Raw genomic sequence first — 210,013 nt, forward strand, 5'->3', positions numbered from 1 at the left:
ATATATATATATATATATATATATATATATATATATATATATATATATATATATATATAAAACTATTCAAGAACCTTCCTGGAGTGGTTGTTCCATCACTTCTCTGGGAAGGGAGCAACGCAGTCAGATAAATGTGTCCAAGGCTAATAGAGCCCAATATCCACCATTAATCAACCCCACGTGGGACCTGAAGGGATACCCACCTACTGACCTGAAGGATCCTGCCTGGGCACTATTATAAAGGAGGGAGGTATTACAACATCTAGCTAGGTGGCAAGACTCAGGTGATCTTGTACTAGCCACATATCTGAACTATCACTGCTGTCACCCAATTAACAGTGGTAGTATTCAGTTTACCCTCTCTCCCCCTTTTATTTATAACAGACTATGGGCAAGTCACTTCACCACTATCTCTCACCTTCTCCATCTGTAAAAATGGGGATAATAATAGCATTTACCTCCAGGAGCTGTGGTGAGGATAAATTGTGATATTTGTAAACCACTTTGCAAACTTTAAAGTGCTATGTAAATACTAATTATTAATATCACTAATCAAATGATTTAATTATAAAAATTTTTAAAGAGTAAGACCGAGGAAGTTTTCATTTATTTATCTGACAACTGAGGAATATTTTTAAATGAACTGGTAACTCAGACAGCAAAAGGGAGAAACATTCAAAATAACAAGACACTGTTGATATTTATTTGCTGTCTTATTATTGAATTCAGTAAGTAAAACTGAAGAAGCTTAGGGGAATGAATGACATTCTGAGAATTAAATTCAAATGGTGGTTTGGCCTCTGGCTAACTTGAGAGGATTCTTTCTTCATGTTCCCTCTCAGTAGAAGGAAATGAAGCATTTCCAAATAAGGATGATTTTCCAAGGAAGGCTCCAGTCCAATATGCCTGACTTTTGTAGTTTTTAGGAGATGAGATAAAAGCTGCTTTTACAAACTTGCCTTTACAAATACTGCCTAACCTTAAGAGAACCTCAGTATCAAATGCCATCCTATAATGCTTATTTTTTTCTACAGTTCCCATTTTCCCCCTTAGAGCATTTTTCAACTTAGAGAGTTATGCCTGTGAAGATCAAATGAGATAACATATGGTGCTTTGTGAATTTTAAAGCATTATGTACTAAGTTATTCTCCATAACAATTATATAAATGCTAGACGTTTTTACTGGAGGCAGCTAGGTAATGCAGTGGAGTGCTGGGCCTGGAGTCAGGAAGACTTGAGTTCAAATCCAGCCTTATTCACTCATTAGCTGTGTGTCCCTGAGAAAGTTACTTAACTGCTACCTCAGTTTCATTATCTCTAAAAACTGGTTGTAAAAATATTTTAAAGTGCTTTGCAAACCTAAAAGTGTCATATACATACCAGTGCCTATTATTATTTTACAAAGAAATGTAAGGCATGGTGCCTGCCTCAAATGGAGCCTGTTGCTTATTGCTAAGAAATGTGGGTGATACATAGTATATTATGAAATAAGAGGCCCCAGTCATCCTATTAGGTGGATCTGATGAATGATGTTCAGTGAATATATTTGGGGGGAAGAGTATAATTGAGTATGTGAGGAGAATGAGGTTATCAAAATAAAATGTATCACTTTAACCAAACTCACCTTGACCTCCCAAACCCCAACAACACAGTATCTTTGTTTGAAAGCTAGAATGGGGTGCCATAGGAACAATTACTTTAGTTTCTGAAATCCATTTCCCAAACTGGTATGCCAGACATGGTCATTGGTTGGCTGTCTGACTCTGATTTGCAGACCACATTTGTGAATCCTGCCTTGTCATGAGTACTTTTAGAAGTCTGGGATAAGAGGGAGGGAAGGAGAGAGGGAGGAAGGCAGGGAGGAAGGGAGGGAGGAAGGGAGGAAAAGAAAAAAGAAAGGGAAGAGGGAAGGAGGGAAAAGAAGACAATAGGAGCAATATAAATATTTGTAGGCAAAAAAAAACAGTAGACAAGACAGATTAAAACAACATTTTTATTAATTTATTCTTTTGGGGGGGGGTAGCAAATAGTCTCTTGCATGTCAATACTTCGATCCTTTCAAGGCAGACACAGGGAATCTATAATGTACATATCTTTGAGCTACAATAGACAAGCAACCCTCTGTATGTCAATAATCCCTAAAAGTACCACAGCATGGCAGACCAGTACAGATCAGTAGTGTATTCAAGGCATTCAGATGAGGAGACTATTAATTCCATAAGGACAAAGAATCATGCCTTATTCACATTTAGAGCTGAAAGGGTCCCTAGAGATTTCCCTGGTCTAACCTCCCACGTTTTAATGTTAAGGTTAAGAAATCTGCTCCAAGGTCACACAGGTACTAAGAAGCAGAGCAGGATTTAAAATCAGGTCCTGTGACACAAAATTCAGGGTTCTTTCCTCTATACCACACTACCTCAGTGTTAGCTTACTTGTCTGTAAAATGAGGATAACAATAATATATACCTCGCAAAGTTGTTCTGACAATCAAATGAAATAACAAATGTAAAATTGCTTCTCTTTAAATTTCTCCCTTGCATGGCATGCTGCACACAAAAGGGACATGTTTGTTTTAACTGATATACAGTAATGGCAAACTAAATAATTCATTCTCAAGTTACACATAACTTACATCTACTGCTATTATCTATTTATAATATAGAACATGTTCATAATGATGAGGCTAAATTGACTAGGAAACACTAGATTTTAATCAGTGTTCTGTATAAGAAGGCAAAGAAGTAGAGTGTGTGCAGCTAGGTGACTCAGTAGATTGAGTTAGGCCTAGAGATGGGAGGTTCTGGGTTCAAATCTGTCTTGGACACTTCCTAGTTCTGTGACTCTGGGCAAGTCACTGGACCCCCATTGCCTAGCTTAACACTTTTCTGCCTTAAAACCATTACACACAGTATTGGTTCTAAGGTGGAAAGTAAGGTTTAAAAAAAAAAGAGGAGACTTATATTTTTCTTTTTTTTTAAAGACATTTTACAAATTACATGTAATAGTAATTTTCCACCCAAGCTTTCTGAAGTTATAAGATCTAAATTGTCTCCTCCCTCCCTTCCCAAAGATGGTAAGCAATTTTAACTGGGTTATACATGTATTATTATGCAAAACATATTTCCATATCATTCATTGTTGTAGGAATACTCATATAAAACCAGAACCCCAAAATAAAAACCCCAATAAACTAAAGTGAAAAATCATACACTTTGATCTGCATCTAACTCCAACAGTTCTTTCCCTGGAGAATGGATAGCATTCTTTGTCATAAGTCTTTCAGAATTGTCCTGGATCATTGTATTACCATGAGTAGCTAAGTCTTTCATAGTTAAAAATCCCACAATATTGCTGTTATTGTGTACAATATACTCCTGGTTCTGTCTATTTCTCTCTGCATCAGTAGATCTATCACCATCACATACCACAATTTGTTCAGCCATTCCCCAGTGGATTGACATCCCCTCAATTTCCAACTCTTTGCCACCACAAAAAGGACTGCTATAAACATTTTTGTACAAATAAGTCCTTTCCCTTTTTAAAAAATCTCTGTAGGATACAAACCTAGCAGTGGTATTACTGGATCAAAAGGTATGCAATTTTATAGCCTTTTAGGCATAGTTTTGCCCTTCAGAATGGTTAGATCAGTTCACAACAGTACATGGTATATTTTTTTAATCTCATTAAAAGATTTAGAATTTTAAAAGGTCAGAGTGTAAAAATTAAACCCTGTTAGAACACTTATCCATAATAGCCTGTTGTCTAAATGGAAGCAGAGAAGAAATTTGACAATACTGAACAAGTGACCCACAATTTAACAACCGAACCTAAAAATATTTTTTTTATGTGGAGTGATAGCTGGGATATCTGAATATTGGGCAATGATTCACTGGTATAAGAGAGGACTTCTGAATACCACAAGCAGTATGATTTACTCCACTGGAGTAGAGAGGGCCATGACACCTTTCAGGTAAAAAGAAAGACTCATTATCATTACTATTTTCTAGTACCTTTCCCACATTTATACACTCATTTTTCAATGAAAAAGTTCAAATACAAGTCAACAAAAATGAGAGTAATACAGTGAATAAGTTCCAATTGACAGAGAATGGAATGCAGAGATTATTATACATAAATAAGGACTAACTGGAGTTGGCAGTTATTGAATCTCCTCTAGAGGGCAATCCGCCACCATCACCATTGGTCTGTTGGTACTCATAGTCCAGATAAGTTGTGCGGCTGCACATGAAAACCATCCAAACACGAAGGTAAACAATCTTTGCAGGGAATTAAAGGTAACTTTTGTGGGGCTGGAGTTGTGATATGTTTGGTGAAACTTTCCTTTCTCCAGGAGGTCTGTAAACGTTCTCTGACTTAAGAGTCTTAAGAGAGTTTACAGGGATACATTTAAATGACCTGCACAGCCTGGATCTCACAGCCAGCATAAATTGGAAGCAGACTTTGAAGCCAGATCAACCCCACACTAAGGCCCAATCTCTACTCACTTTACCACACTATCCCTCATATTCTTCAACATCATTTGTTTTGATAAGTACAAGAATAATCAGGTGGTTCTCTTCAAACCTGCAACTTTCAAGAAAAAAGTAAATAACTTGTAAATGGTTATATATATATATATACATGTATATATAATATATAATATGTATGTATATAATATGTGTGTATATATAATATGTATGTATATAATATGTATATATGTTATATATAATATGTATGTATATAATATGTATATATGTGAAATTCACACAGTTATAATTAAATTTTGTCTTAAATTTTCAAAAAAATGAAGAAATGTCCTTTTTGTTGTGAATAAATGCAAAACCAGTTAAAAGAGAAAACTCACTGGAGAAGCTGAAACTAGTATGAAAATAACAGAGATGTTTTAAGTTATAGAAACACAGAAATGCAAAGTCAAAAGCCCAAATTCAGGAAGACATGATACACTCTGTATTTCACTGGGATTCACAAACATGGTTATTAGTGGAGAAGAAAGATCATAATTTGCTTTGTATGTTTTAGCTTCAGATAGCTAGAAACACAATTAACTGAAATATCTTTAAAATGTACATGTAGAAGTTATTGGTGAGGCAGGATAATTTTTCCCCAAAAAAGGTCATGTTTTGAAAAAGTCAGAAATCTTTGAAAGGCTATAAACTGTCTCTAAAAATTTTTGTTTTCGCTTAGAACTGCAAAGGGTAGAAAGATACTTTCTACAGGAGAGGTGTTAGGTGAAACATTGTGCTATTTTCCACTACTGATAAGGTTAAAATTATGCTTAGAAAATCATAAGCAAAACACTTTTGAGTCATTCCAGTGACAGATAATATTGTGGATAAAATAGGTGCTTTTGTCTAAAGATCTTTGTTGATAAAGTAACTGATGGCAGAGTTCCAAAACTATGGAGTTTGATATAGTATAATGATGATACCATTCAAACTAGTGTTTTCCTATCTCTGTCCCTCTTGCTTATCTAAGGTCACAGAGCTATGAAGTGTCTCTCAAGTCTTTTGACTATCTGGAAGGATGAGGGAGTATAGGTCAGTCTGATCATTTGTAAATTTTTAATTATAAAATTACAAAATTTACAGAAATGGCAGAAAGCTGGACAGGAAGGAAAGTAATAGTTTACATTCATTTCAATAAGTGGTAAATAGTAAGTGAACATTTATTAAGTGTACACATGTGCAACTGGCATACAAAGATAAAAAATAGTCCCTCCTCTCAAAGTAGGGAAGACAGCATGAAAACTATAGACAAATGATATATACCTATCTCCTCAATAAACACTGACCTGCTATCACCTCTAGAATCAAATATGAAATCCTCTTTGGCATTCAAAGCCCTTCATAACCTGTCCACTCTTATCTTTCCATTCTTCTTGCACCTTAATATTTCTCACCCACCCCACTCTAAAATGCTATGGCACTGGTCTCCTTATTACTTAGACATTCCATCTTTAACTCCAGGAATTTTCACTGGCTGTCTCCCATAACTAGAATACTCTACTCTCTCTTCTACTCCTTTATTTCCTGGCCTCCTTCATGTTCCAACTAAAATCCTATCTTCTAAAGGAAAATCTCTCCCTATCACACCTAAAGCTAATGCCTTCCCTCTTTTGATCATCTCCAATTTATCCTGTTGAGATCATTTGTCCATAGTTTCCATGCTGTCTTCCCCTCTTTGAGAGGAGGGCCTATTTTTTTTTTTTAAACCCTTAACTTCTGTGTATTGGCTCCTAGGTGTAAGAGTGGTAAGGGTGGGCAACGGGGGTCAAGGGACTTGCCCAGGGTCACACAGCTGGGAAGTGTCTGAGGATGGATTTGAAACTAGGACCTCCCGTCTCTAGGCTGACTCTCAATCTACTGAGCTACCCAGCTGACCCCTGGAGGGCCTATTTTTTACTTTTGTACCACCAACGTTTAGTACATTACCTAGCATACATATACACTTAATATTCACTATTTAATTTTTATTTGAATGAATGGAAAAAAACTCCTTTCCTTCCTAATAAGCTATCATTTTCGTAAAAACGTTTCCAAATACAGGATATTTTTGTTTTCCTTTTAGGTGACAAACCAGGAAAAGAAACAGGGGAACAAATTTAAACTACTTTTATTAAACAATTCCCAAGGAAGAATAAGATTTTATTTATTTTATTAAACAATCATCTCGTAAGTGTCCTAAAAGCCACAAGATTCTTCGAGCACATACTTCCACGATACACTCTAGAAATATAAAAACTCGTAACTGTTGCACCTGTTGGATCCATCCAACCAAGGTGAGCTTTTTTTTTTTTTTTTAAACTGGAACTAAGGAGAGCGATCTTCAGTTTCCAAACCCGGAGGCGATTTCCTGAAAAGACCGCCCGAAAGCTCTAACAATTTTTGTAAGTTCGAGTGGGAAGAAAAAAACAAACGGACCTGGAGACTTATCCTACCCTTCTCCTCAGTGACTGCCAACGGCAAGCAGAACCCCTAGATGCTGGCGGGGAGACGCAGAGTATCCAAGCCTGAGCTCTGGTCGTACAGCTAGGCGTACTCACCGGACAACCCAGGATCGCTCCCGCTGCGGAGCAGGAGGCGGGCGCACGCCCAGCCGAAACTTAGCAGTAAGGAATTCTGTTTTTCTTGACCATGATGGGATGTGTGGTGATCACCAGATAATGAGAGGGACGCTTCCCACCGGAAGCCCTGGTTCTCCTGCAGTCACCCTCTCCTCCACAGTGGCAAAGCAACCAATCTCTGAGGCTGCCGCAACCCTTTACGACTACGGCTCGCACGCCCGACGCGTTTCAGTGGTCAATCGGAAGGCAAGACCGAAGCGTACCAAAGGTGCCGGCACTGCGCATGCTCCAAAGTTGACTGCACTGCGCGCGCTCGAGCATCGACTTCAAGAAATCCGTTCTAGTTGTTTACTTTGTGGTCGGTGGCGTGGGGAACTGTGGACGTTGAGCAGCCAGAAGATAGGCGGGCGATCCTTTTAAAGCTCTTTTTTCCTTCAGGGAGAGAGTTGTGTGGCCTCTTTCAGAGCCTTTCCTTGGCCAGTGTCTGCCCAAAGTACCGGGGCCTGACAGAGCAAGTAATCTAAAGTAGGTTGAAGCCACGGGGTCTGCTGGGAAATGTAGTCTCTGGAGCTGGTAGCTCTCTCCGCCCATTTTCCTCTCTTGGTGGTCTCTGGGAAGTGTCGGACTGACTCCCGGTTATAAGAGGAGGGTTTTATTTTAAGCACAATTCGTATGCTTCAAATTACTCTGTGTAGTGCTGCTTCTACCGAAAGTCGGGCGTAGGCGGAAGACTGGATTTGAAATCGGAGCTGGAAGGCAACTTGAACGCCTTGGGATCCAAACCGCTCATCTTACAGACAGGGAAACTGAAGCACCACGCGTGACTCAGTCCCGCGACCCACAGTTAGTCAAATATCCGAAGCAGATGATTGATGGAAGTTTTTTTTTTTTTTTCTTAACTAGAGACACTAGAGACCAGAGCTGACCTATTATACAATGCCAGTTTTTGCCAATAGTCAGAGGTCCTGGGCTCAAACTCTTGCCTCAGTTTTAATGCTTTAGTCCTTTCCTACATTAAATTCTAAACTCTTTGACACTACCTGAGTCACCTTTGGCAGCTTTCCTTCTCTTGGTCACTGTACCCACCTATAAAATGATGAGGTCGAATGGATGACCAACTCAAGTCTCTTGGATGCACTAAATCGTAGGACCATAGATCTAGTTCTGGAAGAGATCTTCCAGGCTGTCTAGTCTAACCCCTCTTATTTTAATAGATGAAGAAACTGACGGCCAGACAGGTTAAGTTACTTGCTGAATGAGCTACAGGTCACTTGATGTGACAAATGGTAAACCTCATAGGAGGAGGGATTTGGACCTAGGTCTTTGAATACAAATCCAATGATCTTTGATCCTATCTATGTGTCCTTGGGTCACATTACCCTTATAAAGTTTAGGTCTTAGAGGATTTGATATCTAAGGTCCAAGCCCCAGGGAACCTATAAAGATACACATATCTGCTACAGAGGGATCTATTTTATCAATGTACTAACCCAGTTGTCAACTGAGAAGTAAACAAAATACATAACATGTGAGAAATAAATGCCTTTCTTGTGTAAATAGTTAAAAGGATATCTTGTGAATCATTATAGACCTCCATAGAAAAGATGTGTAGTGTTCTTGTTTCTATTCAATTAGCACAATGTCATACTTAAATACGGAGTCTCCTTTGGAGACTCCTTATGTTGATTAGGAATTCATTTTCTGTGTGTACTCTACATAGGACATCTTTTTCTATGTGCTCTGTCAGTACAAATGAATTTTTAAAAAATCATAAGCCCAAGAAATTTTTAGCCATATCAGAAAAGTCATAACCTTTTCCTCATCTGTGAGTTGGGAAATAATGCCTGTACATGGAGTAGCTTGCATTTTTATAACGCTTAAAAGTTTGTAAAGCACTTTACAAACATTACTTTATTTTATCCTCACAGGAGCCCAAGAAATAAATGCTAGTATTATTATCCTCATTTTACAGATGAGGAATCTGAAGCAGACAGTGGTTAAAGTCACTTGCCATGGGTCAATTAGTTAATAAGTCACTGAGGATGAACCTGAGCACTGGTCAGGCTTCATCTTTAAAATTATAGAGTGGAACTTGGTAATTTCAGCACTAAACTTTTTTTTACTTGTGTGTCTTTTACTCGTGTGCCTTTTGAATAAGCCATTTAACTTCTTTGGGGCTCAGTTTCCCTAACTGTAAAGTGAGAAGATTGAACTGAATACTTAAAAATCTCTTCCATCTCTAACAGTTAATGAGACCCAACATGGACTGGGGTAATCAGGGAAGGATCTCTAGTGAGATGTGTCTGAGCTTTGTCTTTGGCATTATTCTATTTACTATTTTTATCAATTATTTAAATGAACAGGCATAGATCTTATTGGCCTAAAGTGAATAATTATCATTAGAAAAGTATTGGGTAATGAATTAGAGCAAAAATATTAGAGTTCAGAATTAACTGAATGTCAGGTTAAGGAGTCTGATCAAAGTAATCTTTTAGGAAGAAGGAGAAATGTTTAAGTATGTGTACATATACTGCTTACTAACTCTACCACCACACATTTAGTAAGTACCTAACATGTGCAAAGTATGTGGGAGAAAGACAAAAAGGAAAAAAAATCACTGCCTCATTCAAGCTAACTGGAGAAGGGCAAGAACATTTAAAAGCTTGGGGAGATGGAAAGGGAGGATAGGAAGCTTTGAGGAGGTACCACTTGAACTATACTTTGAAGGTAAGTGTGGAGAGAGGTTGGTGTGGGGAGGAAGTATATTCCAGGTATAGAAGAGAGCTTAAGGACAGAAGATGGCATGTCAACTTGGGACAAGAATCCAAATTGATTGCAACTAAAAAAATAAAAAAAACTATTAAAAAAAAAGGTTGAAGCCAGGCTGTGGAGGGACTTAAAAGACAAGCTGAGGAATATATGTTTTATCCTAGAGACAAGAGAAAACCCGTGGAACTCTCTAAGCACTGGTCAGACCTTTTAGCAAGATGATTTTGGCAGCTGTGTGGAGTAGAGATTGAATGCTCTTCTGATTGAAGATAGCTGCTATGTCAGAAGAGAACAGGAGAAGGATGCAAGATGTATATTTGTGGAGTATAAAAGTGAACTAACACTTTTAGGAATACTGTCAACAAAAGGGAAATCAAAAATGATTTCTAGTTAACTGGGAAAAGAGTGGCAGAACCTATTTCCCTAACCATTTTAAGCAAAGATTTACTGTAATTTTAATCCACCAATCTATTAAAACAAAATACTCTTTTAGAAAATTCTCAGAAAGCTTGAAAACTATAAGACTGACATTTGTTATAGGCATTTTGGGGGCAATTGACTTGTGGGATAAATAGGACTTTAGCATTTTATTTCAAATGAGTTAAATTAAAGTTCTAGAATTTGGGGCTTTAGGATATTCATAACTCATTAAATAATGCAAATACTAGTTTAGAAGGTAATGTCAAACCATAACAGTATGAAATATCTATGAAAAATATGCTAGTCATTCATCTCAGCTTTTCTTGTTAGTGATAAGGGCCTCAAAAGTAGGGAGAGAGATCCTTAATTGTTTCCTTTCCTGGCCCCTTCTAACTACTGTTGACCAAAATTCCAAATGTACAATTTTATGCTTTCTACTTGGAAAAATATTAAATGACTAATAGGAATTTGAAATTAAATGGTTTATCATCTTGATAAGAAGCCTACACAGTAATTAACTGAGTCAACTTGTTATTTTACATGTTAACCTGGTAACATTGTTTTGTGTGTGAAATTGCAGAATTAATGGATCATTGTCAGAAAAGAGAAGAGCTATCAGCTGATACAATTAAGGAAAGTGATGTTTTAAAATTCATTTTAAAATCATTGAATTATTTTGAACAGAAATGCACCAAAATCTGAACTTAATGCTCCCATGTGATTCAGACAAAGCACATATAATTCTGATTTTGCCCACAAAATCCTTTTGCAACTAGAAAGTCATCAGTTCTGAAAATTAATATATTTTCTAATCAACCAATAAGTATTTGTTGAGTATTTGCCAAATATTAACCATTTGGGCACTTTTAAAAAAATAGTACTTGACAGCCATCCACCTACCAGATTGGAATTTACCTACTCTCTTTAGCTTCCAAGAGATGAAATATCCTAGGTACTATTTCTCTTATGTTTGAATTGAATTGAAATAGAAATTTGTAAAGATATTAAAGGATACTCGAGAAAAACCTTTAGATTCCTTACTGAAATTTCACATTAGGGGACCCTAGCAAATGTAATAGTGACAATAATACTATCTGACATTTATAAAAATCTTCAGGGTTTGCAAAACACTTTTTTCATATTACTTCATTTGATGCTAACTTATGTGAAAAGAAGTATTGATAAAATTTATGTCTTCCAAGTCAGAACTGTTTCCATAGCTCTGGAGAGAACATATCTTCCCTTTGTATATTGTTAGGTGGTAAACCTGTAATAAAGATATTCATGGAGGTAGCTTTGTTATATCTACTAGAAAATATTGACAAGATGACATGACCCACTTCTATACTCAAATGCACCAAATCTATAATTTTTTAGGGCAATTCCCTTTATTTAATCCAGATTATCTAGGCTCCAACCAGATTCTTTGTCAGAGGACCTGAATTCTAATTTTAATGCCAGCCCTTACTGGTTTTGTGGATAAATTGCATATCCTTTTTGTGCTTTTATTTCCTCAGCAGTAATTACATTACCAGGTGACTGTGACGAAGGCACTTTGCAAATGTTATAGTATTGTGTGAATTCCAGTTATTATTGCTGTTAGTTATAATTATCCTTGTCATTGTGGCAAACTTCTTTTTCCTTACAAATATCTTATGACACTGAGATAATGACACATTCAGGAGGTGATTTCTTCCTGTTAGATATTTCAAGAGAAATTGTTCCTTCCGCCCAATTTGCCTCTATTCTCTATCAAATCACTGTTTAAAAAAGAACTATAGGGGGCAGCTGGGTAGCTCAGTGGATTGAGAGTCAGGCCTAGAGACAGGAGGTCCTAGGTTCAAATATGGCCTCAGCCACTTCCCAGCTGTGTGACCCTGGGCAAGTCACTTGACCCCCATTGCCCACCCTTGCCACTCTTCCACCTATGAGACAATACACCGAAGTTAAGGGTTAAAAAAAAATATAGTTAAAATTAAACCCTGGTCATAAACTAACATTGATCTCAGATACTAGATGATAATATTGTAAAATTCAGAAAAATGAAGATTTCTTGTTAGAAATGCTTAAAATATGAAAATTGAATTGCTTGGTAGTAGAAGGATAAAAATGAATAGACCATCAGGTTTTCTTTCAAATTAGGCTCCAGACAATAAATTTCATATGAAGGGGCAAAGAACAGTGGTTGCTTTTAATCTTGTTATGGATTTAAAATTTATTTATATTAAGTATAGATGAAGAAGAAATTGTAACATAGTCCTGTTGTCTATGAGATAGCCCACTAAGTGTTTCAGCTTGTTTAATGGGAATGGCTCAATTAAGCATACCAACTTCTATTCTGTTATTAAAAGTCTCCATGTAACATAAGTGTATATTAGGAAATGAAATGTATAAGTATTAGACAGAAAGCAGTTTTTCAACAAGTAACATAATTTGTTGTTTGCTATGGCTCAAAATGAGCTGGAAAAATGGTTGAGAAATAATTTTTAGGATTAGGATATTGACTTCTAAGTCTTTTGATACAAAATAGCTAATCTATCACTTCCTTTTCTTTGGGAAATTAGTAATATCCTTGATGAAAAGAATCTAACTTGCAAAGACAATTTTTTTGTTTGTTTCTTTCTTTCTCTTCCTTCATTCCCTCCTTCCTTCTCTTTCTCCCTTTCTCCCTTCCTCTTTTCTTCTTTCTTTCTTTCTTTGTTTCTTTGTTTCTTTCTTTGTTTCTTTCTTTGTTTCTTTGTTTGTTTGTTTGTTTCTTTCTTTCTTTCTTTCTTCCTTTCTTCCTTCCTTCCTTTCTTTCTTTCCTTCCTTCCTTCCTTCCTTTCTTTCCTTCATCCCTCCCTCCTTTCCTGCCTCCCTCCCTTACCTTCTGTCTTAGAATCAATACTGTGTATTGGTTCTAAGGCAAAAGAGTAGTAAGGACTAGGCAATGGTAGTTAAATGACTTGCCCATGGTCACACAGCTAGGAAGTGTCTGAGACCAAATTTGAACTTAGGACTTCCTGTCTCTAGGCCTGGCTCTTGATCCACTGAGCCACCCAGATGCCCCCTCCCTGCCATTTATTTTAATCAGATTTCTTAAAAACACAGAAAGCTGATTTTTTTACAAGAAGACAAAATCTGGATTATAAATTTTTGTTTTCCTATCCTAAGCATTCTAAAGAGTGGATTTAGGTAATAGTCCATATTTAATAGTCTTATTTGGCCTCCTATCTTTGTGCTTTGTATATAGTATATACTTAATAAATTATGGTTGAACTGAATTGATTTGTACACTATGGAGTTAAAATTTCAAATAAGATCTGGGTTAACATATGAGGTTAAAAGTTCTGAGTCTATGTCATAAGCATAAAAAATGACCAAGCTGACTATTTCTCCTGAGATATAGAATACTTTGACTATCATTTGCATTAGACCCATTTCCATTATGATCACCTCTGTTCATTTTCTCTCTTAAATTTATGGATTTTCAAGATTTCAAGTAGTATATGAGTGAATTAAAATCTTTAAATAGTAAATAATAATTGATACTTGTGCAGAAGTCAGAAGCTCAGTAAGAGATATATTGTACAATCTATTTATATGAATATATTTTCTTAAATATACAGAAAATGAAGCCTCAAGAAAGATTTATTATGAAAAAAATCTCCAAGAGAAGAGAAGATATGAAAAAAAAGGTATGTGCCAATTTAATCTGTCAATATTTATCTTGCCAATTAGAAAAATAGTCAACTTGGGCTATTCACAAAGTTGATGTATTGGGTTCATTTTATAGAAATCATTGATCTCATGTTATCAGAGGCTGGTAATGAATAAATAGGAATAAATATGCCATGATACAAACAAAACCAATACTTTGTATAGCAGATGAACCAAAAAAGATTTATTAAGCATCTGCTTTGTGCCATTTACTGTGCTAAATGTGAGGGATACCAAGAAATGTTAAAAAAAAAACCTACCTATTCTCAAGGAACTCTCAGTCTTATGGGGGAGACACCATATAAACAACTATTAACAAACAAAATATAGACAGGATACAGGAGCTAATCTTTGAAGCAAAGTACTAGCATTAAGAGGGATTAGAAAGACTTTTTCCACAGATGAGTTTTTAATCTGGGACCTGAAGGAAGCCAGGAAAGTCAGAAAACAAAGATGAAGAGGTAGGAAGATCAGTTTGAAATTTATTTCTCACATCTGTGCAACTAGGAAATTTTGGAAGAGTTCTAAAACCTTAATTGACACTCTATACAATCTATAAATCCAGGGCATCTATGTCATGAATGCAGAGAAGTCACATTTTAGTGAGAGCAGAAATGTGGAGAGGGGAGGAATCTCAAATGTACATCCAGTACTCATATCAGGGTACACAGAGAAGAAAGGGTGACATTTTGTACTATACTTTCCCAACTGAAATAAGTAAATTCTTTGAGACTAAGCAAATTGCAGAAAGTTAACCATGTCTGGGAGTTAGGATCCCATCTCTTGAAAAGCAACAAAATCTTTGGGAACTCAAAGAAAGAAGTACAGTGATACTAGACTTTTTAAAAAAAACATAGATTTCCATTTTTTGTTCAAGATAAAATAGAATTACTGTCACTGCTTGGGCTAGGAAAGTACACTCTCTGGTCTCTGAACTGTGCCAGAAGGAAGTTCCTATGTACTTATATTACAAACATCCCTTAATAGCTCTTTTGGGAGAGACTGAGTTTCTTAGTTAAAAGAAATTTAGGACCCTGGTTGAAAAGTAGAACCCACCAAAAAGAGAGTTGCTCATAGACTATTGCAAGTATTTATAGGTTCTTATTTCTTGTGCACCATTTACATTTTCTGTGGAGTAGAATAAAAGTTATCCCCTATACGATATGTTTCTCATCTTGCCTTGAGGGTTTTTATCAGAGCAGGTGTTACCTATACTTATGGTCATATAACAAATAAAAGATTGTTTGGAGTCTCAGCACCAGAGTTATAAAGCATTTGTTAATGAATAGAGAAATAGAGAGAAGTAAGAGATTGAGAGGTATCAGCCTAAATAGAATTGATTCTTCATTTGGCTGGCTAAGGCCCTGTCTTGCCATACATAAAGGGCCAAAATAGGCAGTCCAGGTCTGGAAGCCCACTGGCTTTCAAACGTCATGCTATCAGCCCTTCCATGTCAACATTCTGCTGGCTCTTCCCTCTTCACAGTGATGCTGGCTCTGCCATGTTGTCACTCACCCTGATGCTCACACTGATACTAGGGGATGCCACGGCTAAACTCTGTTCTCAGGATCAATGTCCCTTAAATAATTTCCTTCACACAGTCACCAAATCAAACTGTATTACTCAGGAGATTCCCCTGAGTAAAGTCTGAATGAGAGAATAAAAAGCCAAAAAGAAATTGATCTTTTAACAGTCTTTCTCCAAGATCATATTCATGCTATATAAACCTAAAGCTTAGGAGGCTCTGGGTTTTCAATTGTAAAAAAAGCAAATATTGATATAGTTCTGTAACAAATAAAATTGATATAGAAGGATATATTTAAAAATATTAGGGTTTTATTGTAATCCATGTTGGTAATTAAAAAAAATGTGCCTGCTAAGATCTAATTCAAAATGCCCCGCCATGCTTTCCCCCTGGCTGCTTTATAGGAAAGAGGAAGTACCAATCCTAATCAAGTTCTGAGTCTTTATACCTCTATCTACGTAATTACACTTCCTGCCCACCTGTATTACATAAGAGGAATCATGGGAAATGTAATTTTCAAGTCCCCGAAACATCCACAGGAAATTTATATCATGGATCTCAATATTAAGTCCAAGGATCCCCACATTTCCAATATCACAGTTCAATTCTTCTAGTAATATATCAACACAATTCTTGATAAATTATTGTTTATTTTCCCCCTTTTCTGCTATTCTTCCATCATCACTGTGGATGTGAAAGATGTAGTGTCATCATATAGAAGCAAGGGCTGTCATTATTTGTTGCTTTGTCTTATAAATTGCCATGACTACGACAATTTATTAACAAGTGGAAAGCCATGTAGAATCAGCCTTTCTATACCTACCTTAGCTGGTTTTTAGACAGAAGACACCATTTTCCCCAAGGATCTAATTCAGGGCTTCTCTAGTTTAGCCAAATGTTCCAGAGCTCATAGTCCACTGGTATTCTCTTAAAATCCACAGGGAATTCTTCTGTTCCCTGATGAAATATCATGGGATGGCTCTGGGGAGGGACAGTCCACCTGGAATCTTTTCTTGAGACCTAATATTTAGAACATCAGTTACTGTACTATAATAGAGTAAGGTGTTAGGGTTGGTCAACTAAATGTCCCTCTGTTACTCTGGTCTTAATTAGCCTACCAGTTGGGACTGTTACTCCTTTTAGGATTGCTTCTAGCAGCCTCTCAAACATCTTTGCTGCCAGTGCTATGCTAATAGCTATAGTGATCAGGTTTCTAGAATCATGTTTGTGAGGATAGTAACTAGGCCTAGAAGGAGGGCTAAGTATTGTTTTGTGAAGCAGAGCTCACAGAACATCACAGGACAGCTCTTGATTGCTCTGTCTTTTGTCCTCCCTTGCTTACTTCTGGCTTTCAATTTTCTACCAAATAATGGAAGTTCCTGGACAACTAACTTCCAGGTAAGTGAGTTAATCATGTATTTTATAAACCATAGGAACTATGATTAATGATAAATTTATTATTTTTAGTAGCAAAAGGCTAGAAAAGTTCAAGTATGTAGCATGAAGATGGCTGTTTAAAAATTTTTTTCAGATGTTTTAACTAAATGTATAGTGATAAACTTATCTTTTTTATTTGCTTGTTTTTTACTTTAGATAGGCATAAAGGCCATTTTAGGAATAGGATGTAAATTTTTTTAATTGCCTTTTTATAAAAACAATTATACCCCTAAACTTCTAGAATGATCTTTCATTCCAAAATATTTTCTTTGTAGCGTGTCAGAATTATATTTTCCTCAGTTCAAATAATTAAAAATATCCTTCATAGATATCTGAAGAAACAGAACATATTGCAGATGATGAAACTGCCGACCAGAATCTGCTAAAAGGTAATTGCTCCAGTCACAACTTTGATTTTACCTCCCTTCTGTCCTACTATGTCCCTGCCAGACCCATCCTGGTGTCTACAGCTCTTTTTGTTTTCCTAAGCTGCTCAGGGCTAGAAAAATTACTCACTACGACTTTTTATTGGTTTTCACATTCAGAATTCAGTTTGGCTCATTTTTTTTAGTTATCTTCAAATATTTTATTAATTTATTTTAAATTGTTTTTCCATGTTTCCATGATTCATTTTCTTTCCCTCTCCTCTATTCTCTCCTCTTCCAGAGCCAACAAACAATTCCACTGGGTTGTACAAATGTTATCACTTGATACCTATTTCCATATTATTCATTTTTGCTATAGAGCGATTTTTTAAAGCCTAAACCCCAAATCACTTTCCTATATACACATGTAACAAATGATGTCATATGTTTTTCTTTTGCCTTTCTACTCTCATAGTTCTTTTTCTCAATGTGGTTAACATTCTTTCCCATAAGTCCTTCAGGAGTTATCCTGGTTTGTTGCACTGCTACAAGTAGCAAAGTCCATCATATTGGATTGTTCCACAATGTTTTACTTTCTGTGTACAGTGTTCTCCTGGTTCTGCTCATTTCACTCTGCATCAATTCATTGAGGTTCTCCCAGTTCATATGGAATTCCTCCAGTTCATCATTCCTTTCAGCACAATAGTATTCCATCACCATCAGATACCACACTTTGTTCAGCCATCATTCCCCAATCGAGGGAAACCCTTCATTTTCTAATTTTTTGTCACCACAAAGAGTGCAACTATGAATATTTTTGTACAAGTATTTTTCCTTATTATCTCTTTGGGATAAAAACCTAATACTGGTATGAGTGGATCAAAGGTTACGCATTCTTTTAAAGCCTTTTGTGCATAATTCCAAATTGCCTTCCAGAACGGCTAGATTAATTCACAATTCCACCAACAATGTATTAGTGTCAGTTTGGTTCATTTTTTTTTTTTTAAAACCCTTACCTTCCATCCTAGAGTCAATACTGTGTATTGGCTCCGAGGCAGAATGGTGGTAAGGGTAGGCAATGGGGGTCAAGTGACTTGCTCAGGGCCACACAGCTGGGAAGTGTCTGAGGCCCGATTTGAACCTAGGACCTCCAGACTCTAGGCCTGGTTCTCAATCCACTGAGCTACCCAGTTGCCCCCAGTTTGGTTCATTTTTTTAAATTATTAAACATTTATTAATATTCATTTTTAACCTGTTTACATACTTTATGCCCCTACTTTCCCCTTCACCCTCCGCTCTCCCCCCACCCATGGCCGACTCACATTTCCACTGGTTGTATGTAACATGTGTCCTTGTTCAGGGCCTATTTCCATATTGTTGTTAGTTGCATTGGTGTGGTAGTTTCGAGTCCACACCCTCAATCATGTCCGCCGCAGCCCATGCATTCAAGCAATTGTTTATCTTCTATGTTTCCTCTCCTGCAGATCTTCCTTTGAATGTGGGTGGCATTCTTTACCATAAATCCCTCAGAGCTGTCCTGGGTCATTGCATTGTTGCTGGTATAGAAGTCCATTGCATTCGATTTTACCACAGTATACCAGTCTCTGTGTATAATGTTCTTCTGGCTCTGTTCCTTTCACTCTGCATCAGTTCCTGGAGGTCTTTCCAGTTCACCTGGAACTCCTTCAGTTTATTATTCCTTTTAGCACAATATTATTCCATCACCAGCATATACCACAATTTGTTCAGCCATTTGAAGGACATACCCTCCCTTTCCAGTTCTTTGCCACTACAAAAGGCACAGCTATAAATATTTTTGTACAAGTCTGTTTATCTATGATCTCTTTGGGGTACAATCCCAACAATGGTATGGCTGGATCAAAGGGCAGGCGGTCTTTTATAGCCCTTTGAGCATAGTTCCAAATTGCTAGCCAGAATGGTTGGATCAGTTCACAACTCCACCAGCAATGCATTAATTAATGTCCCAATTTTGCCACATCTCCTCCAGTATTTATTATTTTCCTTTACTGTCATATTGGCCACTCTGTGAGGTGATATCTCAGAGTTGTTTTGATTTGCATTTCTCTAATTATTAGAGATTTAGAACACTTTCTCATGTGCTTATTGATACTTTTGATTTCTTTACCTGAGAATTGCCTATTCATTTCTCTTGCCCATTTTTCAATTGGGGAATGGCTTGATTTTTTATACAATTGATTTAACTCCTTGTATATTTGAGTAATTAGACCCCTGTCAGAGTTTTTTGTTATAAAGATTTTTTCCCAATTTGTTGTTTCCCTTATGATTTTGACTACATTATTTTTGTTTGTACAAAAGCTTTTTAGCTTAATATAATCAAAACCATTTAATTTACATTTTGTAATTTTCTCTAACTCTTGCTTGGTTTTAAAATCTTTCCTTTCCCAGAGATCTGACAAGTAAACTATTCTGTGTTCACTTAACTTGTTTATAGTTTCCCTCTTTATATTCAAGTCATTCACCCATTCTGAATTTATCTTGGTGTAGGGTGTGAGATGTTGATCTACACCTAATCTCTCCCATATTGTTTTCCATATTTCTCAGCAGTTTTTGTCAAATAGTGGATTCATGTCCCAAAAGTTGGGCTCTTTGGGTTTATTGTACACTGTCTTGCTGATGTCATTAGCCCCAAGTCTATTCCACCCTTCTATCTCTTAGCCAATACCATATTGTTTTGATGACTGCTGCTTTATAGTATAGTTTAATATCTGGTACTGCTAGGCCCCCTTCCTTCACATTTTTTTTTTCATTATTTCCCTTGATATTCTTGATCTTTTGTTATTCCAAATGAACTTTGTTATAGTTTTTCCTAATTCAGTAAAGAAGTTTTTTGGTAATTTGATAGGTATGGCACTAAATAGGTAAATTAATTTGGGTAGAATGTTCCTACCCATGAGCAATCAATGGTTTTCCAATTGTTGAGATCCAGTTTTATTTTTTTGGAAAGTGTTTTGTAGTTGTTTTCGTATAATTGCTGTGTATGTTTTGGTAGATAGATTCCCAAGTATTTTATATTATCTAGGGTGATTTTAAATGGTGTTTCTCTTTCTACCTCTTGCTGCTCTAATGCGTTGGAAATATATAGAAATGCTGATAGATTTATGTGCATTTATTTTGTATCCTGCAACTTTGCTAAAGTTGTTGATTATTTCTACAAGCTTCTTAGTTGATTCTCTAGGATTTTTTAAGTAGATCATCATATCATCTGCAAAGAGTGATAGCTTAGTCTCCTCATTGCCTATTTTGATACCTTCAATTTCTTTTTCTTCTCTAATTGCTATTGCTAGTGTTTCTAGTACTATGTTGAATAATAGAGGTGATAATGGGCATCTTTGTTTCACTCCTGATCTTATTGGGAAGGCTTCTAATTTATCCCCATTGCATATAATGCTTGTTGGTGGTTTTAGGTATATACTGTTTATTATTTTTAGGAAGGGTCCTTCTATTCCTATACTTTTCAGTGTTTTCAATAGGAATGGATGCTGTATTTTGTCAAAGGCTTTTTCAGCGTCTATTGAGATAATCATGTGGTTTTGTTTGTTAGACTGTTGATATGGTCAATTATGTGGATGGTTTTCCTAATGTTGAACCATCCTTGCATTCCTGGTATAAATCCCACTTGATCATGGTGGATGATCTTCTTAATTACTTGCTGGAGTCTCTTTGCTAATATTCTGTTTAAGATTTTTGCATCTATGTTCATTAGGGAGATTGGTCTATAGTTTTCTTTCTCTGTTTTTGGTCTACCTGGCTTTGGAATCAGTATCATATTTGTGTCATAAAAGGAATTTGGTAGGACTCCTTCTTTGCTTATCATATCAAATAATTTGTATAGTATTGGGATTAGTTGCTCTTTGAATGTCTGATAGAATTCATTTGTGAATCCATCAGGTCCTGGTGATTTTTTCTTAGGGAGTTCTTTGATGGCTTGTTCAATTTCTATTTCTGATGTGGGATTATTTAGATATTCTATTTCTTCTGCTGTTAATCTAGGCAATTTATATTTTTGTAGATATTCATCCATATCTCCTAAATTGTTATATTTGTTGCCATATAATTGGGCGAAATAGTTTTTAATGATTGCCTTAATTTCCCCTTCATTAGAGGTGAGGTCTCCCTTTTCATCTTTAATATTGTCAATTTGGTTTTCTTCTTTCCTTTTTCTTATTAGATTTACCAGTACTTTGTCTATTTTATCTGTTTTTTTCAAAATACCAGCTTCTAGTCTTATTTATTAATTCAATAGTTCTTTTACTTTCGATTTTATTAATTTCTCCCTTAATTTTTAGTATTTCTAATTTAGTTTTCATCTGAGAGTTTTTAATTTGTTCGCTTTCTAATTTAATCAGGATGTAATGACCTTCCCTGTCTTTTTTAATCACATCTATTTTTACTTTGGCTTTGTCAGAGATCATAATAGCCACTCCTGCCTTCTTTTTTTCATTTGACGTCCAAAAGATTTTGCTCAAGCCCTTAACCTTAAACTTGTGTGTGTCTACCCGCCTCATATGTGTTTCTTGTAGACAACATATGGTAGGATTTTGGTTTCTGATCCACTCTGCTATTTGCTTCCGTTTTATGAGCGAGTTTATCCCATTCACATTCAGAGTTACAATTATCAGTTGTGCATTCACTGACATTTTTGTATCCTCCCCTAGACCCACCCCTTCTTCTTACACTATTTTCTTTTAAACCAGTGGTTTGCTTTGAGCCGGTATCCCTTATCCCCTCCCTTGATTGACTTCCCTTTCTGCCCCCTCCCTTGTTATTCCCCTCTTTTTATTTTTAAAGGCCTAATGAATTCCCTCACCCTTCTTCTCCCCTCCCTTTTTTGACGTCCCCACTCCCCTGTTCCCTTTGGTTTGTCCCTTCTGACTTTCTCAGTAGGGTTAGATAGAGTTTTTTTATCTGAATGGATAATAAAGCTACTCTTCTCTCTCCGGGTTGATTACACTGAGAGTAAGGTTTGATTATTCCCTCTTAATGCTCTCTTCCTCTCCTTCTTATGATAGTATTTATCCCCTCCCCTTCCCATGCCCTCTTTGTGTGTAATAGAATGTCCTATTTTTCTTATTTACTCAGATTTTTCTTGGTGACCCCTACTATTCCCCCCCTCTTTCCCACCCCCTATGTCATCTTAGACCATTTAGTATCCTATCCTCTTCCTATGAATTATTCTTCTGGTTGCTATAATAGTGAATATTATACTAGTGAATAGACTTCACTACAGAGAATTATACATAGCATTTCTCCACACAGTAATACAGATAATTAGATCTTATTTAAGCCCTTAAAGAGTCAAATTTAAAGAATTAAAGTTTTCTTTCTTTTCCCTCTGTTTCTTATTTACCTTTTCATGTTTCTCTTGGTTTCTGTGGTTGGATATCAAACTTTCCATTTAGTCCTGGTCTCTTTTGTGCAAAAACTTGGAAATCTTCAATTTTGTTGAATGCCCATACTTTTCCCTGGAAGTATATAGTCAGTTTCGATGGGTAGTTGATCCGTGGCTGAAGGCCCATCTCTCTTGCCTTTCTGAATATCGTGTTCCAAGCCTTGTGATCTTTTAGCGTGGAGGCTGCCAGATCCTGTGTGATCCTGATTGGTGCTCCTTGATATTTGAATTGTCTCTTTCTGGCTTCTTGTAAGATTTTTTCTTTTACTTGGAAGCTCTTAAATTTTGCTATTATATTCCTTGGTGTTGACTTTTCTATGTCCAGTGTAGAGGGTGATCTATGGATCCTTTCAATGTCTATATTGTCCTCTTGTTGTAGAACTTCAGGGCAATTTTGCTGAATAATTTCTTTAAGTATGGAGTCCAAGTTTCTTTTAATTTCTGCCTTTCTGGAAGACCAATGATTCTCAAATTGTCTCTTCTCGACCGGTTTTCTTGGTCTGTCACTTTCTCATTAAGATATTTCATGTTTCCTTCTATTTTATCAGTCTTTTGGCTTTGTTTTATTTGTTCTTGTTGTCTTGAGAGATCATTATGTTCTAATTTTTCAATTCTAACCTTTAAGGACTGGTTTTCGGCTATAATCTTTTGGTTTTCGGCTATAATCTTTTGGTTTTCCTTTTCAATCTGGTCATTTCTGGTGTTCAATTTGTTTATCAGTTCATTTGATTTCTGAGCCTCACTTTCCAATTGCAAAATTCTGCCTTTTAAGTTGTTATTTTCTTGCCAGATCTCTTCCATCTTCTTCAACATCTCATTTTTGAACTCTTTAATAGCTTGTGAGCAGCTTTCATTTTTTTGGTAAGGTTTGGATATGATTACTTGTTTGTACTCCTCTGTTGTCTGGATTTTCTCTTTGTAAAAGTTGTCGAGTGTTCCAGAGTTTTTCTTGATAATCTTTTTCTTCCTCTGGAGTTCTTGGCTTGCCATTGTTAGCCCCGCCCCTTTTCAGCTTTTTCTTCACACTCAGGGTCTGCCTGTGCTTTCTAAGCTTCCGGGGACTCTGGTCTCCTTGTCCTCGGGGTCAGGCCTCCTGGTAGACCCCGGTCTGCCCCTCTGTCTGAGGCTCCTTCAGCAATCTTTGGGGCTGCTTCCACAGCCTCTCTCCGGTCTGCACTGGGTCCTTACTCGAGGTCCAAGCCTGGGCTGGAGATCTTTATTCAAGCCTAGGGCACTGCCTTCACCCAAGCAGAGGCTCTTAGGGCACTGCCTTCACTCATGCAGAAGCTAGGGAAAGTCCATGGGCTGGAGATCTTTATTCACACCTGAGGCGATGCCTTCACCCAGGAAAGTCCCTGCGTTAGAGATCTTTGTCCCCGCCCACGCAGACACTTGCGCGCCCCCCAACCACTTGGGGTCCCTCCTCTTGCAGCACACAGTTACAAGCCCTGGGGCTGCTAGTGATTTACTGGTTGCCTCAGTCCTGTTTTCACTCTTGTGCGTTGGCCTTGGTGTTGTGTGAGGTGCATGGTGTGGGGCGTGGGGGAGGGGCTTCTTCCTCTCGCATTTTAGTGAGAGCTGTTTCACCCCTTTATAGTGTGGAGATGCCCTGATTCTGTGTACCTTCAATGCTGTGCCCTATTGTGGGGTTCCTTCGTTCATCTGGACTCGTTTTTATTTCCCCTTGAGGAGTCCTGTATGCTTCGGTTAGGAGAAATTGAGCAGCTGCTCCTTACTCTGCCGCCATCTTAACCGGAAGTCCCTAGGTCTGGTTCATTTTTAAAGTTGTTGTAGAGAAGGTGTATTAGAAGAGCTCAGTTAAAATGTTGGCTTTATATTGCCATCTTTGCTCCACCCCTATTTTTTAGTCATATTTTTAGCTTCACTTCTTTTTTCAGGATTTTGTGCTCAGACTAGTTTTTTCTGATAATGTTGGATGGATCAAGTAAGCCTTGTTTGCTTCAGTCTCCATTATAATATAGATAACATTGCTTCTATATTTTCCACTAATTTAGGGAGAGTATCTCATATTATGTCCCATCTTCTGCCCCAATCCCTGGCTTCTTAGTCCGGTGGTACACCTTTGAGGGTTCAGGCCTAAGATAGTCTCGGTCTCCTTTTCATTACACAGTACTCATTTGGAACTTGGTTCTATCTTCTGATGTGGCCTTAATCAACCCTAATGGAATCTGGATATCATATTGTCCCCAGTCTGCTTACACAGCTTTCCAAACTCATGTCAGAGTTCTGAGATATGTTGTCGTCTCTGAGGAGTGCACTTTTGGGGGCTTTCTTTGCCTACACTGTGACCTATTTGGGGGTTGTTCTGTCTCCTGCTTTTGTATGACAGGCCAGGACTAGGTTCTGGCCTCAAGTATTTATTTATTGAAAATGGCTTAAGCTTGTAACGACTCTCTTTGGGTTTTAGGGCTGGTTTTAAGGCCATTTGTGGAAGTTTGAATGAGCTCCCCTCCTCTTTGGAGTTCATACTGGTTTCTTTAATATGGCCTTTTCGCTGCTTTCTCTGAGTTGGCTCTGGCTTCCTTAGGTTAGCCCTCTACCCATTTCTTGCAGCTTCTGGTTACCTTTTGATATCAATCTAGGTTGGACTAAGGAGCTTACTAATTCTTCCTTTTGGTTTTCTGCATCATTGGTCTTTCTGGGGTCATTTTTAGTATTTGCTAGGATTTATGTGGGAGAGCTAGAGTTTTCTATACCTTTTCATAATACCATCTTAACCAGAACTTGTATTCTGTCTTAACTTGGATATCTTTTACCAATTTGCCAAGCAGTCTTAGGTTGTCTAATTACCTTTGAAATTCTGTCCAAAATCATTCATAAAAAGATCTTCATCACAAATTACCTACATACTTGCCCAGTAAAAATAGACCTTTTAGCTCTTACCTAATTTAAAATATTTAATTTGAAATTTAAAAATATAATTATCTGTGTGACCTTCATAGAAGTTGGGAAATATGAGCTAAGCAATGAACATATTCAAATATTGATTTGAAATGCCCATAAGACAGGGAACAGGCCTATATAACCTTTTTTGTGCTCAACTTTATTTGCAGTTAGATTTTTTAATAACATTTTTCCTACTGTTGATTGACTATATTAATTTTGTGGTAGAGTTGGGAGCAGGAGAAAAACAAAATATAATTGAAGCCCTGAGAGGCAAAGTAAGAGAAAAGCTGAAAAACGCAAAGGTAATATATGCTTTAATATTTTAACTTCTTAAATGAGACAAAACTGAGTAAGCTTTTTTTTTAAGATCCCAGGATCCTTGGCACTAATGAAATTCAGATCCTTCCTGGGCCCATCCTCTTCATTATTATATTGTAAATTATTTGAAAAGGCCCCAGTCCTCTCTATTATAGCCTAACACTAAAATAGTTCCTTGAACATAGAAATTCAATTCAATGAATATCCCTTAAGTGTCCAATTTATACAAGGCATTGTGTTAGCACTAGTGATATAAAGACAAAAAGTAGACTCCTTGCCCTCAAGGAGCTTACATTCCTTTGAGGGAAGATATATACTATGTGGATAAATAAGTGAGGAGGATGACAGTTTGAGGAAGCAGAGAGCAACAACAATTGGAGAGATGAGGGGAAGTTTCCTTGAGGAGATGGTACTAGAGATAAGCCTAGAAGGAAAGAAGCAATTTTGTTAGGTAGAGATGAAAAAGGAATTAATTTATAAAAACCATGTTCCAGAAATGGAACATAGTTTTTATGAAAACAAAATGCAATACTGAGTTCAGGAAATTCCTAGAAGCAATAGGGAGCCCCTTGACATTTTTGAGCAGGACAGAGACTGGGTCAATACCTTAGGGAGGTTATTTTAGCAACTATATGGAGGATGGATTAGAGGAGGAGGAGACTGAAAACCAGGAAATCAATTAGTAGTCAGTTTCAGTAGTTTAGGCCAGGAGTGATTGAGACATGAACTAGGATAGTGTCCCTATGGAGATACAGAGATAAGTGAAAGAAAATTTGTGGAGGTGGTCAACAGCACTTGGATATGGATTGGTGGGCAAAGATAATAGAGAAGAGGGCAAAGTTAGGATGGCTATAAAGTTATAAATCTGGATTACTAGACAAATAATGGTACCTGCAACAGAAAAAAGTAGGTTTAGGGAAGAGACAGGTTTAAGTGAGGGAAATAATGAATTCAATTTTGAACATACTGAGTTTGAAATGCTTAGAGGACCACCAAATGCTGGAAATGACCAACAGAAAGTAGGAAATAATAGCTAATATTTCATTAGGACTATAAGATTTGAACAAAGTGTTATATATATTATCTCATTTAGTAATGCAGAATTGGAGTTCTAGAGACTTATTGCTGCTAGATAGATAATTTGGGCCATCCTCTGGGTGGAGATGCTAATTAAACTCAAGGGAACAGGACCCTCAGGGATAGTGTAGCAAGAAGATAAAGGGACCCAGGCCAGAACCCAAAGAATACCTATACTGAGGGGTGCAGGGGAAAGTTATATTGAAATGATATTGAGGATCCTCAAAGGATCTTGAGAAGTAGCTATTAGACAGTTAAGAAAAATGTTAGTGTTAAGAAAAGGTAATTGAACTTAGCAACAAAGACTCATCGATAGCCTTTGACAGAAGTTTCAGTTTAATTATGATGGTAGAATCCAGATTACAAGAGTTTGACAAATGAGTTGTGTGGTGAGGAAGTGGAGGCACCAAACCTTGTATCAACAACTTTCTAGGCGTTTGGCTGTGAAATAAAAGTGATATTGGATATCAGTAAGCAATGGCAGGATCAACTGAAGATTTCTTAAAGAGTAATGGACATGTTCTATACAGGCGGAAAGAAACTAGTAGATAGAAACTGAAGATGAGAAAGAGAGAGGGAGGGAGACAGAGAGAGACAAAGACAGAATGACTGAAAAATGATCAAATTCCCAGAGAAGATGTGAATAAGTATAAGAGATGACCATCATCAAGGAACTAATTCCTCAATAATTGGAACAGAATAGAAGATGAGTAAAGTTGTAGAAGAAATTTGAGATGTGTCATAGGAAATGTAATATGGAAAACTAGAGGACTGAGAAGATTGGCCCAGCTACTTCGGAGAATGTAATTAAAGAGTCCCTCAGGGGAGAATGAAAGTATTGCTGAACAACATTAAGTACCCACTTGGCATGTTATGTAACTTTCTATAGTAGCATTTAGTAACACCATAATAGGAAGAAGATTGATAAGGCACAAAAAAACAGTAGGAAAAGTAGAAGAGGGCATTATCATACTGGTTAACCAAAAGGTCTAGGGCAATAAATGAGACCTGTATGAGGGGTGATAGACTGGGAGAACTGAGGTAATGATAAGGTCATAAAGGACCAAGAATAAGTTTAGGAGGAGTGAGGCAGAGGGATAGATGAATGGATAGAGGATTATAATGGAGGAGGGTAGCATAATTAAGGATAATGGGGTAATGACTAAAGTTGGGAATAGCAAAGATGATATACAGATTGGATTGGGCAGGAATACCATGTGCTAGATGTTAAATTGCTTGAGAAAGAATTTGAACAGAGTGATAGAGATGGATGGAGTGAATGTCAAAGGAGGAAAATCTGTAGAGTGCTGAGGGCAGAAAGAAGGTTTAGAAGTGACAGTAGAAAGCAAGGAGTAGGTTGATTACTACTGGCCTCATACAATGAGGGCAGGAATAACCAGGATAGAAGAAAGTGATGTAGGTTGCAGTTTAATCTGGAGAAGATTAGGTTTCAGAAGGTACCAGGAGATGAAAATAATGGGAGAGGAAGGGGGATCTAAGATGAAGGGGAATTTAATGATAGAGAAGGAGGGCCCAGTAGAATGGGAAGGCAGAGAAGGATAAGGACTTGGGGAGTAGAAGGGCTAGCTAGATACAGATGAAATTTTAGGAGATAGAACAGCAGAAAGGAATTTTCGTTTTGGCTAATTCAGGCAGCACAACTAGGACTGCAGCATTGAACCGGCTAGATGTAAGAGAGGAAGGAGAAATTGTCTGGGTTCCCACACCTTGCAATCATGGCAAGGGCATCAGCATTCAATTCAGTTTAGTCTTATTAATTACCTTCTATGTGCAAATAAGTGGAACAAAACTAAAATAGTCCCCAATTACATTTTACTGTGGGATATTACACATACATGGGTAAGTAGACAAAGTAATTTCAAGAAGAAATCAAATTGTTTTCACATGTACTATATGATTTCCCCTTCTTTCATAATGTCCATATGATGGGAAAACAGTTAAACCCAGGAAACTTAACTGACTTGGACACAGATACAAGTCTTATGGGGAAATATTAAGCTGTGTTAAAATGCTAGATAGAATCTTTCATTTTTTAAAAGCCCTTATATTCTCTCTAAGATTGATTCCAAGGCAGAAGAGCGGTAAGGACTAGGCAGTGGTAAGGACTAGGCAGTGGGGATTAAGTGACTTGCCCAGGGTCACACAGCTGGAAAATGTCTGAGACCACATTTGAATCCAGGACCTCCTATCTCCAGTCCTGGTTCTCTACCCATTGAACCACCTCTAGAATCTTTCATTTTATTAGGTTCAAATCCGGCCTCAGACACTTCCCAGCTGTGTGACCCTGGGCAAGTCACTTGATCCCCATTGCCCACCCTTACCACTCTTCACCTAGGAGCCAATACACAGAAGTTAAGGGTTTAAAAAATGTAAAAAAAAAAAAGAATCTTTCACTTTATATTTTTGGTAGGGAAGGTTAATAAACACAGTTAAGATTATTTTATGCAGATTAGTATCATCATTTGTGTTATGTTTCAGACTGTTCAAGTTGAAAAGTCTTCAACAAAGGAAGCTGTTGATACTAAGATACAGCAAAGGACTAAGGTAAAGTATTTTTTATAAATGTTAACTCATTCTATATTAAATATGAAAAATAGCTGTCATTTTTTAATTCTTAGTAAACTAGATTTTCTTGAGATTAAATAATTGATGTTTTCCAAAATATTACTAAGTAGCAATATGATCATTTTAATGTTTTTTTATGAAAAGAATAACAGAATTTTAAAATATCTAGTTTTCAGAGTTACACTTAGGAGATTCATGATTACATTGATATTGGTGCTACTGCCAAGGTTACAGATTGCAACCAAGCTATGATTTCCCATCATGTGTGACTCTTGTCCATATTCTCCCCTTAAATCTTTCGTAAGAAGGTCATCCAATGAATTGTGGGACCTAAAGAATGAACAAGAGTTTTTCCTCACATTTGCTATACATTGGATCTACTTTTTCTTATTATAAATCTCTGTATTCTTTCTGCCATTTGTCTGGAGGGTTCTTTGCTGGTTATATCATAATCCATTCATATTCTTTAGATGAATCTCAACTTCTCCAAAGACCTATCTCAAATTCTCTAAGGTATCCCTCTTTGATTTAGTCTCTTGTTTGGATGTCTAACATCACTATGGTAAGTATAGCCTTTCCTATTTGATGCCTCACTTGATGTTAATAATTAGAGGATCATGGAACAAAATTATTGCTACTATTAAATCTTTCGAAGAATCTCATATGATTATTATATATTCACATGATTCCTTGTCAGAAGGGAACTTTTAAGGTAATGTTTTATTCTAATGAATCAAATGTATCTTTATAATTAACAAACAACATGTCTGGTGGCATCGTGCTTTCTTTATACCTTTCAGTTAGTTTTGTGACTATAAATGAGGTATGTGGAAATTTGCCTATTCCCTTCACCAGTCTTCATCAAGGATGCTCTTGTTATATGTGCTAATTACTCTCATAACTTTTGTAGAGATGAGAAAGTTGACATATGGGTCTATTATTATTATTGATATTTCCTCAGTCTTGTTTTTAGGGTACTGAGGTCCAAGATTTTTTCAAAGACTTGAGTTCCCATCTCTCTTCTTGATACCTTGAAAAACCAATGCTATAATGTCTTCAGAATTCTGTTCCCTTCTATCATAGATGTACTATGTGTATACTTGGTCTAGTTCAGTATTCTTTCCATCTTTGTTTTGTTTAGTGCCATATCTACTGTCTCATATCATGCATGTCTGGGACTATGAATGATGCTAAGAGTGTGGTAGTTTCTCTGTCATTAAAAAAAGTTTGAAAAAAAAACTTTATATAGCTTCCTTATTTTTTCATGTTTGTTGACTTCCAGTTTTCAATTTAAATGCTCTTAGCATGACTTTGTTTAGTTGACTTTCTCACTAAACTTTTATTTAAAACATGTTTTCTCCTTTACTACTTCTTGCTTTTTTATGTATAAAGGCAAGGGTAACTATTTTTTTGCATTACTTTCATTTTGTTTTCCCATTTTTTTCTTCCACCTGTCTTATTTGATTTTTGCATTCCTTTTTAAATTCCTCCAGTGCCCGAGACCAATTCCCATTTTTCTTTGAAGTTTTACATGTGATTCCTTGGATCTCATTGTCCCCTTTTGATTCTGTGCCTTGCTCTTTTTCTCCATAGAAGTTTTCTAGGGTTAGTTATTTCTTTTGCTGTTTGCTCCTTTTCCCAGCCTTTTTTTTGCCTGTGGAATGAAAGTTCTGAAAGCTGCTGATTCTAAAAGCTGCTGATTCTGTCTCCTCTGCCTGATGACTTGCAGGAAGAGGATTAGAGCTGGATATATAGACTTAGTAATCAACTTCATAGAGATGATAATTGAACTCATAGGAAATAAAAAGATCACCAGGTGACAGATTATGATAGAGTAGAAAGAAAAAAAGAGAAGAGGGTCCAGGACAGAGCCTTGAAGGACATCCATAGTTAACCTAAATCATTGGTTCCCAAACTTTTTTGGCCTACCGTCCCCTTTCCAAAAAAAATATTACTTAGCCCCCTGAAAATTAATTTTTAAAAAATGTTAATAGCAATTAATAGGAAAGATAAATGTACCTGTAGCCATCACCGCTTCCCTGGATTGCTGCAGCACCCACCAGGGGGCAGTAGCACCCACTTTGGGAATCACTGACCTAAATGAAGATCCAGCAAAGGAGGCAGTTCTTCTGAGGTCAGACAGGTAGAAGGACAACCAGGAGAGAGCAATGTCATAAAAACCTAAAGAGGAGAGTGTCTAGTTATCAAGGTTTGCAGCCTTGGTGTCATCCTCACTTTTTATTCTTATTCATCCTACATATTCAAGCAGTTGCCAAATCTTATTTTTACCAACAGTTCTTAGATATGCCCTCCTTTTCCATTTACACAACTATCAGGTAGAAAGCACAATGGATGGAGCACCATACCTGGTGTCAGTAAGACCAGAACTCAAATGTGACCTCAGACTACCACTACCTGTTTGACCCTGGGCCAATTTCTTTAACTGTAAAAATGGAGATAATCGCATTACCCACCTTCCAAGGTTGTAAGGTTCAAATGAAATAATAATTATAAAGTGCTTACCACGATGTCTAGCACATAGTAAGTGCTATATAAATGTTAGCTATTATTACTATTATTATTACCTTCCTAGTTTATTCCTTCATTACTTCTCATCTGGACTATTCCAATAGTCTCCTAATAATTCTTCCAGCTTCATCTCTCCCCACTCCAATCCATATTATCAGTTCCCAAAGTGTAGTCCAACTAGGGCCCCTCTCTATTCAATAAATTATAATGGTCCTCCATTGAGTCTAATATCAAATATTAATTCCTCTGTCTTTTTAAACTCCCTTTCCAGCCTTCTTACACATTATTTCCTACCATACACTCTACATTCAAGCCATACTGTTTTTTTTGTTGTTTCATGTACACAATTTTCCCATCTCCACCTCTGCTGGCTGTCCCCAGGCCCTAGAATATTTTTCTTCTTTATCTTCATCTCTTGGAATACTTGGTTTTCTTCAAGACTCAACTTAGTTTCCTTTTTATGCATGAGTCCTCCTTTTCCTGGTTTCTGTTGGTTGTTAGTAACTTCTCTTTTAAGATTACTTTGAACCTGCTTTATAAGGGCTTTGTTTTCTGCAAAAGGTATCTGGTCATCTGACTGGATTGTAAATTTCATGATAATAGGGACCATATCTTATCTCAAATTTATATATTTCCCAACCCAGGACTCTGCACATATGAGGCACTTAAAGAGTTATTGAATAAATATTGTTGAATGAATTTGCCTTAATATTGCATTCAGGTTATTTTATTTTAATCCACAGAAAGAAGTCTTTTCAGATGAAGGTCTTACATTTTTTATTACAAGTGGTGAAGAATGCTCAGATTTCCAAACTTTAAACCAAACTATAGACCAGGACCAGGTTAAGTATCTTATATTTCTAAGAAATTTTACTTTAATATTTCAGGATAAATTTAGATATATGATGGAAGAGAGCCAATTTTTATTATTAAGTTTTGTTCTTTTCTTTGTCTCTTGGAAGCTATTAGGAAGGCACCTTTCTGAGAGTGGAGCAAAGAAAAATATTTTTTTTCTCCTTTGTCGGTTACTCAGTTTTTGCCAGTTGGTTTGTGCATTGAAGAATGGCAACAACTCATTTAAGACAAGTCCTATATCTTGTCTAGGAGAAAACATTCTGTTCTCATTTCTTCTCTTTTAATTTATTTTAAAGAAGTTAGATTATTGATGGAAACAACATAGATTGTGAGCAAAACTTTTCCATAAAAGGACACTGAAAATAGCAACAAGGCACCTAAAGTGTACTTCAGTACCATATTTATTTGAAGAATATTACTAGAAGAATTTTAGAGATAACCTTAAACAAAAGTTGTTTAAAATGTGTGATGCAGACAGGAAATTTAAATAAATTTAAATTAGTAATGAGAAATAAAGCTTTAGAGAACCTCTAGGTTATTTTTTAAATTGCTTTTAATTTAAACATCCAAATAGGATATAATTCACAATAATCTTTCTGGGGAAAAAAAAGAAGTACAAAACAATCTTTAAAAGAAAAAGCACAAATCAAAGTTAAGGTCTTGTGTGCCCATATTATGATGAGAACAGCAGCTAATCCAGAAATTTATGTTTATAAATTAAATTCCTAGAAGATATATCTCACACGAACTCATCAGTGATGTAGTAGAAAGCTGGAAAGATTTAGTGTCAGCCTGGATTCAAATCTAATCTCTGCCATTTACTACTTAGGTTAATTTTCTCTGCCATTTACTACTTAGGTTAATTTTCTCTGGTCATCAGTTTCCTCATCTATAAAATGATAAAGTTGGACCCTTTGTCTTTTTCCAGCTCTAAATCTATGATCCTTTGATGATTCCCTTTAGTAGTTTAGACACAATAAAACTTAGAAGATTGGAGTAACAGAAGGAACTATAGTCTAGAATTCTCTGTTCCTTAAGACCCACCTTTATAGAATCTTGACATTGGAAGAATCTAAAGAAATCTAACTCAGACTTGAACAAGAATCTCCTCTACTATATATACACATATATATATATATATATGTATATATATGTTGTTGTAGAATAAAACAACTTTCTTTGGGCAAGATTTGCTAAAAACAAAGCAAAACCAAAAAATATTTCTTTAGGGAAAAACTCTCAACCTCTTAGAAGATAGAAGGGACATCTATATCCATAGATGATATTATGTATATGTGTAGGCATATTACATATAATCATATATGTTTATACATATAACCATATACATACAGGCATATATGTACACATATGTACACACAAATATAAAAATATTTTATTATATATTATATATATTAGAAGTTGGGATAACTGTTAGATCAAGGCTTTTTCACAATTTCAAATTGAAATATCCAATCATAAAGCACAATTATTGAGACATTATAATAAATTTAAAGATTAAGAATCACTTAGATTAGGTTGGTTTACCATCTGAACACATTTTCCTGTTTGTGAGGGTGTATAATTTTTAGAAAAAAGGTAAGAATGAGCTTTAAGTTAAATACTACCTTGCTTCAAGCAAAGGGAAAAAGGACAATTAAAAAACAATAGTTGAGCTGGCTTCTATACCAAAAAGTAGTCATCTGGATTTTACTCAAAGACTTTAAGTGTGGGGAGCCTATTACCTCCTGACTTGTTCAATTCTGCTTTTGGATAGCTCAAATTATTAGAAAGATTTTCCTCATGATAACTCTAAAATTTATCCTTTTCAACAATTTAGTAGTATCCATTGATCTCAAATCTCATTTGCATTGAGCTTTAATAGATAGGTTTGAATTCAGCAGGTGAAAGGGGAATAGACTTAGGGGAGGGAATGAGCAAAGGCACAGAATTATAAGAGCTTGGCACATTTGAAGGATAATCAGAGAAGAGAGAAGAGTTGGAGTATAGAGTTTATAGCATGAAATAATATGAAATAAGAATGGGAGAGTAGAATATTACCATATCATGGAGGGTCTTGAATGCCAGGCAAAGGAGTTTGAGACTGGTAAGTAACAGAGAACCCTACTTTTCATGGCTATTCTTCATTTGGTAAAAGCACATAGAACTGATTTTCTTCTTGACATTGAACAGAAATTAATAAATGATAGTTATGAAAAACATGCTGCATTAAACAACTTACAAAACCTTACAAATATGGATGATGAAAAAATCATGGAAGAAGTCATTTTTCCAGATTTGCTTGAATTAAAGTCTCCTGAATATGAAGATGATCAAGTACGTTTTGAGAAAGAGCAGGAATACATTTTTGTGCCAAGCAGTTCTCCAGGTATTTTGTTTTTCAATTAAAATATTAATGTGATTAATAAATCAAGATTGCTTTGTATGCTGTATCTAGGTTCCATGATTTAAAACTATAGTGAAAATGAAATATGTAAACATTTTTAAAGAATTTTTGTGAAATTCTCATAGTATAATTTTTGGAAACAAACCACACCTCTATATTATGAATATGATTTTGTATTTGTATATGATGTTTTGTAACATAAATTATTTTCTGAAGAGACCTACCACTGCATTAGTGCATTGGCTTAGAGCCAGCCTTGTTCTTCCTACATGATGAAGAAATAGTTTTGATTGTTTTAAAGGCATTTTGTGATGCTCACTGCACCATTACACAGTAGTGAAAAAATAATTCAATCAGTCAAGTAGCATTTATTGAACACTTGCTAAGTGCCAGGCACTATGGTGAGCCCTGGACAAAGGAAGGCAAACAAACAGACAACTAAACCAGCCTAAAGCTCAGTCTGTCGGGGAAGATAACATGCAAATAGCTATGTCCAAACAGGATATGGATAGATAGATAGATAGATAGATAGATAGATAGATAGATAGATAGAGATATAGATGGATATATGTAGATAATCCTAGAAGACACTAACATTAAGGAGGACTAGGAGAGGTTTCATGTAGGAGCTCAGAGTTGGGAGCCAGTGCCCTAAGGGAGGCAAGGAGGCCAATGGCACTGCACTGCAGAGCACAGAGAGGAGAGTAAGGTGTGAGAAGATAGGAAGGAAATCAGTTATAAAGTGTCATCAAAGGCCAAATAGAAAATTTTATATTTCATCCTGGAGGAAGTAGGGAGCTACTACAGTTCACTGAATGGAGAGGATGGTGTTTGTGTGATATATATATATATATATATATATATATATATATATATATATATATAGTCAGTTTGGCATTGTAGGAAGATCAGTATGACAGCTGAGTGAAGGAGAGACAAATCAGCATACTATTGTGGTAATCCAGCAGTGAGATGAACTACAACCATTAGAGTGGTAGCAATGCCAGAGAAAAGAAGGAAGCATATGCAAGAGTTATTATGAAGGTAAAAACTGACAGGATGTGGCAATAGGTTGGATATGGGGGTTGGGTGAAAGGGGAGAGTTGAAGAGACACCTAATTTGCAAGCTTGAGTGATGGGGAATGGTGATGAAAAATAAAGAAGTTAGAAATAGAGGAAGGTTTGGAGGGGAAAAATAATGAATTCGGTTTTGGACATACTGAGTTTAGGATGTCTATGGGATATCCAGTTTTAGATATTCAATAAGCACTAGGAAATGAAAGACTGGAAGTTAGGAGAGAGGTTAGTGCTAGATAAATAGATCTGAGAGGTGGCCATTGAAATCATGGGAACTGATGAGATCAGCAGTGAAATAATATAGAGGGAAAAGAGAAGAGGGACTCTCACTGTTAGCATGATGTAGAAGGAAGACAGAGTAAGAGTGGTCAGACAGGTAGGAAAACAATGAGAGAGTAGCATCACAAAAACCTAGAGAGAAGAGAGTAGCAAGAAGAGTGTGATCAACAATGAAAAAGGCTGCAGAGAGATCAACAAGGATGAAGATTGAGAAAAGGCCATATGATTTGTCACTCAAGAGTCATTAGTAACTTTGGAGAGAGTAGTTTTAGCTAAATGTTGAGGCTGGAAGCCAGACTACAAAAAGCAATGAGAGGAAAGGAAGTAGGGTAACCTATTGTAGATGATCACAAAAAGGAGGAAAGGTATAGAATAATAGTGAGGTTATTGAGTGATTTAAGGCAGACTTAAATTCCTTAAACTCTCCAAAAGCATTGCTAATGTGAATATATAACTGGTTCACATAATTCATTTGGTAGAAGAAAACAGTAGCACAAATAATCCCAAAGGAAAATTAAATTGTATTTAGCTTTGAAATGTATGTTTGTATTCATAATTGATATAGATGGGCTTGACGTCATAGAAAGTCATATTACAAATCAGTTACTGACTCCAAACTATGATTATGTACATATATGAACAACCAAGTATCTTGAAAGTGAAACAAAAATGGAATTAATGATTCAGTGGTCACGAAGACAGGCAAAGTCTTCTGTTTCCATGCCTAAATTTACTATTTTTAATCATTATTAAGAATACTTTGTTCATTTTCTTTTTTTCCAGGCCTGCAATCTTATTGGCTAATGATGAAAGCTGATTTATTGTTTGGTTTGGGTTTTGGACCAGACCTATGGCTTTCTTGGTAAAAGGCAGCAGTTTTCACAAAGTCAAAACTATTTTAATAATAATATAAATATATTTTACTTGGTATGATAAGTATAGTAAATATCAATAGATATCACCCAAGAAAGCATAAAGTTCTTGGGGAGGGACCTCAGTAATTTGTAAGAGTCTAAAGGCACCAGAAAATATGAGATCCAGAATAGGGAATTCTCAGTAAGGAAACTTTCTCTATCAATGAAGATTGATACCTATACTTTAATTTATTGTTTTAGAGAGTGTCCAGGTACTTAGAGGTGAAGAGATTTATGTAGGGTCTCAAGAGTATATTTTAAAATGGAAATAGTTAAGCTGGCTTCTTCACCAAAAAGTGAGGCCTTTGCCCAAAGACCTCAAGTGAGAAGGAGTCCATTACCTCTCAACTTGTTCAATTCTACTTTTGGATAATTCAAGTCTTAGAAAGATTTTCCTCATGTTAATCCTAAAAATTTCCCTCTTCAATAGCCGTTCATTGATCCCTGTCTTCATTTGCACTGAGCTTTAATCGATAGGGTGGAATTCAGTAAGAGAAAGGTGAAGAGACTTTTTAAAAGACATTTCACTTGGCATAGCTGTCAAGAAATCATAATCACCTCCACACCATGCTTTAGTAAAGAACTTTAGTCATAACCGAATTCAAGTTTTCTTGATTCTGAGACCCATTCTTATTATACTATTCCATACTGCCCTTCAATGATTTATAGTTTTTATGATGAGAATGAAAATTCAGTGCAGTTCTTGCAAATCCCACTGGAATTATGCAAAATAATGGCTATAAAATACAATTTAAATACTAAGTGCATATGCTTAACCACCATAACCAAATAAATTAATCACAGCCAAATAAAGTACTTTCATCCCATATAAAGGTACTTTAACTTTTAAAATTTGCCTCTATAAATATTTTTTGTTGCTTGTCTCAAGATTTTTGACTAAAATATTTAAGTTGGCATCCCTCTGCAAACAAAATCCCTGATTCAGAAAGAGCTAAAACATTGTCTGCTTCCCTTACACCATTTAGAATTCTCTACTTCTCATCCACTGTGAGAGACAACCTGAACAGATGTACTTTTTTTTTTCTTTATTCTTCATACTTTTTTGAAATCTATCCAACATTTCCAGGAAATCTGATAAGGATAGCTTAGATGATAAAAAAAGAAGCAGGAGACTGGATTTCTGTCAGCTCATGCTGCTGCTTCGAAGTGCCATTGAGTCACAAGTTTAATATATACAGAATTCAAACCTCATTTCACACAAAGGCACAAAGAAACTTCGCAGTTGCACAGAAAATACAAATTATGTCATGTCAAAAGAGGTCAGCGACTTCAGAGTAGATATAGTCTAGAATAGAACAAAGTCCAAGGCTGAATTCTAGCCACCTTATTATCAGTAAGCTAACTCTGGGAATACTTTTTTCAGGTGGAAAGCCCCTGCTAGATTAAGGTTTTGACCTTAGCTGTCTAGAAATATTGTTTTGAGCCCAAGTAGCTGCATTTTAACCAAGAGAGAAATTGTTAACCTCTTGACTGTTGGTTTGCTAAGAACTTAAAGTTTTCCAATAAGACTATAATGTTTTTCCAATAAGAAAAGGTGTGGATCAGAAAAGGAGTCAAAAGAGGAGTCAAGATTTTTATCTTAGATAACCCATCCACTCTGGCTCTGATTTAGAGCAGAGAGTTCAACACATGGCCTTGCCAGGCTGCATTGATCTTTTCATGGGGTTGAGATAAAATATCTATTTGAGACAATGTTTCTCTTATTGGCCTCCCACAATACTTTCTGAGTTGTTTTGGTTTAAAATACTTTTTTGCTAGAATTCAACAGTAGGGTACCCAATGGATCATTTTCCCGCTACCATTTTATCAGGATTTGTACTTTATATATCATGTATAACAACAATATGTAATAAACTACATTATTTTTAAGTGATCAACCGAGATAAGTTGCCAAAAAACATGATGCCACGTATCTTAGAAGATGAAGGATTTTATATTAAAAAAAAGCCAGAAACATATAAAAGAACCTGTAACAAAATGGAAAATCGCTTACTTATTCTGGAAGAGGTAAGTATACCAATTAATTAAAATAACTAAAACAGTGGATATATAGTGTTTAAGAATTAAATTACAACTTTTTAGTACTGTTACATAAAGTTATTTTAGTACAACTTTTTTCATTGTTTTCTCTGAAATATTTTTAATAGGGAAAGTGCTGGTTTGAAGAAAGTGGGGAAATAATTTCATTACCCTCTCCAATTAAGCAGTCATGGAATTTCAGAAAGCTCATTACTATTGAAACCTTAAATTCAGGATTAAAAACGATTTATAAGAAGGTAATCAATGGAAATGTAGTTCTAGTTAGAATTCTTCTGGTATCTAATTATTCTCTAGAGTTAACTGTGAACTCTTTTAAATCATCATTGAAGATAATAATATAGGGGGCCATTTGGGGACAGGGAGAACATCGACAAAAATAGGTGGCAAAATACTTTTATATTTTAAAGATCTTTAATTTCATCAATGGGAATATTCCCTCTACTGATGCTAGAGTTTCTTTTAATTTTAGTCTTTAGTCAACATGCATACAATCTGCCAGTGAGCTCATATTTGAAGTTTTTCTGGCTTCATTTATTCTTCCAGAGCTTGCACTCATTTGGCATAGCTGTCAAAAAACTGCAATCACTTCAACACCATGCATTGGTGTAGAACTTTAGTAGAGAAGTAAAACATAGGTTTGAAGATTTATAAACATCATCACAATATACAAGAAATTACTTGCCAGATTATATTCCTTATCCAATCACTGATGCAGGAAAATGGAGAAGAGTGGGAAACTCCAAGTACTTAACAATAGGACATTTTTCCAAAAGTGCATTGTCCCATGCTGCCTTATGAAGACTTGAACCAGGTCATAGGAACGACTAATGAAACAGCTGATAGGAATAATCTTTCCATTTTAGAAAGAGTAATACTTATCTAATACAAACAAGTGTTAGGATCCTGGGCTGTTCCAAAAAGCCTTACCATTTCAAAATGTAGATGAACTATGTAATATTGGCATCGGTGTTAGGGAATCAGGATGATTTTTTAATGTTTCTTTGAGAAAATGTTTTTAAGGTTCCAATTTACATGCCTCCACATTTATACTTTGAAAGCAAGATTATGGGAGATTAGGAAGTAATTAGTGATCAGGAAGATACTAGTTGTTGAAAAAGAGATCTTATTTTAACCAACTGTTCTAATGAGCCCTATTAAAAAATGCTACTTCTTGGGGGCAGCTGGAACCAGGCCTAGAGACGGGAGGTCCTAGGTTCAAATCTGGCCTCAGACACTTCCTAGCTGTGTGACCCTGGGCAAGTCACTTGACCCCCATTGCCTACCCTTACCACTCTTCTCTTGGAGCCAATACACGGTATTGACTCCAAGATGGAAGGTAAGGGTTTAAAAAAATAAAATTAAATTTAAAAAAATGCTACTTCATAAAATTATTGAAAATCTGTTTTAATAAAAGAATCAAATAAATGCATGGTAAATATTTTTCTTTCGAAAGGCAATAAAATCAGATATAGAGAGCTGTTCCAGAAGCAAAATAGAAGGCCAGAGGGAAATGTATCAACTAGATCTCAACATCTCAGTGTTACAGTTCAGCCATCATCCTCTCTTCAATCAAGAACAAGTATTATGCTCTAGACTGCTTCAACTTTATGAATGTTTTCAAAATAGACAACAGCAAAATGTACCTCATTTGCTATATGAAAAAGTAAGAACATACTTTTTTATTCATATGACAAAATGATGAATGTTGAAATAATAAGGTAAACTGATTATTAAGAGTCAACTTCTCTCTCTTTTTTTTTAACCTTACCTTCCATCTTGGAGTCAATACTGCGTATTGGCTCCAAGGCAGAAGAGTGGTAAGGGTAGGCAATGGGGGTCAAGTGACTAAGAGTCAACTTCTCTTAAGACATGTTCATTTAACTTTATATTTAGTCATTTAAGTCAGAATAGTAATTGAACCTATCTGTGAGGGGGAACTGAAATCAAGGTGAGACAGTCTTAGTATGTGTGTGGAAAAGTTAGAATAGGATGAACTTGGGTGTTATCTCTAAAAAACAAAGTAAAATTAATTAAGAAATTGCTATTATATGGCTTTCTGTCTATTTGGTAGAATACCACTAGAATCCAATCTTTTTAATGCAGGTATTTTTCATAGCATTGTGGAATAGGACCAAAGGCAACTTATATTTATATCATTGGAAGAAGGTGACTTAGAAGAAATGTGAAGGGTCAAGACAGCAGAGTGAGAAAAAGCATTTGAGCCTAACTTCCCCCCTTTTCCCTTTACTTTCTTGACAAAGATCTAGAACAGTGATGGCAAACCTATGGAAGGGGTGCCAAAGATGGCATGCAGGGCGCTCTGGGTGGGCATGTGGCTGCCCCCCTCCCTCCCCAAAGTTTGTTACTAGCAAGGCAAAGGGACTTGGGTGGAGCTGCCCCTTCCCCCTCTCTACTGTGCCTGATGACATTTTTTCACATCCTCATGCTCCTCTGCCCAGCAGCCCAATGGGAGCACACCGGGGGGGGGGGAGGGGGGGTTTGGGCAGCTCACAGGAAGCAGAGCTGGAGGAGGAGCAGAGTGCTCAGGAGCGCTTTCTCCCTCCCCTGTGTGGCGTAAAAGTGGGGGCAGGGTGTACCTGGCAGTCAGTTCGGGGGAGGGGGACAGCACATAGTCTCTGGGGGGAGGCAGACATGGTACTAGGTCTGGGGGATGGGATGAGGGCAGGACCCAGCATTCCTTCTCCAAAAGGTTTGCCATCACTAATCTAGAGAATGCACCAGATTAAATTTTGCTTTAACTGGAAAAACTGAAGAAGGCATAGTAAGTCATTTTTCTAGATCAAGAAAGCTTAGAGAGATAAACAGAGAGATTTGTGGATACTAGGGAGGATTTCTGATTAGGAGCTTACATGGCTAAGATAGCAGCAGTATAGAGCATTCTATCACCTTGAAAAAGAATTGAGAATAGAGCATGAGAAAGAGGTCCTGAGGTACAGGAACAGGTACCATCTAATAGCTCTTTCACCCACTACCCATGCTGAGTCACAGATCCAAGGCAGAGAAGAACAAATTGTAAGCATTAGCCATAGTTGTACTATGTGTACTAAATGTGTACTAAATGAAGAATAAATTTCTGGAAGCACATGTTAATAACCATGTGGATTGGTTTAGATCCCAGAAGCAGAGTACAGAATCCCAGATCAAAGAGTAACCAGTAGTATAGTTGCTGTGAACTTTGGAGAGGCTCCAGTGGGCAAATAGTGGCTGAGTCCAAACTCTCAACCAAAAACAAACTAATAGAACCAAATGTAAGTCAAGAAGTTTCAGAGCTCAGACATGGAAATCAATGAACAGTCCTCCCCCTGGACTATACCATTTTAGGAGCACGGAAAGTTTGCAAGTCCTCAACCAGAACTGTTGAACCAGCAGAAAGATGTAAAAAATCAGAAACTCAGGACAGATATTCTACATGTCCCCACCAGAAGTGCAAGAGCTTAGCACTAACACAAAATCCAAAGTTAAGAATAATAATGTCAAAAAAGAACCCAGTCATAAAGAACTATTATGACAGAGAAGCTCAGGACACAAACACAGAAAAAGAAAATGACTCAAAAACGTCTACAAGCAAAGCCTTAAAAATAAATGCAGGTTGGACACAACTCCAACAAGAATTTCTAGAAGAGTTAATACAAGAATTAAAGTGCTAAAAATTATTTCAAAACCAAAGGAGAATAGTAGAAAAAGAGGCAATAGCTATGGGAGAAAGATATGAGAAGAATAACAGCTTGAAAAAAGAGGTACAACTATTTATTGAAGAAAATAACTCCATGAAAATTAGCTTTGACTAAATGGAAGCTAATAATTTCATAAGACAGCAAAAATAATAAATCCATCAAAAGATTTTAAAAGTTGAAGATAATATTGTTTTGAAATTAACATAAAAATATAAATCATAGTTGGCATGTATCACAATGCAGTTTCTGACTTCTGGAATGGGTGGGCAGAACCCCCCCCCCCCCGCATAACCTCTGACCTGGAATGATTATGTGCCTGGACATCAGAACATGTGATTCAGATATCCAATTGAAAGTGAAATAGGTGTAACATAATGGACAAGATATTAGATCAGGGACAAGTGTAAAAGGTCGCTCTGCCATTTTTTAGCTTGTGAAAGAATCTCACTCAATGGTGAGCCATCCTGGTGCTTATCTATGTAAACCATCTTTGGCAAGTGGTGCAAAATCAGGGGGCTGGCCCAGCAGGGATGACTCCAGGCTGAGAATCCAATAACTCTTTGGCTCTGATCCTTTCCTGAACTCAAGCCTGCTCCTTGGTTGGCCTTAATTTGTCTGGCCAAACTATGTGGTTGGCTGGGCTCCCTGGCCAGCTGCTTCTGAAATGGACAAGTGCTGTGGGGAATCTGGGACCTGATAAAGCAGATGTATTCAGCTGAGACACTGTGTAGTTAGGCTGATTCTTTATTTAATTCTCTTTACTAATAAATGCTTACAATTTTAGTATAGTCTCCAGGATTAATTTTTATTTATTACAATATGAAATGTCTCAGGAAAAATATTAGACCTGGAAAACAGATCAAGGATAGATAATATAACAGATAGATAATTAACAAAAAAGAGTCTAGATATATTTTAAGAAACCATGAGAGGACAGCTGGGTGGCTCAGTAGACTGAGAGTCAGACCCAGAGACAGGAGGTCCTGGGTTCAAATGTGACCTCAGACACTTCCCAGTTGTGTCTGTCACTTAACCCCCAAATGCCTAGCCCTTACCACTTGTCTGCTTTGGAACAAATACCCAGTATTGATTCTAAGACAGAAGGTAAGGTTTAAAAAAAATGGAAACCATGAAAGAAAACTTTTTATATATCTTAGAACCAGGGATTAAATTAAAAACTGAAAAAGAAACCCATCAATTACCTCCTGAAAGAAGCCTTAAAATGAAAACTTCCAGGAATATTATAGCCAAAATCCAGAGTTCAAGGAAAAATTACCATAGGTATCCTGAAAGAAAAAATTTAAGTAGCAAGAAGTCATAGTCAGGATCTCACAAGACTTAGCAGCTACTACGTTGAAGAAGAGGGAGCTTAGAATATATTACAAAAGGCAAAGGATCTAGGCTCACTACAAAGTTTAACTATCTGAGTATAATCCTATGGAAGAAAAAAAATGGATCTTTAATGAGAGAGAAGACTTCTAAGCTTTTAAGCTTTCCTGATAAAAACATCATACCTGAATAGAAAATCTGACATAAACACATAGCACTCAAGAGAAACCTAAAAAGATAAACATGAATGAGAAATCACAGACTAAACAAGGTTAAATTTTTTCATTTTTATATGGGGAGATGATACATGTAACCCTTCAGCCAGGGATTATGAAGTGTTGGGGGAGAGGGTTAATTAGACACAGGGCATGAGTGTGACTCTGTTGTGTTTGGATGATCTCAGAAGAAGGTACCCTCAGAAGGGATAAGGAAGATAAATGCATTGAGAAATTAGGTGAAGGAGAAGAAGAATGGGGAAAATTATTTCATATAAATGGGATACACAAAAAAGGAGTTTCTACAACATGTAGGGCACAGTAGCAGGGGGAGACGACTCCACTTGAATCATTTTCTCATCTGAAAAGTTAAATAAGGAAAGAGCACACATATAAACAGAAATGGATACAGAAATTGTTGTCTTTCATTTTCAAAGAGGACCAATGACATAACAGGTGATCATTTATGTATAAATTGGATTTAATCAAGGCAGAGTTGCATAAAGTTGTTGGCCTCACTCTCTCTTCCAGACTCATCAAAGTCCAGTGGAAAGACAAGCATCTTCAATATCTAACCAAGCTCCAGGCTCTCCACAGCATCTATTTTAGCCACCTTTGTGACTATTGGAAGAAACTGTTCTCATCTACCTATAATATTCACATAACTGCTAGTTATATATTTCCCTCTGTATTATTTTCCTATATTTAGCTACCTTTCATCCAACTCTCACTTGTGGTTCCAAGAAGCTATAGCATGTGCAGTAGCCACATCCTGGTAAACTATCTGGGAAGAGGGGCTAAACCAGGTTGAGGGATGAACTTGCCAGTAAAACAGAAGGGAATAACAGTTGATTTTTTGAAAAGTCAGTTCAAGAAACACAGTTGAAACAGAAAGATACACAAAGAGTTAAAATAAGGAGACTTTAAAGAGTTTATTAAACGTTAAGTGGAGATTAACTTAATTCTCACAAACAGATGTGTCAAAGAACAAGTCATAGAAACAATAATTTCATTAAAAATAATGACAACAGTGAGGCAACATACCAAAACTTGTGAGATGCAGCCAAAGCAGTACTTATGAGGAAATGTATTTATCAATAGAAGTGAGAAGTGAGAAAGAGCTGATCAACAAATTGGACATTCAGGGAAAAGAAACTAAATAACCAACAAATTAAAAGCCCTCAATGAAGTATCAAAATGAGGAAATATTAACAAAATATTAATTGATAAATATTAATAAAACAATAAAATTGAATTAATAATAAAACCAAGAACTTTTATATATTTTTCTTAAAAACTAGGCAAGTCCTTATTCAGTTTGGTTTAGAATAAAAAAAAACTCAAATTACCAATATCAAAAATGGAGAAGTTAAATTCATAACCTATGGAGAAGAAATAAAAACATTTGTTAGGAGATATCTTATCCAGCTTTGTACCAAAAAAGTGATACCTAAGTGAAATGGAAGAAAATTTACAAAAATACCAATTGCCCAGATAAACAGAACATGAAGTCAAATAATTAAATAACCCTATCTTAGAAAAATAAATTTAACAAACCATCAATGAATTCTTTAAAAAAGTCCCATTATTTTATTTTTAAAGAAGAAAAATAATCTATGTCTAAGTTGGGTATTTCAATAAACTTACAATGTCTTAGCTAGAGTGATATTAACTTTAATTTTTCTCTATAAGTAGATATAGCAAAGACCCTTAGAAATTCCATGCTCATAGACATTCTAGGCTCTTTAGTAATGTGTTCTCATATCCACAGGGAAAATCTTTTGAATTCCTTCCAGAATTGTTAGAAAAAAATAGCTTTTTCTAATCCCTCAACAGCTAGAGATTCATGGCAAAGAATAGGAAAGGATTTTTGACTGATCATAAATGAAATTCTTCGAATCACCAAAAATAAACAAATGTGAAATTAGGTTTAAAAAATGTCATGTTACAGATAAGTTGCAAATCTCATATTCTGATAAAATACAAGTATCTTCAGGATCCATTTTTATCTTCCTGTTCCTAGCACTTAACATAGTACCTGGCTTATAGTAGTCATCTAAATAATATTTGTTAGTTGATTGACTGGCCAACATTCATGAAAGGAGTTTGCACATGGTGAACAATTTACATAGCTAAAATTTCAGTAATTTTGACTTTTAAAAAATTTGTTCCAAACAAAAATGAATTGTAATAGCTTATTAAGGTGGAAAGGACCAGGAATTGATAAGGAAGCTTTAACTTCTATCAGTTCAGGTGGAAAGGATATTGGAAAAGAAGTCAAGACATCAGGGTCTATATTCTAAAAATTATAACAGTTAGGAATAAAATGGGCAACTTAAAGAAGCATAGGTCAAGCATATAGGCTATGAGCTAGCTCTCACAGCTTGAACCCTTGCTGGTAGATGATTTCCTCCCCCCCAAAGCTGCTACTTCCCTCAGGGTTTTAAGGTTGGATAGAGTATGTTGTTGGTATCAGTAATCACTACTACTACTACTACCACCATTACCATCTGGAGGCTTCCAGCATTTCTTCTTCCTCTTAAATGGAAAGCTATGAAGATGAGATGCATTTTGTTGAAATTAGATTCTGGTTCAGCAGCTTACCAAAGGCTTTTTATTACCACACAGTAGGTAGGCAAAAAATAGAAGATACCTGACTCTGCTCTGATATTTGAAGGGGAAAGTTTCTATCATCATGCATTTCAGGAAATGGGTTTCTCAAGTTTCTTTGTGGGTCTTTACTGGTCAGTTCCCTTCTTACCTTCTCCAAATAGGAAAATTTTAGATGAGATGTGCTAGCTTCATCAACTTATCTTTTTAAAAGAAAATCTTATTTTTAGTGATATGTTTTACTTTTCATCTCTTCTTCATTTCTGAATATATCCCTCTTCCCCTGCACCCCCCATCTCTCCAACCCAGCAAGCCTCTTTAACCAAGACTTTTAAAGGAAAGATTAAAAAGACATTTGTGTTGTATCTAAGAATATCTGACACATAAGCATAGTTTTCTAACTCTGCAAAGAAGAAGAGGCACTTTTTCTTCTTCAGGGCCAAATTTGTTCATTATAATTACCCAGTATTCAGTTCAGTTTTTTTTAGCTATAACCATTTAAGTGCTTATTACATGTAATAAACTGTACCAGGCTTGTTCACATGGTGTCTTCTAGGATCATGACTTCTAGTTTTAAGTCTGTCAGGTTCTCAGGGAAATTATAAGTAATTGGAAGAAATAAAAGATGGAGTGCCATAGAAAGAAGTACCACAAATACATACTATAGGAACAGAGGAAAGTTCCAGATGTTCCAGATTTCTCCAGTTTAAGGATGTCTGCTTCTCTTAATGAGAATAATAGCTAACATTTGTATAGTGCTTACTGTGTGCCAGATCTTTTGATCCTCACAACAACCTTGGAAGATAGATTCTAATCTTATATCCCAATTTTGCTAGTGGAAAAACTGAGGTGCAGAGGTTAAGGGACTTGCCCAATGATACAGTGTCTGAGGCTGTATTTGAACTTGGGTCTTCCTGATTTGCAGGCCTAGCTCTCTAGAGATCCACTGCCCCATCTTGTGGATAAATAAGAACTTTAAGTTTCCATCTCCTAAGCTTCACAATGCTTCAACTGCCAAAAGCCTTCCCATAATATTCAAGAAACCAAAAAGTGGGTATTATATGATCAAAATTATAGGTAATATTTTGTAAAAGAAGAGAAACTGGGGAGAGGAAGACATGTGGAGGCAGGGCCCTCTGCATAAATTGTGGACTATTAAATTCCCAGGAAGAGTTATGGAGAAATATAAGAGAAGAATATATATATAAATATGTACACATGTACATGCACACACATATGTACCTTGCTTTATACATAAAATTACTTTTCTCTCTGTGGTATTTGGGGTGTTCAGAGGAGTACCTCTGGTTTGAAGAATTGCCTTTTCAGGGCTGTTCATCCTCCTTTGGTAGCCACTTTCCACCTATTACCAGTGGCTCTAAGAAGCTATAGAATGTATAGATAGCACCCCAAGAAATTGTCTGAGTATGTTGGCTAAACTAGGATGAGCGTAACTTAGACCTCAAACCTGTGGGTGAGTTAGAGGAGTGTCTACCCTAGGCACGTAAAGACTTGCCTGGCAGAAGGGTGAATGAGAACAATGTTCTAACAGGCATGAAAGCCATAGCAGTTGCTGTGAAGCATTTAGAGCTCAGTTAGACATCAAAGAAGCCAAGATCACTCACTGCATCCCAAACCATCACCAGTCATCTGACTTTTGTCCTGACACTGGACTGTGATGATTGGGAAAAAAAGTGCAGCTAGTGACTTTGAGCAGCAATTCTGCCTCACTTAAATCTAATTTTTGCTCAAGTCAAAAGATATCACCCCTAGTGATGTCATTTGGAGCCTTTTTGAGTAAGAAGTACAACAACCAACCAACTAATATGCCTATACCTGCTCCTTCCATTCTTGGTGGTGAATTCCAGGGTAATCTGCCTGATCCTAGTGTTAATTGCCAGAGGCATGATGGGAGTCAAAAGAAATTTATTCAGACCCAAATATTGGGATGGGGAGAGCGTTGGCAAAGATAGATTTGATCTGTGGAGACTTTTATTTACAGTTCTGGCTGGATGTACCAACGGGATTGATTCTCAAAAGAGCTAAAATAGTACTGGGGCTATGGACTAAACTCACAAGAAAAGAAAGAACATTCCTCTGCTGAATAGAAGCCACATATACATAGCAGCTGCTATTTAAGGGGGAATTCCCCAAAACTTCAGAGGCACACACACATACACACAAGAGCAGAGGAGTTCAAATTTTACTTATTAAGCACTAGGGAGTCCCTAAAGATTCTTGGCAGAGAAGTGATATTTATTTCTATCTTAGAATTTGTTTCTGAGTAAATTTTGTACATCTGGTTTATTTTCACTAAGCAAGTTTAAAAAAAATTTACTTCTAATGTTGTACTGATGCATTTTATTAAATACCACTTCAAGCAATAATATTAAGTTGCCATTTAGTTTTGAAAAGCACTCAGCTTTCATGCAAACTAAATGTCAGAAAACTAGATGATGACACTTACTTAATTCAGTTCAGGAAAATGTTTGAACTGGATAAACTCTGAGATGCCTTACAACTCTAGACATATATAATATCCTAGCTAACTTATTAACTTCTGTTATTCTCATGATTTTTGCAACATTCCCCTAGACACACATCAATTACTCAAAAAAGCTATAGAAGTAGACTTTGATCCGAACTTTGGAAAGGACTTTGGTGAAGCATTTTCTGATTAGAGTATTTGTAATAATTCCAGAACAAATTTTCCCCACTGGACAATATTAGGGCAAGATAAAAATTGCTAGGTTTAGATTCAGGAAATCCAGGTTCAGATCCTGGTTCTGTGACTGAAAAGTTTTGTTATTTTGCACTTGTGATTTAACTTCTTTGTCTTTCAGTTTCTTCACCTATAAAAATGAGAGAATTAGATTAGTTGGTCTCTAAGGTCTAATCTACCTCTGAATCTTAAGATACTATAAGAAGAAGAGAAAGAGAATAGAACTAATGTACTGGGACTGCTTAGTTCTTTCTTTACTTGACCATTTGAATTTATTTTAAAAAAATGTTAATGTGTTGGTCTGACCACATAATATCCTCCTTCCCTCCCTCCCCCAATAAACTCCAGTGACTCCCTGTTACCTATACAAAATACTCTCTTTGGCATTCAAAGCCCTTCATATCCCCCTCCTACCTTTCCAAGCTTCCTTCACTTTACTCCTTGATACTTACTCCTTAATTCAGTGACACCAACTTCCTGGTCAACAAGAAAATCCAAGTTTCCACTCTGAGCATTTACTTTGGCTGTCCCCCATGCCTGGAATGCTGTCCCTTTTCTGCTTAGCTTACTAACCTTCCTGGCTTTGTTCAAATCCCAACTAAAATCTCTTCTTTTACTGGAAGCCTTTCCCAACCCTTCTTAATTCTAGCATCTTTCTCTCTGTTAATTATTTCCTATTTGTCTTGTATATGATTTGCACATATTTGTTTGCTTGTTCTCTCTCCCATTAGATTGTAAGCTTGAGGGCAAGGACTGTCATTTGTCTCTTTTTGTGATCCTGGTGCTCAGCACAATGCCTGGCATTAAGGCATAGCTTAATACATATTTATTAATCAATTGCTTGAATGCCTACTGTGTTCAAAGCCTTGTGCAAGCTGCCAGGGGGATACTAGAAAGTTGAAGTCCTTGATCTCAAGACATCTAATTCAATCAAGTAAATAAGTAATTAGAGACAATGTAATGGACTTTGAAAGAATATTGAACTCAGACTGCTAAAATTGGAACCACCAGACCCGAGTTCAAATACCAGTTTTGCTACTTACCTTTCTGTATGGTTTTGGGCAAATCATCTAAAATCTCTGAGCTTTAGGTGTGTCATCTCTAAAATGGGGAGATAGGACTAGATGATCTCCAAGGACCACTCCTGTTCTAGATCTATGATCCTATTATTGTGACCCCTATAAATACATGTAAAATTTGTGTCCTTGTGTCTACTCTTGCCCATGTTGTCATATGATTTAGAGTGGTGTTACTAGATACATTTATATGCAAAATATAATCAAAATAGTTTTTCTCTTTATTGTAGCTTAAAGCACTAACAAAGGTAGCAAGAGATAATACAAAAATAAACCAGCTGACCAAAAAATCTCTGCAAGACTATAACTGGCAAATAAGGTAAGCTTTCAGCAATTGACCCTTAATAATAATACCAACATATTTTAAAGTACTTTGAGGTTTATTGGGCAAAAATCAGCACAGCCTAATAAAGGTGACTAGACTAGATGAAACTCAAGTAAAAGAGGCTGAAGAATGGTGATGGCACAGGGAGAGTCTGGAAGAGAGACACCCACAGAGAGAGACAGACACAGAGAGAGAGAGACAGAAACACAGAGGCAGAGACAAAGAGACAGAGACAGAGAGGGAAGGAGAGAGGGAAGGAGAGAGACAGAGATGGCAGTAAGTCAGCCACTATGCTAATAAAAACAAGATAGTCCCGACTCTCAAGAGCTTATGTTCTCATGGGGGAAGATGATACATAAATATGAATTGGAAAGCATGGTGGGGAAAGATAACACAAGGGAGAGGCAACCTGTGTGTAGGTGAGGCAGCCCAGAGAGTGAACCAAGAGGGAAGTGAGCATATGACTGAGACTTGTGATAACATGGTGTTTCCAAGCAAGGACTCACCCATCACTAGAACGAACTCAGACTGTAATCATCCACAAGAGGCAAGGCAGAGCGAGCCCAAAATTAAATTTAGGTAGCAGAGATAATATTGTTTTGTTTATGTTAATGTTGGAGTTTGCTGGTTGTAGGACAAAAAGAGTCAATTGACTGAGACCTACTATGGTAGTGGTATCATTTTCTACAATTTCTCTTTTTAGTGCTAGAAGTGGCTATGGGGGAAACAAGACAACTGTCTATCAGGAAATATTGGTGATTTGGTCCCCAGGACTGTGTTGGACTCACAATTAATCCCAAAGTAAACACTTTATCCCAATGTAGTAAGAAATGAGACATATTCAGAGGATAACCCACATGTGGAACTTGATCTTGATTTGAGCTCAGTCTAGGAAATAATGAGTTATCCTAGGTCCCTCTAATGATTTTTGGTCCTAGAATCCTACATTGTATTGTCCCAGTAGTTTTAGATCCTAGCAGTGGTGTTGGTACCTCTGTATAGTGTTAGATCCAATCTAAAATAGCCTTTGGTGAGTCATGAATTTATATTTTATTTTCCTTTCCCTGAGGTTTTGGGAGTCAAGCCTCTAAAAAGTTTCTCCAGAATTTTGCTGGAAATATATAGAAATGCTGATGATCTTTGTGAATTTATCTTGTACCCTGCAATTTTGCTAAAGTTGTTAATTATTTCCACTAGCCTTTTAGTTGATTTTCTAGGATTCGTTAAGTAGGCCATTATATCATCTGTAAAGAGTGATAGTTTAGTTTCCTCATTGCCTAATTTTAATCCCTTCAATTTCTTTTTCTTCTCTAATTGCTACTGCTAGCATTTCTATTACAATATTAAATAATAGAGGTAATAATGAGAATCCTTGCTTCACTCCTGATCTTATTGGGAAGGCTACTAACTTGTCCCCATTGCAGATGATACTTGCTGATGGTTTTAAATATATATTATTTATTATTTTGAGAAATGGCCTTTCAATTTCTATACTTTCTAGTGTTTTCAATAGGAATGGGTGTTATATTTTGTCAAAGGCTTTTTTGGGCATCTATTGAGATAATCATATGATTTCTGTTGGTTTGATTATTGATATGGTCAATTATGTGGATGGTTTTCCCAATATTAAACCATCCTTGCATCCCTGGTATAAATCTCACCTGGTCATAGTAAATAATCCTTGTGATAACTTGCTAATTTTTTATTTAAGATTTTTGCACCTATGTTCATTAAGGAGATTGGTCTATAGTTTTCTTTCTCTGTTTTTGGTCTGCCTGACATTGGAATCAATACAATATTTGTGTCATAAAAAGAATTTGGTAAGACTCCTTCTTTGCTTACTTTGTCAAATAAGTTGTATAGTATTGGAATTAGTTCTTTAAATGTTTGATAGAATTCACTTGTGAATCCATCTGTCCCTGGCAATTTTTTCTTAGGAAGTTCCTTGATGGCTTGTTCAATTTCTTTTTCTGATATAGGATTATTTAAATATTCTATTTCCTCTTTTGTCAATTGAGGCAATTTATATTTTTGTGAATATTCGCCCATTTCACTTACATGATCATATTTATTGCCATATAATTGGGCAAAATTATTTTTAATAATTATCTTAATTTCCTCTTCATTAGAGAGGTGAGATCACCCTTTTCATCTTTGATACTGTTCTTTTGATTCTCTTCTTTCTTTTTTTAATTAGATTAAGAAGTACTTTATCTATTTTATTTGTTTTTTCAAAGTACTAGCTCCTAGTCTTATTTATTAGTTCAGTAGTTCTTTTATTTTCAATTTTATTAATTTCTCCTTTACTTTTTAGGATTTCCTATCTAGGTTTTATCTGGGAATTTTTAATTTGTTCTTTTTCTAATTTTTCAAGTTTTAAGCCCAATTCATTGATCTCTTCCTTCTCAGTTTTGTTGCTATAGGCACTCAGAGATATAAATTTTTCCCTGAGTACTGCTTTGGCTGTATCCCATAGGTTGTTTTTTTTTTTTTAGTAAACTTTTTTATTTAATAATTTTTATTTTTTAGAAAAGTTAACATGGTTACATGATTCATGCTCTTACTTTCCCCTTCACCCCCCCCAGCTACCCCCTCCCCCCATAGCCGATGCGCATTTCCACTGGTTTTAACATGTGTCATTGATCAAAACCTATTTCCAAATTGTTGATAGTTGCATTTGTGGTAGTTTCGAATCTACATCCCCAATCATGTCTGCCTCAACCCATGTGTTCAAGCAGTTGCTTTTCTTCTGTGTTTCCACTCCTGCAGTTCTTCCTCTGAATGTGGGTAGTGTTCTTTACCATAAGTCCCTCAGAACTGTCCTGGGTCACTGCATTGCTGCTAATACAGAAGTCCATTACATTCTATTTTACCACAGTGTATTGGTCTCTGTGTACAATGTTCTTCTGGCTCTGCTCCTTTCGCTTTGCATCAATTCCTGGAGGTCTTTCCAATTCACATGGAATTCTTCCAGTTTATTATTCCTTTGAGCGCAATAGTATTCCATCACTAGCATATACCACAATTTGTTCAGCCATTCCCCAATTGAAGGGCATACCCTCATTTTCCAGTTTTTTGACACCACAAAAAGTGTGGCTATAAATATTTTCGTACAAGTCCGTTTATCTATGATCTCTTTGGGGTACAAACCCAACAATGGTATGGCTTGATCAAAGGGCAGGCATTCTTTTATAGATGACACATAATAAATTCTGCTCCAACTTTTTATCTTGAATCTGTGTGTATCATCCTGCCTCAAATTTGTTTCTTGTAAACAACATATAGTAGGATTCTGGTTTTTAATTCACTCTGCTATCTGCTTCCTTTCAATGTGCGAGTTCATCCCATTCACATTCAGCGTTATGATTACTAACTGTGTATTGCCCTCCATCATATTATCCCCTTTAAATCCTGCTCTATTCCCTTTCTCTCTGTTCCTCCTCACCAGTATTTTGCTTTTTGTCACCTCCCTACTTCCCCCTACCTTCAATTTCCTCCCTCTTCCCTGTTCTTATTTCCCTCTACTTCTCTGTGGGGTAAAATAGAATTCTATGCCCCACTGAGTAGGATAAAATAGAATTCTGTACCACACTGAGTATACTTGTTTTATCTTCTCTGAGCCTTTTACAATGAAAGTAAAGTTTAAGCATTGCCTGTCACCACCCTTATCCTCCCCTCTCTATTATGATATTTCATACCTCTTTATGTAATATAATTTACCATATTCTATCTCTCTTTTTCCTTTTCTCTCAGTGCAATCCTTCTTTCTTTCACCCTGTGATTGATTTTTTACATATCATTCATATATATATATATATATCATATCATACATACATATCCTTCCATATCATCATATTTACATATATATCATAACATCAGAGTCAGCTTACTTCTCCACTCTCTTTCTGAGTAAATTCCTTCTCTCTTCTCTATTACTAAGGGTAATTTTGAGAATTACAAAAAACCTCTTTTCATGTAGACTTATAAACATGTATGATCTAAATATAAAATATATAAATATAAATATAAACCTTAATGAGTTCCTTAAATTTTCTCTTTTGTATTTACTTTTTTGGACTTCTCTTGTGTCTTATGTTTTGACTTCAAATATTTTGTTTGGGTCTGACTTATCCTTCAGGAAAATGCTTGGAAATCTTCTATCTTATTAAATATCCATTTTTCTCCTAAAAGAATATACTCAGTTTTGTTGGACAGGTGACTCTGGGTTGTAAACCCAAATCTTTTGCCTTCCTGAATATCATATTCCATGCCTTTTGATCCTTTAATGTAGAAGCCTCTAGGTCCTGTATGATCCTGATTGTAGCTCCATGGTATTTGAATGATTTCTTTCTGGCTGCTTGAGGTATTTTTTCCTTGACTTGGTGGCTCTTGGAATTTAGCTATTATATTCCTGGAAGTTGTCATTTGAAGATTTCTTTCTGGAAGTGATTTGTGAATTCTTTCAATTTCAATTTTATTTTCTTGTTTGAGCATCTCTGGGCAGTTATCTTGATAATTTCTTGTAATATGATTTCCAAGGTTTTTTCTTGATCATGGATTTTAGGTAGTCCAATAATTCTCAAATTGTCTCTCCTAGATCTATTTTCTAGGTCATTTGCTTTTTTTAAAATATTTCATGTTTTCCTCTATTTTTTCATTCCTTTGATTCTGCTTTATTGTTTCTTGATTTCTCATGAAACCATTAGTTTTCTAGATGGGCAATTCTGACTTTTAAGACCTGATTTTCCTCTGTCAGTTTTTTCCAGTTGGCCCGTTTCCTCTTACTTTACTTTAATTTCTTCTTGCATCACTTTCCTTTCTTCTTGTATCACTTTCATTTTGCTTTCCCATTTTTCCTCTGCCTCTCTTAATTGGTTTTTGAAGACCTTTTTGAGTTATTCCAGAATCTGTGTCCAGTCCATATTTTTTTTTGGACTTTGCAGGTGTTTCCTTTGCTTTCACTGTCCCCTTCTTCTTCTACCTTGCTCTTTGACTCCATAAAAATTCTTTAGAGTTAGGTGTTTTTTTGTTGTTTGCTCATTTTTGCTCTCTAATTATAGGTAGACTTGAGGGGATGATATGATGATCTGAGGCCTGAGAGCTCTGAGAGCCCCCTCCCCCTGCTGATTTAATTGACTCTGACATACTGATAGCTTAAAGACTTACCTCAGGCTTAGGTGTAAGCTTTTGATCTCACTCTGATCTTGATCAGGTCAGGGGCTGGTCAAATTCTAGCTTCATGCTTAGTCTCAAGTTTTTGGTTTCACAGTGTACTTGATCCAATCAGCACATCCTTGATTGTCCTGTCTTGGAGCTCCACCCTGAGCTTTAGGCAAAAAGATCAGTACTTAGTACTTAGTAATATTATCCACCCCAAAGTGTAAATTAAGTCCTTGTCCCAAACCCAGACTAGAATTTCCTGGGCTGGGGTTTGGACTTCTCCACAGGTTTGAAATTTCAAAGGTTATGGGTTGGCTTGTACCTCTATTTGCTTAGGCAGGGTCTCAGGGTCTGGATGTTGGTTCGGGCATAGGTTCTTGAACCTTGGACAGCAGTTGTGGGCTGAGAGTATGTGGCTCACTCTTGGGTTGCTCTTTCCTCCTTGCTACAGCTTCTTGCTGGGTCTATTCTCCTCTCACCCCAGTGCCCCAGGTGTTTGTTGCCTACCTTTTGGGTTTTTCTTTTCTTAAAAGTTGTTTAACTCTGTCTCCTTGTTGATTTTTTCACCCCATATTCGTTTTGTGGCAATATTTTAATCTTTGTCAGAGAAGATTCTCATAGTATCACAGAGCTGCTGAGGATTACTCTGCCATCTTGGCTCCACTCCCAGAACTACAACTGGTTTTCTTTGGAAGTAGTGGTTCCCCCTTCAATCCTGACCTTGTCAGAGGTTTTTAAGCAAAGACTAGATGACTAACTTATCAGGAATATTATAGAGTAGAATCTTGTTCAGGGAGAAAGAAAGGCCTAAGGAAAAGGTCTGGATAAGTTGTGGGTGGGATGGAGTGGGAAGTTAGATCTGTGAGAAATCAAGATTCAGTATAATAACACTAGAAAGGTTCTATTTATTTACATCAAACAATAATCCAACTAAGAATTAGCTCAGAGAGTTTTTGAGAAATTCCACAAATAATAGTTTTAGAAATTTGGTGGGTATGTGAAATGCTAATAAGTTATGGATGGTATTGTAAATGTTCCTTCCTCAAAACGAACATAGTCCTTTTGTGGCCACTGATCCACATCCCTGATTCTAGTGTCTTTGGGATTCCTATTACGGTCCCAGGAGTTTAGGAATGTTTCCAAGGGTCTTCACTTTTTTTTTTAGTATAATTTTAATTTTTTTAAAAATATTTTTCCATGGTTACATGATTCATGCTTTCTTCCTCCCCTTTTTCCTCCCCCTCCCAGATTTGACAAGCAATTTCACTGTGTTATACATGTATTATCACTCAAAACATATTTCCATATTACTCATTTTTTAAATAACGTAATCTTTAAAAACCAAAACCCTAAATCATATACTCACATAAACAAGTGATAAATCATATGTTTTCTTCTGGATTTCTACTCCCACCTTTCTTTATCTAAATGTAGATAGCATTCTTTCTCATAAGTCCCTTGGGATTGTCCTGGATGTTTTTAGTAGCAAAATCGATTACATTTAATTGTCCACAGTGTTTCAGTTACTGTGTATAATGTTCTCCTGGTTCTGCTTATTTCACTCCACATCAGTTCATGTAAGTCTGTCCAGTTCTTTTAGAAATCAAGCAGTTCATCTTTCCTCATAAGACAATAATATTCCATCACCATCATATACTAGGGTTTGTTCAGCCAATCCCCAAGTGAGGGACAACCCCTCATTTTCCAATTTTTTGCCAACAGCCTTAACTTTTAAAATAAATCAGCCATTCTCAGAATTTTACTGAAATGGATCAAATATTCAAGTATTTGAATGCATTATCATGGCCTTTTCAGATTTGATTTAATTTAACCCTTTCCCTTGGGTTTGAGGGGATGATTGAATAGCAAACTGTAACAAAGTGGGGGCTTTAAGCTTCACCACAGCAAGAAAAATGTTAGGGAAGAATTTTGCTGTTCACTGGTTCATACTTGGCAACTTTTCTCTTAGTAAATGAATAAATAAAAAACTGGTGCATGAACATAGATGCAGAGGAAAGTTTTCTGAAATATTGTGAAGGCTAACATGTGTGCTCTCCTACTTCCCCTATCAACATTCCTCCTTTGATTCTGGCATCCTTCCCTCTTAGAAGTCTCCTTTAGGGTTGGTAAAAATAATTGATTCTTATGATTATTATAGTAATACTAAACAGCTATATGACTTGGAACAGAAGAAGGATATCTCTTTGTTGCATAATATGCTGAAGACTTGGAAACAAATTAAAGTTCTCCGTCGACAGCAAAGATTTACAAGCACACCAGTAAAGTTGCAGTTTCAAAAGTGAGTGACCACATTTCATTGCTCCTGTTACTACACATAAGTAACTTGGGATCCACTTGGGTTAAATCTACCCATACTGTCAGCAAAAGCAATGCAGAGAGAAAACCTTGGCATGTTGGGATGATGATGAAGGGGTAGTAGTTACTCTCATCACTTTCCCAACTTTCCCTCATTTAAGAGCTTTTAGAGAAATATTTTAAAAAAGGAGGTCCTAGGTGTGGCTTGGGCAAGTCTCTTCACTCCCATTGCCCAAACCTTACTGTTCTTCTGTCATGGAACTAATACACAGTATTAATTCTAAGACAGAAAGTAAGGGTTTTTAATTTTTTTTTAAGAGAAAAAGGAGGCCAAAGAAGTAATAGCCACTTGACTTCTTCAGGATAAGGACATTTCCTTCAATATCTGTTGTTAAACTGGAATAACACAGAACTATTAAATAGTCAGAAAAAAGTACTCTTTAGTTAAGGAGAAGGGGTGAGTGCTTAATTAGGCCTCCTCACCAAGTTGCACAAACCCACACAGAGTTCCAAGACTCTGGCTGCTCTGGCCACTGACCCTTGGGAATGACACCATTCTAGATGAAAACTTCAAAGAGCCATTAAAAATGGGAAACCTATATACCTCTTGGAGAACTGTGGACACAAGAGTATAGTTGATTGACTTTACAATGGTAATAAAGAAATTGAGGAGTCCTAGACAGGAATAACATTGAGAGGCTGAAGCTTTACAATGGACACAAAAGGGAAAGATCAAGCCAAGAGCTGGGCTACCTCAGTAAAGGTCTTTGCTAACAGGGAGAAACCATTGGGACAAAAAGACATACTTAACACCTGATGGGATTAGCACTCCCCACCTAAACTCCTTTAAGGTCTGTTGTTAGTCTGAGACTCCTGAGACTTTCCCCTTAGGGAGAAACTTTCTGGTGACAAAGTCAAACTTGAGGTTTTCACCATCAAGCTAACTAAACTGGGGGGTCATCGGATCTCACTAGGCTACAAGTTTGAAGGTTTCTAGATTCCACCTCGACACTGTCTATGCCAGTGATGGGCAACCTTTTGAGCTTGGTGTGTCAAAATTAGCCAAAAAACGAGTATAACTCAGGTGGTGTGTCACTTCGAGAAAAAAAAAACACCATAATTTCATGATATGTATAGTTTAAATAACAGAAATATATAATTGTAATATATAACTATTTAATAAAACAAAATAGGTAAATTAATATAGGCAGAATTGTCATCTGTAGTGCAAAGAGTGTCTACAGTATACTATAGCAAATGTTTCATCTTCGGCATGTGGCCCCATACTTCTCTGTATGCAGCCATATGCAGCCACGTGTCATTGAAAATGGCTACACATGTCAGTGCTGGCATGTGTCATAGGTTTGCCATCACTGGTCTATGGCATCAGCAGTACTGAACTAGTGGTAGGTGATTAAATCATGGCAACAATGAGCCAGTAAGCAATTATTAAGTACCTACTATGTGCTTGCCACTGTACCAAGTGCTGAGGATGGCCCTTAAGAAGCTCATAGGAGAGACAACATGCAAACCACTGTGTACAAGCAATATATATACAGGATAAATTGGAGATAATATGAGAGGGAAAGCACTGGCATTAAGGATTATGTTCATCTTGTTCATTGTTCCTAACAACCTGATGACTGATGGTGGGTAAAGTACCCTCCTTTCTGCTACCTATAAATCTGTTAAGTCCTAAAGTTTTATAAATGGAATTGTTAAGTATCCTTTGGGCTCTTAACCTCTCCAAGCAATCTATTTGAGTACTAGGCCAAGGGTAATGTCAGGGAGATAATTCTAGGCATACTTTCTCCACAAATCCCCTTAGCTTTAAAGGACATTGGAAACTATTTTTTTAAATTTTTATTTTGAATATTTTCACATAGATATATATTTCATGTTCTTTCCCTCTCCCCTAACTCCTCCTAACTCCCCTTAGCCGATGCACAATTCCACTGGGTTTTACATGTATCCAGATGAACATTTACAAGATCAAGACCTAATTCCATATCATTAATAGTTGGATTAGAGTTATCATTTATTGTCTGCATCCCCAATAGTATCCCCATCAGCCCATGTGTGCAAGCAGTTGTTTTTCTTCTGTGTTTCTCCTCCCACAGTTCTTCCTCTGAATGTGGCTGGTTTTCTTTCTCATAAGTCCCTCAGCCTTGCTCTGGATCCTTGCATTGCTGCTAGTAGAGAAGTCCTTTATGTTCGATTGTGCCACAGTGTATCAGTCTCTGTGCACAATGTTCTCCTGGATCTGCTCCTTTCACTCCGCATCAGTTCCTGGAGGTCATTTCAGTTCACATGGAATTCCTCCAGTTCTTTATTCCTTTGAGCACAATAGTATTCCATCACCAACAGATACCACAATTTGTTCAGCCATTTCCCAATCAAAGGACATTCTCTCATTTTCCAATTTTTTGCCACTACAAAGAGCGCAGCTATAAATATTTTTGAACAAGTCTTTTTCCTTATTATCTCTTTGGGGTATAATCCAAGCAGTGCTATGGCTGGAGACTTTGGAAACTATTTGAAGGTCCTTTGACAATCTAGGACCAGCTTAATCCTGAAGTGAAACTCCTGGGAACAATGTAGGCCTCTCAATATGTTCTCTGAGATGTTCTTAGGGACTAATCTCTTTGAAGATCCCTCCAGGTTTGGCAGCTTGGCTATGGTTTTTAAATGTTCTAATAGGCTACAGCTATGCTAATATTGAACTGACTCCCTAAGAAGTCCAATTTAGTCTACCTAATGGGTTATTAAGTTGCTAAGGAAGCCTTTCTTCATGCCATTAAATATTATGTTTCCTAAATAATCTGGCCTTGAAGTCAAGAGAGATTTGGACTTGAATCTTGTTCTTGATACTTACTAACCTTAGGACTCATTGGACTGTCATGTAATTTTGTTGAAACTAAGCTTTTTTGTCTATAGGGATCCTTGGAGTACCTACTCAGTTTTAATGAAACTCCACTAAAAATATATATGAAGAACTTTGCAAACCTTAAAGTAATAAATAGATGCTATTTAGCTCTGATGATTTACATGATGCACAATTATTTTTTATAAAAGATTTATTTTGTAAATCTCTAATAATTTAAACATTTCTCCAGTTAGAATATTTTAAATATTTTTATTTATGCTCAACTAGGTTAAAAATTGATATAATTGATGAAAAGGAACAAGAAGAATTAACAAAAGTATCTGAAACGGAGACAAAGTTCAAAGGAGAAGACTCTAAGAATGGGGAAAAGCAAGAGGTACTTATGTTTTAAAAGAAGTTAAATTAAACCAGTTTCACCAACCAAAATGGTTCATTGTTAGATAGTAGAGGAAAATTATACCTAAGAAAAATATTGTAGATCATGAGAAATGTAATTTTAAATAACTTCATTCTTGAATCTAGGAAATTAAAGTACAAAAGTCATCAGAATGCAAAAGCTATGAACATCTATTATAAATTATGAAAAAAATTGTTTACTAATTTGCAGAGCCTTTCATATTTAACATCAGAATTTGAAGAAACAGAATTTGAAGGAATACAACAACCTACTTTAATACCACAACTTTCTTTGACTACAGAAGTAACAAATTTGTACAAGTGTTCTGAGTAAGTTAATTTTTGTATGATTAAGTTTATTTTAAAATATTTCTTTTATTCCCAGAAATATTTAAACTATTTTTCCATATCCTATTCTGTATCCTACCTACTTTTGTCACATTGATTTTTTTAAAACTAGGACTGTTGAAGAATAAAAGTACTTGGGGGAAAAAAAAAACTATCTTTCTGGTTAAAAATTCCCAGGCTCTTCTAGAAAGAATCTCTAGTAGAGGTCTTCTCCTGGGAAAAGTTTTGTTGGTCTAATTCTATTATTTATATGACTCTTCTCCACTATAACTTTCTCTTTCTAACCCTTCAATAATACTGTATGTTCACATAAGTTTTACCTACTTAACACACTAATCCTTTTAGATTTTCGAAGACAAAGCAAGTCAAAGTATTTGTCCAGGGACCTCATAGTGTGGTTATGAAGGTGTAATTATATTTTCTTTAATAACCCTCCTTTTCCTTTTCTCACTGTCTACTGGTTGTCATTACTTTCTCCATTCTCTTCTCCCTCATAACTGAGGAAGAGCAAACAGACAGCAGAGGAAAGGTCAAACCTAAACCCAAAGGGGCTTTAAAACTAGATCTTCTTTTTTATTCACACCATGATCTGCAGAATGTAGAAAATGGGCTAAGAGAATGTAGAAAATGGGTTGAAGTAGACTATCCTGAGGGTTGTTCAGAATCTACATAATATGCTAAAATAATAAATTTAAGCTTATATATAAACTTTTGCCTTTCACAACTTATTCCATTCACCTTTGCAGTTTCTGATGGGTACATAATAGTCTTGTGTTATTCAAGTTTCTTTTCCCTTATTTTTGATGATCCTTCTCTTTGTTGTTTGCAGAATTTGATGTTTGACATTGAAATTGTTAAATTTTTCTACTCTGTCTTGGGGTTTGTAGTAGAGGGGTTTGAGGAAGTGATTATAGGTGATTTTATTGGCATTTTGTTTTCTATTTTGAGAAGTTCTAAGCAATTTTTTGTTTTATTTCTTGCTTTATATTATTTAGATTTTTTAGTCATGTTCTTTATATTGTAAGAGGGGAAAATGGAAATTATTATGGTTGGACTAGATATTTAAGGTTTGGCCATTAGAAATCAAGTAACTCAATTTCAAAATAAAATAGACCCAAGTCAGGATGACTTTTATGGTAGTTTATCTACAATTTGGAAGGTTGAAGGTAGGGAAATTGAGAGAGAGAGAAACTCTGACCCAGACCAGAGGCACAAACCAGGTAGGGATTCAAAGGCCCCAGCAGAGGGGGCATTGAGGTTAATTAAACAAGGCTTCTAGCCACAAGGCCTCCTCTGAGAGGCCTCCTTGAGGCTAGAGCCTCCAGAAACGCCAAGGGAAGAGAAAGAGAGTCAACCTGACTTACCCACATGACAATTCAAAGGGAAGCAGTCTGAGGTCTCATCAGAAATCCTTCAATACCAAGTTCAAAGTGCCAACAGCCCCCACAGGAAGTTACCATCATGTTTAAAAGATAACAGCTTTTGTCACTTTCTGCATCCACCTCCAGTTTCAAGTGGACAAATGACAGCCTCAACACTGTTTTGGACTGCCCAGGGGGCATTGTTTTTGATTTGTCACTTACTATCAAATGTGGGTCACAGACCTTCCCCCTCCCTACTTAATTCTAAATTGGGTGGAGTGACATTATTCCTGGTGGCTAAAGTCTAAAGAATGAATGAAGTTAATCTAATTCCATTTACACAATCCCCCCTGATGATCCTTCGGTGCCTAGTCACCCCAAGTGCTTACTTTACATAATCATCTTGTACCCACAAAGGTCTTCTAACTACAATAGTTAGAGAAGAGGGGAATGGAAGAGAAAGAAAGCAAAACCAATGTTTTGCTAGGCGCACTGACAAAAAAACAATTGGGGGCAGTCCCCTTTTGGCATAAAAATGTACATTTAAAGTAACTTCGGTCCTCTTCAGTTCAATCAATTATACCCCAAAGTTCATTCTAGATCTCTTGAAGCAATGTAGATTCTTCAGGCATCTTTCTGCAAACAGTTCATTGAAAATTTTTCTCGAACAAAAATTAAAATCTAGGATTTTTATAAAAATATAATTCCCCTCTGAAGAGGGTGTTTAAAAAAGAAACACCCAGATCAGCTCAGGATATAGACTATTGATCTTTAAGTTGTTTCTATATAGCCTGTTATAGAGATCAATGTATTTTTCCTACACAGGGATCATGTCCCCTTTTAACACGATTGCTTTTCACTTCTTTTCTTTGAAAGTATCCTTTGATAAAGATTTTTTTCTCAATTTTTCTCTCTTTTGCCTCTTTGAAGAAACTCACTACCATGGATTGAAGTTTTTCCATTCTGTTAATTATTTCTCCTGTACAGGCCATATATTCTGCCATTTGTTTTCTTTTTTACTTCTTTTCAAGTTCTAATTTCTCTCTTGAGACATCTGAGTACATCTTGCTATGGTTCTTTGCTCTCTTTTGGATGCACAAGACCCTTTTTGAATGCATAAGTTTTTTGTTTAGTTTTCCTTGTCTTGCAACATCTATTTAGAAATGTTAAAAGTTATTTAGATGTCCTGGTGGCCATCTAAAATTCCAAATGTTCTGAATTTTGGAAATCAAACCATTTAGATTCAGGGTTGTGTCTAAACACCTTTTTATTGTTGTTGTTGTTATTATTACAAATAGTGACCAATGAATGACAGACACAGCACTCTTTATAGTTTTTTTTTTCAAAATTGCCAAAACCAAAAGTAGTTTCTTTTTCTTTCTAGCATTTTGTCACCACCAGCAATTAGGTCTGATTTGTTTCTATGTTTATATCATCCCTATTGATTTATCTGCTTCTGTTCTGTGTTTTTAGCTATTTTTTCTTCATGAAATCTTTCATGATTTTAGTCTTTTCCCTCCCATATATTCCCTTGTCATTCACTTTCTAACTTCATCCCCTTTCGTGGCAGATCTCCCTTTGGATTTCAAAGTTGACTCAGCCTCCTCTCATATTTGAGAATTTACTTTTCACCAGCCTCAGTCTCTGCCCCAGAAAGTTTCTAGAGGGACAGCTCTAGACACAACTAGATGCCAATACATTTTTCTTCAGCACATGGTACAGCCCCACATATATGTAGATTAGTGCCCAGTCTTCCCACTGTGTTTAGATCTCTTGCTAAGCACTGTCAACTGAGGCAAAACATGTAGTCCTTGCTTTCTATATTTCCTCCTCATTTTCACTGGGACAGACACTGGGAAAAGACATTGTTTGTTTGTGTGTGTGTGTGTGTTGTGGATAGGGTGGGGTCTGTGTAGCACTCCACTGAGCCCAAGAGAAAAACTTAGCTAGGCCTAGTTCTGTCCACCCAAAGGTCACTTGGGGCAGAGACCTAAGCTGGTGGACTGTGAATTGCCCAGCATAAGAGGAGGCTGAGATGCTTTGAGATCCATCACTCAAGGAAACCATCTCTAGAGGAAAGAGAGTTAGGAAGTGAGAAATAGAGGAAAATCAAGTGGGAGTAAGGGGACCAAAATTATCAAAGATGTCAGGAAGAAGAAAAATCCAAGATCTTTAATGTAAGCAACAAATTCAAAGAGGGTATACATTAACATCAGAAGGAAATATGGCCTCCATATTTAGTAAACAAGTTCAGGTCTCTATGAATATGCAAAACAAAGGAAAATTATCCAACATTTGATGAGACAGAGGACCCAGTGGAATGTGAGGGGAAATTTGGGACCACAACACACCATTTCTGAGTGCTTCCACAGAGAAAAGAGAATTATTAGAGCAGAATTTATGGCTTATACCACAAAAATAAAATAGAAAAACTAGAGTATGCCATGGTAAGTCTCTCCATAGAAACAAAAGAGGAATATAGGTTTGAAGTACAAATATGCAGAAGTGGAGGAGAATCTAGAAGAGAAATGAGAACAATAACATAAGGAAAATGTGTTCATTCTGCAAGCAAAATCTACTGATCTTGAAGATAGAATGTAAAGAGACATCTAAAGATCATTAGTCCCTCAGAAAAATATGACAGGTAAAAAAAACTACTTAAAACCATAATAAAGGAAATAAACAGATGAGAAATTGCTTAGAATTTTGGAACATAGAAAATGAAATGCCAAATGAAAAAAATCATATATTCTCTTCAGAAAAAACCCAAGGCCGCTGACCTCCAAAACATATGGTAGTTAAATTTAACAATTCAGTTAGAAACAAGAAGTTCTACAAGAAATCAAGATAAACACCTTCAAATACAAAGGAAGGGAGATTTGAAGACAAGACTACTCTGCATCCACTAGCAATGTGGGAAGGAATGGAATATAATGTGTTCATAAGAACAGCGAAGCCCAAGATTCTGTCCAGTGTCCAAATCTGAACTTAATTATACATGAAAAAAGATGGATTTTCAATAATAAACAGGTATTTGAAAAAAATTTAGGAAGAAAACAAGAACCAAAGAGATTAATTGCTTCTTGAATACTTTAAATGACAGAAAAGAAAGAGTATTAAATAAATGCAGCTTCCAAGAATAGCAGCAACAAAAGAATGACAGCAGAGAGACCAAAGAAACTCTTTCTAAATGTACACAAGGAGGCAGGGGTGAAGGCAGAAGTCCAGTGGGCATAACAGTGAAGAGATGGGCCTGGGGCAACATAGAACCTGGTAGCACCCTTCCTCCAAATAAGTTGGTGGATTTTTTGTTTTTGTTTTGTTTGTGAGACAGCCTTCCAATATAGAAGGGTATGTGAAAGAGAGGAGGAGTGAAGGGAGATAGAGAGGATGTGATGTGCTCAGGTAAAATTGAGGGTGAGCAATGAGGGGAAACTAATAAGTTTTAGAAAAATAAGAGCCTGAGAGGAGGCTGGATGAGGAGGAGAGGGAAAAGATTGAAAAAGAAGGGAAAGGAAGGAGACCTTTCTTTGATGGTGGGAGAGGTTCTTCCATCAATGAATACCTCAATGCTTGAAGAGAGAAGCTCTGAGAAGGAAGATGGAAACCTTGTCTTGGGTGCGGCATGACAGGAGTTCAAGGGGAGGAGAGGAAGGAAGGGAGAATTTGCTTGACAAATTAAGAGTTTAAAAAAATGGAGAAGAAGGATTATATATCCAGATAAAAATAGGAGGACAAAATGAACTAAGAAGCAAAACCATAAAAGGAAAGAGGAAACAAACAAGAAGAAGGGATAAGGAGTAAGGTGAAGAAAACCAGTGGGAATGATCCTACTTTAAAAAAAGATTAAAGCAAAATAACTGAAGGAACACAATACTGTATTTAAAGCAGAAGGGGGTGGGAATCATTCCTTGTAAAAAATCCAAAATTAAGAGAAATAGAGGAAAATATAAATTTAACTCTCATTTAAATATGTATTCAAAAAGTGACAGATTAGATAAGAAAACAAAACCCTACAATCTGCTGTTCAAGAAACATATTTAAAAAACTGAGACATCCAGCCATACCACTGCTGGGTTTGTACCCCAAAGAGATAATAAGGAAAAATACTTGTACAAAAATATTTATAGCCATACTCTTTATGGTGGCAGAAAATTGGAAAATGAGGGGGTATCCATCAATTGGGGAATGGCTGAACAAATTGTGGTATCTGATGGTTATGAAATACTATAGTGTTGAAAGGAATGATGAACTGGAGGAATTCCATGTGAACTGGAAAGACCTCCAGGAACTGATGCAGAGCAAAAGGAGCAGAACCAGGAGAACATTGTACACAGAGACTGATACATTAAGGCACAATTGAATATGATAGACTTCTCTACCAGCAGCAATGCAATGACCTAGGATAATCCAGAGGAACTTATGAGAAACAATGCTGTCCACATCCAGAGAAAGAACTGTGAGAGTAGAAACACAGAAGAAAAACATGATTGATCACATGGTTCAATGGGGATATTATTGGGGATGTTGACTTTAAATGATCACTCTATCACAAATATGAATAACATGGAAATAGGTTTTGAACAATGATGCATGTATAACCCAGTGGAATTTCTTGTCAGCTCTGGGAGGGGGGAGGGAAGAAGGAAGGGAAGAATCATGAATTATGTAACCATAGAAAAATATTCTAAAAATTTTAAAATTAAAAAAAGAAAGTTAAAAAACTAAATTTAAAAAAGATTAGGGGAAAAAAAGAGATATGTATAAAATAAAACTGAGAGGATGGGGAAAAAATTATTCTACATTAAGTGAATCCAAAAAGGCAAGAGTTGGAATCATACCATCTGGCAAAACAAAAACAAACATTCAAAAAGTTAAAAAAGGAATAAAGAGGGAAACTACATTATCCTGAAAGGGACCATAGACAACAAATCAATATCATTAATAAACTTAAAATACTGCAAATAGCTTAGTATCCAAATTGATAAAAGAAATACTATCTGAGCTATAAGAAGGCATAACAATAAAACAGTAGTGACAAGAGACTTCAGTATCCCTCTCTCAGTTTTGAATGAGTCTAACAAAAAGATAAACAAAAAGGAAAATCTGGAAATGAAGAAATTGTTGGATAAACTAGATTTAAAAGATTTATGGCATCTTCTAAATGAGACTGAAAAGAATGTTTTCAGCATGACATGGAAATTTTATGAAAGCTTTATTAGAACAAAGAGATATTTATGCAAACAAATGTAAAACAGCAGAAATGGTTAATAACAGCCAGTATGCAAGAAAAATAATAATTGGTCTAGGAATTACAAACAAAATATACAGACCCAAATGGAGACAACACTGAAATCCTAAAAAAAAAAATGGGTCAAAGAACAAATCATAGAAACAATAATTACATAAAAAAATGATAATGATGGGAAAATATTACAAAATTTCTAGGATGGAGCTAAAGCAGTCCTCAAGGAAAAAAATCACATAGGTAGTCCAGTGGTTGGAGCACCAAACCTGGAGTCAGGAAGATATATCCCTAAGTTCAGTGCCTCAGACACCTAATAGCTGTATAATCTTGGACAAATCACTTAATCCTATTTACCTCAGTTTCTTCATCTTCATATGAACTGGAGAAGGAAGTGGCAAACCATTCCAGTATCTTTGCCAAGAAAACTATAACTGGGGTCATAAAGAGTTGGACACAACTGAAAAGAATAAGAACAAAATAGACACTTAAAAAATAGAAAAACAGAGGATTAGTGAATATGCATTTCAAACATTAGAAAGGCAACAAATAAACCAAAAATAAGCACAAAAGAGGAGATATTAAAATTTTGAGGGGAAATAGATCAATTGGAAACAAGCAAAAAAAAATACCTTGGCCATGATGCCTAACTTGTGAGAGGAAGAGCATCCCTGACTTTTATGACCATGACATAGTTTTTCTTTCACTGGTCAAAGCCTGTTCCTCTAATGAATCTTCTACCAGTCCCATCTTTAGTCCCATTTTAGTCTTAAGATCATTAGAAGAATTGAGATAAGAAACAGGTTATGCCCTCATTAAATGAAAACTAACTAGGTGGCAGAGTGGATAGAGCACTGGACACAGGACCTGGAGTCAGGAAAACCCAATTTCAAATCTAGCCTTAGACACTTACTGGCTGCATGTCTGGGGAGAATTTTTTGCCTGCATGTCTGGGGAGAATCTTTGCCTCATTTCCTCATCTATAAAATGAGTTGGAGAACAAAATGGGAAACCATTATAGTATCTTTGTCAAGAAAATCTCAAATGGGATCACAAAGAGTCAGATGTTACTGAAAAACTACCAAACGCCACCTTATTAAAAAAAAAAAAAAACATTTCTGCTCTTTACATTCTGTGCTTCCTTCATTTGGACTTGGGGAGAGAGGAGATAAGTTCCTATCTAAAGAAGCCTAAAAAAAAAAACTAAACAATAGATGTGCTAGGCACATTGTATTACACATACTGTCAATTCTTGCCAAATAAACTTATAGTGTGTATGTGTGTGTTTAAAAAGGTAAGAAAATCCTTTTGAATTCCAGCTTGATGGCCCACCCCACTCCTTTCTCTCCACGTTGATCTTTTAGGCATTTGTTAGGCAAATACTATAATGACCTCTGTAAATTATGACTTGAATGAATGAATTTTGATATCCTAGTTTGAAAATATATTCTTGAAAACAACAAAATCCAACTTGCTTCTAAAAATTCTATAATAATATATAACTTTTTTTACACTAATTTAGTAGGTTGGCCTCTTTTCAATTTGATTGAAAAGGAGATATTTTAGGTACTAGGGTAGAAAGACTTCATGTGCGTTGTAAATGCAAGAGATCTTGCATAAATCCTGCATTACAGCATTGGGTGGCAGACTACATATTTTCCCAAAGAACCAACCTACCTAAATCTAAAAAGGCTCCTTACTTACTCTTAGAGGTGACAATTATTTTCAACTCCAGAAGTTATTGGTGGAAGTGATTATCAGGCCTGAGGCTATTCCAATGGTATTACAGATCCTTGAAGTTCTGAAATAGATAGCAGAGGTTAAAACTTATATTCAAGAAAATTTTTGGCTTTTAAAATATATAATGTACATCCTCTAATGCTAGCACAATCACATGTTGTTTTGTCAGGTTAAATATTGAAAGGAACTTTTTTTTTTGCATTCATTTTACTTTCCTAGGGTGATTTAAATGTTTATTAATTTCTAAATTTTTAGGAATGAGCAAAGAAGGAGAGCCAGAATTCAAAAGCTTAAATATTTTATTAAAATATTTTACAATGACAAACAGGTTTCTTGCACTTCAGCATCTCCCTTGCAGCTGGATTTTAAAGTCATGTTTCAGCAGATTTTCAATATTCAATTAATAAACTGGCCTGAAACTATTCGCTTAGAGGTATGCTATTATAATTTCTTGACCACTTTACTTTTTAATAGTGTACTTTAAGAATTATTCCCTATTACTAGTCTAGACATATGTATATATATACATATATATATGTGCACACATATATACATATATAAAATGTCTTTTTTATAATGCAATTTTATTTTGATTTGTGACTATAATTATGGTTTAAAAGACATTAAAATAGCCTTTTATGAAATGAGGTAACACATATAAAGCAATATATATGTTAACTGTCATTTAACCATTGCATGTGAAAAAACTGATTTTATAGGTAGTTTGCAACAGTTTCTCATGCTTTGTAAATCTTCATTTGTGCTATGATTTTACTATTATTCAGCTATAGCTGAGGAAGAATGCCATTGTTTATTGCATAATGTAAATGCTATAACAATTGTAAAAATAGCAGGTCTACTCCAGCCATGGCTGCAAACTTCCAATTTTTTGCAAGAGAAGAAAATATGAGAGGGATGGGAAAGAATGGAGACTGAATGGGAAAGACCAATGATTACTACAGGGCAGCAGGGAAAAGAAGAAGAAAAGACACCAGGAATTTGTTACAAACAGAAATTAAAAATATTTCTTTGGGTACCTTTTACTTTTAAAGTTTCAATTGCTTTGATGAATAAGATGCTGGGGTTATTTTCCTTATTCTAACTATCATTCTTTTATCATCCCATAAAAAACTCTTTAATTGTTGATAATACAGGATTTGTTGATAATCTACTGCTTTTCTGTAAAGAGGCATACAGTATGCAGTAGAATACAAATCCACCATTTGCTATTTTAAAACCTCAACTTCTTTCTTGTATATGGTAGATAATAAATATTTATATTAAGATAAATATATTTATTATATTTATATGTATAAAATAAAATATTCATATTAAAATAAATAAATAATGCCCAATAAATATTTGTTAAATTAGTTAATGTAGCTTTTAATGAACTAATTTGTGGTAGGAAGGTAGGCATGATGATTCATTTATCAACCAACATTTACTAAGCACCTATTAATGTGCCATAGAATGTGAGATCCTTGAGGGCAAGGACTGGTATCTTTTGGATCTAGTACAAAGCTTGATGCATAGGAGACTCTTGGTAAGTCCTTGTTGAATGAATGAATGAATGAATGAATGAATGAATGAATGGCAAGTACTTTTCTCATTGCTTGAAGAGAAAGAGGAACTGGAAGCAGTGTCTGGATGCAGATATACTTTTATATGTATGTATGTGTATACATATATATATATACATACACACACTCATATATGTACATATATGTGTGCTAAATATATATATAGCATAGGTTATAAAGAAACAACTAGTATTTGACTACTAAAAAGTTCCAATTTTATAGGTGTACAGTCAATTTATCTTATAACATTTTATGATATATTTATCATACTCTGTGAAATAGACATATCTTCTGTAATTCTGGTTTTTGTTCTTTGAAGCCAGGAATAACAATATACACTTAAATAGTAGTACTTATGTATTCACTTATTTGGTTCTCCCAACAATACTATGTGGTTCATAGTTCAAATATTATCTCCATTTCAAAGATAAGGAAATTGAAGCATAAAGCTACAAGAATCAAAGTCAAAAATCAAACCTAAGTCTTTGGATTCTCAAGTCCAGTGCTCTTTTCAATGTGCCATGCAGAAATTATTTAAGCTACAGGTAATAAATGTAATAGTACACTTCTTTCATAAACATCTACCTGGAGTGCTCTGAAACAATGCCTCTCTTACACGCTTTAGTTTTTAGCGTGATCATATGGCATAGTAGAAAGAGAACTTGATTAGGAACCAAGAGACTAGAGTTCTAGCTTCAGCCCTGTCAATAACTAGCTATGAGACCTTGACCAAATCACTTTACCTTTTGGGGTTTCAGTTTCTTCACTTACAAAAAGGTTTGGTCTCAACCAATGTTCTCAGTATGGGAAATAGGGCCTCTTTCAGGAGGTCCGTGAAGTCAGAACTATTAACACAATAAAACTAAGATGTTTTCATTTTTTTTAAAACCTTACTTTCCATCTTAGAATTAATACTGTATGTTGGTACCAAGGTAGGCAATGGGGGTTAAGTGACTGTCACACAGCTAGGAAGCATCTGAGGGCAGATATGAACCTAGGACTACTCCTCTTTATGTCTGGCTCTGAATCCACTGAACTACCTAGCAACCCTCTATGTTTTCATTTAAAATACAGAAACTATCAATAGCTAAAATTCACACAAACAAAAATTGTGGCATCCTCAATAATTTTTAAGAGTTTAAAAGGTCCCAAGACAAAAAAGTTCAAGAATTTCTGGTCTAGATGATCTAAAGTTTTCTTCAACTCTAAACTGTTAAGATTCCAACTACAAATTACCTGTTCCCAGTGTGATTTCATTTGTCTTATATTTAGGTTTATGAAATAAGTAAAAGGACAAGCTTACTGGCCAAAATATATCTGCCTATACCCAGCAACACTGCACTGAAAAGCAAAGCTGTTTTGGAACAGTCAGAGTTTAGCTGTGATAAACTAGTCGTACCTGAATGTGGAGAAGTAGGAAGCAGTGAGTTCATTACAAATTGAATTTTCTCTTTGTATTTTCAAACTACTGTAGCTACAACTTTTTAAAATTCTCTATTAAATGTTGAGCTATTATTATATGTATTGGTAGAGAGAGTACAGGTACCAGTGAAATCACTGAGCAACTATTCTAGTCTGTATAGCCAAGTGTTACCCTGTCCTTTGTGCTCCCAGTTAGTAAACCTCTATATCAGAGTGCTTCACCCCAGCAACTAAAGGGCCTAGCAGAAGTATGTCCTTAGTAAAATTCCTTAATTCTAGATGTGTGAGGTTTTTACTTCCAAATATAAGTTCTAAACTGTCTTTTGTTTTTGTTTTTTAATTTAAAACTGTAGAAACTTTTTTTTAAATTGAGGAATAACTCCTTTTTTCCCACTTTGCTCTCTTTTTTTTGATATACAGATGTACCTTTTCTTCTTGATGTGACTGGAAAAGAAGAACTTTGCCTATTGACATCTGGAAAACTAAGCTATTCTTTATCATGGGCATTAGATGAAAATGGCATCCCTTTAACCCCTATGTCCCAATCACTAAGTTCTGTCTGCCACAGGTTATAAGATTTTATATTAGAGAAATAACATCACTTTTCAACAATTACTTAAAGTTCATGTCGATATTAGAGTAGCACTACATTTCAGGCAGGAACAAACTGGTTGTTTTCCTCAACTTCAGTTAGGAATCTCTTCGAGCTTCTGTAGAACAACTCAAAGCATAAACCCATTCTCAAATGGTAACCATGAAATTTACTGAGGCATCTTATCACCTCTCATTGCCTTGCCTTGTTCTGACTATTACCTCATACACAGACCCTTTTTTTTTCCTTTTCCTCAGTCTGAACTTCAAACACTGATGAGAGAAACCCATATTTTAGAGGAAAAGTAAATGAGTATTCTAAGCAAATATGATGTCTCTTTTCATATGATTCATATGTAATCAATGGAGCAATGATTTCTGAAAACTGTCACATAAAAAAAGTGTTTTGGGTGTGCATAAAGATACCTTCATTGTATTAGTAATTATCATTTGGGATAGGCTAAATTGTCATAGGAATGTCCATGGCAGTTTGAACAGTGGAAAAGATCATAGGATTTGGAGAGAGAAGATCTGGGATTGAATCCATGGGCAAGTCATTTACTCTCACTGAACCTCAATTTCTCATCTGTAAAATGGAAATAGAAATACTACCCCTCTTACTGTTAAAGGCACCACTACCTTCCAGTTACCCAGATTCACATAGTTTTTTAATGCATGATTCCTACCATTAAAACTTACAAATATGACTGGAGACATAGGACACTCCCCTCATTAGATACAAAACAACACATTAATTATACCTTTGGTTGCAAAAACAAAGCTGACTTTACTATTCTTCAGCAGCAATATTCACAAGATAGGGGTGTTCCTTTGTTAAATTAGACTTTTTTTTATGCTAAGGGTCATGGTGGAAGAAGGTAAGTAGCAAGGATGCTGCTGGGCTCTGTCCTTGGTCTTATTCCTCTCAATATTTTTATTAATGACCACAATGAAAACAAAGATGGCATATTTATCAAGTCTGTTTTAGTGCATGTTAATTATGTGTAAATACATATCTTGAGAAAATCTCAGTATTAAGAAGCAGCATCCTATTGTGAAAGAGACCTGAACTTGGAAACAGGCAGTCTAAAATTCTAGGCTAACTTCTGTATTCACTAACTCAGTGACTCTGGACAATTCCCTTAACCTTTTTGAATCTGTAAAGTGGGTATCATTCCTATATTACCTCCATCACAAGTTTGTTGTGAGGATAGCATTTTGTAAATTTTGTAAAGTGCTTTAATAAGGCGACATAGGTGAGTTTTCCCCTGTACCTACCCCAAGGCCTTACATAGATACAGTAGATGTGTTGAACCTGTGTGGTCGAATAGAAAGAATAGCTCTGATGATTATTATTAACTTTGTGATCATAAGTGAGCCACTTATGCTCTCTGAGACTCAGTTTCCTCATTTGTAAAACTGGTATGATAATGCCTATAGCACCTACTTCAAAAGATTTTTGTGAGAATCAAATGTGATTATACATACACACACATAGATAAACTTTATAAACTTTAAGGTACTACATAAATGTAAACTACTATCATAAAATACTGTAATTATATTGTTAGCAGTACACATATGGCAAAATTACAGGAAACAAAATGGTGTATTATGTCTCTCCCATATGGTAGTGTGTTGAGAAATGTGGATGCAAGAGGTGTTCCTGGAATTCCATGGCTTATTAATACTCAGAAGCTCTTTGAATGGGCAAATGAAGTGAGAATTGATCCAAATGACCCAGACTACTCAGACTTGATGGAATTCATAATGGTAAGTCTTAGCAAACACAAAGATTAGAAATATATGGAAATGTTCCACTACCTGCTTTAGAACAGCAAAAGGATATGTGATTATTAGAAAAAGTATCTGTTTCCATATTCCTGAGTTTTTAGATTGAATCTACTTGTTCACCAATGTCAATATACATATGATGAAAAGTACCCTGGACTGGAACCAAGAGACTTGGGTTCTAGTTCCTGATCTAATATTTAATTGCAATCTAATTTTGAATTAAGGCATATCACCTTAGCCAGTCTGAGTTTCCTTACTAGTAAAATGAGATGATTGAACTAGAAGGACCTTCTAGGTCAGGGGTCTACAACCTTTTTGGCTGTGAGAGCCATAAACGCCACATTTTTTAAAACGTAATTTCATGAAATCTGTACAATATGTTTAACACTGAATACAATATGTGCATTTTATGTAAAAACAACACTTTTAAAGTACAATAAGTCTCTGAACTATTTTTAATAATGTTATTATGTGCTAACCAATGATGAATTAAGGAGGAGGGTTGGGTGTGGGGCTAGCAACCCCACCCTGTAAAAAACTACATCTGCTAAAGAAACTGCAACCTTAAGTAGGGGCAGCTGGGCTAGCTCAGTGGATTGAGAGCCAGGCCTAGAGACGAAAGGTCCTAGGTTCAAATCCGGGCTCAGACACTTCCCAGCTGGGTGACCCTGAGCAACAGTGTGACCCATTGCCTACTGGTTGTGGCCCTATGCTCCTAGAATGGAGTCCCAGGATTAAAAAAAAATGATGAATAAAGTACATTAATGTGACTTCTGGTGCTGCATGGTTTTGCTGATTATTAATCAAAATAATTTTGATTATTAATCAAAAAACAAGACTTAATGGGGCACTATAGTACTGATATAACTGCACACATACATATAAAACTCCTTTGCACTAAGAAAATTGCTGAAATAAAGAGAGAAAAATTCAGGGAAGAATACTTTTTCCTCTCCTTCTCTCAAGTCAGACAACAGGAGAAGAAAAGGCTGCCGGCCTGCTGGTTAAGCCATTTGGCCACATAAATTAAGTAGGAGATCAGGAGATTACAAAAAATAACATGACTTGTGTGCAGGCATTAGTAAGTAGTCGGGGAGGAGGGTACCTTTTCATGGGAAACTGGCCAGGACACATCACACACATTTCCTGGTACAGGTGTTTATCAGTGATGCCTACTCAATCATTCTGTATCAAATGAAACAACTACTGGGGAGAAATGCTTCTCACTAGTGAAGCCTATGTAAAGATATAATCTGACTCTAATTCCCCTTTAAGAGCAGGTAGAAAAGTTAAAAACAATAACAATCCCACAAATAGAGAGTGCAGACCCCATGAATGCACTAAGATAAAGCCATGTAAATCAGAGGCAGAGGGGTAGAGAATGTAGACAAAAGTGATCAATCACTATACAGAACCCCAAGATGTCAGTAACAGGTGTGGAAAGAGTAAAAGGAGGGCAGAAGGAGGAACACACAGCACACCTACCAAGCCGAACTAAAGACCAGGATTCATCTTGCGCGGCAATATCAATGAGGGAGCTTCTATCTTAGAAGAGAGTCGCAGTACTGAAAGGATCATGTGACATATCATGTGACGCACGCTGTCATGTGTAAACTGTTAGTTACCGTGCCGCGGATGACTTTATGGCTCCTGTAGAAAGAGCCATACATTGCTGACCCCTGTTCTAGGTCCTTCTCAACTGTGAAAGTCAATGAACTTCATGAACCCCATAGTAAAATGAATGTGTTAATGAATTTATTAAGTTTCCGTTATGTGTAGGCACTGTGCTAGGCTTGGGGTAACAAAGGAAAAAATGAGACAATCCCTCCCCTCAAAAGAGAGAAAACACACACAGAGAAGTGTTAACTAGGGAAAGGAATTTTTGTTTGAGAAGCTACAGGAATAAGTGGAGCCAAAGGACAGTCAATTGTCATGCCCATGCCCTTTACAGAAACAGCATAAATACTGGTTTGATGATTGTTTCCAGAGCAAAAGAGTGAGTGGGGAGAGAAGACTATACTTGTGTAGTGACAGGACAAGGGGCAAGATATTCCAAGAGGCCACTTGTGGATGGATAAGAAGAATCATTCTAAAAATGTGATCCTGTAGGTATATGCAGCTTGCCTACCTGGTTGCCCTTACTCTTTGGGACTAGAGTGAGGATGAGGGCTTTTAGCAAATATAAAGAAGTATTATTAGCCAGACCATTTCTGTAATAGAGAGGATGGCTACTAGCTGCCAGTGTTGTCTAGATTATTTGTGAAATGACAGACAGATAAGCCTACAGGGTTTAAATATATAGTCTCTGGGTCCCGGGGAGTATATTCAATATGGTTGTTTTTCCCAGGGCACTGGCAGGCAAAGAAACAGGTGAAGGAGGATGTATGTCTGCAGTCCTTTTCTGGATATCTTGTGTTCTTCAACTACATTTGGTTCCCATTACTCTTTTGCCCCAATGGTGGAGTGGGAGAAAGAGGAAGATGGGACAGGTTAGTTTTTCAATACAAGATAACTGAGGTGAGAAGGCCTTTCAGATACAATGCATTTCTGATATGGTTCTTTTTCTAAGATTTTGGCCTATTACTACTCTATGGACATGTTTGAAAACCCCAGCTATAACACTACCCTTATTTTTCCTTATCTGTAATGCAATTATTTCCTGTAACAAAAAAGATAATTTTCTCATATTACCTTTTGCTTATTGATATCAAGTAAGTTTAAAATAAAGGGATATATGCTTCTCAGAGGTATTTATCATTATCATGGTGTTTGTCACTATCGTAATGAATGTCCGATGAAGAGTCCAGATGGAATGAGATTCTGAAGAAATGATGAGATCTTCCAGATGCCCCTATTTATGACATTGTACCAATTGTGAAAATTTCCAGTACTCTAAGCTTCCTAAATGAGATCTAGATCCTAATAACCACTAGCATGGCTGAACCTGAAGTAAGGAAGGAATGGGTTCAAATCTCACCTCAGATACTGGCTGGCCCTGGCTATGTGGCCCTGGGCAAAGCATTTAACTTCTCTAAGACTAGTTTTGTCACCTATAAAATGAAGAGACTGGACTAGATGACCTTCAATGTTTCTGCCAGCCCTAAATCAGTGATCCTTTAGTCCTATAATCCATACAGAAAAGACCAGTGCATAAAGGATGCCTGCTGTCAGAATTATGATAGAACTGATCCATGTATTTTGGACAAACATTGTAGAAGAATTATTCAGAAACACATAATTCTCATGTTTTCTAGAATTTAAAAAGTAAAGGAAGGCAGACCAAATCCAGTGCTTTTATATACTTCTCTCTAAAGCAAAAAGCCCATTTTAATAAAAATGATGTTTTATTGGTGATGCTCAGCTTAGCATAGTGCCTGGCACCTAATAGCCATATAATAAATGTGAGTTGACTGACTTACTGATACTATGTGACTACAAGTCAAATTAATAAAAATTTATTAAGAGACTATGATGTTCTAGACATACGTATGTATGTTTGCTTACATGTGTGTCTATATAATAGAAATAGACAAGTTATTCCCTTCACTGGTAAAAAGAACACTTGGATTGATGAAATCAAGATATATTAAGATATTGAATAAATCTTGCCCTTGGTCTATGGCTGGGGAGCAACTATCCTACCAACATAATCTGTTTAGCTTAATTTCTTACAGCCCAAAGCTTTTGAAAATGTGCTATTCCCTCACCCCTTCCTTTGCTATTAAAATTAATTTGTATCTATATTTTTGGAAAGATCATATAGCTTCATATATCTTTATTAGTAATATTTAAAAAATCATCATGTGAGAATTTTGTGAACCATCTACTATGTAATAGTACTCAGAGTAATCTGGGTCTGGAATATAAATTTAATTATTTCCACAATCCAGATGGCAGAGGCCACCTGAATCAGCTAATTAAAACCACTTGGGGGGAGGGGGCAGCTGGGTAGCTCAGTAGATTGAGAGCCAGGCCTAGAGATGGGAGGTCCTAGGTTCAAATTTGGCCTCAGATACTTCTTAACTGTGTGTCCCTGGGCAAGTCACTTGACCCCCATTGCCTACCCTTACCACTCTTCTGCCTTGGAGCCAAAACACAGTATTAATAGACTCTAAGACGGAAGGTAAGGGTTTAAAAAAAAAACAAAACACACTTGAAAACCAAATTTAATACTGAGTGACTCAGTTTTGGAAAAGGAAATGATTATAAAATGTGAGCCATAGTTTGCAAAAATTGAAATGTTCTGAAAAGGAAAAATATCTGAAAGGATCTGAAAAAACATATAATGATCTGAAAACCTTTACTAGACAAAGCTCAATGACTACTTTAAAATAAAATAGAAAAATAGTAGCACCATTTATAAATCTGTGCTGAGGGTCAAAGATAACCAAGTACATGAAAAAAGTTTCCATAATTAGCAAAATGAGAGAAACTAAAAAAATGTTAATTTTTTAATTGAAGGATAGCATGAGTAAAAACCAAACCAAACCAAAGGTTATGTATAGTAATTTCAAAATAAAAATCCTTGAACCAAAGAATTTAAGAAATACTATTGGAGGGACTATCTAATCCATTCATGGGATGACAATAGCCATTGTACAAAATATATAGAAGGATGGAAAGTCATATCTTTTCAATAGGGAAAAAAGAGCTACTTCACTTTAAGTGGGAGATTGAAGAAAACGGATTTTAGCTAGCTTCAAGTAGGATATAAACTTAGAACTATAATATGGGTAGAAAAGACTGAGAGGCACTGATGACATTTGTCTTATTCTCCTCATGCCCTCCCCATCCCACCAAAAGGCAACAAATTGCTGTAGTCCTCATACTAGAATTAGTACAGTAGATTGAAAATGAAAGAAACTTTGTAGTATTTATAATAGCTATTTTTAAAAAAAAATTTTAAACCCTTACCTTCCGTCTTGGAGTCTATACTGTGTATTGGCTCCAAGGCAGAAGAGTGGTAAAGGTAGGCAATAGATGTCAAGTGACTTGCCCAGGGTTACACAGAACTATTTATTTTTATCAATGATAAGGTTGGAATAATCACAGAACATTGACAAAATAATATTTAATTAGTTATTTAACTATTAATAAACTAATTTCATTTCAATTAATCTAATATTAATTTAAAAATTAATAAATAACATTTAATACTAAATGTAAATTATTAAAAGATGTTACAATCTATATGCCTGGAAAGAGTATTCCTATTGTTAATATCACATCCATTTAAGGACTTCAGTCTGTTTTTTCATTGTGTTAGATCTCTTCTTTGGTTCATTCATTTCTTTTAGTCATATTTTACTTTTATTTTGTAAACTTCTATTAGTTTTGTTCCTTTTTAGCATATATATTGCTCTTTTTAAAAGCTATTTTGAAGAGATAGGCACCTTTGCAATAATTTATTATACTATCATCTCAGAAACCTTCTATGGACTTTTCTATTAATTATATTTATATTGTTCAGCTCATAGTTAATGATTGTTTTTTAAAAATCAGTTTTTATTTTAAACAAATAACATGATAAATAGATATCAACAAATGATGTCATTTATTACATCACCAAAGTATTCTCCAGTGTCTCTCACTTTTCCTTTCTCAAAGAGCCATTCCATATAATAATAATATTTTTAAAGACAAAGGAGTGAAAAATAGGCAAAACTGATCAATGTATTACAAAATTCTGGTAATAGGTCCAGTGTGCCACATTCATGGAACTTCCACATCTGCAAAGGATTATACATATATATATATGTACATATATACACACACACACACACACATATATATATATATCTTCTTTTGAGCTTTGCTTGTTCTTTGTTATTTTGCAAAATTCACTTTTGATTTTTTTTAATGATTCCTCTGTTTACATTGTTTTAGTCATTGTATATAATATTTTATTGACCATTTCATTTTTCATCAGTTTATGTAGATTTCAATGTTCCTCTGATTCATCTCATATATCATTTCTTACAAAGCAGTAATATTCTATTACATTTATATACCACAATTTATTGTCATCCCTCAATCAATGGACATTAAGTTCTTTGCTATTATAAAAATATTTCTATTAAAACTTTCTTCTTATTAAAGAGGCATAAATCTAGTAGTAAAATCTCTGGGTAAAGATATTTTCATAATTTTATTTGCATGATTCCAAATTTTTTTAGAAATTTACTATACTGATTCACAGTTAAGATATCAATAATAATACTAGGGTCCCACAACCCTGCCAACATTAACTATTCCATCTTTTGTCATCTTTGCCAATTTGTAGGATGCAAAATGAAACCTCAGGGTTGTTTTGATTTATATTTCTCTTATTATTGGTGATTTGGAGCATTCTTTCATGTGACCACTAATACTTAGCAATTCTTTTGAGAACCATTTGTTCATATCCTGTACATACATACAAAATACATACATATAAGTATACATGTTAATTGTTTTTACATCCTGGATATGAAACTCTTATCTGAGAAATTTGAAAACAAGATTCTTTCCTATTTGCATTAATTTTGTTTGCCTAGAAGCTTTTCAGTTTCATGTAATTAAATGTCACACTGCTTGTCTCTCAACATCAAAGCATTAGGGATACAAAAAAATGGGAAAAGAAAGTCCCTTGCACTCAAACATGCAGTCTAATGAGAGGGGGTAGGGATGGGAAATAGGGACCAAAATGCAAACATATACATACAAAGCAAGCAATATACGGGATTAATAGGAAATAATGATGAGAAGAAAGGCACTGGAATTGGGAGAAATTGAGGAAAACCCCAGTAAAAGAAGGAATTTAGGTTGAGACTTAAAAGAAACCAGAGAGGTCATTGGGGAGACTGTTCTAGGAAAGGGGGACAACTAGAGAAAATGTCCAGAGCTGAGAGATGGAGTGTCTTGTTTGTGGAACAGTCAAGAGGTCAGTATCACTGAACCAAAGAATATGTGTTGTGGAATAAGGTGTAAGAAGACTGAAAAGGTAGAGAGAAACTAGGTCATAAAGGATTTTGAATGCCAGACAGAGCATTTTGTATTAGATCCTCTAGGCAATAGGAAGCCATTAGAATTTATTGAGTAGGGGGTGACATGACTGGACTACACTTTAGGAAAATCATGTCAGTGATTGAATGTAGGATGATCTGGAGCAGGGAGAGACCATATGCAGGCAGACTCAGTTTAGTGCCATATCATATGTTATGATCTAAAATAATTGAAATGTGGATTTGAAATCTTATCTTTTACAGTATACAAGACATAAAGGGCAAACTATTCCAAAATATTTTCGGCTTGAACAGCTGCAAGAAGAATTTAATTTTGTTTCTGAAGAGGAAATTAAAAAAAGTAAACGTTTCCAACTATTACAACTTAGAAATGCAGGACAATTAGATGTCTACATTCTTCAACAAATGCCTCTCTATGACAGGGAGATCCCAGATTTAGTCTTCCAGGTACTTAATTTTCTATGTATATATCAAATGAAATTGTTTTCATTTACTCAGCAATAACATATATCTTTTCATAATTTTTATAAATCCTTAACATGGGCTATATTAATTGGACAGATTCTCTAATTAAAGCCTATCCTGATGCCCTATCATGGCTTATAGATAATACTGGGCTTTCTAAAATTTGGCTAATGAGGTATAAAGCTAGAAAAGGTTTGAGAACCAACTTTGGGGCACACATTATGTATGTTGGCTAAAAGTAGAAAGGATTATCACCAAGTTAGCCATGGACTAGTCATTTTTTATCACAACATCTCTCAAAGATTATTGAATAAGTCATAAAAGCATTTCAATAACAGTATACAGTTAGTAGAGGGTGTATACATATCTAGGAAATCCTAGTGTGTGGAGTGAAATTCTGGGGGGGCTCATACTCCCAGGATCACTCTAATGAGCAGACGGGGGACCTGATGCTGACAAAATTCACGTGGCTTTATTCAGAGGCAACACTGCTTGGGCCTAGACAGCATCTTCACAAGGCAAGGGGAGGGGAAGCAAGGCTGTAGGTGAGCCAATACCACCTGGGCATAGGTAATAGTCTCACAGGGATGAGGGGGCAAGGGTGAGGGAATACTGACCAGGCATAGCCAGTATCCTCACAAGGCCATGGGGAAAGAGAGAGAGAGTGTGGCTCCATAGTCTGGGGTCTCAGAAACAGTGGGCATTGATGCCTGGGTTTACTCAGATTTTATAGGGATCCAACACAATGCTATCTCTACTTTCCCATCATCAGTATCTTATTCTACCCTCCTTCTTCTTTTCTCCTTATTCTTTCTCACTGTATATGGGAATATTCCTTAGATTTGCAATTTTTTAGTCGAGTCAGGGTTTTAAGCCTGACTAAGGATTTCAGGCTAAAACACTCTTTCACACATTTTTCAGGCTATAGCACTGCAACATTAGGCTATAGTATTTAGGCTGAGTCAAGATTATAACTTGTAAGTTTTGAGATTTCTCTCATAGGAATTAGGTCACCCCTAAACTTCTTCCCATGGGAATAGAAGAAAATGGGAGAGCAGCCTCTTAGCCACATTTGAGAAGAATATCAAAGGCCTATACTAATAGATAGATAGATGGATAGATATATAGCTATTTGGGGAGGGGGTTTCTTCTACTCTTCGAAAGGAAAGATTGATATCTCTTAGTAGAGAGCACCTAATTTCACTATTTTTCTATAGGAAGTTGCCAATCTATAATTGCTAATACTAATCAATGTATATTGGGGAATAATGCACAAATTTCATCCCACACACTAGATTCTTGAAGTAATAGGCTGGCATTTCACTTAAGAGCTCTCTAAAAGTTGTCCCTTGTTGTGATGTATTTAATTAATAAATATGAAAAACAACAGAAATGCTACCACACATTTTATTAAGTACAACTTTGGAGTCATGCGACTCAATTTATTTAAGATTAGTTGATTAATACTTGTTCCTCAGTTATAGCAAAAGTATTTTTAGTTTTCTTGTATTGGTATAGGTAGAACTAAATGGCCTCTAAGGTCCCTTCTGAATTGATTCTACTAATCTTGGCCCTGATTTGTTAAGAGCTAGTTCAAGAGAAAAAGAGATACTTCTGCTAGGCCTATTTGTCTTAAGAATTCACTGACATGCCCAAAAGCATTTGTTTTTCTTGCACAAGCATTATTTGGTAAAGCTAATAAGGCACACTTCTCACTGCAAGGCCTGAAACCTTAAAATAATAATAAATAATAGATTCTGATCAAGGAGATGATGGGATTTTATACATTTTCAGTCAGTCAAAGTAAGTAAATTCTTCAAATGATTTTTTAAATATTGAGATATTGGGGCTAAAAATTTTTACTGTTGTACTTTTCCCTAAGTACTTATGACTATTCATCATGTTTTTTATGAAACATGTGCCAGAGAGACTAAATAAGGCATTGGGGAAAGAAAACTCTCAGAAGAGAATGCTTCTTCTTTTCATGTGAGTTCTCTTCCCTAAATATTAAAGGAGAAAATGAATTGAATAATTAATACTTTATTAATGCCTGTCATATTTAAAGCTGATGTCATGCTCAAGGAGTATAACCAACAATTCTGTATTTAGGAATATGAAAGCCAGTTAGAGAAGGACATACAAATTTCAGATGTAAATTCTATTACTTCACAAAGGATTCATTCTATCAACTTTATGAAAAAGGTATTAGCAACAAATCTTTTATGCTTAAATTTTTAAATTTTATTTTTCCAATTACATATAAAAACTATTTTAGCATTCATTTTGTAAAATTTTGAATTCCAAAATCTCTTCTCCCTCCCCATTCCTCCTTCTCCCCCATCCCTGAGAAGCCAAGCAGTTTGATATAGATTATGCATGTGCAGTCATCCAAAACATATTTCCATACTAGCTCTGTTTGAAGGACAACAAAGGCCAAAACCTCCCAATAAATGTAAAGTAAAAAGAAATTTCTTCATTCACACTCTATTCTTTATCTGAGACAGATGACATTTTTCATCATAAGTCCTTCAGAATTGTCTTGGATCGTTCTATTGCTGAGAATAGCGAAGTCATACACAATATATTTACACTTTCACATATAACCAAAGGAAATTGGGCCTTTTATAAAATTATAAACATAACTCTCCAATCTACACACATAAAAAAAATCCCAGGAGTAACCTAGGCTTATTCTGGGTCCAATTTACACACCTTTAGAACATCAAAACACATGAGGAGGAGATGAGGTTGTTTGGGGGCAAAGTCCTATCTCCTACAAGAGGCCTTCTCTGATCCTTTCCACTGCTTGTGCTTTTTCCCATCCCCAATTACCTTGTATCTACTTTGTCTATATTCTGTACATGAGAAAGAGTTTGGAATAGTGGGCAGAGAACAAATCACTTAACCATCTAGTCCTCTCCCCACCTTCTCACCCCCACAATAATTTCTCTGAGACTACTGTAAATTGCAGCGAAGGTGCCAATCTGCATTAGTAAAAAGAGTATCTTCATTAGGAATTCCCTACATCAATGAAATCACAATGAAAACCCTCATTTCCATGTTTTCTATACATTTTAATTGTCCATTTTATTATATAAGGTGTCTCTTTCTAATAGATTGAAGGCTCCTTGAGGGGAAGGACTATTTAATTCTTGTCTTTGTATTACTAGTATCTAGCATAGAGCCTGGAATTTGGTAATGTTTATTAATTGATTAGCTGACCCTTTGTAAGGTACAGCAAGAACTGTGAGACAGGCCTTCCAAAAGCATAGGAAAAAAGCATTATAAATGTATTATAAAATGAATTATTATGTATGTCTAATAAAATGAATTATAAAATCAGCTTTTTTTCCCCTTAAGGGAAAGATCATTGGCAATAGCCAAGTAACCTAGGAAAGAGTCTAGGTTCCCTCTGATGAAATGTTTTCTTACGGTGAGGGGAAGCTAAGGAAGATAAAAAGTATCCTAGGGTTTAACTAAAGAGTCAGAGGAATAGAATCAAGTCTGTTGTAACAGTCATCACACTATCATAGCACTCAAATCCCAGCTAACCAAACAATTTGCTTGATTTTGCACTGAGTTTATAAAAAATGCTGTTTAAAAATACCTCTTATAGTCTAAAATACCAAAAAAAAAAAAAAAGATTGCAATTCAGTATGCTAAAAGAGTCTCTTTAAGGTTCCTTCTCATTCTAATTTTATGTCTATCACTATAACTATGAGATAGAAATTGGTAGATGTAAAGATAGCTCTAAATCCAGATCTATCTATATATGTATATAGATTCTATAAAATAGGTATATATTACATTTATTTGTTAATTTGGTTTTTTTGCATCTTGTCTCCTTGAGGTCAGGGACCACATCTTTGCTTTTCTTTGTATCCCTAGAATATAGTATAATGCTTGGCACTTAATAAATGCTTGTTGATTGACCATTTCTTCTCATGGCTTTAAAATTGTTAGTTTTGTGCCATAACAATAGATAGGAATAGATTGAGAGGCAGATCTAGAGAAATATATCCAGATCGATATATTTAGAAACAAATTTGTCTCTATATCTCTCTCTTTTTCTCTGGATCTATAAATAAACTAACTACATACAAGATACACACAGTTTTTTGCCTGTTTTCTCCACTGACTGTTTCTTCTCATGACTCTGAAATTGATAGTTCTATGTCATAAAGATCCCTTAAGAGACTGGTATAAAAAGTTTTAAGAGTTTTACTTTATTGATATGTCCTACAGCTAGTACATTAGAGATTAGTCCACTGCCTGAGTCATATTGCACTTTTCCCAAAGACATGTATAGATTCAAAGAGATGGATATGACAGACATAATCCAGATTCCTTCCCCTCATTTCAAGGGGCTCTGATAGCTTGGAAAGAGAAAACAAGACTCAGAAAGGTTAACTGATTTGTCTAAGATTACAAAATAAGTAGGTAGTAGAATAGGGGTAACTAGAACTTGAGTTTCCTAATTCCCAGCTAGTGTTCTTTCTACTATATCATGAATAAACTCAGTTACTTATTTATTACTTTAAGGGCTTAATTAATTCATTAAAGTTCTGTTGCATGATTAAATTGCATGTCAGAATCCTTGTTTAGTTCTGCCCTTTTCTACAGGAAGAACAGGGAGTTCTTTTCCCATGAAGGAGTATGCCTAATTTTACAAGTTGGCAAGTATGGGGTAAAGCCTGATTTCCCTCACTTTTTTAGTATATCACATTCTAGAACAACGGTAGGCAACCTTTTTGGCCGTGAGAGCCATAAACGCATGTGGAAGGAGGAGGATAGAGGCAGAAGGTGCTGGAATATGGGGCGGGGGCTAAAGGGCACCCTGGGGCACATCCTGGGGCTCTGCCCGGACTGGCTAGATATGGCTCAAGAGCCATACATTGCTGACCCCTGTTCTAGAATATTCTTTAATTTCTCACATTCCATGAATAACACTATAATTTGTCCTTACTTTTTCCCTTACAACAATTAGAGAAGTATACTATGAGGAAAGATAACTGTTCTGCTAACTGTATTTTGGAAGAACCTAGGAATTGATTTTCCTTTTAGGGATAGATGGGACCTGGATTTCTGTGATTTCGTTGGTTTATAGAATTCCAGTTGAAGAAACCTCTTTTACCTTTGCAGATCAGTATTTTGTACTGTTTAGTGTGAGAGCTGCCAATAACAACAATAGCTATTTACTTGATTTTCAAAGTCTTCTTCCCCTTCCTCAGCCACTACCTACATAAAAGTAAGAGAGAAAAATAGTGGTGTGATTGTCGTATTTAAAATGTCACATACCTGTTTCACTAAAATCTAAAATAAAAACATCTTTTTTCAGATGAGGAAATTGGTAATGAAAAAAATTATCAAAGTTAACAAATTTAATTTATCAGACGTTGTAACTGATTATGAAGAAATTGTATCTGCGAGGTATGTACTAAAACTAATTAAAATATATGAGCCACTTTTTAGAAGCCCCTAAACAGACTGAAACTTTATAAATACATTTTGAATCAAAATCCAAAATGAACAGTTTCAGAAAGTATCAGGTACTGGTGATTAAAGAATATATTAACAAGTTAACATATAGCTACTTTCTCCCCTTGTCCTGACAGTAACATTTTGGAAGGATGACTAGGGGCTACAAACAGGAATGTGGTTGTCAGAGGTCCTGGGAACCCTCTCTGATCTTACAAGTCATCAGACAGAGAAGACCATTCCCCAAAGTTGTTCACATACCTTTTGGGGTGGTATTTTTAATCTATTTTGTTAGCATAGAGATGATTTAGTTAGAAGTTATTACTGTTTCAAATTGCCTATAAGAATTACAAGTGATTAACAATTTCTGCTATAACTGCATAGCCCATAAAATCATAATTTAGAGATGAAAGGAAACTTATTTCATGCCCTCTTCCTTTATTTTACCGAACCCAGAGAGCTTTGTGATTTACTCAACCAAGGTCACACAGTAAAATGACAGAATATAGATTTGGGCTCTGCTTAAGGTCCAGCACATTTTAGTGTGATTCTTATCACATTTAAGAGTAACATATTTTATTTAAATCATCCTGCCCTTTCTTCTTCACTTTGTATCAAAGGAAACATGGAGTACCTACAACGAAAGCTATTCCTTCACATTGGGGGAAAACATTGTCATTTCATACAATACAGATATATTTACAAAGGGACATCATTATTGGGTGATAATATTTTCTTTTCCATAGTAAGAAGACTTGGGTTCAAAATAAGACTTCCATTTATAATGAATAACAAAGTAAAAATGAGTTTAGTTTTTTAAATGTGGCAGATGGTGCACATATGGCTGATTGTTATGAATTCCTTAGCCAGCTAAAGCATGCCATTTGCAAGCTTGTTGAAAGAAGAAGAAATTTAAAGCCTCGGAGAAGGGAAAGGAAGAAAGTAGCAGCACAAACTATCAGTGCCGGGGACATTCACCTTCTGGTCAGAATTCTAAGAGCTTATAACATCCCCTCAAGGAAGCCTGTTGTGAGCAGGTGAGGCCTGCTGCAATGGTCAGAGGGGTTGGTTGCAGGAAGTTCTTGGTGCTGTCGATAAGCTACATTCAATTAATTGATACTTTCTGAAACAGGGAAAAATGAACAAGAAAAAAGTCTGGGCCAGAAAAACTTTTTATTTGGTCATGAGACCAAATAGGACTCATGACTCCTATTCTTGTTATTTAATCTGGGTGGAGAACACAAAACTGGTCACTGCGACCCAAAATGTACAACTAACATCACAGAGAGAGACAAAGCTGTACGCTTTTGTAAGATCTTTAGAAGAATAGGTCATTATTGGCTGGGGAACTAGGCAAGGTCTCACAACAGGACTGATGCTTAATTTTAGCATTAAAGGATGATAGCATTTCAATAGCGAAAGAGAGTGAGAGCTCTCATCCCAGGCATAGAAAATAATAAGAACAAAGGTTGTTGGGCAGAGGCTAGGGTGGGGAAGAGAAGTCAAATTTGATAGGAGTATTGAGTGTATGGCAATGAATTATAGGAGATAATGCTGAAAAGGTAGCATGTCGTCAGATTGCAAAGACCTTGAATGTCAAGCAAAGAAGTTCAAATTTTAATTTGTAGGCAATAGGGAGCTGATGACAATTGTTGAGCATAGAAATGATGTGACCAGCCTTATGTGGAAGGAAACTTAGGCTGGCAATAGTCACCAAGAAAACTACAATTTTACTTTCCCCTTGGGCCTTGAAATTTTATTTGGATTTATGCCTTTCTCATACCTAGACAGTAAATGTTGAAGAATGACAGGTTCAAATACATGCTATTTAGTTATGATAATTTCATATATATGGTAAAAGGTTGTCTGTCTCTCCTACGTAAATAAAGGCAGGCAGCCTCTTTGTGTACATGGAAATGTTAGTAATTAAAAGACAAATGATCCTGCTTGCTCCCTTGCCCTGCAAGGTTCAGCAGTCTTTCTCCTTGATGTGCTATTACCTAGCAGCTATACTAATGTACTAAATTAAACATTTTGATCATAAGCATGGTCATCTATGCAAGATTCTTGGATAACAGTTTCATATACAATAGGAATGCAAATTCTGTAGATACATCTCTTTGATTTTTAAACTATCTTTAGTTAATAGAAATAAAGGCCAAATTTCAGAGTTGGAGGAAGAATTGACAATAGAATCCATAATCTGTTTTCCTAAGTGGAATAACTTGAACTCATATTTCTTCCCATGTCCCACTATGCCTTATTTACTGTCTGTTTTATCCTTAGATGCTTTCTTCTCATTCAGAATTCTTGAGAATCTGGCTAAAGACAGGAAATGCCAAGATAGTTGAGGGACACAATGTAGGAATAGAAATCTAAAAGCAAGATAGGCTTGGAAACTGGAATATCTATAGAAATTGAAGGCAGGCAAGAAAATTAAGAATGTAAGATCTATGAACCGAGGTAAGGTAGATGTCATCAAACAGGAAATGCAAAGATTAAACATGGACAGCTTGGGCATTAGTGAATAGGAATGGGTGAATTTAATTCAGGTGATCATTACATATACAACTGTGGACAAGACTCTCTTAGAAGACATAATAGTAAGTTTGACCTTGTGGTAAATAAAAGGGTGAGAAAAGCATTACTGGGGTATAATCTCAAAAATGACAAGAATATCTGTTCAAATCCAAGGCAAACTGTTCAACATTATGGTAATACTAGTCTGTGTTCCAACCACTGATACTGAAGAGGCCAGACTTGATCAGTTCTTTGAGACCTACAAGATTGTCTAGAAATAACACCAAAAAAAAAAGTCACCTTCATCATAGGAAATTGGAATGCTAAAGTAGGAAATCAAAAGAAATTAGAATAAAAGGTAGGTTTGGCCTTGAAGTACCTAATGAAGCAGGGCAGAGACTAATAGAGTTTTGTCAAGAAAACTTGCTGGTCACAGGAAACATCTTTTCAGCAACCCAATATACGACTTTACACATGGACATTTACATAGGAGTAGCTAGGTGGCATGGGATAAAGAGGTGGCAAGAAGATAGAACATTTGTCCTAGAGTCAGAAAAACCTGAATTCAAATCTAGCCTTACTTTCTGGTTATGTGACCCTGGGCAAGCCACTTAACTCTGTGTAAGCCTCAGTTTTTTCATCTGGAGCTGACTGGGCTCAGATCAAGAGCTTCTTCAAAATTCAGACTTAAATTGAAGAAAATAAGGAAAACCATCAGACCATAAAAGTAAGACCTAAATAACATCACTTATGAATATGAAGTAGAAGTGATAAATAGATTTAAGGGGTTACTACTTATTGCAAACCTTTATCTAGTGCTTCATTGTTTGCCAAGTACTTTACATATGTTAAATCATTTGAGCCTCACGACAATCCTGGGAAGTAGGTGCTGTTACATGCTTATTTTACAGATAAGAGAACAGACAGAGAGGTAAAGTGACTTGGTCACAAAGCTAGTGAGTGTCTGAGGCAGGATTCAAACAAGGTTTTCCTGACTCATGATCCTGCATTCTATCCATCACACCACCTGGCTGCTTGATCATATGTGAATAGCAACAGTTAACTCTCTACTATATTTTTGGAAGCACAAACAGGAGCCCAACAATATGCTGATGCTAAAAATTACTGAAAATGTACTTTTTTTCCTAAAGGACCTTGGATATACCTACATATTTGCTGTCTTCTATATCTCGAGTTAGACATAAAGAATCAAGCAAATCAGTTGCCACAGTGGAGATCTTAAATGAGATAAGTACTGAATGTTTCAGGAACAGAAAATATAGAAAAAAATCACTATAGAACATATTGATTGTTTACACAGCTAGCAAGTTCAATTCAGCAAACATTTTTTGGACACCTATAGGCAAGGCATTACATTCAGTTTTGGTGATATGAAGACAAAAAATGAGAGCTTTAATTCTGGAGGAATTTAAATGGGGGAAGGATGGGAAGGGGATAAAATACATACACAGATAAATTCAAAAACATTTGAGTAAGGTGAAATAAGAAAATGTTTTACATAAGAGATAACAAATGAATGAGTTGAGCCTGGAATGAAAAGCAGGTTTTATGAGAGGTTGAGATGGACATACATTCTAAGCATGTGGAAGATATACAAATACAGGAGACTGAATATTATTTCGGGGAAATAACTAGTGGTACAATTTAACCAAAACAAAGGAGAAGTAATATGAGGTGAGGATTTAGAGTGGAAACAATGAATAGAACCTTAAATGCCAGGCTGAAGGGTTTACATTTTGTTTTACAGCCAATAGGGAGCCACTCTAAGCTTTTGAGTAGGGAGATTCTAGTACCTTAGTAATATCTAGTACCTTAAATACATACTCCAGAAAGATTATTCTTTCAGGGGGGTTGAGGGAATTAAGAGGGAGAGAAACTGGAGTCCAAGAGAGTAATTAGAGGTCATTAAAAGAGTCCAGAAAAGAGGTGATATTGTTGGTGAGAGAGTTTGTGGACCAAGAGCAAATGTTGATTCTCACACAAAGAAATGCTACTCAGACCCATTCAGCCTAAGGCATGAAAGTGTTTATTCAAGAAAGATACAAGAAGTGTGACCAGGGCAGTGGAAATAATGGCTCTGCCATTATGGAATGGCCACAGCACAGGGGATTTAGGTTGCTCTTTCTATCCTTGAGTATTATCTATCTTTCCTCAAATTATATTCCTCCCCTGGGCATTATGGGGGTGGCAGTGGAAGGGACAGAGAGGCATTTCAGGCTGAAATGGAATGAATGGAATAGAATGGAGAGAGAAGGGACATGTAGGTTTTCAGGTAGCATTGTGTTGTAAGGGTTATTAAGGTTATTTTCAGGGCATAAAAAGAGAAAAAGAACATGTTGGATGTTGAATTTGAGATTCAATTTGATGTTTCTCACATCCACATAGAAATATTCAGCACACATTCAGTGAGGCTGAATTGGAGTGCAAGAGAAATATCAGGGTTAGATAAATGGCTTTAAGAATCATCTGCTTATTGAACTGAATCGAAGGAATCAACGAATGAAAGTGTGTGTTGAAAGAAAAGAGCTCAAGAAATAGCTTATGCTTAGAGGACAGGGTCTGAATGATGATCTATCAAAGAAGAGAGAAGGATGCATCAGAAAAATAGAAAGACAACTTAACAACAACAAAGGGGATATGGAAACCTGGGGAGGAAAATATGATTGAGAGTACCAAAAACTACAAGGTCAAATGAATGAGGAGACTGAGAAAACCACAACGATTTATCATTAAGTAATCTAGGGAAATCTTTGAGAAAAAAAGCTTCCATAAAGAAATAAAAGTTGGAAGCTATATTACAAGGGGTTGAAAAGTAAGCAAGGGGAGAAGTACAGCCAATACAGGTTATTATCAAGTTACCAGCAATAACCAAGTAACTATTTTTCTTGCCTTGTTCTCTCTGCAATTATATAATCCCAAATAATGTCTTCAAAAATCTTACAAAGTCTAGTCAATATTTATTATTTTTTAGGATGCTGTACGTCCTTTTGTAGAAGTTTCTTTCCAGCATACTGTTTATCAAACTGATACTGCCAATGGATCTCATCCATGTTGGAATGAAGAAATTATAGTAGATTTTACGTAAGTTAGAATCTATCTTTTCCTTACACTAGGCCCACTATCCTCAGCCCCATCAATCAAAACAAAATCAATACTGTGCACCATTTGTTGAAAATTTAAAAATATTTGAATAGATTATGTTTCATTTTTTGAAGTTTTACAAGGCATACTTCAGTTTTTAGGCTCTTTGAACTTTCTCAAGCAACTTTGGATATATCTTTTACTATTTTCTTAATATAAAGCCATAATAGAAAAAAGTACTGTTAACTAAAATGAAGTTAACAGATTGAATGTTACAAAGAAACATATCCCCCCTTCCTGCTTATCCATGTCCTAGATATTATTTGTAAAGTACTTAACATTAGGCTCTTCATGAGTATATAATTCTCCCCCTTTCCTTCTTAAGGGACAGAAATTATATTACAGTATAACAAATGCAACATAATATGACAAAAATCTGTCAAATACCTTAAATGCTAAGGATATGAGAACAACTGAGATAGACCCTGCCTTCAAGAAGCTTACTTGGGGGCAGCTGGGTAGTCAGTGGATTGAGAGCCAGCCCTAGAGATGGGAGGTCCTAGGTTCAAATCCGGCCTCAGACACTTCTCAGCTGTGTGACCCTGGGCAAGTCACTTAACCTCCATTGCCTACCCTTACCACTCTTCTGCCTTGGAACCAATACACAGTATTGACTCCAAGATGGAAGGTAAGGGTTTAAAAAAAAAACAACTTACTTACATTCCGCTAAGGATATAACATGGGACTGAGGGAGAGGTATCTTATTTTGCCATTTTATTGTAACAGGGGTTCCAGATGAGAAAACTCCTTTTACCAATGCAAGTCAGCCTATTCCCCCAGTTTATTGTTTTAGGGAGTTGCCTGAGGCACTGGCAGGTTAAATGAATTACTTAGGGTCATAAAATCAGTATGTCTCAGAGATGGAATTCAAAACCAAGATTTCCTGATTCTATAGCTCTCTACCCACTCTCAAAATAAGTATAAGGAAGGTGATTTGCAGAGGGAGTGAATATTAACAAATGGAGAAGTGAGAGGATGCATTATGAAAGTGGCATCTGAGTTAAATCTTGAAGAAAAATAATAATTCTGAGAAATGAAAGAGGCTAATGAGGAAAGTGAAGAAGGTAAACGGGGCATGGAAAGGAGAGATGGAATATTGAATTTAGGGAACATCTAGTTGCAAGAATGCCTATAAAGGCCTAATTATAAAAATGGAACTGGAAAGACAGTGGGAGCCACGCTGGAAATGTGTCCAAATGTCCAATGGAATTTTATTCTAGAAGCAGTAAAAAATCCATTGGACATTTGGGTAAGTGAATGAATAAGACTTCTCAAAGGTGGTAGTTTTGTTAGCAGCAGGTAAAACGTATTTGAGAGGGGAGAGTCTAGAACCAGAGAGACCAGTTAGAAAGCTAGTAGAACAATATAAGCAAGAAGCAATAAGGACTGTGTAAGTAGAGATTAGGGGACCAGAGAGGAGAGATGGAATGGAAGTAAAATTGTTAAGATAATGGAAAAAAAACAGTACTAGGAATGGACACACTGTTAAGGTGTTTCACTTTTAAATGATCATAATGGCTCTAATAAAATCTTGGCATCTACAGTGTTGATATTAGAAATTTGAGAAACACTGATCCCATTGCCATTTTCCTGAATTATGTTTCTATTTACTTAGTGGATTCCCCTCCCCAATTTTCTCTGACAATAAACACTCACAAGGCATGTTATAGAGATTTAACAAGATTTAATTCATTTAATCCTCACAGCAACTGTGAGAGAGGTATGGTTCAAATATGATTGCCCCTTTTTGTAGTAAACAGATAACTGAACAACTTCTAAATATTTCATTTTCATTAAGTGAATGTTTATTGGACACCTATATATGTGTCAAGAGCTGAAAAAGTTTACTAGCATTTCTTTAAAAGGAAATTATATACATGCAAGGGACCACTTCAGCACTTCCTGGTATTCGCTCCATGACAAGTAGAGAATGTTAAGTCAACACAAATCTATAGCTGTGTACTGCATTTTATGTCCAATAGGCAGAGAGCTCATTTCACAAGATAAATTAGTTGTTCCTGGGACCCAGGAAGTGCTGAGAAGATCCCTAGTATGCATATCATTGCCTTTCCATTGGATGTGCATGGCAGTATCATTTCTAGGACTTACCCTTATTTTGTTTACAATAAAGTCTTTCCCTTCTAAACTCCATCCTCTTTCCAACCTCATGCCCAGTTATAATAGCTAATAATTGCTAAGATTTATATAGCCCTTATCATGTGCCAGACACTGTACAAAGTGCTTTACAATTATTATCTCATTTGATCTTCACAACAACCCTGGAAGGTAGGTACTATTTGCTTGGTCGTTTTTCTGAAGTGTCTGACTTTTTATGACCTCTTCTCTTTGGAGTATTCTTGGCAAAGATTTTGGAGTAGTTTGCCATTTCCATCTCCAGCTTATTTTACAGATGAGGAAACTGAGGCAAACAAAGTTAAATGATTTGCTCTGGGCTATACTTTGAATAAGATGGGTGTTCCTGAATTTAGATTCATCATTCTATCTACTGTGCTGCCTAGCTGCCATGTGTGTTATTAGTATCACCAAGTCACAGATGAGGAAACTGAGGCAGACAGAGGTTGAAGTTACTTGTCCAGGGTCATATATTTAATGTCTGAGGACAGATTTGATCTCAAGTCTTCCTAGAAGTGTACTGAATTATGTGGCAAATAGATTGAACTGAATACCACAGAGCAAGAATCAAAATTCTATTAAATATTTAGAGAAAATGATTAAATGATTAAATTGACACTCAAAGATGAGGCCACATGACAATGGAGTATTTTTAATTTCTTAGGATTTAGACAACTTTGGGGACAGATGAAATCTATCCTGGAAAGATGGAGTCTATTAGAACCAGAATGATGCCAGGTTGTTGGAATTTAATATTAAAAGGTGACAGAAGTTTTAAAACTAAAAGTTAGCAGAATGAGAATAACTGGAGGTGATTGTGAGAAAGATTGGCAAAAACCTTGCCAGAAGGAAATTCTGTGATATACCTATAGTCAATAACAATGAGTAAATATAAGTAAAAGGGACAGTTCGTAGAAGTAGGAAATATCATAATCCAAGTCAGAATATGTTGAATTGTTTCAGTAAGACACATACACATGATTTTATGAGATGTACATTATGGTAGAATAGTGAAAGCATTGTATTTGATCCTGACTCTGTCATGTCTTAGTTGTATGACCATAGTCAAGTAAGTCACTTGACCTTTCTGGATATTTTTCAGGATATTCATTCTGGACTTTTTCAGGATATTCATCTCCAAAATGGAGACAGTTGCATATTCTCAAATTGTTGAACAGAAAATCTTGTGAATCTTAAAGTAGCATATAAGTGTAGATTATATGAGTTAATATCTTTAAAATATGACATACATGGTCTTTAAAGTATTATTGACATAAAGATCTTGCAGGTATGAATTTGAATTGAAACATCAGGACTCGGTCTTTACCAGCGACAGGAACTGCTCTCAGACCTGCCATCATTACCCAACCATCCATGTTCAGATATCATAATAACAAATAGAAATCATTTATAAAGCACTCTAAAATGTGCAAAGCCATTTATAAATATTTTCTCACCAAATCTTACCAATAACCAAGGAGATAAGTGCTATTATTCTCATTATACAGATTTAAAAAAAAAAAAAAAAGCTGACAGAGGTTAAATAATTTGCCTATGGTCATGCAGCTATAAGCACATGAGGCAGGATTCAAACATCCAAGTTTAGCACCTCTCCCAGAGCTACCTAGCTGCCATTCAGTATAAGGCTATAAGACTGGTTTTTTGAGGTTTGAATTTGGTTGGGAGTATAGAATAAAGACAGTGAAAATACTTCAAGTATTAGGGCCCTCTCTTTATTGTGTCTTTCTTTTGTACACCTCATCTTTTGGTTCCTAGATCTCAGACTTTCTACAGTAGAATAGTCTCCAATATTTACATCCTACTGATTCTTGTTTGTCTCCCTTTGACTTATTTGTTCTTACATTTGCTATTTTTAATGTATGGACTCAGCTTCCCTGATCCCAGATACTCTCTTTGTACCTTTAACCTGCTGGTGCTCACTTCGCTGGGTAATGTTATTAAAGAGGCTCTAATCCTGGGCACTAACTAAGCCCTATTAACCTAAAGACTTTCTAAAACATTTAGATTAAACTAACTACCTTGACTCGAAACAACCACACCAACGCAACTATTAATAATATGGAAATAGGTCTTGATAGATGACACATGTTAAAAGCAGTGGAAATGTGTCGGCTGGGGGGGGGGGGTTGGGAGGGTGAAGGGGAAAATAAGAACATGAATCATGTAACCATAGAAAATCTTTCTAAAAATTTTAAAAAATGAAGCAAAAAAATTTTTAAAAATTAACTACCTTGAAACCAGAGTATCAGGCTTTATGAGCCTAGATTTTACTAGGTACTCAATTATCTTCTCCACTGCCCTCATTCTATTGGGATATCAGCTTCTGGTCTTTAAAAAAAATTCCACATTCTAACAAACATATAAAGAAACCTTTTGCAAGGCATTTCCCCCCAAAATATTTAAATATAACTGCCTAAAAGAGTAGTTGCAGGAGCAGCTAGGTGATTTAGTGGATAGTGCCAGTCCTAGAGATGGGATGTTCTGGGTTCAAATGTGACCTTACACATTTCCTAGATGTGTGACCTTGGATAAGTTACTTAACCCCAATTGCCTAGCCCTTACCCGTTTTCTGCCTTGGAACTGATACTTAATATTGATTTTTAAGACAGAAAGTAAAAGTTTAACAATAAAGAAAAGAGTAGTTGCTATGATTATCACTTTCCATCTTTATCACTGATCGTTTCTTAACAGAAAGGAAGGATATGTGCTTTAACTTTAATAATTTGGTACTAAGATATTATACACTAGATCTGAGTGTTAATGCCATTAAAGTTGCCTTCATTTGAATGTCAACCTGTTTTTGATCCATATGTTTACCCTTATGAAAGAAGACAAGTTAGTCCCTTCCTAAATCTCCATATGCCATGGCCTACATTTCTCTAGGCCTCCTTACAGCTGAAAGGATAAAATACAGTCCTGGGAAGTATAGAATAAATTATACTGACAGGGAGGGAGAAGAATCTCATACCACAGAGATGACAATCTAACATTTGCCCCAAGAGATATGCTCAGTAGTCTAAAATGCCACTTAATTTTATTGCCTCATTGTAGACAGATTAAAATTTATAAACATTTATTAGGTACCTATTATGTGTATGTACACATATGTATATATATGTATATATTGCATATATACACCCACATATGCATATATTTTCTGTCCATGTGTGGATGTATGAGTATGAGTAAGGAATCCTGCTAGGTCCTGAAAAAACAAAAATCAAAAATGATATAATCCTTGTCCTTACAATCAGAGAAGATATAGGACATGGCTAAATCAATATGATTTAATGTATGTAATCCAAGAATTAAAAATGTAAGCGTAGCATAATCCAGGGATCTTCCTCTACTCTGAGCCCCCTAACTACCTCTAAGCTGAATTAGAGTATATGGGATCATAAACCATTAAGGGATCATAAATCAAATAGCAAACTAAGATAAAATCCAAGGTAAATCACAGGAAAATGAACTGGCAGCAGAATAATTTTTAATTCACCCATTCCAGTCTACTATCCCAAGCACAAAACAGGAATCACTTTCTAGAAGTAAGAACTTCAAGGGGAACTCACTGTGTGGGTGGGAAAACTCTCTCCTGGGTGTTATTAGAAGGGACAAGGAAAAGAGTCGGTTGTTTCCTTGACTTCTCAGCTTGGTCTCAACAACTGCCAGGATTGTCCTCACTAGTTCTGGGGAAAGTGGGCTCCACCAGCATTTCTGGGCTTATGGATATCACTGTAGATGAGGACTCTCTTCTTACTCTCATAGAACAAAGTGCTTCTTAACTCCCATTTTCTCTTGTCTAAGTCCTCCATCTAAGTCAAAGTTTCCCCAGTTTGCTCAATTTACCCCCAGTTTACAAGCAAGTACACTGTAGATGTAATTGCCACCTATATCTTGTACTGGCTGCTATAATGAATGCTTCCTTTCTATGACTTCCTTCTTCAAACCCAGCCTGATATAATCCCTGCGTACAGGCACTTGGCACTTAAGTCATGCAATTCTGATTTCTTGGAGGGTTCCCCCAGTAAACACTACCTCTTGTACTGTGGCCATTACTGATACTGAAGTTGGACAGGAGTTGTCTTTTATTGGCAACCAATCAACATTAAGTGCTTGTTATATTCCAGGCACTGGGGAAACGAAGAAAAAACAAAAACAGCCTCTGTCCTCAAGGATAGAGGAGGAGCTTCCATGTAAATACATAGGATACCTTCACTGTATGTACCAGATGACTTTACAGGGGAAAGCATTAACTGCTAGGAAACTAGGAAAGATCTCTAGCAAAAGGTGACTTGAACTGAGATTTGAAGGAAGCCAGGGATTCTAAGAGGAAACAGGAATAAGTGCACCTCCAGCATGGGAGACAGTCAATTCTAAGTCCTAGAGAGAGGAAATGGAGTGTTATTTGTGAGATATAGCAAAAAGCCAGTGTAGCTAGCTGGGTTGTAGAGTATGTTGAGAGAAGTAATGTGTAAGAAGACTGGAAAGACAGGAAGTGGCCAGACTGTGAAGGGCTTTCTTTAAATGTTAAACAATATTGTATCTATTTGATTCTAAAGGTGATAGGGAGCCACAGGCATTTATTGACTAGGAGAGTAACATGTTCAGACTTGTTCTTAAGAAAATATTTGCAAGGCTTTGTGTAGTATGAATTAGAGTGAGGGGAAATCGAATCATGTAGACTAGTCAGAAGGCTATTATAATAGTCTAGATGAGAGGTAAAGAGAGCTTGACCGAGAGTAGCTTCTGTGAGAGTGGCGAGAAGGAAATGTGGGCAGGAGATGTTGTAGAAATAGAAAATGATTCAGATTCAGCAACTGACTGGATGTGAGCTGAGCAAGAGTAAGGAAGCAAGGATGATGCCAAAGCTGCAAATCTGGATTATCAGAAGAATGGTGGCCTCAATAGAAGTGGGGAAGTTTGGAAAAGGGATATGATGGTGGAGTGATATGAAGGTGGAAAGAGAGAGGGAAGGGGAGGACAGGAGGTTCTGACTTGGACATGTTGAGTTTGAGTGCCTATGGTACATCCATTCCTAAAAGTCTAATTGGCAGTTGGTGATGCAGGAATGAAACTCGGGAAACTAGACTGAATAATATATGCAGGAATCATATGCATAGAGGTGATAATTGTATCCATTGGAGCTAATGAGTGATACGCTACAGAAAGAAAGAAGGTCCAGGACAAAGAGAGCCTCTCATGATTAGTGAGCATGGCACAGACAAAAGTCCAGCAAAGAAGACTGAGATTGAGTATTCATATTGTAGAAGAACCCGGAAAAAGCAATGCCACTGAAAAACCTAGAAGGTATCCAGGAATTAGTGGCCAAAGATTTCAATGCAGAGAAGTCAAGAAGGCTAAGGATTGAGGGAAAGCCTTTTGATTTGTCAGTTGTGAGATTACTGGTGATTTTAGAGAGAGCAGTTTCAACTGCAAAGAGAGTGAGGGGAGAGGAAGTACAAATCTACATTACAAATGCAGGATCCCTAAATACTATTTACAGGCTCTTACAACCTGCTCAGTTTCTCCATTGCTATAGGATACATTCCCCATCTATTCATCTATTGCTCATGAATTTCCCTTTTGCCTTTGAATCTCAGTCAGCCCATAATTACATTATATACATCATAGTATTAAAGAATATTTACTCAAAAGAAAAATGCAAAATAAATAGCAAAAAATTAAAATAAACAAGTACTCTGACCACATAACTCTCCCCTTCAGATTGCTACTAATCCCCACCATCATTCTACTTAATAAGAAGGACATAGCCAATTACTTCACAATGAATAATATCTATTAGCCCCTGCAGCAGCCTTTCCCCAAGGTCCTTCACTTCCCATTTCTTGTGGATGTCTAAATTAAGCTGCTTACACGAAAGGTAGGATATGATTAAGGCAAACAGAAATCCAGACAATGTTCTCTAAGAAAATTTGAGGAGGGAGAAATCACTTTCACTCAGCAAAGGAGCAATGAGATTGAGAGTTTCCAACAAATGGGCCTTAAAGAAGACTTCGCATTACAGATACGAAAGACAGCCTTTAATGAATGGAGATGGGAGAAGGCAGGACAAGATCAGGGAACACTAATAATCTGGTTTAGCTGAAATGCAAAGTGCATTAAGAAAAATCATATCAAATAGGCTAGAAAGGGAGATTGGGGCCAGATTGTGGGAGACCTTAAATATATTTTCCATCACTATAGGAATCCATTGAAAGAGAACTGTTATGTTTGTTTAGCTTTGTGTGTTAGGAAGATTATGTTGGCAACATTTTGGAAGGATTGGAAAAGAGGCAAGGAGACCATTTAAGAGGTTATAACGCCTCATGTCAGTCAATAAACATTAAGCTCCTATTATATGCCAGGCACTGTGCTAAGCTCTGGAGATACAAATACAAATAAAAGCAAAGATAGTCCTTGTCTTCTGGAGCTTAACAACACACAAAAATGGGAGCTGAAAATTGGGGGGGTGGGGTGGGGATGAGAAAGGGAGGAAGTGAGAATTTGATGGAGGGTTTCAAAGAAGTCTAAAAGCAGTAAAGTTCATGGGAAAGTTCCTATCTAAGGTGATAGCAACATAAATGAAGACTATGGAACAGATGTGAGGGATACAATGTAATGAAGCAGACTGACATTTCTAGTTCTGATGGCCTCGATTTTGATAACCAAGTATAGCTGCAGTTCCTAAGGAATCCTCCTGGTTACTATCAGAGCCTGATTCACTCTTTATGACAGGAGAATTAGAATATTTCTTCTCCCCCAACACTACTTTCAGCCTTTCTCTCTACCATCACTCAGTAACCTCATTTTCTTTGAGGGGCCATTCAATCCATATTTATCATTGATTAAGATTCTGGTAACTGGTTTCTACCAACCTCTTGGACACTCTCCTTCCTTCCCCAAAGAACTCAATGCCTGGCTAAAGTCTTCCTCTCCTTCCCAGCTTATGCTCTGATAATAGGTGACTTTTAACATGCATAGTGAAACTCTCTCAAAAACTCTGTAGGTGGTCATGTGTATAGAGGAGTCAGAAAGACCTGAGTTCAAAATTGAGCTCACATATAACAGCTGTGTGACCCCTGGGGCAAGTAGCAACTGTTTGCCTCAGTTTTCCCTTATGTAAAATGAGCTGGAGAAGGAAATAGTAAAGCATTCCAGTGTCTTTGCCAAGAAAACCCCAATGGGGTCACAGTCAGTCACAACTGAAATAACTGAAAACAACATTCTAATCCCCCCAGTTCCTCAAATGATCTCTTAATTGTAAAAATCTAGTGACTCTTCCTCAGTTCTCATCCTTCTTGACTTTGACACAGTTGATCACCCTTTTATACTTAATACACACTTCTGTGGAGGTTTCCATAATCAATACTCTATCCTGGTTCTCCTTCTGCCTGTCTGACCATTCTTTTTCAGTCTCCTTTGCTGTATCCATTCATCTAGATCTGTCTTACCAAATGTGTCTTCCAAGATTGTGTCCTAAGCCATTTCCTCATCTTTCTCTGTGCTATTTCGTTTGTGGATGTCATCAATTCCCTGGGATTTAGTTATCTTCTCTACACAATTGATTCTCAAATCTGCTTGCCTAACCCTAACTTCTCTGCTGACCTCCAGACTTATATCTCCAACTATCTATTGGCCATCTCAAACTGAATGTGCCTTGGACATCTTGGTCTCAGTATGCCCAAAACTGAACTCATTATCTTTCCCTCAAATCCTCCCATTCTAATCCAATTTCAACCTTGACTCCTCATCCTTAACTCTTCCCTCTCACTCTCCCTTCCCATAGCCAATATGTTGCCAAATCTCATGAGAAACATGGTCATAGGATATAATCACTCAACTCACTTTGACTACCTGATTTATTATCTATGGCAAAAATCCAGGAAAAATTGTTAAATGTTATATAATGTTCCTCATGGGGAACCTATGCTTGATTGTCTCCCATCTGCCCTCTAAACTCTTCTTTCTAGGGTACCCAAGGGATAGCTGGGCAGATCTACATAGGTCATTGAAAAGATCAAAGGAAAGGGCTTCATATTTAAGACCTCATTTAAGAGATAGGATTGTAACTATAATAAAATAAAGAGTTGCTTTTGTCTAGACCCCTACAGACATGGACAGTAAAAGCAAGGAGATGGGGGAGTATTATGAGAAAAAGTTCACTTCTCATTAAATGATAGGTATTTCAAAAACTGCCAGATCTCAGGGAGTAGTCCAGTCTCAGTTCTTTACATGTCGATCCCCAATAATTTTGGCTCTTCACAATGATCCCTGATCACTGTAGATAGTGGCCTTGGCTGATGCTATAGCTAGCAGCCCAGTATCTGACTCCCAGAGCAACTCGCCCCCTGGCTGAGAGTGTGCTATACTATAGTTCATTTGCTTCATATTCCTTTCTCCAGGCCCAAAATAGGCAATAGAAAGTTTCTTTTTAAAAGGAAATAGAGAACTTGAGGTCAATGCACCTGAATGTAGATCTTGTCCATCTCTGTCCTCTTCTTGGGCTTAGCATTTACGCTCTGAGTCTCCCCCAGAGTGAAAAAAATGCCAAATATCAGAAGCCAAATTGGTCAGGGGATGGGGTAGAAGGTATCGCCACAAACTCTGTTACCTTTCTTTTTTCATATCAGCATCATGCCCCTCACGCTTGGGAAAAATAACAATTCAAATAGATAAAAGAGCAACGTATGGGCACTAGCACTTTTTATCAGAGGAGTACAATATGCCAGGAGGGCAAATGAGAAAGATAATTTCCAGCAAGGGGATGTGAGAAGGCTAGTAGAGGAGGTGACATTTGGACTTGAAGGATGAATAGAATGTCAACAGGCAAAGACTGAAGAGAAAGTATGCAAGAGCATTCTAGAACATTCTAGGACTAAGGCACAGGGGTAGCAAAGTGCAGGCATGTTCAGGGGAAAATGGGGAGTGTATCATTCTATAGTCAATTTGCAGTATATATACATAGCCACAGACCTTCTGCTTAGCATTTTCAAATTCAGTTACATTTTTTATATGAAGAATGTTGCAAGACATAAAGGGAGAGACCAGTGACCCAAGTTCTGTCTAGCCGCCTATTAAGTTTAAAGTACTGAGTGATTTATCCCTAAATTCTCTGCAATTAAAGTATATGGGAACTTGCATGGTATATTATGAATGGTCTGGGATTTTTTAAGGAAAAAAGGACATTTCTAAGAAGTTAAAATATTTCATTCTTTGTTAAAATATTCCATTCTTTCTTTTAGCTCACCAGGGCATGATTACAGCTTCTCAAATTTATCTAAAATAAAAGACAATATATATGTCAACATCTTTGATGAAACTGTGATTGAAAAACATGAGGTAAGATCTTATACTAATACTATTAATACATTCTAAAATAATTTCCAAGGAAAACAATCTGAATTGAAAACCAATTAGCATACCAATTCTGAAGTATCACTGGTTCTACGTTTTCCCTAAAGCATCCTTTTCCTTGTTATTTCCTTTCTGTGCTTCACTTCCTGGTGCCCCCTGATAATTTTTCTTCCTGTCATCTCTGCTATTTACTTCCTCTTTTCTTACTGGTTATTGGCAAAAGATCCTGAATGAATTCATCTGATAGGCAGGCCCACAGGCAGGATAAAGCTAAATGAAGAGGTAACATAGGAAGCCCACCTCTAGCTTTGGATTCATCATCATTCATATAGCAAAGATGAAGGAGGTCAAGACACCACCAAGAAAGGTCACATTATATATAAACCCACTCAAAAAAGATTTTCAACATTATTCTGGACTGAATATTAAAAGTAATACTGCTACACACTTTAGTATTTTTCTTCCAACTGTATGAAATTTTTGTAGGAGTCATTTCTTTATAAAATTAAAGGCATCCTCAGTTAGGATGATGTTGGGAAATAAGCAAGCTTTCATGTATTCAACAATGAATCACATAATTAATCCACTGAAAAATATATATGATAAATAAATGTCATGCATTTTTAAAAAATGTGGGATGATCAAATTGTAATTATTGGCAAGGTTGGTGAATTATACTTAAATATCATTTAAATAATTATACAATAAATCATAATTATTTTTCTTAATAGGATCATTGTCTCAAGGGCTGCAGTGGTCACTCATATATAAGAAAGAATTGGCTTGGATCAGTGATTTTCCCTTTCTCTGCTCTTCTGCAACAACCAAAGGTATTAATAAAAGATTAGAAGAATATTAGATTTAAAATGCCAAATTTTACTTGAGAAAAAGACATATCTTCTTTTTTTCCTTCTTAATTTTTTTCACTTTGGTTTTCTGATCAATAGATTTGAGAGATGGCAGACACCTACTTAGGAATGGACACAGAGTTAGAAGCATTTGGCTCTCTTATAGATAAGAGCCATCAATGAAGAATTTTCTCCCCATGAGCCTTTGAAAGATGTATTTCTGGGCTATATTAAAAAATTTAAAACTAATGGTGTTGCAGAAATAATTCTGATTTGCACTCCCTCTCTGTCTTCCCACAAGTGTTATTCACTCACTGAGATAGCAGTCAGTAATCGGATCAGTCATCAGTTACCTTAATTGATTGGAACACTCTCTCTGGCTGGCCTGATGCTTATTGATAGTTCCTCTAGTATCAGTGAATGCAAAGCTGCTGTTCACCTAACTTTATACCTCTGCTGATTGAATGAACACAAAGAGAACGTATTACACTGTAGTCTTAGGATTTGAAGTGTTTACTACTGCTTCAAAAACACTGGCACTCTGACTAAAGGAATTGTCCAATCCCTGGAAGCCTCACTCTCAAAAGGTGACCAATCATTTGATCCCTTTATTCTGTCCTCTCCAAAATTTCATCCAATTTCCAGAATCACAAGAATAAGACATATAAGACAAACCAGATGACTAAGTTCCGATCTGCCTTTTTAGCTCCTAAACCTAGTTTCTAAACTATCCTTTGGGAATCTCAGAGAAGATCTGGAGTGTCAAGACTTTGGGAGCCTCCCACCACAAATTTCAGGTGGTAGCTTTTGTCATCATTCCTTGGAACTCATGCCATAGTGCCAAGGACAAGAAGTCAAGACCTGAGGAAGAGTGATTATTTCTTCTTTGTCAGCTATCATTTTCTGGATTTTGTGATTTGTCCAGGTCTTAATTAGGAGGTAGCTGGAGAAAGCCTCATTGATATGAACATTTTAAAAAATGTTTAGCAAAGTCATCTCTTAGGGAGCTGATTATTAAGTCAAAGAATGTCATGATGGACTCCTCACAAAAATAACAAAATTTGCATCTAGTTTGTATTTTAACATTTGCAAAGCACCTCCATATGTATCTTTGGTTTTTTTTTTTGGTTCTCACAACAGCCCTTTGAGATAGATATTGTGATCCCTATTTTATAGATTAAGTAAATGAAGCTCAGAGAGTTTAGGTGACTTAATATAATTGCCCTAGAGCTAATAAACAAAATGCCCAAATCCATTCCTCTTTCCACTACACATGCTTCCCATTTCTTCCTTTTTTTTTTAAAGCTTTTGCATTCTTCTAGGTCATTATGAAGCTACCAGCTAAGAGATTGTATTAGAAAAGCTGCTCTGAGAACTAGTTCTTCCTGTAAGGAGTGTAGAGTGAGCATGGACTATTAGGGCTACTGTGTAATTAAGTAAGCCTGGTCCTCCTTGTGCAGACAGATAGAATTGGTATTGTACTATATTTGATTGCACCGTGAGTTAGAGAATATATCTGGTATTCTTTTCAGATCAGTGGAACATTTCAAGTAAATATTCCACCACTTTTGCTTGGATATACTTGGAGTAAGACATATGTCTCACCTAAAGAAGATTACAATGGGCAGAATTTAAAAGAATGTACCTTTTTAAATATTTTTGCTACTATTGAGCCTCAGATATCATCTGTCATCAGTAATCCAGAATCTGATAAGGTTGGTTTTTCATACAATTATTTATTTGAAAAATGTCTTCAAAGAAGATGGAAGAAATATGTAAATTATTTTATTTGCAAATGACTAAGACTATAGCTATAATAATTATAGACGTAACAACCTTATAAAATAAAAATAAAAGATAACCTTAACTTGGCCTTTTTTGCCTTTTCACATTTTCTTCTGGGAATAATCCTAGAAGTGATGAATATTTAAGCTGTGGTATGAAAATTTCAAATTATACTAATATTATAAATATGGTTCTAGTTTACAGATGAATTAGATATAACACTTTTGCAGAGAGCACAGATTTTCAGAAAAAATTGTGAAGCGATGTTTCCAAACAGAAGAATTATTACTACTGTTTTCAATGACGAAGGGACAAGTATCTTAGTAACAAGATATATCAGGGCACTAAATCCACCTAAGCAACTCCTGGATTTGTTTCTCAGTGATTCCAATGCAACACTTGTAAGTGTTATATTTTTAAAATACACAAACATATAATTTTAGTTTCTACTACAATTATAGCTTTGCTACTATAATAACTGTGCCCTCAAGGAGACACTTTTTTCAAGGGGAAACTTTTTTTAACCCCTGTCTTCTGTCTTAGAATTGATATTGGATATTGGTTCCAAGGTAGAAGATTGATAAGGGCTCCAGTGATGGGCAAACTGTTTAAAGAGGGGGCCAAAGGAAAGGAAATGCTCATCTGTCAGTCTGTTTCTAAGGCAACTCGTTCGAAGTTTCATTGTATTCATCAGATTAGGAATAATGTCAAGTGGCCAGTTAGAACATTTCAGGGGGCAGCATCTGACCTGCAAGCTGTAGTTTGCCCATCATTGGGCTAGGCAATTGGGCTTAAGTGATTTGCTCAGGGTTACACAGCAAGGGTGTATCTAGGGTAGATTTTAACAAAGGACCTCCCATCTCCAGGCCTGGTGCTCTGTCCACTAAGCCACCCAGCCACCCAACATAAACTTTTGATTGCAATCAAACAAGCAATAAAAAATTATTAAATGCCCTCTATGTACTGGGCACTATGCTTTGCACTATGACAACTGACCAAAGGTACTTTTTCTGAAAGAGCACACATTCTACCAAAAGAGAAAATATGGACACATTAAATTATATGCAAAATATATACAAAATATACAAGGGTGAAGGCCCTGACAGCAAGGAGAATAAGAAAATCTTCTTGTAGTAAGTGGTGCTTGAACTGAGCTTTGAAGGAAGCTGGGGATATCAGTGAGAAGGCAGTTGTTTTTTAAAGGAATAGGGGACAGCCTTGAAAAGGCGTGGGGATGGGAGTGGGAGCGTCCTGTTAGGAGCATCAAGAAAGCCAATTTTGGCAAGAGTGAATAGTCATAGAAAAGGAGATGGCAACCACGTGGTAACGGGCCTTCCCATCTGCTCACAGAAGCCACAAAGAGCTGCTCAAGTTGAGTATGTGGGAAAGGGGCGTGCTTAGACAGAGCTATGCTTCACGCATAGGCATTGGCAGCAGCGTGAGAGAGAGCTTAGAGAGGAGAGAAAAGGCAAGGAAACCAAGACAAGCTATTGCAATAGCGAAGCTGAGAGATGACGAGGGCCTCATCGGTTTGATGGCCAAGTAAGTAGACAGAGGCGGATATATGGGGTTAAAATGTCATGAAAATATTATCAACAAGAATTGTCAACTGATTGGATATGTGAGGTGAAGGAGAATGAAAAATGAAAAATGATTCCAGGATTGTAAACTTAAACAGAAACAGGGAAGTTCTGAAGTGGGGTTTGTTTTAGGAAAGAGGTTTTATTTGGATGCCTTTGGGATATTGAGTTCAGAATATCTAAGCAATTAGCAATATGAGACCAGAGCTCAAGAATCATATAAATGAACATATATATCTGAGAATCCAGGTGAGCTGATAAAGTCACTGAGAGGAAAGAGATGATCTAGGTCAGAGCTTTGGGATACCCGCTGCAAGGAGAAAGAATATGGATGATGAGGACTGAGGAGTTCACATAAGATGAGAACAGAATTCCCAAAAGAAGAGTGAACATCAAGGAGAAGAGAGTGATCAACAGTGTCAAGGGCTTTAGAAGAGCAACAAGGTAGAAAACTGAGAAATGATTATTGAATTGGGCAGTTAAGAAATCACTGGTAACTTTGGAGGGAGCAGTTTCATTTGAATAAGGTTGGAAGCTATATTGCATAATGTTGAGAAGTGAATTAAAAAAGAAAAATGAGAGGGAATTAGTGAGATGATATCTTCCAGAAGTTTTCTAGAATCTCTCCTTCCTTTCAGAATCTATATTGAATACAATGCATATGTCCTCCAGGGAGTAGAAAAAATTCCTTTGGATTTTAAACTATGCCCAGTTGGAATTTAGAATTATCTTTTTATAGTGGCAATCTGGAAGCCACAGGTTCTACATATCTACATACCACCTTAAAGATAGCATAGAAAATTTCCCTCTTAGTTGTAAGGGCCAGCACCCAAAGCTCATATGTTGATAGATCTTAAGATGGAATTGTGCCTGCAGGAAATATGGGAGTGAAGCAGTTTCATATAGCATTACTTTTCATTTGCATAATGGAGAAGAAATATACTACCCTCTTCCATTCTTCATTTAAATACTTGGAGGGCATCCCTTTGTGGGTATAAATCCATATGCCAATAATCACATTATCTAACACATAATCTAAAAATAAACATAACAAATGCCTTCATAATACATTAAATGAAAATTTAAATCTTTGGATTTTTAATAATAAACATATTTGAGATTATGTAGTATTTTATAACATCAATTTAAAATATGTATATATGCAATTTTATACATATATAATTTTAAAATATAATATTTAAACTACTATATTTGTAGGATATCATCGCTCGATTCGTATCTTTAATTCCTTGCTTACCAGATACAATAAATGAAGATGATGGTTTTAATATTTGGATGTCACCAGAGGTAATAAGCAGAACATTCCATAATTAAGATTTGTATAGACATATGTATATGATTTTTATATATGCACATATGTTTCATATATATGGATTTTTGTCAATATAGGGGACTCCCTCCCCCAAAGTAGATCAAAATTCCTCTGTGATATAATAAAGTCTAGACTGTTGCCTAAGGCAATAAGAGGTTAAGTAACTTGTTTAGGGTCATATAACTAGTAATTGTCAGAGGTGAAATTTTAATTCAGGGCTTCCTAACTCCTGATTGCTTCTGTGTCTTTGTCTCTGTCTCTCTAACTTCTTTCTTATTTCCTTCCTTTCTTTCTCTCATACATATACATACACATATATTTCCCCCTAAGGTTTATAGTACCTACTATTTGTCATTCTTTTTTAAGGAGCTATTTGTATTATTATTATTATTATTATTATTATATTATACTTCATTTTATATACAGTGAAAATATATAACTATTCTATGGACATAAAATTCTAGGTCCATAACACCTTTTTCACATTATTGAATTTATTGTTTTTAGAATATTTTTCCATTGTTACATGATTCATATTCTCTCCCTCCCTTCTTCCTTCCCTCCCAACCAGAGCTAATAAGCAGTTCCATTGGTTTATACATATCTTATTGCTCAAAACCTGTTTCCATATTATTCATATTTGTAATGGAGTAATCTTTTAAAAACCACAACCCCAAGTCATATACCCATATAATCAAGTCATAAATCATATGTTTTTCTTCTGCGTTTCTACTCCCATAGTTCTTTCTCTAGATGTGGAGAGCATTTACATTTGATCGTCCCACAATGTTTCTGTGTACAATATTCTCCTGGTTCTGGTCATTTCGCTCTGCATCAGATCATGGAGGTCTTTCCAGTTCATACAGAAATCAAGCAGTTTATCATTCCTTATAGCACAATAGTATTCCATCACCATCATATACCACAATTGTTCAGCCATTCCCCAATTGAGGGACACCCCCTCATTTTCCAATTTTTTGCCACCACAAAAAGTGCATCTATAAATATTTTTGTACAAATAGAACCTTCCCAATTTTTTATCTCTTTGGGATACAATTCCAGTAGTGGTATTGCTAGATCAAAGGGCAGGCATTCTGTTAAAGCTCTTTGGGCATAATTCCAAATTGCCTTCCAGAATGGTTGGATCAATTCACAACTCCACCAGCAATGCATTAATGCCCCAATTTTGCCACATCCCCTCCAGTATTTATTATTTTCCTTTACTGTCATATTGGCCACTCTGTGAGGTGATATCTCAGAGTTGTTTTGATTTGCATTTCTCTAATCAGGAGAGGTTTTGAACACTTTTTCATGTGATTATTAATAGTTTTGATTTTTTCATCTGAAAACTGTCTATTCATATCCCTTGACCATTTGTTAATTGGGGAATGGCTTGATTTTTTGTAAATTTGACTTAGTTCCTTATATATTTGGGAAATTAGACCTTTCTCAGAGAATTTTGTTATAAAAATTTTGCCCAGTTTGTTGCTTCCCTTCTAATTTTGGTTGCATTGGTTTTGTTTGTACAAAACCTTTTTAATTTAATATAATCAAAATCGTTCATTCTATATCTCGTAATGTTCTCTATCTCTTGCTTGGTCTTAAATTCCTTCCTCTCTCATAGAGATCTATGACAGGTATACTGTTCTATGCTCACCTAATTTATTTATGATTTCACTCTTTATATTTAAGTCATTTACCCATTTTGAATTTATCTTGGTATAGAGCATGAGATGTTGATTTAAAGCGAAATTTTCCCATATTGTTTTCCAATTTTCCCAACAGTTTTTGTCAAATAGTGAGTTCTTGTTCCAAAAGATTTTTAAGTTTATTGAACACTAGTTTGCTGAGGTCTTTTACCCCAAGTCTATTCCATTGATTCACCTCTTAGCCAGTACTATATTGTTTTGATGATCACTGCTTTGTAGTACAGTTAAAGATCTGGTACTGTTAGGCCCACTTCCTTCATATTTTTTTTCATTAGTTCCCTTGATATTCTTGGTCTTTTGTTCTTCCAAATGAACTTTATTATAATTTTTTTCTAATTCTATAAAAAAGTTTTTTGGTAGTTTGATAGGTATGGCACTGAATAAATAAATTAGTTTAGATAGGATTGTCATTTTTACTATATTAGCTCATCTTGCCCATGAACAATTAATGTTTTCCCATTTGTTTAGATCTAGTTTTATTTGTGTGAAAAGTGTTTTGTAGTTGTGTTCAAATAATTCCTGAGTTTGTCTTGGAAGATAAATTCCCAAGTATTTTATATTTTGTAGAGTGATTTTAATAAGTCCATAACATCTTATAGAAAACATTGGTCAAGAAGAATTAAAAGCTACTTGACTTACTGACAGTAATAGCTTGTTAATTTTCAAGTATGGTAAATATTTTTAATGCTCTATTGATTAGCATAACCTCCTAGACTCTATTTTTAAAACATTGGCTGTGGGCTAATCTCTGAAGCCTGATATAAATGCTAATGATGAAATGTAGCCGCAATCCCCATCTAAACCAGAATTTAGTACCTTAGAGCTTCTATACATTTTATTAAGAGAACAAGTTTGTATGAAATAGATATAAAGATCACAGATAGCAGCCTAGGCTTGAGCCAATTTCTGGTGGAGAAAAAATACAAGTATGTGTTATGTTTCCAAACTCTAGGAGTCCAGATTTAATATGTCTCAAATAGGTCTGTTCATTGTAATCTTTCCCATGTACTTCCAACTTAGCCAGAAGAAAACATTATGATACATTAGAATTTAGCAACTAAGCTAGAAAAGAAATTTAGAAGAAAAAATAAACATCACAACAGAAATTCTGAAAATCAAAGAAGATAAAAACATTGAAAATGAAATAACCATTGAATTAATAAAACTAAAAACTGTTTTTTAAAAAAGAAATAAAAGTAGGTAAATCATTACTTATTTTTATTTTTTAAAAACCCAAACCAAATTACCAGCCTAAAAAATGAAAAAGAGGGGGCAGCTGGGTTACTCAGTGGGTTGAAAGCCAGGCCTAGAGATGGGAGGTCCTAGGTTCAAATCTAGCATCAGACACTTCCTAGCTGTGTGACCCTGGGCAAGTCAGTTGACCCCCATTTCCTAGCCCTTACCACTCTTCTGTCTTAGAACCAATACACTATATTTTTTTTATAAATAAATTTTCAAAAATAAATAAATAAATGAAAATTAAAAGGAGAATTCACAACAAATGAAGAAAGGAAATTATTAGAAACAATTTCATTTCATTCATTTATCTGGAATTATAACTAACAACTTAAGTGAAATGGATAAAGATCCATAAAACTATAAAATTCTGAGATTAATTGAATAAGAAATAGAGAAATTAAACAACCCAATCTCAGGAAAAAGAAATTGAACAGCCCATTAGTGAGCTCCCAAATGGAAAAAATTGGAATTCCTGACTACATGCGTGTATTCTTCATTTTAATGTGCCTCAGCGTTGCATCAATTTGACTATTGGAAACAAAGAGGAACACGCAATACTTTTGTGTAACTACTTCCTGTATTTTGGAAAGAAAGCCTGGGTGCTGTTGGGAACATCTATATTAGAAGTAAGTGTTACTATTAATTTTTCAAGAATATAGACAATTTGAAAATTAATATCAAGTCTATTTCCAGGCTCTACTGTAACACCCCACTCCAATTTTGTCTTAAGTAATTGCATGAGCACAGTTTTTGGGGGAGGTGTTTGGTCAAAACCTGTGATTCCACTTTATAGGGAATTCTTGCTAGGAAAAAACCTCTATCAAGGAAGATTGCCAGCTGTTCTAAGACTTAGAGTCTTAGATAATTCTCTAGGACACTGGGGAGTTAGGATACTGGCGATTTGCCCAAAATCCCACATGTAGTTGGTATCAGAGGCAGCACTTAAACTCAGGTTTCTTTGATTCCAAGGCTAAGTCTATATCACCACATTGCACTGCCTCAGTGGTTAATTAGGGCACAATTTTTGGCTTAAGACCACCTCTTTAAGATAACTTATCATTTATTTATACGTCCTACTTCTTTTAATCTCTGCCAACCACAACCTAATTCTGGCATTATAAAACTTGACGATGATGTTTATGTCTCTCTAAATGTGTCATAATTCCAATTATATCCTTCCCCAGCCTTCATCTTTCCAAGACTAAAGTTAATTTTAGATCTCTTACTCTGAGGTAACATGGTTTATTGGGGAAAGTACTAAATTCATAGTCCGAGTTCAAATCCTGGCTTTACTACTTATTGCCTCTATAATATTAATCAAAGCACTTCATATCCCTGAGCCTCATTTTCTTGCTCATTAAAGTTATTATACTAGATATTATTTAAAATCCCTTCCAATTCTAAATCCTATAAAACTTCTACAACTTAATCATATTTGTCTTAAGGTGTGATGACCTTATCAATCACTGTCTTACCTTTTTAAAAATTCTACTATAATCACAACCCATCTCCTTCCTCTTCCAAACTTCTCAATGTATCGATGATCTTGTGGACATGATCCAGTGGGCTAGATCATAACACATCCACATGGTTTCATTTTGTATAAATCTTGTCTATGATCCCTTGTAAATCTTTGACTTCTTATAACTGATATCCTGTGCATCTCTCCTCATTGGAGGGATACAACTGAACATGGATACTATCCATCATCCATTGTCCCTCGCTCTTACTGCATAATTGGCTCACTCTTTTCTGACCATTTCTTTCTGATAATATCTTTACTGAGATTTTTCTTGTGAATCTTTTTGTGGGTAATATGTTACAGTTTGTTCTTGCTCATCATGCATTCTTGGGTGACTCATAACTTCAATTCTTTAGACTGTGGCATTCCATGAATCGTAGCCATGAAGCATCACCTATAGAATACTGAGATTAAGGCTGAGGGATTCATTAAAAGTAAATAAACTAAATAACCAAATGCAATCCAGGCCATTTTCCTCCTGTTTCTGGGACCAATTTATTGTCCATTTACAATGTCTGTTCAAGATACTTTATTAACAGACAAGCCCTTCAACTTGTTGGCTCTCCAGTTGAATGTCATACTGCAGACAATAAGCATTCTTCATCCAGTTGTGTTTTCCTCTGTAGACAGTTATACTGAACTCAAGTAATTATGGATCTCACTTAAATGACTTTGGTATTTAATGAAGTCAACACAATGTCATCAGCACAAAGGATCATTTGAAGGACATTACTATCTATATATTAGCTTCTCTACATCTAATTATTTCTGAGTGTCATGGGTTGTCTACTGACAGCCCCAACAGTTTACACTGAGGCAGCAGTTAGCTGAGGCTAGTTTTCTGATTTTTTTCCTGTCTATATTATTAGCTGCCGTGAGATGGCAGCAGATATAAGAAGGCAGATATGTATGTTTTGAGAAAAAATCCCACCACACCCCCAGACCTTTTCATACCCATATGTTCTAAGGAACTTGATTATTAAATGAAATATTAATGACAAGTTCACTCTAATAAACTGTGTCGGTGGAGTAAAAATAAAATAAAATTCAATTCTACAGTAAATTTCTCCCCTGATTACTATGTCCCTAGCATCTAGCACAGTGCTTAGCATATAGAAAACACTCAATAAATGTTTGCTGATTGATTAGCTACTCATAGAATTACAGTATTTTAACATTGGAAAGAACTTCATAGGCTTTCTAGTCCAATCTGTACCTAGAAAAGAATCCCCACTCTTATATTCCTGATCAATGATAAATGATCATGCTCTTCTTGAAGGCCTGTGATGAGAGTAAACTCCCAAGGAAGCCTATTCTACTTTTTGATAGCTCAGATCATAAAAGAAGATTTCCCTAATATCAAGCCTAAAACTGTCTCTTCACAATTTCTACTCCTGGTTCTTCCCTCTGGAGCCAAACAAATTAAGTCTACTAATGTCCAGGAGACAGCTTTCACATATTTGAAGATTGCTACTCAACATCTCCATTTCTTTCATCTGGCATGGATGTAGTCATGAGCCTTTTATTATCCTGGTTATCCTCCCCTGGACACTCATAGTACTTGTCGGACTTTGGCATCTACAGTGAAATACAACTCAAGATGTAGTTTGATCAAGATAGACTACAGCAGGACTCTCAGATGTGACAGCTTGACTTTTCCCCCCTAACTTATACCAAACTTGGCTTTCTGTGAGTCTCATAGCTGCTTTTCCAACTCTATTTGAGCCAAAGGTACTCTACTCTGGTTGCTTGTCCATTAATATGTTCTTGCTTTTTTTTCTTCCTCAATGAAAAAGAAGTGCATCCTTCTAGTCTTTAATACAAAAAGGTATCACATGCTGTCTATAAGTCTGACATCCAGAATGAACTCAGATTATCATTAACAAAGAGTTGGGGGTGGGGGGTGGGGGGTATTTCCTTTTTTTTTTTCATCACATAGGGGCAAGTTGCTTATGTACTAACTCAAGAAACTGATGAACATCTACTTTGGAATCCATTGACTGGACAATCTTATAAGCAGTTTGATCCATTTTGTCCCCTGCAAAGTGCTGACTGTTTGTTTGATAATGAAAACGTAAGTCCATTTAAAATGTTCAGATTTAAGTAACATCCATAGGACCCACCTGAACTAACAGTCTCCAAATCTTAGATGATTTAGTAGAGCTATGACATATTCTTAAGGATTACTATCTACTGCTGCCTCCATCACTGCCAGCACTTACCTGCTCCTATATGGTCTATGCTGACTTTTATGTTAATATTTTAATAGGTATGGTTTAACATTCAACAAAACAGTACACCAATGTCTGTAAATTTTGACAATTCAAGAGAAAGTTCCTGGAAACAACTGCTTCCCAAAAATGTTCAAGTTCAGTGGATGAAATCAGAAGCTGCACAGGTAAAGCATATTTTTCAAAATATACCCATTTGAGCATTGCTGTTGATCCTAATCTATATTATTGTGAATAACTTGTAATTATCTACATGTAATAAATTATGTTTAAAGAGCTGCTTTCCTCTGCCATTAAACACACTGGCGAACTATCTCCTTCCCTTTACTCAGAAGGGGGAAGATATCAGGAGAGAACATTTCAACACAGCTAAATGGTGTATTTTAGAACTAACATTACCTTAAATAAAACATAATTAATACAATAAATCTATTTACAATCTCTCCCACAGAATTATTGTGGCAAAAATACTTTGTAAAACTTAAAACAATATATAAATATGTTGTTGTTATTGTCGTCTGTATATGTATATAATATAAATATAATATATAAATAACGTTTAGTGAATTCCAACATAATATATAATTTAAGTTATCCCCTCTATTAACACAAAATTTGAGAACTGACTAAAAGCATTTTTCACTTGTCTCAAAAAACTGATTAGAGTTTTAGTGTGTATTTCTGTAGAAGAAAATTATATATGGCTAATTACTTCTCTTTTAAAGAGATTATAATCAAAGACCATCATATTGATATAGAATCACAGAAATAAACCATAAAATAGAATTAAAACCTTATATACACACACATATACATATATATATATACACACACACACACATAGTAAAGTGTTTTCACCTCAAATAGATTAAAACTAAATGTATTCTTGGTCTAGAGCAATGATTCCCAAAATGGGCGCTACCACCCCCTGGTGGGTGCTGCAGTGAATCCAGGGAAGTGGTAGTGGCCACAAGTGCATTTATCTTTCCTATTAATTGCTATTAAAATTTAAAAAAATTAATTTCCAGCAGGCTAAGTAATATTTTTTTCTGGAAAGGGGGTGGTAGGCCAAAAAAGTTTCGGAACCACTGCTCCAGAGATAGAAAGTTGGCATGTAAGTTCCAAAGTCAGACTAAATAAGGAGAAGAAAACAATTGGGTTTCAGAAAATTGATTTGTGAAGATTTGATGGAAGAAATGAAGGAATGGCTGACTTTTAGTAGTTATCCTAATTGTGAAAAAAATATTTGACTGGTTGGGAGCTAGTGCTACTTTAGACAAGGCTAGAAATTGAGAATGAAATATGAAGAAAAAAGTTTTGAATAGTTATGTTTATGATTTGAATAGGGATGAAAGGGTTAGGACAATTAGACTATGACAAAGGGGAAATGAAGTGGATCATACAGCTTGAATTGAACCTATAAGGAAACTATTTTAAGGCTTTAATAACAAATTCCATTTTACAGATGTTGCAAAAATAGGAATGCTTTACTGATAATTCACTCCCCTAAGGAAATTTGACTCCTCCAACAATTGACTCTAATAACAATAACTTTTAATATATTATAATGTGAAAATGTAGGTACTTTGTTGTTTGATCCAACAATTATTGCACATCTTCTAGAATAAAGTATACACAATGTGGGTTTTTTAAAAAAGGTTTCATATAGAATCAATTTTAAATGAATTTGAATGAATCCATAGGTCTCCCTAAGTTACCACTCCCTGTAAAGTTCTTAATTCTTCTGATCTATTGAATCACCATCCCATCACTCTCTTCTTTACTACTAAATTTTTAAAAATTATCTATTTCTGATTATTCCATTTCCTCACTAATCATCTCCATAAATTTTGCAATAAGATTTGTCCCTATCACTGCCTTAAAAATTACAATTTATAAGTTCACTCATGACCTCCACATTACAGAAGAAACTTAATTCATTCTTCTTCACCTTTATGCAGCATTTGACACTCTTTTTTTAAAGATTTATTAATATTTATATTTTAGAAAAGTTAACATGGTTACATGATTTATGCTCTTACTTTCCCCTTCACCCCTTGGCCTCCCCCACTCCCCTGGCCGATATGCCTTTCCACTGGTTTTAACATGTGTCATTAATCAAGACCTATTCCCAAATTGTTGATAGTTGCATTGGTGTGGTACTTTCGATCCCCAATCATGTCCTCATCAACCCATGTATTCAAGCAGTTGATTTTCTTCTATGTTTCCTCTCCTGCAGTTCTTCTTCTGAATGTGGGTAGCATCTTTTCCATAAATCCCTCAGAATTGTCCTGGGTCATTGCATTGCTGCTGGTACAGAAGTCCATTACATTCGATTTTACCACAGTATATCAGTCTCTGTGTACAATGTTCTTCTGGCTCTGCTCCTTTCGCTCTGCATCAGTTCCTGGAGGTCTTTCCAATTCACATGGAATTCCTCCAGTTTATTATTCCTTTTAGTACAATAGTATTCCATCACCAGCATATACCACAATTTGTTCAGCCATTCCCCAATTGAAGGGCATACCCTCCTTTTCCAGTTTTTTGCCACCACAAAAAGCACAGCTAAAAATATTTTGGTGCAAGTCTGTTTATCTATGATCTCTTTGGGGTACAAACCCAACAATGCTATGGCAGGCAGTCTTTTATAGCCCTTTGAGCATAGTTCCAAATTGCCAGCCAGAATGGTTGGATCAGTTCACAACTCCACCAGCAATGCATTAATGTTCCAATTTTGCCACATCCCCTCCAACATTCATTACTCTCCCCTTCTTTCATTTTAGCCATTCTGCTAGGTGTGAGGTAATACCTCAGAGTTGTTTTGATTTGCATTTCTCTAATTATTAGAGATTTAGAACACTTTCTCATGTGCTTATTGATACTTTTGATTTCTTTACCTGAAAATTGCCTATTCATTTCTCTTGCCCATTTATCAATTGGGGAATGGCTTGATTTTATATACAATTGATTTAACTCCTTGTATATTTGAGTAATTAGACCCCTGTCAGAGATTTTGTTATAAAGATTTTTTCCCAATTTGTTGTTTCCCTTCTGATCTTGGCTACATTGTTTTGGTTTGTACAAAAGCTTTTTAGTTTTATATAATCAAAATAATTTATTTTGCATTTTGTAATTTTCTCTAACTCTTGCTTGGTTTTAAAATCTTTCCTTTCCCAGAGATCTGACAAGTATACTATTCTGTGTTCACTTAACTTATTTATAGTTTCCCTCTTTATATTCAAGTCATTCACCCATTCTGAATTTATCTTGGTGTAGGGTGTAAGATGTTGATCTAAACCTAATCTCTCCCATATTGTTTTCCAAATTTCCCAACAGTTTTTGTCAAATAGTGGATTTTTGTCCCCAAAATTGGGCTCTTTGGGTTTATCATATACTGTCTTGCTGACATCACTTACCCCAAGTCTATTCCACTGATCCTCCTCTCTGACTCTTAGCCAGTACCATACTGTTTTGATGACTGCTGCTTTATAATATAGTTTAATATCTGGTACTGCTAGGCCCCCTTCCTTCACATTTTTTTCATTATTTCCCTTGATATTCTTGATTTTTTGTTATTCCAAATGAACTTTGTTATGGTTTTTCCTAATTCAGTGAAAAAGTTTTTTGGTAGTTTGATAGGTATGGTGCTAAATAGGTAAATTAATTTGGGTATAATAGTCATTTTTATTATGTTAGCTCGTCCTACCCATGAGCAATCAATGTTTTTCCAATTGTTTAGGTCTAGTTTTAATTGTTTGGAAAGTGTTTTGTAGTTGTTTTCGTATAATTCCTGTGTTTGTTTTGGTAGATAGATTCCTAAGTATTTTATGTTATCTAGGGTGATTTTAAATGGTGTTTCTCTTTCTACCTCTTGCTGCTGTGATGTGTTGGAAATGTATAGAAATGCTGATGATTTATGTGCATTTATTTTGTATCCTGTTATTTTCTTGCCAGATCTCTTCCCTCTTTCTCATGATCTCTGATTTGAACTCTTCAATACCTTGTGACCCATTTTCATTGTTTTGGGAACGTTTGGATTGTTTTTTCTCCTCTGCTGTTTCCTCTGTTGTCTGGATTTTTTCTGTGTAAAAGTTGTCAAGTGTTAAAGGTTTTTTCTTCTTCATCTTTCTCTTCTGGTTTTCCTGATGATTCTGGCTTGCCATTGTAAGCTGAGTTCCCTCTCAGCTTTATGCTCATGCCTAGGATCTGTCTGCACTCTTTAGACTCCTGAGATCTCAATTCTAATTGTTTTGAGACAAGCCTCCTGGTGGTCTCCTTGCTCTTTCTTCTGCCTGAAGCTCCTTTAACAGTCTCAGGGAGCTGCTTCCACAGTCAAGCACCCCTCTGCAATGGGTCCTCACTCAAGGTCTGCTCCTGCACTCAGAATCAGCCCCTTCATCCACGCCTTAGTCCGCCCCTTAGCCCACGCCTGTGTCAGCCCCTTCGCCTGCGTCTGGGCTCAGGGTCTGTGTTCAGAGTCCGTGAGTTCTTTAGCCTCTTGGGGGGTCTTAAGTCTTGCTGCTCTCAGGAACAAGTCCTGGTGAGCTGCCAATGACTTAATGGGTGCCCCAAACTTGCTCTGACTCGTGTGTTGGCCCTGGTGTTGTAGGTGGTATGGGGGTGGGGGGAGGGGGTTGCTCCGCTCGTGCTTTCGTGAGAGCTGTTTCACCCCTTTATAGCATGGAAATGCCCTCATTCCACATACCTTCGATGCTGCGCCCTGTTGTTTGGTCCCTTCTTTCCTCTGGATTTGTTTTTATGTCTTCTTGAGGAGTCCTATATGCGTGGGTTAGGAGAGGTCAAGATGTTGCTCCTTACTCTGCTGCCATCTTAACTCAGCAGCTCAGCATTTGGCACTCTTGACCAACCCCTCCTGTTGGACATACTTCCATTTCTTAGATTCAGAGATGCCATACACTCCTGGTTCCCTTACCTGCCTAATAGTTCCCTTTCTCTCTTGTATGGTAGCTCAACATTTTCTTCCAAACCCCTTAATGTCAGTATTCACTAAAGGTCTGTCTTTACCCATCTTTTTTTTTTTACTTTTTACAATCCACATCTCCTCTCACCCCTTAAACCTCTATATCTTTCTTACTTATTTATTTTTGTCTTTGGCATCACCAATCACTAGGTGTCCCACATTCATAACCTTGGCATTCCATTTCACTTTTCCTTCTCTGTCTACTCTCATACACAAGAAATTACCAGAATCAGAAAATCATAGAATATTGGAAGGAACTCTAGGAGGCCATCTAGATGAACTTAGAGCAAGTATCTCCATTACAAAATACCTGACAAGTGGTTATATAGTCTGTTCAAAGACCTCTAATGAAAGGCAACACATTACTTGGCATACACATTTGATTTCTAATTCTCTTTTTAGATAAGATTTTCCTTAAATGGAGCTGAAACTACCTATTTACAGTTTCTACTTATTGCTCCTAGGTCTGACTTCAGGAGCCAAGCAGAATATGTCAAATCTATCCTGTTCATGATATCCCTTTGCATACTTGAAGAATACTCTCAAGTCCCTAATGAGTCTTCTCTTCTCAAACAAAATATCCTCATTTCCTTTAGCTCATCCTTATGTGGCATGAAATCCTTCATCAAACTAATCATCCTCTTCAGGATTTTTTTATCTTGCTAATTTCCTTTCTAAAATGTAGTTCCCAGAATTGAACTTAGTATTATAGATGTGATGAATTTTAAGATGAAATGATTATTTCTTCCTGAGGTTTCCATGATTTCTATTTTAGCAACCAGTATCCTCCTAATTGATAAGAAGCAAGTCTCTAACTGCTGTTTCCTTCTTCTTTTGGAAGGATAAAACTATAAAAAAAATTCCATCTTAGAATCAATTTTAAGTTTTGGTTCCAAGGTAAAAGAGCGGTCAAGGCTAGGCAATGGGAGTTCAGTGACTTGCCCAGGATCACACAGCTAGGAAGTGTCAGAGGCCAGATTTGAATCCAGGACCTCCCATCTCTAGGCCAGGATAAAACTGTTTTTGACAAAGCAAGAACTCTAATAAATGTCCAGATGATCAAAGCTTCCCATTACTCTTATATCATGTTTCCCTGCCAGACTTATGATAGGTTTATTGAATTCTTGGTTTATTTCCCCCTTTTCTCCAGGTAATCTCAGAATATGACTTTATAAGTACAGAATATAAATGCACATATAAAGCAACCTAAATCCTAGGTCAGTTTTAAGTCCTGTAATTTCAATCATTTTTCTTAAAGAAAGTCAGGGGGCAGCTTGGTGGCTCAGTAGATTGAAAGTCAGTCCCAGAGATGGGAGGTCCCGGGTTCAAATATGGCCTCTGATACTTCCTAGCTGTGTGTCCCTGGGCAAGTCACTTAACCCCCATTGCCTAGCCCTTACCACTTTCCTGCCTCAGAACCAATACTCAGTTTTGATTCTAGGATGGAAGGAAAGGGTTAGGAAGGAAAGAAGGAAGGAAGGAAGGAAGGAAAGAAAGAAGGAAGAAAGGAAGGAAGGAAGGAAGGAAGGAAGGAAGGAAGGAAAGAAATAAAGAAAGATTCCACCAAGGTGGAATCCATGAAGTATGTCAAATAATGCAAACACCAAGACACTCGAATTAAATATTTGTTCTCTTATTCTATTTCATTCCAGGTCAAGTAAATAAAGAATATTTCTTTTTCTTCCTTTTCATATTTCATCCAAATTATTTTTTCTAAAATATTTATCATCCAAGTTAATTTCATCCAAATTCTATTATATGGTTGGCTATTTTAACCTTGTGCTTATATTGTCATAGATAGAATCACTTTGTTTAGGGGTGAAATATGCTTAAAATGCTTTTGATGTAAAGGTTGTCCTTTAGGCTATTTTCTAACCTTTTCCATTTTCTCTGTTCTAGCCTAAAGAGATACTGTATTTTGAAACTAATAAAAGTATGGTGGAAGATTTAAAAAACAGGTATGATTGTTTTCTAACAGTTGGTTAGTAGACTTTTTTTATCATACACACACATCTATGTAAGAGCATTTTAACAAAAGTATTTTTAATGTACACAATTATCAATTCAATTAAAATCATCATACATTTGTTACATATCTACAATGTGCAAGGCACTCATTGCTCATAATTCTAGGTGGAGGGAATGACCTGCATAAATATTCTGAGGTAGAAGACATGAATAGATCAATGGTCATGGTAGAGCAATTTGACTAGCATATTGAAGATATGAATGGAAATATGAAATAAGACTATATAACCAGGTCATGGTTTATTTTGTATGTATATAAATCTGTACTTATACATACATATACCTATGTGCTAACATATATATGATGTGTATAATATAATGTTATATATTTATACACACACAAATATATGACCACCTTGGACATCTAGACCCATTTTTTTTAAATCCCCCTTATTACAACCTAACATTTCTCATGAAAATTACAGGCCATTTTAAAATCAATATTGAAGGTTTATAACCAGGTCATAATATTTTAAATTTAACTAAAAATTTTTTTTCAATTACATGTAGAAATAATTTTTGACAATTGTTTTCTGACACTATGCAATTCTGATTCTTGGACTCTCTCCCTTTGCCCCTTCCTGGTGTAGTAAATAGTCTGACATATATATATGTATGTATGTATGTATGTACGTATGTTATACCAGTGCTTTCATGCATTGTATATTTCCATATTCCAGCCATGACAGAAGACATATATCACATGTACAATAAAAAACTCATGAAGGAAATAAAGTGTAAAATGGAACACTTTGATCTGCAGCCAGACTCCAACAATTCTTTCTTTTGCTTTGGATAGCATTTCTTATCATGAGTCCCTTGGGATTATCTTGGAACCTTACATTGCAGATAATAGTTTAGTCCTCCACAATTGATCATCATAAAATATTTCTGTTACTATATATACTGTTCTCCTGGTTCTACTCACTTCACTTTGCATCAATTCATATAAGTTTTTCCAGGTTTTTCTAAACTCATCTTGTTCATCATTTCTTATGATTCAGTAGTATTCCATTACAACAATATACCACAACTTGGGCAGCCATTCTCCAAATGATAGATACTTCCTCAGTTTCTAATTCTTTACAAAAAGAGCTGTTAAAATGTTTTTGTATAAGTAGATCCTTTTCCATTATTCCTAATCTCAAATCAAAAATTTTTAAATAGGCTTGTCCTATATATCTTACAGGGTTATTAAAAAACTGGATCTTTAAGACAGAAATGACATTAATTTGATTTGAAGAGCTATGGCTGCAAAACTAAGAGACTGACAGAATTAGGAGTGCCCTCAATAGAAGCAGAAACATTAGGTGAATGTGAATGGAGTGGATTTAGAGAGAAAGATAAAGAGTTCAATTTGCACATTTTTATCTTAAGATGCTTACAAAGCATGCAGGTGGAGATGTACAGCAGGTGGCAGGAACTATGGAAACTGATGGGGTCACTAATTGCAAAAGTATAAGAAGTAAAGTAGAAAAAAGAGAAAAGAAAAGGAAGAAAAAGAAATGAGAGAATACACAGATGATGGTCCTGCAAGAGAGACTGTAAAGCAGGGGTCAGCAACGTATGGCTCTCGAGCCCTATCTGGCTCTTTTGAGGGCCAGATATGGCTCTTTCTGCAGGAGCCATAAAGTCAATTTTTTTTCAGGTGCTGTTACAGGAGCGGCACTGTGAGCACTGTACGGCTCTCACGAAATTACATTTTAAAAAATGTGGCGTTTATGGCTCTCACGGCCAAAAAGGTTGCCTACCCCTGCTGTAAAGGATCATCAATCAGACAGATAGAAGGAAAAATCATTATAGAGCCCTATCAGGAAAACAGAAAGAAGGGTTGGTCAGCAGTGATGGGTGCTACAAGCTGCTTAAGAAGGATAAAAGCTGAGAAAGTCTCATTGAACTTAGCAATAAAAAAGATTCTTGTTTATCCTAGAGAAAGTAGTTTTAATTGAGTGGTAGGAACAGAAGCCAGATTGCAAGGAAACAAAAAGTAAATAGAAAATGAGAAAGTAGAGGCAGACAATGAATACAGACAGCTTTTTCTAAGAGTTTCACTGTGAAAGGAAAAAAAAGATAGAGGATGTTGGTTTGACAGGATGAGAGTCCAGTGTAGGGTTTTTATTTTTCCCCTTAACGCTGGAAAGGTCTGAGAACATTTTCAGGGAGCAGAGAATGAATCAGTGGATAAGTAGAGGATGAAAAGAATGGAGAGTATGATTAAAGAAGCAAATTCCTAGAGAAATAGGGGCAGGAGATGGGATAAAGGGTATAAGTACAGATTATTTTTGCAAAAAGAGCCACAGCATTCTTTGAGACTAAAGAAAGAGAAAATGTATGTTAACATTAAGATGATTTGAAATGTGAATTGAAGAGAAGATGGTCTCAATTTTTCAAAAAAGAGGGAGGAGAAGGAGATAGTAAGATGCCTTGAGAATAATGATGTTTTAGAACTGACTTTGTGGGAGGTGGGATAGAAAAGCAGTCAGGGAAAAGCAAAAAGTTTGGCACATAGTAGTATATGGAGACTGGGTAACTGAAAAATTTAGTGGAACCATTAAGCATTGCTGTATGACTTTCCCTCCAACACTATTCAGTAGTACAGCAATTGGCATAGAGAAGGAAGGGGTTAGGAATAGTCTAGAGTTGAGATTAGAAGGGGACTTGCTGTAATAGAACAATAGAAAACAGTATGAAGTTGATATGACTAACAATAAGCTTTGAAAAAAGAAAAAAGATAAAGCAAAGAAATCAGGGAGAGAAGAGGATTATGGAAAATTTGGAGAGGAGTTTTATGAGGCACAGATAGAGATGAAAAGACAGTAAATAATGATGAATTAGAGGAATTTCAGAGTTATGGATTGTAGAGATAAAATGTTGTAGTTAATGATAAGATTAAGAGTATGGCCATGCTTGAATCTGAGTGAGGTAGAGTCAAAGTACAAGTCATTGGAGTTGAGAAGACATGAGTGTATACATTTAAGTGCCTAAGCATAAGAGCAGAACATTGAGATGGAGAAGAAGACTGTAAGCCCAATACTGAAACCCCTAAAATATAAGAAATTGCCTGGAGTAAGCATAGCTACAGAATATCTACCAGACCTGAATAAGGTCATGTATCTGAATGTGGTAAAGGAAAAGTTCCTCAAAATAGGAAAGCTTGCTAGGGGATGGGGATATGGGTATGGTCTAGAAGTGCTAATGTGGTGGAGCAAGAAGTTGGGGGTGTTATGGATATGAAAGCATATATATATATGTATATATATATACACATATATAAACACACACACACACACACACACACACACACACACAGAGTAGAGTATGGCTGGGGAAACAGTGTTTTCCAGGAGAAGTAGGATTTCCATGATTGAAACAAAATGGAAGTATGAAAGGAAGAAGTCTAATATGAAAGGCATTTTGTTACCAATGTAATGGAGGATACAGTGTTAGAGCAGGATAGAATTGGGATCAGGACATGGGTTGGGTTAGCTCATATTCCCAAATGCCTTTAGGAATAGACTATATTTGTGTCTGCACATAAAATGCCAGGAATGTTGCCAGGTAGTAGAAGAGATTATAACCATCCCTTGGTTGGCCTCTACTGTCTTGGGACATTATTCTACTTGGGTTCCATTTTCTCCTTTCAGAGTTTGTTAATAATTGTTTCAGTTTTACACTTTCTTCTACCCTTGAATCCTTTGCCTCGCTGTACTATCACTTCTAATCTCTTAACAAACTCAAACTCTAGATTATCCCTATGTTCTTCACTCTTGTTCTTGTGCTGTTGAATAATGCTTGAGAAAGTCATCTAACAATTCTGATTAGTTCCACTTACCAATAAGTTCTTTCTCCAAACATGTTTTCCAGGATATGCTATTTTGGTCCCATTTCAGACTTCTGTCTCCTCCTAGAAACCAATTAAAGAAAGTTCTATCCTTTCCCACAACAGCAGGAAATGACAGAAGGAGACCAAATTGGAAAATCTGCCTTTCCAGGCTTATTACACATTCCTCTCCTTTGCTGCATCCAGCCAAAGTGGCCTGCTTGCATTTGTGGCATTCCATCACCTCCTCCATATACTTGTCATAGGGTCTTCTCTAGACCTGGAACGTAGTCTCTCCTTACCTCTGTCTTATTGGCCACTGGGCTTCCTTCAAGGTTCAGGCCTCAACAAGACCCATTTAGGGTCTCTCCATTTGCTAGTGCTTTTATACACATACACATGCATAGGTGTGGGCATCTATCTATCCATTTCCATATACACTTATCTTTGTACATATAGTCTCACCCTAATAAAGAATAAACTTCTTAGAATTAGAGATTATTTGGTTTTTGTCTTTGTATCTCCACAGTTTGGTATGGTGTGGACACTAAACAAATGCTTGCTGAATGAACCAATGATGGATAGCTGAAAACTCAAATGAGACTTAAAAAAATTTTTATGTAAAAATTCTGGAAGCACTTAGTCATTGTTCTAATCATTCAGATGCTATTTCCTGTTCTTGCTATTATTACTTTATCAGTCTTATAAATATGGCAATGCTTTTTCATATTCAGGCAGCATGCAGGGATCCTTTTCCTTTTTATTCCTCTTTAAAAAACAAACCAAAACAAAACCTGTACCTTCTGCTTAGAATCAATAATTCTAGGGCAGAAGAGGAATAAGGGTTGGGCAGTTGGGATTAAGTGTCTTACCAGGGTCATATAGCTAGGAATCCTTGTTATTCTTTATTAAAAATGCTAATATGAACTGCTATTTAGGATTTTACATTGGGAATAGCTGACAAGTGAATAGAAGGATATAGCATAAACACTTTAAGGTTAATATATGGATGTTATTTAAAATAAGTTTCTAGTGATGTATTTTATTTTGTGATGATGTATTTTATATCATCACCATTTCCTCCCATATCCCATTCTGCTTTTCCTCCTTTCCCTGAGCCATTCTAAATAACAAATAGAATTTTTAAAGACCAAAAAAGGGGAAAATCAGCATGATTATTCAATACATCAAAAACGTCTGAAAATATTTATAATATGCTACACTTATAGACTCTTGTACTCTGAAAAGGGTGGGGTAAGTGTCTTCTCATGTCTCTCCTTTAAAGCCATGCTTATTTTTTTAGACTTATGCAATATTTACTTCCTTTGTGTAGTTCTTTCTGTTTACTTTATTGTAGTTATTGTATATATTGTTTTCCTGGCTCTACTGACTTCACTCTAGCACACACACACACACACACACACACACACATATATATGTATGTATAAATCCACATATATTTAACTTAGAGCATCTACTTCTTTGTCCCTCTTCTTCTGTGATTTTCTTCCTCTCTTTTTTCTCCTCCATTCACTTTATTTTCTCACTTTTTTCTCTTGCTTTACTCTCACTGTCATGCTCTAATTTATTAAACTCTTACTAAGAGGCAGACACTGATAGACATTGGAAATACACACCCAGAAATGAAACAGTGCCTACCTTTAAAGAATTTCCATTCTAAGGGGGTTAGACAACATGCACAGGCATAGGCATGTGCAAAACAAATACAAGATAAGGAGGCAGAGAGGCACTAACATCACGGACCAACAGGAAATGCTTCCTGCAAAAGACAATACCTCAGCAGAGCCTTGAAGAAGGCCAGAGATTCCAAGAGATGCCAGAAGAAGAAGTTCATTTCAGATATGGGGGATGGCAAGGGAAAAAGCGTGGAGATGGGAGATGAAGTAGCTTGTGTGAAGACTAGTAAGAAGGCTATTTTGGTATGTATGTGTATGTGGAGGAAAGTAATATGTTGTAAGAGAAAAAAAGTAGAATGAAATCAAGTTGTACAGCCATAAGAAGAACTTCTTTTTGATAACAAATATTAGGGAACCACTGGCATTTATTGAGTAGAGACTCAATAGGTACAGATATATTTAGAAAATCAGTCTGGCAGCTATATGAGTATGGATCAGAATAGGGAGAGAATGGGAGGTTATTACACTAAGTCCAGGAGAGAAACAATAAGGACCTAAGCTAGAATATGGTGGCTAGATGAACAGAGAAAATGGGTTCTATGTAAGAGATACTGTAGAGACAAAAACAACAAAGTTTGTGTAATTGGTTGGCTATCTAGAGTGTATTAAAATGAGAAATCAAGGATTTCTTGACAAGGACAGCAAGTTTTGGAATATGGGTAACTGGAAGGCTGGTGGTATCCTTGACAGAAGTAGGAAGTTTGGAAGAGAGATAGAACATGCCCACCTGTAAGAGACAGTAATGTTGCAAAGCCTTTGGAGATAAAGTGATTATAGTGTCAGATGCTGCAAAAAAAGTCAAGAAAGATGAGGACTCCAAAAAAGGTCTTTAATTTTTAGCAATTAATAGATGATTGGTAAATTTTGAGAAGAGCAATTTTGTTTGAATAACAAACCAAATTGCAGAAGGTTTAAAAGAAAGAGAAGAAGTGGAGGCACTGATTTAGTTATTAGGGAGGAGTCATTAGAAACTAGAGTAAAGGAAGAGGTAGTAGGAAGTGATATAAAGGGAGATCTAGAAGAGGGAATTTATAGTGAATGCCTTCCATTTCCTTGGAAAATATAAATCAAGGTCATCAGTTGAGAGGATGGTGGGGGATACAACAGGGAGTTTGAGGATAGAAGACAAGGTTTGAAATAGCTACTAGAGTAGATAGAGAATTTTAGATAGGTAGAGAATCAATTATAGAAGAATAAAAAGGACTGAATAAAAATAAAGCTGCACTACTTTCTCTTCTCTGGACTAAGCCAGGAGGTACCTCCTCCATTTCAGAAACATGTGAGTCCATTCTCTTCTGAAGCCTCAGTTTCCTCTATTATAAGATATTATTTCCAAAGTGCTTTCATGTTCTCTGTCCTATGGCCCCTAAAACTCAACTTCACCCTGGAGTTCTCTCAGCAAATGATCTTATGTCCTTTACTAAGCAGATTGAGACAATCTATTTGATCTTCATCACCTCCCCATCTCCACTTCTCTATTTCCTCCATCTTTTGCTCTTTCCCTCTGGTCTCAGAAATCATTGTTGCCCAGAACTGTCTTCCACTTATATTCCTGATCCATATCCTCTAGTCTTTCCTGTGATTTTGCTCCATTGTTTGCTCCCTCTCTGATTGAGCTTCTATTTCTCCCTCTTTATCCTATAAAATTTTGCTTATATCTCCCCATTCAGAGGAGACCAACCAGGATGGAGAAAGGCCTTGAATCCATGTCAAAATGGATCAGTTGAGGGGCAGCTGGGTGGCTCGGTGGATTGAGAGCCAGGCCTAGATATGGGAGGTCCTAGGTTCAAATCTGGCCTCAGACACTTCCCAGCTGTGTGACCCTGGGCAAGTCACTTAACCCCCATTGCCTAGCCCTTACCACTCTTCTACTTTGGAACCAATACACAGTATTGATTCCAAGAGGGAAGGTAAGGGTGTAAAAAAAAAGAATGGATCAGTTGAAGGAACCTTAAGAAGGGAAGACTCAAGAGAGAGATAGGATAGCTGTCCTCGAGTCCTTGAAAGACCATCATATAGCAGTGAGAGTAAACCTACTCTATTTGATTCCATAAGTCAGACCCACACTTAATGAAAGGGTAGAAGTTGCAAAGAGGCAAATTTGGACTTGATAGCAAGTAAAGCTTCTGAACAATTAGAGCTGCCCTAAAGTGAAATGGTTGCCCTGAGAAGGAAAAAGAACCTGGTTGAACATTTATCAAGTACATTGTGAAGATTAATTTCTAGTAGGAATTGGGCTAGATGGCCTTTGAGGGCCTTTCCAGGTTTGAATCTTGTGACTCTGATCTCTCTGCCTCCAGGCCCATCTCTTTGCAACCTTACTTTCCTCTATTCCCCTTCATGTATGTTGAGTTGCAGTCAAACTGCCCAACTAACTTTCCCAATCAGGTCCTGTTCTTTCCCACCTCTGAATTTACAAAGATGAATTTCCCTTGGCTGGGATGCCCTTCTTCCCTATCTCTACTCCTCTCCCTTCAATTTCTAGCTCAGGTACCTAACTCTTTATGAGACTTTCCTTGACCCTCTCAGCTGAAAATTATTTCTTTCTCCTCAAATTTTCTTTCAGAACTTTATTTAATTGTCTTTTTTTTGCCCTTATCATCATAGTCTACCTTATTTATTTACATGTTTTATTCCAGGTAGGTTTTAGTTGCCTTCTAATTCTAAATTTGTAATAATGTGATTATATAACTTTCACATGTATCACCTTTTACCTCAGTACATAGTTTCTTACAAATGGTAGGTCCTTAGTAATGTTTATTGAATTCAATTCAGTTTTGAATAAAGGAGGCAAAGCAGTTTTTTCTTTATGTAAATGTGAGATCATTTTTCTCTTCTCCTGCTTCTATCCTTCTTTTCCATGTGTCTGCTTCCTTTAAATCACCATAATATAGGTTTTTATTACAATATAATAAATTCTTATAATAAAACTGAAGGATTTTATTAGTATCATTATTGGGTTTTTGTGAGTTTCTTCTTCATTTAACAGCAGGGTGAAATAAGTATTTTACTCTCAAGAAGACTGAAGTAGATCTTTTAAACTTACATTTGATCTTTAATTTAAAAAAATCTTGTGGGTTTCATACTCAGCTATATAAAAAGTTTCCTTACCCTAACCCTGAGCATCCTTAGACACATAGAGCATAAAACAAACATAGCAGCTGTTGTAATGAACTCAAGTGACCCTCAGCCTACATAGCTGATCCCAGAGAGATTAAGGGCATCTGGCAAAAAGAGAGAGAATGCTTTGGCAGCTGTTGCTAGCCATTCTAGGTTATATGGTTGCTGGTAGATGGTCACAAAAGACAGGCTTGAATTTGGAATGCTTTAAAATAAGTTTTATTGATATTTTGGTTTTTTACCTAATTCAGAATATCACATAAAGACATAAGCTTGATTCTCCCCAATATAACTAATATGAAAGGGGTACAACTTGGGAAGTAAGGAAAATAATTGTATCTAAAGGAAGAACCCATGTTCATTATTTCATGATAAAAATCATATTAGGTATCAAATTCAGTAATAGTTTTATAGGAATGAATTACAAACTCTAGAGGAGAGATTATGTAGTCCAACTGCCTAATTTTTCTGTGGTGAAAAAAAGAAGCCCAAAAAGTGGCTTGCCCAAGATCATATCACTATTAATGTGCCCCAGAATTCAAACTAAGGCCCTCAAAATCCAAATTCAGTGTCTTTCCAGTGTGGATTTCTCATAATATTCAATTTTCCTACTTTTGACTCAGGATCGAAAGAACCTTAAAATGTAAATTGATGGAATGGAGACCCAAGCAACCAACTCGTTGGAATCGACAGTGTACTGCTATCTTGAGGCAAATTCTTCCCAAGTTAGAACTTGGAACTGGGAACCTTGTTTCAACTGAAGAAGAAAGTGAATTTGAAAGACTGCTACAATTTTATTGGGTAAGTATGGATTTAAGTGCATTTGTGAAATTATTTTATTTACTTTGTTAGTTACTGAAAGGAATTCTAAATAATCCTGGAATGTCTGTTAATATGGCTTAAGAAGCCAGGTATCTGTCCCAGTGCATCAAAAATCATGCAAATACTAAGATTTTGTTTTCATTCAGTTGCTTTTCAGGTTTTCTTTTCTTTTCTTTTTTCTTTTTTTTATTATAAAGATTTTTTTTACTAATTACATTTAATAACATAATTCCACATAAGTTTTCCAAAGTTATGTGATACAAATTGTCTTCTTCCATCCCTTCCCTCCCCTCTCCTGGAGCTGGCAAGCAATTTGATCTGGGTTACATGTGTATTGTCTGTAAAACATCTTTCCAAATTGTTCATTCCTTTGGAGTTTTCTTGACAAAGATACCAGACTGGCTTGCCATTTCCATCTCCAGCTCATTTGACAGATGAGGAAACTGAGGCAAACAGGGTTAAGTGACTTGTCCAAGATTGCACAGGTAGTAAGTATCTAAGGCCAGATTTGAACCCAGGAAATCTTCCTGTCTCCAGGCCCTTTATCTACTGTCCCAACTAGCTGCTCCAAAATACTGAGATGTGATATGACACTAGTAGAAGGACATCTTTGAGAAACATCACTTTGAAATTGTTTATTTAAATATTTGAGATTATTTTGAACTATAAATTCTGAAATAAGGATCCTTTCCCTAAGGACAGGACCTAGAAGTAAATTGTTCTATAAGCCCAGAGGCTAAAAAAATGCCTCTGAGAGATTAAGAATAGAGTGGGTTTCTTGCCTCTTTTTTAAAGAAATTTTAGCAAAACTTGTCACCTTGAGTGTGCAGAACCTTGTTGAACTAGGCTATCTTAGCCCTTGTCATTATAGTTTGAGAGGAATATATAATATAATATAGTATTCACAGAGACTTCCAAAATGTGTGTCCAGTGAATGGAGAGGATTTTCTATTTTTAAAAATGTTGATAAGTTACTTTGCAGAGAGTAAAATATCAGAAAATGTCATTTAACATTTGTTAACTACAAAATAAGCAGATCTCTGAACCTCTCCTGCCCTAGTTACCATTCAGGGACTCCTGGGTAGCATTTACAGCTATGGGAAAAGAAAAAGATGACAGCTGGCAGGTAGGGTCTTCTTTACCTTGACTGTACCTTATTTTTTTTATAATTTATACCTCTTCAAAACATTTCCCATATTTCACGAATAATTAATTTTTAACATGTATGACTTCTATTATCATTATTTATTTATACTTCTTTTTAACCAGGCTTGCCATTTTATCAATGTTGGAGAACCCTTCTACTCCCAAGGAACTTCCTCATGCAATGCTTAAGGGTACCTCTTCTGCAATTTTTAGTCTGAGAAAGTTGCTTAGGCACTGGGTGGTTAAGTGACTGGGATCAGGTGGTTAAGTGACAGGATCACATGACTTTGTGTTAGTCATGGGACTTAAGTCTTCTTGGCTGTAAAGTCAGCTTTATCCACTACACCACATGCCATAGTAGAAATAGTACTAGATTTATAGTCAGTCAGTAAAACTCTGTTCATATCCTGAGTTTTATACTTCCTTAGCTAAGGGAGTATAAACAAATTATATGACTTCTCTCGGCCAGAGTTTCCTCATCTGTAAAATGTTATAATGTCTATATCACCTAATCCTGTGATGGCGAAACTATGGCACACATGCCAAAAAGGGCACACAGAGTCCTGTCTGTGGGCACACCTGCAGTCACCCACCACAGTTCATTACTAGAAAGCTAGAGGGATTCAGGACAGAGCTGCTCCCCTCCTTATCTCCATTCTTCTGAGAATATTCTTCACTTTCCCAACCCCTGTGCCCAGCAGACCAATGGGAACACTTCCTCCCTCCCCTGTCTGGGGTAAGAGGGGAGGAGAAGTGATGGGTGCATGATACTTGGTCTGGGGGGGAGGAGGTTTACTGGCACTCCATCTCTAAAAGGTTCACCATCACTGACCTAATCCATAGAGTTGCTATATATAAAATTCTCTGTACAACACACTATATAAATGCTGTCTATTGTACCATTTCCATGCCCGTTTCCTAGCTGTCTACTCACTATGGCCTTCTGCCATTTCTGCCCCACTCGAAATTTATACTAGACTTCCAATGTCTTAGCTGTGATAAAGCAGCTTTCACCTTATCTTGTCCTGGCCTTGGCCTCTATACCACTTCTTTACTTTCTCTTCATAATGTCCCCACAAGGGTACCCTTTATCCACCCCCATATTCTGATCCCTTCCTTTTCCAGCATTCATTAGAATATTTCTTCACCCATTATAGTATAAATTCCTTGAGGGCAGGAACTGCCTTCCTGTTTGTATTTGTAAACCAGGAATTTAACAGAGTGCCTGGTGTATAGTGAGCATTTAATAAATGCTCTGTCTATCTATCTATCTGTCTGTCTGTCTGTCTATCTACCTATTATCTCAGCTGATCTCATTAGGTCTAATTAGTCTCTAGAAACCAAGATGTTGAATGAGTTGCTTAAACAAGATCTATGACTCAGGTTCATAGGAATATAATAGTTATACTTACTGTCTGTCAGATGAAATTCCAATAGGTCAATTATAATTATTATAAGTGAAGAAAGTAACATATATCATTACATAGAGGGCCAGCAAATCAATCCCTTCTTCAAGTTGCTTCATCCTAAAGTCCTCCCATAGCACCAAGTATTTCATATATCTATAGTTTTATTTCTTTGAGTCAATAATGAAAATATTCAGAGAATTGATTAGATTAGATAGAAAATTATTAGAGATGGCTAGAGAAAAATCTAGAAACTGAAAAAAGATTCTAAAGAGGCAATATGTCTTCATGAAGAACAGATCATGCCAGAATAACTTCATTTGTCTTTTTTCACAGGGTTAGTAGAATGGCAGCTCAGAGGAATGTTATAAAAAGAGTTTACCTACATTTTAGCAAATTTGAAGGAAAAATGGAGAATTTTGGGCTAAACAATAGTATATTTAGATGCATTTGGAATTGGTTAAATGGCTGGACCTAGTGAGTAGTTATTATTGATTCTATCTCACTATTGTAGGAAATCTCCAATAGAATTCCTCAAGGATTTGGGCTTAGCCCTGTGTTATTCATTTTATTTATCAGTGATTTATATAAAAGCATAGATAGCATTCTTATCAATTTTCAGATGGCATAAAGCTGGGAGAGATATCTAATACACTGGATAACAGAGTCAATATGAGGGAGTTGGATTAGGTGGCCTGGGAGATCCCTTCTAGCACTAGTTCTATGATCCTATGATCTTGACAAGTCAAAGCAAGGGTTATTAACTTTTTTTTAAAAAATATATTAATATTTTATTTTTAACTCAATTACATGAAAAAACAATTTTTAACCTTCATTTTCATTAAGTTTAAGCCAAATTCTCATCTTCCTTCCTTCCTTCCTTTCCCTCCCTGCTCCCTAAAATGACAAGCAATCTGATATAGATTTTACATGTTTATTAGTATAGAATGTCTTTCCATATTAGTTCTTTTCTGAAAGAGAACTTGAACAAATGAAAGAAAAGTGAAGAAATAAAGTGGTATGGTATGTCTTGGTTTGCAATCAGATTCCATCAGTTCTTTCTCTGGAAGCAGATGGCATTTTTCAACTTGAGTCTTTTAGTATTTTCTTGGATGACTGTATTGGTAGGAATAACTAAGTCATTCATAAAAGTTCATTCATAAAAGTTCATCACATAATACTGCTGTTACTATATGCCATGTTTTCCTGTTTCTGCAGGTCTTTCCAGGTCTTTCTTAAATCATCATTCACATTTCTTATAGTATAATAGTGTTCCATTACAAGAATATGTCACTACTTGTTGAGTCATTCTGCAATCAATGGAGATCCCCCTCAGTTTCTGATTCTTAGTCACCACAAAAAGAGCTGCTATGGATATTTTTGTACAAACAGGTCCTTTCCTCACTTTAAAAACCCCTTTGGGATATTGATCTAGTAGTGATATTTCAGGGTCAAAGGTAATGCACAGTTTTAAGGCTCTTTGGGCATAGTTCCAAATCACTCTCTAGAATGGTTGGATCAGTTCATAACTCCACAAGCAGTACAAATGTCCCAACTTTGCCACATTGCCTCCATTATTTATTATTTTCCTCTTCTGTCATATTAGCCAATCTGATAGGTGTAAGTTCGTACCTCAGGGTTGTTTTAATTTACATTTTTCTAATTAAGAGCTATTTAGTTCATTTTTTTCATGTGATTATATGTAGCCTTGATTTCTTCATCTGAAAACTGCCTGTTCATATCCTTTGACCATTTATCAACTGGGGAATGATTTGTATTATAAATTTGACTCAGATCTCTATATATTTGAGAAATAAGAAATTTATCAGAGACATTTACTGAAAAAAATTTCCCCTAGCTTTCTCCTTTTCTGCTAATCTTGGTTGCATTGATTTTGTTTATGCAAAACTTTTTTAGTTTAATATCATAAAAGTTATCCACTTTACTTCCTCTAAAGTTTTCTATCTCTTGTTTGGTCATAAATTCTTCCTTTATCCATAAGTTTGACAGGTAGTCTCTTCTATGCTTCTCTAATTTGCTAATGGTAGTACCCTTTATGTCTATATCATTTATCAATTTTTTACCTTATCTTGGGGTGTGAGATATTGGTTAATGCCCAGGCCCTGCCATACCTCTTTCCAGTTTTCCAAGCAGTTTTTATCAAATGGTGATTTCTTATCATAAAAACCTGAATCTTTGGGTTTATCAAACATTATATTATATAATTACATTAACTAATTACAAAACTATGGTCATTTACTGCTATGTATTATGTCACTAATCTACTCCACTGATCTACTACTTTATTTCTTAGCCAGTACCAGATCGTTTTGATGATTAAAGTTTTACAAAACAGTTTGATATCTGATATTCCTCGGCCACCTTCTTTCACATTTTTTCATTAATTCTCTTAATAGTCTTGTTCTTTTTTCTTCCATATGAATTTTATTATTTTTTCTAGTTTGGTAAAATAAATTTTGGGCAGTTTGGTATGGACTGAATAAGTAGATTAATTTAGGTAGGATTATCATTTTTATTACACTGGCTCAACCAACCCATGAGCAATTAACATTTTTCCAATTGTTTAGATCTGACTTTATTTTTGTGAAAAGTGTTTTGTAATTGTGTTCATATAGTTTCTGGGGTCTTGACGGTTAGACACTCAAGTATTTTATATTATCTACAGTTAATTTAAATGGAATTTTTTCTATCTCTTGTTGCTGGACTTTATTGGCAATATAAAGAAATGCTGATGATTTATATGGATTTATTTTATATCCTACAACTTTGCTAAAGTAATTAATTCTTTCAACTAGTTTTTTAGTTGATTCTTTAGGACTCTCTAAGTATGTCATCATTTTATTTGCAAAGAATGATAATTTTATTTCTTCACTGCCTATTCTAATTCCTTTTTCTTATTGCTGTAACTAGCATGCCTAGTAAAATATTGAATAGTAGTGGTGATACTGGATATATTTGCTTTCCCCCAATCTTATTGAGAAAGTATGTAGTTTATATTCATTACAGATAATGCTTGCTAATGGTTTGAGATATATATTATTTATCATTTTAAGAAATGTTCCATTAATTCCTCTAGTATTTTAAATAGGAATATATGTTATATTTTACCAAAAACTTAATGCATTCATAGGGATAATCATAATGATTTCTGTTGGCTTTGTTATAGAGTCAATTATGCTACTAGTTTTCCTAATATGTGGGAAGCCAATAAGAGAATAGATGAAAATCTGAGACTCCTCTTTTGACCCCTTTTGTGATCCTTGTGATTTCTTGTTGAAAAGTATTGTGGCCTTATTGAAGAGCTTTAGGTTCCTAGTGGGCCAGCATTTAAAAGGTTAACACTCTCCCCCATCAGCCAGGAATGCAGCTGCCTGGTATAGCCAAGGCCAAAACCTTAGCAGGGGCAATTCAACCTTGAGGAAAATATTCCTTGACTTGGCTTTCTGATAAGAACCCAGTCAAAATTCAGCGTTGGCCTTGGTCTGTTCTGAAGCCAATGAGACTTTTTGTGTTTTGATATGACATAATTTATAATTTCTGCGCATCTGCAAAGTTTTGGAGGGGGGTTCTTTTGTGTGAAATGAGTCTTGAAATATATATAATAAACTTCATGCTCCTAGAGACAGAGCTGGAAGCATGAGCTGACAAAAAGATCTTCCATGTCCTTTACTTCCTTATCAACTAAACTGTCCTTATCAGATTATCAGAGATGATAAAGAGATCTCAAGACTAATATTAAACTGACCCTCAATTCCTGATATAAATCTCACCTGGTCATAGTGTATGATCTTCATTATAAATTGCCTTAATCTCCTTGGTAGTATTTTATTTAAAGTTTTTGCATCAATATTTACTAATGAGATTGGTCTATAGTTTTCTTTCTTTGTTTTTGCTCTTCTGGTTTAGGTATCAGTACCATATTTTTATTGTAAAAAGAGTTTGGTGGGATGCCTTCTTCAGCTAATTTTTCAAATAATTTGTATAGTATTGGGATTAACTATTCTTTAAATGTTGGTGGAATTCATTTATGAATTATGATACTGGGGATTTTTTGTTGAGTTTATTGATGGCTTATTCAATTTCTTTTTATGAAATGGGATTGTTTAAGTATTCTATTTCTTCTTTTATTAGCCTAGGCAATTTATATTTTTGTAAATATTCATTCATCTCATTTAAATGGTCAAATTTGTTGGCATGTAATTAGGTAGAATAGTTTCTAATAATTGCTTTAATTTCCTCTTCACTGGTTGTTTATTCACCCTTTAAATTTTTAATACTGGTAATTTGGTTTTCTTCCTTCCTTTTTTAAATCAAATTAACCAATAGTTTATTTTATTGCTCCTTTTCTAGTTTTATTTATTAGCTCAATTGCTTTCTTGCTTTCAATTTTATTAATCTCACTGATATTCAGGATTTCCAATTTAGTGTTTAACTGGAGATTTTTAATTTTTTCTTCTAGTTTTCTTAAGTTGTATGCTCAGTTATTAATCTTTTGTGTTTCTGTTCTATTGATGTAAGAAATTAGAGATACAATTTTTCTCCTAAGCACTGCTTTAGCTGTATCCCATAAATTTTGGTGTGTTATCTCATTGTTGTCATTTTCCTTAATAAAATTATTGATTGTTTCTATGATTTGTTCTTTGACTAAATTATTCTTTAGGATTAGATTATTGAGTTTCCAGTTAATTTTTTTAGCCCTTACCTTCTGTCTTGGAATCAATATTGTATATTGTTTCCAAGGCAGAAGAGTGGTTAAGGGCTGGGCAATGGGGGTTAAGTAACTTGTCCAGGGTCACACAGCTAGGAAGTATCTGAAGCCATATTTGAACCCAGGACCTTCCATTTCTGGCCCTGACTCTCAATCCACTGATCCATCTACCTGCCCCACTCCCACCCCTGCAATTAATTCTTAATCTCTCTTTCCATAGGTCTTTATTGAATACCATTTCTATTGCATTATGATCTGAAAAGAATGCATTCAGTATTTCTGCTTTTCTGCACTTGATCATGAGGTTTTTATGCCCTAATACAAGGCCATTTTTTGTGTAGGTGCCATGCACTGCTAAAGAAAAAGATATATTCTCTTCCCATTTAACTTTCTCCAAAAGTCTATCATGTCTAACTTTTCTTTAATTCTATTCATTGTCTTAACTTCTTTCTTGTTTGTTTTTTTGTTTAGATTTATTTAATTCTGAGAATGGAAAATTGAAGTCCTCCACAAGTATAGTTTAACTATCTTTTTCCTACTATAATTCATTTAACTTCTCCTTTTAAAATGTGGATACTATGCCACTTGGTGTATATATGTTTAATATTGATAATACTTGATTTTCTATGGTACTTTTTTTAAAGCAAGATATTTCCTTCCTTATTTCTCTTTATTAGATCTATTTTTATTTTATATTTCTCTGATATCATGATTGCTACCCCTGATTTTTTTTAATTTTTTAAAAATTTCATCTAAAGCATAATAGATTCTATTCTAGTCCTTTACCTTTACTCTGTGTGTTTCTGTGCTTCAAATGTGTTTCTTGTAAACAGCATATTGTTGGATTCTGGTTTTTATTCCATGCTGCCATCTGCTTTGGTGTTATGGGTGAGATCATCCTATTCACATTTATAATTATGATAATTAACTATTGTGAAGAGAAAATTAGACTCTCTTAGTTTATTTTTAATGTAATCAATCAGTAGCCTTTAATTTGATCAAATCAAGAACTTAAAATACCTCCACTTAGTACCTAGCTAACCATTAAACAAGAGAGTTCACAAGTCACTTACTAGAGTAAGCTCACACCTCCAAAGGCCACTGCCCCCCCCCTTTGGGCAGTGCTAGGCAAATTGGGAGGTTATGATTGGTTCCCAGTAAAGTGGGAAATATAGGAAGGAGGTAGAGAATTGTCTAGCCTGCCACCCTAAGTGCTGCTCCAGGAAAGTCCAACTCAATACCCAGCAAGGGCTCCCTCAAGTCCTGATCTCCACATGGAAGTGCTGATGGCATCTTCAGCCAGAAATCTACCAACACAAGCCTCCTCCTTCAGCCCGAGTCACTTACCCATCAAGTCTCTCCAGCCCAGAACAAGTCCAGGAAAAAGTGACTCCCTCCAAGAGTCTCCCTTCAGCCCAGCTCACCAAGGCAGCCTTTTTAAAGTAGTTTTCTCAACATCACTTCCTGTTCATTCCCCACTTTATGGGAACCAATCATAGCCTCCTAATTTACCTAGCCCTGCCCAGGGGGTGGGAGCAGGGGCCTTTGGAGGTGTGAGCTTACTCTAGTAAGTAACTTGTATTGGCTCCAAGACAGAAGGTAAGGGTTTAAAAGAAAAATAAAATTTAAGGGTTACCTGTGTAAGGAATTAAATTAAGGGATTTGACTAAGTATATGAGATTTGTAAGATAATACTGTGGTTGCTGATTTTAAAATTAATACAGCCCAAGTCAAAATGACTTTTAGCAGTTTTTATTTACAAAAAAAAAAAAAAAAAAGGTGAAGAGAGTGAAAGTAGAGAAATGAAAGAGAGGGTAGAGTAAGAAGTCTAGTTTATTACCCTAAATGTTGCTCTGGTCCTGGCTCAACCCATGCAGGGCTCATTAACTCCTTAGCCAGAAGACCGTGGTGTTGAATTAAGCAAGGATTCAACCCACACAGCCTCCTCCAAGAAGGGGATGCCTCTCCAGAACTAATCTCTCCAGAAGCCAAAAAAGGAAAGTCAACTTTTCACTCACCAGGAGAATATCCAAAGAAGAAGATCCAGGAGCCGTCTTACCAGAAGCAGTCCAAGAGCCAGAGTCCCAGGTCCAAGCTCCTCCACACCCAAGATTCAGGACCAAGAACCCTCACACAGAAAGTTCATCATCTTTTATAGTCCATTTTTTTACATCTCTTCCTGTCCCTTCCTCCACTTTTACAGGCACCAATTACAGTCTTTAGATTTGCTTAGCACTGCCCAGGAGAGCAGTGTTTGTAGGTTCCACCTCTCCTTCTATGAGGGTGTAAATTCTTATCAAAGGATTCACAAGTTTCTGACTGATTGAGTTGAAAGGGTGGAGCTCTCTAAGTGACTTGCAAACTCTTCCACCTAGTGCCAAATAGAGGTGTTCAGGCTTTGGTTGATTAATTAAAAAATAGGCAAGGGGAGAGTCAATCCCATCTTAACACCTGCCACACATCCCCATCCTATCCTCCTATATAATAATTCTTTCAAACCTCTTTTATATGAGATAATTCATCCCATTTTATCTCTCCCTTCCATCTTCTTCCAGTGCAATCTTCTTTTTTCCTCCACTAATTTTTTTAATATCTTCCTATCAATTCACAATCCCCTCTATCTATGAATATTCCTCCTAATTGTCCTAATATTGATAAAAATCAGGAGAATTATAAGTATGGTCTTCTCATATAAGAATGTACACATCTTAACAATTTAATCTTATTGAATCCTTACATTTTCTGTTTCCTATTTACCTTCTTAGACTCCTCTTAAGCCTTGTGGTTGAATGTCATATTTTCTATGAAACTCTTATCTTTTCATTAAGAATTCTTGGAAGTTCTCAAAGTCACTAAAATACATTTTTTGCTTTAATGTATTATGCTGAGTTTCACTGGTTAGGTGATTTTAGGAATTCTAGTTCTTTTGCCTTTAGAATATCATATTCCAAGATTTGTGATCTTTTAAGGTGGAAATCCTGTGTAATCCTGATTGTGGCTCTGTAATGTCTGAATTTTTTCTTTTAGTGACCCTTAATAAGAGAACTTGCTAACAATTAGAGCTATCTAAAAGTAAGAGGACTGTAAGGGTTCCAAAGAAAAGTCAGAAAATAACTGATAAAGATATACTTTTAGGTATGGGGTACACTGAATGATTATTAAGGTACCTTTCAACTCACCTCAGAGGTTCTGTGATTCTATGAAATGTAGCACCTGATCTTTTATGTAATATTTCCAAACTGTCCTCATGCTTATTATTTTTTCCAGGTTTCAGGATTTCCTATCCAGCTGCCATACACTGATTTACAATCAATAACCAATGCTGTATATCAAACTGGTATTCATTCTTCTGAATTTCCCCAGACAGAATTTGCCCTAGCTGTATACATTCATGCATATCCAAATAACATATTATCTATTTGGATCTACTTGGCTTCTTTGGTTCGCCATCAATGAAAAGCAACAAATGAAACCAGTGTCTAAAATGTTAAATTCTTGCATAGTGTTTAAAAGGCAATTTCCTGGGTTCCCCATAAGAAGAAAAGGAAGCTTCCCTGCTCAAAGTTTTGATGTTCTAGGATTGGTACTGATCTTCAAATTAGGGAAAGAATTTAACCCATTCAATGACTCTCCCAAGAAGTCTTGTACTCTCGTAATTTACACTGTGTTCTTTGAGGAAGACCATAGGAGACCCTCTGGAGTTACTGAAAAGTTCCTTTGGGGGAGGGCGTGAGGTCCTTCAGGTGGTAAAATCTTTATTTGAAGGTCAGCAGTTATAATTCTAGTAAGGAGGTAACTGAATTACTCTGGTATAGGGAAACTTTCACATTGTTGATGTTGTTGATGTGACTTTGGTGTTGAGGCCCCTGGCTTACTGCCACATTCACTCCACCAAAATTCTACCCTTTTCACCTCCGGTAACTGCACTGGGGAGGCCTCTCTGGTAGAGAGGAGATTATGAAAGGAGTGTGGCCAAAGGTCTGTGAAGTAAATCATACATATATCCTTGAATTTCACATGCTATAGAAGAAAATATTACCATTTGCTGAAATATTACTTAGTGACTTATTTGAATAAGTATATGATTTTTTTTTTGTTAGGGGTCCAATGGAATAGGTTCTTAGACATAAATCCAGAGCAGGAAACTCATCAATTTTACACAGCAAAAGGCAGGGAAAATCTCTCGCTTAATGGGTCTTGGCAGGCCACAAAAATGAGCAGAGAGGAGCACACCCCAAATGTTCTCCTGGAATCTCTGGGGAGAATTTACCAAATTGTGAATATGTGCCTCTTAGAAGTGCTAAAGTTAATAATTCACATAGGGCCTTTTCTCTAGATTCTGTGAATTATGTCTTGGGCCAGGTTTGAACTCTTTGTATGCATAGAGAGGTGGAGAAAAGTGTTTTATTACCACAATGAAAATGGAAGTTGAAAATTCTCAAACACAGAGAACTAGTTAAAATTTTTCATATATGTCTAGAAGTACTCTATATAACATCCCCATATCATTTCCTAATGAAGTAATATTTCCACCTTGATAGAGAGAACACAAAATGATGCCTTTAAGTAAGATTGGATTTTTGAAGAACTTTGGAGACCCCGTTAATTCAGTTTATTACTGCTGATATGTGAGCATATTTGCAACTAAATTGAATATAAGAATTAAAATGCAACTTTAAGTATATTGATAACATTACACTATAAATATTTTTAGGATTCTTGTTTTAGTCTTTACATTTCCTGTTTAGTAAATTGCAATTTTAGTGACAAAAATTAATTTTATCTTGTTTCATGTTTGAATGCTAAAATTATATGATTTTACAGTAGACAGTATATGCATAATTTAAGATGTGAACCAAAGAAAAATATTTGAGAAATGTCAAAATGAGTAAAGCAGAACTGCAGGTTTTCATTAAAAACATTTAAATGTGTGTCTAATCAATATTTTACCAGTAGCATATGGCCTCTTTTCCTTCAAAAGTCTTGGTGAAAATGAAGAATCACAGAGCATAAATACTAGAAAGTTATTCTTAGAGATCATCTAATCTCTTCATTTTACTTAGGAGTGAATTGAACCCCAGAAAGGTAATGTCATAATAATAATCATCATCATCATCTCCTTAAAATCCAGCCTACTATCATGAGGAGGTAGGAAACAGGAAAATAAGAGAATGTCAACTTAGGGTGCAGCAGAGCAAGGATTCTGTGTTCCCTGAAACCAATACACTAGTGAGGAAGGCCCGACAGGAACTCTGAAATGCTGGCTAAGTGGACTCTGGAAATACTATTTGGGTTAAGAGTATGGTGAAACCATTGTTATAAGCATAAGAAATATATGGGGTAGCATATCCTCCTGGAAACCAGTGTAATGCTCAGTTTAGCTTAGAGGATAGCAGGGAGCAGAAAGAGTGTCTCTCCTTTCTATTCTGGTACCAAAAGAAGCCAAAACAGATTGAAATAAATAAAAAATAACCAATACTATACCTACTAGAAATGTTTCAATATAGACCACTAAAGCAGGCAAACCATGAATGTTCATAAAATGGACTTTCAACACGAATATTTTGTACATGTGTATCATAACAAAATGGAAAATAAATCTCATCAGTTATAGGCAATATTTTTTGAATGGTACCCTTAGCTCCAAGTGATGCAACAATATATTGCCAATTAGTACAGGGCAATCATTTTTAAACAAAACTTTTCATCTCCTAGCCTAGATTATGCAAAGTAACAAATGAAATAAAGGAGCTAATAAAATATGAAAAGGAAAGAGTTGAAGATCCTGAGATCAGATTTTCAAAATTCAGAAATTATACTTAATAAAGAAATAAATGACAAAATAGCCCCAATATCTCAAAGGATTTTTGAAAAGGAACAGGCATACTTTGCCTAAAATGTCAGAAAAATTTGCAAATCCAATTTGCAGGCCAATTAAACCATATTAAAATAATCTAAAAAATCTCTTCTCTACTATAAACTTCATGAACAAATATTTTCTCTAACAGTATTTGACAGAGTATAACAACATTTCAGAATCTGAACACAGTGGTATATGAAGCAGCTGTTGCCAAGATAAGTTCCATTGGAGGAATGATGGTATTATCAAGGAATACCCCCTTAGGAAAGGTATTAAACACTACAGGGCAGAAACTACTTGCAAGAGTTATTGAAAATTTATAGGAAGGCATTCGAATACTATATTAAGAGTTGGCTAGCACGTGCAGTAGAAAACAAACAGGAAGATGAATTGTGAAATTATTATAATACTGCACATTAGAGGTGTTGTGAGCTAAACTAAAGTTATTACATGCAAAAGAAAAGAACAGAGATGAGTGATATGAAGGAATCAATTTTAAAAAATGGTGAGTGAGAAAAGAAGTAAGTATAACTCTGAGGTTTTAAATCAAGGTAGCTTGGAAGATACTATTGATCTCAATAAGGATAGAAGAACTATCTTGACTATGGATCAGAGGGAAATTCTTAATCTAAGATTGGATGAAGTAAATAATTTTTCCACATGAAAATGAAATACCTTATCACTAATAAAGTCAACTCAGATAAAATGAGAAATAGTATATTGGAAATAAACTTTTGTGGTAAACATCTCTGAAAAGGATTGGATATTCAAAATAGAGAGGCAACTAACAGAGCAATTTGCCAATAGAAAAAATCAAAAGATGTGAATAAACAAGTTGGCTACAAAATATTAACAACCATATGAAAAATTACTTCAAATTGCTAAGAAAAATGCGAGATTCTGAGTCCATTTTTTCTGATCTTGATGCCAAGGCTACTAGTAAGGAGATGGCCTATGAATATGCAAAATCATAGTGACCAGAATAATACCTAAACATCCAGTAAATTTAAATTGATAGAGGCAATAATTAGAATAAAGATGAGAACAGTCAGTGTTGGAGTTGGTCAAAAAAAGAAGGTGAAGTCCTGAATTGATCCAACCATTCTGGAAAGATATTTGGAATTACAGTTTGGGGGGCGGGGAGACTAAAATTTGTATATCCATTGATCCAGATATGGTAATCTAGGTATATTCACCAAGGCAGCCAAGGATTAAGAAAAAAAAAAAGATCACATATTCACCAAAATATTTATAGTTGTATTTATTGTACTAGTTAAAAACTGGAAACCAAGTAGATATCCATCAATTGGGAAATGGCAAAACAAATTGTGGTAAATGAATATAACAATAGTATTATACTGTAAGACACATATGGTCATGTATGAACTAAATATTTGGGGGACCTCCAACCCAGTCCAATCTCAGAAGACTCACCATGATGAGTAATCATGGCAGAAATCACAGAGGCCAGGAGATATGACAATGGAGGCTGTTGGCCAATGGAAGGATCTTTTTTTTAAACCCTTACCTTCTGCCTTTCGCTCCAAGGCAGAAGAGTGGTAAGGGTAGGCAATGGGGGTCAAGTGACTTGCCCAGGGTCACACAGCTGGGAAGTGTCTGAGGCCAGGTTTAAACCTAGGACCTCCCATCTCTAGGCCTGGCTCTCAATCCACTGAGCTACCCAGCTGCTCCCCAATGGAAGGATCTTGAAGGATCCAGGGGAACAGCGTGGAGAGAGGCTTAAAAAGCCAGTAGGTGAAGCTCAGAGCCCTTTGCAAAGCTATAGAGAAGTTTAGAGGAGGGCTTGGGGAGGGAGAAGGGAGAAGCAAGAAGCCAAGAGAATAAACATTTAATAAATGCTTATGTGTCAAGCACTTTATAAATACTATTTCATTTTCAACAATATTCATTATTTCTCAAAACAACCATGAAAATGGATGCTATTAGGATTCCTACCTTATAGTTAAAGAAACTGAGGCAAAAAGAGATGAATTTACAATAGTATTAGTAAACAGTAATTTGCTCAGGGTTATACAGCTAGTAAGTGAGGCTAGATTGCTCAGCAATCTATATGTTGAGATTCTAGTGGATTATCAACTAACAATGTTCAACAAAGAGTTGGTGATTCAAAGTAAATATATAAATTTGGGACCTATGAGTATACAGATACAGATACTTGGACCCAATGGAGTATATGAGATCATCAGTGGAAAGAATATAGAGAAGAGAGCCCAAAAAGAAGTTCAAAGGGATGAGAAACAGAGGCTATTGTGTAAGGAAGACAAAAGGAACCAGTCTAACCAGGAAAAAAAATTGATAGAAACTTTAGGAAGCAGAGAATACCCAAGAGAAGGGAATGACTAACAGTGCCAAAAGCTACAGAAAGGTAAGATGAAAACAGGAAAAAAACAAACAAACCTGAGTTTAGTAGTTGAGACACTATTGGTAATCTTGAAGAGAAAAGCTTCAGGTGACAGATAGGGTTAGAAGCTAGTTTGAAGGGTGCTGGAGCCAGCTGACACTAGCTCCTCCAGAAAGCTGTTTGTCAAATTTTCAGAATTGGTATTTGTACTTTGGAAATTAACCAATGCTAAAAAATTACAGCTTGTTTTGCTGATTTATGAACTTTAAGAATCTGATGGAGCGTATGTTAATAAGGCAGATTAAACTTCTAGGAGGGACATGTGCATTTTTTTTCTGGAAATCCACTTACCAGCACACCCCTGGTGAGAGGTATGAAATTGGTAGAAATTAGCATAGTGACTTTTTATAGGAGTTTGGCTCTTCAAAAGGAGAAGAGATAAAAGGTGGTCCTTGATGAGATGGCAAGTTAAGGTTTTCTTTAAGAAAATACAGTTTGGATCCTGTTTCACTATGAAAGATATCTATGCATTCAACAAACATTAAGCGCCTACTATTTGTAAGGTATTGTATTAGGTGCTAGGGATACAAACTTGCATTCAACAGAATGAACACATAAATCAATACAAAATATAAATACAAATTAAATGGGGTAGAGGAAGACTGACAACTAAGGGGAATCAGTATTACTAGTTGTATTTCTAATCCACTGTCTCTCACCCTTGATAACTGTGTCTTTTTGTAAATCATAGTCTAGCACTAGAGGCCCTTCTCTGGTTCTTTTACACTAATGTAACACTAAGGCTGCTCATTTCTCTTGCTATTATCAAAAAAATACAATAATTTCAGCACCTCTTTTTTCTCATTTCTGAAGTTGTAGGGGTTAAGATTAGTAGGGAAATAGAGAATGAAATACAAGGTAAGAGTTTATATGCTCTCACAGCTGTTTATTCATTCTCTATTAGCAGGTGTATATATGTCCTCAAGAATGTAAAAACTACTGAGAAATCTCTAGCTCTCTCTTTAGCAAAAGGGACAAATTCCTTTGCAAAGCCTTTCCTGATCCCAGCAGTGGTTAGCAACCTCTCGTTAAATGACTTTTTATTTTTTTTTATTTTTATATTATGCATACATTATATAGCACACACACACACGCACTCACATATATATACATATATATATACGTATATATACGTATATATATATTTTTTTAAAGACATTCCAGAACTTGACCTCATCTCAGACCCTTTGGGGGAGTTTCAGTAGATCAAGCCCTATGGCTGGAATGATACTCTGTACCCATTGTACCCATTGTAAAACATCCGGCCTCCCCCAGGCAATCTAATCCTGAACTCTTCCTTTCTTTGTATAATATTCCTGTCCTTTATTTTTGGATTAAAACCTCTGTTTCCAACCATTGTAAAAATGTTATAATCCTTTCAGGGAGACTTTATTATATCAAGATTCTTCTATAAATAAGGGATTTTTCTGTGAATTTTTGGTTGGGTAAATGATGAGACAGTGCCCTGCGTTTTCTCTATAAATCCTTGTGGGGGTGGCATTTGTCTTAGGTCAATGGCCTGAGATAGAGAGAAATGGAGGGGCACTTTCTCTCAATAAAGCATTTTAAGTGATGGTTTTCCCTGGTCATATTTTTGAATAGTGGTTAAAGAGGGTATACTTTGAAATTTTCAAGGTCCCCACAATTTCCACTTCACACACAATACCACACTGAATCAAGCTCTGGGTCTCTGGGAACATTGTCTCTGAGGGAAATGCCAAGAATGGGAATTTTCTTTAAAATGAAATTGGGGCAGGGGTGGGGGGTGGGGGGGAGCATCTTGTATATTCTTTGGGGAGTATAAGAAAGGAAGGAGGGTTGATTAGATTACCTGGAGGCCAGGGAACAAGAATTCTACCCAGGGGCTGGACTACCTGAGAGATGCCTGGCTACAAAAGGGAGAAACGTTTAAGGCAAAAAAGGGTATATCTGCTAATCTTATCTAGAGTGAGTTGGATGGGTACTTGATTTATTGTTCAGTCTAGGACAACCATACTAATCCTACCTAAAGTGATGGAGGGCTGTTTGAGGGTTTCATAAAACAAAGTGTCAAATGTGCATAGGCTCTGAAAGCAATTCCCAAAGGTGTTCTTGAGCAATAGGAAGAAATATAAAAAAAGGACCTTTATCCTTCTCTTCCTTATAGATACCACACACTTCTTATTTCGATTCTATCTTCCCAGTCTACGTTTAAAACACAAAACTGAGACATCTTTGAAACCAGACCAAATCTGCTCAGTTCTACCTCCCCATCTCACCTCTGCCTCCTCCCCCCTTCTTGTCTACCTGTGGCTTAGGCACTTGTCCCCCTTGCTTGAAAAATTGCAACAACCTCTTAATTGAAATGATTTTCTCCACTTTCAATCACTCATTAAAATTTTTATTAAAATCCCCCATTTTACCAAAATTCTCTTCCTAAGGCTGGCCATGTTTCTCCCCTCTTCAAAACATGTCCAAGATGAAATACAAACTCCTCTGAGCCTGGCATTTAATGTCTTTTGCTTCAACCTACCTTTTCCAGCTTTATTTCCTATTGCTCCCCTTCAAGCTTCTTAATGTGACAAATAACTTCATAGGCTCATGAGTGGGTTGGAGTCACGAACAGTGGACCCCACTACTGCAATAAGTTCACAGAGTTGAGAGGTTGGAGGAATGTCAAAGATTTGAGTTCAAAGACCCAATTTATAGGATCTTCTAATCATAGAAACTCCTGCCTCCCACCTCCCTTTGTTCCTGCCAGACTGGGGTCATAACAGAAATCTTTGACAATTTTAAAAAATGAGCAAGTTAATCTTCTCTGACATCTTTAAAAGATAAGTGAAAGAGACAGGAGGATCAGTGGAATGGACTCAGAGTAAGTGACCTCAGCAAGACAGTCTTCGAAAAACCCAAAGAATCCAGCTTTTGGGACAAAAAACCCACTGACAAAAACTGCTGGGAAAATTGGAAAACAATATGGGAGAGATTGGGCCTAGATCCACATCTCACACCCTATGCCAAGATAAACTCAGAATGGGTGAATGACTTGAATATAAAGAAGGAAACTATAGGTAAATTGGGTGAGCACAGAATAGTATGCTTGTCAGATCTATGGGAAGGGGAAGATTTTAAAACCCAAGCAAGTTAGAAAAGAATCATGAAATGTAAAATAAATTTGACTACATTAAACTAAAAAGGTTTTATACAGACAAAACTAATGCTACCAAAATTAGAAGGGAAACAAATTGGGAAAAAATCTTTAGAACAAAAAACTCAGAAAAAGGTCTAATTATTCAAATATACAAGGAGCTAAATTAGTTGTACAAAAAAAAATCAAGCCATCTCCCAATCTATAAATGGGCAAGGGACATGAATAGGCAGTTCTCAGGTAAAGAAATCAAAACTATCAACACCCAAGAAAGTGTTCTAAATCTCTAATAATTAGAGAAATGCAAATCCAAACAACTCAGGTATCACCTCACACCTGGCAGATTGGCTAAAATGACAACTAGGGAGAGTAATGAATGTTGGAGGGTATGTGGTGAAATTGGGACATTAATGCACTGCTGGTGGAGTTGTGAACTGATCCAACCATTCTGGATGGCAATTTGGAACTATGCTCAAAGCTGCCTTTTGATCCAGCCATAGCACTGCTTGGATTATACCCCAAAGAGATAAGGGAAAAGACTTGTACAAAAATATTTATAGCTGCGCTCTTTGTGGTGGCAAAAAATTGGAAAACAAGGGTATGCCCTTCAATTGGGGAATGGCTGAACAAATCCTGGTGTCTGTTGGTGATGGAATACTATTGTGCTCAAAGGAATAAAGAACTAGAGGAATTCCATGTGAACTGGAATGACCTCCAGGAATTGATGCAGAGTGAAAGGAGCAGATCCAGAATATTGTACACAGAGACTGATACACTGTGGTACAATTGAACATAACAGACTTCTCTATTAACAGCAATGCAAGGATCCAGAGCAAGGCTGAGGGACTTATGAGAAAGAAAACTAGCCACATTCAGAGGAAGAACCGTGGAAGGAGAAACACAGAAGCAAAACAAGTGCTTGAACACATGGGCTGGTGGGGATATTATTAGGGATGTAGACACTAAAGGATAACTCTAGTCCAACTATCAATAATATGGAATTAGGTCTTGATCAATGATACATGTAAAACCCAGTGGAATTGTGCATCAGCTAAGGAGGGTTAGGGAGGGTTTGGGGGAGAGGGAAGGAAAATGAAATATGTAATTACGGGAAAATACTCAAAATAAAAATTTTTTTAAATGGAATTTGGTAGGAAAATACAACAAAAAACAAAAAAAGATAAGTGAGTTAACTACTCTATCCCTCAAGGCCTTTGAAATTCGAAGTGGCCAGGTCAAGGGTTTTGTTAGAGAAGGGGGCAATGTTTTAAAAGGATGGGAATACTGACCTCTATCTAGGTTCTTGAAAATATTGGGGTGAAACACTTCTTATGAGAAAGACATGGATTATATCCCACTCACTCATTCAAGTTATCTGTCCCTCATGGCTAGAATGCACCCCTTCACCTCTAAGGCCTTGGAGTTGAGAGATACATTAATCTGAATCCCAACTTTGACACTAGTAGTAACTCTGACCATGGGCAAATCATTTAATTTCTTTGAGTTTCTTCATCTGTAAAATGGATAGAATACTTGCAGTACTCACCTGGAATGGTTGTCTTGAGAGTCAAAACCTTAAAGCTATGTTTAGCATGACTTCATATGTCTAACTGAGATCATATTACTTGCTTTCTCAATGGGGCCAGAGGGAAAGAGAAAATGGAATTCAAAATGTAAAAAAAAAAAAAAAAAAAAAGCTTAAAAATTATCCCAAAGCACTGTATAAATGTCAGATTTTTATTACTCTTTTTTTTTTTTTCCTCACAATCCTTCAAGGTTCAGCTTGGTATATACATCTCCCAGAGATAGTTTTTCCTGATCTTCCTAGCTAAAAAATTCTTTCCTTCCTCAGTCCTAGATCTCCACTTTGCTTCCAAAGGTTCCAATTTCTTATTATCTGTGTATCTCAAGCAGTTTCCTTCTTGTCTTTTTGTCCCAAGCACCTAGCACAATGTCTTGCTCACTGTTGGTTTTTAAAATGTTTTTATTTTGTATATTTTAATTTTCATTTATTTACTTCTTTATAATATTAGCCAATGTTGAAGTGACAGGAGTGATAGAAATACTCAAATCTCAATCACCAATTTTGCCTTAGAAGTTTCTCCCATAGTATCTTAGGCCATTCCCTGGTATCCCAGCCTCTTTCCCAAGCCTGCTTGTTACCAGTCAGTGTGTTTCCTGTCCTTCATTCTCCAGAGAGTATATAGAACCCCAAGTTGTTCAGCTCTTTCAGGGTGCTTTCTCCTGGAGACAGTGTTTCCCGAGTCCCAGAGTTTTGTCTCTGGGTAGTGTCTGGCACTTGACTCTGTGTAGTGGCCATTCAGAGCACTGGCTTCCTTGTCCAGATTAAAGACTTTTTTCTTAATGACTTTAGAGCTTCTGTTTTTCAAAGTTGACAAGGCTCAATCAGTTGAACCGAACTGAATAAAAATGTACATATAGTCTCCTGAGGTGACTTACTTAGAAGGGAACATTCATTTGGACGTGTCCCAAGTGTTTTAACATCACTCACTTTATATATTTTTATGTGTGTACAAATGTATAAAATGTATATATGTAGTCACTACTGATATCCTCTTATACACGCACACACGTGTCATTCCTAGTGTTGGCTAAAAGTCTCAATATCTCAAAAGTGTGAAATGGTAAGGAAGCAGAAAATCCCTGCCAGCTGGGTTGTAGGTAGAACCAAACAACTCCTCCTTCTCGCCTACGGTTCTGCAAGGGTTAAACTTACCCATCTCCTTTTGCCCTGCCCCACCCCACCCTCCGCTCCTGCACCAACTCAAAAAGTCAGCAGGGGTGTCGGTGGCGGCGAAGTAGGAGTAGGAACAGCCGCCACCACCGCCACCACCCCCACGGCCGCCGCCGCCGCCGCCACCGCCACTGCGGTGGAGGAGTGCCCCGCCCCAGTCCAGCTCGTGCAGTCCAACTGAGCATGCTTGGTCCTTAAAGCGCCCTCCGAGTTACCAAGTAGACGCTTGAAGTAGAGTACCTGGATCTCCAGACTGCGGCTCTTGATTGGACGTGCCAGAGCGACTCCGCTGTAAGGCGACACGGGATTGGCGGAGGCGGGTCCGGCATGTGCCCCAGCGCTTGCTTTGTACACACTGCCGCTTCCCCGGCCCTTTAACAATGAGCGGCGAGAGCTGCTAGTCCCGGTTCTGAATCCGAGCCTGGGGGGGCCGGGGGCTCCCGTGCACGATGAGCCGGGCCCTGGCCCGAGCAGTGAGCACAGGGATTTTGGGTGAGTGACTAAAGGAAGGAGGCGGGGAGGGTGAGGGAGCCTCTGGCGTGGGGGCAGAGGCCCTGGCGGGCGGGCCCTTTGTCCGGCTCTGGCTCCCAGCTCCGGCTCCCGACTCCGAGCCTCGCCCAGCCACCACCCCGCGCCCACTCGCCTGCTCAGTCTTTCTGTACGGCTCTCCGAGGCTCCCGGAGAGCAGGCTGAGAATTTGAGGAAAAGTGTGCATGTCGTACTTACCTGTACGAGCTTGGGGGTTCCCAATAGAAGGGAAGCCCCGTGAGGGCAGCGGTTTCATTCTGGGGCTTGGCACCTCTGCGCCCAGTTAGTACTTGACTCGTAGAGGAGAACTAGTTACCCGTGGGCACGCATTTTCTATTTACTGCCGTGAGCAGGAGATGTTTTTCCCGGTGGAATGTAAGCCACCTGAGGGCCGGGAAAGTTTCATTCTGAACTTTGGCTTCCCGGTACTTCACTTAAGGTCTAGAGCCTAGCTGACGCATTTAACCTAGGGTTTGGGGAGAGCAGTGTGTATGTGTGTGTTTTATATTTACTTTGATGGGGAAGCGTTGTCTTCCCGATAGAATGGAAGCCTTGTGTGGGTAGGGACAGTACTGTGGGTCCCTTTGACCTTCCTTCTTCCCACCCTCCCCTAGCCCTTGCTACCCCTCAGACAATCCCTATAGATCAATGTTACTGAATTGGGCGGCCGCTGCCCATGGTGCCGACAGGTTCGTTCGCATTAGCTTCTGGTTCTGGTCATGCTGGCCACTACCTAGCTCACATCCCATCTCTCACTTATGTGCCTTTTCTTGTACCGGCTTCCCTCCCCACACCTCCTCCCCAAGTCCTTCCTTACCCTCAGCTCCTAAAGTCTCTGAATGCTTCAAGCTGAATTCCACTACTCATTTTTATGAAGTCTTTATTGATACCTTAAGTTGTTAACGATCTCTCCTTCCTCTAATTATTACCCCTTCCCCCCAGTGGATTGTAAGTTACTTAAAGGCAGGGACTACTTTGTCCTCGAATCCTCAGAACCTAACCCATGTGTCTAAGGTGTACTTTATAAATGTTGAGTTCCCACGGATTGATCAGGTTTCTAAGAAAGACTTTGAGAGAATCAGGATTTTGGGTTTTGAGCAGATTTTCAGGGTGGAGGGATTATACTGCATCCCAAAGTTCTCAGTAACTTCCCCTTGTGTATATATATGCATGTAGACTGAAGCTGTTGGATCTGGCTAAGCTTCCCATCCCATCCCATGGAGCTGGAGGGGCAGTGGTGGAAAGGACAGCTGGCTGCTGATATTCATCAAGCACTCCGATACAAGGTAATCCTGAATTCTTCTCCATCTCCCTCAGGTGGCCTAATTCAGTTAATCTATCAATCGCAAGAAATCTACTCGTGCTTGAGGATCAAGATTCTCAGATGTAGGCTCCTTGTGGAACAGAAAAGGGGAAATAGCTGAGTTTGCCTAGTTCTGTGGTCAGCTCCTTTAGTCCATTTCCTGGCCTATATCCAAAAACATGTCCATAAGAAAAAGCCTTCACCAAAAAGTGCAAGATGGTTCTTGTCTTTTTCGTTTCTAGAATGGGTTAAACAGTCAGCTGTAGAAAGAGTAATTGAATTGACTTTTTGGGATAGGGGCAAGGAAGAGACTTTTATTTCTCTTTGAGTATTTGTTAGGTCCCTTTTACTTTTCTTAGGTATGTACAGTTTTGAAGGTTTTAGTACATAAAAGAATTCCTTAACAATTTATATTGTTCTTGCTCTGCTCCTTGGAGACTGAATAAGATTATAAAGGCATCCTTTGAGGGTGGAAGAGGCAGATACTTCATTCAGATCCTGAGAACTCCACTAACAATCGAATTCTGAATCCATAGATGTATTGCAGGAAGTAGAAAAATAGGCCAGTATAGTTATTGTTATAATCTATTCAACAATATGTATTTACTGATGTAGTCAGAGATTGGTTTTTAAAAAAATATGTTTTAAAGTATAAAGTCCTTTTGTCTACCAGTGAACCATCTCCAACTCCATTTTTTCCAGTATTAAGGGTTTCAGATCTTAAATGCTTTTAAATCCCATTCATTTTTAGGTTTGGGTCTGATTTAAATGTAAGAACAAGGAAAAACACTATTATATGCCTAGTCTATTCAGGAAACTCCTGAATAGAGCTGCTAATTTTCCACTTTGAAAACTGATCATATAATTTAGGGATTTTTTTTTATGAATTTCATTTTCAGTTGGAACTTTTTCTTTCCTTCAAAATGTCATTGCACCTCCTGTGTACAAATGATGACAGTACCTATGGATGCAAGTTTATTTTATATAAACTTTGATAGATTTTTCTTGGAGTACAAATTAACCTAGATCTTTTTAAAAATTTCCCAGTTTTATTTGTATAGACTTGCAATTGATTTATTTTATTTTTATCTTTGTATCCTGAGCACCTTGCACTTATCCCTGGTACTTAAATATTTTTTATGCAGAATTGAAATTAAACTCTTCTCAGAGTTCCAAGAAATTGGCTTACTGTATCCAATTTACTTTCCCAGTGAGTGGGGCAAATGAATATGAATGTATTAAGAGCATAACTATGGGACAGTTGTTTCTGGGGGGTTTTCTGCCATTTCCCTTTTTTTTAAGCCTCCTACTAGGATTCTAGAAAGATATTGAAGGCTAGGGACTTCTAAATAAATAATAATTTTTAGAGAAACTGAAAAGAAAATATTCCAATTTCTTGGAGATAAGTTTAAGGAAATTCTTAGTTTGCAAGGTTCATCAGCTGTTCCCATGCTTAGGGATGTCACCTGCCTGTACTTTAATCCTATTAAAATAATTAAACCACTTGAGGAGGATGGAATTTGGGATTATCTGATAAGGAATTAATAATTGGAATGGAGAGTACAGAGAATTGAGAAAGAAGTTTATTACTGAGCAGTAGGGGAGAAGAAGCTTTAAAGCTTAAAGAAATATAGCATGTTGTATTTCTTTATTTTGGATCCTTAAACGTAGTATGAAGGTTGTCTGTCATAGTCTGTGCTACTATGAGGTGGGTTTTTTTAAAGTTGTTGACAGTCTTTGTGTTTGTGATAAAACTGTTATAATTTTTGTGTTATTGTTTCTCCAGCCATTATACATGGATATTGAGTGATTAATACAAGTCTTCCTTGTCTTAAGTAAATGTAGTCTTTAGATTTTAGAGAATTAGGAATGAGAAACTTTTTCACTTTATAAAATCTAACGAGAACATACTTTAACATGTTTTCAGACAAGAATGTGTTACCTGCTTGATGTTGATAGGCACTTGTAGTGTATAATATTACAATATACTTTTATCACATGTAAATACTCAAAAAACAGTAGGAGCAAGGTTTAGGATCCACAAGCATGTAGTCAAGTGACCTGTGTTCTTGGGAGAATTGTTCATATTTCTCCCTACTCAAGAGCCAGCTGTTATCAATACAAATTAAGTAAAATTTTGTTTATACACATCTATTTATCTAATAGTAAAAGAGAGAAAAAAGGGGTTGAGGGAGACTACTAATGTGGACTAGACTTCCAGATAACATAGTTATTAGTGTATTACAATGGCCAACATTTGATAAAATTGGCTACTATCAACAGATATGTACTGAGTGTAATGTTGCCCTAACCAGTGTAGTTTTGCATAATATTTTGTTTTCTTAAACCCTTACCTTCAGTCTTAGAATTAATACTGTGATAATTCCAAGACAGAAGAATGGTATGGGCTAGGCAATGGAAGTTAAATGATTTGCCCAGGGTCACTGCATAATGATTTTAATATATTATAATTAATCTTGATATAACATTTTTTGGCTAGCTTCAGGTTTATTATAGAGGTCCTTTGGAATTAATTGCCCCTTAAAATTGTTTTGCCCAAACTTGTGTTTTTATATAAGTGACTTTAGATGGATATGCTTGTAATTCCTTCCTATCTGAAAGTATATTGTTTTGTGATTCTCCCCCACCACCCCACTGGAGATACCACTGATTTTATGATGGAAATCAAGAAGAAAGTGAAAATCATTTTCATTTTTTTTTAAAGTCCTCTTAATGGAATGCAGCCTTTTCATAAAACATGTAAAATTTGGATGAAATTCCATGAGAACAAATTTCTAGAGCATCCTTTTTATTACTTTGAATTTGAATTGCCTATGAAGCCAAGGCACTTTTTAGATCATAGAAGAGATAGCAAGGAACACTAAAATGTTAGAAAGGAATAATTATTTTTATTAAATCTTATTCTTATGCCATTTATTAAATGCTTTCTCAATTTCCTTCTCTTTTACTCAGTGTTTCAGGCATTGGAAATAACTAGTAGGATATCATTTAACCTTTTAAAAGCATTTTGGTGTAAAATATTTGCATTGGCTCAAATGATTCATTATATGAGTTTTGTTTAATGCTAGCTGTTCTTGCTTTTATTTTAGGAGTTGAAGTTGCCCACCTATAAAGGCCAGTCACCTCAGCTAAATCTCAGGCGGTATTTTGCAGATCTGATTGCTATTGTGAGCAATCGCTTTACTCTTTGCCCTGCAGCTCGGCATCTTGCTGTCTATTTGCTTGACCTCTTTATGGATCGATATGACATCTCCATCCAGCAGCTGCATTTAGTTGCACTTTCCTGTTTGCTTCTAGCAAGTAAGTTTGTACTCTCTTGACAAAATGGAAACAATTTTCTATTGGTATAAAGACCAACTTTAATGTGTTGTAGTTGATTTATACAGAGAGGACCTAGGAAACATCCTTTCTTATTTGTTTTGTAAGAAGATGAATTTGGATGATTATTACACCATCTGTGATCAAGAACCTTGTATTATCTCCTTTTAGAGAGGGGTCCATGGGGTACATGGTAAGTGATACTTTCATGTGGTACAGTTGTATCTATGTAGAAAACTAAAACTAAAATTTAGCACCTAGTTGCTCCTGTCTACCTTTAGCCTCAACATTGCATAGTTATGTGGTAAGTGGTGTTATCAGTAGATAACACATTATATTGGATGTCTTGCTATATCTCTAACTTGATAGAAATCCATTGCTGACCTATTTCATAGCTTATCAGCACTCATAACAAAAGATGCATTGAGACATCTTTTAGTTAATTCTGTTCCTTACTTCTCTTAAAAGGCTGGTTTGGAAGCATAAATTGAGACTTTTAAATGGCCTGTATTTCTACTATGTACATTCTTGATGTCATCATAGCAGAGTGTAGTCTTATTTCCACCAGCACCCAAGGGAGGGCTTACCTTCTTTTGGAGGCTAAGATCTCAGAGCCATCAAGCTCTGCTTGTCTTAAGTGAGTTATGATGTCAACAACATCATCTCAGGCCTAGCATTTTTACCAAATAGCTACCAAAACTGCTTAAATATGGGTGATGAGAATAAGTTGAGATATGAGCTTTGTAGTAACACTTTACTTTTCTGCATAAAGCCCCGTGTTATCCAGTTTAGGTCTCAGGTCTTCCTTTCAAGTCACTGTGATTGAACGTCCACTTTCTAGTAGAGTCTCAGTTACCTTGTTGTTTTCTCTTAAATTATGAGATACCCATCTGGCTTGAAACTAGCCTAGGCATGTCTATCTGCCTACTTAGATCCTCTGCTTAGCCCTTTTAGAGTCTGTTTTGTCTTATTCCATGTTTATATTCCTGGTCCTTTAAAAAAAAATTCCTCTGCACTAGCCACATAAGAGCTTCATGCATGTCTTTTCTGGAATCCAACCTTCTTTGCTATTCAGACTGGGCTATTCTTGAAATAAATAGGTCTCTTCTAGGGGGTCTGGCTTCTGTTGAATTAAACTCTTCCCCCATTTCTCACCCCATACACAAAATTGCCTTCAGTCTCTCACCCAAACACCTTTAATCTGTTCCCAGAACCTTTTTGTTTCTCAGAGGAGACAAAGAAAAAGCTCTCATTTATCTACTAACAATTAGTCTTAAGTAAGTTATAATTATTTAACACAGACATCTGTATATATAAGAGATCATGTATTTGTGGAAGGGGAAAGCAATTTTTCACAGGCCTCTGGGCTGGCCCTAGGTTTTGTGTTTTTTTAAACCCTTACCTTCTGTCTTGGAATCAATACTGTGTATTGACTCCAAGGCAAAAGAGTGGTAAGGGTAGGCAATGATTTGCCCAGGATCACACAGCTAGGAAGTGTCTGAGGCCAGATTTGAACCCAGGACCTCCAGTCTGTAGGCCTGGCTCTCAATCCACTGTGCCAACTAACTGCCCTCTCTACTGCTTGTTTTTCTAGAGACTTTAGCTAGCCTAGCAGACTAGCCTTTGTGATTTAATATAATCCTTCAGGTTGTATTTACCAGGCCATACACATGAAGCATTAACATTTCTGTTGTTAACCTTTTAGAACATCAGCATTTCATTTAGATAGTCAGAAGTTCATTTTTCTAAACTCTAAATACAACAGAAATGTGAATTGTCCTTATCAGATTGAAATGGGATTGGTGCTACCTATACACTGAAGCCCCTTTTCCTCTCTTGCAGGGTGGGGCAGAGGTGCAGAAAGGAGGAGAAATCTGACAGACCTTAAAATGATGACCTGGAGAGGCCACTGTCTCTCCATTTCTGGCATTTCAGTCCCATATAGATGTTTTACGTTAATAAATGCCAGTGGCCCCAACCATACCACATCTAAAATCCTAAATTTTGATCTATTAGGTGAAAAAACTCTTCCCCCCCCCCCAATTTTAGAAAGTATGTGTGAAATAGAAACCTCCAGTCTTGGGACATAGTCCTAAGGCTGGAGTTTGCTTTTTTGTATTATGGATTCCTATGGCAGGCTGAACACAAGTTTATGTGTGTATGTGTGTGTATACACACACATAGGATTACAAAGGAATATCAAGTTGAAATAAAGTTATTAAAAGATTTTCCCCATCCAAGTCAAGGATTCTTTAAAGTCTCTTTGGATCCTGTTCATCCATGGACCCTAGTCTTTGGTCTAGAAGATGATATTGAGACCTTGGTGCTTTCCACCCTCAGCATTCCCCTGAGTCTGGCAAAAGGCTTCCAACACTTAATATTGTGGGTTGCTAAAGTACAGTGTCAACTGGAGAAGTAGTCTGGCTAGTGTTTTTGGTAGGAAGACTTGAAGGAATACATGGTACCAGGTGGAAGATGGAGGTCTTCAATGGTGCTTCAGTTCCTTAAGCTTTTCCTGATCCTCTGATTGTTGGGGATGTGCTCCCCTCATGCCCCAGAATGTAAAGCCCTTGAGGGAGTTTTGTTTCATCTTTGTGTCCTCTGTATCTGGCATGTAGCTCCTTGATAAATGCTTGTTACATTGGATTTCTTTATCTTTTTAGTTGGACAATCATATAGCATTTGCCTAGTATTTCATCCTCATGGTTTCTGATCTAGGATCATTCTAGGGAATTCCACAGTCACATCCTCTTTGACTTATAATAGAACTCAAATCCTTTTTTAGTCCCAACATAGACATGGTCTCTGGGGTTCACAAGTAGACTCCATTATAAAATGGTTTACCTTTCTTATAGCAGGCATTTGGGCCATACAGAAAAGTGGAGTTATTTTTTTTTAATGTGGCCAGAACATTTAACAATTAGCTCATCTTTCTTTTGTTTCCCCCCAAAATGACTGCAGTTCATATTTATATAACATTTTAGTGTTCCCTCAGAAGCTAGATGAAGCCAAAAGTCAAGGTCTTTTGCCCTTATCTGCTGGTTAGGTTTTACAGTCATAGAAGTAAATCTCTTTCAATTCCCTTCCTTTTTATACTCATGATTGTTAACAATACAGAGACATTGTACTCGTGGAACTTCATGGAAACACAATGCTAATTTTCAGCTCAGAATTTTCCAGTTTTTGGCCTGTGCTTTTTTTTTTTTTTTTTTTTTTTTAAACCCTTACCTTCCATCTTAGAATCAGTACTAGATTTTGGTTCCAAGGCAGAAGAGTGGTAAGGGCTAGGCAATGGGGGTCAAGTGACTTGCCCAAGGTCACACAGCTGGGAAGTGTCTGAGGCCAGATTTGAAACCAGGACCTCCCATCTCTGGGCCTGGCTCTCAATCCACTGAGCCACCTAGCTGCACCCCCCCCTTTTTTTTAACTAGCTCTAGTCCTAAAATAGGTAGCTGTGATATATTGCTAAAATTTTTCATTAAAAAAAATTTTATCCCAAAATTCATCTGAAGCAAAGCAAAAATCCCAAAGGTGGCTATTTAAATATATACTGCCTTTCTAAAGACAGTAAGTTATGAAATGTATACTTATTTAATGACTACTTGGTAAATATAAAGTTCCTATAAATGCTTATTAATACAGGTTTCATAACAAGCCCCTGCCTACTCAGGTAATATAGTATTGCATGGGAAATGGAGTTGTTATGCTTTGATCTTCAAGTCCAGATGTTGGTTTGGAAAGATTGACTCCTCAGCTTCTGTTCTTAGTGATACGTAGCTTCTTTGATGTTGGGGAAAGTGCTTGCTTACCTTCTCTGCTTCAACTATAAAATAAGTAGCTTTGTCATTGGTTTAGATGGTCAAAGTTCCAATGAGGTAATACGAAGCATTCTTGCTCTTTGAATTAAGCAGTGTAGTACCAAAATCTAAGTTAACACTGTGTCCTAATAATGAATATCTTTCTTCTAAACAACTTCAAACACAAACCTCTCATTAATTAATGTGTACAACTCTTCTTTGAAGTACATGGCAAGTATTATTGCCACTTTAATTGGCAAGGCAGAATTTTGATTTGCATTTCGAATTCATTACTCATTCTGAAAGATTTTCATTTTGTTACCATGAGACCAATAAACTAATGCCCCCTCTCTTCATATTATAATCATTTGGAATAATTATCTTCTAGATAAAATATTTTAAGGCAGCTTCTTGGTTAGAAACAGGTGTTGATGGTTTAAAGCTTAGAAAATATAAGCATGTTATTTTGGACTAAGTATTTATTAATTGTCTGAAAATTCTAAATTGTAAACATTGTCTCAAATTCCTACTAGAAGTGATATATAGGAATTTTACATATAATGGATCCATGACTTTTTGATGTAGTTACATTTCACCTGCTAGCTTGTGAGCAAGAAAGTGAACTGTTGGAAGGAGAAATTTTAATAAATGTGCATGGGGGACTGTATATCTGTGATGTGGTGTGCACTATTGTAACAACTATGGAGGGGCTATTGAAGCTAATGTTGTCACTTATTTTTCACTTGAACATAAAGTCACATTTTATAGTAGTGAAGGCACTGCACCAGAAGGTAGAAGATGTGGTTCAGTGGAACAGAAGTTTCTTTTCTACTATTTCCTAGATCAGTGATGGGCAAACTTTTTAAAGAGGGGCCCAAAGGAAAGGAAATGCTCATCTGTCAGTCTGTTTCTAAGGCAACTCTTTCGAAGTTTCATTGTATTGTATCCTACTCATTGTATTCGTCAGATTAGGAATAATGTCTCTGGGGCTGGATAGAACATTTCAGGGAGCTGCATCTGGCTCATCACTGTCCTAGATAATCTTAAGGACCTAGTCTCAGTTTCCTCATTAGTAAAATAGGAATGATGATCTTACTGGGTGTAGGCAGCAAAATGGACCAGATGAATTCCTCAGCTTGTTCTCAAGTTCTATGATTATTTAAAGATGCCTTGAATACCTTGAATAATTGAAAATTGAAGTAGAAGATTTTACTGTCTCCTGGAGGAGTGATTCTTGAAGGATGAGGAATTAGGAAAGAAAGTCTTTGTATGTGGATCTAAACCAATTTTTCTCAAAAGTAAGTTTGGGCCTCTGAGGCTTTGTTGGGTTCTGTGAAATTATAATTTTTGTCTTTTTTAAATCTTATTTTTAATTTGACAATTGAAGAAGAAAGATTGATAGTTGGTATACTAGGAAGAATATGGAATTAGAGGTCAGGAAACCTGAATCTGAGTCCCGGTTCTGCTCCTAGCAAGGTATATATAACTTTAGCCATAAACCTTAAGCTAGGCTTTGTGAATGGGTTTCAGAGGACCTCTTAACTGTTTAAAAAAATTTTTTTTGATAACTTTGATAACTATAATGTGTTTCCCTTGTCATGCTATATATTTTATTTATGCACTTAAATATAATTCTCTTAAGAGGTCTGTAGGCTTCATCAGACTGCCAAAGAGTTTCATGACCCACCTACCCCCAAATTAAGAACCTTTGGCTTAATAAGCAAATCATTTGACATCTCTGATCCTGTTTTTTAACTTTGAAATGAGAGGGTTGGACAGAATAATACTTGAGGTTCCTTCACTTCAACCATTCTTTATTTCTGGTTTTTTTTTTTTTGGAGTGGGAAGAAGGAACAGAATCCAATTTCTTCAGATCTATTCAAATAGTTGTGATGTGCCAAATTTTCAATTTATTTGTAAGGATGAAATAATTTTTTTTAATCTTAACTTTTTTAAAAAATGTCAACAGCTTATAGAAACAACTTTTGGCAATTGTTTTCTGACATTTCGTGATTCAGGTTCTTCCTTCCCCCCACCCCCACTATAAATAATCTGATATAATTATACCAGTGCTTTCATGTGTTGAATATTTTCATATTCCTCATGTCATGACAGAAGACATCGCTCATATGATAAAAAAACTCATGAAGAAAATAAAATGAAAAAAGACTTGCTTTGATCTGCAGCCAGATACCAACAGTTCCTTTTTGGTTATGGGTAGCATTTTTCATCATGAGTCCTTTGGGGTTATCTTGGAACCTTGCATTGCTGATAATAGTTTAGTCCTTCACTGTTGATCATCTGATCATCATGCAATATTTCTGTTACTCCATACAATGTTCTTGTTCTGCTCACTTCACAAGTTCATAGAAGTCTTTACAGGTTTTTCTTAGCTCATTCTATTCATCATTTTAAAAACTGAAGTAGAAATGGTCAGAGATGTTTAACCCCATTTTCATAATGCACTAGAATATATATCTGAATGTTTACTACATTCCATAGTTCTGAATTCTGGGAGGAAAATGAACTATGTAAGTTGATCTATAGAACCAGTCGGTAAAGGAAAGGATAATGCCATGTTTTATATACTTTAGACTTTTTCTTTGAATCAAGGGGATTGCATTTTGACAACAGATGAATAACATTTCATTGGCTAACTAAAAATTTCCTATTGCCTAATCATTTCTTTTTGTGTTTTTGTTCTCCAAGGTAAATTTGAAGAAAAGGAAGATAGTGTGCCCAAACTAGAGCAGCTGAACAGCCTTGGTTGTATGACTAACATGAATCTAGTATTAACAAAACAAAATTTGCTACACATGGAACTACTGCTATTAGAAACATTTCAGTGGAACCTCTGCCTTCCAACAGCTGCCCATTTTATTGAGTATTATCTTTCTGAAGCAGTACATGAAACAGATCTGCATGATGGCTGGCCAATGGTTTGTCTGGAAAAAACCAAATTATACATGGCAAAGTACGCTGATTATTTTTTGGAAGTGTCACTGCAAGGTAAGCTTCTGTTTCTAGTAATTTGTTTAGATTTGTTAGTTGGTGATTATGTACTTTCTGTTACTTAAGTTCATTCTTGATGTCTTCACAGATTATGCCTTTCTAAATTACGCACCTTCTCTAGTAGCTGCTGCATGTGTGGCTTCATCAAGAATCATTCTTCGTCTTTCCCCAACGTGGCCTACTAGATTACATCGCCTAACTGCCTACTCTTGGGATTTCCTGGTGCAGTGCATTGAACGTTTATTGATGTAAGCCTCTTTATTTGTATTTGAAGTTTTAGTTGTAATTCCTTGAATTAGATAATATTTTATTTTATTTGTCATAAAAAACACACTTCTATATTGGTCATTGTTATAAGAGCAAAGTTATACATGACCAAAACCCTGAAGTAAAACTAAAAGTACACTGATTTGAAGATGACTCCAACAATTCTTTCTCTGGAGATGGATAACATTCCCTATCATAAGTCTTGCAGGATTGTCCCAGATCATTGCTTTGCTGAAAGTAGCCAAGTTTTCACAGATAATCATCATCCAATTGTGTAGAACATTCTTCCAGTTCTGCTTATTTTACTCTGCGTCAGTCCTGCAGATCTTTCCAGCTTTTTCTGAAATCATCTTGCTTATCATTTCTTATAGCACAATAGTATTTACATTACCAACATGTATCACAATTTTTTCAGCCGTTCCCCAATTGATGGATATCCTGTCTGTTTCCAATTCTTTGTCACCACAACAAAGAGCAGCTATAAATATTTTTGTACAAGTAGGTCCTTTCCTCTTTTTTATTATCTCTTTGGGTTACAAACCCAGTGGTATGCTGAATCAAAGGTTATGCCATTTTATAGCCTTTTGGGCATAATTCCAAATTGCCCTCCAGAAGAGTTGGATCAGTTCACAACTCCACCAGCAATGTATTAGTGTCCAAATTTTGCCACAACCCCTCTTACATTTACCACTTTCCTTTACTGCCATATTGGCCAGTCTGATACGTATGAGGTAGTACCTCAGCATTGTTTTAATTTGCATTTCTCTAATCAAGAATGATTTAGAACATTTTTTCACATGATTATTGATGACTTTGATTCCTTCATCTGAAAATTGCTTGTTCATATCCTTTGACCACTTGTCAATTGGGGAATGACTTGTATTCTTATAAATTTAACCTAGTTCTTTATAAATTTGAGAAATTAGACCTTTATCAGAGACGTTTGTTATAAAAAATTTCTTCCCAATTTGTTGTTTCCCTTATCTTGGTTAGATTAGTTTTGTTTGTACAAATGTCTTTAAATATAAGCAAAATTATTCATTTTACATATTTTAATAAATACTCTATCTCTTTTTTGGTCATAAATTTAGATAGTATTTTAAATCACAGTATTTTCTGATTTTTTCCTTATGCACAAATTACTTTAGAAACACAACGAGTTTTAAGTTATTTGTTGTTACAATTTGTGCATTTTCATGAAGGGCTTTAAGAAAACCTTGCCCCTAGAAGCTAGGTAGGGTCCATGAGTATACTTTTGGGGGGCATAAAATTGCAAAGGGGATTCATGCCTAATGTAAGCCAAAGAATCAGATGCAAGCCTTCTTAGCCTGATTTGAATAATAGGTGAACAACAGTTGTTTTCCTCCATGGCTCTGACCTGTGATGAAGAGATTTTGTTACCTGTTCTCACAGATCCTTTGTAGGGGCCACCATTGCCTAACCTGCATTGCTTCATCTTGGCCACAAGGATATTAGAAGTGTCTTCTAAATACTTAGAAGTCAGTCTGCTTTAGAACTTAACTAGAGGAGATATCAGTCTAGTCTTCAGAATTGGCCTTCATAGCATTTTGAAAAATTGAGGCATCATTGATCTAAAGGCTAGCACCTTCATAGTCACAGAAAGATCTCAGATAGCCATTTAGCAATCACTTCTGCAGGTTCTGTCAGTACTATAGGTTGTACTCTGCAATCAGATCAGGTAATTTGAACTTTAAGGGCTAACAGGTACTCTTTTACTATCAGCTCATTTATCTTGGGTTTTAATTTCCTCTTTGCTGTGGCTATTCTATCTTTTTCCATCTGAAGATTGTTCCCCTTGATAGAGAAAACAGAAAAAAAGTAGATGAGTAATTCTGCTATTTTTTTCTCTCTCATAAATTCACATAATGATAAATTATGCTTATGTAGTGCTTTGATATTTGTAAACAACTTTCTTTATAATAAATCTGTGAGCTAGATAACGTTAGCGTTATCCTCATTTACGGATGAGAAAGTCACCATAGCCTAATGAATACAGAGCTGGCCTCAGAACCAGGACGCCTTGATTTCAAGTCCCATCTCTGATACCTACTGTTATGTGATGCTGGACCAGTCACTTAACGAACGAATGTCCCAGACAACTCTAATACTAGAATTTGTAAGTTAGGAGCAGTTAGGTAATACAGTGGATAGAGCATTGGTCCTAGACTTAGGAAGACCTAGTTCAAGTCCAGCTTCAGACTTACTACCTGTGTGAACCTAGGCAAGTCACTTAACTTCTGTTTGCTTCAGTTTCCTCAACTGTAAAATGGAGTTAATAATCACGCCTCCCTTCCTCCCTCCCAGGGTGGTTGTGCAAAACAAGTGAAATAATCATTCTAAAGGCTTAACATAGTGCCTGACACTTAGTAAATCTCACATAAATGTTAGCTATTACAAGTTATAGAAAAGATACTGACCTGCATTTTTAGAAACAATTCTCTTGTTTGGGAGTTCCCTATACCAGTGAAATCACAGCATCCAGTCCTCACCTATCCTTATCAAATGATACCTTCTATCCTTTGCAAACAAGGAAACCAGATTATAGAATAAATGGCTTGAACATGACCACACAGTATGTGTTATTTGAGCCCAAATATATTGACCATTTCTATCATGCCACATTGACTTCCTATTCTTTTTCCCCCCCTAAACCCTGTACTTTCCATCTAGAATCAATACCATGGTATTGGCTCCAAGGCAGAAGAGTGGTACGGGCTAGGCAGTAGGTGTTAAGTGACTGGCTCAGGGTCACACAGCTAGCAAGTGTCTGAGGCCAGATTTAAACCCAGGACCTCCCGTCTCTGGGCCTGGCTCTCAATCCACTGAGCCACCCAGCTGTCCTCTGGCTTCCTTTTATTCTTTAAAAAAATTAAAAATTAGATTTTTATTACTATCTTTTGTTTTAATTATGTGGCATTGTATTTTGATTTTGTTTTGTGGATGTTTTTTCCATTTGCGTTACTGTAGTCACTGCATATTGTTTTCCTGACTCTTGATTTTGTCTTCATATCAGTTCACTGTAGTCTGTGTTTCTCTGTTTTCATCCATTGTTGCAGTGGCTTACAAATTAACATGCCCATTCTGGAAAGCAGTTTGGAATTTTGCCAATAAAATGACTAACTAATGTGTCTATGCCCTTCTTTGATAGAATGCTCCATGTATGCCAAACTGTTTACATTAGCAATTTTTGTGGGAGCAAAGATCTGGAAGTGAATTAGATGCTCATTGTTTGAGGAATAGCTAAACAAATGTTACATCAATAAAGGAATACTACTGAGTTTTCCTATTATGTTTACATTCCTTTTCCATATTTCTCATATTCAGGTTGATTCTGTGACTGTTTTTTTAGTACATTTGTAAAAATCTGATTTTATCAAAGAGATCCTATATTATTTCTGTGTTGTTCTCTGTAGATATTTCTTCCTTTTCTTTCTCATTGGAATAACCCATTCCTCAGAACCTTTAGTCCCTTTTAAGATGACTTTATTTTATAGTGCCAGACTATAAAATCACAGTGCTCTTTTTCCTCCAAATTTTTTTTTTAGCCCTTAGCTTCCATCTTAGAATCAATACTGTGTATTGGTTCCAAGGCAGAAGAGTGGTAAGGGCTAGGCAATGGGGGTTAAGTTAAGACATGTGCAGGGTCCCACAGCTAGGAATTATCTAAGGTCAAATTTGAACCCAGGACCTCCTATCTCTGTGCCTACCTCTCAATCCACTGAGCCACCCAGCTGCCCTCTTCCTCCAAATTTTTAAAAATTTGCTTCCCTATAAATCTAGGGTACATATCTGGCCACATGCTACAATCTCCTCTTTTGACTGTCAAATTCTAAAATGAGTTATTTTCTAGAGAGCATATTTGGTAGAATCAGTCAATGAGATCAGTTTATTGGTATGTCTTTTGCCAAATTTATCTTTTTTTAAAGTTTTTTTGAGGATTATAGTAAGATGTCTATGAAACAATGAATACTTAATTATATAAGATAACTTGGTTTTCTTTTTTTTTGTTTTTGTTTCTTTGTATCTTAGTGCTCATGATAATGATGTAAAAGAAGCCAACAAACAGAAAGGACAGCCTGGCCCCCAGCAAGGTCAGCTGAGTGTGTTTCACCCTGCATCCCAAACGACACGACCAGTCCCCATCCAGCAGCCTCAGTATCTCCATCAGGCACATCCAACCTCACTGCAGTATCGCCATCCAGTGTCAGAGCAACAAAACTGTCAACAGATAGTATCTACCAGCACTCACACCTCAACCTACACATTACAGACTTGTCCTACTGGCTTACAGACCAACGTTCAAGGCCTTGGGCATGTGCAGACTGGTGTTGGCATGTCCCTGGCAATACCAGTAGAGGTTAAACCATGTCTTAGTGTTTCTTATAACAGAAGTTATCAAATAAATGAACATTATCCTTGTGTCACTCCATGCTTTGAGAGGTGAGGATTTGTCAACATAAGCATTGATCCAAACTTTATTCTCATCACCTCTAAGGATATAGATTAAAGAGAACGAACTCTATTCAGAAGGAAAGCAGAGCTGAATGCTAACAAGATTTCAAACATTGAACCCACTAAAATTGAATTTAAAATATTCCTTTCATTGCATCATGTATCCATGAGGAAAACTGAAATAATAATTACAAGCATGTCAAATCTGTTGCATGTTATTTCCACAAGAATCTGTAGAGCAAAAATTTCCAAACCCCAAATGAAGGTCCAATTATTTCAAGCATTTTTCATTACCAAAAAGAAAAAAGCATTTGGAATGGTTCCTAATTCTTCATAATGGTATTTGTCTTATGATAAACTTTATACTGACATTAATCTCAAGGAAAACCACTTTTCTGTGGACTTGCCAAATGGTTTTTGTATGAAGGAAATTTGCAGTATTACTTTTTGAAGAGGTCATTTTTGTATATTCTGATGTTTTTGAATAACATACTTGATTTCTAGATGAACTTTGACTACATTCAGATTCATTGAGTGCTTTGCTGCAGTATCAGTCTGTGCTATAGAAAAATACTAAATTCATTAGTAGAAATTATTCTACATAACTTCCTCTTACAAATAGTATGTGGATTTGGAGATACAGATTGAGATCACAGGCAAAATTTGTCTTTGTTTATAAAAATCATGGTTTTAATATACATGGTTACCTCAAGTTTAGATGAAAACACATACTATCTCAGGGAATTTGCACTGCTTGGAAACACTTAACTGTAATGCAGCATGCTTTTGAGATGTTGAGAGTATTGATAGCCAGGGGAATTTACGAATGTTCATAAATTGTAATTAGGCCAAAATATTCAATGAGAATATAGGACAGGTAAAGTGGTTCCTCATTTTTATATGTCTATATATAGGTTTTGTATTTCCTAAGGCAATCCATGACTTATCCCCAAATTTGGTAGTTCGAGGTCCTTTTATTTTTTTTCAAGAGGTAGCACAATTATAAAATGCAGAGCCTAAAAAAAAGTATTTGTAAGGAAAAGTTCTCAGGTTTGTGCCAAGGGGCACTTTCTGTTTCATAAGAGACAGAGATTTATAACTAACTTTTGGATCCAACCAATAAATGTTATTTAAGGGCGCTTATAGAAAATTGCTTTAATGGCAGCTGGTTTGTACAATACTAGGACTGGCTTATTCTCTGAAATTTCACTGCTTTATTAGTGGGTGGATGCAGCAGTAATCATGGCCACAAGGGCAACTTGGAGGATGTGGAGTGTTCAGGGGAGGGGGTGGGCAGGCAGGTAGTAAGTTAAAAGGGAGGAAAGTAAATATATTACTATAACTATGCTGTTAGCTATATATTATGTTCTTTGTGGGAGGAGAGAGGGGGGGTTTGGTGGAGGGTGTCTTCCTTGCTTAAAAATGAGTAAGTTCTTTAAAGAAGTTTTTTTTAAGTAGCACTTCCATAGAAAGGAATGCACATGGCAGATATTTGACTGCCATCTTATGTGCTAAAGTTTCAGTGTCAATAATATTGCCAAGATATGGGTATGCAGCAGGAGTCAAAGTAGTTGTGGTACTCCTCTTGATAGGGAAGGGACTCGGCAGAGGAAGGGAATCTCTCCCAGGAAAACGTCAATTCTTGATGCAGGTGGTAGTTCTACACGTGTGAAGTAAGTGTTTGAGACAATTTCCTTTTTTTTTCTTAATAAACTGTGCTTAAGATGCTTTAGTCATTCTGTAGCACTTAAGTTTGTTAGGAAGCAATACTCAGGTTAAGACTAAAACATTCACTATGGAAGATGTGCTTTCTTAAAGTGCCATTTTAAAAATTAACTCTCCCCCCCAAAACATTGTTTATTCATCTTTGCTTATTTGTAAGTTTCTTGCCTGGAGAAAACTTGATTTGGGGGAAGTTGACACAAAAGGAAACTTTGTCATATTCATATTATATTTCACAGTACTGCGACCTTAAGTCAAGCCTTCAGTATTTTAACTACCTCGATATGTGATGAATGTAAAGTTTTGGGATAGAGATCCCAACTTGAAACAACAGCTGGTGCCTATAATAACTTAATGTCTTGTCAAATGCTTTTATTGGTTTAAATGTCATACTTGTTGCAGAAGAGTACTTTTTAAAAAAAAATTCAATCATTTCCCATCTATGTTCAAACAGCCAACTAATAGTGGATTGATTTTTAGGGAAGGAATTAAATAATTGGTTATCATTGCTGCATACCCCTTTTTATTTGGCTATTTTAAAGCTTCAGGTTTCAGTTTAAAAGCAATTCATTATTGCTGCCTGTGGTTTTTTGTTTTGTTTTATTTAACTTATTGCTTAGTCTGAGTTTCTCTTGAGTACAAAGACCATCAAAAACATGTACTGTGAACAGATTCGTTTTATATAGAAGAGGGCTTCACCAAAGTCCAGTGAAATACACTACTAAATGTCAGACTGCAAACCAAAATGTATGTGTGTGTTATGGCATTAATTCCAAATAGTGCTTATAATGCAAAAGTCCACAACAATGGAATCTAGATGAGTGCTATGCACTTGGAATTTTAAAATAAAACTAGTTTTGAGTACTATGGCTTTGGTATTTGATTATATATGAGCTCTTGATGTATATTTGTGATTTCATTTAACTGTGTTGAACTATAAGTCAGACTTGTTTATTTAGTTATATTTACAAATAATAAAAAGAAATCAGCCCAGAAATGTTATTATGCAGTAATTGTGCACATTTGTCTTTAGTCAATTCAGTTCATTAAATTTATTGTGGTCTAATCTTATATTCAGTGTTTAGATGCAAAGAACAACAAATGCATCTTAAATAAAGTATAATTATGCAGTCTTTGCTTTCCAAAAGTGAAAGCAAGTAGGGAATTGAAAAATAAAGAGCAAAGACAGGAGAGGGAAGCAAAAGGCAGCAGAAAGAGATTATGAGGCAGAAAGCCAGGGAGCAGGGGGCAAGTTAAAATGAGACTGTTACTGAAACTTTACATCTCTGTTTCCTTTGGCGTCTTAATTTCAGTTCTTTCTCTTAAACTGTTCTGTTAGCTACATCATGGATCCGACTTCCTCCATGTTGACATTCCCTTCATTTGTGGAGACCCTAAGCCTATTTTGATTTAGATGGTTTTCATGAGCCCCTGGGCCTGAAGAACTGATCACTTCATGATTAATCTGATGATAGGATAGATAAATTTATGAATTTAGTTAGGCTGCTTCCTGGCCCATAGACTTTGTCTTATCCCTGGTTCTATACTCAGCCTTTCCAACTTAGCAGGACGTTCCCCACTGTGTATTCCATGGGTGTAGCCTTTAAAAACCTAGGGCGGTGATGGCAAACCTATGACACGCGTGTCAGCACTGACATGCATACAGAGACGTATGGGGCCGCATGCCGAGAATGAAACATTTGCTCTAGGGTAGTGTAGACACTTTGTGCACTATAGATGACAATTCGACCTATATTGATTTACCTATTTTGGTTTATTAAATACAGTTATATATTACAATTATACATTTTTGTTATTTAAACTATAAATATCGCAAAATTATGTTTTTTTTTCTCAAAGTGACACACCACCTGAGTTATGCTTGTTTTTTTGGCAAATTTTAACACACCAAGCTCAAAAGGTTACTCATCCCTGACCTAGGGACATAAGTGAAATTACACATTGGCTACGGGAGAGGGGTGGGTGGAGGGGAGGGAAGGAACATGAATCATGTAACCATGGAAGAATATTCTAAATTAATCAATTAAATAAATTAAAAAACAAAAAAACCTAGGGTCATCTCTGTACTGTGACACAGTACCACAGGAGGATTTTAGTGGAGGAATTTCCTAACTGGCTAGGCAAAGGAAATTTTGTTATTGTTCTTTTCCTCCCAAGTGAAAATAAGGCTTATGTCTGTGTAAATTAGTTTTTCTCAGGAGCAATTTCACTTTTTAAATGTTATTAGTCTGGGTGTTGCTTGGGCATTTTAAATAATTTTTATAGAGTAAGCCATTAGACGTTTTAAGTGTGGCGTGTGGTGTAGTAGGAGAGTTGTTCTCACAGGGCACAGATAGGTGTTACCTATATAAGTGGAACTTCCACGTGTCTATAAATGAAGACTTTCCTGTGGTATGCTGCGTTTCCTTAGGCCAAGGAGTAATGCTCTACCCTGGACAAGAAGTAGGAGAGCCCTGATGGGAATGGTGGTGGGAGAGTCATGTAAGAAATAGAAGCTAGGAGTGGGGAGGCAGCATTGAGCATATCCAGCCCCACATTCGCTAACCCATTTTGAATGAGGTTCAGGAGCTTAACTTGATGCAAAAATGGATCATTCAGAAGATATTTTTCAAACACAAACTCAGCTCTTAGCCTGAGGATGAATATGAGAAAAACAAACGTCCTTGCTCATAGGAAAATTGCCATCTGGCTGGATCACCCGGTCATTGGGCTGTATTGGATCAGATGGATATAATGACTAGCACAGCAGTGGGAAGTATTGACTCCTCATGAGTTGGCCTCTATGCCTTTGGTTAATAAAGCCACTTAACAGCTTGAGCCTTAGCCTCCTAAACCAAGTCTCAAGGATAAATTACTCACGTTCTGGAGGCTATTGCAAAACTGTACCTTCTCTGCTGGTACCATCACTTCCACCTCTCCACCAATGACAGGTTTCAACTTTGGGTCCCTTGGCTTTTATCAGTGAGAGAAGGCCTTATTTTTCTAGGTTTCTAAGCGTCCTCACCAAGCCACTATGCCCATACAATCCCCTCCTTCTAGTTCTCCTTTTTGTGTTATCTTCCTCTAATGAAAATGTAAATTTCCCGGGGATTTCTGCCAAGTGGCTGCCTGAATGAGAGACAAACCACTCAGCTCCCACACACCTACTTCTTCAAAACCCAGAAACTCTCACCAGACTGGATGATGCTCAAAAAATCCATTGAGAATCTACAGTGGCTTTTTTCATCCAAGCACTGCATAGTGTCTAGTAGCCTGTTGGCAACAAGAAAAAGGACTTCTCTGGCTGGAAAGGACACATGTAAACAGCAAGTATCTGTATCTGGATACAGCAGAAGGTTCCCCTCAGAAAGGGAATTTGGAGGTTCTGGACTATGGCAGCAGACAGCAACCAATGTATAACATGCAGTAGCGAGGGTGTGATATATCACTCAACTCAGGATAGCCCAGTCTCATAAGCTCTGAGATTCTTTCTCTTGAAACTCCAGGAAAAAACCATAAAGATCAATTACTCTGAACCTCAAAGATCCAGAGGAACCTAACCTAGCTGATGCTCAAGAATCCAGAAGACCCATATCCAAACAGGGCTCATCATTCCACCAGAAACGTAGCAAGAGATGGGAGTCTGGCTTTGGCATAAAGCCCCAATCTAGGTTAATATAGCTGGAAAGATGAGTAAATGAAATCACCAACTATTATAAAAATTGTTGTAAATCTAACTTCATTACAACTACAAGCAGAGACTCAGAGACAAAATTGGATTTTCTAAAAGGACTACATGTATATGTAGAAGAAATAAAGTAAGGGAAAAAATAAAAATAGAAGCCCTGGAGGAAAGAATAGGAGAATAAATAACTTAGAAGAGAAAATGGTAAATGTTTCTTAAGAAATGGACTCCCTAAAAACTAGAGTGGATCTAACAAAAATCAATGACTTCAATAAGTCAAGAAAAATTAAAATCAATTGAATTAAAAAGAAGGAAATTTAAAGAAATCTGATATAAAAAACAAATGTGGCCTAAAAAATAAGTAGGGAGAATTTAAGAATCATTTGATTCCTTCCAAAGCTCTGAGCCTAGAGAGGGTAAGAGAATTGGACAACTGGTTAGAGAGACCCCTGTGTCAGCAGTAGGTGTTGTTTGGCAATTTTATTGAAGATTCTATCTTCCAGGTGGCAGTTCCAAGGCACAGGGGAGCACTTTGGCCACAAGGGAATAGCTACCCTGAGGAGCAATAACACTTAGTGACTGCAAGGGATCAGGAATCCTTCCTTGACAAGGAACAGAATACAAACCATAAAAGCAGTGACCATACCTCTCCCTGGATCACACCACTTTGGATTCACCAAAAACATCTAACCTCTAGAACTAGTTGACAAAACAGCAATTTGATAAAGCCTGAAGCTTGAGACAGTGCCTCCTCAACTCCCTATCCCAGGTGAACAGAGCCCAATTTTAACATAAAGTTCAAAGTCAAGAAGTGAGTTGAAAAAATGAGCAAATGAGAAAGAACCTGATCACAAAAAGCTACTGTGGTGAGAAGAAAGATCAAAATGTAAACTCGGAAGATAACAATATCAAAACAGTTGCAATCAAAGCCTTAAAGGGAAAAAAAATTCAAACTGAACATAAGCCCAATAAGAATTCTTGAAAAAGTTTTAAAAATGCTTAAAATCAAATAAGACTGGTAGAGGAAACATTGGGAAAAGAAATGAGACCAATTCAAGAAAAACTATGAAAAGACAACAGCTTGGTAAAAGAAGCACAAAATATATTTGGAAGAAAAGCACTCCTCAAGAAACAGAATTAGGAAAATGGTAAAAGAGATGCAAAATTTTACATAATGAAAATAAATTCTTAAAAAAGTAGAAATGGCCAAATGGGGGGGAAGTTTTCAAAAGCTCATTGAAGAAAATAATTCCTTAATAATTAGAATTGTAAAAGCTGATAATTGCATGAGATATCAAGAAAACTATCAAGATAATCACATGTTTTTGTTGGTTTTGTTATTGATATAATCAATTATGCTGAAAATTTTCCTAACATTGAACCATCCCTGTATTCCTGGTATAAAATCCACCTGATCAAGGAGTATGATCCTTGTGATATAATGCTATTATCTCCTTCCTAATATTTTATTTTAAAATTTTGCACCAGTATTCCTGAGGAAGATTAGTCTGTAGTTCTCTTTATCTTTTTTATCTCTTCCTGGTTTAGGTATCAATACCATATTTGTATCATAAAAGGAATTTGGCAAAATTCCTTCTTTCCCTATTTTTCCAATTAGTTTATATAGTATTTGGAGTTAATTTTTCCTTGAATGGTCTTTGAATGTTTGAATTCACTTGTGAATCCACCTGGCCCTGGGTCTTTTTTCTTAGCATATTCTTTGATGGTTTGTTCAATTTCTTTTTCTGTAATGGGGTTAAGTGTTCTATTTTCTCTTTTGTTAATCTAGGCAGTTTACAAATTTGTAAATATTCATGTATTTCACTTAGATTGTTAGATTTATTGGCATATAGTTGGGCAAATAAATCCTAATTTGCTTTAATTTCATCTTCATTAGTTGCAATTTTTCATTTTTCTTTTTGGATACTGGCAACTCAATTTTCTTCTTTCTTTTTTAAAATAATCAAAATAACCAGTAGTTTATCTGTTTTATTTATTTTTTCATAAAACCATCTCCTTTTCTTATTTATTAGTTCAATGGTTTTCTTACTTTCAGTTTTATAAATTTCGCCTTTGATTTTCAGGATTTCCAATTAGATCTTTAATTGAGGATTTTTAATTTTTTCTTTTTTTTATCCAATTCATTGATCTGCTCTTTCTCTATTTTATTGATGTACACATTTAGAGATGAATTTCCCCCTAAGTACAGCTTTGAACTATATCCCATAAATTTGGGATGTTGTCCCCTCATTGTCATTTTTTATTGTTTCTATGATTTGTCCTTAATCCTATTCATTCTTTTTTTTAAAAAACCCTTAACTTCTGTGTATTGGCTACTAGGCAGAATAGTGGTAAGGGTAGGCAATGGGGGTCAAGTGACTTGCCCAGGGTCACACAGCTGAGAAATGTCTGAGGCCAGATTTGAATCTAGGACCTCCGGTCTCTAGGCCTGACTCTCAATCCACTGAGCTACCCAGCTGTTCTCCCCCAATCCTATTCATTCTTTAGGATAAAATTATTTGGTTTCCAATTAATTTTTAGTCTTTCTGCTGCCCTTTCTTGAATGTAATTTTTATTGCATTATGATCTGAAAAGGATGCATTGAATATTTCTGCTTTTCTACATTTGGTTATGAGGTTTTTATGCCTTATTATATAGTCAGTTTTTGTGAAGGTGCCATGTGCTGCTGTGAAAAAATTATATACCATTCTATCCCCATTCAGTTTTCTCCAGAGTATATCATATGTAACTTTTCTAAAGTTCTACTTTCCTAACTTCTTTCTGATTTATTTTTGGTTGAATTTATCTACTTCTGAGAGGGGAAAGTTGAAGTCCTCCTCTAGTAACATTTTACTGTCCATTTCCTTCTATAATTCATGTAACTTCTTTAGAAATTTGGATACTATGTCATTTGGTGCATATATGTTTAGTATTGATATTGTTTCATTGTCAATAGTATCTTTTATCAAGATGTCATTTTTTTCCTTCTTTCCTTTGATTAGATTCAGTTTTTACTTTTTTCTTTGTCTGATGTCATGATTGCTATACCTGCCTTTTTTCTTTTAACTTTAGCTTAAGCATAATACATTTTGCTTCAGCCCCTTACTTTTACTCTATGTGTGTCTTCCTGCTTTAAATGTGTTTCTTGTAGGCAGCATATTTGGGGGTTTTAGTTTTTAATCCACACTGCTATCCTTTTTTTTATGGGTGATTTAATTGCATTCTCATTCATAGTTATGATTACTAATTGTGTTTCCCTCCATCATATTTTCTCCCTATTTACCCATCTCTTTCTCTACATCCTTTTCTTGTTCACAAATGTTTTGCTCCTCCAATTAGCCTTTCTTTATATCCACCCTCCCTCTTTCTTTTATTCCCCCTTTCCTCCTATTTTCCTGTAGGGTAAAGTTGGTTCTTTAGATGAATGAGGGTGGATGTTAGTTCTACTTTGAGCAAATTCCAATGAGAATAAGGCTCAAGCATTACCTGCTGCACTCCCCCCTCCCATATTTCTCCTCCTCTGATTTGACTCTTATTACCCTTTTCTATTTCTCCTTTTCCTTTATCCCCACATGTTAGTCTTTCCAGTCCCTTGAATTTTTTTCAGATATCAAGCCATTCCATTCAACTTACTTACTCCCTTTCTTCTTTCATGTATACTCATTACCATAATAGTGATAACATTCTTGAGTATCTTAAGTACTTTAGATATCTTGAGTCTTTTAAGTATCTCAACTATCATAGATATTTTAAGTATCTCGATTACCTTTTCAGGTAAGAATATACTTGGTTCAACTTTATTGAAACTCTGTTTTTACTTTTCTGTTTACCTTTCTATAGGTCTCCTGGGTGTCAAGTTTTCTTTTTGAATTTTCTTTTTAGCTCTGTTTTTGTTTATTTGTTTGTTTTGTTTTTTTTTGTCAGGAAAGCCTGGAAGTCTTCATTAAATGTCATTTTTTCTCCCCCTGGAGAATTATGCTCACTTTTGTTGGGCATATAATTCTTGATTGTAAACTAGATCTTTTGCCTTTTGGAATATCATATTCCATGCCTTCTGGTCCTTTATTGTAGAAGTAGTTAGGTCCATTGTGATCCAGACTGTGGCTCCACAATATTTGAATTGTTTCATTCTGGCTGATTGTAGGACTTTTTCCTTGGCCTGACAGTTTTGAAATTAGGCTATAATACTCCTGTGTTGTTTTATTTTGGGGTCTCTTTTAGGAGAAGATTGGCGTATTCTTTCAATTTCTATTTTTTCCCCCTCTTGTTTAAGGATATCAGGGAAGTTTTCCCTAATGATTTCGCATAATAACATGTTCAGGCTCTTTTTTTTTTATCATGACTTTTATGTATTCAGATGATTCTTAGATGACATCCCCTTGGATCTGTTTTCCAGCTCAGTTTTCCAGTGAAATATTTCACATTTTCTTCTATTTTTTCATTCTTTGTATTTTCTTTCATCAGGAAATATCCTGAAGTTTTATTGGTTAATTAGCTTCCATTTGTCAAATTCTAATTTTTAGTAAGTTATTATCCTCAATTAGTTTTTGTGTTTTCTTTTCCATTTGGCAATTCTACTCTTTATTTTTATGGGGGTTTTTGGTAGTATGTTCACTTTTTTATCTTTAATGTTAATTTGGTGTTCTTTTTATCAGATTAACCAATGGTTTATCAATTTTGTTAATTTTTATAAAGAACCAACTTTTACATTTATTTATTCATTTAATAGTTTTCTTACATTCAACTATATTGATCTTATCTTTAATTTTTAGGATTTATAATTCAGGGTTTAGTTGGAGATTTTTAATTTGTTCTTTTTCTAGCTTTTAAAATTGCATTCCTAATACATTGATCTTTTCTTGCTTTTTTCAATATAAGCATTTAGAGATATAATTGTCCCCTAATTATTGCTTTTGCTGTATCTGTAGGCTTTGATGTATTATCTCATTATTATCATTCTCCTTAATGAAATTATTTATCATTTCAATAATTTGTTCTTTAGTCCACATATTTTTAAGATTAAGTTATTTAGGGGCAGCTGGGTAGCTCAGTGGATTGAGAGTCAGGCCTAGAGACAGGAGGTCCTAGGTTCAAACCCGGCCTCAGCCACTTCCCAGCTGTGTGACCCTGGGCAAGTCACTTGACCCCCATTGCCCACCCTTACCAATCTTCCACCTATGAGACAATACACCGAAGTACAAGGGTTAAAAAAAAAAGATTAAGTTATTTACTTTCCAATTAGTTTTTGCCTTTTGTTTCCACGGTCCCCTAAATACAATTTTTATTACATTTTTGTTTGAAAAGGATTAATATTTCTGCTTTCCTACATTTTCTACCATTTATTTTATAATGTCTTTGTGCCCTAATTTATGTCACTTTTTGAAAAGGTGCTGTGTACTGCTGAGAAGAATGGACATTCTTTTCTGTTCTCATTCAGTTCTCTCAAGATATATATGATAGTTAACTTATCCAGGATTCTATTCATCTCCTTGGCTTCTTTCTTGTTTATTTATTTTTTGTTAGGTTTATCTAGTTCTAGGAGGGGAAGATTAAAGTCCCCCATGATTATTGTTTTGTTATCTATTTCCATGTGCAGCTCATTTAGATTTTCTTTTAAAAATCTGGATGCTATAACATTTAGTGCATATAGGTTTAATATTGATCATGCTTCAATTATCTATGCTACTCCTTAACATAATATAGTTTCCCTTTTTATCTCTTTTGATTATATCTATTTTAGTTTTAATTTTGTCAGAGATCCTGATTGCTACCTCTGCTTTCTTTGTATCAGCTGAGGCATAGTATATTCTGCTCTAGTCCTTTATTTTTACACGTGTCTCTCATTTTTAAATGTGTCTTATAAACAACACATCAACAAGTTTCAGTTATTGATACATTCTGCTATCCATTTTCATTTTATGAGTGAATTCATCCCATTCACATTCAATGTCATAATTACTAGTTGTGTAGCTCCTTCCATTCTGTTTTCCTTCAATGTTTGTACTTCTATTACTTTCTTTTTTGCCATATCCTTCCTCAGATGTCCAATTTCTTCTGTCTATTACCTCTCTAAATTATACCCCTTTTTGAGAATCTTCCCTTATACTCTTCTTTGACCCTCCTAATTCCAAATTGGACCACCTTTCTAAAGGTCCCTCTGTTGTCTTTTCCCCCTTACTTTTTGGTTCTTATCTATCTGCTTTTCTAAAAGTCCCTTCCTTATCCCCTCAACCATGCCCTCCTATTTCTTGATATGAGATTGATTCTAAAATATCTCTCCCTTATCTTGCCCTAAGAGTCACTCCTTTCTCCCTTTGCCTCCCCCCACATATTTCTTGATATGTACTCCCTTCTATGTATCTCTCCCTTTTTCTTACCCCCTTGCTCTCCTTTCTCTTAATCTATCCTTCCTTCTCTTAGTCCCTCAATTCCTTAAGGGGATTAGTCCCTCCTTTATTCTATCCTTTCCCTCCTGTTTCTCTGTATATTAAGAAGACTTTTATCCCAGATCTGATGAGAGTTGGGTACTAGTACTACCTGTCCTCTACCTATTCCTCCCTTTCTCTGTGGCAGTTCTTCCACTCATTTCTCTTTCATATGAGATAAGTGTTCCATTTTATCTCCTCCTGGTCTATTTTATTATTATTTTGGCTTATTCTATTGTATTCATTTCAACCTCATTTTTTATCTATATATACTCTTTCAAAATACCTGGATAACAATATCATTTTAAGGGTAATAGATGGCATTTTCCAATATAGGAATTAAACAATTTGACCTTTGAGGTCACTTATGAATGATTGGTTTTTCATCATTACCTTTTTTTGCTTCTTTTTGATCAAATTTTCTACTAAATGTTGGATTATCCCCTAAGAATAATGGAAACTCTTTTAATTTGTTAAATACCTATTTTTCCCTTGTATAATTATGCTCAGCTTTGCTCAGTATATTGATCTTTTTGTTAACCCAGTTATTTTGGTCTTCTAAATATTATGTTCCATACCTTTCATTCTTTTAATGTTGAAGCTTTTAAGTCTTATGTTATTCTGACTGTAGCTCCACAGTATTTAAATTGTATTTTTCTTTTTGCTTGTAGTATTTTCTTATTAACCTGAGAGCTATGGAACTTAGCAGTGATGTTCCTGTGCATTTTCATTTTGGGTCTCTTTGAGGTAGTGGTTCTTTCAATTTCTATTTTATCCTCTGGTTCTAGAATTTCTGAGCTGTTTTCCTTAATGATTTCTTGGAATCTAGTGTCTAAACTACTTTTTTTCATTGTAACTTTCCAGGAGTCCATCTATGCTTATACTTTCTCCCTGATTTATTTTCTATGTCAGTTGTTTTTGCGATAAGATATTTTATATTCTCTTCTATCATTTCATTCTTTTGATTTTGCTTGACAATTATATTCTTTAAGGAATTGTTTTTAACCATTTCCATTTAACCTATTCTAGTCTTTACAGAATTGTTTTTTTAAATGAATCTCATCCCTACCTATTGAGCCTGTCATTTCTCATACTGTCTGATTTTTTAAAAATTTATTTTAAAGTTCTTTCAGGGTTAGTTAGTTAGTTTGTTGTTTTTGTGGGGATAGAGCTGGAATCCTTCCACATTTTCCTTTAAGGCATCACAAATTTCCTTTTTGGAATTGTTGTCCTCTTCTGATTTCACATTTTGATGTTACCTTTCACTAAAGTAACTTTCTAAGATCAGATTTTTTTTTTGTCTTTTACTCATTTTTCTAATTGTTCTCTCTCCTCCTTCTCCCAGCCCCCTTCTGTTACCTTATATATCTGTAGAGGTGCTTCTCTACTGCTGGTAGGACATTGTTTTAACCTTGCAGAGTAATTTTCTTTGGTACTTGGAATGGGTCCAGCTGCCTTTGTTTCCAGTTTCTGTTGAGGAGATGACCCTGCTGGCTTTCTATGGGGAGGCTTGCAACTGTTTTGTTCAGTGAGATTCCATTCCCTGTGCTGCAAGGTTCCTTGTTGTCCCATAGGCTGGGCTGGACCCTCACTCTGCTACTTTGCTCCCTCAGGCTGTGTGGAAGTGAAGCGTGTTGCACTTGTTCCTCCTCTACCATGTATTTGTCTTGGCCAGAGTGACTTGGACTGGGCTCAGGCTGGGATTGTCCCCACTCTGCCACTTCATTGCCTCTGGTCATGAAGCAATAAGTTGGGCTGCTCAGCATTCTGCCAGTTCCTATGCATGCTGCACTCCCTGGGCTACTCTCTTTTCTCACCTAGTGAGACATGTCCTTTCTTATTTCTTTTGTTTTGTGCTATATTAAGTAGGTCCCTATTTTACACATGAGGAAACTGAGTTAACATGATTTACCCCAACTCTCACAACTACTAACTCTCTGAGGCTGTATTTGAACTCAATACTTCCTGACTTCAAGTCCAGAGTTCTATCCATTATATCACCTCTAGGCAGCTTTTTCTGGTCTAAAAGTGGTCCTTTTTAAGGCTGGAAAATTTGTAACATTCAAACTCCTGTTGCTCTTTCTTTGGGTGTACAAACATACATTACTGAGTTGACTATTAGAGTAGATAGTCCTGGCAAAATACTTGTTTAAAAAGGAGGATAGGTGAGAGTCCAAGGCCCTGTGCTTTTCATTCATATATTAATCCAACTAGTTAATATCTGTGGAAAGAAACTACGTTATAATGAATTGATAAATGTTGCATTGGAAACTAGATCATCACTCAAAGGACGAGAAGCACCCAGTTATTATCCTGACATAACAGAAATTCAGTTTATTTTATGGAAGTCCAGATCTTTTTGGACATTATGCTTGGGTGACTTTTTTTCTCCAGGTCATATATGTCTTTGCAATAAGACACAATTTAAGCAATGTGCTATCTCAGAGTTGGAAATCTGGAAAAGAGCAATATCAGACAAAGTCTTTATTTCCCCCACACTTTGCATGTATGGTCTAGGCACCCTTGGAGCTCCCTTGAATTCCTCGAAGTCACAACTCTTTTCATAATTATATCAAGACATTTTAATTTTTATAAGGCTGTGGGAGATGCAGTCCTAGCACCATCATCCTCTTAGTAAAAGGTCAATTTTGAGACTAAATAAAGCACTTGTAAGACACTGAACATTTGGCAAAAAGGAGTCTGCTTTGCCCTAACACATCATGGATGTACAACAAGCATATAGTAACTCAGTTCAATTTGGGCGTACTTGGCTTCTCTTGCCTTCTCATAGAAACATGTTTTTTTTTTTTTTAACCCTTGTACTTCGGTGTATTGTCTCATAGGTGGAAGAGTGGTAAGGGTGGGCAATGGGGGTCAAGTGACTTGCCCAGGGTCACACAGCTGGGAAGTGGCTGAGGAGAAACATGTTTAATCAGTAAATCATCAGAGTATGGCAACTCACCTGGTCTAGACACTCATGAAGTCTGAGAGGCCCAGGCTCTGTATATCTGGGACTTTTTGTGTCTTTAAGTGATTAGAAAGCTGTGTCAGGAAAGGCAGGGGTAGCTTTGCCCTGGACCTACCCCATGTTGGCTTGAGATAGAGGATGGAAATGGTGACATGGGGAAGGAAACTGTCAGGGAAATACTGGGTTTTGTCCCAACAGTAAGTATTGATAGGTATAATCCACATAAACAAAACCTCTTTGGGGTCCTTAATAATTTTTAAGTGTAAAGCAATCTTCAGACCAAAAAATCGAAAACCATTTCCCCAGAGTGTATATGACAATGGTACAGAAATAGCATTTCCTTAACTGGGTCTTCGCATGGGTGGTTCATAATTCTACAAAATGGTCAGGGAGGGATCCTAGAGGCTCACCATCAAGCTCTGTTAGCCAGATATCCAAGCAAAGAAATGACCAAAAATTTAAATCCTCAACATCCTTGACATTGAGCAAAAGGGCTTCAATCACTCTGTCCAAGGCAGGTGACTAGTGCTAGCACGTTAAGCATCACCAAGGGGAATTACAGAGTCCGCTGAAGGTATGGTATCACACAGAAAGGTTTAATGTTAGAATTGATCTACCACCTTCACAAGGTGGACTTCCCAATGGCAATGGGTCACTTTTAGAGAATGCACCCTTTAATCTCATCTCTGCAAGTAACCATCTTCTCTGCAGATAATGACATCTTTTGGAAGTCATTCACTTTTATGGGTTTCATGGGTAGATTTTTCTCCAATGAAATCCACAGTTTCTAACCAAGCTTTGGAGACTATTTCAGAAAGGATTAGTGGTTCACTGTTGCTTGTAATCACAATGGCTGATGGGGAAATAGGGAATGTAAAGGAAGACATGGGACATTTATTTATCTTGCTATACTGCACACCTATAGAATGTGAAGATGGGATTAACTCTCGCCTGCCCACTTTTAGATTTAGATGAATCTGATCATTTCTAATTTGTCACCCACTTTTAGCACAGGTAGGTTATTGACCTCCCCCCACTCAAGTGAAAAGTGGGGTGTATACGCTTCTGGTGATTAAATCTAAAAGCAGGCAGGGGAGAATTAATGCCATCGTCACAAGAAGGAATGGAGTTTTTGACAGACTATTTGAATTATACATTTTTAAATTTAAATGATTAAATAAAATTATTAAAAAATACTATTAAAATGACAGACTATTTTAAAAAATATTATGTACCCTGTCCTTGGAAGCTCACCTTTTCAGGTAATCTGTTTTCTCTCATTTATTTTCTTGGGAAACATATCAGACATTCAGTCAATATCATTATTGATGAATTGGCAGCAGCTCCTGTAGAAGGGAATCTGGGTCATACAACAAGCCTTAAGATAGTCAAGGGAATAGGAAGATCAATAAAGGACAAAGGTTTCATTATTAGACTATGGAGACCAGGTCATGTTATCTCATGTATATCCCTAATTCATAGATTCTCCTGAAATTCATGTAATAGATTTCATTACTGAACCCTATGACGTATGAGTGAGAACAAGTCCGGCAGATTCATCCAGTTTTTCATGTCTCATATCTCAAACCATTATGTTGTATAAATGGAGATTTTGAACCTTGGACTTCATCCCCTATAAGTCCTTAGTATTTCCCAGAATTTTTATTGTTTTATAGTTGGCTGTAACTCCTCCCTCTTTCTCTTTGGTTCCTGGGAGCAAGCTGGTTAGTACCTCTTAGTTAATCTCTTTTGGTAGTTTGTTATTAATAAAATATTTATAAATATAATATTTAGTATTTTGCATACTAATTTTAATCTCCACAATGTTCTCCCAAATTGCCATAGCATCAATGAGAATGAATGGCTGCTAGCTGAGGAATATCTGGAAAAGCATAAGGTTTATATTTTTGATTGATGGTAAACACACAGGAAATGGTATTAGCTAGTTGGAAAATTTATGGCTCAAACAACGGCACGTTGAAATTAGTTGAAAATATCACTCCATGATTACAAAGTTTTATTAAAGGAATACCTTCTCTGGGGTGAAAGTTGAAGAGTAGGAGGAGAAATGACAGGGAAAGTAGCAGCAGAAATGGGAACAGATGCATTATATACCAGGAGATGAAGTTATTAATCAGCATATAAGGACAGCTAAAGTTATTAAAGTTATTTCAGAAGGAAAAGCAGAGACAATTGGTTATAGATCATTAGGCTGGCCTGAAATCTATTATCTTTAAACAGATTTGGCTGTGTTTAGAGCAGGTTTCAGACCCAAATGAGCTTTTGGGGAGGACATAGTTACATAGTCTAGTCTCTTGGGAGAGTTTCTTTCCCTTGTGTTATCTTTTTTGTGTGTTTCTCTGGTATAAGAATGAATAGAGAAGCAGCGAGGAGAACAAATGTGTTGTATCCAAATATCCTTCCTCTAGGCAACTTGTCTGCTGTGCTTATATCTGTTACCTTCTCTGATATTAAAAGAATCAGCCTAATAGGTGATAAAAATATTTTTCAGATATAGTTCAAATTATATTACTAATATGATAATTGTTCTGAGATGTTACCTATGGAAATTTAACACTGGCCTGTACCCCTTTTTTGGGCACCCTGAGAAAACCTTTTTATTTTGAAGCAAAATATCTTACTTCTGAGCCTTTGAACTGTATGTCTCTGAGGTGATGAGTGGAGTCCTCCCTACCGTGCTGGGAGAAGCGTACAGGGGCTGGGTGGCTGTTCTAAGGACTTCATCAGGACTCCTGGGTCCAGAAGACTTGCCTCTTGTCCGGCCTGAAGTCCGAGTCCTCCGATTCAGGGGGACTCAGGAAAGGAACATCCTGAGGAGCCTACATTGGAGTAGGGGAAGAACTGCCTTCTTGCCTCAAAGTCACAGACGGAGGAGCTGGCCAGGAGAGCACTGGCACAGCCATGGTCTGGTTGTGCGACTGACTTGGGAGGAGATAGCTAGGAAAGTGCCAGCATGGGTGATCTGGCAAGGGAGTGCCAGGACTCCCGAAATCTGGCTTGGAGCTGGCACAGCCAGCTCATGGAGGAGGCTGCTAAGGGAATAGCTAACCACACGTGGCTGCTGCCTTTTCTTTCTCTGGCCCACTTTTTATTATTTAATAATAATAAAGAAAGAAACAGTCTCCAGAGGATTTTAATCATGTAACAGACTCCAAGTCTATATATGTCAGTACTTCCAATTTTCTGCATCTTCTTTGCAATTCTTTACATCATTCAGTTTACCAATAGGATGTGAGAAGCTTACTTTTGTATATCCCTTGTATATCCCGTTTTCAGTTTAGGAACCTCTTGATAAAAGCTTTAAATGTCAATGATTCTTCATGGAATTCATTAGAGGTTCTTTAACCTTGGCCAAGAACCTGTCATCACTCAAAGACCTTACACTATACTTCATAAATCAAAATCCCATTCTCTGATACTATCTTCTCATCCAATAGTGAATTTCCTACCCAGGACCTTGTAGTTTCTAAAGATTCTTTCCTGGTTCTTTCTGGTTGTATTTTTTAGTCTACATTCATCACCAGAACTGTGTAGTAATCTTCAAGGTTGGTAAATCTCAGGAGTCTCTCTGTCCCATCCTAGAAGCATTCTTCACGGACACAGCATACTTCACAGTTACCTTTGTCAGGCAGATATGTAGCCACCTCTTTATCCTTCGTTGGGAAATTTACTATCTACTTTTTATTTTATTTTATTTTATTTTATTTTAATTACAAATTTCCATATAAGTTTTCTGAAGTTATATGATTCATGCTGTATTTGTCCTTTCTTCTCTCCCCTCTCAGAGCTGACAAACAATTCAATCTGGGTTATACATGTATTATCATGCCAAACATGGGAAATTATTATCTACTCCAAAGTACCTGCTATGAGAAGTGAAAAGGATACTCCTTTGGTGACATTGATTATGTCCTACCAAATCATTGCCTGAATTGCAGACTAAGCTTACCTAGTTTGGCTCAGCCTGGGTTCTTTCTGTACTGTTTTGATTCTAAATAAAATTAGGTTTAAGAATCATCAGTTTGTAGATTATTTTATTATACCATAAAAAATCATTTATCTTTTTAAAATTTAATTTCCCCCAATTACATATAAAAATAGTTTCTAACATTTTCAAAAGAATTTTTATTCCCAAAATCTCTCCCTCCCTCCCCTAACTCCTGAGATAATAAGCAATCTCCTATAGATTTTATAAATGTAATCAGGTAAAACATTTTCCCATGTTAATTCTTTTGTAGAAGGAAACAAAGAAAAATTACAAAGAAAGTGAAAAAAGTTTGCTTTGGTCTGGATTTAGACTCTATCAGATCCTTTTCTAGAAGAAGGTGGCACTTATCACGACTCCTTTGGGATTGTTTTGGATCATTGATTTGCTAAGAATAGCTAAGCCATTCATAGTTGTTCATCTGACAGTATTCCTGTCACTGTGTACAATGTTCTCCTGGTTCTGCTCATTTCATTCTGCTTCATTTCATATAAGTATTTCGAGGTTTTTCTGAGCTCCCTGTATATCAGTTCTTACAGCAGAATAGTATTCTATTACAATCATATACTATAACTTATTTGGTCATTTCTCAAGTAACCCCTTACTGTAAAAAGGAAAAAAGTTTGGATATTAATATTTAAAGGAGTGGTTGCCAAGAATTGAATAATTATCAATTCTAAAATGATTTTTAGTCATTTATTTGTAAAATATAGGAGAGAGTAGAAGTAGAGAGATGAGAAGAGGGTAGAGTAAGAAATCTAGCTTAAAGAATTAGATTTGTATTCAAATCTGGGCTTTACTCCAGCAGGGCTTTGGAGACTCAGCCAGAGAGCTTAAAAGTCAATTAACAAGAGGTTTAGCCACTATGGCTTCTCCCAATCAAGGGAGCCTCCTGGAGAATAGTACCTCCAGGGAAGTTAAGGTAGTCAGTCAGCCTTTTTCACTCACCACGTGTAGTTCTGAGAGAGATTTAAGAACAGTCTCACCAAGGTCTAAGGGTCCCAGCCAGTGGTCCTCCACATCTAAGCCATGAACCAGAATAGAATTATAGGAAGTTGTCACTCCCTTTTAAAGGTGCTTCTTTTGCTTCACTTCCTGTGCCTTCCTCTTAGTTTACATGTCCAAACACAACAGATGTTTTGATTAGGACTGCCCAGGGGGTAGTCAGTCAATTCTGATTCATCACCCACTTTTGCACACATGGGTTACAGACCTCCCCACTTGTGAATTAAATGGGGTTGTTTACACTTTCGATGATTAAATCTAAGAATGGGCAGGGAAGATTTAATTTCATTATCACATTACTTTCCAATTCTTTCCCTTACCACTAAAAAAAGCTGCTTTAAATAGATTTTTTACATGTAAATCCTTTCCCTTTAATTTTTTTTTAACTCTTTGGTATAAAAACCTAGTAATGGTAATGCTGGGTCAAAGGGTAGGTACTATTTTATAGCCCTTTGATCATAGGTCTAAATTGATCTCCAGAATGGTTGAATCAGTTCACGACTCCAAAAACAGTGCATTAGTGTTTCAATTTTCCTATGTCCCCTTCAAATTTTGTTATTTTCCTTTTCTGTCATAATAGCCAGTCTGATAGACGTGGGGGTAATACCTCAGAATTGTTTTAATTTGCATTTCTCTATTCATAGTGATTTAGAGCATTTTTTTACATGTCTATAGAGAGCTTTAATTACTTTCAGAACTTGCTGTTCATATCCTTTGATCATTTATCAATTATGGAATGACTTGTATTCTTATATATTTAACTCATTTCTCTATGTATTTGAGAAATGAGACCTTTATTAGAGAGACTTGTAAAAAATTGTTGTACCACTTTGATTACTTTTCCATAATTATTCCAAATGATTATTTTCCATCTCATTTGCCCATTTAGGTTCTGACCTCCTCCTCCCCCAATTTGCACTCTTTTCAAACAGTCCCACCACCTTCTCTTTTCCCACTCACCTCCTATTTTCTCATCTGATTAGATAGCTTTCTATACCCAATTTATTGTGTATGGTCTTCTCTCATTGAGCTAGTTCTGTTGAGACTAAGGTTCACATGGCTTCCTCCCTACCCTCCCCAGCTTCCCCTCCACTGTGAATGCTTTTTCATGTCTCCTTTATGTGACATAATTTACCTTATTCTATTTTCCTCTTCTCCCCCTCTTTCTTGTACCTCAATTTTATTTTTTTATTTGTAATCAAAATAACTTTCTCTGTTGTTCCTTTTATTATTGTTTGCTCATTTTCCGGCATTTTTCTTTTCTTTTGATAAAAAAACTCACATAAAAGACCCTGTGAAGTAGGTATTATTATTATCTTCATTTTTACAGTTGAAGAAAATGTGGTAAACAAAAGTTATGTTTACATGATGAAAAAATATCTTCAAGACAATACAAGTTAGTTCTGAAAAAGGGAATTTATGATTTAAAACTCAAAGATACCGCTATGAAAGAAAGTTTGGCCCAAAAAAAAAACTGCCAAAGGATAACAGTGCTGAAAAAAAGCCTCAGTTCCATATAAGTCAAAGTTTGAGGTTTGGATATTAAAAGGGTCAAAAGGTAATTTGAAGACCATAAATATCTCTGAGAAAAATATGGTCAGTTGAAAAGGCTGAATCCCACACTACAAAAATAACATAAGAACATTTCTCAAAAAATACTAGAAAAAGAAAAATCTTTATCAAGTGGTAGAATCCATAGATTACCAACAGAGAAGAATGACAAATGTAAGTTACCAAGGAACATAAGGATTACACTTCAAAATTTCAGTGTCAAACAATAGATACTGCTGATAAGACAACCAAGAGAAAGATCTTTACCTACTAAGAAAAATTAACTTGAAAAGCCTAGGACTATACCTTTTCTATAACAAAGCAAAGAAGAGAGTATAATATGATAAAAAGTGAAAGGATATCAAAATTTGCCATCAGAGCAACACATCTTGCCAAATTCTACATGTTAATCAATTAATCGATAGACATTTGTTGAGCATCTTCTATGTATCAGGTGCTGTGCCAAGTGCTGGGGATACAAAAGAAGCAAAAAATAGTCCGTACTCTCAAGGAGTTTACAATCTAATAGAAAAGACAACATACAAGCAAATATATACAAAGCAAGCTATATACAGGAAAGGGTATATTTAACAAAGGGAAGGCACCAGAATTAAGAGAGGCTGGAGAAGGCTTCCTATAGAAAGTAAGATTTTAGTTGGAATTTAAAAGAAACCATGAAGGCCAGTAGTTGGAGTGAAATGGAGAGAATTCTAGGGATGGGAAACAAACAAAGAGAATGGCTGAAGCTAAAAGATGTAGTATTGTTCAGGGAATAGTTGGGGGACAATATCCCTGGATCAAAGAGGACACACTGGGGAGAAAGGTGTAAGACTAGAAAGTAGGAAGGATCTAGATTATAAAGGGTTTTGAATGCCAAATAGGACATTTTTATTTGCTCAAGAAAATAGGGAACCACTGAAGTATATTGACTAGGGGAGAAGGATAGTAGCATCATTGGATCTGCATTTCAGGAAAATCACTTTAATGGCTGAATGGATGGTGGATTGGAGTGGGGAAGAGACTTGAGGCAGGAAGACTCACCAGCAGGTTATTACAAAAATAATTCAGATGTGAAGTCATGAGGGCCTGCATCAGAGAGGTGGCAGTATTTGAGAACTGTCACAAAGGTGGAATCAATAGGAATAGATTGGATATAGTAGAGTGGGGAAGTGGGGAAGGAAGAGGAAGAGATAGTGAGGAGTCCAGGATGACATGAGGATGACTCCTAGGTTGTAAGCCTAAGGAACTTGGAAGGAGGATGTTGCTCTAAATCAGGGGTCAGCAACGTATGGTTCTTTCTGCAGGAGCCATAAAGTCAATTTTTTTTCAGGCACTGTTACAGGAGCATGCACTGTGAGCACTGTATGGCTCTCACGAAATTACATTTTAAAAAATGTGGCATTCATGGCTCTCACGGCCAAAAAGGTTGCCAACCCCTGCTCTAAATAGTCATAGGGAAAGTAGGAAAGAAGAAAGTCTAAAGGGGGAATAGAGTTCTATTTTGAACACATTAATTTTAAATTTTATACATCCATTTAAAGATTTTTGAAAAAGATTTGGAAATGCAAAATTCATCAGCATAGAGATGGTAATTAAATCCATTGAGAGCTTGTGAGATCACCAAGGAAAACAGTATAGAAGGAAAAGAAAAGAGGACCCAGGACAAAAGTTTGAAGGATACCTATAATTGGAGGATGTGATATGGCAAAGGAGGCAGAGAAGGAGTGGTCAGATAGATAGGAGGAAAACTAGGAAAGTGGTGTCCTAAAAAAATAGAAAGAAAAGAAAATCAACGAGGAGAGGGTGATCAGCAGGGTCAAAGTTTTCAGAGAAGATAAGGAGAATGAGGATTGAGAAAGAGCTGTTGGATTCTGATCTAAAAGATTGTGTGTGTGTGTGTGTGTGTGTGTGTGTGTGTGTGTGTGTGTGTGTGTGTGAAAAAGATGGACTTTAAGCATAATGGAGGCATGTTGGGTCATTCCTCCAAAATCATACATATAGTTAAGAAGAAAAAGTCTAAACAATAAAACCAGTGTTTATTCTAGAGTAAGACAAAGCTCTTGCTTAAAGGATAGTTTTGGGTTGGGGGCTGAGCCAAGATAGCAGAGAAGGTACAGAGATCCCTCTGATTTCTATCAAATTACCCTCTGAAAAGCAATGACATAACACCTCAAAACAAATTTTGGAGCAGCACAACCTACAAAAAGATAAGGTGAAGTCATTTTTCATCCCTAAATAACTAAGAAAGCTGGCACAAACAATCTAGTGTACTAGAATAGAGTAGAACACAGAATGTCATGGCAGCCCTCCCCCTATCTCCCCACATCAAAACAACAGGCACATGTGACCCTGGGCAAGTCACTTGACCCCCATTGCCTACTCTTACCAATCTTCCACCTATAAGTCAATACACAGAAGTTAAGGGTTTAAAATTTAAAACAACAACAACAACAACAACAACAACAAAATAAACTCAATACAGAAAGTTATTTTGGTAACAAGGAAGATTAGAACACAAACTCAGAAGGCAACAAAGTCAATACTGCTACATCCAAAGCTTCTAAGAAAAATATGAATTTCTCTCAAGCCCAAAAAGAATTAAAGGAGCTCAAAAAGAATTTTAAAAATCAAATAAGAAAGGTGAAAGAAAAATTGGGAAAAGAAATGGATGAGACAAGAAAATGATGGGAAAAGAGTTAACCACTTGGCAAATGAGGCACAAAGACATACTAAAGAAATTAATATCTTAAAAAACAGAACAGGCCAGTTGGTAAGAGGCACAAAATCCACTGATGAGAAGAATTCTTTAAAAAAGCAGAATTAGCAAATGAAAAAACTTCTTGAAATTGGCCCCTTGGGGGTCGGAGTACAAAATTTCACTGAGGAAAAGAATTCTGTACAAAGCAGAATTATTCAAATGGAAAAGGAGGTACAAAAGCTCACTCAAGAAAATTTTCCCTTAAAAAATTAGAAAATGAGGGAATGTCCTTCAATTGGGGAATGGCTGAACAAATTGTGGTATCTGTTGGTGATGGAATACTATTGTGCTCAAAGGAATAAAGAACTGGAAGAATTCCATGTAAACTGGAATGACCTCCAGGAATTGATGCAGAGTGAAAGGATCAGAGCCAGAAAAACATTATAAACAGAGACGGATACACTGTGGTACAATTGAACATAATGGACTTCTCTGCTAGCAGAAATGCAAGAAACCAGAGCAAGGCTGAGGGACTTATGAGAAAGAAAACTAGTCACATTCAGAGGAAGAACTGTGGGAGGAGAAACAGAGAAGAAAAGCAACTGCTTGAACACATGGGCTGATGGGGATATTATTGGGGATGTAGACACTAAAGGATAACTCTAGTCCAACTATCAATAATATGGAATTAGGTCTTGATCAGTGATACATGTAAAACCCAGTGGAAGTGTGCATCGCCTAAGGGGAGTTAGGGGGGTTTGGGGGAAAGGGAAGGAACATGAAACATGTAACTATGGGAAAATATTAAAAATTAAAATTAAAAAAGAAAGAAAAATAGAAAATTATGCCTTAAAAATTAGAATTGGGCAAGAGGAAGCCAATAGCTTGTGAGACATCAAGAAGCAATCAAACCAAGTCAAAAGAATGAAAAGAAACAGAAGAAAATGTGAACTATTTCATGGGAAAAGCAATTGACCTAGAAAATAAAACTTGGAGAGATCACTTAAGAATTACTGGGCAAGGTCATCCACCATGATCAGGTGGGATTTATACCAGGAATGCAAGGATGGTTCAACATTAGGAAAACCATCCACATAATTGACCATATCAACAGTCTAACAAACAAAAATCACATGATCATCTCAATAGATGCTGAAAAAGCCTTTGACAAAATACAGCATCCATTCCTATTGAAAACATTGAAAAGTATAGGAATAGAAGGACCCTTCCTAAAAATAATAAACAGTATATACCTAAAACCATCAACAAGCATTATATGCAATGGGGATAAATTAGAAGCCTTCCCAATAAGATCAGGAGTGAAACAAAGATGCCCATTATCACCTCTATTATTCAACATAGTACTAGAAACACTAGCAATAGCAATTAGAGAAGAAAAAGAAATTGAAGGTATCAAAATAGGCAATGAGGAGACTAAGCTATCACTCTTTGCAGATGATATGATGGTATACTTAAAAAATCCTAGAGAATCAACTAAGAGGCTGGTAGATATAATCAACAACTTTAGCAAAGTGGCAGGATACAAAATAAATGCACATAAATCATCAGCATTTCTATACATTTCCAACACATTAGAACAGCAAGAGGTAGAAAGAGAAACACCATTTAAAATCACCCTAGACAATATAAAATACTTGGGAATCAATCTAACAAAACAAACACAGCTATTATACGAAAACAACTACAAAACACTTTCCAAACAAATAAAACTGGAGCTCAACAATTGGAAAGCCATTAACTGTTCATGGGTAGGACGAGCTAACATAATAAAAATGAACATCCTACCCAAATTAATTTACCTATTTAGTGCCATACCTATCAAATTACCAAAAAACTTCTTTACTGAATTAGGAAAAACTATAACAAATTTCATTTGGAATAACAAAAGATCAAGAATATCAAAGGAAATAATGAAAAAAATGTGAAGGAAGGGGGCCTAGCAGTACCAGATATCAAACTATACTATAAAGCAGCAGTCATTAAATCAATATGGTACTGGCTAAGAGATAGAAGGGAGGATCAGTGGAATAGACTCAGGGTTAATGATGTCAGCAAGACAGTGTATGATAAACCCAAAGAGCCCAATTTTTGGGACATGAACCCACTATTTGACAAAAACTGCTGGGAAATTTGGAAAACAATATGGGAGAGATTAGGTTTAGATCAACATCTCACACCCTACACCAAGATAAATTCAGAATGGGTGATTGACTTGAATATAAAGAGGGAAACTATAAATAAGTTAAGTGAACACAGAATAGTATACTTGTCAGATCTCTGGGAAAGGAAAGATTTTAAAACCAAGCAAGAGTTAGAGAAAATTAAAAAATGTAAATTAAATGGTTTTGATTATATTAAGCTAAAAAGCTTTTGTACAAACAAAAACAATGTAGTCAAAATCAGAAGGGAAACAACAAATTGGGAAAAAAATCTTTATAACGAAAAACTCTGACAGGGGTCTAATTCACTCAAATATACAAGGAGTTAAAGCAATTGTATAAAAAATCAAGCCATTCCCCAATTGATAAATGGGCAAGAGACATGAATAGGCAATTTTCAGATAAAGAAATCAAAAGTATCAAAAAGCACATGAGAAAGTGTTCTAAATCTCTAATAATTAGAGAAATGCAAATCAAAACAACTCTGAGGTATCACCTCACACCTAGCAGATTGGCTAAAATGAAAGAAGGGGAGAGTAATGAATGCTGGAGGGGATGTGGCAAAATCGGGACATTGATGCATTGCTGGTGGAGTTGTGAAATGATCCAGCCATTGTGGATGGCAATTTGGAACTATGCCCAAAGGGCTATTAAAAGGTTATGCCCTTTGATCCAGCCATACCATTGCTGGGTTTGTACCCCAAAGAGATCATAGATAAACAGACTTGTAGGAAAGTATTTATAGCTGCGCTTTTTGTAGTGGCAAAAAACTGGAAAATGAGGGGATGTCCTTCAATTGGGGAATGGCTGAACAAATTATGGTATATGCGGGTGATGGAATACTATTGTGCTAAAAGGAATAATAAACTGGAGGAATTCCATGCAAATTGGAGAGACCTCCAGGAAGTGGTGCAGAGCGAAAGGAGCAGAGCCAGAAGAACATTGTACACAGAGACTGATATACTATGGTAAAATCAAATGTAATAGGCTCCTGTACCAGCAGCACTGCAATGACACAAGACAGCTCTGAGGGATTTATGGTAAAGATGCTACCCACATTCAGAGGAAGGACTGCAGGAGAGGAAACGTATAAGATAAACAATTGCTTGAATGCATGGGATGAGGCGGACATGAATGGGAAATAGACCCTCAACAAGGACACATGTTACAACCAGTGGAAATGTGCGTTGGCCATTGGTGGGGGGAGAGCGGGGGAGTGAAGGGGAAAGTAGGGGCATAAAGTATGTAAACAGATTAAAAACGAATATTAATACATGTCTAATAAAAAAATTAAAAAAAAATAAAAAAAAAAGAATTACTGGGCAGCTGGGTGGCTCAGTGGATTGAGAGCCAAGCCTAGAGATGGGAAGTCCTAGCTTCAAATCTGGCCTCAGACACTTACCAGCTGTGTGACCCTGGGTAAGTCCCTTAGCCCCCATTGCTTAGCCCTAACTTCTCTACTGCCTTGGAACCAATACACAGTATTGATTCTATGAAGGAAGGTAAGAGTTAAAAAAAAAAAAAAGAATTATTGGACTACCTGAAAATCATAATAAAAAAAAATAAAAGAGCTTAGATATCATCTTTCAAGAAATCACCAAGGAAAATTGCCCTGATATTCTAGAACCAGAAGACAAAATAGAAATTGAAAGAGTACACCAATCATCTCCTGAAAGAGATCCCAAAAGGGTAACTCCCAGAAATATTATAGCCAAATCCCCAAATTTCTAGGTCAAGAAGAAAATATTTCAAGCCATCAAAAAGAAACAACTCAAATATCATGGAGCCACAGTCTGGATAATACAAAACTTATCACTTTCTACATTAAAGGATGAGAGAACCTGGAATATGATATTCCAGAGGGCAAAGGATGTAGGACTTCAACCAAGAATCATTTACCCAGCAAAACTCAGCATAATCCTTTAAGAGAAAAAATGGGTGTTTAATGAACTTTAAAACATTCCTGATGCAAAGACGAGAGCTGAATAGAAAATTTCATTCTCATCCAGAAGACTCTAGGGAATCATAAAAATGTGAATAGGAAAGAGAATCGAAAGACTTTCAATAAGGTTAAATTGTGTGTATCTCCTCATCTGTCGAATAGAAATAATACTATAGTACTATAGTACTTATCTCAAAGAACAATAATTTAATAAGAAAATTGATATATAATTTGAGCAAACTTTGGCATGCCCATTCTGCGTAGCATAGAAGTACCCTTGAGCAGCCTTTAGAGCATGTCCAGATTGCCTACATGGAAGCTGTGTCTCCTACCACATAAGGGAAGGTAGCCTCCTTCAGTTGACTATCTATTTTAACACTATAAACACTGATTTGGTCACCTTTTCTCCTCTCTCTCTGCTAGTTTTTAGTCAAGCACTCTGTGTCCAGTCTACAAGGTGAACTCAAATATATACCAATAAATTGAAAATATAAATGAAAATAATAAAAATTTACCAAAAACTTAAGTACTCTACAGGAAATAGTCTAGAAAATTGACAATTTTCTTTATTGCTTCTCCTTTTGGAGAGATTCTCACCTCAGTTTTGATTTTGGTAATTGGGTTTTCCTTTCTTTTGCAATGTATATTAAATCATTTTAAAAGTTTATTAATTTTGTTGGCATTTTAAAAAATTATTTGTGATAATTAGATTTTTTACTTAGTTCTGCTTATTCTAGCTTTAATCTTTTTAAAAATAAATTTTTATTAACATCTTTTATTTTTACATCCTTTAGATTTCCCCCTGTATCTTTCCTCTTCTCCCAGAGAGTCATCCCTTACAATTGATAGTTTTTAAAAGAAAATAAAACAAAGGGGAAATGAAAAAAATTATCAATACATCAAGTAAAAAAATCTGGTAAAAGAGTGATTCATATTTTTGGATCCTCCACCTCTTCAAAGAATTAGAAAGCATTATTTTTTTTCTTATCTCTTTTTTGGGAATAATTTTGTTCTTTGTAATTCTGTCACATTAATCTTATTTGTTCTTTCCATTTACATTGCTGCTGTCATTGGGTGCATTGTCTTCTTAACTCGTTACTTCAATTTGCATTACTTTGTGTTAGGGTATATAGTACTTCTATACTTCAAATTATATTATAAAGCAATAGTCATCAAAACAATCTAATACTGGCTAAAAATTTTAAAAGCAAATCTAGAGAATCTAGTATCCAACAATGAAAATATGTTACTTTTGGGAAAACTCCCTATTTAATAAGAATGTTGGTGAAACTGGTAAAGATTGTGGCAGGAATTAAACTTAATTGAAAATCTTATACCAATAAATTCAGCAATGGGGATGCATAAATTCTAAATGGAATATTAACCTGAATATTGAAAATCAGTTATTTCTCTTTTGTTTTATTTCCTCAGGTATAAATTTCCCTTTTGTTTTATTCCTTCAGGTATAAATAGAATCCCAAGTTCTTTAGTTCCATGGAAAATTTCCATTCTTTGCAATTTTACCAGAGACATTGTTCCACGGTTTCAGAGGTTGGCTCAGTGTGGTATTGGTGTTTGTGTCCATGGCTTTATGTGGTGACCATGTCTTCCATGTCTCCGTGTTCTTTCTTACTACTTTGGCGTTTTTCCAGGTTGATTTCCAGGTTTTTCTAGGTTTTCTTATCTAATCTTTTTCATATTGTTTTGGATAATCTGCTCATTTTAAGATTATTAGAGTCAGGTTTATATTTTCCTCTATTTATATCTCCTTTTTTATTTTTTTGCCCGAATTAGGATTTTCAGAACAGTACTCATCTTTACTTCTTAGATTCACTTAATCTACATTGAAAAAACTATTCCCATAGATTTTCTTTCCCTCACCCTCAGAGCTCTGTATTTGTTGGAATTTTTCAATACACCTTGAAGGGACAAATCAGGTATGTCAAGGGTTAAAGCTTTACTTGTACTCAGTCGGACTCTCAAAAAGGAGGGATGTTATCAAGATGCTAAAAACTCTGCTAAGAGTTCTAAGATGCTAAGAAAAGTTGGTGGTGATTCCTGGACAATCAGCCACTTCTGACATTGGTGGAATTCATAATGGTAGGAGTGTTTTCAATGACCAGCTATGGAAACATATTGTCTCCTGCTTTAATTGTGCCTAGACTATTGCCATCAGGGTCAGTTTTGACCATATTCATAATCTCAGGATTTGTCAATTCTGATCTCTTCAATCCTGACCCATCACCGTATCCTCAAGTCCTCACAGTCCTGCTGACCCTCTTGCACTCCTTTTTTAATCGTTTTTCAAAAATTTGGTCCTTTTTGAATTTCTCACCTGAGAAATCCATGTCTATCCTTCCATTGAAAGACTCCTGGGATTTCTGGGAATATAGTATGGAGTTATGTAAAGCTATCAAGGACTTGCATAACGTGGTCTCTTACTCTTTATCCATAGACTAGCAATGCATCTAACCCTGATCAGCCTCAGAGATTGGGTCTGCTTGGAAGAAGCATCTTCTCAAAGACTTTGTTTAACCTTGGTGGAAATTACTGTTGGGACTGCAGCTAAACCCTCTGGAGTTGACATCTGGCTCCCCTCGACACACGTAAAGAAGACAACTGAGTGCTTGGACAGCACACCCTGAAAGGGACCTTAAAATCAGGTTCTCCTGAGCCCAGAAAGAGATGATTTCAAAGGAAAAATGTTTCTAAGTATTTTCAAGGATGAGAGGCAGATGAAAGCTATTGTAGTCCACTACCTCAAGAGTCTTGAAGAGAGCTGAATATACTCCACTATTATTCCTCTCTTCTTCTCCCTATCTCCTTTATTCCTCTAGCCTTATTGTTATTATTATTTTTTGTATTGACCAGCTCTCTTACCCTAAAGGAAACTGACCCTCTCCTTTGCCTACTAAGACCTCAGTGATAGTCTCTCCTAAAGCTCCCAGAATAGCTCTCTCTCTCCCAGTTGCTTCAGATATAGGGGATGCTGAGGGATTGGGGTTGGGAGACTTCTGGCTGCCCAGAATATCTATCACAGTTTGTCTGCAGAGCTTCCCATATGTGTAGAAAACATAGTAAAAGGCTTCAGGGAAGTAAAAGACTAGTTTTCCTCTCTGGTGGGTGTGGTGTTACAGAACTGAAGGGCTCTGGATGCCATGCTTTCTGTGCAAAGGTGAATTTGTGCAATGCCTGCTGTTTCTATGTCAACACCATGACTGCCTTGAAGGATCAGGTTGCAAGACTTAGGGTTAGGCTATCTTCCTCCTGCCCCTGGAGTCACATTTTTAGCATTCTCCCCAGTAAACTGGGAAGACTTCTGAGTTCTGTTCTTTTGGGGTCAGTTTTCATGTTGGGGCTTGGTCTTTAGATCTTCTTTGCTACAAAATATGAGTTAACCTTGTTTTCTGCTATAGTCCACAAGATCATGTTCCAAATCATAATGCCACCTTGGTCTGTAGGAGACAGATCATCTGACCCTTTAGCCAATAGGAAGAGAAATGAAAATGAAATGAATGATGATTATACAAATCACATGGACCTACTTGAGCTTCCATTTTTTCCAGAGATTTCTTAATTTTTGGAAGAAACCTTAATTTTTAGAATAAAGCTAATTCTTGGAATAATAACTTGCTCTGCCTGATTGCATATGGACTTAGACTGAGAACAATCCTAGGAACCTTTCCTTATGAGGTGATCCTTATCTCACGGGGAGAGACTCCAGAGATTTCTAGATTAGATAACTATTATCAGTTTAATCTGATAGATCTGGAGATCCCCAAAGTCACTCCAAGAATTTGCCTTTATACCTGCCCTCAAGCAATCATCTTGTTCTTCCTTTTTTCTCTTCTTCACCTTTCAAACTATAAAAGCTGGCTAGTTTCCCAAGTATTTGATTCTACCTGACCAGAGTCAAACTGAGTGAGACAAAGGCACTAGAAACTGAGGAAGAAGCAAAGAATTTTTTAATGTATTTTTCTCAGTAGAAGGAGCATGCATGTGGGAATTCCTCTCCTAAAGAAAGGAGCCCACTAGATTTAAAAAAAAAAGCAGCCAGCTTTTATTGCTTAAAAGATGAGGAAGAGAGTGAAACAAGGATGCCATTGTCACCTCTGTTGTTTAACATTGTACTGGAAACACTAGCAGTAGCAATTAGAGAAGAAAAAGAAATTGAAGGTATTAAAATAGGCAATGAGGAGACTAAGCTGTCACTCTTTGCAGATGGTCTACTTAAAAAATCCTAGAGAATCAATTAAAAAGTTAGTGGAAATAATCAACATCTTTAGCAAAGTTGTAGGACACAGAATAAATGCACATAAATCATCAGCATTCCTATATATTTCCAACACATCTCAGAAGCAAGAGCTAGAAAGAGAAATTCCATTTAAAGTCACCCTAGACAATATAAAATACTTAGGAATCTATCTGCCAAGACAAACAGGAATTATACGAACACAAATACGAAACCCTTTCCACACAATTAAAACTAGATCTAAACAATTGGAAAAACATTGAGTGCTCATGGATAGGACAAGCTAATGTAATAAAAATGACAATCCTACCCAAATTAATTTACTTATTTAGTGCTATACCTATCAAACTACCAAAAAACTTTTTTACTGAATTAGAGAAAACTATAATAAAGTTTATTTAGAAGAACAAAAGGCAAAACAAGAATATCAAGGGAAATAATTTAAAAAAATATGAAGGAAGGTGGCCTAGCAGTACCAGATATTAAACTATACTATAAAGCAGAGGTCATCAAAACAGTATGGTACTGGCAAAGAGACAGAAGGGAGGATCAGTGGAATAGACTTGGGGTAAGTGACCTCAGCAAAGACAGTCTTCGATAAACCCAAAGAACCCAGCTTTGGGGACAAAAACCCACTATTTGACAAAAACTGCTGGGAAAATTGGAAAACAATATGGGAGAGATTAGATTTAGATCAACATCTCACACCCTATACCAAGATAAACTCAGAATGGGTCAATGACTTGAATATAAAGAAGGAAACTATAAGTAAATTAGGTAAGCACAGAATAGTATACCTGTCAGATCTCTGGGAAAGGAAAAATTTTAAAACCAAGCAGGAGTTAGAAAAAATAACAAAATGTAAAATAAATAATTTTGACTACATTAACGTAAAAAGGTTTTGTACAGGCAAAACCAATGCTATCAAAATTAGAAGGGAAGCAACAAATTGGGAAAAAATCTTTATAACAAAAGACTTAGACAAAGATCTAATTACTCAAGTATACAAGGAGCTAAATCAATTGTATAAAAAATCAAGCCATCTCCCAATCTATAAATGGGCAAGGGACATGAATTGGCAATTCTCAGATAAAGAAATCAAAACTGTCAATAAGCACATGAGAAAGTGTTCTAAATCTCTAATAATTAGAGAAATGCAAATCAAAACAACTATGAGGTATCACCTCACACCTAGCAGATTGGTTTAAATGACAGCAGGAGAGAATAATGAATGTTGGAGGGGATGAGGCAAAATTGGGACATGAATGCATTGCTGGTGGAGTTGTGAACTGATCCAACCATTCTGGATGGCAATTTGGAACTATACCCAAAGGGATTTAAAAAACTAGCTGCCTTTTGATCCAGCCATAGTACTGCTTGGTTTATACCCCAAAGAGATAATAAGGAAAAAGACTTGTACAAAAATATTTATAGCCGTGCTCTTTATGGTTGCAAAAAATTGGAAAATGAGATAATGTCCTTCAATTGGGGAATGACTGAACAAATTGTGGTATCTATTGGCGATGGAATACTATTGTGCTTAAAAGGAATAAAGAACTGGAGGAATTCCATGTGAACTGGAATGACCTCCAGGAATTGATGCAGAGTGAAAGGAGCTGATCCAGGAAAACATTGTACACAGAGACTGATACACTGTGGTACAATTGAATATAATGGACTTCTTTACTAGCAGCAATGCAAGGATCCAGAGCCAGGCTGAGGGACTTATGAGAAAGAAAACTAGCCAACTCAGAGGAAGAACTGTGGGAGGAGAAACACAGAAGGAAAAAACAGCTGCTTGAACACATGGGCTGATGGGGATATTATTGGAGATGTAGACACTAAAGGATAACTCTAGTCCAACTATCAATAATATGGAATTAGGTCTTAATCAATGATACATGTTGTTAGGGTTCCAGTGGATGACCACCCAAGGAGCACACGGAGACAATGCAATCCAAGCAAAGGGAAGTCTTTATTTCTAGTGCAGGCTAGGGGAGCTCAGCAAAAGAGTTCGGGGTGCGGGGGGTGGGCATAGTCAGAGTAAAGATTATATACATTATCTAATCTGGAGCTCCCTGGAGTCCCTCCTGGTGAGATAATGATCATCTTAACAGGAAAGGTTCCTAGGATTGTTCTCAGTCCAGGCCCTGTTGTTAGGGCATGATTCATTTAGTAGGTCCCTAGTTCTCAACCTTAGCTTAGAGTCACAAAGAATTATTGTTATGCATCAGAAATTCCTGGGAAAATGGAGGCTCCCACAAATCCAACCAATTATGATAGTATTCCTTTCACTTTCTCAAGAAACAGAAATATTGTTTGAAGAATGAGCTTGTTGACTTAGAAAAAACACAGAACTATTAAATAGTCAGAAACTACTCTTTAATTAAGGAAAGGGGTACAGGGCTGAGTTAGGCCTCTACACAGAGCTGCCAGCCACATGCCTACACAATGTCCAAGGATTGAACTCTGGATGCTCTGGCCCTGACCTCTGGGAAAGCCAACTTGGCTAGATTGGACATTTCCGAGGAGCTATTAAAATTGGGAAGCTTAAATACCTTTCTAGGGGAACATGGGGACTGAGGATGAGAGGGACAGTTGACTGACTTTACAAGGGCAACAAAGGAAAATGAGGAGTTCCAGACAGGAATAACAATGGACACAAAAAGGAAAGACGCATCCAAAGGCTGGGCCACCTTGGCAAAGGACTTTGGTCTAAGGGGAGAAACCATTGAGACAAAAGAGATACTTAACATCTGATGGGATTAGCCATCTCCACCTAAATTCCTTTAAGGTCCATTTTTAGTCTGGGACAAATGAAGTTGGACTTTCCCCTAGAGAAGAACCATCACAGACAAGGTCAAACCTGGGGCCTTCACCTTTGAGTTAAGTAAATTGGAGTTGGTCAAATCTTTCTGACTACAAGTTTGGGGGCTTCTAGATTCCACGTTGTGATATTGGAAATATGGGGTTCTTTGAGGTTCTTTGAACTGATTTTGAGGTCCCTGGCCTAAACTTCCTGTGGACATTTAGGACTCTTTCAAAACTACATTTCCCATAATTCCTCTTGCATAATAGAGGTGGGCAGGAAGTGTGATTACATAGAGAGAGGTATAAGACTTGGGATGTGATTGGCACACACACACACACACACACACACACACACACACACACACACACGCTCTCTCTCTCTCTCTCTCTCTCTCTCTCTCTCTCTCTCTCTCTCTCTTTCCTAGGAAGAGCCAGAGGGTAAGCATGGAGGGCATTTGAATTAGATCTTAGCAGGCACATGGTTTTCTTAATTATCAATATGGATTACAATAAACCCTTAATATTTTACTATATACCCTTCTATATCAATTTTATCTGTAACAACATAGACAAACTGATTAATAGATATATGCAAGACATAGTTTTATGTATATTGAAAACCTTGTTTTAGGAAACCCTAAATTTACCTTTGTTCCATGAGAAGTTACCTTCCAGACTGACCCTTGTCCAGACTGAACTATAGGCCATCAAGAAACCATTGAACACCTTGGATAGGACTGGTGGATACAGTCAAATTTTAAATACCCTTTTTGGCTTCCAAATTTCCCTTATTATATTTAGGCGTTCTCCTAGGTACTTGGGCTACAACCTCTTTCCTAAGCCCCTAAATAACCAGGCAGTTGTTTCTCTTTGGTTATACTCCATAAGGTATAAATATAACCTTGTGGTTATATTTATATAACCATGTATATAAATATATGAATATAACCCCAACTTTAGTTGAACAGAAAATTTCCATTTATGGCATTTTCCCCCTAGACATTATTCTCAGAGTCTCAGAGCAGTTGTTATGTGTGCGCAACTTTGTCTGGTGGCTAGAGGAGCATTGTCTACCTTGTCCTCATTAAAGACATGTTTTTTGAAACTGCTTTGGTGGTTCTGTGTTTTTCCAGAGTGACTCTCTCTCTCTCTCTCTCTCTCTCTCTCTCTCTCTCTCTATATATATATATATATATATAT

General features: G+C 36.2%; 2 protein-coding genes and 1 long non-coding RNA gene across 5 annotated transcripts; all 3 read left to right on the plus strand.

Annotated features, from left to right (window-relative positions):
- The first annotated feature begins 7,423 nt into the window (after window positions 1–7,423).
- LOC123238240 lies at window positions 7,424–17,334 on the plus strand. Its single transcript, XR_006505492.1, has 3 exons — window positions 7,424–7,609; window positions 13,882–13,950; window positions 17,263–17,334. It is a non-coding gene; the product is annotated as an uncharacterized LOC123238240 (long non-coding RNA).
- Window positions 17,335–24,659: 7,325 nt separating this feature from the next.
- CC2D2B (coiled-coil and C2 domain containing 2B) lies at window positions 24,660–146,141 on the plus strand. Its single transcript, XM_044660203.1, has 33 exons — window positions 24,660–24,675; window positions 25,863–25,939; window positions 29,532–29,602; window positions 32,869–32,974; window positions 35,184–35,388; window positions 39,568–39,704; window positions 39,845–39,973; window positions 41,191–41,400; window positions 51,615–51,703; window positions 59,028–59,168; window positions 62,340–62,448; window positions 62,680–62,798; window positions 71,418–71,595; window positions 74,018–74,168; window positions 74,588–74,735; window positions 76,393–76,531; window positions 83,800–84,003; window positions 86,131–86,223; window positions 89,360–89,451; window positions 90,366–90,536; window positions 93,171–93,265; window positions 95,010–95,121; window positions 106,578–106,674; window positions 107,421–107,519; window positions 109,070–109,252; window positions 109,520–109,723; window positions 112,121–112,210; window positions 115,696–115,809; window positions 118,645–118,779; window positions 118,975–119,103; window positions 125,817–125,875; window positions 135,206–135,383; window positions 145,953–146,141. Exons 1-33 carry the CDS (start codon window positions 24,660–24,662, stop codon window positions 146,139–146,141), a joined length of 4,269 nt encoding a protein of 1,422 aa, XP_044516138.1.
- Window positions 146,142–158,585: 12,444 nt separating this feature from the next.
- Window positions 158,586–173,812, plus strand: CCNJ (cyclin J). 3 transcript variants are annotated; one of them, XM_044662647.1, is made up of 5 exons: window positions 158,586–158,663; window positions 161,791–162,001; window positions 168,526–168,825; window positions 168,917–169,076; window positions 173,146–173,812. In XM_044662647.1, the coding sequence occupies exons 1-5, from the start codon at window positions 158,595–158,597 to the stop codon at window positions 173,558–173,560; spliced, it is 1,155 nt and encodes a 384-aa protein (XP_044518582.1). In that variant the 5' UTR covers window positions 158,586–158,594; the 3' UTR covers window positions 173,561–173,812. The 3 variants fall into 3 exon arrangements, with proteins under 3 accessions (XP_044518582.1, XP_044518583.1, XP_044518584.1); XM_044662648.1 differs by having other exon boundaries at window positions 168,950–169,076; XM_044662649.1 differs by having other exon boundaries at window positions 168,953–169,076.
- The last annotated feature ends 36,201 nt before the right edge of the window (window positions 173,813–210,013 follow it).

Source organism: Gracilinanus agilis, chromosome 2, assembly GCF_016433145.1.
Source record: "Gracilinanus agilis isolate LMUSP501 chromosome 2, AgileGrace, whole genome shotgun sequence".
Classification (NCBI taxonomy): Eukaryota; Metazoa; Chordata; class Mammalia; order Didelphimorphia; family Didelphidae; genus Gracilinanus; species Gracilinanus agilis.

What these genes read in the sequence shown, in the direction of transcription:
- CC2D2B (XM_044660203.1), top strand. An exon ending in GCTTACTTATTCTGGAAGAG is followed by an intron (nt 39,705 to 39,844) that starts GTAAGTATACCA and finishes TATTTTTAATAG; the next exon opens with GGAAAGTGCTGGTTTGAAGA. An exon ending in ACTTGATGGAATTCATAATG is followed by an intron (nt 76,532 to 83,799) that starts GTAAGTCTTAGC and finishes TATCTTTTACAG; the next exon opens with TATACAAGACATAAAGGGCA.
- CCNJ (XM_044662647.1), top strand. Translation starts at nt 158,595, where the DNA reads ATGGAGCTGGAGGGGCAGTGGTGGAAAGGACAGCTGGCTGCTGATATT. An exon ending in TTCCTGTTTGCTTCTAGCAA is followed by an intron (nt 162,002 to 168,525) that starts GTAAGTTTGTAC and finishes TTGTTCTCCAAG; the next exon opens with GTAAATTTGAAGAAAAGGAA. An exon ending in TGCATTGAACGTTTATTGAT is followed by an intron (nt 169,077 to 173,145) that starts GTAAGCCTCTTT and finishes TTTGTATCTTAG; the next exon opens with TGCTCATGATAATGATGTAA.